This window comes from Cupressus sempervirens, chromosome 3, assembly GCF_028749045.1.
Source record: "Cupressus sempervirens isolate cs-2001-9-10 chromosome 3, ASM2874904v1, whole genome shotgun sequence".
NCBI classification, from domain to species: domain Eukaryota; kingdom Viridiplantae; phylum Streptophyta; class Pinopsida; order Cupressales; family Cupressaceae; genus Cupressus; species Cupressus sempervirens.
In genome coordinates this window covers 416,645,577-416,913,701 of record NC_143120.1, presented here as the reverse complement: position 1 = coordinate 416,913,701, position 268,125 = coordinate 416,645,577, and the positions used below count along the sequence as shown (strand labels likewise).

General features: G+C 35.9%; 3 protein-coding genes and 1 pseudogene across 4 annotated transcripts; 2 read left to right on the top strand and 2 right to left on the bottom strand.

Annotated features, from left to right (window-relative positions):
• Positions 1-24,577: 24,577 nt before the first annotated feature.
• LOC149566791 (DUF21 domain-containing protein At1g55930, chloroplastic-like) lies at positions 24,578-234,563 on the bottom strand (annotated as a pseudogene). Its single transcript, XR_016362297.1, has 15 exons — positions 233,706-234,563; positions 211,891-211,988; positions 211,699-211,792; positions 147,426-147,503; positions 147,119-147,222; positions 146,369-146,450; positions 116,352-116,491; positions 116,166-116,244; positions 115,836-115,899; positions 115,433-115,524; positions 114,162-114,215; positions 63,029-63,145; positions 41,651-41,836; positions 25,178-26,137; positions 24,578-24,988 (listed from the first exon to the last, which is right to left on the bottom strand). The product of XR_016362297.1 is annotated as a DUF21 domain-containing protein At1g55930, chloroplastic-like (transcript).
• Positions 54,236-62,988, top strand: LOC149566794 (uncharacterized). The gene is made up of 7 exons (XM_089823376.1): positions 54,236-54,349; positions 56,202-56,499; positions 56,656-57,053; positions 57,151-57,374; positions 57,485-57,672; positions 57,768-58,095; positions 62,985-62,988. Exons 1-7 carry the CDS (start codon positions 54,236-54,238, stop codon positions 62,986-62,988), a joined length of 1,554 nt encoding a protein of 517 aa, XP_089679502.1.
• On the top strand, positions 66,804-67,349 carry LOC149566793 (uncharacterized). The gene is made up of 2 exons (XM_089823375.1): positions 66,804-67,128; positions 67,246-67,349. The coding sequence occupies exons 1-2, from the start codon at positions 66,804-66,806 to the stop codon at positions 67,347-67,349; spliced, it is 429 nt and encodes a 142-aa protein (XP_089679501.1).
• LOC149566792 (uncharacterized) lies at positions 160,487-163,790 on the bottom strand. The gene is made up of 6 exons (XM_089820105.1): positions 162,950-163,790; positions 162,518-162,804; positions 161,978-162,375; positions 161,657-161,880; positions 161,359-161,546; positions 160,487-161,262 (listed from the first exon to the last, which is right to left on the bottom strand). The coding sequence occupies exons 1-6, from the start codon at positions 163,648-163,650 to the stop codon at positions 160,712-160,714; spliced, it is 2,349 nt and encodes a 782-aa protein (XP_089676231.1). The 5' UTR covers positions 163,651-163,790; the 3' UTR covers positions 160,487-160,711.
• Positions 234,564-268,125: the final 33,562 nt, after the last annotated feature.

Here is a 268,125-nt window from a genome sequence, read left to right as displayed (position 1 = left end):
ACTCAACCATTTTGGAGTCTTCGATCAGTATTATTTTAAGATGCTTTTTGGTTGCTTGTTAAGAACCAATGATTATTGTGATTATCAGGGATACCTTCAGTTGCTAATAGAGAACTGTTGTGGTCATGATTATCTATGATGCTTTTTAGTTGACTCATGGAGATTTGATGTTTATATTGTGGATTATCTTTTGGTATTTTGTGATTTATGATTCCATGAGCTTAGGGTAGGTTATCTACTTGTAGTGTTGGGAAGTGGCTTGCGATGGGGGTCGAGGCCCTAAGAGGCTGCTAGGGTAACTCATTGTAAGTTGTCTTAATAAGTGAAAACGTTCACACCTAATACTGACTTAATGAACCTAAAAAGATAATTGTTTTGTTCTCGCCCATGCCTCGAGTGCTAGTACAGACTAGGATGGGAGTAGAGAGAATGCTTGGTTGTGACCTTGCATTCCGTAGTATGCCTCCTCTGTATGAGACGATACTAGTGGCTGCATAGGGATCACTAAGGGGCCGAGGTCTATTGGGAGACTACTAGGGTAACTCTAGCATGATCTGTGCGATGACACTTTCTTGCTTGCATAGTAGGTTTCCTACATGTCTTTGTGTGCCTCTAGGATTAGATGTTGGTTTGTGATTGGTACCTTTGAGTTAGTATACTTTTAGGATTCCTAGACTTAGAGAGTATTTATGCTATGTGATATTGATAACCTATTTGGGACTTAAGACTATCTCCTTAGCATGGTGGGAGTGGACCATTTAGGTTCCACACGGTCAGGTGGTAGTGCTTTTCCACTCTTATCATTTGGGATCCATTTGAGGCACCGTGGCTGATGTATTCCTTGTTGGCATTTATCTTCATTCTGTTCATGGATTATGGTGGTGGATATGTATCCTTACATTGATGATTTGCGTATGTTAGATGATGTTATCTTATGCTTTATTTTGCATGTTAGATTACTTTCTACATATGATGTAGTATGTTTTTAGGAGTTACATTCCTATTTGATAATACCGATGATCTCTTCGATGATTTGGAATGTTATGCACAGAGGGATGGATAGATCCCACGATGGTCTAATGATGCTATTTATGGTTGGGAGGAACCGTGCACTTAGTTAATTATGATTGTTGACTTATGGTTATGTCTTATGATGATGTATCATGTATGATTTGTGGTTTTATTTATGTTATTGCATCATGGATTAGAGTTAGTACAATGATGTACTTTATTTACACACATGTATATTCTTTTAGCTTTTCATACCCTATGGCATGTATAGTGGATGATTGAGCAATCAAAAATGTAATTTAAGAACATTGGACTTTTCATTATTATTTCATGTGGATGTAGTATTAGATGGATTCATTAACAGATAGTTTAGATGTGATTCAACTTTAAGGGATCCTTAAGAATGTAACCTGTTATGTGGGTATGATTATGTTTACTTTCACTTGAATTGTTGCTATTGCTTCCGTTATCATGTGTATGATGTAGTTGGTTTAACTTACATGATTTTAAAAAAAAAATGTTGCCAAACTTAGTGAAACTTTAGGTTAATTCTTTGGATCCGTTGGCGGGGCATTACACATATGTTTGTGTCTATGTATGTATATATATATATATATATATATATATATATATATAGAGAGAGAGAGAGAGAGAGAGATCTTGTGGATTGTGAAGATCAATAGAGATCTAGGATTTCATTGGTGTGCCCTTGTGATCTCTATATATGTATGTATATACATACTCACACACACATATATGTGTTCATGTATGTATATATACATATACATTAAGATAAGCTTCTCTATATATATACATACATACATACATACATAGACAGCCACACATATGTGTATATACATAAAGAGAAGATTCTCTAATCACCTATCGGGCGAGATATAAAGAGATACATATTTAGAAGGAATTTTTTTTTTGTTTTACATAGGTGCCTCTTATCCCCTTGAAGAAAATCATAGAGCAAGGGTATATAGATTACAAGGGCATGAAACAACAACAAAATCACAAAGCAAGGGCACACAGATCACAAGGGCATGACAATGAAATGCAGAGATCACAAGGGCAAGATAATGAAATGCATCATTCATAAGGGCATGACAATGAAATCCTAGATCTCCACTTATCTCCACTAAGGGCACAAAAATGAAATGCAGAGATCATAAGGGCACGACAATGGAATGCAATGATCACAAGGGCATGAAAATGAAATCTCCACCAACATTCAAAGCTAAGAACTCTCTACCAACGTTCAGAGCTCTCCACCCTTATTTATAGCTCTCCACCCTCTTTCGCCCATAGCTCTCCACAATCAAAAAAAATGGGGAATGATTTATGTCATGTTTTTATTTATTTATTTATTTATCTAAAGTCAACTTCACATTGTGTTGTAACTCTTACATAAGTGTTTGATCCTTGATAGCTTTCATTTCAACATTTTAGCATTTGAGTTTTCAAGTTTCATCTTCATTATATGTTTGGTTTATCAATGATTTCCTCTAGTTTGATTACAATGCATCTCAACTAGTTGCTCTAATGATGTATTCACTCATCTATCTCTAGATTATGCAAGCACTTGTTGTTTTATAGAATCTAGATAGATATTGAGAGTTCCAAATCCATAAACTTGAAGACCATCATGTGTGCATCCCACTTTAGGGAAAAAATATGTGTATATTTCAATCACATCCTTCCAACTCAACTGAGATGCACCCATGTAATTATTTAGGCAAATTCCAATACACAGGGAAGTTGAGGCTCTTTTTTGAGCATATGCCACTACTGCTTGTTATTGCTGAAGTGCCTCAAATTGGTGCTTCTCTGTAACCCTAAGATAGCTTAGACTCTCTCTAGCCCCAGGTTGTTCCACAATCATACCCTCTACAACTTGATTTATCATTTCAAGGGCTACATTTAGCTGACTTCTTATCCTCTCATTAGCAAGAAGCTTGGGGTGAAAGAGTCATTTCCACCCTAAAAACCACTTTGTTACTTCATTAAAATCAGGACTTAAACAAAGCCAATGATAGAAAACCTACTGCCACTTTGGAAAAAATGTTGCCTCCAACATTGGAGGAACATATGATAAATGGGAATAGCCAATGCTTGAGCCATAACCCAATTAAGTTGGTCTAGTTGTTGATTAGCTAGGTTGATTAAAAATTCCTATAGAATTATCATCAGATTAGGTACAATAAAATGAACAATCAATTGTTCCTAGCTAGAAGGATGAAATACAAATTTCCAAGGTGATAAAATGCATTACTTGTATGCCAGACATAAAGCACATTCCCCACTTTATAACGAATGGTTGGATATAAAGGCTCCATACGTTGGCCCAATGATGAAAGCCAAGGATGTAACCATGCATGTCTTAGCAAAGTCTCCTTACAAGGATTCCAAGTATCTACTACTACAATTAATTTGGGCATCACTATATGATCCAAAATGTTATGAAGTATTGGAGCCAGTAGTAACTTCTCCCATGTCTCTAGAAAATGTAGCATAGGTTTAGGGTCCCTTGGCTCCCAGGAATTTTTAGCATAGGTTCATGGTAGTAACTCCTTACCCTCAACTCTTCATTGAAGTTATTCTCACTGCCACAATGACATTACCTTGAATGCAAAGGATGTTGAAGTGGTTCCCAACCTTGAAACACTCTTATAAGCAATGACAAAGAAAATGCAAATGCAATACATATATTACTATTATTTATGTATATGTATGTGTGTATGTGTAATGCCCCGCTCGAGAACCCAAAAGAAATAAACCTAATATGTTACAAAGTTTACTGAACTATTTTTTTTTTCTAAAATTTATACAACACAAAAATAAAAATGCAGAAACAATATACACAAACACAATAGTTACACATATAATTATAATATAGATTTCATTCCTCAAGGATTCCTTCACATTGAGTCAAGTTTTATTAATTGTTTAAGTATTAAGTACAATGTCCAAATCATAAAAACATAACATCTTAATCTCATAAGAAAATGCATGAATACAAATGATATAATGAAATACATCTAATGAATACCATCCGCTGCACATGTCACAAGGTATGCAAGAATAGATACAATTACATCATAATACAAGATACATGATATCACACATACATCAACTGGATACAAGTCTTTGAGATAAGAATAAGAATGATAAAGGTACAACTACATCATCAAACTTCCAACATCTGTAGATTTGAGGGGGACCCAAATGGTAAGAAGTCACTACCTCTCGACCATGTGGTTACCTAGTCACGCTTCCACTCCCACAATGTAGGGAAGATAATGAACGGTCCACATATGGAAAATCAAACCATAAAACATTCCTAGGCAAGGAATCCTAATAGCCAAATCTACCTCAAGAGTAACACAAACTACTCAAGAAGAAAAGATAACCAAAGATGAAAGAACACTCATCCAAAACCAACACCACATACCAAGTCAACATACATATACCAAGTATATATCGAGTACCAAAATCATGAGATAAACTCTACAAAAGATATCCACTTCAAGTCAAAAGACACAAGTCAAAAGTATGACCAACGTGAATCACTAGTCACCATTAATGAAAGTAAAATAAATCCAATCACCATAAATAAAAGTAAACACCAACAATAAGTACATCCAACAATAACCGCACCACTAGAGGCAAATACAAAAAAAAAAAAACTATGAAGGAGACTCAGGCTATATACTATGGAGTGTCATCATATAAGCCAAATCTAAGGTTATCCTAGCAGTCTCTTAGGATCTTGACCCCTTAATGACTCTATGCGGAACCAAAACACCCTCTTGTGAAGATGGGGAGACTAGTCATACCTCTCAAGGTATCATTTCATTCTCATCCTTAGTTTATACAAGCATGGATGAGGAAATATCTCTAACTTATCTTTTTAATTTATCTCAAGGCATAATGAAGGAAAGTATTTTAATTTCTATGTTATCACTTGTTACACAACTTACAATGAGTTACTCTGGCAGCCACTTTGGGCCCTAATCCCCATTGTAAGGCACTCCCATAGACATGCACCTAGACTACCTTCCCAAAACTCACAAACCACAATTATGTCCCATACCACAAAAGTAATACTAATCGAATTTGATTCCTTAACAGTCAAGCCAAACATAACATTGGTTCTCAAAAACCCAAGTCATTGTATATACTCACCAAATAAAAATCTCATAAATACATGCCTCAATTTTGAATCATAAAGTACATCCTGACATCTAGTCAAATAAACATCATAAAATAAATCTTAAAAGACATGCCTCTAGTGCACATCCTAGTTTGGCCAGCTAAATAGTTCACATAAAATTCATCACAAAATAAAACATCCCATTAAAATTTCCAAAACCCATTACAATTTTTTTTTCACAAAACTTCAAATAAACACACATCAAATAATACAAGGTTCCATCGAATGATTTGGATTAGATTATTTTCAGAAGTTTTGTTTGATACATAAAGTTTATAAAAGTGTAGATAAATTTAGTATGTTAATTATCTAATAAATTTAGAATAAATTATTATATTTTAAATCAATAATATTTAACAAAAAAGATAAAACATTTTCAAAGTTCATAACATCGAGTTTTTATGCATTCTCTATGTAATTCAATTAGTAATTTAAATGTTATAATCTCATATGCAACGATACAAATTTGTAACCTTTATTGATGGAAGATAATTTAATTTCACACATTTTTTATTATTACCAGTCTTTAAAAAAGTTCATTTGAATGGTGTAAAATAGAATCCTCCTAGCAACACTATTCATATTTAAAGGCTACTAGTTTAGAAGAAAGAGCATAACTTTTGTTTGAACTGTTGAATCTTCACGAAAATTTAAAAAAATATTCATAATAGACTTATTTACAATCACAAAGAAGATATTTTCATAGCTGTATATTTTATAAAATTTATAAGTGATTGTTCATATGTCTCTAATTGAAAAATCAAGCTCAAATAGGCTTAGTTTTAGCATGACAATCAATATTTGACAATGTCCGTACAAAAAAATCATATATGATTTTTATATATGTTAAATAAAATCCAAATGGGTGTCTAAAAGTATCTTTACATTTTTGACAAAATTTATTAAATAAAAGTTATAGCTTAATTACACATTTCAAACACTCAAACTGACACACAAGTAACTACAAACAAATTTATTCATAATCGGAAAAACACAGAAAAGACAATCTTTCCAACAAAAATTGAAAAGAGATTTTAAAACCCCTACCTTCAAACACCAAGTTAATTTGTTAAGTAGAAGAAGAAAATCCAATTGTAGACTTTACTCCCAAGCTTTGAAAAAATCTTTTACTTCAAAATCTAAATGCATAACCTGTAGCTTGTTTTCTAAAATCTCTGTTCTAAATTATCTAATTGTTCTCCAAAAAATCTTCCTTCTTAAAATGATTAGAATGACCTCTTAAAAGCAAAAATAAATAAAAAAAGCTAATAAAACTAAAGTTTCTAAAATGAGTAAACCTACAAAAGAAGGTAACTTAACTAAAAAAAATATAGTTTTTTCTTTATTTTCTTATATTTTAAAAATAAATAAAATCACTTTTATTTATTTTTTAAGAAAAGAAATACATAATTTCTACTTTTTTTTCTTTTCTTTGATTTTAATATTAAATAAATAAATATTCTCTATTTATTTACTTTCTTTTCACAAAATAGATTTATCTTTTTATAATAAAATAAATATATATCATTTCTTTTAAATTAAATACCTTATTTCTCACTCAAAAAATGTATTTTGATTTTATTAATTAATGTGCAATTAAATTGCATATAATTAATTTAATCATTAATAATAATTAAAGCCCACTAATTATGTGCAACTCTAATGTTTTTATCATTGATTAAATATTCATGATAAATCAATATTTAGTCATTAATATTTTAATTTATCATTTTTCCAACTTTTACATTTAAACTTTTTAAATCAAGTCTTTAAAAAAAAGAAGAAGAATATTTAATTAATTTAATTTCTCTATTAATTAAATATCATGATATTATAATTCTTCCTTTTATTTAAATAATATTTAATAATTTTAATATTATGTGATTGATCTAAATATCACAATTAAACCTTTTACCAAATAAATAACATAGTCAAATCCACATAAGCAAAACCATTCAAAACCCAAACTCAAACAACACACACAAAGACAAACTTGTGGGTTTAAAAGGGGGTAGAGAGTCAATTACGACTCCTCCTTGTAGGACAAGTATTTAGGCTATGGCTAGGATTGGACTTGATATTGTTATCTTCCCATTCTTACCATTGAGTTATTGCAATAATGCATGCTCATCCTAGCAATTCAAAGAAGTCGATGTTCGATACTTGCAATCTGTATAGAAGACGAGCATGTACATATGCATATATATAACTAATCTAGATAGGCAATGGTAGGGAGTGGTACATCGTGTAGATCCCGACTAGTAAGTGACTATGACTCCCTCCCTTAACCACATCATACATATTAAATAGAAAAGTAAAATAGACATGCACACCATACACATGCAAGTATGGGGTAAACACCATAATGAATCATGAGTCAACTTATCATATGCTTAGATATAATAATGCATTACTATGGATGTAAAACAATCATCATTAAAGATATATCATGACATCGTTATGAAAGAAATCATATTTATTAACTAAGAAGCATTAAAGCAACATTAACATGTAAGTAATCATAATCATTATACAACATGTTAAATATAATCAACTATGTAATCATAAATGATATTTTCAAGTAATGAAATAACATCATACCATATATTTTTGAAACTAACACATGTATGAAATAGGCCTAAAAGAGTTCAACATATATAATATAAAGCAAACTACGAGTGGGCATTACAGTATGTATGTATATACATATATATACATATGTATATGCATATATATGTGTGTGCACCTATATATATATATATATATATATATATATATATATATATATATATATATATATATATATATATATATATATATATATATATATATATATATATATATATATATATATATATATATATATATATATATATATATATATATATATATATGTATGTATGTATGTATGTATATATGTATATATATAAATATATATACATACACACACACACACAGAGTGAGATCTTGGCAACTGCATACATATTCCATAATCCAAATAATAAAATAATAAGAGTTACTCAACTCGTGCTAAGTGACTTACCTCGAGATCTTGCACAAAAATAATGCAAACTAGGAAAAATGGGCAGAGTTCGTAAGAAATTTTATAAAAATTTATCATAGCGGGAACAATTAGATGTTCCCAATTAGCAGGATCAAATACAGTTTTTTCAAGGTGATAAAATTGCATATGCAAATGTATGTATGTATATATGTGTGTGTGTGTATATGTATGTATGTAAATATTTATGTTTATATGTATGTATCTACATACACACACACACACATATATGTTATATGTGTATGTATACATACACACATGTGTGTGTGTTTATGTATGTATATATACAGAGAGATCTTGTGGATTGTCGAGATCTGTGGAGATCTAGGATTTTGTTGTCATGTCCTTGTAATCATTGCATTTTGTTGTCATGCCCTTGTGATCTTTGCATCTCGTTGTTGTGCCCTTGTGATCTTTGTATATGTATGTATGTATGTATGTATATACATATATACATATATATACATACATACACATATATGTGTGTGTCTATGTATGTATGTATGTATATAAATAGAGAGATCTTGGCACAACAGAAAAATAATAAAACTCACTCAACATGTAGCACGACCACAGATGCGATGGCAATGCCTACTGGCAAGTAGATTTCTCTTTTTCTCTCTCATTTTTCATGTGCTTATTTCACTTAAACTATTATTCTTAGGGGGCATTTTGTAATATTGGATTCATTCTATGTAGGATGTGATGAGGACATTCCTGGATGTACATGTGTTAGATGTACATGAACCACTAAAGACTTGTGATGAATTGCTCATGAGAAATGAAGATGGACTTTTCTTGAGAGTAGTAGGAGGCGATGAGGACATTCTAGGTACTTTAAAGATTGACCCTTGTTAACGAGAAATCTAGATGTTAGCGGGTGGGGGGGGCGGGGGTGGGCAAATGAACTTCCACCTTCACATGGTTGGGCTTGATTAGTAGAGAATATTAAATTATACTCGAAACCAAGTGAAACTCAACATTAATCTATGATTGCATGACAACTAATTGTGTGAATCTATTGGTTTCAGGCAATGTAGAAGGACATTAGAGTATAATATGCAATCTTAATTCATATGCATATGACATCAGGTGGAGCTGAAAAAACCCAACATGTTTGTATTTTTGTTAGAGGTTTTCATAGACGTATTAAATATATGTAAACATGGTGGGTTTTTTCAGCTCCCCTTATTGTCCATGCATATAGAATGCAGTTGCATGTGCATTCTCAATTTAGAGTGGCATTCACAAGTTTATCAAATCAATGGTATGATGTTAACAAGGAATTTATTAATGGAATAAATAAATTTTATTAAAGAATGAATATATTTTAGATGTTAATAGGGAATTTAGATGTTTAGGTGGGGGGGGTGTGGGGCTAAATGAGCTTCCACCTTCACGTGGTTGGTCCTGATTAGTAAAGAATATTAAACTATTCTTGAAACCAAGTGAAGCTCAACATTAACCTATGATTGCATGACAACTAACTATGTGAATCTATTGTTATTCCTCGAAATTGTATTGCTTTCTGAATTATCAAAGTAAACATAAGAAATATTTTAGATCTCATTATAACTAGAGAAGTTGGGTGCCCTATCCATGATTATTAAAGCCATAAAAAGAAGGCATTAACTTCACCAGTTAAGGAGGAATATCTCGAGACCAAAGGTAGAACCATGCCATGACTAATAAATCCATACAAGAAGGAACTGACTTCACCTTGATAAACTGCTTTGTAGACCAAAGGCAGTATGACTGATGTCCATTTGCAATGTCCCTCCCCATGTTCCTCAAGTGATCATGCATTCTTATTCGACTATCTTCATCCTCCTTAACAAGACATCTGTTGAAAAGAGTTCCCCAACCACGTGTTCCATAAAACTCAGCGTCCCATGTTGCAATGATCACACTTCTTTCTCCAATGAAGAAACATGTTGCATCCAAGAAAATGTCCTTCTCTTTCTTCCTTAGAGCATCATACTAACTTTGAGCCTCGTTGTGATGTCCTCATGGGGAATCTAAGAATACTTATTCAATGTTTTCCACCAATTTTTTTTTAATAATTCAGCAAGCCATCGCAATTGCGACAACCTATTTTGACGGATAGCCATCGCTCCCACAACATCGTTGTCGCATACTCGTCGCTCTTCTGACAACTTACTCCAAAAGATAGTTATCAATCCTACAACACAACTATCGCAATTGGGACGATAGACTGAAAGCTTAAGTTGTCGTATTTCTGACAGTCTACTGTCGCAATTGTGATGGCATGAAGATGGACCCTTTCCCTTGTCATCTTCCAAGTTATGATAGATTTTTCCATCACAATTACAATGGATGCCCTTGTTGTCACAATTTGTGATAGCAAAAGTTTGGCACTTGTCCAACGGGAGCCAATTCGCGTAATATCGCTTGGGTGATAGGTGGCTGTCTCAATTGTAATGGTTTGTTGTCAAAATTGGAGTCCAAATGTAGTAGTGATAATTTGTTGCTATAATGTGTCATCCTCTATGGTTATTGATAATGGAGGATAATTCAAGAATAAGGATTTGAAACAAATGAATAAGAAATTCAAGATCAAACAACATTGGTCATCTATCTATTGTCCTCAAGGGAATGGACAACTTGAAGTATCAAATAAGACTATTCTAAAGATCTTGCACAACATAGTTAATAAGTCTGGTAAAGATTGACATCTTTAGATCAATCATGCTCTATGGGCTTATAAAACAAGCATTCACACACCAACGAGAGATAATCCTTTCGCCCTCGTATATGGGGCTAAAGTTGTCTTACCTATTGAGTTAGAAATACCTTCACTTAGAGTCTCCCTAAGAGGGCTTGTAACATATGAGGATTATAGAATATCACACATCTAAGAACTCGAACTACTGGTTGAATGCATATAAACAAGCCACGTTTGATCACATGAAATTATATCAAAAAAGAATGTCACAAAGTTACAACAAGAAAGTACATCACGAAGCTTTTGAAGCTGGTGATCTAATTTTGAGAAAGAATACTAAAAATCAACAAAATCATGTACATAAAGGAAAGTTTGAACCTAATTGGTCAGGTCCTTATATCATCACAGATGCTTTGGATTTTGTGCTTATCAACTCTCTACACCATGGGGAGAATAGCTTCTTAAGCTTATCAACATTCTCCACCTGAGGAAGTTCTATGCTTGACATTCTCTATATTTAGAATTCCTGTACATAGCACATATGATCCTAAAAAATCATAAAATGTCTTAGAAAAATGATCATCTTAGTGAAAACCTAGCAAATAGGTGCTTTGATGCAACTCTTAAAAAATCACAAAAATAAAAAATCCAAAAAAAACCTCTCAAGTGGTTAAAGCCTGGATATAGGCGCCACTTGTGACCTTCACACTTTCATCTATTAGCTTGTGGCTTTAGCCATGAACTAGTTGTCCTTCACCATGAACTTTTCTACTTAGTCTGGAACTCGACTCCATCTAAGTCTTTTTAAGGGGCAATTTATGCATCGCTTTGACAAATTGATGTTTCTCGACACCACCCTAACCTTTGTTTCTCAACACTACCCCCGACATCGAGTGTTTCTCAACACTACCTTGGACATCGAGTGTTTCTCAAATTTTTTCCAATAACTTATCTTGAACCAACATTTTGGTAGTAGTCTAGGTTGTGACATATCTCACTTGTAGACATAAGTCTTAGAAACATTGACATCATGCTTAAACTTAAATGAATGAGCTATACTTAATGATATTTTCTTTGTATGTTGTCTATTATTTATGATTTTCTCTAGTGTTCCCTTCTTAGTTTCTCTAAGGTGTCACTTGATTAGAGGATTGGGGACATGGGGCATATTTTCTTGTCTTTTATTAGTGGGTGTGTTTTTGATGATCCTATGTGCTTGATGCATCAAGTGTCTATGATAAGTGCCTCCATCATGATTGGAACACCACATATACCTTGACCTGATTCATTTGGACACCTAGGTGAGGAAGAATTACATCCTTGACCATTACATCATGTTTGTTCCTATAATACCATGCATCTGGTAATCTTGACACTTATGCCTCAATGCTAGCGTAATCTTTCCACATTAACTAGAAACTTAACCTAATTCATCTTGATGTTCATGTCTCTAATGCATACATTGGTTTCCCACATTCATTCTGATATATATTATATTCATATCTTCATAGTTGTGCTTGTACTGGTGATGATTGTATGATCTTGTCATGTCCCTTAATAAGGCTCGATGATGACTCTTTCACTTTTGCACTTGCATTTTCATTCTAGGGTTGCATCTTAGTTTTGCATATTCTCATCGAGTGAGAAAATATACTTCATCATTATCAAACACATCTAGTCATCATATCTTTTGTAGTCAACTATGCTCGATCATCTTTTCACCATTTTGTCTTCTCTTCATTGTTTCTCTATCACCCTTCAATCTTTCATCTTCTCATTATTTTCTGCTATCTTGTCATCGAAAGGGTTAATCTTATCATTATATCTAATCTTTGTTGAAATGTTAAGTTTTCAATTAAACATGAACTCCATATCAAATATAAGAGTACTATATCAACTATGATAGATAAGAAAGAAACTATTTGATCAACATCACATGGGCATGCAAGTAAAGTACTAAAAGTAAAGCACATCCACAACATGAGTAACAACATAAGAAAAGGAGACAAGTACACAATGAAATATCATTGAATTCAATATCTCATATACATCTATCATGGAAAGTAGTACAAGTACAATGAGATTCAAAAAATGGATATTTCAAAATCTCCTAAGTACAAACTACATCAAGAACTCATGACTAACTCCTTCCCTCTTGAATAGGAGAACGTGGAGAAGCTTGTGTCCTCTTGGGATGATGTACTGCTCCCTCTAACATTCTCTCCCAACGAAAGGAGTCTAGCACACGTCTATCTACTAACAACACTAATAATATAGGCACAATAGTGATAAGCTTCCTAAGCTCCATTCCTCTCAACATCCTCCTCGCTTTGTCTTGCTCCTACATCAGAGTGAGATCTCTCCCTCTCGCCTCCTCTTGTGCATCATGTAGCTCTTGATCTCTCACCGCTATGGTAATTTGTGCCTATAGAAACTCTTCCTGTAATGATCTGATCTTATCTCAGAGTTGTGTCATCATCCCATCATCAATTAGTTGCTTTGGCACTCTTTGTTTTGTCTCCTAGTGTTGCTACTATTCTCTCTCCACACAACATATGGTCAGGTGTAGTCCCTCTAATTCATCCTCCTCCATAGTTACAACCATTCCCACAACTCCAAGTGATCCAACCTCACCCCTTTGTCTAACCTAAGGACCCGAGCAACCACTAGAAGGAGCACTGCTCCTTGACTTACCACTATTGTCACTCCCTCTCCCTCCTCCTTGCCTGTCATCACCTCCATCTCCTCCATCATCTTCATCACCCACATCCTTCGATCGAGGGGCCCGCTCTATAGGATCTATGAACCTAGTGAGAGGATGCTCTTTTACCCATCCTCTAGACTCTAGATTCATCCATGCATCCCCGACCTAGGGTAGAAGATCCCATGCAATACCTCACAGCTCCTAAGACTCTTGGATACACAACTCATAACTCAGCATTGGCCCCCAACCTAGGGCTTCATCTACAAGATATCATGTGTAATCAATCACCTCCATGTTGAACATCTTCTATCATCCAAATTGCATACACACTCAACTGATTACATACTGCTCTACCAATCCTAAGCACCTCTACGATAGTGGCCTACTATAGAACAAATAAGAGAGCTTGTCTCAAGCTCCATCCCATTACTCATACTGGAGATAGTGCCTCCAAATCACTAGCACTATTAAAATGTCATCTAGTCATCATCGCGAGTAAGGGGTCTTTCCCATCTAGGCTTAATGGATATACCTTGTGTATCTGTAAATGTAGGGTTGTCCCCTCTGCCTAGGACTCATTGGAGGATAGGTCAGAGAGATGTGCTATCACACCCATACTTGAGCAATCAACACCCTGACAAACTGACTCTTCCCCTCTCTATAAACAACATAATGAAGCTCTCCATACATATCACACAATATGTTGGGATCCTATGCCATATGTTGAGGCTAAGATAACAGACCCATCACTAATCTACCCTAGTCGCATTAAAAGCCACATTGACTCCTCTTTACACCCAATACATGACCAATCAACAAACAAAGTATACAAATCATTGGATAGTAATCTCCATATGTTGTCAGCATATGCTCCCTAAGAATGTGCTGATCCAATATCTCATCATCAAAGACCTGATGTATAGAAACTATACCCTCTCCTAGAGTCTGACTGAAGTATGCCTACAAAAAAGTAATCACTCCATATCAATACCAATCGATAAAAGTATCATGAGCAAAGTATAGAAATTCACTAATCAATAAACATTTATTGTCTCTCCTTAACAAGGTACTCAAAGGATGTAATTTACATCTTCTAATGTAATAGTGACCTCCCTAGTAGGCAAATGGAAGGTATTATGCTCTAAGTGGAATCACTCTGCAACAACTATCAAGATTCTGTGTTTTTCTTGAATATAGGGAAAATGCAACAATGAACTAAGTCCTAGAGCATAAAAATGGCCGATCCCTCATTATCAAGATGTCTTACCAATCAAAGGCTTATCGAGTAAGGAAATCTAATATGGAGATCTAGAAGCTTCATCTCCATGAAACACAAGAAAGAAACCTATCATAATGCATTAGTCATATATCAAAATGCATCTATGTACATCAATCAACAACTCAAAACAACTAAAATGTCAAATTGGTTAGTCACAAAAGCAGTTACGTACTCAATAAACACTGGGTGATGAAAGGATATTGAACAACAATCATATGACATTTCTCCTTAAGTCATATGATATAACATGTCCTTGTGATAGCTCACATGAGGTCGTACAATAGTTGGGTGCATGTTAGGTGACATTATGGAAATAGACCATACAATAAACTACAAGCAAGCGATATATCATACAATGAAACTTGGATGCATGCAATAAACCTGACCATTGTATGATGAAATGACTTTCTAGCCCTAAAAATTTGAAAAAATATCAAACAAAAGTGAAATTTGGATTGGCTTTCAATTAGTTGTTGGTGCACAATAGTTCTAGGGCTTCTTATGCCTCCTGTTGTGCTCGAAATTATGACCTCGCACTGGAACTTGTATCTTTTCTCTCGAGGGCTCCACGCTCACAAAATGACAAATGGGCAAATGATTTGAAATGACCCTTTTGGACTCCTTATATATTTTGACCTAATTTTTTGACTGTCAAAGATTTCTACAAAAATTGTACCATAACTTTATTTCGGCGTCTTGGATTCCTTTTTGGGTTCAAAATCAAAATCAAAATTTATCTTCTTTGTTGAAATCACAATTTAAATTATTTTCTCTTCATCACAGTCGACTACTCTTCTGAGGCTTATCTATTTATCTCTTGAGGTAAAATCTTTTAGATTTCTAAATCATCACTTGCTTTAACCTAATTCTAATGCTATACATTTTTGGTTAAATTTTTTCATACTGGGGCACATTCAGATTTCTCGATGATCAAACTCAATTCTTTTCTTTCAAAATCAATCACTCGTCATCTTGAACCTTTTTATTTTGATTTGATCAAATCTATCTCGTTTCTGCAACTCCTCTACATCATTTCGATTTTGATCTCAAGGGGTAGGAATAATCTATCACTAAGCTTCCAAAGCTACAAATTGACTATGCTATCATCACTAAGGACATCTTAGCTTCATCATTTCACATAAAGTTGAGATTTCTTGATTTCTACACGAGTGATTACATCACATCACATCACATCAAATCACTTAGGGTAGGTGCTTAATCTGATCTTGGACATATCAATACTTATTGCATCATATAAGTTCTGATATAGTCTTATAAACCTCAGTTTCATCGCTTCACATCAATCTATGCATTGGAACATTTTCTACCTTGCTAATGCCATTCAATCAAGTTTGGAGTTAGAAATCTCAGTGCACTTCATTCGATCAGGTTCAATATCAGATCTCTTATGAGTTGCTTGACATTATCATTATTTGACTCATTGTGCTCGCTCACACACTGACTTAAAGAGGGGAAAATTTAATCACTAGTTTTGGTCTAGTAAACTATAAGCCCACTTTCCAAGTATTCAAATCTAAATGCTAGACCACATTATGCTTCAAATCAATTTTGCACAATTTATCAATGTAAAATCTTTGATCAAATCATCATTCAATCATTCATTCGATTTTATCCCATGATCTGCCACCTCATCCTAAGTTTTATTTAATTGAAATAACATGTCCTCTTTTGATTAAATAATAAAAGACACCTTTATCCTATGTACACATAAAAATATATTTTCTAAATTAAAATAAACAAAAGGAAAGAAATTGTCTACAACTTAAAAGAGTAATTCCTAATGAGTTGGAATCTTTTGACTTTTCAAGAAAGCTTTTGCCTCTTGATCTCCATTGCTCATTGTTTTGCCTCTTGATCATAGCCACACCTTTTGCCTCTTAAAGCCATGAACACATGGATCATCTAAGATTTAACCTCCACCACTAATCATGCTTTTGCCTCTTAATCTTGGTCATCCACTCACTTCCAAATTTCATTAAAAGGAGGTTCTCTCCTCACTCCATTCATCTCTAGAGTTCACGCTATTGTATGTTGTCACTTTGATTCTTGATTTCTTGCACACTTGCATCCTTGCACTCTCATTTAGCGTAGTATTTCCTTTTATTGCAACTAGATTAGCTCATCTAGCTTAACTAGGATGGAGTAATATTTCATCTTGTTAGATCAGCTTTACATTCTTGATCTTGCATATCATTCTAGATTAATTTTGCATTGTTTTATCTCATTTAGATTACTTTGCATTTACATTTTATCTTGAGGATCTTAAATACTTGCATCAATATTGCTTGGTATCTTTGAATCTTTCATTCTATAGTGCAACTTGTAAGGGTCACAACTATTGGGTTCATTTAAGAGCCACCATCTTTAGCTAATTGGTCTCTTGCATGTCATCTATTGAGAAGCTATCCATCTTCTAAGACTCCTATTTCATGGGATGTCTTGGAAATAAGGGTTTATAGGAGTGATCAAATTTTCAACAAACACCCCTCCCTTAAGGATCACATCATCCTCGATGTCCGGTGTCTGCACCTTGCTCATCTCTGTCAACCCTTGAAATAGTCAGGTGGGGGATGGTTGGTTGGTCTAATTAGGAAAGAAACACGATAGAGGTGTGCTAGAAATAATATACAAGGACCCCCTACTATTTATAAGGAAGGAAGATTCATCACTTTATAGAATGTAGTGTTGGTTGTAGCTCTCTAACATCACCAATCCATGCCTAATTTGGGGGAGGGGGTTGGTTGCTCTAATTAGGAAAGAAACACGATAAAGGTTTGCTAGAAATAATATAGAAGGGGGACCCTACTATTTATAAGGCATGAAGATGCATCACTTTATAGAATGCAGTCCTGGCTACAACCCTCTAACATCATCAATCCATGTCGTATATACCTCTCTCATTTGGGGTGGATTGTTGTGCCTCCCTTGGTTTGTGGGGGTGGGCACCACTCCCACTATGCATGTAAAGATGTTGGTTGGGTATTCCCACAACTAGCCCCATTTTTTATAGGCAAGAACGATTATGCACAATTCTCCTGATCCCTAACATGTTCATTTGATGCCCCCCTCAAATTCATCATGGGAAAATCTAGTGGCGCATGACCTAATGTGTTTTTCTGTAGAATTTTCTCCCTTACCCTCCTTTCTTCTAGGGAGTTTTGGATCATCGAATTTTAATGGTTATCAATGATGACTCCACCTACTATTTAAAGGGAAATCATTTTTATAAGTACCAAGGGGGAACTATAGTGCAACTATAGATTCTCCCCGAGCTATGTATCTCATTGAATTGACTCAAGAAGGGTATAGTCATGCACGGGTAATAGAAGGTATGGCCTTAGGATTCTAGGTAGGTGGTCGACAAACCACATCAGTGCTTGCAAGGTTCAACACATGAAATTTTCAAGTCTTCCTAGGTTATCCTATCCAATTATAATTGGTTTAGTAGGTTCTCCCTTAAAGACTCTACTTAGTAGGTGCTCCCTTAGTAGTATATAGGCAACACCTGAGACAAAAACAATAGAATCCACTTTAATATGTCACATCAACAACTTCATTAGCAATGACTTCATCGAAATCAACTACTACTAGACCACCTAGTGTTCAAAACTATGGGTATGGATCCTCAATGTTGGTTGGTATAGTATAGCTTGCATTGGCAAGAATCTTGTTTCATTTTTTGCGAGACTCATTGCTTTGTGGGGTAGGGGGGGTTCCAAATTCTGGTAGCTGGTATAGATCCACTAGTCCTGCTCCTACCACCTTTAGTCCCAATTCTTAGCTTAGGGATTTGCTACCTTGTACTGGGACTACTAAGCAATCATTGAACCAACTCTCGCAAGTCCTGTCATTCCCCATGAACACTTAATAACATCAGTTCATTTGAGACGTTCATTTTTTCAACCATGCACCTCACCTTCATTCTATTTAGAAGAGGCTTAACCTTACCTTCATTCCAATCAAATGAGGCTTAACCTTATCTTCATTCCATTTTGACGAGTCCCTACTATCTATAGGCCTCACCTTTATTCCATTCAGATGAGGTTGAACCTCATCTTCATTTCATTCCTACAATTCTATAGGGGATGCGTTAACCTACCCATAGAATTTAGGGCACAAGGGAGAGTTATAGTTGGCATCGACTTACTAGAGTAACAATAAAATAGTTCTCCCTACTATTCTAATCCCATAGAATTGTAGGGGCCCTATTGGACGCCCATAAGCTAGAATAAGCCCTTTAGTGGGTGGGAAACTACCCTACTATTATAAAAGAGCCAACCCTACACACACGTGCGCGCGCGCTAGAATAAGTAGTGAATAAGGATCCTTTGCTTATGCTATTGGATATATTAGGCAACACCTTAATAAACGATGTCAAGATACCAAGTCTTCACCATCTATATACTGCTAAAATCTAGATGCATTTATATTGTTGTTGGATATGCTACTAGACCTATTTGATAAGATGGATAAATTGCTACATCTCGATCATGATCACGAGAATATGGACATGGATCAAGAAAGTCTAGTTCTATTGGGTCATAAACTAATATGACTGGATATGTATCACAAACTGGAACTGACCTACTTATGCTCATGCCTGTGTCGTTGGGTATCAATATCGATATCAAAGGGATGTTTGCCTAAAAAATAAGAATGTGCAAAAACTTTGAAACTGCTACATCTAGTGACATGGTTTATATCAGAAAAAGTTACATACACATGGTTTCAACTTTCCCTCATGCTACCTTGGAACCAAAATTTGTGTTAGCATGTGCCATGAATTTTGATTATGTTTCTAGAACAATCATAGTTGGAGATGGGAACACTATCACAAGTCTTGATCTTGAAACTATAGACAAGATTTTAGAGTTTCACCTATTATTGTTGTAATGCACATCTAAATGGAGAAAGAATTGTAGAGATGAAATGATGATAGAGCTGCACCCAATATGTCAATATCATTGGTTGATCAATAAGAGGCCTAATCTCTCAAGGTGGCCAAAAGCAGTTACTCACTTAGAGTTCAAAGAAGAGATAAATGATCTCATTACCTTGTTCAAGAAGATTGCAGGACTTAGGTAATCCAAAACCTTTGAGCCTTGGATGTACAAGTACATCTCCATGATTATCAAGTTTTAGAAGAGGACGATAATTTGGGGAGAGATGATTATGGAAATCTTTTGTATGCAATTAGCTCAAGTTTCCCTCACTTGTACATTCTATATGAACTCATACTTGGTATATATTGTTCTTGCCCTTGGATAATTTTTTGGCCTCAATCAAGGGAGATAGGTCACTTGTGTCTTGATGGGAATATTATGATAATTTACCTCTAAGATCCAACCAAGTGCATTAAAGGAGAGTACAAGATGCGTTCTTTGGGCATTATATGTGCATGTTTGATAATGAGCTCCCTAATAAGCATGTTTTAGATGATTTAATAAGGTGAATGAGTATGGTTGTCTTTTCCTACCCCAACTTCACATACTTGAGAGTTGGATATTTCCAAGGTGAACCATATACCTTGCAAGGATATCCTATCAACAAAATCATACTAATGGAGTTGGCAATGCAACTTACAGCAATGTAAGCATAATAGTCTACACTACATAGGCTAGGAGTGGGGATTTTGTTTACAAGATCCACTCAAGATTGGTGGGTACTCCTTGTACACAATTCTGAAGGCAAATTACATGGAGCCTAAGCTTTGAAAGGATCACTCTGAAGAAGTTCATGGCAAGAAGTCACTTTGATTGAAGGGGCTTGAAAGAAGAGATAGGGAGACAATTTGTACATGTGCATTACCTCAAGGACCTCTAGATTGATTTGTGCATGGAGGTGGATATTCAAAAGTTGGACTACTATAGGTTAACCGTCAAGGAGATAATTGGCTTCAACCTTGCACAAATCCCTAACAAGATTGAGGATGGTGCATATTTTCTTGAGCTAGATTATGTGAAGCATCATGGAGAGCTTACCTATCTCGTCATCTTTATGGTCATTGAAGAAAGCATGTCCACCTAGGATAGATTTTAGTTTATTCTCGTAAATGCAAATATTTGGTTCAAAAGGAGAGGTTTCAAAAGTGTTAAAATCAAACCAAGTAAAGGATTTGATCCTACATGACCAATTGAATTGCAGTCTGAGATCATAGGCAAGGGAAAAGATGGTACTACATCTTAAGCTCCAACCCCATCAATTCAATAACTCACCATTAAAGGGGGCGAGACTATGAACAAGGTTTTTGAAATCAAGGTTACAAAGCTTGGGAGGATTCACATTCAGTCTAACAATGATGAGATGCATGAGGAGACTGTTCTTGAGGAACCTATTCTTGAGGTCATTGATTGCATAGATATACCAGCCATGACGACACTCTCAGATTCAATGTCGGTGTCAAATGAGTCTTGACTCTCCACTAGATAAAGACATGGATTATTTCTCAAGTATGGTGCATGTCTCTCTAGTGACCCTTGTTGAGATTACACTTGTTCTGCCTGTATCCTCTTCTACTCCTATATTTACATAGAAGGACCAATAAAGATGTGAACTCTTTCTCCATGGTGCATGTTCTTGCAAAAAACCCTATTGAGATTACACCTATTCTTCTTATACCCTAATATGTTCTTGGTTTTACATCAAAGGACAAATATGGTGGTTTTGAGAATGTGTTTGACACATTCTACTTTCTTCTCCATGTTTATTCTACCCTTGACATTGTTGGATACTACTATTTCTCATTTTGAGTAATTCATGGCTAAAGTTGTATACAACAACGTGACACTACTAGCAATTCAAACAAAGACTCCTATTGCAACTTCGGTTGCACGTACATAGATAGAGATAGTTACTACATTAGCACTTGGTTCATCTACTTTCTCCTAACCCCCATGGTTAAGCTTATAACACTAAAAAAGAAGAAGGAATATATTCCACCTCAAGACTTTGATTTCAAACAAATCAATAGACCTGAGGTCTCGAAGAACAAAAAGGCAAAGCCAATATGCAAGGTTGTGGTTGATGACAATAAGGTCGAAATGCTGAGGTAGTTGAGCCTCTAGTTGATAAACTCATTAAGCATATGCAATTCATTGACTACAAGCTCACCAAGGTTGAGCTTTGTTAGAGAACATGGTTAGGTTGTCAACAAGATGTGCAATATGCATTCATCTTGTTCATGTAAGGAAATGACAGGGTGTGGGTGAAGAAAAACAAGTAGAAAGAAGAAAATGTACATTTTCTTGAGACCATTGAGAAGATGAACAACTCTTCTTAGAGAATTGATCTTATTTCTACATCTTTTCCTAAGCACACCAAGGGGATGAATCAAAATACCAATGCCAATGATGATTGGTGTATCTACATAGAATCATAAGGTGTGCAAGTAATTCAGAGTGCTTACTAGGTGTTGAAGCATGAAAGGGAGATGATAGCTAAATTGAATGAGCTCTTTGCATCATTCAACCGAAAAACTTAGTATTCTTAATGAGGATCTAGGTGTTTAGAAGAGCATGATAGAAGTTGATCTAGATATTCTATGCGAGTGTGGAGTCATCTCTTTTTCGAAAAATGCGTTATGACTATTTTCATTCAATATTCAACAGGGAACATGTTATGCAGGGGCTAGTGGTGAAAATCAAGGCAACGATGGATCACTGTAATGATAAGAAGGTCGACTGATGTATCCATTCCTACCGCTCGGGTTGCCTCCCTTTGCTCCTATGATCAATAGACAAATTTGCCTGGTCAGTGCTCAAACTTGGGTGTGCCCCCCTTCCTTTCAGAGCCAAGATTCAATAACGATGAAGACTGTTCTACAACAAGACGGTTAAGATAGAAAGATCACATGATCAAGGAGCACTTTCAAGAACTGACATGTAAGGTAATTGCCAAAAAGGTGACCTGATCAAAGAGGAAGATATTTTGACAAAGTTCATAGAAGTTCTTCATCTACAACTTGAGGTAGATAATTTTGATTTTAGCATGATTGATAAGTTGACAAGCTATAAAACTTCATTGAGTTATCTACAAAGAAAATTGACAAAATATAACAAGTTTATCTCCAAAGGTGCGAGCATAGTTTAAAAAAAGATTGTCATTGCACAACATACAAGTAAATCAGATCCAACAGTTGTACGGGAGTCTTTGCAAAATTTCAAGAATTTCATTGACACTCTTTCAAAACATTTCTCAAGTATCTTGGGCACTCTTTTCTCATGCTTTTATAAGATACATGTAGTTATATTGATAAATTGAATGTAGAGGATGAACACTTTGTAAATACAAGAAATCATGTACCTATGTCATCACTTCATGCAATTAAGTTGCAAGTGCTCTATGTCTTGCAACATTGAATAAGTCAAAGTTAGTTTGTTATTGAATAAGTCAAGGTGGTTGAGGGTTTTCCTCTTTTCTCTCTAACCTTTTCTCCCCTATTTCAATCTGAAGGAGAGAGCCCATTGTAAATATCATCTTTTAGTTTGGAATCGAAAAAACTATGCTAGAATCTCGCATCTTGATATTTTTGTGTTTTGTGGCATATTTGTTGAATTGAATAGAAAAAACAGGAGTTCTCAGACTTTATGTTGTGGATCTTGGAGTTAATTAGTGTATTCTTATGTTGCATTGATTGATCTTTCTTTATTTCAATTTATAGTTCTCGTGTAAATCATTTGAGCTTTCAATTTAGTTTCTCAAAGACTTTGAGCTTCAAGTATTTTTGTTGCTATAGTTAAATAGTGGTTGCAAATTACTAAGAGCTAAAGACTTTGTGCTTAGTTTGAAGTATTTTATTAAAAAGCTTAAAGATAGCAAGAGACTTTGTGCCTTGCTAATTAATCTAGTTGAATCATAAATTCAAACTAATTGCAAAAGACTTTGGGCTCATAGTGTTATTTCAATAAAATATTATAGTTAACTATTGTCTAGGGGTTGTTCTTATGTCAATCATCAAGCCACCTTTGTAAAGCTAGAAGTTTAATTGTTTGTGAATCATTCTTGAATAACGGGAATTGATTGAAAGCATCACCCATTTCTGTAATTTCAGTTAAGATCCCATTGAAGCCAATTATGGTAAGAAGGGAGCCCCCAACCCTATCATTGAGATGAGAGAAATCGTACATGTTACCTAAAATCATAGTTTTGTAAGTTGCAGTGTTTGTGACTTATAAAACTTTTAGCCAACTGTATCAATGAAATAATAAGCTCACTATATGAATGGCAAGTAATATATTGCAATTTACATATCTTTAAATGGAAGGCTCTTAGCCTTGTAAGAGTTATAAAATTCATACCTATTGAAAAGCATAAAATTCAGAGCAACACTCTTGTAATCTTGTTGACCTTTTTGTGTGATGTATTTGCTTTTGATCATGGCATTCTTGTAACATCACTCTGTACCTTCATTTTTAATTTAAGTAAATTTCTATTTTTCAAAGAATAGAACTTTGGGCAGAACATCGAAATATATTGCAGGCTATCTGGTACCGAGAGTTTAATTGAAAAAAGAGGTTATGGAGCTAAAAATTAAAAATAATAATACAGTTTAAAAATTAAACGGTTGTCAAAATTGAAAAAGGTAGGAGCTTCAGAAGTAATAAACAAAGAGCTATCTTAATAAAAGATGATAAATTCCAAAAGAACACCAATGTTACAAATAGTACACTACTATCATTGTCAAAGGATACATGAAAATGTAGCAATCACTGACTGCTACTAAGAATTATAATTTCCATGTATAGGAATCGGAAACAGTTTGTCTTCTGAATCACTACATCTGTGCATTTCCATCATATGATGGTCTTAAAATGAACATTCTATGGCTGAAAGCTCTTCTCATGAGCATAATACGTTGTTTTCCAATCTTTGTGCTGGGCAACCAAGGAAATACCTTTCATCATCAGGTCTCCCTTCCCTTATATTGTCATTTGAACATGGGAAGCAGCCCAATTTACTACAAGACCACAGCCCGATTAACATGCCTATTTCTGTTATTGGTTCATAATCTGCAAAAACATTGAAGATAGTTTTGTTAAAGATTCCAAATGGAAAATGCCAATGACAACAAAAAAAAGCAAATATTACATGCATTTTTCTAAGCTTTAATGTTTATTCACAAAAAATCTTATAATAAATTTTTTAAAAATGAAGTAGACAAGAATGTCTAAAACCTGGAAATGTGGAAGAAGTCATACCATAATTTCCTAATTGTTTGATGGTATTCCATTTTAATTTTTTTTTTTTTAAAAGAGGGTAAATGCTTTGACCCATAGCCAAAAACCGGCGAGGCCACAAATGGGGTACCTCATCCCCAACGGGAATTGAACCTTGATAGAAAGAACAATTACACAACTTAACCATCACAATGTACCACTGTTGGCAATGGTACTCCATCATAAGCTGGAATATACTTTGAAGAATATTGCAGCAGATAACTTCCAAGAATATTACACTCATGAGACAGTTCATTTCTAACTCTACCAAAGGTAGATTACATTTTGGCATTTTGATTTCACAACACATCATATCTTGTTGCTCAATGAACCGAAGCATTAAGATCATAACTGGATTATCATCTTGGGCTCTGAATAACAAAGATCATAGTTTGAGATTTGATATGGCATTTTGATCAATTGGTCTCATGTCTCCAGTCTACGATATGCTCGCTCTCTAAATCAACAAAATCTTCTAGGAATTGCTTTCTTCTTTTTCTTTTCTCTCTCCCCTTTATTTTCATCCGTCTTCCAGTTTTCACTTGAGGTTCTTCTCGAGAGGGCATCAACATCATCTACCATATGCATATCAATATCTTCAACTGCGCTGACATTGTCAGGATCAGGAGATGTAGCACTCAACTCAGAAACATCCACTATCTGTGGTTTGCTTTGATCATCAATATCAACATTTTCATAATTGACCTGGTGATTTGGAGATCCTGCTTGCGCACGGTCAGCAATTTCCATGTTCTTAGGAATAATTGGAGCAAGATTTGCATCAAGGGATGTTTCCTGATTTGATTGCACTTCATCATCATCTAACTCACATGCACCTTCCCACCTTTGATTGTCATCTTGAGAATCAACTTGATTAATCTTGTCATCTTTGAACTCTTCAAAACGAACTGTGCCAACCTTTCTAGCATTCCCTGACAAGATCTGCATTCAAAGAAAAATGCATCAATAGATGAAAAGAAAAAATGAAAAAATCTAAGAATAGACATGACATGGTATTCTCATGTAAACAACAATGCCTTTGACATCAAAAGCTTCAATGGAGAGAAGAAAACAATGCACTCTATAGTCAATAAAAATATGCAACAGATATCACATGCCAGCTTTTGACCTGCAAGAATTAATGAATCTGAAAATTATTGCTGAGGCAATCTATTTTTATGTATGTGCATGTAGGTGGTTTCAACCACTGTTCAAATTGCCCACACTTAATCAATATTGAATCCTGCATTACAAACAACAGAAAATACTAAATATTTGAATGAGCTACACCAGCTAGATCAAAGAGCATATTTGATAGTTCTACCATAACTGGTGAATCCATTTACATATTACAACCACAAACAGGTCAAAGTCAAGTTTATACATTTTATTAATTATTAAAATACTCAGGTATGCAAATGGAATGAGAATTAAATAGCACAGCAGAGAGCAACAATCCAGCTCTAATGGTTGCAAGACTTTTAATATAATATAGTCTAAAGACTGTCATGGCAGGAATAGTTTTATATGTAGGTACAGCAAGAGAAGCAATATCTGCAAAAAAAATTTCACAATTATACCAATTAATTGCGAATCCTGAAGCCAGCTAATATTTTCCCTGAAAAACTCCAGATACATGAAAAAATTGTTGACCCAATTTTCAGTAACTTTTTCCATTAAACCTTAGTTACCCAGTTCTCCCCCCAGCCCTTCGAACTAGGCGAATTTCGAACTGGTCCTTGGTTCTGGTCCCGGTTCTCTTTTGGGTTCCACTTGGGTTCGAACCAAGGCAAGCTGGTTCCTCTAGGCCGAACCTAGGTTGAACCAGGGCAGTCCCAGGCGGACCAAGCGTGAACCAGGTACAATTCCACTGAGATGCATTCTATAATTTTGTGCAGAAGGTGATTATTACAGAATTTGAATAAAGATCTTCAAGATTACAAAACGAAATTTTCTTAAGTTCTAGATATTTATTACATCAAATTAAACTAACACTCAATATATCTTCCAGTAAATTTTTTATATCCAATTGCTGATAATGACCCCTGTCCGATTAATTGGAAGCTTTGTATCGTGATAAGTGATATTTTAAACATTAAACAACATCTTCAATTGGTGAAGGGAGTTGCAAGCTACTTATATAACATTTTTCAAGTAGGATGATAATTACAAACTAACAAGCTCTTTGTACAATGAAAAAGTAATAATGACTCAACAAGTTAGAAATCAGAAAGTCATTAGTGCAACAGATCCCATTGACATTGGCACTATTTGTGAATCAACTAATGCCTTTGATGATGAGAAGAGGATGAAGATTTAGATAATCCATTAGATGATTAAAACTTAGTATGAAGTTCTAATTGTTGAAAGTCAAAACAATTATACTTCGACTCGATATTATTTTAAATATTTCAGTGTCGATAATAGATATGATGTTATAATTACAAACTTAGTGTTTTTGTTGTTTGTATGATACTATGTGGCATTCTTCTTGGCTGCATATATACATACATAATGTTTTTACATGTTTTTGTACTAATGGACCCAAACGAACCCAAACCGCATTTCAAAATTGTCGTTCCAACGAATCGGTTCTTCGAGCCCAAACTTGAAATGGTAACTTAGATTAAAAGCACACTTAAATCATGTTAGAGTACCTAAAATGGCAAAAAAAAGTGAAAAAATGCTGCAAAAACCTGTGAAACCCTAAACAAACTCACAAAATTGCCAAACCATTTAAAATAGGGTTTGATTCCAGGACATAATAAAAGTGCAGAATTGGCATGGAAATAATTTGTTATTTTGCACCTTAGATTTCTTTTTGACAACTGGAAAAGCCTAAACGAAGGAGCGGGAGAAGCAATGGCAGTCATCAACCGAATTTGAAAGGACCTAAATCATCCTAAATTGCAGGGGCCATGTAAGATAGTGTTGCAGCAGTTGATGAAGCTACCTTAAATCGTGGCTTCAATATAAACCAAGCTCTCTGCACACCCCACCCCATAGCTTGTGATGCAAACAAGTATATAATTAATACTATACAATATACACTAATTTATAAATATAGCTATTATGCACTATTAGAGATGGCACTTTGACGAGTACGTAGCAAAGCTCTATAGTTTATATTTATAATTGTTATTATAAAGCAATTTCAAAATTTATATTATTATTGACTATTAATACATATTAATAGATACAAAAAGTTACAAAAAATGTAAAATTTATAATGTATAAGTTTAGTTTTTTACTTATAACTAATATATTCAATTTTGAAAGCGCGCGCACGCGTGCGTTTATAGATAGGTGTCCACCTAAAATAGTAGTTGCAAGCTAGGTATTGCCTGAACCATTGGGTTGCTAATAGTTTACTTCAGCTAAACAAATGTCTTTTGTTGAAGTCTACCCCAAATAAAGCCTAAAAGGACATACCAATTGTCATTATGGAATATAAAGCATTGCAATTGTAGAATATGAATTAATAAGCTTTCTCAAATATTGAACTACCCCTACAAAACTCCTTGCCTCAATCACAATGAAAGAAGTCATGGATCACTTCAGAGGACTCCCACTTCTAATAAATTCCTAACATTAGCTATTTAGTGGTCTGATAAATTTTGATCTCATTTACTTCATAGACTGGCTTACTTGGCAAGTCCCTTGCCTATGACTAAGGTTTCAGGGCTACATCATCACACTATGATGCCACATCACCATGTTTTTTGCCAAGGAGTCCAAAACAACTCCCCCAAAATGAAAGAAGTGAGACCAATGGTTGTGCAAAAGAGAGACCCATACTTGTGCAGCTGATGTGGCATCACATGATTGGTTTCTTTTTGGAATAAGAGATACATTTCATTCAATTATGGGTGGTTATCATCAGCAATAACAACTTTGAAGTCGCGACTATTTGTACAATGTTGTCAAAAATATTGGACATTAAATCAACAAGTATGGGTATTTAATCAGCAACTGCTATCACAGTCATTGGAACGTGCTTAGGTATCGGGTCGTCTCCCCTTGTATATTAAAAATCATCAAGATCACTATTGTTTTAATTGTGGTATAATTTTTTTTTATTTTAGAAATTATAATTTAAATTCGAGTTATTTAATGATAAATACATTATATTAAATATTTAGTATTTATAATATTTAATTTAAATATTTTTTAATATATCTTATATTTTCTAATTTTCTAATTTATATAAGGTGAAGTTAATTTCAATTTATTTTTCCAAATTTTCTCCATGTTGGATTTCATTTGAATTTTGTTGCTGAACTTGAACCCAAATTAAACCTTCTGACATAAATTATATTATTGTTTGATAGAATAATAATTATATGAAATTGCAGAAAATTGCAGAAAACTCTCTAGAAAATCGTGAAGAGAACCTCTGCAGAAAATTGTAGGTAAACCCTAATAAATTGTGTGATTTAGCTTAAACATCCCAACCAAAATCAGAGAAAACAGGTCAAAATTGACAATCAACAAAATTACTAGGAAAAAATGCAATTTTTATTGGGTGAAATCAGAATTTCCACCAATTCATTTTTTTGCCTTTTTTTCCTCAATTTATGTTTCTATGGCTTAAGGCATATGTTCCCATGCAGCTGCTTAGCTTATTTTAGCTAGAAATGACTACTCAACTTTTTTAAGAGATATTTGTGGAGCTGGTGGACCCATGTGTTGATGTTTGGTAGCTTTAGTAAACTTGAGAGATTAATTAATAATAATAATGAATAGACATGTCCCATGAAGGTACATGTCTCCTCTTGGTTTATTCCTCATACAAATACAAAGAGATTGCTGCCATTTGAAACACACCAATACATTGGGCACTGCTATTACATTTGTAGTGATCTCGGAAAATTAACACGGTACCAAAGTAGGTTCCTCACCAACCTGTGAAATTTCATGAATCAAAATTGAGAAATTTCTCAACTCTATGTTGGAATTTATCTTCATATGGAACAAGAGAAAGAGGTCGGGTGGATAAAATGTCGAAGGTTATCACATGCGTGGATGAAGGAAGGTCAAATCCCACTAGAAGTAAACAAAAAAAAGGAAGGTCGGTTCCTTCATTATGCCTTTTTCATGGAGAATTATTTACTTCGTGTGCCATATCTTCAATACTGACAATATCACCAACTTAGATGCCACATGGATTTGAAGGAACCACAGTTCATTGTTGCCTAGGAAGTTTGAATAGATCGACAGGATGATGTATTCCATGGCATTTGATTAACATAGTAAAAGTTAATTGGACATTTGACTACAACACTTAGGATCGCCTAGTAATATATTGAAACTACCCAAGACGAGTTCATGACCTGGGGTCTCGACTTACGCAATGTTAAGTATTAAGTGAAACTAGCTTTTGTGTGCGAGGGCCAAATACTAGAAAATATTGGTTCACACCTTATCTTGCTGAATAAGTGGAAGTGACATTAATTGACTTAAAGTTGGGGGACTCGAGTGGTCATCCTGGAGAAGAAAGACCAAAGCGGGTTAGCAATCTTTGCAGGTGAATGACACAACAAAAGTGTGCATGAAAGACAAACGTAATCCATAAGGATCGCTTAGCTATATGAACACACTAAGAGGTCTTATTGAAATTGGACAAATTCCTAAAACAAACCTTATGATATGGGTTTCATGGCATCATGCAATTGGCAACTGGAGAAATCATCTGAAAATTAACAGGTTTGTGAGAAGTAATTATACACAAATGAAGAAATTTTGTGTTGGGAGTAGCAGTAATCACAGACACTGGATATGTCATCTACAGAATATACAAATCTCTTTCAGTTGCCAGAAAAAGATACAAATTGGTTCATTTTATGACATCTAGGTGATGATTGCAGAAGTTGCCTATTCCTCTGTAGGAACCCTTAGGATGGTATTTGAAGATCTTAAGACATTTTTTTCACAATTGGACGTAAGATAGAATTCCCAACTGCTAAAGATTGCTCGAAGTTTTAAATTCATGCTAGCTCTCTTGATGTATGCATCTATAATTAAATTGCAATACGAAATGCTGGCTGAATTCTAAACGATTGTTTTCATTTTCCCAATAGAGGATGCAACCCAAGACATCCTGTAATGTCCCCTTTTTAGCATTCATAGCATGATGTTTTCGTTAGCCTATTTCCCCATGGTCCCGTAGGCTAACCAGGACATTAAAAGGGCTTAGAGGCCATTTGGCCTAGATAGTTTCAGTTGCAGGTCTTTCTGAGGGGTTTTGAGACAACTTTGGGCATACTTACTATTTTTAGTAAGTCATCTTGGACATGGTCAGACATCCAATGGCAATGGTATGTCGATGGTAATTGTTTAAAATCGACAAAACTTGTTTATCATTGATAAGATTTGTTATGCATTGATAAAGCTATTTTATAAAGTTAAATTTAAATATTTAACTTTATTAATGCATAAGACTATAGTTTGTGGGAAATATTTAAATTAAACGAGTCCCTTTTATTTTATAACACATTGGAGACATAAGTTACATAAAGGGAGTTATGTTTTATCCCACATTGAAAAAATGAAGGATGGAGCTCTTGTGAGAACACTATAAAAGAAATGGAAGAGCTTCTTTTAAGTATGCTTGGAAATATCAAAGAAATTGGATAATATTCTGGAGATTATATCTCAATAGTTTGAAGGATGAAATCCCTTCAAGCTGGAAATCTTGATGCCATTGAAAGATATGGTCTTGAGATTCAACATGGTAACGGCAAGTTCCTGTCGCGCGGTACTATAGTAGCGAGTTACTGTAACAGTTGGAATTACTGTAGCAGCGAGTTACTGTAGCAGCCCGAATCATTGTGGCGCAGTACTGTAGCAGCGAGTTATTGTAGCAGCAAGTTATTGTTGCAATCCGGATCATTGTAGCTACAAGTTATTGCAGCAATTTCAGAACTATTAACATTGCTATAACCGCAATGGGTATGGATCATCATTGAACTTTATAGTTGATATAATGCGTTGAGTTTAATGAGAAGATATGATTGTTATGGTAGTTTCCTGATAATCTGAAATAAGAAATAAATGAATGGGCATTGTTATTAGTTGCATATGGTTCTATGTTGCCTCTTATTTGCATCTCATATGAAACACAAACAATCTTGAGAAACCATTGATCAACATTAAGCTGAAAACTATAAGAAATTTAGTTGCAAGACAATTGTTTGACAAAATTACAAGAAGAAATAGGCATAAAATAACAAAACAAGGCAGGTTGTTACAGTGGTATCAGAGCTTGTTTATCTTGCCATCCTAGTGGGTACAAACACAATGAACAAGTGGTGACATGACAGATTGGAGTGTTCAACCTTTAACTCATCACTATAATTTAAGAAGAACTAGGGCTCGTCTAAACATAGGACAAGAAGAACAGGGAAATCTAGAGGATCATATTGATACAGGTGAATAGGTTATTGGCAATATGGGAGACAGGAATGCTCGAGATCCTGGAGAGGAAAGATTCTTACAGTTATTAGAGACCTTGGCACAGGGACAGCGATTAGCAGAACAGAGGGCACAAGAACAAAATCAAAGAATGGAGCTTATGATGCAGATGATGGCTCGTCAAATGGGGTTGAATGCTAACATGGGTGGAGGAAATAATCAGAATGGTAATAATCAAAATGGTAACAATTAGAATGGGAATAATCAGGATGAGACACATAATGGAAGTGAACAAGTTGGGAACAATTTCGGTCATGCACCCCAGCAAGCTAGGACAATGAGTTCAAGGCCCATGATTCCCACATTTCCTCCTAGAGCCCCAGAGCAGCCCGTACCAGAGCCCCAGATCACTGATATACAGGCCCAGTTGAGGAGAGATTGGGAAGCCGAAGGTCCAAATTTTATTGCTGCAATTACCTTTAGGGAGTAGATGGATGTGCGGATGAAACATATGCCACGTGGACATGACAGGAACCAGAGCTATGAGCTACAAAAGAAAGTAGGGAAACTTCAGTTACCATATTATGATGGTTTGGGGAAGTCTATAGCAAGAGCTTGGGTTCAAAAGCTTGACACATACTTTCAATTGAACCCTATGCCTGAGAAAGAAGCTATTAAGTATGCAGCAATTCATCTGGATGGATTAGCACACGAGTGCTGGCATCTTGGTATGGTCACTATGGGTCATGCACACATTACTTCATATGTGGAGTTTACAGAGAGATTGATTGAACGTTTTGATAGGAAGGATCCGGAACTCCATTTCAAGGAGTTAGCTCAGCTTAAATAGTGGGGATCATTGGAAACATATATTTCAGAGTTTCAGAAACTTGCAGTGTTAGTAACAGATGTATCTGAATGGAAGATACTGGCTCTATTTATGGATGGGTTAGATGATCCGTTGAGAGGGTGGATTGAAGCTCTCAACCCTCCCACTTTGCAAGAAACCATTAAGAAAGCTCGTGACATGGATTCCTCTTCAGCTTCTAAAAATAAATTCCAGGCAAAAAATTTCCCTTCGAGGAAAGATAAGGACAGTAAACCTTTTCATAGAGAGGCTCAGCCACCTAAGGAGGAAAGTAAGAGGTTGGACAATGAGACACTTAATGATCTTAGGAAGAAGAAGCTTTGTTTTCATTGCAAGGAGCCTTGGGATTTGTCACATAAGTGTCCATTGAAAGCAAAAGCTAAGCAGATGGAGTACTTTTCAGCCGAAGAGTCAGTGGGTGAACATTCAGAGCAGTCATCAGAATCAGATGGAGATGATAATTCTTCACATGAGGAAGCAGGTAGTGATAGCAAGATAGCTCAGTTGTCCAGTATACAGGAGGCCGTCACTTTTAGAGTTAGGGGAACTTTGGATGGACAAAGATTTGTGGCACTCATTGATACAAGGGCAACACATAACTTCATTGATGAGAAGTTTGTGTCACGCAGAGGGCTACATACAGAAGAGCATAAGGGATTTAAGGTGATGGTTGCCGATGGCTTCAAAATCGAGTGTACCAAGAAAATCTCCAACTTGCAGCTTCGTTTGGGAGATTATGACACGGTGGGAGATTTCTTTGTTGTCAACATTGGTGATCAGGATATGGTGCTTGGGATGAACTGGATGAAATCTCTGGAAGAGTTTACATTTAACTTCCAAAAAATGGAAATGAGGTTTGAGGCAAATGGTAAGAAGATAGTGCTTAGAGGTTTGTCAGATGGGAGACTTCGAGTGGTGTCACTCAAGCGGATGCAGAGTTTCTTCAGACACGACCAGGTGCAGTGGACAACAGAGTCCAGAGTAATGCCTAAGGTGACAGAGCAGCATAAACAGGAGTATCCACCTGATGTACAAAAAATAATAACCAAACATACTAAGGTGTTTGGTGAGATACCTACAGGGAGACCCCCGAATAGGGGAATCGAGCATGTTATTGAGTTAGAGGAAGGGGCTAAGCCAGTCATCATCACACCCTACCGCCATCCAAAAAGATATAAGGATGAAATAGAAAAGGTAATCAAGAAGTTGATTGACATGGGGCACATGCGGCCAAGCAAGAGTCCCTTCACTTCTTCAGTAGTATTGGTGAAGAAGAAGGATGGTACAATGAAGATGTGCATTGATTATAGGGAGCTAAACAAGAAGACAATCAAGAACCGATACCCTATTCCGCGCATTGATGAGCTTATTGATGAATTGCACGGTGCATGCTACTTCTATAAGATTGATTTGAGATCTGGCTACCACCAAATACAAGTTAGAGAGGTGGATGTGGAGAAGACAGCTTTTAGATGCCACTACGGACATTTTGAGTTCTTAGTCATGCCCTTTGGGTTGACTAATGCCCCCGCCACTTTCCAGTCCTGTATGAATAGAGTATTCAGAGATCAATTGAGGAAGTTTGTGTTGATTTTTTTTTATGATATACTGATATACCGCCGTACTTGGGAGGAACATTTGAAGCATATTGATGCAGTGCTTATCATTCTAGAGAGGGAGTCATTATATGCCAAGATGAGTAAATGCAAGTTTGGGATGACAGAGTTGCTCTATCTAGGGCATATTATTAGTGCAGGAAGTGTTCGGGTTGACCCAGACAAGATAAGGGCCATTCTGGATTGGCCACCGTCGAGGAACACTACACAACTGAAGGGATTTCTTGGGCTTTGCGAGTTCTACTGCAGATTTGTGAAGGGATTTTCACAGATAGCAGCACCACTTATAGATTTGACACGTGGTCAGAGAGGGCTCAGGATTGTTTTGACAGGTTCAAGGAGCCATTGAGCACATGTCCTGTTTTAGCCATTTCAGATTTCACCAGGCCTTTTGAGCTGCACTGTGATGCCTTGGGAGAGGGCGTAGGAGTTGTCCTCATGCAGGACAAACATCCCATCGCATATGAAAGCAGGAAATTACGAGGTGTTGAGAGAACTTACAGCATCTATGACAAAGAAATGTTAGCAATCATGCACGCGCTAGCTAAGGCAATACTTAGTAGGGAGCCGATTCACAGTAAAAACAGATCATAACAGCTTGAAACATTTCCTTGGACAGAAAGATCTTAATGACAGGCAACAAAAATGGGTAAGTTACAGGCTTATGATTTTGACGTAGTCTATGTCAAAGGGAAGAAAAATATTGTCGCAGATGCTTTATCCAGAAGGCCTCATTTGCTTGCTGTTGGGATAATCATGGATGATTGGAGAGAGTTGATCTTGGCGGAGTATGCCAAGGATAGTTGGGCATCTAGTGTTATTGAAGGAACTATTCAGGATAGTCGATACATTGTTGTAAATGATTTGATCATTTACAAGGGAAGGATTTATTTGGTACCTAGGTTTGCCATGAAGCAAAAGATCTTGAGAGCATTTCATGATTCACCATTAGCAGAACATCCAGGATTTTTTAAGACATATCGGCAGGTGAGAGAGCACTTCACTTGGAAGGGGCTTAAGTCAGAAGTGCTACAGTTCGTTAGGGAGTACCTAGTGTGTCAGCAGAACAAACAAGAACATTCCTTTCTAGGCGGTTTACTACAGCCCCTACCTATACCAGAGAAGAAGTGGGATAGCATTTCCATGGATTTTATCACAGGCCTTCCAAAGACACAGGGTCGAGATTGTATTTTTGTTGTGGTAGACAGATTGACGAAATTTGCACATTTCTTTGCGATTTCGTTCACATTCAGCAGTACAGACAGCAGAGCTATTCTTTCGAGAGGTATTTAGATTACATGAGATGCCACAGAGCATAGTCAGCGACAGGGATAGTAGGTTTATGAGCCACTTTTGGCAGGAGTTGTTCAGGTTGTGTGGAACAGAGCTAACTCCGAGTACTAGTTACCACCCCCAAACTGATGGGCATACAGAGATAGTGAATAAATGGGTTGAGGGGTACCTTCGAAACTACATTGCAGGAGAGCAAAAGGCTTGGGTGAAGTGGCTACATCTAGGGGAGTACTGCTATAATACCTCTTTCCATATGTCTATTCAAATGTCCCCTTTCATGGCACTGTACAGGTATGATGCTCCTAATTTTTTGGATTTGTTATGTGGGGACAGTAGGGTGCCTAAGGCCAAGGATATTTTGCAGGAGTGTCAGGACATTATGCGATCCTTAAAGAAAAATTTGCAAAAGGCACAAAATCAGCAGAAGCAATATGCTGATCAGCACAGGGTTGAGAGGTCTTTCGAGGTAGGAGACATGGTGTACCTCATGTTACAGCCGTATAGACAGTCCTCTCTCAAGAACAGTGGAGCAGAGAAATTGAAACCACGCTACTATGGACCATTCAAAGTAATCAGGAGAGTGGGCGAAGTGGCTTACGAGTTGGAGTTGCCTACAAACAGTAAAGTGCATAATGTGTTCCATGTGTCACGCCTTAAGAAGGCATTGGGCCACAATGTGGTGCCTTCAGTAGTATTGCCACCTCTTGATGATGAGGGAAAGCTTATCTTGGTTCCCGAGGCTATACTTGACTCAAAGGAGAGGGTGGTTCGCAAGCGGATCATCAAGGAGTACTTGGTCAAGTGGAGGAATCTACCAATGGAGGATGCTACTTGGGAAAATGAGCAGATATTATAGCATCCAGAGTTGAAATTGCTTGAGGACAAACAATTTTGGGAAGGGCGGACTGTAATGTCCCCTTTTTAGCATTCATAGTTGTCGTTAGACTATTTCCCCACGGTCCCGTAGGCTAACCAGGACATTAAAGGGGCTTAGAGGCCATTTGGCCTAGATAGTTTCAGTTGCAGGTCCTTCTGAGGGGTTTTGAGACAACTTTGGGTATACTTACTATTTATAGTAAGTCATCTTGGACATGGTCAGACATCCAGTGGCAATGGTATGTCGATAGTAATTGTTTAAAATCGACAAGAAGACTTGTTTATCATTGATAAGATTTGTTATGCATTGATAAAGCTATTTTATAAAGTTAAATTTAAATATTTAACTTTATTAATGCATAAGACTATAGTTTGTGGGAAATATTTAAATTAAACGAGTCTCTTTTATTTTATAACACATTGGAGACATAAGTTACATAAAGGGAGTTATGTTTTATCCCACATTGAGAAAATGAAGGATGAAGCTCTTGTGAGAACACTATAAAAGAAATGGAAGAGCTTTTTTTAAGTATGCTTGGAAATATCAAAGAAATTGGGTAATATTCTGGAGATTATATCTCAATAGTTTGAAGGACGAAATCCCTTCAAGCTGGAAATCTTGACGCCATTGAAAGATATGGTCTTGAGATTCAACATGGTAATGGCAAGTTCCTGTCGTGCGGTACTGTAGCAGTCGGAATCACTGTAGCAGTGAGTTACTATAGCAATCGAAATCACTGTAGCAGCAAGTTACTGTAGCAGTCGGAATCATTGTAGCAGCGAGTTACTGTAGCAGCTCGAATCACTGTAGCAGCTGAATCACTGTAGCAAGGAGTTACTGTAGTAGCCAATTACTGTCGCAGTCCGGATCACTATAGCTGCAAGTTACTGTAGCAATTTCAGAACTATTAACACTACTATAACCGCAATGGGTATGGACCATCATTGAACTTTATAGTTGATATAATGCGTTGAGTTTAATGAGACTATATGATTGTTATGGTAGTTTCCTGATAACCTGAAATAAGAAATAAATGAATGAGCATTGTTATTAGTTGCATATGGTTCTATGTTGCCTCCTATTTGCATCTCATATGAAACACAAACAATCTTGAGAAACCATTAATCAACATCAAGCTGAAAACTATAAGAAATTTAGTTGCAAGACAATTGTTTGACAAAATTACAGGAAGAAATAGACATTAAAATAACAGAACAAGGCAAGTTGTTACACATCCCGCCCAATATATTATAGATCATGTTGATGATAATGCATGAACCCAATTCATATATTTTCCACGAGCTAGTAAAATAAGCCATCCGAGGCTCATAACTCATTGGGCATTGGACCCGTCCAGGCATGAATTAAAGTTATTCATGAATATGCGTACTTTTTGCAAAACTATAGTGAAGGGGAGTAAGAGATGCACTTATAAAATAGAAACAGAGTTGGAAACAAATATATTTTTTGGCTAGAGTATAGTTCACACGTATATTATATTTGTGCGGCATAGTGAGAAGGTTAGAAGTTGTTGGGTTTATCGGCAAAAGAATAATAATTGACGAAAAATTATTGGTTGAGGCAATCAATCATCCACAACTTGAGATAGTTGATGGGGAGTACCAAAGCATAGAAAATATATTAGCATACAAATAAGTTTGTGAAGACAACAAGATCTAAGTGAAGCATTAATTAGTAAAACAATATATAATTGCGTCACCGATATTATTGCATATTTTATTATATAGTTATCAGATGCCAAGGTGAGTAGTGTGATGGGAGAAGGGAAGACAAAATATAAGACCACCGATGCATTACCTTTAATGAGAAATGTGGCTAAGTGCAAATTTCCAATGGATAGTGAATTAGAAGTGGGTCTGCGGAATTATCTACGGAGCACGGTCAAATTGTGAAGTAAGGAAGCATGTGGTCAGTAAAGACATTGGAGTCCCATCTGAACATAGCAATCATACAAATAGAAGGGTGAGCCATTGAATTGACAAATATGAAGACATTGATTAATATAACATAGAGATCAACAACTAGGTGCCATTGGGCCCCATGCACCCAGTAGGGCATATCAAGGGTGAGCACCTATGATATGTTGTGTCACCAAAATGAGTAGCATGTACAAATGCTACCCATACAAGAGGGACCCACTAACCAAATAAAAAGAGGTAACTTAGTGTTATTAGTTTTATTTTATTATTACTATATATATGGTAAATTAATATAAGAAAATAATCAATGTGATTATATATATAAATAACAACTAGAATAAAATTAATTCATCATGAATTAAGTATAAAATCAAATTTCTAGTTTTTATTATAATATTAGTATTATTATTGAGAATAATTATTACAGGTGATTTTTATTACTATAAGAGCTATTTTCTTTGACCTTTTCCTCTAAGAATGTTCTTGTAGGAAAATAAGGATTGACATCAGATTCAGAGGGAGTAACACTTCTTCAAAGATAAAGAAGCTCAGAAGATTTTGTTGAGAAGTTTGATGGATATGTTTTAGTCGATCTTTGAAGATCTTGATCATATCAGAATCGTAGGGGGTTTTGACTTTATGCAAACTTTTGGTATCATGCGTGTGATTGCATGGTTTAATGGGCATACCCCTTGTGTACATCATGAGAAAGTGACGACTCCCAAATGATCATCATTTGTATTTGTAGAAGTGATTGAAAGGTGATGATCTTACAATAACTTAAATTTTCTATTATGATAGATATCTTATGATGTCTATGCAGAGCATGATAGATTATACTTTGACTAGTGGATGTTTATATGGTACATATTATGAGAATGTGTGTACACATACCTTATAAACATTTTTGAGTACGTGGTGAATGTAATGCAAATTGATGTTCTGGAAGGCCATTACACAGAGTACTTGGTGAATATCTCGCATCTCAACATTCTAGAAGGCCATTACTAAAAGAATATTTGGTGAATATCATGTGTCGATATTCAAGGAGACCAATACTCATAATATCAGATGTGATATCAAAACTTCTTGGGTACTTGGTGAATATCGAATGTTGATATTTTGGGAAACCAATACTCATGATATCACATGTGATATCAAAACTTTTTGAGTACTTGGTGGATATTGAATGTCGATATTCTAGAAGACCAATACTCATGATATCAAAATGAAGGATGTCTTCTGATCAAAGATACCCTTAAACTTGCTAACTTGATATTGCTTTGAGGTAATACATGTGCTTATCCTCCCTAGCTAAGGGGCAGTATTGATGTTTGGTAGCTTTAATAGGATAAACTTGCGAGATTAATTAATATTGATAATGATTCATACACACACACACACACACACACATAATATTATAATTAAGATAATCATTATATTAATTATATTAATGAATAGACATGTCCCATGAAGGGACATGCCTCCTCTTGGTTTATTCCTCATACAAATACAAAGAGATTGATGCCATTTGAAAAACATATACCAATATATCAGGTAGTGTTATTACATTTGCTGCAATCACAGAAAATTAACACCATGAATATTTACATTTCGACTTTATTTTTAGTAGACATCTTAAAATTTGTATTAGTAATATTAATAATAATTTACACACTTAAAGCTTGAGAAAATATAGAAACAAAATATCAAAATAAGAGGGAAAATATTTGTGGAGCCATGTGGTATTTTTGGCAATATGCAGTTACTGCTTATTCCTAACCCCCCTTTTTTCCACAGCTTATTTTCAAACCCTAAATAGTAGTTGTTCCACATAAACAGTAAAAAATTCTACTTCTAACCTTTAATCAAAATTTTAAATTTGCTTGAGAACACTCCTACTTAAATTTAAGCACTTAAGCAGCCACATGGGAACATGGGCTCAAAAAGATTCTAAAAGAATTTTACTTTTAGTAAACAATCCAGATATCTGTTTCTAGAGCATATAATTTTTGTAGCAGCTGAAAATGAAATTCATGCAAAAGCACATAATTTCTGCCTACAAGCTAGCTTAACTCTTATATGTCATATATATCTAAAAACCTGTCTAAGAAAAAGAAAACCTCCAGTTTATATTTCTGAATTTGTTCCACATAAACAGTAAACAATTCTACTTTTATCCTTTAATCAAAATTTTAAATTTGCTTGGGAACACTCCTACTTAAATTTGAGCACTTAAGTATCCACATGGGAACATGGGCTCAAAAAGATTCTAAAAGAATTTTAGTTTTAGTAAACAATCCAGATGTCTGTTTCTAGAGCATATAGTTTTTGTAGCAGCTGAAAATGAAATTCATGCAAAAGCACATAATTTCTCAAATTGCCTACAAGCTAGCTTAACTCTTATATGTCATATATGTCTAAAAACCTTTCTAAGAAAAAACAAACCTCCAGTTTATATTTCTGAATTTTCTCTTGTTGGTCTTCATGATGATGCACTCCATTCTCTGCCAAATCATCACTTTCTTCAAGATTGTCTTTTTCAAGAACTATATCAATACTCTGTCCTGTGCGTGGAATATATCCAAAAGAACTACAAACAAAACCAGATACTGTTTCATATTGATATGGACCCTGCAAAACAAACACACACCAATGGACAGCATTTAGCTTATAGTAAATGCAAAAACCTTGAACCTATGTTAAACATGAACAGGGTTATCAGAATGTTAAAGGTAAGCACAATTAAAAGGAAGGAGAGGCTTTCTATGGAGGAGACAGTGGACACAAGTAATAGCATCCTAGTGGATCTCATTCTGGAAACACGGGAAAGTTTGAAATCAGCAGTTGGATTGTTCAAATGAGTTTCTTATATGTAATATTTTCATTCTCATGGGCATATCAAAAGCATCATGCATGATCATTAGCGTGAGTACAATTTTGTTCATATTTGATAGCCTAATAACTGCATATTAATGTCATGTAGATTTGTGTGTAACATAATGATGTAGTATCGTGAATCATCTCTTCTAGTAGTTGATCCAGAGCATCACCTAAGTGGATAAACCCAAGGCTAATACATCAAACAAAGGTTCAAGTGCACCCCGTCAAAGATGAACAAGGAGATTGATTGAGATTTGGGAGTTGTTGTGTAACATACTGTTTTTCCTAAACAAGTTTTAATCTTGAATCAATTGATTTCCTAATTCATATCACATGACATTGATTTCCATTAACTGTTTATAACTGAAATAAAACTCTATTCAATATATTCAGCTGAAAGTAAGTAACTGATATTCTTGAAATGAAATATCTAATTACAAATTGAGATAATTGCGAACATTTAATTTCTTCTAGTTAAGTAACAGCTATTTGTAAAGTAATTGACTTTCATCTTGAAATGAAACAACTAAACATTCGGAGGGTTAAAGAACATACAGTATAATTTGAGAAACTTCTTTCACTTGTTGTCCAAGCCCCGACATTGGTGAGAGGAGAAGCATTGACATAGGCTTAACATCCCAACCACGGACCATTACTTATCCCCACTTATTCTAATTTAATAGAACGGCCCCCCTACCTCATGATCAGGCTTGGCATGTTCATAAGTCCAGCCATCAGAGTATTCAGGTGGGTTGAAGCCCCAACAGTTATTCACCAAAATAACTGAAGCGTCTGGACAATCAACAAAGATCACTTGTTCGGCAAATCTGCCTAATTCCACCCTGGCCAAGGATTTTAAACTGTGGGTCAACAAACCCGATCTCCACCACTCGGCTTGACAACATCTTACATATGTGGAACATGCATGAGCTATAGTAATGTTTTATATATTATTTTTATGAATACTGATGTCAACCTCATTTTGCAGGTTTTCTACACCTCCTCACCTTATTCAGGCCTCCAAGCCGGTGATTCCCAGGTGTTATCATACTATAATTGTATCAGAACATTTCACCTTCTTCACCATATTCTGGCATCATTGCCTGGTGAATTCATTAGTATTCTGATTTTGAGATATTTTATTCATCTTTATGAGATATGAATGGATGTATATGTTTGATTGACTAGTTGGCAGGATTTTCATTATATAAGCACAATACAATGTATGAATATCTATTTCTACTATCACCCTTTTGCATTCGAATGGAATTATAAGATATCATGACATGAATTTGATATCATAATCTCCCTTACTATTGTTACTACCATATGGAAAGAAAAAACATAGAATCCGGTAGAAACTTAGAGCATTCAAATATACTTGGTTTGCTGTGCATTGAACTGGCAATAAAAGAAAATAAATAAGATGTGACAGGGCCTTACGTGACTCCTCTAAATGATTCGGAAGACCTGCACTTGAATAAATCCTTGGTTTTTGAACTGTGACCCGCAGTAATTATGTTAAGGAAGTTCGGCAAATATGAATTCAATCTTTGAGCTCTGTTACTTTTGTTACCGACGGTAATGGATTTGAAAGACTGAAGGAAAAAGATCCAATACGTGATATGATTATGGGAGTCTAATAAATAATAAAGAGCCCGACTCTATGGCTTCCATCCGTTACAAGAAACCTTTCGTAACCATTCAAATCGATTTCAAAAAGAGAAAAGAAAAGAGGAGGAAAGAAAATGGGAAGTTTAAAGGTTATTATTATCTTATTATTATTATATTTTCTCATCTATGCTTAGGTGTACGTAATGATAGAGTGGCATCATTGGATTATTGTTTATAATGTAATGGTGTCGTCTTATTATTATTTACATATGATCATATTTAAAAAAGTAAAATAATAATTAAATAATATTAATATTTGATAATTCTTTAAAGGTAATAATTTATGTTTATTTTACATTATTTATTATATTGTTCTACTTTATAGCTCATGCGTTCGACTTTGTAATACATTGCCATGTCCTAGTAACCTTGCCAAGGTAGTTTTAGGTCAAACTTGTTGATTCTGATGATTGAACTACTCGACCATCCCCTTCCGATGACCTCGTTTAGCAATGCTTCTCCTCTTTCTTCAGCCTTCTACTTGTAATCATTCAAAACAACATTCTCGCCAAGACATCAATTCAAGATTTATAAATTGCTAATTCAAAATCATCAAGTGACCGTTAGGGATTTTATCAATGTCAAAATAACTAACTCTACATGCTCATCATTATATGCAACGACTATAATTCACTCACTTTCATATGATAAATAAATTGATACAACAGCTATAATTAACCAACTCAATTTCACATGATATGAAGAAATAAGCAACGGCTATAATTAACTAACTCAATTTCACATGATATTGTTTCGTTAAATCAATGGCTATGTTCAACTTAAAATTTAGGGCAAAATTTTGGGATGTAACATACCCACCCCCTTAGATTTTTCATCGTCCTCGATGAAAATAATAACAAATTGTACTTAATCAGTTAAAATAAAAGAAATAAAGTATTTGGTTTTCAACTTCAGAGAAAAGGTAGGGATATCTTTGAGAAATATCATGATAATCTTCCCAGGTGGCATTATCTTTCGTATACTGGTCCCACTGGACCTTGCACTGTGTTATTTCTCGATTTCATAAGCATAGCTTACGTACCTCGAGTATTCTGAGCGGTTTTACCTCTACCACTCCTGGCTCTTGCACCTGTAGTAATTTCCAATCAATCATATGGTCATGGTGACTAATATACCTTTTTAAGGTAAGACACATGGAAGACGTCATGCATCTTGGCAAGGGATGGTGGTAAAGCAATCCTGTAAGCTACTAGGTAAACAACCTCCAAAACTTCAAAGGTTCCTACATATCTTGGAGCTAACTTAGCATTCTTGCCAAACTTGAAAGTACTTTTCTGAGGTTTAACCCTTAGTAACACCTTGTCCCCTACTGAGAATTCTTTGGGCGTTCTTTTAGCATCAGCATAACTCTTTTGTCTATTGTTCGCTTCCTTTAATATCTCATGAATCTAAAGTACATGTTCTTCCATTTCCTGAAGCATTTTAGGCCTGACAATGACCCTATCTTCAAATCGATTCTAACTTACTAGAATTCTGCACTTATGACCATAGAAAGCCTCAAAAGGGGCCATTTTAATTGAAGATTGATATGAGTTATTATGTGCAAATTCAACCAGAGGTAAGTATGTTTCCCATTGATACTGTCGATCCATACAATATACTCTTAGGAGATCCTTTAATACTTGATTTACTCGTTTGGTTTGACCATCTGTCTCAGGATGATAGGCTAAACTAATATTCAATTTGGTGCCCAAAGCTGAAAATAATGTTTGCCAAAATCTGGAAGTTATCCTAGCATCCCTATCTGAAATTATCTTCTCTGGAATCCCGTGTAACCTAAAAATTTCTTTTATGAACTTATGAGCAATTTCAGATGCTCCATCAAATAAATTTCCTCGTATGAAATGAGCAACCTTAGTCAATCTATCAACCACGACCAAGATAGTGTTGTGCCCATTCCGAGTCATAGGTAGCCCTTGTACAAAATCCATGGATATTACCCGCCACTTCCACTCAGGTACCTCATTTGGATTCAACAAACCTACTGGGTACCGATGTTCTGCCTTCACTCTTTGACATTCTAAACAACCTACCACAAATCGATTATTTCCCTTTTCATTCCCTTCCAGAAATATAAATGTTTTATATTGGATAACATTTTCGTTACTCTTGGATTTCATGAGTATGGAGCTGAGTGATATTCACCTAAAATCAATCTTTGGAGTTCAGGGTTATTAGGTACATAGATTCTGTGGCAATATCTTAACAATCCATCTTCTTCTATGTTAAACTTTGAATACTTGGGATCCTACGGATCTCTAATAAGTGTCATGCTGATTTCTGTATAAAACTCATCATGTTCCAAATGTTGTAAAATTTGGTCTCTCAATCTGAAATTTACCATAGTCATTGCCGAGATGTGTCTTCTCCGGCTTAGGGCATCAGCCACCTTGTTTTCCTTTCCTTTAATGTAGCTTATGTTGAACTCATAATTTGCTAAAAATTCCAACCATCTCCTTTGTCTAGCATTAATATTCTGTTGGGTGCAAATATATTTTAAAGTTTGATGATCGGATCTAAGCTCAAAAAGTTTTCCAATTAAATAATGTCTCCACATTTACAAAGCATATACTATTGCTGCTAATTCAAGATCATGGGGTGCATAATTTTGTTTGTAATTTTTCAGTTTCCTAGACTCATAAGCAATGACTTGTTCTTCCTACATTAATACACCCCCTAAACCTTCACCTGATGCATCAATGATAACTACAAACGGTTTCTGTGGATCGGGTACCTTCAAAACAGGTGCAATAGTCATTTTTTCTTTCAGAAACTCGAAATTTGATTGACACTTTTCCGTCCAAACAAATTTCTTCCCCTTCCTCTGGAGTGAAGTAATTGGATAGGCTATCCTCGAAAAATTTCTGACAAATTTTCTGTCGACTCCAGTTAATCCCATGAAACTCCTGACTTCAAATACGTTTCTAGGTATGGGCCACTCTTTAATTGCTTTAATCTTAGATGGATCTACTGCTATACCCTGTGCTGAAATAATATGCCCTAGATACTAAATTTCATTCTGGTAAAAAGTACACTTAGATAATTTCCCATATAACTTGTGTTCCCTTAGTCTTTGTAGAACTATCTCTAAGTGCCTCTGATGTTCTTCATTTTTGGAGTATATTAAGATGTCATCTATAAAGACAAATACAAACTTATCCAGACAATCCTGAAATATATTGTTCATTAAATTCATGAAAGCTGCTGGGGCATTAGTTAATCTGAATGGCAACACGATAAACTCATAATGTCCATATCTAGTTCTAAAGGCAGTTTTATGTATATCTTCATCTTTAATTCGCAATTGATGGTATCTTGACCTTAAATCAATTTTTGAAAATACAGTCACCCCCTTCATTTGGTCAAAAAGATTGTCTATCTTTGGCAATGGTTACCGATTTTTGATGGTGACTTTATTAAGCATCCTGTAATCTATACATAGTCTCATGGTTCCATCCTTCTTTCTTACAAATAACACTGGGGTTCCCCATGGTGAGACACTTGGTCGAATCATCTTCTTATCCAACATATCCTGTAGTTGAATCTGTAATTCCATTAACTCTGTGGTGGTCATTCTATATGGGGCCTCGGATATGGGTTCCGCTCCCGGTATCAAGTCTATGGTAAAATCAAATGCCTGAGAAGGGGGTAATCTAGGAAGTTCCTCAGGAAACACATCTTGAGAATTCTTCAAATAGGGATATTTTTCTTCGAAGGATTCTTTTAATTTTTGCCTGATTTCTCCATCTTAATAAATGTAGTCATCCCCATATGTGGTTATTTTAGGCTCTCTTGTATCTTCAATCTTAACTGCGAAAATTTCACAGCCTCTTCTCCCATATCTCTTAAGTTGCATTGCAGAAATCTATTTTGGTTTGATTTCATATTTGATCCCTGAAATACTTGTTGGTCTGCCTTGATCGTCCACACAATTTACAGTTTTGGCAAGACAAACTATCTTAGCCTTATGTTCACTAAGCCAATTAATTTCAATGATAATGTCATTTGACCCTACCGGAGCTACATATAAGTTCAATTCTGTAGAGAAATTCGAAAAATCAACCTGAGCTTCAAGCAAACATTGCTCTACCTTGGCCCTTCACTGGTTTGCATACTCGACCATCCATGGTTTTGCCATTAAACCAGATCTTTTCGGGAATCTACTTAACAATCTAGGTGAAATAAAACATTCAGTTGCTCTAGTATCAATTAATATCGACATAGGGTTTCTGTAGATCTTACCCGGAGTTTCAATGGGGCCTATCTACTGCTCTACTTGCCTGTTATCCAAGGCTGCATGAATCCTTTGCTGAAAGACTTGTTGCTGCTGTGGCAAAGGTTGATGCTGTGTCTGGCTGAATTTAGAGCACTGCTTTTTATAATGATTTCCTCCGCAAATAAAACATCCTCCCGGTGGTCCTTTCTTCTCATTATTTCTATCATTTTTGTTCACATAAAAATTACCTTTGATATCTCTTGTTCCACCACTTTTATTTTCAAGTTTGTTATTCTTATAATCCTTAAATTGTTTTTTCGGTGGTCCAAAATCAGCGCCTCCTAAATTCCAGGTAGTCTTTCTTTTGTTATCTTGGATAGAGTCATCCTTTCTAATCTTATGCTCTTGTTGGACAGCCTATTCTAAAGCCTCTTCCATGGTCTGAGGTGCAAGAACATCAACAACTCCTATCCTATTATTTAGTCCCATGATAAACTTTCTCACCTTCAGATTGGTGTCTTGCTGATAAGGTGGTACGTATTTAAGCAACCGAGTAAACTTCTCCCAACACTTATGCACTGACAAATCTCCTTATTTTAAGTTCTGGAAATTCCAGAGTTTTTGATCATAAAAGGTCTGAGGCAACCATCGTTTCCGAAATATGCCCACGAATTTCTTCCAAGTGATATCAGTAGTTCTAATGTTTTGCTCAACTTTAGTGTTTCCCCACCAAGTTGTAGCTTCTCCGATGAAATGATATATATCCCATACTTCCTTTGAGGTCTCAAAGAAGTTTCTAATCTCAAAATATTGCTCCATTTCAGTCAACCATGCTTCTGCTTCTTCTCCGGACTCAGAAGCGAATAACTTAGGTGGTTTTATTTTATTTATGTCTGCTGATAAATCAGCCACTATTTCTTTCTTTTTTTGCCTTTCTGATCGTTTGGGAGAGGGGGTTTCTTTACGTTCAGAGACTTCTGTCTCTGCTCTAAAAGTGGGTGTGGTTTGCACTTCTTCAAGGTTTTGCCCCATCTAGGCTGCCATTTCACTCATTCTCCTTTCCATGGTTTCTAGTTTTAATTGCGTTTCTTGCAAAATTTGGAGTAACAGTTTGTTCGAGGATTGAGGGTTCTCGCGTACTATATCTTGGTTTTCTGCATTTCCGTTGTTATTCATTTTTATGTTTCAAGTTTCTCACCTGTTAATTTACAATTGTGTTATTTTGCGAAAAGAAGAATTTTACAAGCGAAAAAGGTATTACAGCATATAATTTCAAATAACTCAACTAAGCAATCTTATTTACATAATTTTAGTTTCATTGCTCAACTAAGCAATCCTTTTTACAAAATTTTCATTTTCATTGCTCAACTAAGCAATCTTATTTACAAAATTTTCCTCTATTGAGGAAGTCTACATTCACACAACATTTTTATTCCAGCTTTGCAGATTACATTCTGGTTCAGATTGGTACATGTCTCGTACCATCCAAGACCTATGAAAATGGAAAGGGGGCTGCTCTGCTGAGCATTCCAATTATGTATCAATTTGTTTCTATATACCACCTTCTTGGCAAGAGTCCATCTCACTCTTTCCTTCATCCGCTGAATTGCCCGGTTTAGGGTTTCATTATCTCGAGGTTCAGAACAACAAGAGTAGTCATACTTAGTCATGTTTCTAATAAGATAGGGCAAGATTGGATGTCGAGTTTTCTTGCGGGGTGTTTTACGTACTAACATCCTGTAATCATTTCAAATCTCTATTAAGTTTTTAAGAAGGTGATGTGCCCTAGGTTCAGTGTCGAACACAACGCTCTGATACCATATGTAACATACTGTTTTTCCTAAACAAGTTTTAATCTTGAATCAATTGATTTCCTAATTCATATCACATGACATTGATTTCCATTAACTATTTATAACTAAAATAAAACTCTATTCAATATATTCAGCTGAAAGTAAGTAACTGATATTCTTGAAATGAAATATCTAATTACAAATTAAGATAATTGCGAACATTTAAGTTCTTCTAGTTAAGTAACAGCTATTTGTAAAGTAATTGACTTTCATCTTGAAATGAAACAACTTAACATTCGGAGGGTTAAACTCTTAAAGAACATATAGTATAACTTGAGAAACTTCTTTCACTTGTTGTCCAAGCCCTGGCATGGGTGAGAGGAGAAGAATTGACATAGGCTTAACATCCCAACCGCGGACCATTACTTCTCCCCACTTATTCTAATTTAATAGAACGGCCCCCACTACCTCGAGATTGGGCTTGGGATGTTCATAAGTCTAGCCATCACAGTATTCAGGTGGGTTGAATTCTCAACAATTATTCGCCAAAATAACTTAAGTGTCTGGACAATCAACAAAGATCACTTGTTCGGCAAATCTGCCTAATTCCACCTTGGCCAAGGATTTCAAAAATGTGGGTTGACAAACCCGATCTCCACCACTCGACAACATCTTACATAAGTTGAACATGCATGAGCTATAGTAATGTTTTATATATTATTTTTATGAATACTGATGTCAACCTCATTTTGCAGGTTCTCTACACCTCCTCACCTTAATCAAGCCTCCAAGCTGATGATTCCCATGTGTTATCATACTATAATTGTATTAGAACATTTCACCTTCTTCACCATATTCTGACATCATCGCCTGATGAATTCATTGGTGTTCTAATTTTGAGATATTCTATTCACCTTTATGAGATATCAATGAAAGTATATGTTTGATTGACTACTCGGCAAGATTTTCATTATATGAGCAGAATACAATGTATGTACATCTATTTCTACTATCACCCTTTTGCATTCGAATGGAATTGTAAGATATCATGACATGAATTCGGTATCACAATCTCCCTTACTACTGTTACTACCATATGGAAAGAAAAAACACAAAATCCGGCGAAAACTTAGAGCATTCAAATATACTTGGTTTGTTGTGCATTGAATTGGAAATAAAAGAAAATAAATAAGATATGACAGGGCCTTACATGACTCCTCTAAATGATTCCGAAGACTTGCACTTGAATAAATCCTTGGTTTCTAAACTGTGACCCGCGGTAATTATGTTAAGGAAGTTTGGCAAATATGAATTCAATCTCTAAGCTCTGTTACTTTGGTTACCAACGGTAATGGATTTGAAAGACTGAAGGAGAAAGATCCAATACGTGATATGACTATGAGAGTCTAATAAATAATAAAGAGCCCGACTCTATGGCTTCCATCCGTTACAAGAAGCCTTTCATAGCCATTCAAATCGATTTTAAAAAGAGAAAAGAAAAGAGGAGGAAAGAAAATGGGAAGTTTAAAGGTTATTATTATTATATTTTCTCATCTATGCTTATGTGTATGTAATCATAGGGTAGCATCATTGGATTATTATTTATAATGTAATGGTGTCGTCTTATTATTATTTACATATGATCATATTTGAGGAAGTAAAATAATAATTAAATAATATTAATATTTGATAATTCTTTAAAGGTAATAATTTATGTTTATTTTACATTATTTATTATAAAGTTCTACTTAATAGCTCATGTGATTCCACTTTATAATATGTCGCCATGTCCTAGTAACCTTGCCAAGGTAGTTTTAGGTCAAACTTGTCGATTCTAATGACTGAACTACTCGACCATCCCCTTCTGATGACCTCGTTTAGCAATGCTTCTCCTCTCTCTTCAGCCGCCTTCTTGTAATCATTCAAAACAACATTCTTGCCAAGACATCAATTCAATATTTATAAATTGCTAATTCAAAATCATCGAGTGACCGTTAGGGATTTCATCAATGTCAGAATAACTAACTCTACATGCTCATCATATATATGCAACGGCTATAATTAACAAACTCACTTTCATATGATAAATAAATCGATACAACGGCTATAATTAACTAACTCAATTTCACATGATATTGTTTCGTTAAATCAACGAATATGTTCAACTTAAAATTTAGGGATGTAACACACCCAGCCCCTTAGATTTTTCATCGTCCTCAATGAAAATAATATCAAATTGTACTTGATTAGTTAAAATAAAACAAATAAAGTATTTAGTTTTCAACTTTAGAGAAAAGGTAGGGATATCTTTGAAAAATATCATGATAATCTTCCCAAGCGGCATTATCTTCCATATAATGGTCCCACTGGACCTTGCACTGTGTTACTTCTCGATTTCGTAAGCGTAGCTTACATACCTCGAGTATTCTGAACAGTTTTACCTCTACCACTCCTGGCTCTCGCACCTGCAGTAATTTCCAAACAATCATATGCTCATAGTGACTAATATAATTTTTAAGGTAAGACACATGGAAGACGTCATGCATCCTGGCAAGCGTTGGTGGTAAAGCAATCCTGTAAGCTACTGGGTTAACAACCTCCAAAACTTCAAACGGTCCTACATATCTTGGAGCTAACTTAGCATTCTTGCCAAACTTGATAGTACTTTTTTGAAATTTAACCCTTAGTAACACCTTCTCCACTATCGAGAATTCTCTGGGTGTTCTTTTAGCATCAGCATAACTCTTTTGTCTGTCGTTTGCTTCCTTTAATCTCTGACGAATCTGAAGTACCTGTTCTTCCATTTCTTGAAGCATTTCAGGCCCGATAATGACCTTATCTTCCAATCGATTCCAACTTATTGGAGTTCTACACTTACAACCATACAAAGCCTCAAAAGGAGCCATTTTAATTGAAGACTGATAAGAGTTATTATATGCAAATTCAACCAGAGGTAATCCCTATCTGAAATAATCTTCTCTGGAATCTAGTGTAACCTAAAAAATTCTTTTATGAACTTATGAGCAATTTCAGGTGCTCCATCAGATAAATTTCCTGGTATGAAATGAGCAACCTTAGTCAATCTATCAACCAAAACCAAGATAGTGTTCTGCCCATTCCGACTCATAGGTAGCCCTTGTACAAAATCCATGGATATTACTTGCCACTTCCACTCAGGTACCTCATTTGGATGCAACAAATCTGTTGGGTACCAATGTTTTGCCTTCACTCTCTAACATTCTAAACAACCTACTACAAACTCGATTATTTCCCTTTTCATTCCCTTCCGTAAATATAAAGGTTTTATGTCAAATAACATTTTCGTTACTCCTGGATGTCCTGAGTATGGAGCTGAGTGATATTCACCTAAAATCAATCTTCGGAGTTCAGAGTTATTAGGTACATAGATTCTGTGGTGATATCTTAACAATCCATCAACTTCTAGGTTAAACTTTGAATACTTGGGATCCTGTGGATCTGTAATAAGAGTCATGCTGATTTTTGTATAAAACTCACATGTTCCAAATGTTGTAAAATTTGGTCTCTCAATCTGAAATTTACCATTGTCATTGCCGAGATGTGTCTTCTCCAGCATATGCCCTAGATGCCTTAAGCCAGAATGACTATGGTAAATTTCAGATTGAGAGACCAAATTTTACAACATTTGGAACATGATGAGTTTTATATAGAAATCAGCATGACACTTATTAGAGATCCGCAGGATCCCAAGTATTCAAAGTTTAACATAAAAGAAGATGAATTGTTAAGATATCACCACAGAATCTATGTACCTAATAACCCTGAACTCCGAAGATTGATTTTAGGTGAATATCACTCAGGACATCCAGGAGTAATGAAAATGTTATCCGATATAAAACTTTTATATTTCTGGAAGGGAATGAAAAGGGAAATAATCGATTTGTAGCAGGTTGTTTAGAATGTTAGAGAGTGAAGGTAGATCATCGGTACCCAGTAGGTTTGTTGCATCCAAATGAGGTACCTGAGTGGAAGTGGCAAGTAATATCCATGGATTTTGTACAAGGGCTACCTATGACTCAGAATTGACACAACACTATCTTGGTCATGGTTGATAGATTGACTAAGGTTGCTCATTTCATACCAAGAAATTTATCTGATGGAGCATCTGAAATTGCTCATAAGTTCATAAAATAAATTTTTAGATTACACGAGATTCCAGAGAAGATTATTTCAGATAGGGATGCTAGGATAACTTCCAGATTCTGGCAAACATTATTTTCAGCTTTCGGCACCAAAATTAATATTAGTTCAGCCTATCATCCTGAGACAAATCATCAAATCGAACGAGTAAATCAAGTATTAGTGGATCTCCTAAGAGTATATTGTATGGATCGACAGTATCGATGGTAAACATACTTACCTCTGATTGAATTTGCATATAATAACTCTTATCAATCTTCAATTAAAATGGCTCCTTTTGAAGTTTTGTATGGTCGTAAGTGCAGAACTCCAGTAAGTTGGAATCGATTGAAAGACAACGTCATTCTCCGGCTTGAAATGCTTCAGGAAATGGAAGAACAGGTACTTTAGATTTGTTAGAGATGAAAGGAAGCGAACAACAGACAGAAGAGTTATGCTGATGCTAAAAGAACACCCAGAGAATTCTCAGTAGGGGACAAGGTGTTACTAAGGGTTAAACCTCAGAAAAGTACTATCAAGTTTGGCAAGAATGCTAAGTTAGCTCCAAGATATGTAGGACCCTTTGAATTTTTCGAGGTTGTTGACCCAATAGCTTACAGGATTGCTTTACCACCAACCCTTGCTAGGATGCATGACGTCTTCCATGTGTCTTACCTTAAAAGTATACTAGCCACCATGAGTATATGATTGATTGGGAATTACTACAAGTGCGAGAGGCAGGAGTGGTAGAGGTAAAACCATAGATGGAAAACTCGCCGAGTACTCGGCGAGTTTCAAACACTCGCCGAGTTTTTCAGCTCGGCGAGTTTTTGGCCACTTAACTCGCCAAATCAAAAACTCGGCTGGAAGGTATTTACTCACCGATTAATCGCCGATTACTCGGCTAAAACTCGGCAAGTTTTAACTAAAAACTCGCGATTTCTTGGCCCGTAGACTGTGACGGCTAAAAAGGGCACAAAGTTATTTTTTTGCTCATTGTTTGTTGTATTTGCATTGTCTAGAGCCTTGAGGCATGGAAAGAAGAAGGTTTGGAGCCATTCTTAGCTGATTGCAAGTGATTCAAGACGGATTTGAGTGGATTTTAGAGGATTCTAACCAGTTTTCGAAGACAAATTTCTTTCCAGGTATGTTCATTTTATCATAGTTTGAAATTTTTTTATAGTTTTATAACAAATGTTCTTTTGTTTTTGTTGTTGTTTGTAAATGATTTCAAATCATTTCAAATCATTTTAAGTTTAACTCTATGTTTGAACTTTGAATCATTTGAAACCCTAGCTTCTAAGTTTTTACTTTGTTTATTCATTTTTCTATAAATTTATGTGTAGGGCAGCGGTCAAGCATTAAAAAAATGACAAACCCGCAAGAAGAGTGGCCACAAACACCATGCCCATTTGGATATATAGGCACTCGGCCTAAAAATGCAAGAGATAAGGCATGGCGGTATGCCTATGAAGCTCCAAATCCAAATGATATTGGGAAGGTGATATGCATTCCCTGTGAGAGAATTATTTCTGGAGGCATAAACCGCCTCAAATACCACCTTGCAGGCATAAAGAAACATGACTCAAATCCTTGTCTCAAAGTAACTGATGAAGAAAAAAGATTCATCCATGCCCTACTTGCAGCTGCTGAAGAGAAAAAATTGAATAGGGAGAGGGCAAAATTAGCTATGAGGGCAGCCATAGCTGAATCAGAAGGAGCTCCTTTTGATATGCAAGAGGAAGAAGAAGCACTTGAGAACATACCAGGATCTCTTCGTGGCCCACGGATCCGCAAACAAAATTTCTCATTTACCGGTTCCACTTCTTCTACATCTCCTACTTCTTCATCATCACCATCCGGATCCCCATCAGGGATAGGTGGTTATTTTGTGCCTAGGAACACACCTGGAGCACAGCCATCATTAGAGGGCACTGCATGGTTTAAGGAGGTGCATGAGCAAACTGATATTGCAGCAGCTGATTTTTGGTTTTTCAACAATATCTCAATGAATGCCGCTGATAGTCCCTATTGGGTCAATATGGTGAATGCAATGACAATATCAGGCAAAGGGTAGAAGCCGCCTAATCGCAAGGATATGAGTGGAAGGTTAGTATTTTACTATTTAATAATTGTAAATAATTGTGATTCACTTTAGTTCATTGTTATATTTTAAATCTTAATTGTTATAACTTATTTCCTAATTTTTTACTAACACTTACACTTTATTTAATATACACCTAAATTTTGTAAGTTGCTTGACAAAGCGGTTGGTAGGGCAACATTGTTGATAGAAGACCAAAAGAAAGAGTGGAAGAAGTATGGCTGCACCATTTTATCTGATGGGTGGACAGATGGAAGAAGTAGAACCATTATTAACTTCTTGATTGCTTGCAAAGATGATGTGGTGTTTTGGAAATCTGTCGATGCCTCCAACAAAGTGAAAAATGCAGCCACATTGGCTTTAATGTTGGAGAATGTTGTCATGGAGGTGGGAATAGAGAATGTGGTGCAAATAATCACAGATAATGCAGCAGCATATGTGGCAGCAGGTAGATTTGATTTTTTATATTTGAATCAATATGAATTATGAATGTAATGCTATGGAATCTGGATAATGGTATTATTCAATTTAAATTTGATGTAATTTGTAAATACTAAATATGGAAAGTTTGTTATTGATTATTGATTTTTTGCTAATCTTTTAGGTAGAATCCTCCAAGAGAGGCATCCCACACTTTTTTGGTCACCTTGTGCAGCACACGTCCTTGACCTTCTTTTGGAGGACATAGGAAAACTTGATTGGGTGAGTCCAATTGTGGAAGATGCTAGGCGAGTCACGAAATATATCTATAATCACCCATGGGTTCTCAGTTTGATGAGAAAAGCCACTAAAGGCAAAGATTTGATGAGACCTGCTATGACAAGGTTTGCAACGGTCTTCTTGACGTTGCAAAGTATTCTTGACCACATATTGGCTTTGAAGCAAATGTTTGTGTGTGCTGATTGGGTTGCTTCACCTTACGCAAAGAAGCCCGAAGGAGAGGCTGTGGCACGAATAGTGTTTGATGATAGCTTTTTTGCAAAGGCTAAGGAGATTGTGGAGGTAACTTCATTATGTTTTTAGTGTATTCAAGTTTCATTATCAATTCATAACTTACTATGTTATTAACTAATTTGTATTTTTCAAATTTCAAATGCAGATGTCTCTGCCCCTGGTTCTAGTCTTGCGCACATGTGATGGGCAGCAATCCCCAATGGGAGGTCTTTATGAGGCCATGGATAGGGCGAAAGAGGCTGTTAGAAGTTACTATCACGGGGATAGTCTCAAATTTGACCCCATTTGGGAAATAATTGATAGGAGGTGGAACAATATGCTCCACCAACCTATTCATGCAGCAGGCTACTTCCTCAATCCCAAATTCAGGTACTATGATAATTGATTGTCCTTGAAGTTGGGATTTTAATAAGTCTTTATTTTACTTTACTTTTTAAGGTTGTGTAGTAAGATTTGATATCATTTTCTATTTGTTTTAGGGCTGATGATTCCTACTCAGATCCTAATGGAGAGGTCATGGAAGGTCTCTCTAAATGCATTGAGAGAATGATATCAAGTGAAGAGGAGAGAGACCTTATTGTGACCGAACAACAAATCTATGTGGAATCAAGGGGTCCTTTGTTCTCTTCTATGCTAGCAAAGAGAGCAAGATCTACTCAAGCACCAGGTAAAGCGTCAAACTTTAAAATTTTTGCTAATTGATAAGTTGTGCTTCTGATTTTTTTTTTATTGCTTTATAACTTTTTTAATTTTGTTTTGCAGATGCTTGGTGGGCAAGCTGGGGTGGCAATACCCCCAATTTAAGGAAATTTGCTCTCAGAGTCCTATCCCAACCTTGTAGCTCATCCCATTGTGAGCGCAATTGGAGCTTATTTGAGTCCATCCATACAAAGAACAGAAACAGATTGACTCAAAAACGGCTTAATGACCTTGTTTATGTGCACTATAATCTTAAGTTGCGCATAAAAAAGGCACAGCTCTTAGAACTACCTGGTCCGCTTGATCTAGATGAGATAGATCCTTATTCTGATTGGATAGCACAGGAGCCAAGTCCATTGTTTACACCAAATGAGATCGCTGATTTGGAGAGGCAAGCCATGGAGGGGGAGGCTAACGCTGATTTTCAGTTCACTATGGATGACATTGAGGATGAGGACGAGGATGATGATGATTCAGGCGAGGATCAGGCATTACCATTAGGAGGAGATGCATCCTCTTCTAGGACGCCGAGCCAGTCAGTAGGGACGTCGAGCGAGGGGGCACAGTCACAGAGTTCACAGTCACGCAGCTCACGCCCTATCCCAGTGCGGGGCACTTCTTCTAGGACTAGACCCCCTCGCTTTCCTGCTAGTGCAAGTGGAAAGAGGAAGATGTGATTGACATTGTCAAATTGTATTGATGTATTTACACTTTTAGTATTTACTTCTAGTTTGACAGATTGAAACTATTTAGTAATTTACTATTTTGCTTCCTACCATGAGCATTCTGCATGAGAATGCAATTTTGTACGCATTATACATTTATATATATCTAAACTTTCTTTCTTTCTTTTGTATTGTCTTTAATTAACTTATTAGATGCATCTTCTCATTAAATTTTGCAAAATAAATGTATTTTTAATTAAATTTCAGCGGTTTTTTAGGTTCCCGAGTTTTTCCCGAGTTTTTTTTTTAAATCGCCGAGTTTTTCCCGATTAAACTTTTGGGGGGCTTGGCGAGTTTTCCAACTATGGGTAAAACCACTCAGAATACTCGAGGTACATAAGCTACGCTTACAAAATCAAGAAGTAACACAGTGCAAGGTCCAGTGGGACCAGTATACGGATAACAATGCCACCTGGGAAGATTAACATGATATTTTTCAATGATATCCCTACCTTTTCTCTGAAGTTGAAAACAGAATACTTTATTTCTTTTATTTTAACTGATTAAGTACAATTTGTTATTATTTTCATCAAGGATGATGAAAAATCTAAGGGGGTGGGTATGTTACATCCCAAAAATTTTCCCTAAATTTTAAGTTTAACATAGTCGTTGATTTAACGAAACAATATCATGTGAAATTGAGTTAGTTAATTATAGTCATCATTTATTTCTCCATATCATGTGAAATTGAGTTAGTTAATTATAGTCGTTGTATCGATTTATTTATCATATGAAAGTGAGTTAGTTAATTATAGTCGTTGCATAAATATGATGAGCATGTAGAATTAGTTATTTTGACATTGATGAAATCCCTAATGGTCACTTGATGATTTTGAATTAGCAATTTATAAATCTTGAATTGATGTCTTGGTGAGAATGTTATTTTGAATGATTACAGGAAGAAGACTGAAGAGAGAGGAGAAGCATTGCTAAACGGGGTCATCGAAAGGGGATGGTCGAGTAATTCAATCATCAGAATCAACAACTTTGACCTAAAACTACCTTGGCAAGGTTACTAGGACATGGCAACGTATTACAAAGTGGAACCGCATGAGTTATAAATAATGTAAAATAAACATAAATTTTTACCTTTAAAGAATTATCAAATATTAATATTATTTAATTATTATTTTACTTTCTCAAATATGATCATATGTAAATAATAATAAGACAACGCCATTACATTATAAATAATTATCCAATGATGCCACCCTATCATTATGTACACATAAGCATAGATAAGAAAATATAATAATAATAAAATAATTATAACCTTTAAACTTCCCATTTTCTTTCCTCCTCTTTTCTTTTCTCTTTTTAAAATCGATTTGAATGGTTACAAAAGGTTTCTTGTAACAGATGGAAGCCATATAGTCGGGCTCTTTATTATTTATTAGACTCCCATAGTCGTATCACGTATTGGATCTTTTTCCTTCAGTCTTTCAAATACATTACCGCCAGTAACCAAAGTAACAAAGCTCAGAGATTGAATTCATATTTGTTGAACTTCCTTAACATAATTACCGCAGGTCACAGTTCAAAAACCAACGATTTATTCAAGTGCAGGTCTTCCAAATCATCTAGAGGAGTCACATAAGGCCCTGTCACATCTTATTTATTTTCTTTTATTGCTAGTCCAATGCACAACAAACCAAGTATATTAGAATGCTCTAAGTTTCTACCGGATTCTATGTTTTTTCTTTCCATATGGTAGTACTAGTAGTAAGGGAGATTGTGATACCGAATTCATGTCATGATATCTTATAATTCCATTCTAATGCAAAAGGGTGATAGTAGAAATAGATATACATACATTGTATTCTGCTCATATAATGAAAATCTTGCCAAGTAGTCAGTCAAACATATACTTCCATTCATATCTCATAAAGGTGAATAGAATATCTCAAAATCAGAACACCAATGAATTCACTAGGTGATGATGCCAGAATATGGTGAAGAAGGTGAAATGTTCTGATACAATTATAGTATGATAACACCGGGGAATCACTAGCTTGGAGGCCTGAATAAGGTGAGGAGGTCTAGAGAACCTGCAAAACGAGGATGACATCAGTATTCATAAAAATAATATATAAAACATTAATATAGCTCATGCATGTTCCACTTGTGTAAGATGTTGTCAAGCCGAGTGGTGGAAATCAGGTTTGTCGACCCACATTTTGAAATCCTTGGCTAGGGTGGAATTAGGTAGAATTGCCGAACAAGTGATCTTTGTTGATTGTCCAAACGCTTTAGTTATTTTGGCAAATAACTGTTGGGATTTCAACCCACCTGAATACTCTGATGGCTGGACTTATGAACATTCCAAGCCCGATCCCGAGGTAGGGGGGCCGTTATATTAAATTAGAATAAGTGGGGATAAGTAATAGTCCGCGGTTGGGAGGTTAAGCCTATGTCAATGCTTCTCCTCTCACCAATGACATAGCTTGGACAACAAGTGAAAGAAGTTTCTCAAATTATACCGTATGTTCTTTAACCCTCCGAATGTTTAGTTGTTTCATTTCAAGATGAAAGTCAATTACTTTACAAATAGTTGTTACTTAACTAGAAGAAGTTAAATGTTCGCAATTATCTCAATTTGTAATTAGATATTTCATTTCAAGAATATCAGTTACTTATTTTCAGCTGAATATATTGAATAGAGTTTTGTTTCAGTTATAAACAGTTAATGGAAATCAATGTCACGTGATATGAATTAGGAAATCAATTGATTCAAGATTAAAAGTTGTTTAGGAAAAACAGTATGTTACATGTTGACACGCTGGAATAATTAGAAAATAGTAAGAATAAGAATATGAAGAAGGCAAAGATATTACCAAAGATGGCGGATTCAACCACATGCAGGTCAAGGAAATGAGAGTAAAATCAGGTGAGTCGATGAAAAATAATTTAGTGGTGTTGAATGTTAGTGAGTTGTTTCTATTCCTGATGTGCATTCAAAAGAAAACTCCAATAGAAGGGATTCTTGTATAAGGACACAATCAAAATACTCAGAAATAAGTCATTCGCAAAGTTCTTTAAAACCAGTACTGAAAACATGAGTCAGAAATCAGATTGAGTTGAATAAAGGTTTCCCGTTGTAAGCATACAGTAACAGAAGAATGGAAACAAAACAAGAAGTTGAAAACAAAGCTACAAAACAAGAAAGTTTGTTGGTAAAATGAATGATGTTATATATATATAAAACACTTTTTTCCAGAAAGCTTCCTCTATGATCTTCTTAGCAGCAAATGGAATCTTGCACATGTTGGAGTAGAACTCCAACCACTTTGGAACTTTCACTTATCAACCTTTAATTCTATTTGTGTGACATCAAGCAAGAATCAATGATTTCTATGTTTCGCATTCACAATGATGTAAAACTAGTTTGTTTTGGTATTGAAAATATCTTACAAATGACTTTTACGGTTAGTGTATCATTTCAGTCCATCTCAGTTGAACCCCAATTTTTTTTTTTAAATTAAAAACATGTCAAAAACTCGAAGGTTCTTTGTTGGTTCAACCAGATCCTCTCGAGTTCATTTTGTGTTTGCCTGAGTCTGTTTGGGATGGATTCACTGTCCGCTGAGCAGATCCTATGCATTTTCCCTCAAAACTGCACCTGCCCTCAATTTGGATACAAATCAGAACCATATTTGGCATGTAAACTGCGCAAACTTGCAAAATTGGTCTAAAGTTTTGGGGATTTAATTCTGCTTCAATCTTGTAACAAGTTAAAAATACGCGACCAACCGAAACAAATCTGATCACAATTCAAAAGTTGAATTGAAATCCTATATCGAAGTTCAAGGGCAATAGTTTAGCTCTAGTACAACTTAAGTACCTAGTAAGTGCACACAAAAAGATATGTGCATTGTAGAATTGACATATTTATATACAAAATAGATCACTAGATTGATGAAAAGGAGTTGCGCATGATTCCTTATATATATTATATGCAAATATAGGTGTAAGTGATAACTTGTGACATATGAAATCAGGAGCCATCTCTGCAAATAGTGATGGTTGACAAGTCCCAACAATTGATTTAGTATAGAAAACAGCATGTGCTTAAGAAATTCCATAAGGAAACTTCATCTGACAGCTATTCTAAACATACATACAATTTTCTTTGTTAATTCAAAATTGCAAAACAAATTCCTCTTTGATGGAAGAAATAAATATCAAGTACACAAGAAACATATTAAAAAAACAGCTAACCTTGTTTGCAAAATGACAAAATCGCACCACAAAAACAACCAATCAACCTTCAAAGATATAACAATCAACCTTAGAGGGATGGATCCATTTTTTAGAAAATTGGGCATAGGATGAAAATAAAGATTGTGTTTTTTATGACATGAATCTCAAGCAAAGAACAGTTTCCGCCCAATGAAAAAGTAATGAATATCGACATCAGGGATAAAACATGGATAAGGATGTCTTTCTTATCTTGCCCTTGTCCTTTTTTCTTTACCATGTTTATCTTTGATTTTTCTCTTAGAGTATAATTCCCTATACAGGATTATTGCATTGATTTTGCACTGTGCATTCATAGATAATTTTTAATAGGGGAAAAACTAATTCGGAAAAACAACAAACCTCAGCTACTTTCACCCCCAGCACCTCTTCAAGGTCCTTAATAGATGCATTTGCATTGACATCATAGACACCATCAGCTTGTTGCACTATATAATCATTTTTATTTTCAATTTCTTCCTGCATTGACAACAAAAATATTGCATTATTCCTTTTGGTGAACATGAGCTCCTCTAAATTTTGGTTTCTATGTTGCTATAGGTTAGTAAGATATAATATCATCCATAATGTTCTAAGAAATTGAATAGATACAATGAAAAATTATGCAAGTAAAAGATAAAATACTACTGATCAACCCGTAAGCATATGACCTCTTAAGAGTTAAGATGATGGAAAACATTAAATCTAAACATCTTATGCATATCATGTTTGATACAGCAGAAAGATGGCACCTTGAGGAGGGCAATCTTTCACATCTGATGCTTCACCTGACTTCATATTCATATTTAAAATGTAATAAAAATACAATACTGTAAATCGTAACAAAGACTGGGAAACTCATGTTGCAATGAATTAGTTTAAACCAAAGTAACAAGAATTGGAATCGGCAAGGCCGAATCAAATCACGTATTGGCCACAAATCGGCAAATTTTAAAAAACTCTTGAAATTTAGAGATTTTAACAATTTAAAACTTATTTCGTGCACCCGTTATTGAATATAACTTAAACACACTATAAGATCATCAAAAAGAAGCTAACATACATAAATATTGAACATAAATGATAAATCCATCACATACGTAACTATGTTACACGTAAAATGTAAACTGTAGTTGAAGTAAATAGAAATCATAGGATCATAATGAGTCAGATCATAGAATGTATGTAAGATAAAGATCCATGAAACGTATATCTATCGATATTTGTAAACAAAATGAAAAAACAAATTAAACTTTGACTTGACTTTTTGCTTGCCCACACGGCCAATTTTTCGCGATTCACAAACGTGATTTTGGTGATTTTTTGCATGAATCGCATGAATTGGTGATTTATGTGGTGAAATCATTGATCTAGTTCACCGGTTCAAAAAAAAATTGGGAACCATGAATCAATTACCAAACCGGCGATTCAAGTGATTTCATGGCGATTCTCATTACTATGGTTTAAACCAAGGTAATGTGACTCGCGGTGAGTCATGCGAGTCAGCGAGCCGCGCTGACCTTGCCGAGTCACAATGACTCGTGACCCGCGAGCGGAGAGTCACGAGGAGTGACTCGTGTGACTCGCGAGTCACCGAGTGACTTGCGTGACCTGGCCCATCTTGACCCAACCGCGACAGGCTCTAAATCCGGCTATTAAAATATAAATTTTTACAAGTTTTTTTAATGTTTTTTCTTTACATTTCTCACTCATATAACCCTAAAAGGGCTCCCATAACAGTCTATAGTGAAAAGAAGAAAGAGAGAGGTAGAAGAGAAATAGAGTTTTCTTGTTTTGCAACCAGCTGAAAGGAGGAGGAGAAAAGCTTGCATTTGTGACATTGTAGCTTGCATTTAGATCATCAAGGAGTTTATAGGAGCTCTTCTCAACACTTCCCAAAGCATTTGAAAGAGGTAAGACTTGATTGTTTAGATTTTGATGATTTTTTTGTCTAAGCTTATGGGTTTTTTTATAACTTTAGATCTTTATAAAATGCAATGCTGAAATGGTAATATTTGGTCTAAAATGTCTTATTGCAGCAACCTTTACATTTTTCCTTAATTAAGTCATAATGGCTTCTGGAGGTAAAAAACCCAAGCTCTCTAAAGGCAACAAAAAAGATGAGTGTTGGAAGTTCACCATAGAATTTCCGGGTAGAAAGAGAACTCAAACAAAATGCCTATAAACCATTAATAGTGGAGGGATAAATAGATTAAAATACCATATTGCTGGCTTACGTGGTCATGATATTGAGCCTTGTGAAGCTGCAACTGTTGAGGCTCAACGTTTTTGTTATGTAGCCTTGGAAAAATATGAACAAAAATAATTAAAAAGAAAACAATTAGAAGAGTTAGCTCAGATTGGTTCTAGTTCCCTTCCATGCTCATCTGCAAATGTTTCTGAGTTAGTAGGCTGTGTTGGAGAAAGTTCTTCCTGTCCCCCCTATCGTCCTAGTGCTTCTATTGCTCGTGCTTCTTCTACATCTATTCCTTGCACTTCTAGTGATGCTACTGCTGCTGCCCCTTCTAGTAGTGCTGGCTTTACCTTTCGTGCTAGAGTCAGAAAATCTAGTAAGTTGGACAACTTTTTTGTGCCGCGTACCACTCTTGGTGCACAACCCTCACTTGAGAGCATGGGCTAGAATAGGGAGATACATGAAGTTGGAGTAAGAGCAATTTGCAAGTTTTGGTTTTTTTGCGACATTCCATTTATAGCAGCCAAGTACTTCAAGTTTTCAACTTCATTTATATTTGATTGTTTTACGTTTTAAGTTTTAAAATTTATATTCAATTTTATACTTTTAACTTGATGTTGAAAATTTGAAATATGCTAATTAAAATGTTTTTATAAATGTAATAGGACTCCTTATTGGCAAGGGATGATTGATGCAGTTTCCATCTGTGGTGCGGGGTTCAAAGCCCCCACTGAAGATGAGTTGAGTGGCGCCCTCTTGCTAGATATGGTTGAAGAGATGAAACTTGAGTTGGAGGACCACAAAAAGATTTGGAGCCAAAAGGGGTGTACCATCATGACAGATGGATGGACAGATAGGAGGTCCAAAACCCTCCTAAATTTTCTTGTTTCTAGCGGAGGTAATTCATCATGCTCTACTTCTTGAAGTTTAAAATTTAATGTATACTATTATTGAATAACGAAAATTTTGTTTTATTGAGTATTGATTCTTGAATGATAATTATTTTGTTTAATTTTCACTTTCAGGATCCACCATGTTTTTGAGGTCCATAGATCCTTCCTCATGTGTGAAAAATGCAAAATTCTTATGTCAGACAATTGAGGAGGTCATAAGGGAGGTGGGGGAAGACAATGTTGTCCAAGTGGTGACAGATAATGCAGCTAATTATGTTGCTGCAGTAAAATTTTAACTTCTAACTTTCTAAGTTCTACTTCTAAAAAATTTGTTTTAGTTTTTCATTAAATTTTGAAAATTAAAAGTTTTTTAATACATCAAAAAATTTCATTGTTTACTAACTAATTTAAAATTGCTGGAGGAAAACTATTGATGGAGAGACACCCAAAAATCTTTTGGACTCCATGTGCGGCCCATTGCATCGACCTCATGTTAGAGGATATTGGCAAGCTTGTATGGGTGAAATCATGTGTTACCAAGGCCAAAAATCTTTGTAAATTCATCTATAATCATGCCTTGGTCCTCAGCACTATGAGGAAATACACGAAGGGAAAGGAATTGGCTCGTCCTGGTATCACAAGATTTGCCTCTAACTTTATCACACTAAAATCCTTGTTGAGTTCAAGGTTAGAGTTGAGGTGCATGTTTGTTGGTCCAGAATGGAGTTCCTCCTCCTTTGCCAACAGCCCTGCAAGGATAGATGCAACAAAATGCATTTATGATGATGATGATTTTTGGGAGCCATGTTCGAAGATTGTGGAGGTAATTTAAAATTGAAATTTTAAATTTTAAAAGCTTAAGTCTTAAAATTTTATAAATTAATTTGTCTCATACATATTTTTGTTTTATTTTCATTGTGCAACTTTGCAAAGTTTCATCATTCACTAAATTTTTTTTTGTTTAATTGTTTTGTAGATCACCGAGACCCTTGGAGCCCTCCTACGAGTTGCTGATGGCGAGAAGCCCTCTATGGGCTACATTTATGAGGGCATGGATAGGGTCAAGGAGACTATTAAGGCCAAATATATAGGAGTTGAGGAAAACTATGGCCCTATTCGGGACATAATTAATAGGAGATGGAAAAATCAGCTTCATAAGCCCATCCACGCAGCAGCCTATTACCTCAATCCGGCATACCGTTTCCGTGATGATTTCAAGGCAGATGAGGAGGTTCTTAGTGGCCTATACACAGTGATATCGAAGATGTCCCCTAATCCCACAGATATATTGCTTGAGATGGATGCCTATAATAATGCATCAGGGCCCATTTTTTCAAGTCAAATTTGCAAAGAAGGTCGTACAAAATTGCAGCCAGGTAAAGATTGCAGCTTAAGCCTTATACAATCTAGTTTCTAAATTTCTAGCTTTAAACTTAAATTCAAATTTTGAAATAAGACTAATATTTTTTTGTTTTCCTTTTTTCAAAATTTAGATAGATGGTGGCAAATGTTTGGGCCTTCAACCAAAAACCTTCAGCAAATCGCCATCTGCATTTTGAGCCAGCCAAGTAGCGCTTCTGAATGTGAGCGCAACTAGAGCATGTTCGAGCACATCCACTCGAAGAGGCGTAACAGGTTGTCTGTGCAAAAAATGAATAGTCTAGTCTTTGTGCACTGCAACTTGCACATTAGGATTAGGGAGATTTTGGATAGTGACACCTCTCCGATTACTCTAAAGGAGGTTGATCCAGAGTTTGATTGGATCACTGAGGCTATTGATCCTGTCTTTGATGATGAGGACCTACAGTGGCTTGACTAGGCAGATAGAGAGGATCAGGCTGAGGCTGTGGCTATGGTAGCAAAGGACTAGAGAGCTCCAGTTGTTCCTAGTGGCACCTCATAGACATTGGCAGAGCAAGAGGCAGAGAGTACAGTTGATCCTAGAGGCACCTCACAGGCTGATGCTATGGCTACTGAGACATCCAGGACCTACCTTAGATGCCTTACTAAGAGGCATTTTATAGATTATACTGAGCCTGAGGTTGATGCTGAGGTTGGGGATAAGGATGAGGATGATGATGAGGACTCCGACTAGGAGCCATAGCTGTAGACTTCTAGTCTTGTTTTAACTTTTTGTTTAACAGTTTAACTTAATATATGATCAGCATTTGGAACATTTGAATTTGATGATGACTATTGAATCTTGATGTGTTGGATTTCATAATGCATAAATGATAATACATATACATTTTGATGGTTTGCATGGATTTATCTTAGTTTGACTTTAATTACTAGTAATATAGTATTTACTTTTAGCAATTTACCTTTGTAAGTTTGTAGTATTGTACTTATGTAATCGATGTTTGACTTTTAACTTTAAGTATGTGCATTATGGTCAAATTATCTTCTATTTAATGATGTTATTGTGTCTTTATGCTTTATTCAATAATGGGTGCATGGAATGTTCTTTAAATCCTAAAAAATCTCAAAATTTCGAAGTTTTTTCACTTTGCTGAGTCACCGCCAAGTCATCGCCAAGCCGGGTCATGAGTCAGAGCCGGGTCACGAGTCAAGTTACCCTTGCCGAGTCCGAGCCGAGTCGGAGTCTCGTTATATTGGTTTAAACTAAATCAAACATGGCATATTGCAATAATGCCTAGAAATACATATAAAAAAATTGACCCCTTTAAGACATTCAAAAATTAGTGCAATGAATAGAGTTAAGTCCAGCACTTTACTACACATCAAAGACCAAGTACCCTCGTTTAATTTTAAAACAAAAGACATGATATGAGACAGAATAGAGCACATTTATTCAATTGAACCATGCAATAAAGTGAAGACATTCTATAACACTCTTCACATGTACACTACATTCCACTTAATTATCTTATTTGCATTTTTCAAGTATATTTAGGTCTAATTATTGTAGTTCAATCAATACGAAAATAATGATATTTTGAGCCTCAATGTCAAATAGACTCACCTTCTCAATGTAGTGTTTAAACCGTATTGCAAAATAATCCTGAGATACCTACTTCAATATTCAAGAATGTATACAACGATAACTCCCCACTAGGGTTGGCCCACTTAGTGTATAAGTGGATAGTCCAAAACTGAGTCCATACAGGCCACTTAGTGTCTACCTGCTGCTTTATAACTCCTCCACAAATTTGGTGTAGCTTAGTGCCTACCTGCTGCTTTACAACTCCTCCACAAATTTGGTGTAGTTGGTTAATCACTTAATTCTTGGGGCTGTTGTGCCCATATTAACTGAGATAGAATTTAAGCTATAGTGCCACATTATCCTTCACCTAGTTTAATATTCAAGTTTGCATATTACTAAAGATGGTGATTAAACTTCACACTGTATTTGCTAAATAAACTTGAGATATGTATTTTCATATTAACTGAGATAGAATTTAAGCTATAGTGCCACATTATCCTTCACCTAGTTTAATATTCAAGTTTGCATATTACTAAAGATGGTGATTAAACTTCACACTGTATTTGCTAAATAAACTTGAGATATGTATTTTCATATTCAGCTTTGTGTATAACTCCTCAATAAAAATCTAGTTAGTGTATAAATGAATATTCAACAATGTTAAGGCCATACTGGCTAATTGGTCTTATGTGTGTGTGTAATTTATGTGCTCCTTTATTACTAATAAGGTACTTGGTTATTGTATCAGTGGATATTCCAAGATGTTGAACCCATATTGACAACTTAGTGATTTTCATAGAAAGCTATTAAAACATGCATGTACTGTTCAGCCATGCATAGTAAGGAAATTATCACATCAGTTGCATCATCTTAAAATGTATGTGAGTGCTACCTAGAATTCCTGACCCTGAGAGATTTATTATGGTATATAACTTCCTGCCATCAGAGTAACTATTTGCTCCCAATGACCAAAGGTCAAAGTATGACAAGGTTAGACACTCACTCCAGTTCCAAGATCAATTCATTGAATTTTTATTAGCTGGGAAGCAAAACAGAGAAGAGGTCCTTAGATAAAGGAAAGGTAAAAACCACAATAAGTGAACACGATGTAGCAAGAGTATGAAAGTCATGGCAAGGCATTCAAATGCATGTAAAAGAGCTCGAACATCATTATCATTTCCCATTATCTAGCCAATGAGTTTTGTTGCACCATTAGCTCGTTTTGCCTTGGCCCCATGGGCGAACCAAGTTCTCTATATGATCAAAGAAGTTTTTGGCCTAGACAATTTCGATTGTGGGCTGATCAGGGTTGTTTCAGTGGGCTTTCCAGACACTATTTTAGTAAGTTGGCAGGCTCAGCATTCTTGGCATTATAGGGTTGGACTAGAAGCCTCTTGTTGAGACCTTTCTAGCGGGCTATCACACATGCATATCCAAGTCCATCTGATTAGAGATTTTAATGCCTAAAGACTTAACTGATTTATTATACAGTGACTTTATAACTTAAGTTCATGTTGTTAATGTCACTTTATTATCTATGGGCACTTTATTTCCTCAAGTGGGGGAAAAAGTATTTGTTTAAAAAAGGAAATAAAGAAACAAAGAGAGCAATGCCAAGAGTCCCTTGTCTGTTCTTAAAAGAGAAGGAGCTCATTTCCAGCATACATAGTTTTGTGATTTGGATTTCATCCTCTCTTGGAGAGTTATTTTTTAAAGCTTTCAGTAGGTGAGGGGACAGAAATCCTCAAGCTTGGGCAGTACACAAAAACCCATTGTCGGTCAGAGACATTGCGCAAGTGTTTCACATTCTATTCTAGGTTCATCTTTTCTGTTATCCGGTTTTGTTGTAGTTACTATATTTATTATTGGATTTCTTGATCATTTTGTTGAAGAACTTCAATGAAACATTAGGTTTGAAAATGTACTTCTGTTGGAGATTTATTGCATAAAATTTTTGAGGTTTCCTATATTTGGCTATTTGTTGGCAAAATCTGAATAATCATTGCATGAATATATTTGTTTAAAATTTTTGAGATTTGTTTAAGGACTTTGGGGCAAATGTCCGGTTAAGGATATTATAGTGGTATCAGAGCATTGAACCTGCCATCCTATTGGGTATAGTCAGAGGCTTCATTAGAGATGGAAGTAATAAGTATTTGCTGGTCTAAATTTTTTATCAAAGTCAGTGCAAACAAGAAAATATTTTGACCCAAAGTATCTTAAGCGTCAAACAAATTTCTTCTATTCTCAATTAATTTTAGCAAATCTTGACAAACTAGGCAAGAAATATCATTTTTTTTGAGAGCCATTATCTTGGAGAAATATTATTTTCCATAAAACACTAGACAGAGAAATAGAGATCTGGCTCAAACTTCAAGTGGAAGCCTGTGAGAGTGCGTGGATGTTTATTTTAATTTGTTAATTCTTGAAGTGTCGTTTCATTGCCACTCAAAGATTGAGATGACCCTAGCTATTAAAGTCACTAAAGAACCAATGCTTAAGCTGTGACAGTGCGTTAAACACTTTTTCTGAAACTAAACTATAAAGATAATGTTCTATAAATTTGCCAAACTAAAAGAAATGTTTCAGTCATTTCACTGAATGTGCTGGTAATAGTGGTTGCAATGATAATTCCGATCAATATTTGCTAACTCGAAAACTAATCTTACATCATTTATAACAATACGAAAATATTGCATGAATGCACTAGTTTCCAAATAATGGAAACGATGTCAAAAAAAAAACCTGAAATTCCTTACTCTTAAGGGTTTCGTCTGATTGTAATGCCGCTGATGAATGCGATTCTGTTCTTCACAATCTGGAGGTTCCTACTACGTGGGTCTTAAGAACGTTGTCTGTCCGCCGTATTGCAATAAGAGCCCACGAGTCGGAGTTGACCAAACCACCCGCTACGATTTATCTATGATATAACCTTCTTATCGAGCGCCCAGGAAACGATATTGTTACTGCTGTCGAAATTGAACCTTGACAATGCAGACGAATTTATCAATATTGGATGCGGGTATCTGAACTATGAATATGCAGTGTGCCGCCTGAGTGAAAAAAAACCCTGTCTGGAAGCGCTTGAGGTTAATGGGTTTCACCCGCTATCTGCCTTTAGTTATCTGCTGAAGAATTGTTCCAGACTGAGTCGAGAATGGGGTGCCGAAATAGTTGCCAGCTCATTCAAGTAAATCACTCGATCATGAGTAGCAGACCATCCCAAACCAGATCCGAATTTCGCTAATTCTTTAATAATTCGGTGGTTGGTAATTAACTCGTCAAAAATGCAAGAGTTCCCAATTTGGCCTTAGGCCACAGATTTCCGCCCTGATGAGATGACTGTAATGCCACCTCCCGTTTTGCAATAATTTGGGTGATATCTCACACCCTCAAAATTGCTTATCAATGGGAGTTTTCGTTCCCAAAGATAAATTGAGAATTTGCAGACCAAATGACTACAAATTGCTCCAACTGAAGAAGAAGTAGAATCCACAGAACCGCTTGTGCAAATGGGTGCCTCTTGTCCTCTATTTATTCACTTTTTTTGAGAAGTCGCTAGAAGCTTCCAGAACAACTTATTATAATAACTTATTATAATGTATTTTATTATTAATTAACTTTATAAAATTAAATAAATAACTTTATAAAGTTAAAGTACAATCTCAATTCGACATTAAGACAAGTAGGCCCCACTTACTGGATAATAACTTTCTGAGAGCAAGAATGTAATCATCTGTCAACAGAATGACTCTCTCTTCCAAAATTATTTGCCTACGAGAGTCAATGATAGGCAAATCCCTAGTAGATGTTATGTCGCTAGAAAGGGGACATGACAGTCCGCCCTTCCTAAAATTGCTTGTCCTCAAGCAATCTTAAAGCTGGATCCTGCAAAATTGTTTCATTTTCCCAAGTGGCATCTTCAACTGGTAGATCTTTCCATTTAACCAAATATTCTCTGATTATCCTTCTGCGGAGCTATTTTTCCCTACTTTCCAAAATGAATTCCGGCACTACGATCAATTTCCCTTCATCATCCAAAGGAGGTAATACTGTAGAAGGTACCACATTCTGTCCCAGCGCCTTTTTGAGGCGCGACACATGGAACACATTATACACTTTGCTATCTGCTGGAAGCTCAAGCTCATAAGCCAATTCCCCTATTCGTCTGGTGATTCTGAAAGGTCCATAATATCTAGGCTTGAGCTTTTCTGACCCACTTCTTTTAAGAGTAGATTGCCGAAAGGGCTGAAGCATGAGGTAAACCATGTCACCAACCTCAAATCTTCTCTCAGTTCTCTTCTGATCTGCATATTGCTTATATTGATTCTGTGCCCGAGAGATATTATCTCGAAGAGTGCTAATAATGTCTTTACTTTCTTGAATCAAATCCTCGGCACGTGGAACCCGGACATCCCCCATCAGCAAGTCAATAAAGCTCGGTGCATCATACCCATATAATGCTCGGAAAGGTGTCATCTGAATGGACATGTGAAAAGTGGTATTGTAACAATATTCAGACAAATAAATCCATCTTACCCATGCCTTCTGCTGATCAGCCACGTAATTCCTCAAGTAGCCTTCCACCCACTTGTTTACTATCTTCGTCTGTCCATCAGTCTGCGGGTGATAACTAGTACTGGGTGTGAGCTCAGTGCCACATAATCGAAACACCTCCTTCCAGAAATGACTCAAGAATCTGCTATCCCTGTCACTGACAATACTACGGGGTATCCCATGTAACCTGAGAACCTCTCTGAAGAATACCTCAGCTACCTGTACTGCTATATAAGTCGTGGTGATGGGAAAGAAGTGAGCATATTTCGTTAGTCTATCCACCACCACATAAATGCAATCGCGTCCCTGAGCCTTGGGCAACCCTGTAATGAAATCCATGGATATGCATTCCCACTTTTGTCTAGGGATGGGAAGTGGCTGTAGGAGTCCTGCTGGGAAGGTGTGCTCCTGTTTATTCTGTTGACAAACAGGACACTCACGAACATACTGCAATACATCCTTCTTGAGTCCTTTCCATGTAAACCGTTCTCGCACCTGTCTATATGTTTTAAAGTACCCGGGATGACCAGCTATGGGTGAATCATGAAGAGTCCGCATAATAGACCGTTTCACCTTCGATCCTGGGACTAAAAAGATCCTGCTCTTGTAAATGATCAAGTCATCCGCAAGTGAATACCTGGTATCACAATTGTTCCATCAACTATCCTAGATGCCCAAGAGTCTCTAGCATACTCTGCAACAATCAAATGCTTCCAATCCTCAGAGATCTCAATCATCGCACTAAGATGCGGCCTGCATGACAAGGCGTCTGCTACCACATTCTGAGTGCCCTTAACATATGATATATCAAAGTCGTATGCCTGTAGCTTACTTACCCATTTCTGTTGTCTATCATTGAGATCTCTCTGCCCAAGGAAATGTCTCAAACTGTTGTGGTCAGTTTTTATACAAAACTTATCTCCTACTAAATACTACCTGAACTTAGCTAATGCATGCATGATAGCTAACATCTCCTTGTCGTAAATGCTGAATGATCTCTTTGGCCCACGGAGTTTCCTACTCTCATATGCAATAGGGTGTTTGTCCTGCATCAAAACAGCCCCAATACCATCTCCTGAGGCATCACACTGAAGTTCAAATGGCTTCGAGAAATCGGCAATGCTAGTACCGGGCATGAAGTCATGATTTCCTTAAATCTGTCAAAACAAGCCTGTGCCTTTCCTGTCCAAACAAAAGCTCCCTTTTTGAGCAAATCTGTCATAGGGGCCGCATGTCGCGAATATCCGCAAACAAATCTGCGGTAGAAGCCACATAAACCAAGGAATCCTCTCAGCTGAGTCAGGTTCTCAGGAATTGGCCATTCCACAATAGCACGAATCTTATCAGGATCCATCCGTACTCCTTCTCTGCTGATAATATGACCTAAGTATAATAACTCGGTCATACCCAAATCACATTTGGACTCTTTGGCATACAAAGACTCTACCTGCAAGGTCTTCAATACTGTCTCTAAATGCTCCATATGCTCACGCCATGTCCCACTATATACCAAGATATCATCAAAGAAAACCAACACAAATTTCCTCAGCTGATGATGGAACACCTTATTCATGGTGGACTGGAAAGTAGCTGGTGCATTGGTCAACCCGAATGGCATCACTACAAACTCAAAGTGTCCACAATGACATCTGAAGGCAGTCTTCTCTATGTCCTGTTCTCTGACTCTAATCTGGTGGTAACCGGATCTCAGATCTATCTTACTAAAGTAGCATGCCCCATGTAGTTCATCTATCAACTCATCAATTCGTGGAATAGGATATCTATTCTTAATGGTCTTCTTATTCAGCATTTTGTAATCAATGCACATCCAAAGAGAACCATCTTTCTTTTTTACCAAAACTACTGAAGAAGCAAAAGGAGACTTACTAGGTCTAATGTGTCCCATTGCGAGAAGCTCCTTGATGATTTTTTCTATTTCATCCTTGAGCCTCTTTGGATGCCTATATGGAGTGATCATAACTGGTTTAGCCCCCTCTTCTAATTCGATGATGTGCTCAATCCCTCTATCAGGTGGTGTACCAAGGGGAATATCGCTGAATACCTTACTATACTTTCCCCTCAATATCTGGATGTCTGGATGATATTTTGTCTTTTGTTGTTCCTCCTTTGTAGGCATGAGAGTACACATGGCTGCCCATTCAATATCGTTATGCCTCACCAATCTTTCCAATCTTCTGAGAGAAATAGTTCGGATATCACTATTCCTGATAGCTCTCAACACATGCTGATTCCCATTTACCTCAAACTTGATCTCCATGTCCTTGAGACGGAAAGTGACTTCGCCCAATGAACGTAACCATGCCATACCCAAAACGATATCCAAGTCGCCCATATTGACCACATGGTAATCTGCTTTAAACTCATAATTATTCAGACGTAAAGGCATGTCTCTGACCATTCTATTGCACTTAAGAGTGTATCCATCGGCAACCTGTACTCAGAGACCCTCAAACTCCTCTGTCTTGATTCCACGGCGCTCAACCAGTCGTGCATCAATGAAGTTGTGTGTAGCACCTGTATCAACCAATGTGATCACCTTCTGTCCTGCTAGAACACCACGTAACCTAAAAGATCCCTCCTGCTGAATACTAGACAAATGCCCCTGCTGTAAATGTAACTCAATTTCTTCCTTTTGTTCTGAATTTCCTGTTTCTCCTTCAGGTTCTGAACTACTGTGATCATCCTCATTTGCCGTACTGTCAAAATTCGATCCTTCGTAATATGCCCACATAATTCTATTGGCCTTCCCCTTAGGTCTTAAAGGACAATCATGGTCCTTGTCATATGGGCCTTTGCAATAAAAGCATAGTTTCTTCCTACGCAAGTCGTTTAATGCTTATGCATCTAGGGGTGTAGTAGATTTTCCTTTGGTTTCAATACTCTTCCCTTTATTTTTATCAAACTTCTTATTGTCTCTGAAAGAAGTAGCACTCTTGGAAGTGGACCTACTAGAAGGTGTTGTTAACTCCATACTCTGTGCTTTCCTCATGGCCTCCTGAAGTGTTGGTGGATCAAATGCCTTAATCCACCCCTTAAGGGGTTCGGACAATCCTTCTGTGAATAAGATAACCAACCGTCTCTCAGACACATCCTGTACCATAACTGACAACCTCTGAAATTCACTAATATAAACTTACAAATTGCCTGACTGTCCTAACTGAGCGAGGTCGCGAAAATAAATTTCCGGATCCTTTTTATCAAAACGTTCAACCAATCTATCCACAAAGTCCTGGTAAGATGTCACCTGGTTGTGCTGCAACGTAACCATCCCGTGTGACCACCAATCATGAGTTGCTCCCTCCAAATGCAAGGTGGCATATCTGATGGCATCTATCTCTGACATAGGCCTCAATGCCAGGAATGTGTCCAACTTATGAAACCAAGCCTGTGCTGTTATCTGACCACTACCATCGAAAGATGGTAAAGTGAGTTTGCTAACAGTTCGCTGCAACTCACTATCATGACCTCCTCTAGACCTCCTATTCTGACGGTTGCTCCTCATGTGCTCTCTCCTTTGGTTCAGATAGCGATCAAAGTTCAATAGTTCACGCACATGTGGGGGTAATGCTTGCCATTCAGCAGTAGCAGCTCTGAGATCATCCTAAAAATCATCCGGTAAATCGTCTTCTCCTATCTCCTGAGCCTCTTCCCTTAGAAAAGAAGGACGAGTAGGCCTATTTGCTGTCCATGATCTGCGCCTAGGAGCACCCTGTGAGCCTACCACACTTCTGTTATCATGATCAGGTGTACCTCTACCTTGTTCCTGAAACCTGGGCTAAACAACTCTCTCCATTATGGTAGTCAAAGCTTGTAGTGACTGAGCTATTTCTTGCTGTCCGGTAGTCATGATTCTGTAAAACTCTTTGGTTTCATCGTCATCAACTCTGGGAAATCTAGATGGACTTTGTGACTGTCTTTCTCCCATATCACTGCCCTTAAGTATTGTTCTCCTGCGAATATAATATCTGGAATATGGTTGCATAAAAATGTTCTACCCAACAGGATGGCAGGAATACTGCTCTGATACCACTGAGATGACCCTAGCTATTAAAGTCACTAAAGAACCAATGCTTAAGCTATGACAGTGCGTTAAACACTTTGGCCAAAAATGCAAGAGTTCCCAATTTGGCATTAGGCCGCAGATTTTCGCCCTGATGAGATGACTGTAATGCCACCTCCCGTTTTGCAATAATTCGGGTGATATCTCACACCTTCAAAATTGCTTATCAATGGGAGTTTTCGTTCCAAAAGATAAATTGAGAATTTGCAAACCAAATGACTACAAATTGCTCCAACTGAAGAAGTAGAATCCACAAAACCGCTTGTGCAAATGGGTGCCTCTTGTCCTCTATTTATTCACTTTTTTTGAGAAGTCGCTGGAAGCTTCCAGAACAACTTATTATAATAACTTATTATAATGTATTTTATTATTAATTAACTTATAAAATTAAATAAATAACTTTATAAAGTTAAAGTACAATCTCAATTCGACTATTAAGACAAGTAGGCCCCACTTACTGGATAATAACTTTCTGAGAGCAAGAATGTAATCATCTGTCAACAGAATGACTCTCTCTTCCAAAATTATTTGCCTACGAGAGTCAATGATAGGCAAATCCCTGGTAGAAGTTATGTCGCTAGAAAGGGGACATGACAAAGATGAACTGAAGTTCGGCTTTAGTGTTATCGTGTAATGTCCCTCCAAGAGAACTTTCCCTTTGAAATTCATAAAGGAAAAATTAATATTTCAATATTAATTATTTTATATTTATTTCAATTTATTGAGCTAATATATAATAATTGAACCAAATCGGTTGATAGCTTACGAGAATCAACACCTGATTTCCATTGGGTAAATAGAGGAGGCAAATGCTTTTTGAGGGAGAAGAAAATGGTGTGAATATTCAAAATTGAATTGAGGTTGAAGGTCTTATTCTCCTTTCGTCAATATTTTATTGGCCTACTGGAGTCGAAAGTAGTAATGGCAAATCTATATACATTCATTGGTGATGCTTGAGAAGGAGATTGGAATTGAATAACCACCGTCAGGGGAAGAAACCCAATAATTACCATTTTAATATGTTGCGGACATGGTAAAAAGAGGCTGGAGTATATTGTAGTCGGACAGGTATCGTTTGAACCAGAGTAACGAGAATCGCGCTGAAATCGCGTGAATCACCGATTCAGCGATCAGATTCATGCACCCCGATTTTTTTGGAGTCGGAAATCGTGATCGGCGATTTCATCGGGTGAATCGCCTGAATCGCATGTATCGGCGATTCACTCAAAAAATCGCCTGAATCGCCATTAGAAATCGCCAAAAATCGGCTGGTAACAGCATGCATGTTTAGTTGGAAATAATAAAAAAATCACTTATGTTTTTTGCTTTCTTTTTTACCTTTCCTCTTTGTTATAACCCTAAAGGGCCTTCTAATTGTTAAGCATGACTAGAAGAGAGGAGAAGAGAAAAGAAGAACCATAGGTTATAAAAAAAAAAAGACGACAAATAAAAAATGTTTAGAATGCATAACGGATGATGCCCAAGGGAAGGGAAAGACATAATCAGGTAGTAAAACATCAGCGGTTCCCAGAAAGAGTGTGGGATCAGAAGAAAATCACAAAAACACTGTGTTCCATATAGTTTTGTGTGGGTTTCAGAGTGCAAATTTGGTTTTGGCGACGGGGGCGCTGCCCCTCGACCCTGCCCTGTATCGCGACAGGGAGCGCGCCCGGGGCGCTGCCCCTCGACCCCGCTGGGGGCGTTGCCCCCTAGACCCCCAGTCGTTGCGGTTATCAGTCGTGGGAAGTCTCACCAATTGATGAGACCTGAAGCTATTGCAGGCATGGAGTGTCTGTGGTGGAGAGAACAATAGAGCAAGCCTTTCGAGAGGGGTGATATGCTTTGAAGCACTTGGAGTAGGTGTTGGATGTGAAGCTATCTTATAAAAACTCTTTACCCCATGTGGTAAACACAAACTTCCATGTTTATATATGTTAAGTTTCAACTTCTATTTGATGATGTTATAGTGTGTTTAAGTTATATTCAATAAAGGGTGCATGAAATAAGTCTTAAATTGTTAAAATCTCTACATTTAAAGGGTTTTTTCAAATTTGCCGATTCATCGCCGATTCACCGGCGATTCACCCCCGATTCACGATTCGATTCGGCCATGCCGATTCCGATACGATTCCGATTCTCGTTACTTTGGTTTGAACAAGTACCACCGTGATGACCATCTGGAACATGTTGCTCAAGCAGAACGTCTGAAGTCAATCCAAGGTTGTAATGTAACCGTGAACAGGGAAAGTATATCTTTAAGGAAAAGCACGGGGTTGAGAATCAGAAGTGTTAGTGACTAAACTAACATGGTAACCACAGAAGCCAAGGGAATCAAGAACCATTGAAGACAAGGCGCTAGGCATAGGTTCCAATGTCACAAAATACATCTGGTTGCCGATACTCTCAAGTCAATTCCTACCACGTTTACAAGTGCATGTCCATTTATGTATTTATCTGGAAATGTTATTCATAACTACAGTATCCAATAAACTCATGTTCCATTTCTGTGTAATTGTTAAATAACTGACTGATCATTGGTTGAGAGGATTAAAGGGTTAATAAGAAACAAGTTTTATAAACTGAGAATTGACTGTAATAATTCAGGACAGAGACAGTAGTATACATTGATCTGTATAATTCTGGCACTTTCATTTATTGTCCAAATTTTACTCTGCAAGAAATAACAATAGGAACAGATTGGAATACAGAGTTGCATAAATACTTGAGTAACTACGGTGAAAAATCTTAAGATTAGTAATCTGGAACTTTACATATCAAGCCTTGTCGCATGTGGAAATACTGAGGAAATACTGGTGTTAATTCACAAGCCTTGGTGAATACTTAATATCTATTGCACTAAGATTACCGTATGGGGTTTTCATACTTTTGCCACTTAGTTTGGTATTTATATTTCAAACTATAGTGGACACTAAAGTGTCCAACGTGTCTAATGATTGGAAATAAATCTTTGCCAGTAACCAATCAAATGTTTCAGATTATATTTGCTCTGCCAAAATCTATTGGAGGACTTTTCAAATTGTTATTAAATAATCAGCGGTAATACTATGACTCAATAAACTATAATTTTTGGTGCTCAAAATGAATATTGGTTGTTTTTAATCCTTTGGTTGGAGAATTTCTCTTAGATTGGTTTAATATTTCGCTAATGTTCTTCAGCGGGAAGGAGTAAGTTCGGAGAGAATATGAGATATAGAGGCGTTTATTTTTAGGATATAACAGGCTGCAAAACATAATTTTTTACAAACAGTATTATATTCCTTTGCCTTGCCGCTATTGTTGTCGACAATTGAAGTCTTGCCATTTCTGAAAACTTTAATAGCTCTGTGCATAGGGGTGTAGACTGAGAACATGCCGTATTAAGTTGCTGGGAGTCATGGTTCTCTGTGTAGAATACGGGCTCAACATTGTAGCAACATCAACTGTTGTAAATTTTTCAAAAGGAACTCTTTGCTGGTGGACATGTATTTCAACTGTGTTCTTGAACAGCTTAGTACAGTTATTTCCTATTGATGATTTCATTATGATACAAGAAGTTTGTATGGTAGTAGCATAGTAGCACTATTGTCAGAAAAGAAAAATTCCTTGGTATGAATCCTACGACAAACCAGAGAACTGCAGCATAAATTTGGCTATTCATTAACTTTATGTATCAGAACCTCACAGGGACTACAGTGGTGGTTGTATTAAGTTGAACAGATTTACCAGATATCATATTTTGCTGGAAACTTCTTCTGTGGTTACTGTATTTGAGGAAAGGACCCTTCTCGGTGGTTATCGCCCTTGGTTAGAAACTCATTCCTATCTATTTGATATTGGTGTGGTCACTTAGCTTGTGAATATTTAAGGCATCATAGTTCTGAGACGAATATGAGTTTTGATATGCATCAGTTATAGACCCCCATTCAGACCAGTGACTTCTGATATTTCATGATTGCATGGACGGGCAGAGATAGCACATAAAGTATCTGCAGACACTCCTGGAATTGAAGCTAGCACCTCTCTAGGATTGATTGTTGAAAATCACAGAGTTGTTATATTGGTGAACACACATGGTAGCTGTCCCATTGTTCTGGTCAAGTTTTGCTTCTGGCTGGCTGAAAGTTAGTTGGCTACAGTTTAAGGGCATGACATTATAGTTGTAATTTACACTCCCAAAACCTGCAATTTAACTTACAGAGGCACACAAACAGTTATCATAAGGATGTTAGACTCACCATCAGTTTGGCATAGACTCTCAGGGTGTGGCTGGGGTGAAGCATCTTGGACAAAGAGAGAACAAATAGGAGTAGCTCTCTACTGTCCGATCTATTATGAGATTCCAGGGAGGCTCCATTGCCTGTTCAGAGAATGCAAATCCCTGTCCTCCTTCAGGTATGATGATCAGTGATGCCTTGCACTCTCTGTCTCCAGGAGGCCTTTTGTCTTCAGGATCTCTCTCCGAGAATTTTCTCCCTCTAGATCTGCATCCCCTCATCAGCCTATCACTTCTTCATTCCGGTTGCCTCTCCTAGAGGAACCAAGCAGTCTGGGAGCCCGTCCACTGCTACTCACATCAGATTGATGAGACCACACAGAGATCACACACACATGCGCCATCAGCAACAGCAACCCTCCTCTCTCTGGCAACAAGACCAGACTTCTCGGCACTTGGATAAATATCCTTCGGTCTCGAGCTACTTTCTGACGACTACATGCCACTCATTTTGCAGTTTTGGAGTCTCTCTTGTATAGGGTTGTTTCTCTTTATTTTCTTTTTGGTCTGTTGGTTTCCTTGTTTCCGGACACAGTTTGGTTGTCCTGCTGCCTTCTGGTCTCTGTTTGTAGTTTCAGTCCCTTAGGGCCTTTTGTGGTCTCTTGTTGGACATTAATATCTTAGCTTCTTTTATCTACAGTTGCATCAATTCAGAGTGGCATTGCTTGGGATAACAGTTTTCACTTTTGGAAAGACCGTCAGAAAACTAGCCCATAGGAAAGGAATACAGCAGAATATTTGTGCTAAATTCGAGCAAGGAGATTCTCCTATAGCAGGTTGTGAGTCACATAGCTTATTTTTGACATTACTGTATCATCTTTGAGCACTGTCATGGAAAAAATGCCTACTTTAAGAAAGGTTGCGCAGGATCTTAATCAAACTCAACAAACAGCTCCGAATTTGCAGCAGGATAAAAGAGGACAAATCCTTTGTTTCTATAAGGAATACAATATTCTCCCTACATCAGTTAAGAAAGATCTACCTTTTATTGATTACTTGGATTGGCATCCAAAGTTGTACTTTAAGAATAATGTGGTAAAGAATGAATACCACGAGATAGCTCATGAACTCTTGGCACAAGGAGCTCGCAAAGAGTTGTACGAGGAGTTTTCAGCAGTCAAAAGTCAGCCTACAGACGGACCAAATGTCAAACAAGGTATGAATAGCAATGGAGGGAAATGCACTATACAAGTTACAGGTGGTCAGGAAAAAGAACAACCAATTACCAGTGATTCAGAGTCTTCACATAATCAAAGGAATGATGTTAATAATGGCACAGGTCTATTGATAGGTAGTATGGAGGTAGAGGTCTTGTGGAACTGCCTACAATAGTGCTCTTGATGGGCATATTGATAGTGTGTTGGAGGAGATTGTCCAATCAGCTAAGGATGATGACTCCACATCTTTTGTGAGTGCTGATGCTTATTTTGATCTGGACCTAATGGTATCTACTTATGGTATGGGTTCATCTTGTGATGGATTTTATTTTGAAAGTAGTGTTGTCCCCCTTTCCATTGCACAGTTGGACATGGAAAAGAACACTCATGGCATTGATAGGTGTGATGACATGTATTCTCTTACCCCAAATGCAGTTGATTGCTCTCATACACCCACTAGTTCATATCTGTTGGGAAATCAGCTGAAGGTAACTAAAGATAAAATTATTGCATCTTTATCACACTTTGATGAAATATATGAGACGTTTGAAAAACACCTTTGGAAGGGACAAACGGAATGGGAACAAAGGGGATTCAAAGAGGAATTTTCACACCCATTAATAATCCAGGAAAGGCTAAAAACTATGAAATCAGATTATCTATACCTTCTTTCACATCATGACCATCTCTTTGACCCTTCATAGATTTACTCAAAAGCACTAAGGAAGAAGGAAGAAGAAGTAGATGCATGACGTATGAGCTCATGAATGCCAAGGACACCCTAGAGACTACTCTAGTGACATTTCATGAAGCAAAAAATCAGACTGCTGAGTTAAATCAGAAATTAGATTTGGCACACTCTAATCCAGCCAACTGTCATATATGACCATTGAGGAGGTTGTTAATAATGATAGTGCGAAGGCTGATCAGGCTGAGCATGATTCATCCAATTCTAGTGGGCAGATTGTACTTTATGATGAGTCATTGACTGAGGTTGAGGCTATGCATTGTGACCATACAGTGGGGAATGCCCATCACTTTTCATTTGATCCACACCTTGAGGATTTCATGAGAAGCTGGTGTAGATTGGCTTAGAGTTGGTATCATCCATTGTGGGATGAAGGTCTGCCTTCTCCAGAAGATGGGATTAAAGGTTGAGAGTATCTGAATCAGGTGACTATGGGAGATCATTTACAGGGGCACCAGTTAGTTTTCCATTATAGCGATATATATCCGAGAGGGTTGGATACTTCTATATCACAAAGATCTCATGCAGATATAGAGTGATTATGGTGTCAGTCGCCACCAACAAGGTTACTTGCAGAGTCAACACATCCATAGGGGTCTTGCAAAGGTTGGATGTAGTTATGAGATTGCAGATTCCTTCAGTGCTTTGTATCTCCTTAAGTCTGATGGATGTGATAGCAATTTGTTTTGAGACACGAGTATTGAAAGAGTTAGAAGTATAGCTTGGGTAGGTTCCAATGATGGGCTTCACCACTTCTTGCATTGTGACGAGGCCAGATTTGAGCAACAAAAGTCCATTGATCACATTGGGCCTAATTTGACTTTTATGGATTCATCGTGTGTGTAAGATTTGGATAGTGGGTATGGCATATATACTTGCATTGTAGATGGAGGCATGATAGGTTTGCTTTCTAAGTTTCTCTCTACTAAGATGTTCACTATTGTGACACGTACTATTAGATCACCCCACCATTTCCACCATGGTGGCCTGGTGATTGTGTTAGGTAGGAACTATCATCTCCATTAGCACAAGTTTTATAGGAGCTAGACTATGATATTAAGGACATGACACAGGTTTACACTTGGGATCCAAGTGGAGCATGCACTTGGGATCCAAGTGGAGCATGCACATGGATGGTTATGGATCAAGGATTTGGGAGGAGTGATTTGTCACATTCCACTCTTGATGAAGATTGGTACATTATCAAGCTCCCTCCACCTCGTGATATTAGAGGTGTGTGTAGTTATAGTTGGAGCGAGGTACTTAGTTGGGTAGCGAGCATTTCCTTTTATGATAGAAATGCATGGCAAGTTGTCTTGGTTGAATATACACATGAGATGTTTTGGATGTTGGATATCCAGTTGGTTAGTGCTTGGGTTCATTTTGAGTTGTCTTACGACTTTGGGGTTAAAGATGTTTACACTAGTGTTGTGCAGCGGTTCTACAGAGTATTAACTTTGAGGTAGATATGAGATCCACGCATTTGGTTCCAGCTTATAGATGCAAATTGCTTGGGGTCAAGTAATCTTTGGGAATGGAGGATTGTCATGTGCCTTTTTCTAGCCAGTGAGTTTTGTTGCGCCATTAGCTTGTTTTGCCTTGGCCCCATGGGCAAACCAAGTTTTCTATACGATCACAGTAGTTTTTGGCCTAGGCGATTTTAGTTGCGGGCTAATCGGGGTTGTTTTAGTAGGGTTTCCAAACACTTACTATTTTTAGCAAGTCATTAGGCTCATCGTTTAGAGTTGGACTAGGACCATCTTGTTGAGATCTTCAACAAGCTATCACACATGCATATCCGAGTCCATCTAATTAGAGATTTTAATACCTAAAGATTTAACTGATTTATTATAAAGTGACTTTATAACTTAAGTCCATATTGTTAATGTCATTTTATTATCTATGGGCCCTTTATTTCCTTAAGTGAGGGAAAAAGTATTATTTTAAAAAGGGAATAAAGAAACAGAAGGGGGAATATAAGAGTCGCATGTTTGTTCTTAAAAGGGAAGGAGTTCAATTCTAGCATACTTGGTTTCGTGACTTGGATTTCACTTTCTTTCTTGGAGAGTTATTTTTAAAAGCTTCAACTTTCAGCAGGTGAGAGGATGGAAACCCTCAAACTTGGGTAGTGGACAGAAACCCATTGTCAGTCGGAGACATTGCACAGGTGTTTCACATTGTATTCCAAGTTTATCTATCTGTTATCAAATCTTGTTGTAGTTACTGAATTTATGATTGGATTTCTTGATCATTTTGTTGAAGAATTTCAATGAAATATTATTTTTGAAAATGTACTGCTGGAGATTTATTACAATAATATTTTGAGATTACTTTTATCAGGATAATTGTTGGCAATTTTTATGGTGAAATCTAAAAAATCATTGCATGAATATATTTCTTTAAAATTTCTGAGATTTGTTTAAGGGTTTCAGGGAAAATATCTAGTTAGAGATATTACAATCATATGAATATGTAGAAACACTTAACGAAACTGATACAAAACAAGAACATAGATGTATGCCTCAATTGAAATGTTAATTGAAGGATTCGGCTGATTCCAATGTTTTATTGATTCTAATCTTCCTACTAGGAGGGAATATAAGGTATGTAAATTGCAAAGGATCAGAAAGTCAGATTAGCAAAATAAGCTCCTCCAAGGAATGCTTTTTACTTGAAGGTTTGATAGAATTGTTTATAATATTATATTTTGTGTTCAGCTTGTGGCATGTACAAGGATGTACTTACAATAAGAAGATAAAGATCTTAGATCCAAGTGTTGAGTACTATCAACTCTTTTAAGACACTGCTTATTTCATTGATTTCTCACTTTTCATTGTGCATTTAATTAAAGAATGCAATAAAAGGAATCGGACATCTAGGAAGGAAAATCCAGTACATAGGATAAAGAGGTAGTCTGAATAAGGAAGTGATTGATAATTTGATTAAGGAGGAGGTTCAATTGTTTGTGAGGACAAGAAGGCAATCCAAATGAGGTGATTCCATTGCGCATGGAACAACAAAAATATAGTAATGACAGGTTAAATATTCTCTGGATCACCATCACTTAACCAATCCAAACTCGTTGGGAACACTTACTACGTAACCTTGCCAGTTTTTAGCACTATTCAGCCATTTGGCCAATTAAGTCTGAAAACCAACTCATTCCAGACATTTACTCCTTGAAATGGTATGGAATATCCCCATTCCAATTAATTCATGCTTATGTTCTTCAGGCCTGTTCCTACTTTTGGTGGGCTAAGCCTGATAGAATCAACCTCATAGATCTCAAATATTCTAAGTATGGAGAGTTCAATGTTTGAAAAGTGTGCGCAAGTTGTCGGACTTTCAAAGTTTACCCCTTGTTGGTTAACAGATTTGTCCTCAATGTAAATTATATGTAATTGACTCTATTGCCCCCTTCTACTAGGATCAAACTGAAACCAACAGTTGGGTGAACTACTCACAGTTAACCCTCGGAATTAAGGTATGACTCCCTATAAGGTCTTCAATGAATTTAAAGAACAGAAAACAAATTTATGACAACACTTTTTACCAGAAATAGTAAAGCCTACAATATTCAAAGCACAGAGACTTTGTTCTACTTTCAATTGCATAAATTAACATAAACTCATACACCAATGTAGTTCATCCACACAGAGAATTGGATCATTGAAGAAGTAAATGTCACAAAGAATCATTCACCAAATTCCAAACACACAGATTAGAAACTGCATTCATCATCTATTTTATTCACAGATAAAAAATCTTCCTTTCAGTCCACATATGCTGGCAAAAAATGAAAAATTATCTGAGTTAATCAAATTTTCGGGTCTTTCAAATGTCTTAATAAAACATATTTATAGCCCATAGAGCTAATTGTCTTTAAAACATAGAAAATTTACTCCACCAGGTTGTGATACCCCCATCTGTAGTAAGATTCTTATTATTAATTGATAATAAATAAAAGTATATTAATTAAATATATTGATCAATGGCTTCCAGTGCACAGTTTGAGCGAATGCTTTTTTTCTTGTGGGAGGTCAGGGAGTGAATGTCTGCTGATTTTTGGGGTGTGATTGCTCCTGCCCCCTCTGGCCAGGTGCGTTGTGCCTTAATGTAGTGGATGTTCTTGATTTGGAGGTCCAGAAGTTAGAGCAGCGAGCTGTCATCGCCAGCATCGCTCTAGGGTAGATATTCATTCATGGGTCTTTCATCATTGGGATTCCAGGCTTCTAGGGATTCGTTTTCTGCCCAAACATATTTTGTCATCATCTTTGACTCAGGTAAAGAGGGACAATGTTCTTCTGCAGCATTGGCTTTTTGGCCTATGAATGTTTTGATGCTGAATTCTTATGATTGGAAGAAGCCATAGGTAAATGCCTTTACAGTTTCTCCTATCAGTTCAATTTCATATGATGAAATGTCTGGACCCTCTAAGGAGATTGTGAACTTATCTTCAGCATATTCAATCATCTTGCACCAATCAAGTAAAGTTTGTATTAGCTTGGGACTTTACCATTGCAGGATCTTTTCGCATGGTATATCTTGGCTTGATCCTTTTGCTATCTTGTCTGTATTTTTTGGCACTAACATCTCTTGGAGCTATTGTGCTTGGGTGTTGTTGTTCTTGTTGTGGCAGGTGGAGCAATTCAGCTAGTTTCTCTGCATAATTGCCATTCTCTCAGTCTCTCCTACTATGAAGAATGGCAACTCTTCCTCTCTCCTTTGTAATTGCTCAAGAATGTAATCATGTTCTAAAATCTTGTAATAGGGGGTATGCCCCCTAATCTTTTCTGTAAATGAGGGAATGCCCTCTTCTAAGTACTATTTGGGGCTCTTGTACGCACACAGGACTTTGGTCCCAGGCTACACTGGGGGCTTTCATTGTAATATTTAAGTATTCCTTCCAACTTGTCTTCATAAAGACAAAAAATATTTATTTCATTAATTATTTTATCTATGGACTTATGTAAAATAATTAATTAAATAAGAAGCTAATAATCCTTGTTTATTTTAATCGGGCGAGAAGTTCCTACGGGAGTTAGGAAATTATCAGGAATTCCACCCGTCTCCTGCGATTTAAATAAGGTTGTGGAATTTAAAGAGAGTCACGGTGAAAACAAATCATATTGTCTCTGAGACATACTCTCACATCCTTACACCGTTTTGTTGGTCTACTGGGTTATACAAACATCATTCTTATCCTTTCACTAACATATTGTTGGCCTATTGGATTCATGGCAATCACAGTTCTACTCAAGTTGATGGAGGTTTAATAAGCAGTTTATTCAGGGAGAATTAGATGGACTTACAACTCCGCCCGAGAAGAATATATGGGTGAAAACATCCAGTTGTATTACTTACGGAATTGAATCCGTCATGACAGGAGTTATTTGTCAAAGTGTGGCAACGCAGTGGAAGTATTGATCCAAGGGCCAGTATGTATTGAAGAGTGCACCAGTTGTAAAGACAAACAATGATTGGAATTGGTATTCTACCGTCAAAAACAAGTTGATGGAGCATGGCAAGTAGCAGGAGAAAGACTGGAAGTAGTTGTTCGTGGTAGTTTCATATTGATGGTAAAGACAAACATCCAAATAAGGAGTCTAGTTAGCAACTGATCACTAATGCAACGTCACAGGTACAAAATCATAATATTACTCTGAATTTATTTGTAAAAGAGTAATATCCCAGTATCCTGTCTATGAATTGCTGATGCATATTTTTCAATAAATAATTTCCAGTATTATATACAATTCAAATTGTATTTAACAAGGATGCTGCACTGGTAAATGAATTCAATTTTCAGAATCTATTCAGAGTTTATATTCAGAACTTATCAGTATGTTTGAAACAACTTCCGGAAACTGACCCTTAGAATTACATATAGAAGTTTGGGATTTCACAGTGGTATCAAAGCTTTCCGTCCTGCCAACCTGTGGGTACAAACACACATATGCCAAAAGGAAATTATAAGTTCTGAAATACTAGAGACAGACAAACAGATCGGTAGAATCGTCTAATTCCTCTATACAAGTTGACATTGAAGACAGTCACATTGAGTCAGACAAGGAAATAATATTTGAAAACAATATGGAAGACACAGATGACACTAGGGATCTCATAACTGCATTACTTAGAAGCCAACAATAGATGCAAAATAATGTAAACCGTATGGCAAATTTGATGGCCCAATTCATGAACAATAATAGGAATCAGAAACAGAGTAATGTAAGGGAAATAGGTGAACAGGAGAACCAATCAATAAATGGACAACCCGAAAGTTCAACTTTAGCAAGACCATTCATGCAAACCTTCACTCCTAGAAATCCACTGCCTGAAAGAAAACCTGCCATTAGGGAACTCCAAAAAGACATATATCAGGATTGGATACAAGCAGGTGATGAATTCAAAGCATCAATGACTTTTAGAGAATATTTGGATGTCAGAATGAAACATAAAAATAAGGGGCAAAGGAGGTATAATAATGAATTACAAAGAAAGATTGGTGAAATGTCCATCCCTTATTTTGATGGGTTAGGTAAAACCACTGCTAGAGCATGCGTACAAAAACTTGACACGTACTTACAATAAAACCCAATGATGGAGGATGAACCCATCAAATATGCAGCATTACATTTGGAGGGAATTGCCCATGAATGGTGGCATCATGGACAACTTACCTTGGGTCATAATCAGATTAACACTTATGCCGTTTTCACAGAAAGCCTTATTGACAAGTTTGATTCTAAGGATCCTGAACTCCATCTCAAAGATTTGACTTTGCTTAGACAAACAAGTACAATGGAACCATATATTTCTGAATTTGTAAAATTAGCTGAATAAGTAATAGAAATCACCGAGAGGCTGAAAACAGTAATATTTATAAATGGATTATCTAATACTATCAAAGGGTCGGTTATGTCCTTAAATCCTCCTCCTTTGCAGATGGCCATAAAAAGGGCTAGAGAACTAGAACCCCCTTATAAAGGAAAGATATTTAACAAAGGGCTACTTTCTAAGCCACTAGGTCACATATGTTTGGGAAAAGGGAAAATTCACTACACTGAAGTAGTATCAAATAGTGAAGATGAGGAAAACAAAGATCCAAATCAGGAACAAGATCCTAAAACTATAGGACAAGTTCAGGAAGATCCACCAAGAAAGGGTGAAATAGCAACAATAATAGGGACTCCGCATTTTAATATTTTCAGAGTAAGAGTGGTTTTGCAAAGGGCAACAAGTCATTGTTATGATAGATAGTGGCGCTACAGATAATTTCATTCATACTGCTCTTGTCAAAAAGCGTGGCTTACATACTATGAAACATGAAGGTTTTGGTGTCCGAGTAGCAAGTGGTACTACTTTAACAAGCATGCATAAGGTTCTTCAATTAAGTATTACTCTTGGTAATTATACAGTAACAAATGATTTTTATGTGGTTGATTTGGCTAACTCTAATGTTATGTTGGGCATTCAATGGTTGATAACCTTGGACAAGTATTCATAGACATTCAAACGTTTGGAATTTTCCTTCAAAATTAATGGGAAACAGGTAATCCTCAGAGGAATCTCAAATGGAGGTCTATTTGCTAACATAATGGAATCCATTTTCCATCATGGTGATGTAGCTTGATCAGCACAATGCCTCATCTCTACTAAGGTGACAGGTTTTGAGTTCAAACATTATCAAGATGATTTATTGCAGATTTTAGATTCACATAGTTTGATTTTCAGTGATATATCTCCAAGAGTTCCTCCAGATAGAGGGTTTGAACATACTATTGAGATGTAAGCAAGGGCAAAGCCCATTATTACTACTCTCTATAGAGATCCTAAGGCATTCAAAGATGAAATAGAGAAGGCCATTAAGGAGCTACTAGATATGAGACATATTAGGCCCAATTCAAGTCCATTTGCTTCTTCGGTAGTGCTGGTCAAAAAGAAAGGTGGGACACTTCGCATGTCTATAGATTACTGTGCTCTCAATAAAAAGAGCACAAAAAACAGGTATTTGATTCCCCACATTGATGAGCTGTTAGATGAATTACATGGTGTTGTATATTTTTCTAAGATAGATCCGGATATCATCAGATAAAATTACGGGAGCAGGATATTCATAAAACTGCTTTCCGTGGCCATTATGGTCATTATGAATTTTTAGTCATGTCATTTGGACTAACAAATGCTCCAACAACATTTCAGTCTTGTATGAATTATATTTTTAACAAATAGCTGAGAAAGTTTTTGTTAGTTTTCTTTGATGATATACTAATTTATAGCAAGACTTGGGAGGAACATTTGTGTCATATTGATGAGATTTTGGGTATAATGGAGTCATAATCCCTTTTTGCAAAAGCATCAAAATGTGAATTTAGTATGACAGAAATTTTATATTTGGGTCACATGATCAGTGTCGAAGGTGTGTAGGTTCATCAGGAGAAGATTAGAGCCATTTTGGATTGGCCACCTCCACGGAATCTTTCGAATCTAAGGGGTTTCTTTGGTCTATGCAGTTACTACAAGACATTCGTTAAGGGATTTTCACAGCTTGGATCACCATAGGCAGATCTTACCAAAAAAGGGACATTCATATGGACTGCAAAAGCACAATAGGTATTTGACAAACTCAAGAAGGTAATGAGTTCTTGCACTCCCTAATTTCAATCAGCCTTTTGTATTTGAATGTGATGCTTTAGGTGAAGGAATAGAAGCAATTTTAATGCAGAATAAGCATACTATAGCTTATGAAAGCATAAAACTCAACAGTGTTGAACGATAGTATTCAATATATGATAAGGAAATGTTGGCGATTATGCATGCATTGGCTAAATTTCGAAAATATTTGGTGGCAGATTTGTAGTTAGAATTGATCATAATAGTTCGAAATATTTCTTGTGCTAGAAATATTTGAATGGTAAGCAACAAAAGTGGATCAGTAAAATCCAAGCTTATGATTTTGAAATTCAATATGTTAAAAGTAAGAAGAACATGGTTGCTACTGCGTTATCTAGAAAACCTGAAATAAAAGCTATTTCGGGAGTGATGGCTGATTGGAAATCTTTGCTATCAATAGAATATTCTAAAAATACATTTGCATGTGACATTTTGGTTGGGAATATTCAAGATGAAAGATGTAATATCCCTTCAAAATTATCCCTATGAGAAATATAGTAAAGAAATAAAGTAAACATATATTAATTAATCTATATTAGTCCAGATATTTCTTAAACTAATATAAAATTATTAATAATTAAAATTGTTAATTATTGTAAAAACGAGGTTTTGTTAAAAAGAGGTTCCCAATTTCAGTTGCACACGAGAATGAGCTGCGCCTTTAAATAATCATCAACTTTGTTGAATGGAGGCATCGAAGTTTGGTTGGAAGATCAATTGAAGATTGCAAGAAAAGCAATAAGAATAGTTTCTTTCATTAGAATCATTTTGACCTAGTGGAAGAAATAAATAATTGCAATTGACAAGTTCATCGAAGGAGAAGACCAAGGCTTGATAGAGAATCATTGGAAGGTTTAGGACAACCATCGAAATGAGATAATTAGTATTTCTAATAAAAGATGAAAGATGTAATATCCCTTCAAAATTATCCCTATGAGAAATACAGTAAAGAAATAAAGTAAACATATATTAATTAATCTATATTAGTCTAGATATTTCTTAAACTAATATAAAATTATTAATAATTAAAATTGTTAATTATTGTAAAAACAAGGTTTTGTTAAAAAGAGGTTCCCAATTTCAGTTGCACACGGGAATGAGTTGCGCCTTTAAATAATCATCAATTTTGTTGAATGGAGGCATCGAAGTTTGGTTGGAAGATCAATTGAAGATTGCAAGAAAAGCAATAAGAATAATTCCTTTCATTAGAATCATTCTAACCTAGTGGAAGAAATAAATAATTGCAATTGAGAAGTTCATCAAAGGAGAAGACCAAGGCTTGATAGAGAATCATTGGAAGGTTTAGGACAACCATCGAAATGAGGTAATTAGTATTTTTGATAAAGATTATATGTATTGTCAACGTACAAAAATTGTGCCCCTCTATATAATTCACACAGGAGATTCACTATTTGAACCGACAACCATCGTGATGAAGCACAAACCATTGTCTACTTCTATCAAGTGCCATTCCTTTACCCATAGCAGCAGAAGTTCTGTTTGATGACGTGCCAATAGAAAGCATCAATGGTTAGGAACAGTCACGCCTTTATCTCCAACAGCGATTGTTTTCAACAGTGTAAGGAGGAGTCGGGATTAGAAGAGGACGGTAGTTTGAGTGTGGACAGCAATTGGTGGTTGTGTCTGATACGAATACTCAGGAATCTTCAACAGGAAGGCCAAAGTGAGATGTGCCAAATTCAGGAATTTCCATGTGCATAAATATTTATATAATATAGGTTGTAACAAATTGTTGATAAGATTTATATTGCCAAATATAAATCAGCTTATATTATATTCGGGTGTCTGTTAAATTCTTGAAAATCAATGAAGATATTCAATTTAACACTTTTAATATTTGATTAGATGTTTTACAAACTTCCCTTATAATATTCCCATCCAAGAACAAGTTGGAACTTTACAATGGTATCAGAGCTTTCAATCCTGCCAGACTGTGGGTACAAACACACATATGCCAAAAGGCAATTACAATTTTTGTAATACCAAAGTTAGACAAAATAGATTGTTAGAATCATCTAGTTCATCTATACAAGTTGACATTGAGGACAATCATTTTGAGTCAGAGGAGGAAATAATTTTTGAAAACAATATGGGAGACGCAAATGACACTAGGGACCTAATAACTGCATAACTTAGGAGCCAACGAGATATCCAAAATAATGTAAACCGCATGGCAAATTTGATGGCACAATTCATGAACAATAATAGAAATTAGACTCAAAATAATGTAAGGGAAATAGGTGAACAAGAAAACCAATCAATTAATGGACAACCTAAAAGTTCAACTACAGCAAGACCCTTCATGCCAACCTCCACTCCTAGAAATCCACAACCTAAAAGAGAACCTATCATTAGGGAACTCCAGGAAGATGTATATCAGGATTGGATACAAGCAAGTGATGAATTTAGAGCGTCAATGACTTTTAGAGAATATTTGGATGTCAGGATGAAATATAAGAATAAGGGGTAAAGGGGATATAATAATGAATTACAAAGGAAGATTGGTAAAATGTCCATTCCATATTTTGATGGGTCAAGCAAAACCACTGCTAAAGCTTGGGTACAAAAACTTGACACATACCTACAATTAAATCCAATGATGGGAGGATGAAGCCATCAAATATGCAGCCTTACATTTGAAGGGAATTGCCCATGAATGGTGGCATCATGGACAGCTTACATTGGGTCATAATCAGATTAACACTTATGATATTTTCACAGAAAGGCTTACTAACAGGTTTGATTCTAAGGATCCTAAACTCCATCTCAAAGATTTGACTCTACTTAGACAAATAGGTACGATGGAACAATATATTTCTGAATTTGAAAAACTAGCGCTATTAGTAACAAAAATCACTGAGAGGCAGAAAACAGTGATATTTATAGATAGATTATCTGATACTATCAACGGGTGGGTTAAGTCCTTAAATCCTCCTTCCTTGGAGTTAGCCATAAATAGGGCTAGAGTAAAGATATTTAACAAAGGACTACCCTCTAATCGGATTTTGATTAAAAAACCTTTTCCAAACAACACACCACCTAGAAACAAATTAGAAAAGGAAGAACGTGATGAACTCAGAAGGAAAAAATTGTGTTTCAATTGTAAAAAATTATGGGCACCAGGTCATAAATGTTTGGGAAAAGGAAAAATTCACTACATTGAAGCAGTATCAAATGGTGAAGATGAGGAAAACATAGATCCAAATCAGAAACAAGATCCTCAAACTATAGGACAGACTCAAGAAGATCCACCAGGGAAGGGTGAAATAGTAACAATGACAAGAACTCCGCATTTTAATATATTCAAAGTAAGAGGAGTTTTACAGGGGCAACAAGTCATTGTTATAATAGATAGTGGTGCTACACATAATTTCATTGATACTACTCTTGTTAGAAAAACGTGGTTTACGCACAATGAAACATGAAGGATTTGGTGTCAAAGTAGCAGGTGGTACAACTTTAGTATGCACACATAAGGTTCCTCAATTAAGTATTACTCTTGGTAATTATAGAGTTACAAATGATTTTTATGTTGTTGATTTGGCTAACTCTAATGTTATGTTGGGCATTCAATGATTGATAACTATGGATAAATAGTCACAAAATTTCAAAAGATTGGAATTTCCTTTTAAAATTAATGGGAAAAAAGTGATTCTCAGAGGAATGTCAAATGGAGGTCCCCAAGTTGTATCTGCTAGCAAAATGGAGGCTATCTTCTACCATAGTGATGTAGCTTGGTCAACACAATGCCTTATCTCCACTAAGGTAAAAGGTTTTGAATCTAAACATTATCAAGATGATTTGTTGGAGATTCTAGATTCATATAGTGTGATTTATAGTGACATAACTCCAGGAGTACCTCCAAATAGAGGGTTTGAACATACTATTGAGTTGGAAGAAGGGGCTAAACCAATTATTATTACTTCGTACAAACATCTTGAGGCTTTCCGAGATGAAATAGAAAAGGCCATTAAGGAGTTGTTGGATATAGGACATATGAGGCCCAGTTCAAGTCCATTTGCTTCTTTTGTAGTGTTGGTCAAAGAGAAAGATGGGACACTCCGCATGTGTATAGATTGCCTTGCTCTCAATAAAAAGACTATAAAAACCAAGTATCTAATTCCCCGCATTGATGAACAATTAGATGAATTACATGGTGTTGTATATTTTTCTAAAATTGATGTAAGATCCGAATACCATCAGATAAAATTACGGGAGCGAGGTATTCATAAAAATGCTTTCCATTGCCATTACGGTCATTATGATTTTTTAGTCATGTCATTTGGACTAACAAATGCTCTAGCAACATTTCAATCTTATATGAATCATATTTTTAACAAACATCTGAGAAAGTTTTTGTTAGTTTTCTTTGATGATATACTAATTTGTAACAAGACTAAGGAGAAACATTTGCATCATATTGATGAGACTCTGGGTATAATGGAGTCACAATCCCTTTTTGCAAAAGCATCAAAATGTGAATGTTGTATGATAGAAATTTTATATTTGGGTCACATGATCAGTGTATGACAGAAATTTTATACTTGGGTCACATGATCAGTGCCCAAGGTGTGCAGGTTCATCAGGAAAAGATTAGAGCCATTTTGGATTGGCCACCTCCACGGAATCTTTTACATCTATGGGGTTTCTTTAGTATATGCAGTTACTACAAGAGATTTGTTAAGGGATTTTCACAACTTGGATCACCATTGACAGATCTTACCAAAAAGGGGGCATTCAGGTGGATAGAAGAAGCACAACATGTATTTGACAAACTCAAGAAGCTAATGAGTTCTTGCCTAGTTCTAATGTGAATAAACACCTTGCAGCTTATGAAAGCAAGAAACTCACTAGTGCTGAAAGATTGTATTCAATATATGATAAGGAAATGTTGGCAATTATGCATGCATTGGCTAAATTTCAGCAATATTTAGTTGGAGGCAGATTTGTAGTTAGAACTGATCATAACAATTTTATTGAGTCAAAAAGATTTGAATGACAAGCAACAGAAGTAGATCAATAAAATTCAAGCTTATGATTTTGAAATTGAATATGTTAAAGGTAAGAACAATGTGGTTGCTAATGCATTATCCAGAAAACTGGAAATAAATGCTATTTCGGGAGTAACAGCTGATTGTTAATCTTTGTTAACAATAGACTATTCTCAAAATACATTTGCATGCAACATTTTGGATGGGAATATTCAGGATGAAAGATACAAGGTTATAAATGAGATCATTTATTATAAAGATTGAATTTTCCTAGTTCCAAGATCCAAATTGAAATTGAAGATTATGTTGGTACTTGATGATTTACCTTTAGCTGGACATCCTGATTATTTCAAGACTTATAGGTGAATCTATGATCAGTTCACACGGAAAGGGCTAAAAAATGATGTTTTACAATACGTGAAGGAATGTATCACATGTCAGCAAAATTAGGTCGAGCATTCCTATTCAGCCAAACTACTTCAACCTTTAGCCATTCCAGCACAGAAATGGGAAAGTATTTCTATGGATTTCATTACCCGTTTGCCCCAAGTACAAGGTAAGGACTATATTTTTGTTGTGGTGGATAGATTGACGAAATTTGTCCACTTCTTTGCTATCACTACAGACTTCTCCACGGTTCAAGTCGCTGAATTATTTTTCAAGGAAGTGTTCCGTTTACATGGCTTACCAAAGAACATCTTCCATAATAGAGATAGCAGATTTCTGAGCAATTTCTGGGAAGAATTGTTCAAATTAATAGGTAGAGATTTGAACCGTAGCACGAATTACCATCCCTTAACAGATGGGCAAATAGAAATTGTGAACAAATGGGTTGAGGGATATCTTCGCAATTATGTGGTTGGGCATCAAAAAGCTTGGATTTGATGGTTGTACTTACGAGAATATTGTTACAACGCGATTTATCATATGTCTAATGGTATGACTCCATTCAGGGCTTTGTATGGGTATGATGTCCTATCTTTCGTTCATCTTGCTTTTGACAACATTTATGTACCCAAACCTCAAAACTGGCTTCAGAAGAGTCAAGATATTCTAAAGCACTGAAGGATAACTTGCAATTTGCTCAAAATCAACAAAAGATTTATACAGATAGGAAATGCATAGAGCATAGTTTTGAAGAAGGTGAGTTGGTGTATCTCCAGCTACAGCCCTATCGGCAGTCTTCTCTCAAACGCAGTGGTGCTGAGAAGTTGAAACCTCGCTTCAACAAACCCTATCAAATTGTCAAAAAAATTGATACTATCGCTTATGAACTAAATCTTCCAAAGGATAGCCGCATACACAATGTCTTTCATGTTTCCTTCCCTAAGAAGGCATTGGGCAAATAGGTGACACCTTCAGAAGAATTACCACCCTTGGATTTAGAAGGAAAATTGGAAATTGTTCCCCACAAAATTCTATAGGTGCGTGAAAGGCGCTTACGAAATCACTGCATCAAGGAATATTTAATACAATGGAAGAATTTGCCACTTGATGATGCTACATGAGAGAATGAACAGGTACTACAACATCCTAATTTCTAGTTGCTTGTGGGCAAGCAACGTGGGGAAGGGGAGATTTGCAATATCCCTTTAAAATTATCCTTATGAAAAATAAAGTAAACAAAGATTAATTAATCTATGTTAGTCCTAATATTTCATAAACTAATATAAAATAATTAATAATTAAAATTGTTAATTATTGTTAAAAAGAGGTTCCCAATTTCAGTTGCACGTGGGAACGAGTTGTGCCTTTAAATAATCATCAATTTTATTGAATGGAGGCATCGAAGTTTGGTTGGAAGATAAATTGAAGATTGCAAGAAAAGCAATAAGAATAGTTCCTTTCGTTTGAATCATTTTGACCTAGTGGAAGAAGAAGTAAATAATTGTAATTGAGAAGTTTATCGAAGGAGAAGACCAAGGGTTGATAGAGCATTGTTGGAAGGTTCAGGACAACCATCGAAAGGAGATAATTAGTATTTCTGATCAAGATTAATATATTGTCAACATACAGGAATCGTGGCCCTCCATATAATTCACACAGGAGATACACTATCTGAACCGGCAGCCATAGTAATGAAGCATAAACCACCGTCTACTTCTATTAGGTGTCATTCCTTTACCCATAGCGATAGTAGAAGTTCTATCTGATGACGTGCCAATAGAAAGAGTTAGTAGTCAGGAACGGTCAAGCCTTTATCTCTAGTAGCGATTGTTTTCAACGGTGAAAGAAGCAGTCAAGATTAGAAGAGGACAAAGTCTCAGTGTGGACAGCGGTTGGTGGTCTGTGTGTGATACGAATACTCAGGAATCTTCAGCAGGAAGGCCAAAGTGAGACGTGCCAGATTCAGGAATATCCAGGTTCATAAGTATTTATATAGTACAGGCTGTAACAAATTGTTGATAAGATTTATATTGCCAAACAAAAATCATCTTATATTATTTTCAAGTGTCTGTATTAACTTCTTGAAAATCAATTAAGATATTCAATTCAACACTTTTAATATTTGATTAGATGCTTTACAAACTTCCCTTATAATATTCCCAAACAAGAATAAGTTGGAACTTTACAAAAGATACAAGGTTATAAATGAGATTATTTATTATAAAGATAGAATTTTCCTTGTACCAGGATCTAAATTGAAATTGAAGATTATGCAAGCACTTCATGATTTACCTTTGGTAGGACATCCAAGTTATTTTAAAACTTATAGGCAAATGCGTGAACGGTTCACATGGAAAGGGCTAAAAAATGATGTATTATGCTATGTGAAGGAATGTATCACATGCCAGCAAAATAAAACCGAGTATTCCTATCCAGCAAGATTATTTCAGCCTTTACCCATTCCCGAACAAAAATGGGAAAGTATTTCTATGTATTTCATTACTGGCTTGCCCCGAGTATGAGGTAAAGATTATATTTCGTTGTAGTTGATCACTTGACGAAATTTGCACATTTCTTTGCTATCACCACAAAGTTCACTGCGGTTCAAGTTGCTGAATTATTTTTCAAGGAGGTATTCCGTTTACATGGTTTGCCAAAAAATATTATCATTCACAGAGATAGTAGATTTCTAAGCATCTTCTAGGAAGAATTATTCAAACTAATAGGTACAAAATTGAATCACAGCACCAGCTATCATCCGCAAATAGATAGGCAAACATAGATTGTGAACAAATGGGTTGAAGGTTACCTTCACAACTATGTAGTTGGGCATCAAAAAGCATGGATCAAGTGGTTGTATTTAGGAGAATATTGTTACAACCCGACATTACATATGTTTATTGATATCACTGCATTCAAGGCTCTGTATGAATATGACCTGTCTCTTTTGTTGATCTTTCTTTTGACAACAATAAGGTACCTAAAGTTCAGAACTGGCTTCAGGAAAGTTAAGATATTTTGAAAGCACTCAAGGAAAACCTACAATCGGCTCAGAATCAACAAAAACTTTATGCATATAGGAAACATATGGAGTGCAGTTTTGATGAAGGAGAGTTAGTGTATCTCAGGTTATAGCCCTACCAACAATCCTCACTCAAAAGAAGTGGCGCTGAAAAATTGAAGCCTCATTTCTATGAGCCTTATCAGATTGTTTAGAAAATTGGTGCAGTTGCTTATGAATTGGATTTACCAGTAGTTAGTTGTATGTATAATGTTTTTCATGTCTCTTGCCTTAAGAAGGCATTGGGTAAAAACGTAGCAGTATCAATTGAATTATGACCTTTGGATTTAGAGGGAAAATTGAAAAACCTTACTTGAGAAAGTTATGGATGTTCACGAAAGGCATTTGCGTAATCAATCCATCACAAAATATTTGTTACATGGAAGAATTTGCCAATTCATGATGCTACATGGGAAAATGAACAAGTACTACAACACCAAAATTTACAGTTGCTTGTGGGCAAGCAACATGGGGAAGGGGAGATGTGTAATATTCCTTCCAATTTGTCTTTATAAAGACAAATAATATTTATTCAATTAATTATTTTATCTATGGACTTACGTAAAATAATTAATTAAATAAGAAGTTAATACTCCTTGTTTATTTTAATCAGGAGAATAGTTCCTACGAGAGTTAGGAAGTTATCAGGAATTCCATCTGTCTCTTGCGATTTAAATAAGGTTGTTGAATTCAAAGAGGGACATCTCTAAGACATACTCTCACATCCTTCTACACATCCTTTCACCAACGTTTTGTTGGTCTACTGGGTTATACAGACATCATTCTCATCCTTTCGCTAATGTTTTATTGGCCTATTAGATTCATGGCAATCATAGTTCTAGTCAAGTTGATGGAGGTTTAATAAACATTTTATTTAGGGAGAATCATCAGGACTTACAACTCCACCTGAGAAGAATATATGGGTGAAAATGTCCAATTTTATTACCTACGAAATTGAATCCATCATAACCGGAGTTATTTGTCAAAGTGTGGCAACACAACGGAAGTATTAATCCAATGGCCGATATGTATCGAAGAGTGCACCAGTCGTGAAAACAAACAATGACTGGAATCAGTATTCTCCCATCAAAAACAAGTTGATGGAGCACGACAAGTGGCAGGAGAAATACTAGAAGTAATTGTTCGGGATAGTTTCATATCAATGGTAAAGACAAACATCCAAATAAGGAGTCTAGTTAGCAACTGATCACTAATGCAATGTCACAGGTACACAATCATAATATTACTCTAAATTAATTTTTGAAAGAGTAATATCCTGGTATCTTGTCTATGAATTACATATAAAAGTTTGTGATTTCACATTCTTAACCCCGTTCTTTTTCCCCTGGTGCCTGCACTTGAACAGGGTTTTTTGTAAATATTTTTGAAATTAATAAAATGGGCATTTGACTCTTATTTATCAAAAAAAAAATATCATGTGCAAATATTATTTCAAAAAGCAATATTTAACTTAGATGTTGTAAATAAAAACATAAAGTAACTCAAATAAATCGAACTATATAGTTAATAAAGTCACTTAAGTGAAAATTTTAAAAAGCAACTCAACATGAAAATATAACATAAAGTGCTCTATAGTCACTTAAATATAACATAAAGTGAATTTATGTTATATTTTTCAAAAAGTGAATGTCAACATTAAAATATAACATGATATTTTAAATTACGCAATTGCATCTAAAAAGTCCACCTTTTGGGCACTCAAATGGTCATATTTTTTACTACCAAGTCTGATCAACCCCTAAGATATACCGAATTGAAAGAAAAACTAAAAGCAAGGGATTGAACAAAACCAAAAGACCAAAGGCAAACAAACACACTCAAAAACACGAAAAAAGATGTTGAAGGCTTCAAAAATCAAGCATAGGCTTATTAAAATGAAGAATGAAAAGGACTTGACAAAAGCCTTCAATAAAAGGATTCATTATACCAATTAGGGTTGATTGATTGATCAATGTTAGCCAACTAAATAATGAACTAATCTCAGAGAAATGTGAAACTAAGTTGAAAAAATTACGTACTCTTACTTGCATTTTGCAGTGACAAAATGCAGGACAACAATTGACTCTGTCTAGGGAATGTTACTCATTTGTTCTTGGAAACAAAGAGTAACACAAAATCCAGTTCTCTAAGTGCCTTCATCCATTCCATTGGGTTATAGAGTTAGGCGACCAAAAACAAAAACTAATCTAACGTGACTAAAGCAAAGAAAATCTAGTTAAAACAAAATTTGCAAGCGCACTTATTAAAAGCAAAGAAAAACCTATCTAATTAAAACTAGCTGATAATGCAAATTTAGATTAAACCATTTACTAGCTCAACAAAATAGCTACCTTTTTTCAGTAGCTTGCGATACCTTGCATGTTGACAGGTAGCTTCATATTGATGGAACACGAAAAACCAGAGCAATGATGTTAATGCCTGATGTAACACCTCTTGGAAGAGATGGAAACATTCATCTTTTTGAGATGAATCATGTGCATTGCGGCCCCAAGATAAGTCAATGAATTGATAGTGCTCCTCCAAAACTGAACACATTTCTTTTGCTTCTTCAATAGAATTTTCAAGTTCAGGTACATGTGGACTATTTAGCTTTCCGTTGGCCTCCAACCAACCAAGATGTCGAATTGGGCATCCCCTTGATTGAACAAATTCTGGACTCTTCTGGCTACCTGCAACTTGCTTGACTGGTTCATCAATTCACCTCAGGATGATTGAGATGATCCTACTCATGTTTTCAGTAATGACATGCCTGCACTGCATAGATCAACATACTGCTCACAAACTTTTGACTTGGAAAAGTCTTTACTTTTTATGACAAGTTCTTTCTCAAGCTTCAAGGCAAAACATTCATGCAAAGTGTTCCCAAGTTCATGACCTTGAGACACAAATACATCATTTTCAGCTTGATTAGAACTTACTTGCATGTCCCCTTTCATGACATGATTATTTGAACATTGGAAGAAAAAATTTCATTCCTCATCTTTTCATCACTGTCCTTCTAAGACTGCGCACACCAGATGTGAGAGTCGCCAGCTATGTCGTCTTCCTTTTCCTAAAAGAGAATAGCAAGATCACAGCATCGGATGCAAGATGCTTCACTGTTGTCTTCTCTAATGATTCCTCAATTGCAAGCTTCTTTGATGGTGAAAGTTACTTTTGTTGATTCCTAACAATAGAACTGTGAGTAATAGTTGGAAAAGGCCTCCTTTGTACATCTTAATGAGAAATGAAGAACATTCCTTCAACTATTTGCTCTTTGAGGGCCAAGTAATTCATTTGCTAACCTTTGCACTGCAGGATTCGTCCTTGTGTTGGAAGACAATGAATTAGAAGAATAATAACTTTCTTCAAATCCACTTGCTTCAATTCTTATCTTTCCAGCAAGAATAAGATCATCTTCGATGTCAATTGCCAATGTTTGTACAGCTGCAAGAGTAGTTGGTGCTTCTCTCCTTAATAGAAAACTGACTCCAGGAATTTGAGCACTTACAAAGAAACACTTCAAATTTGCAATTGTAGATTGAGCAGCAACTAGAATTCTTCATGTCAATTTGTTGAAATGAGCAACATAATTCATGCATAGGCACGTGAGATGACTTCTTCAACTGACAAAGTTGGACCAACAATGTATGGGCATCTTCAGGAGCCTTGAACCTTTCCTCAAACTTGGCTACGAGAGTAGCCCAGTTTGTGATAGTACATAGTGGTAAATGGTAGAACCAATCAACAGGCACACCTTGGAGAGTTTCCACGAATAATCTTATGGACACATCCTCAAATTCAATAGCATGAACACCACATGCAATGTAGAAAGTGGCAATGTGCTCATCAGGATGTTGTTGTTCATCACCAAAAAACTTGGGAAAGCTCTTTCACGAGCCATCAAGAAGATCATGTAGAGGCAGAACTAGATTCAACAGTCCAAAAACATTTTCCCAAGGACCTTGGGCCATTTACATGTCCTTGATTAATGCTTCAAACAACTTCAAGAAATAAGATTACAATGAATATTTACAGTCAAAAAGGACACGAGAATGCTTCAAATGAAAGCATGAGGCTCTCAAACGTGTGACATGTCCCCAATCAAGTTGCCAAAAATTGTTGGGTGGATATTTTGCAATCGATAGTTTTTTAAAATCCAGTTGCAAAATAGGTAAACCGCCCACAGCGTATGAGACAAAGTCTCTCCTACCTTAAAGGGAAGGCCCCCCCTTCTCACCATTCCTTAGATCAACTCAAGGTAAGCAAAAAGTTGAGAGATTCATAAGGGGTGTTACCAATTTTTTTCCTCCTAACTTTCAGGAAAGAATCCACTTACCCGTGGTGTGAGTAATGGGCAAGATGAAATTTCTAACTACACTTCTATCTAGTAGCTAGAAATGGTGATACTGATAAACCAATACCAACTTAAAGGTTGATATCAATACGATTACTTCCAAAAGTAGATGATCTCTATTCTATAACTTATTTTTAGTTTTAATCTATTCTATAAGAAAAACCTCTACCATTGGGGCACCAAAACTTCCAAAAGTACGGAAATTCTAACTATTTTTTGTGAATTTGAGATGGCAACACAAGCTACAGTCAAAGCTTCTAGTCTATGTATTACTGCAACCACTCTAGTCAAAGTTTTTGCTTCTTTTGCTTCTTAACTCACTATGCTCTATTATTGAACACACAATAATAACATGAATCAAAGACAATAGGCACAAATTACAGTCAACACTTTTAATTTTCTCTATCACAATTGCTTCCAGTCAAAGCTTCGAATCCAATTGTTTCTTTTATTCACTTTTCTGCCAAACTGGTACTACACAATCAAAGTTATGCTTGCACAAGTTTGGTAGAGCTTTCTTGCATACAACAAAAGATGATTTTTACAACAACAGGGCACTCTGTTATGTAGGCATGGGAGTTGAGAAAAAAATGGAGGAAAAAGTGGGAGCAACTCAACCAACTTTGACCAAGTCAAACTAGGTGAGAGAAATTATTGGATTACGTCATAAGGATATGCAATTGAATTGCATGTAATTACATGATTTCATGCAATTCATTCTCTCCTGCTATAAACATAGAAACACTTGAAGAAAAAGTTGACGTTGATTTTGAATGAATCAATCCTGTAGATTGTCGACAAAGGCCTTGTACTTGATGATGCAATCTTGGATGATCACGAGATCAGGAGTTCCTGTATACTGCACCATTGCATTCTCTTTGATGAGTTTCTAGTTGTCATTTGAAAACTTGATGTGATCAAGCTTTTTCTCGTTCAAGTTATGAATTCTCCTTTGTAGACTGCCACATTCTAGAAGCTCTGACACTTTGTAAACCTTCTCGATGGTGTCCGAATGTAAACTGGGAACAACTTTCTATCAGCACCTTTAACTTTCTTTTTTTGAGTAAAGTGCTTGGCGCATTCCCACACGAACTTAGGTTCTCAAGTAACCATTAGGAATATGGAGACCAGACGAATTACTGCTACTTGAGGATCAAAGCATATCTTCTCGACAGGATGTCTTTGTTCTTTGAAGAAGTTGACATATCTTGAAGAGTGCACTGCAACATGAAGATGAAAACATCTTCCAATGAGATTGGATCCATGAAAATTTTGGGATTTGAGTTACAATGATGAATCCATGAGGGATGAGTGTTCAAACTATGGGTTAGATACTTATGAAGCACATATGATGGCTGGAAATGAACCGGAAAGCATATGGATTGGGCAAAAAGGGCCAAAATCAGACTCTCAAGGGTGAATTGCATGTGAACAGAGGATGGCCTTTTGTGGGTATCACCAAGAATGCAAGTTGGGATGCAAATGGATGTGCAAATGGCGACATTAGTGTTTAAAAGTGTGACCTTTTACCAATATCGAATTTTTTAGATGTAATTATATGTAAAGTGATTTACATGTAATTAGGTTCGAAGGATGTAATTACATGTAATTGTGTTTGAAGGATGGAAGTATATGCAAATGCGGATGGAGGATGGATTTACATATAATTGCTCTTGGAATTTAATTGCATATATTGGGAAATGGACGCAATATGCTTTGACATGTGTTAATGAAAAATGGAAAGATGTGATGCATTTGCATTGAAAGGTGAAAAGTGAAAAGGTGTTTTTTGCTCTTGCATTCTTGGGAAAGAATCCTCAACTTTCTTCCAAAGAAGCAAGCAAACAAGAAGCAAAACTACGCACAAAACAAAAACATACCTTTGGTTTTTGACTTGGACATGGCAAATACCAAGACACTCTTATGCAAATTCAAAATTGGAATTTGGGGAAACTCCAAGCACTTGAAAATGAAAGTTATATATATATATATATATATATATTCATCTTATTTAAAGAAGATTTGCAAAATACATGGCATATCTTTGGACAAATGTAGAAGGATGGACCAAAATATGCAATGAAATAGCAAAAGATTGAAAACTTCAACTCACTTGATGATCAAAGAGCCAAATGTGGAAGATTAATAGGTTTGAATGATTGACTTTCCTCCAAATTCAAATCTATAAACAACTCTGAAGACCTTTTCAATGGTTGCAAATGATGGCTTTGTATATGCAAATGCTCAAAAACATGATCTCAAAACTCCAATGTGCAAAACGTTTTTAACAAATACCTTGTTTTCTGGATTTTTTAAGCAAAAACGTGGTCTCTAGAGGCAATAACATGAAACATTATTTTGCAACGGAATGCAAAAACGTGATTTCCAACAGTGATAGCATGGATCACAACTCCAAAACGCCTCCTATTGAACCAAAAACATGAGCTGGAAATGCCAAAATCTAGGCGTTTTTTATAAAAATGTGCCCTAAAAATGCATGTATATTGGTTGCTTTTGACTTCTTAATGCAAAAATGTCTTCCCTAAATGCTAAAACATGGATCCAAATGCAAAACCGTGGCTCCAAAATGCAAAACTATGGATGAAAAACCCAAATTTCTAGGTGTTTTTAGCAAAAACGTGACCTAAAAATGCATGTATCTAAGCAATTTTTGGCTTGCAAATGCAAAATCGTGGCCTCCAATAGCATATACATGTGTTGAAATGCCAAATCACACTCTCTTGGAGCCTTTACATGTTTAAAATCAATGCATTTGTGGAGTTGGAAGACAAATCGCATTCTTGGAGGCCAAACGCATGAACTCATTTGCATGTAAATGGAAAGAGGTGCAAATCGCACTCTTTGAGGCCTTTTGCATATTTAAAAAGCATGTATTTTGGTTATCTAATGCAAATCGCACTCTCCAAGCTTCATCACATATTTTAAAACTTGTAATATGGACAAACAATGCAAATCGCACTCTCCATCCTCCATTACATATTTTAAAAACATGCAATATGTAATATGCATTTGGCAATTTTGGCCATAGAAGACAAAATCATGGACTCTAAATGCATTTCAATGTGACACTTTACATGTAAAATACCATTTTCATACAAACCACATTCTTGGAGGTCTATTACATGTTTTTAGAAAAGTGTCTTTCTAGTGCAAATCGCACTCTTACATGTAAATGGGTTGAAAGTTGCAATTGCACAACTTAAGTGATTAATTAAACATGTGTTCAATTGATTTTTGAGGAAATATCACTTAATTGAGTCAAAATTTTACACTATATAATTAATATATCATATGCAAATATTATTTCAAAAAGCAATATTTAACTTAGATGTTTTAAATAAAACATAAAGTAACTAAAAAATAAATCAAACTATATAGTTAATAAAGTCACTTAAGTGAAAAATTTAAAAAGCAACTCAACATGAAAATATAACATAAAGTGAATTTATGTTATATTTTTCAAAAAGTGAACGTCAACATTAAAATATAACATGATATTTTAAATTACACACTCAAAAACACAAAAAATGAGATTGAAGGCTTCAAAAATCAAGCATAGGTTTATTAAAATGAAAAACAAAAAGGACTTGATGAAAGCCTTTCGTAAAAAGATTTATTACAAATTGGGATAGATTGATTAGTCAATGTTAGCCAATTAAATAATGAGCTAATCTTAGAGAAATGTGAAACTAAGTTGAGAAACTTTCATACCGTTACCTACATTTTGTGGTGACAAAATGCAGGACAACGACCCTAGAAAATTAATTTCAACATATAGAATAGAATAGAATAGAATTTAATAATCAATCAAATAAATAAAATGATAAATGAATAGATAATAATAGATTTTAATATAAGTAAGAAAAAATATATAATAAAATATGACACAACAATGTATAATAATATAATAATATTATAATACATTTTGATTTTATTAAAATACTATAAACAAAATATTATTATCTTAATATAGATAACAATGATTCAAAATTTATTTAATTTTTTTTTTCGGTGAAACTTGTATTTATATTAATAGAACTGGTTCAAAGAGCTCTCGGAGAAAAGACCCAGTAAAGAAAATCTCCAGTCATCGCAAAATACAAAATGGGTGCAAAAACATCCAAAGATGTTTAACATGTTTCATCTTATCCGGGATATCCCCAAAACTAAAATCCCCTATAATATCCTTTACGTGTATTCTCATACAAAAGGAAACACTTTAATAAGCATCCCAACAAGATTTCTCCTAAAATCTCTACTGCCCAATTCAAAGGTTGACGATTACATTTTAATTACAATATATATATAATCTGACCCAAGAATTTTCCTCAAAATCATGTAACTCCTTTTTGTTGCCAATGCTCAATACTGATAGAAGATCGATGATCAAATGTAACAGGTGCCAATAACCAGCTCCAACGTTATGCACAGAGGAAATAAATGAATAGATCATCCAAAAATTGCATAATGGCCATTAATCTGTAACTGAAGAAAACTCAACAGACAGGTGAGATCAAAACAAAACTATAAACATACCATCAATCACTAACTGTGGGACAGGCAGTGACTTGTAAATTTTAAAACAAACTTTTTCGAATAGTTAAGAATTATAATAGGCAGTAAAACCAAATAAGGGCGGGCATAAATCTTATTGAATATTTTAGAAACTTTCTAAAGAGATGATATCCAAAAGTTTAGAGTGTGAGTGAGGTAAAAAAAGGTGATACTAAGGGATCAATAATAATATCATCAGCACCCAAATTTGCCAGCCCATCAGCAAGCAAATTTCCTTCCCTATATGTATGTGATATGTAACATTCAGGAATGCTATCAAGAATAGACCAAACTTTCTGAAGCACATAATGGATTGACCTATTGAATATACGACGGTTAATACAAGCATTAATGATAATTGCAGAGTCACCTTTGACATGTAAAGATGCAATTTTTAATGACTTTGCCATGATTAAACCATTAAGAAGAGCTAACGCTTCCACCATGTTATTGGTACTCGGTTGAATCGGAGAAGCCTTCGCTGCAAAAATGTTACCTTTATAGTCCCTGATGACCATGCCTATTCCAGCTTTACCCGGATTACCACAGGATGCACCATCAAAGTTTAACTTAAACTGGCCTAATCCATTTGATTTGTGCTCTAATTGTGGCAGTTTTTGAGGGAACACAATTTATCTATTAATGATATGTTATAAGATAATTATATATTATAATGCATAATAAACATTATTAAAACAATAATAAAAAATAATTAATATCAAAGGGCCTATATCATTGTCGTGACCCTCTAAAGGGATATAGTCAGCCACTTATATAAGGGGTTGCACAACAGCGATAAAAAGCAGAAGTGGACGGTCAGATACAAGGAGATACTACAGAATCACATTAGCACATACTTACATATATTGTCACGATATATTTCAGATTGATACTAGATGCCGTATTCATACGCAGTCATCATTTGCTGGGAACAATTAATATATGCCACAATAACATAGAGATTTATATATGCCAAGCAATTGTTATATAGATTTATATATTCACTCAAGGAGGAAAATAAACAAAATAGATTATTCCTTTCATTACTTTGATCAACAGAAAGGACAACCCATCTCCTACCAATACTGACTCAGACACCTAATGATGAAACAATATAAGAATATTTCTACAATCACATATCTAAAATAATTGTTTGAATGTGTAGATTAGTAAATCAGTCCCATTCCAAAATCATTCACCAATATTACAGATCCTAATGATACCTGTTGGTCCAGCAATAGTATGTTGCAATGAATAAATATATCAACTATATAATATCCTCTGGAATATAGAATAAGGATTGTCTGCAAGTTTAGAGGTCATCTGAAGGATGATTGAAGACCATACACCACCTGTTGACAAAAGGAAAGTGTTCTCACTGACTATTACTCTATTAAGAAGCGGAGCATACATATATAGATCATAGGATATATCTTTTATTTCTATCGCATATCCTCTGTAGACTAACTCAAGCCAGGAAACAACATATTGGGTTTGGATGCTTCATGGAAAATGATAAAAATTAGAGCAATACAAGCCATACTTCCCTATACATAGCTCTATATTAGACACAGAAGACAATAGATCAGTCAACTAGTATTATATTGTCATCTCACAAGAAGAATGTAAGATAAACTATCAAATTGACCAAAAGGATCATTAATATAATATAACATCATTCTGCCCACATCACATGAGATTATATCTGAAAAGCAGAACGTGGTCACAAGCATAATTCATGTAGTTATATGTGAAGACTGGAATGGCAAATAAAAAGACCTGGCATCACACCTGAACTTATTCTTCATATCATGCAAACAAAAGAATAATAACATATGAAGTGTGATTTGGATTGACATTGGAAAGTTCATGTTGTGTCTGCACGAAATACATGGAATTCCCTGCAAAAGTCATATATAGATTCAACAAATTCTTTGAAGCTGAAATATATCTTGACACAATCTAAAATTGTCAACAGATGGGTAAAGAAGAGATATTCATCAGGTATTGGACAGTGATCAGACTAGTGAAGAAAAGACTTACATCATCCAAGTTAGAAAGAGATTAGATTTAAGGAAAGTATAAATAAGAAGATACTTATACAAGAAAGCATATAACCCCTTTCTTGATTGGACCTTCTCAAATGAGTAAGTGCCTAAGCGGTAGTATTTAGATGCAAGCACATCAATTTAAATCAGAGATGACACCATTGAATGCATGCGAGGAAAGTATGTATCAGTCACATCATCAACACTGTTGTTGCAATAAGAATATCACTGTCCCTATTTCCTGGTATAGCCAACAAGGGGACACCACAATGGCATCGGTTTGAGGAATTTCTTAGTTGGACGAACATTTCTTGGTCAGAGTTAGGTTGATTAATGAAATTTCAAGCTTGGAGGAAGGAATATTCATATAATATATTACACTTACAAATTTTCCTTTCTTAGCTTTATTAATATATATAATGTCAGGATGTTTGAGGGTAGTTTCAGATCTCTAGGAGTTATGATGGACATTCTAGATTTTGGAAGATCCTAAAAAATTTCAGACTTGGTCAAATCTCCGTCATCAACACGCCTCCATCAATGCTCTTTTTGATAGTTTTCCATACATGTTTCAAGATAAATTTGGTATTGGAACAAGAATTTTCAAAAACTATTCACAATTTTGAATGCAATTCCTTGTTTTCAAATCTAGACTTTTTGCCACTTTTCATGCTTTTTCATGCAATACCTAGATGAACTTGAAGTTGAAAACAAAATTTTTACAATTGGGCACAACTTTGACCTTTCTAAAATAGAAATTTCAAAAAAAATAACACAACATTCTAAACTTATGTTTTTTTAAGTAAACAAAAAAGCTGGGGCTTTGAAATGCCAAAAATGAAACTTTCGAAAAATGTAAGAAAGCAAAAAATGCAACATTGCCTTGAAAGTAGGAGCTGTCAGAATTGACCTTAAGCAATGTCAATCTTCATCCCTTGGCCCATTCAAAAACCCATAGTAACGAGACTTGCCTGACTGGTCTGGCTGACTCGGCTGACTCGGCTGATTTTCAATTTTAGTTTTTAAAATTTTCTTAACACATCAAAAATTTACCTTTGTACTTAAGTAATCAATGTATGTAATCAAATTACCTTCTATTTCATGATGTTATTGTCTTTAAGCTTTATTCAATAATGGGTGCATGAAATGTTCTTTGAATACTCAAAAATCTCTAAATTTCAAGGGTTTTGTCACTTTGTTGAGTCACTGGCGAGTCCGAGCCGAGTCACGAGTCAAGTTACCCTTGCCAAGTCAGGGCCGGGTCCGGTCCGAGTCTTGCTACTTTGCAAAAACCTCTGACACTAGAATACTCATTTAATCATGTTTTCTTCCTTTTATTTTCTAATGTCACTCCAAAACTAGGAATAAGCTCCTAAACTTCACAATAACAAGAGGACAGAGACTAAAACAAAAAAACTTAAATAAAACCATAAAAACTGTTAAAAAGCAAAAATATTGGGGGTCACCATTTTCAATGGAGCAATGTGTGATTACATCACTACAGGTCCCTTCCACAAGGGTCAAGTGGCATAGGTAGCCAACTATTTGGTTATACCCCTTGTCTTTAAAACAACATTTTTTACCTTAGAATTAGAATTCTAATTGGGTACATGGGTACGACACATGCGACAAATTGGTGGTTAGGTATGTTTAGAACTTTAGATACACGTAGAAAAATATATATAAAATCACACACACATACATATAATTAAATACTAAAACTTAAATATATAGGTTGCAGATATATTTAACAATGTTGTGTAAGTAAAAAAGTTTTCATTTATAGTTGTAATTTCTAACTTTTATATTTTATTTAATATATAATTTTATTGTATATTTTTTACAAACAATATACTAATATAGTATATAATAACTTAATTTTTAAAACTGTTCCATAGTATTGATCATTAAACTATTTCAAATATATTAAATCTATAATAAATATAAATTCAAATATGTGTGGGAAATTAAGACTCTGGCCAACTAAATAGGAATAGATGTCTGTCTCACTGGCTCATCTATCATATGGAAGGCTATAGATGCTTTTTCTGATAGATGTGAGGGATGCACACCTCAATGGATTTTGTGAGCATACCTCCCGAATCGCTCATGAACCTATGGTCCTACCAATGGCTTTCCTAGACTTACCGAACACAAATGAAGAATTTTATAGAGTCACTTATTGTGCTTCCTGTCTAGTTTTCAATTAATATAAAATAATACAAACAAAAATGTCATGAAATGATTAAAATATTGTATTTCATTAATGTTAAATGCTCATACAAATCCTTCAGCAACTTATTAAACAATACTAACTGACACTTAGTGAAGAACTTGTAAACCTTCAATACACCAGACAGAGCATTTATGACTCTGGATGATACATCTGTCTATCAAAATATAATCTACCAGTGAAAACAAGGTGCCTAGATGTTTAAAATTACATGTCTCAGTGGGGAAAAACTAAACAAATCCAGCTTTCTATCAAACAATATCATTATGGGATAATAAAAAATAACTGAGCACGAACCTTTGAATCGCTTTCTTCAAAGATTTCTTCAACAACGTCCTCCAATGTTACTATCTGCAAAAATTGATACATTAGCACAAAGTTTAAATCTATATTTTACATGATCATTTTAAGAATAATATTCTATGGGCCGACGACTGGAACTATCATAGAATACAAATAGTATTCAAGATTTATCCAGAATATGAAATACATAAATTGCAAAGGATATGACAGCATCTATTAGTGCATTCAAGTGAACAATAAAACATTCACCACCTTGAGAAGATGAGATTCATTGACAAGCATTTCAGACCCAAGAAAATGGTCTAGTTTGATGTTTATAAACAAAAATAATCTCCATGTGTGAAAAAATCACTCTTAAACCAGATTACAGAGAGCCAGATAATAACACCCTACCAGTGAATTGCACAGAGCCAGCAAGCACAGTTGGATTCAACTTTAAAATATTATCAAAAGGATACGCATCCCCTAACCAAGATCAGAAAAGATTTATTTATTTGGATTTCACTCAACTAAATATTTACAAACATCTACAGGAGTGCTTAGTAGATGTTAACAGACATCACTTCAAATTTAGCACTCTTTCCATTATGCATTAATTGAAATTTTAAATATTTCAAGAGTTCAAGATATCAAACCAGTCTATAATACTTTAGAAAAGCAATGAATCATATAATACTTAAAATAATCAAATGTCATAAGAATAAATGAGTAAATTTTCATATAATAGCTTTGTTCCTCACAGTCAGATTTCTATCCTGCATTGTTTGGCTAGAGTTCAGATTTTGTTAATATTCTTATACCAATGGGCCATATTTCTGTTTCGACACAACATGAAACTCTAAACACAGGTAGACTAATTTTTAAATTTTATCTACTAATGGAAACCAAATTTACACTTGAATTGAACTACATAGACGCTTTTTAAAGTTTAAATCATATAATGTTGAAAATAAGTGAAAATAAATTCGGCACAGCCACATCCCATTTATGCCTAATTAAAATATCGCCATGCACAGAAATACATAAATGTATCCCTAACTCATATAAATTCTCAGATAGCTCTTCATATTGCACCAATCTAAGTACTTACTACTAAGAGGAAATTGATGGGACAGTACCTAGAATTTTCTGTTAAGTACAGCCAAGTTGATAACAGAGTTAGTAATGACCTTTTAAGAGTCGCACTTTTCTATGCCTGATAACTGACTACAAAATGCACTTGTATAAAAGCTATTCATGAAAAAAAAAATTTGTTAGCATCTTACTCCTATTGTTCCACCATATTCATTGAGAACAACTGCCATGTGAACCTTCCTTATCCTGAACTCCCTCAGTAATCTCCAAATTGACATGGAATCTGAAAAGAAAATACATTAATCTTGTCAAAACTCAGAAGCCATATGCAACCTTGCAATACACCATATAGACAGCCCTCAGTGTTCTGTCCTGAAAGCAGTATGGATATGAAACCAAAATTTACAAGAATTTTGGTTGTTATAGCTCATCATTTTGATACTGGCCACTCTAATACATTAATAAAAAAAATTAAATTTACAATTTAAGGTGCATTACAAATTCAGATCTCATTGCTTTCTCTAGAGTCTATACACCTCTAATGAACAGGAAATCCAATACACAACTTGATAATCCATAACCAAGGGCATATACCAGGAACAAAATAAGCAGGCTTGTGAGCAAGGTGACCAACTGTTAACCTCTCCAACAGCTCTGTCTACACACAAGATAAGGCATTTGCAGAATGTCATCACTAGAGGTCACTCAGTGTATAAGCATACACAATTTGCAGCAAATAAACACTACTTGGCATTTTAAACCAAATTTCAAAAGCCTCTCCAAGAACCATATCAAAATAGAAACCCCCAAAACCATCTTGTAAAACTTTGCAGGATTGCTAAAGACTAACTTTACCACAGAAGTTATTTTGCACCAATATGTCCCCCAGTCATCGGATACTGTGTACTGGTAAGTGTTACATACCTGTTCAACATAATCCAGCAAGTCCATTGCATATGCAATCCCAACAATGTTATCAATACGGAGTTCAAAAACAGGCACCCTAGAGATTAAGAGTGAGCAGCACACTGGTGTGAGTGCATTTCTCATAACAGAAAAGAAGCATTGAGAGTATAGATTGCATCCAGATTACAAAGTAAAGACCAGAACCTGGAATATTGGTATTTTAACCAAAGGTCACGAAAATCCATCAGTGTAGCTCCAGCATCAATAGCAACTACATCTATTAAAGGAGTCATTACCTTTCTTACATCAGTTCCCTTGAAATCTAAAACATTCTCAATCATATCCTGTAAAAATAAAAAGAATATTATCAGTATACTCTTTAACACTATATTTATTCGAACATGCAGCTATAAGCATACTTTGCCAATGCCCATTACCAATCTTGTTATACATAAATTCAGTCTAAACAATGCCTTGGGCACATCTCATAACAATTTTAAGCCTACATGGTCACTACCCCCTGGTGCATTTCCTGATGCATATGTTCTTAGAGTTTGACATATCTTGACAATTCTTTCCGTCTCATGCATTTGCAGCTTGCAGTCAGAATCAAGGCCATTTTCACCAAGGTTGCATGGACATATATATGTGTACTGATATGGCTATTTTTCAACCCCATTAATATGGATATGGCTGGACACAACAATTACACACACACACACACGATTCTCAACGAGTTATATTTATTGCTTTAATTTGAAAAACAAATAGTTAATTACTTTCACATTTAAGGATGAATTAATATTAACTCAATATAATTGGAAAAAAATTTGAGAATTAAATATTAATAGAAATAGTAATTACAGCCAAAGGTGTAGCAGGGTCTCAAAATGTTAGCGAGGAAGATCCAAAAGAAAATGAATATAACTTAGATACCCAACCAGATGAAGACACAAACAAAATTCCATTGGAGTTATAACTTAGAAGCCATATATAATACGATGGATATAAACAATCCAACCATCGATGGCACTCAAACTGGAATAGAAATAGTAGAAGATTACTCAAACCAAGAAAAACAATTGCGAATAGCATAAAATAACCTCTCAGGAGAAGTGGAAAATATGAACGAAACAAAAGCTACAGAGGATATTGGAACTTCAGATACCTTAGGAATTGCAAAGATTTATGAAGAAAGCTCCTAACTATGGTAAATCTTCGAGAAGGAGAGGTAGAAAATCATTGGTGGTATTAAGATTAAAAGATGGGATGGCTGAAAACCAGAAGAAACTAGCTTTTGTTAACAATGGGAAGGGGAAGTGCCTTCCCTCTGCATCAAGAAGGTAACATCATGGAATGTTAGGGGCTTAAATGCCCCTAAAAATCAGTGCTTACTAAAGCGCTATTTAAAACTTATGGAATCAGACTAATCTTAATTCAGGAATCAAAACTATCAACAGAAGAATCAGATAAACTTTATAAAAAAATTGGTTTGTGGCAATGTGAGGTCATTCAAGCAAGAGAAGCACTGGGAGGACTATTAGCTCTACGGGATCCTAGGACAGTCAGCTTTGAAATCCACATCTAAAACAACAAATGGATGGGTGGATCCATTAAAAGCACAAATAATAATCTTAAATTCTTTCTTATCAACATCTATGCTCCAATTCAGAACAGTGGAAAGAAAACAGTACGGGAAGAAATAGAGACTCTTTTCAATCAGCTAGGAAATAGCTATTATTATTGGGGGAGATTTTAATGCTCCTATAAGCAGAGACGAAAAAAAAGGTTGAGTATTGTACGAACCCCAATCTCTACTTGATTTTAGGCACTGGGTGTTCTCTAACAACATGTTTGATATACATTTTCAGAATAGTATTTTTACATGGAGCAATAAGAGGGACGGTGCAAATTTCACAGTGGAAAAACTAGATAGATTTCTTTATAGAGGTGACATGGGTGAGTTTAACTTCATGCTCAAGGCTTCAATTCTAAACTTAAGGGGAACAGATCACCTACCGATAAGATTGGAAATAGTAGAAGAAAACAAACCTTTAAAATGTCTATTCATATTCGAAAAAATGTGGTTTCTAGACAACAAACTACCATCATAGTTGGAAGAATGGTGGAAGGAAATAAGTCTTGAAGGATCAAAATTGTATCGCTTTGTGTCAGAGATTAAGCAATCAAGGAAAAATAGTTGGAATGGAACACAACCACTTTGAAAAACATATTTGAGAAAAAAGGTAAAAAGGAATTAGAGGAACTAGAAGAAAAAAATATGAAGGGAGGGATGAAGTTCGAAAGTTACTCTAAAGAAAAACAGTTGATACACAGACCTGAAGACCTATTATCAAAAGAAGAGGTGTACTTGAGGCAAAACTTTTGAGAACTATGACTGACAGAAGGAAATAGGAACTCTAAATTCTTCCATAACAGCACTAGAGTAAGAAGAGGGATTAACTGAATAACTCAGATTAAAAATGATAAAGACTAAATTAAGGATGATCCTAAGGAAGTGAGAAGAATCATAGGAGAATTTTTCATATCTGCATATAACCAATCAGACAGTCCGGACTTGTTAGCGCAAAATAGAATGCTCAGAAACATCCCCAAAATTACAAATGAAGTGGACAAGAAATTTCTCAATTAAGGGTTTACATCAGAAGAAATCAAGAATGCTCTTTTCAACCTCCACCAAGATAAAGCTTCAGGATTGGATGGCTTCCAAGCAATTTTTTTTCAAAAGTGCGAGACCTTTCTTGGTTTTGAACTTTGGGAAGCTATTGACAACACAAGAAAATCAGATCATATTCTAACAGAAATTAATAACACATATTTGGCTTTAATCCAAAAAAAGAATAAGGTTGAAGAACCAGGTGAGTTCTGATCAATAGCTTTATGCAATACAGTTTATAAAGTATTATCTAAGGCCCTTGCCAATGGATTTAAAACTCTACTAGGCAAAATAATTTTGGAAAAGCAACTGGCTTTGTTTGGGGTGGATCTATCTTTGATGGGATTATCATAATTCAGGAACTAGTTCATTCTGTGCAATAAGTGAAGGAACCTTGCATGATTATCAAACTTGATATTTTAAAGCATATGATAGGGTAGACTGGAGATTTTTATGCAAATGTTTGGAAACATTTGGCTTTTCCAAGAGATGGATTAATCTAATTTACAAATGTTTATCAACACCAAAAATTTCAGTACTCATAAATGGAACACCAGAAGGATACTTTGAGATATCCCGCGGGTTGAGACAAGGAGACTCTCTCTCCTTTCCTATTTGTGATTATGGCAGAAGCCTTTGGAAGGAGTATTACTTCAGCATGTAGGGAAGGAGTGATTTTCAGGTATAAAGATAACTTAAGGAGTGGAAAATATAACCCATCAGCAATTTGCTGATTAAATTATTCTACCTAGCAAGAGCAGTATTTTTGTTTTTGATCAATAAGAGGCATGTGCCCATTTTTATTAATTCAGAAATATTTAGAATGTACCTAGCAAGAGCAGTATTAGCGAAGCTATAAGTTTTAATGAAATTTTAATGGAATACCAAAGAGCCTCAGGCCAAAAGGTAAATGCAAATAAATCAAAAATATTCTTCCTTAATATCAAAGAACAAACAGTGATGAAGATTAGCAAATTTCTAGGATTCAGGATTGGAAACTTTTCATGCTGTTATTTAGGCATTCCTATATAAAAAGGTATAAAAGTGTCTTAAGTCTTGGAATCATATTTTAGATGAAATAGATCAAAAAATGGACAGCTGGAAAGGTAAGTGGCTCACAAAGGCAGGTAGAGCAACGAGTTCTATCTGCTCTCCCCTCTTACCAAATGTCTTGCCTTCCATTATCCAGCAAGACCAAACACTTGATAGAAAAGAAATTCAAAGATTTCTTCTGGCAAGGAGCAGACGATAAAAGGAAATTAGCTCTCACCAAATGGAAGAATATTTGCCAAGCTAGGAAACATGGAGGATTAGGCATCAAAAATATGCAAAATCAGAACTCAGCACTAGGGACAAAAATAGTCTATAAATTGCATAAGGATAGCAAAAGTAAATGGACCAGAATCCTCTTCAATAAGTATCTAGAACCAGAGGTTGATATTAGTATCTTTGAAACTAGAAACCCTTCGAAGGGATCCAGGGTTTGGAACTTCATCTTGAGATGCAGAGACTTTATTTCAGAGCATCTCACATGGGATATAGGCATAGGAGACTCTGCGCTTTTCTGAGAAGACTCTTGGAGTGGACATTCCAGTATTGATATAACCTTTACCAATAAAAGAAGAATTGAAATTCTGAAATAACTTTGGGGCTCAAAGGTCTGTGATTATATAATGGAAAAATTTAGATAATGCCCCTCTATTGGAGGTGGTAAAATAAGAATTGTTAGATATATTTTAAACTAGAATTATAAACTCAAAAGACAAACAAGATAAACTAATTTGGAGTAAATCAAAAAACGGAGAATACATGGTTAAAGAAGGATATAGGTGGATTGACAAAGATAGGGTAGTTCAAAACAAAGATCTCCCTTTTCACCTGTGTTGGAATAAGAAATGCCTGCCGAAGGCAGGCATGTTCCTTTGGGCAGCCTTGCAGGAAAGGATTCTTACAGCATGTTGGTTTCAAAAATTAAGATTTGAAGGACCATCAAGGTATCCACTCTATGAGCGCAATGAAGAAAGTATTAATCATTTACTTTGGGAATGCAATTATGCACAAAAATGTTGGCAATGGCTAAATGAAAATTTAGGATGGCAATCAGCCTCTGCGGAAATTTTGATCAATGACCTAAAGTATTGGCCTAATCATAAACATAATGACACCTATGGACTACTATGGGACATATCCCCGTCCATTGTAGCTTGCGAAGTTTGGAAAGAAAGAAACAAGAGAATCTTCCAAGAGAAAAGGAGAAATGTGGGAAGTATAATTTCAAAAATTTAAGGAAGCATAACTGAAGTACCTAACAATAGAGTTAGGAACATAAATCATTTTGAAGGTTCTTTCAGTATTTGGGATGACAAAATTCGGAAAAAAGATATCCAAGCTGATAGTCCCAAGTTGCTATTGTAAAGGAGGAGATACTAGCAAAGAGGCTAGAAAAGTCTGCAAATGGCTACCCCCTGAAATAGATTGGTTTAAACTAAATTTCAATGAAGCCTCAAGAGGCAACTCAGGAGTTGCATAAAAAGGTGGTATAATCCACGATCACAATGGTAAAGGCATCCTTAGATATGCAAAGCCAATACGAATCTCATCAAATAATGCAGCTATAGTAGAAGCTACCTTAGAAGGAATCAAAAAATGTCTGGAATTAAATATCCAAAATTTAGCAATAGAAGGAAGTTCACAAGTAATCATCAATGCTATTAGAAAAGGTTAAACTTCTAACTAGATCCTCAACTTTATAATTATTCAAATTTGTGAATTAATTAAACTTTTCAACATTTTAGCATTTCCCATCGAGAAGGTAATAGATTAGCCGACTCATTAGCTAATAGCGGTGCTAATGGGGAGTCAATTTCAAAATACCCATCAAGAAGTATAAATTTTATAGGAGTATCAAGCTATCCAAAGTATATTGGAAGCATTTAAAGTTAGCTTTACAATCTTGCTTTTTTGTCTTCTTGGTTTAAAGTAATAATATTTTGTCTCGTATTTTCTATGTATCTTGAGGCAATCCAATTGTATTCATGTAAATGTCAAATAAGTTGTAACAACATATTGATTTCTCTATGATAATATGAGATCATATAAGCTAAATGGGGTGAGTTTTTGTACTAAACAAGGCATAAGTTAGGTATCATCTAAAGTGGGGGATTAGTGTAAGCCATCAAAATAGGTAAATCTTTTTTAGAGTTATATTAGTTTTATTGACTATCATATGTATATACTATAAACTAACAATGGATCTTAGCCAAGACTATGCGCAGGATAATAAAACTCTCGGATATAGATCGAGTATCAATCATCTTTAAGCAGAAGGAGCTTGTCCTAGGATTAAGCTATATTTGGTTTTGGGTATTCTCTAGTGTTGTAAGGAAGGGTATGCCCTCCTAAGACCTCCAAATAGTGGGGCAGTTGTACATATTTGGAGAAACACTTATCAAAATTGTAAATATAGGACTACCTGCCTCGAAAATCTCATGTTATGAGGCCAATGTACCTTCTTAGTGTAAAAGACGAGATTGTCCCAAGCTAAACCAGGGGTTTTCTTCCCCGTCCTTTTTCCCCCAGTGCTTGGACTTTGCACAAGGACAAAAATAATGTAAATTTTGAAATTATTAATAATAGGCTTATGTCGTTTATTGATCAACAAAACAAAGGTGTAGCAAAAGCTATGGCCAGGAAGTTGTGCCAAAGACTCTTTAAGCACAAGTTTCTAGGTGAAAATAACGCAGTCTTAGACAATGCAGGTGGACAAAACATGATTCCAATGCCCCAATTATAGTATCTTGGGCCAGTATGGTGTTTCAAGGGTGTGGTTAAGAGGTTCCCCCTCATTATTACTGTAGAGTTGGAGGAGTTGAAGAATAGGTTGGACCACATTGATAGGAATCTGGAATTCCAGCAAAAGGTAGCAACCATTATCCCACCTCCAACAAAAGAAGGCAAATTGTGTACAAGCAGTGAGAAGGATACTGGGTGCTGGATGAGCATAATTTGCAAATGGCTGACCCGGTCGTTCCTTCTTTGCTAGATTCTAGTGAAGATTAGTGGGAAGAACATAAGAGTGATGCAAAGGAAATTGCCAATGGATCAAAACATAGGAGGTGTAAGAGGGATTTCCCTGTCAAAGCGAGACCTACCCATGCTAAAAAGTTGAAGACAGAGGCGGAGGATGCAATATCCCCTCTCCAAAAGAAGAATTGATAATAATATTAAATAACAATAAATTAATAACTATAAATTTATCATATTATTAATATAATAAAAGATAATTAAATGATACAAGATATATTTTAATATAATACGTCAAAAATATTTAAATAAAATTAATATATCAAATAATTATATATCTCAAGATACATATCAAAATATATAACTAAACTAATTTATATATAATTGATATACAAACTCTTAATAAAATTGTTATCTTACCAATATGTATTTATAGTTCTATTGTTAATCAAAACGTTATTAATAAGACTGATCACTAACAAGGGGCGCATGCGCCCAAGTTCCTGCCTTCATGTTTTTATGGTTGATTGAAGTAGTATTGCATGAAGGGGAAATTAAATTAGTTACAATTTTTAGCAAAAACTTGTTGACGATAAACTTTTTCAGCTACTTAAATCAAAAAAATTAAATTGTTGATTACTTAAATCAAAGTACCAAAATTTGTAGTAAGTTTGAGGGGTAGTATTAATGGTATAAAAAAAAATTGGCAAAAATTGTAAAATAGTAGCTAGTAAAACATAGTGTAAACTTTTTTTTTTTAAATATTTTACAATTGTCAAAAATAAACATCAATGTAAAAATAATAAGAAATATATATAAAATAAGAAATAAAAAACATTTAACTCTATATTTGAACTTGGTAAGATAGCTAGTAAAATATAGTGTAAACTTTAAAAAATAACATTTTACAAATTACAAAAATAAACATCAATATAAAACTAATAATAAATATATTAAAAATAAGAAATATAAAACATTTAACTCTATAAATTCATATGACTTCTTCTTCATAAACTATCTTAAATAATTAATGTATTTAAAATAAGAAATATAAAATATTTAACTCTATATTTGATTAAAATATCTATATTTGAACTTGGTAAGAAAAATAGATAGGGATAATTAATATTGATTAGACATTGTTTGTGAGGTGGAAGATAAAAATGATTGTTTTTAAAAAAAAGTTAATCCGCTTGTCACAGATGTGGAAAAGATAAAGTTGTAATTAATGCATTCATTAATAGAGTTTTTAGAAAATATTTGTATTCTTGTTGGAGAAAATTGAATTTTTTCATTGCCTTTTTTATCATGGGCCAATACAATTTTCAAAAAATTGTATTTTTCAATTTCAATAAAACATTCAAATTAATATAGCTTTTGCAAACATTAGTATATCTTCAAATTTTTAGATATATGTAACTAATATGGAATCTAATGATTCCATTAGTTTCCTGCCAAAGGCAGGAACTAATAATCAATTAAATAATCAAACAATTATAACAAAGAGTTATTAATAAGAATGATCATTATCATTAAATAATAATTAATTAGACAATTACAAATCAAACCATAAAATTGATAATTAAAATAATTATCAACTGGAGTAAACATTAATCAAATAATAAATTGGGGATATCGAATGCAAAAATAAAAACTTGGCAATATGGTTGAAAGTGGTGACTCATCTATTGATCTCGACCTTCAAACCATGTCGACACCTATATATTGACACTAACCATCAACAAGAGGGCAGGAGTTATACACATCAGAAAAGTGACATTATAGAGACAACAAAAAATCACACAAGAACAAGAGATCATTGTCGCACTCTTAGGTCGCAGAATGGAATACCCAATACATTATGTAGCAACAAACAATGCAAGGATCAACAACCCAAGTTATTTAGGAATGTCTTGCTATCCCGAACAGAAATAGCAGCAAACACAACATTGGAAGATCGGTATATCTATTGCCCGAAACAGAATAAGCAGTACCTCTATTAATAACATACAATATGTTTCTACTTTATTATTTGATTTTTCCTGTTCGTATGATACTTCTAGTTAATGTTATAGCTTCGGTCAGATTGAATTCATCAAAGAAAACAAATGGTTGTATCAATATATAGAAATCAGTAAGTGTTTATATAACCCTTGATTAATAATTATTAAATATAATAATATATATATATAGTACATAATATATAATTGAACTCCAATATTTAATAATTATTAACCAAGGGAAATATATTGATTATTAAATTGATTAATTCATTACTTTATTCTGATTTATAATGCTCAGTAGTTATATTCTTATTATACCAAATGGTGATCATCAAATGCAATTCATATTGTGTCGATATTAATCATCATTCTTATTATGTAGTTGACGATCTGTGAGCTTCATACTTCTGAAAACTCCAAATATCATGGCCCGATAATGGTTCTATTATTATTGTTTATGCAAGACAATTAATGTATTAATGAGAATAGATGATTATCGGCTGTTATGAAACAGCGCCATCTTTGGTGTGTAGATTTTGAGCCATGGAAAGGCATGCCCCTTGTGGAATATATAAATAGTCTAATCAGGCTACTCTTGGAAAACATGACAATATACAACAATGCCATTACAAGTAGCAAGCTCTCTAAAATATTTGCATACTATTCATACTTACAGGTTGAGAGCCCAGCACAAAGACAACATGGAGACACATATCAATCACCATATCAAAGAGCATTTGTATATCAATTTAAAAGAATTAAGGTATTACATCTGATCTATGATCTATAACGTGGTATCAGAGGCAGAATAAGAGAACGATCAGATTTATACAGAGAGATACCTCTGCTGTGATGGTAGGTTTCGTGCTCTTTAAGTTTGAAATAATGTCTTAGTGTTTCGCAAGACAAGCTTGGCTATCTCAATAAATTTCTGCTCTTGCTTCAAACAATGACTACGCCGCAAAATTGTGATGCAACTAGCTACCGTTGTATAATCTTTGGCATCAATAAATACACTATAGTTGTGCAGGGTTTTATCCATTGAGTTGGGGAGTTATTCTATCATAGCAATCGTATCTTGGGTTTGAACTTGGCTAATTGTTGCCTGGCAGCAGTAGGCAAGATCTTAGAGTAACCTAGCCATAGGACAGATAAACATGAGGCTGGAGAAATATCTGGTATTATTGATGACGCCTCAATTTTGTTCACGGTTCATGGCTCCAATGGTCAATAGAAAGTCAAAATAGAGATGTCGGGGAAATAGATCTTTGAACCTTGTCCAAATTTCATTGGATTTCAGAGCCAACTGGAGCTTGATGGCAAAATAGGAATCAAGTCATGCTTTTGGTCAAAAGGATAATCCAAAAGATATTGTCAACTTCCTATCTTTGTCGAAAGTTCTTCCCAGCCGTCTCATTTTTTTTCCTTTAAAGATTTGTGAAATGTTCATGTGGCACAATTTTTTTGAATAGAGTGTGAATGATATTTTCTTTGTCTCTTGGTTGTTCGACTGGTCATCGTTTTATGGAAAGCGGAGTAGATGAACTCTCACTTTACAAGGGACAACAATTATGGGAGTCGAAGAGGCTTTTTTAGCTTTGAATCGAGGAAAGAATCTTTCCATGGAGTATGATGATGGTGATTTTACTAGCAGAGAAGATGAATCTAAATCAAAAGCGATGTCAGGATAGAAACAACTTCATAATGTGCGATGCCATTAATCGTGAGGAGGCATGAGTGAAAGAACAACATAGAGGCAAAATGAATGAAACGATATGTCCATTATAAGGATCGTTGGCAATAGAAAGTGAACCAATGTTTTTTTAGAATAAAAAATGAGATCTGTAAAATATTAAATACCAACATAATCTGCCAGCATGATCAAAGGCAAATACAAAGGCCCATCATCAAGTACTTCCACAATTTGATATAAGTGAACATGTAGTCACACAAGCCCTTGACTGTGTGTGTGAAGGGAGGTTGAATGTGAGAAGCTACGTGGCTGATTCTACTCTTTCTATTCACTGGTAATGATCAAGGAGAGGAATGTTTGGGTTATTCACTAATGTATATCTGTGAGCAGCTTCCCAGCATCTGCACTTTTTTTTATCATGTTGGCCCCACCTCCATGCCCACAACCAATGAGGTCCTATCTACAAAATGTGATCTCACCACTACTCTTCTTTGCACCTGCAAAAATTCTTAGTCCCTAACTTGTAGCAGCAAGAATGATGAAGACATCTTTGATCACCAACAGAAGTTTGTTTCAAATGTCATAGTGATTCCACTTACGAGTATTGGATATCATTGTATCAATGGTCATATTTTTTTGTTGTGGCCTTGTATTTTTCTGATTATACATAGTGGTGTGGTGGTATAGTCATATCTACAACATCATTAGCAAATTACATTCCTCTGCAGCCAATATTTTTTCATTCACTAGCATTTCTTGATTATTGATTCACCTTTTGGACAATATTTTTTTTAAGTTTCTGCAAAATTCTGATATGAATCAAACTTAGTTTATACCTTCTTTATGCTTGTTGTAGATAATCTTCAATGTTCAGTCTTGAATGAAATGAAAGATATAATTCTGAAAATGTTTTTCACTTCTGCAAGTCGTCTTAGGGCAGTATTGATTAAAGAGTAGACTTATTGTTTCTTGTGTGTCCTTAAACTTCAACCATACCCTTATTAAATATAGATATCAAGGGGCATGTCCTTACAAAGGACATGTCCCTTCCAAAGTCTACTTTGACTCATCCCTTAAAGTCGGTGACTTTCCATGCACTAATAAGTTTAGTCCTAAACTAACAAAGTTGATTAGTTAGACCTAAACTAGTACTCCAAGATAGGTGTCGATATCCTTAAGAGGATAAGACAATGACTTCAGATCAGAATGATCTGTTATTAAATCAGCATGATTGAAAGTTACGAAATTAACACTTACTCTTAACTTGATAATCCTACTGAGAGATATCATATCTAGCAACATCAATGAAGATGAACAAGCAAGGATTGATACTCTATATCTATCTGAATCTTCTTAGCATGAGGTATCATTGAACACATGATACAATGTCATATTACTGAACCTGTGATATGAGATATCACTAATACTAGTGATAACAGTATTGCAAAGAATACAATTTACAGGATAAATCTGGAGGATAATTAAATTCTTCATTTATCCAAGTTGTGACTCATAGGTATTGTTCTTCCTATATCACAACATGATCTTGAGTTAAGATCTACCAGAACGCAGGATAAACTCCGGAGAATAATAAAATTCTTCCTTTATCCAAATTGTGACTCATAGACATAGCAATGTCTACATCACAATGTGATCTTGAACTCATCTAGATCTTACAATAGACCTCTACTATTTAGCACATTATCTAAGAGATAGTCATCTCTCATAATGTCGTTCATACAAGTGTTCATTATCTCAGAGATCGTCACCTCTAAAATAATGAATACAAATGGTGGAGCCCATAATAGTCAATAGCCTGACAATAAAATTATTTTATTAATAATTTAAAGAATACAAATGAATTACAATTCAACCATACCAAGTCTTTTCCTGAAGTGATTTATCTTCACTCGAGAGAAAGGTTTGGTGAGAATATTTGTTGTCTGATCTGCAGTGCAAATGTATTCTAATTTTACAGTATTCCTGTCTATCATATCTCTTACATAATGGTAAGGAATTTCAATATGCTTGGACCTGTCATGGAAAACTGGATTCACCAAAAGCTCGATGGAACTCTGATTATCAGAATGAATAATTGTAGAATTCATAGCTTGACCAAATAATCCCACAAGTAACTTTCTATGCCAAACTGCTTCCCGAGAGACCATCGTTGCTGCAATATATTCAGCTTCTGTAGATCTTTGTGCTACTAAAGACTATTTTTTGCATATCCAAGATATCATTACTGATCGTAAACTGAAACAACATCCTGAAGTACTTTTTCTATCCTTAACACTTCCACCCCAATATGAGTTTGTGAATCCATGTAAATCCAAACAAACTTTCTCATATTTGAGCCCAAGGTTTAGTGTGCCTTGTAAATATCTCATAATGTGTTTGACTGCAACTAGGTGAATCTCCTTTGGTTCACACATAAAATGACTTAAGGCATTAACAGCATAGCAAATTTCAGGTCTTATATTTACCAAGTACATAAAGGACCCAATCATCTGTCTGTAGAGAATAGAATCTGTGGAAGGTGATTATGCTACTGCTTCATTAAGTTTATGTAGATTAGTCTCCATTGGAGAAGACATAAACTTGCAATTCCACATTCCAAATCTCTTCAAGGTATCTAATGTATAATTCCCTTGATTAAATATAATGCTGTCAAAATTCTGCCGTACTTCTCGTCCTAGGAAGTAATGAAGGAATCCCAAATATTTCATCTCAAATTCTCTAATTAGATCTTTCTTGCATTGATCTATGAGATGATCATCGCCTATTATTAGTAAATCATCAACATACACTATCAAAATTACCATAACTTCTTTATCCCTTTTATAATATAGATTTCGATCAGCTTCATTTTTGGAGAATCCTAAGCCGGCGAGATACTTATCAATTCTTTCATACCAAGCCCTTGGAGCCTGTTGAAGCCTATAAAGAGCTTTCTTGAGCCTGCAAACAAAAACTTTAGGTTCATGTGTTTCAAATCCATCAAGTTGCTCCAAATATACCTCTTTTGGATTTCTTCATAATCAATCCCTTCTTTCTAAGAGAATCCCCTGGCTACAAATCTAACTTTATATTTTTCAATGCTACCGTTAGCAGCATGCTTTATTTTAAATATCCACTTGGAAGAGAACATATTTTCCTTCAGAACAACTTCCCAAGCATCATTCTTCATAATGGATTGGTATTCTTTCGTCATAACACCCTTCCAAGCTATGTGTTTAATAGCATCTGAAACATCGGTTGGTTCTAATTTAGACAAATCATTTATGTTTGTTGTATAACTAGAAAATCTTTTGGGTCTTTTGTTTTCTCTGATTGTTCTGGATGGTGTAGTCAAATATTGGGCTTCCTCTACTGTCTAAATGGCCCAAAGTGGTCTTTTCTTAGAATTTTGAGTTTCTTCAATATTAAGATTTTGAATTTCATCTTCAATTTCTTCAATGTTCTCCCTTTGAGACTCAGATTCAGTATTCCTTTCAGAACTAGGTAATCGAGAGGGTTCTTCAAAACTTAGGGCTCTTTTGAATGGTAAATCTTCTTCAAAAATTACATCCTTACTAAATTCAATATTTTTCTAACCAGGTATGAAAATCCTATATGCTTTAGATGTTTCACTATACCCTACAAAAATACCTTTCCTCTCAGAGGTTCCTAACTTAGTTCTCTTTTCCTTTGGAACATGTATATATACTGGGCACCTAAAAATCCTAAGATGACTTATATTGGGTTTAACCTTAGTAAAGACTTCTTCAGGAGTTTTATCTCTAAGGTAGGAGTGAGGACTTCTGTTTTGAATATAGACATCAATACAAGAGGCTTCTTCCCAAAGATAATATTGTAGATTTTGATCAAATATCATAGCTCTTGCAGCTTCTATAATTGTTCTATTCTTCCTTTTTGCTACCCCGTTTTGTTGCGAGTTATAAGGAACAGTATGCTCCCTCTTAATTCCATTTTCTTTACAAAACCTTTTAAAGAAATCTGAGGTGTATTCCCCTGCATTATGAGTCGTAAGAGTTTTAATTTTATGTCCTGATAAGTTTTCAATTAAAGTTTTAAATTCTTTAAATCTCTTCAAAATTTCTTCTGATTCTTTGCATTTTAAGAAGTAAATCCAAGTTTTCCTAGAGAAGTAATCTGTAAAAAGTATATAGTACCAGAATCCTCCAAGAGAAGGAACAAACATGGGTCCACATAAATTTGAGTGGATTAATTCCAAAACATTGTTCGTTTTTCTAGTGCTATCATGAAATGGACTTTTGGTGTTCTTAACCAGAGCGCATCCTTTGCATATGCTTGAGTGATCTTTATTTGGTTTAGGTAAACTAGTAACCATCTTCTCCATAGTCGATAAGGTTTTGAAATTTAGATGTCCTAACCTTTTGTGCCATATTTCGTTTATATCAGCAGCTTCATGAATTAAGGCTTGAATAGGTCGACCAAGTTCTGAATTTAATTCATACAAATACCCTTTTCTTTGACCAATCAATTTTGCTTTCTTAAAAGAGGAGTTCTTAGCCCAAGTTATGACTTTACCGTCCATGAATGCAACATTTTGTCCATCATCTTCAAGTGTTGTGACCAAGATTAGAGTCCTTTTTATTCCTGGTACATAGAGTACTCCTTTGAGAAGAAGAGAACTACCCGACTTTAGTTTCAAAGTGCAATTTCCAATTCGATGGTGACTTCGCCATTAATCTTTTGTGGTATGGAGTCTAGTGCTTATTTGTATCTTGTAATATGTCAAGATGATCCACTATCAATCACCCATGCTTTACTTGAGACTTCATTTGATAGTGCCGAATACAATACACGATTCTCAGGATCATAGTTATCTTCTTCCCTAGTAATGTTTGTACTATTCACTTGCTATTTAGAATTCTCAAGGCAATCAAATCTGTAATGTCCAAACTTTTTGCAATTTGAAGCAGTTTCTCTTGGATAGATCTTTCTTAGGTTTGTCATTCTTTTGATTACCCATTTTCTTCTCGAAGTGCTTCTTCTTGCCTTTATAGGAATGTGTATAAGAACATGAAGTTCTTCATCTTTCGTTTTCAATTTTCCTCTTTTCTTAAGTTTTTTGGATTCTTCCTGAACACAATCTCCCATAAGTCTATTAAAGTCAAGAAGATTATCTCTGGCACTTACTCCTTTAGCGAATGTTTCCCATGAATCTGGTAATCTATCTATAGCCATCAGTGTTAGTTCCGTGTCATTAATGATGGTTCGTATACTTGCAAGTTCATCTCTTAGGCTAGCAACCCTTAGGAAGTAAGAATTCATCGATTCTCCCTTCTTTATTTGTATGTGATTTAGTTGCCTTTTTAGTGCGAGAACTCTAGTTGCATTGTTGATCTCATATGCATTTAGTAATGCATTCATCATATCAAATGTTGTTTGATGTTTTGTTAGCATGGGTACTATATCATTTTTCACTCCATCTAATATGATCTGAATGGCTTTCCTATTTCTTTTACTCCAAATAGTTTTATGAGGTTCAACAATAAGTTGTCTAGATGCTGAATCAACAAATTGTTTTACATCATTTTCTTCAAGAATCATCATGATTCTGAATTTCCAAGCATCAAAGTGTTCTTTACCATCAAACCTGTCATTGGGTCTACTTGTGTATGTCATTGAAGATAGGAGAACAATGCTAGATATATATCAAGTTTGACTATTTAATTTCTGCAAAGCCTAGGTTCGACTAGTAGAGCTCTGATACCATGTAAAGTTTCTGCAAAATTCTGATATGAATCAAACTTAGTTTATACCTTCTTTATGCTTGTTGTAGATAATCTTCAATGTTCAGTCTTGAATGAAATGAGAAATATAATTCTGAAAATGTTTTTCACTTCTGCAAGTCGTCTTAGGGCAGTATTGATTAAGGAGCAGACTTATTGTTTCTTGTGTGTCCTTAAACTTCAATCATACCCTTATTAAATATAGAGATCAAGGGGCATGTCCTTACAAAGGACATGTCCCTTCCAAAGTCTACTTTGACTCATCCCTTAAAGTCGGCAACTTTCCATGCACTAATATGTTTAGTCCTAAACTAACAAAGGTGATTAGTTAGACCTAAACTAGTACTCCAAGATAGGCGCCGATATCCTTAAGAGGATAAGATAATGACTTCAGATCAATATATATTTGCAAGATCAGATCAGAACAATCTGTTATCAGATCAGCATGATTGAAAGTTACGGAATTAACAATTTTGGTATGATTGTTGAATAGAATATGGTATTTCCACTATGTGATCAAGATAAATGGATGTGTATCAGACTGTATGGTGGGTCAAATTCCCTTATTTGGTGTTGTCTGAGGATATGTTCCAATGGTGATCAAATCTGAATGATTTGTTTGCTCTTGAAACTGTGTGGATCTAAAATCGAAAACTCCAAGTCACCACTGCACTTGTCAGATTGCTTCTAAGCCATTTTTGTAGTAGGCAAATAAAATCATTATAACTGCTTTGGAAATCACATTGAAAAGGAGCTCTGTTATGAAAAGGACTACTCAGAGTTGAGGTGACAAGTACACAAATTCTATATGTGTGATGTGCTGGTCAGGGGAAATGATTGTTCAGATTATAGCGGTTGTCAGAGGGTCTTAACAATGAACAATAAGAAAAGGGATGTCAATTTACAGTCAATGCAAAACCAATTTCTTACAAGCGGGAACTAAAGAAGCTACTTATGTAGAAGTATCCACTTGTAGACTTAGCAATAATATGCATCAAAGGTTTGGAGAATGTGACCTTGACTAAACAAAGCTTCTTCTATAAAAGGATGTTAGTCTCGTGCAAAGTTGCACATATTTTTAAAAAACTGCAATCAAGAAAAGAACAGTGACCTTCCATGATAAAGTGTAATGTGGAATAATGCATTAGAAGATATGTTTGATTGATAAAGATTACAATTTACGTGGAAACAACAAATCATAGAGTCATAAAATGAAAAGGTTTGGAAGGTTTGCAGATTGATCTCAAGTTGCCATGAGAAGGAACCCAAGGACCCTTATTGGAGCAGCCTGCATCAGGAAGTAGGATGTTGTTGAACATTTGCTCCTGAATAATTAGATAAGTATTTTCATTGTCTTTTGAGAACTATTTTTTATTTTCTTGTTGCACTCAATCTATTATTGATAGTCCTATTTGTACTATAAGAGGCTATTTGTCGTATTCTTTTCTTGGTCCATAAGGATGATCTAGCAGGAAGATGCATTAGAAATGCTGCTGAGGCATTTGTGCAGGTGACAGCATCTGAGATTATTTGTGTCCTTCTATAATATGAGGGAACCTGGCATTTCATTAGAAGAAACCTTGGACGAAGAGGTTAGGAGGTTGAAGCATGTACTTAAAGCATCAGAAGGGAACCACATTATCTTGAATGTCTTGTGTTGGCAAGCCTGAGGATAAATCCACAGTTTACTACATTCACTCATGTTACTACGGAATCAGGGTATGCTTCCGGTGACAGAGGGAGCAGATAGAGGATATGTTTCAATTGATTTGTGAGGCTCTTGGTCATGTTGATTCAGAGGGACTAGACGTCGAGATGATGTTTCTAGTGATCAAGAAAATGTAGCAATCAAGAGGACTATGATTCATGAGATGAAGTTCCATGTGTGTAGGTTGAAAGGCCTTGTGAATGCCTAAGTTGTAGATGGATACATGGAATAATATTCATTTAGAGTACATTACAACTGAAGAATTGACAACTGATGTTTATTTTCAAGCCTTCTACCAAAGTAAAGTTTGTGCATTTTTAAGACAAGCTTGGAAATTAAAATGTGAAAAAATAAATAGTGGAGGCATATCTCATTTGAAATACAAAGCATGATACGAGACTTTGTGACAACACCACGGAAGAAATAAAAAGAAAGATGAATGCCTTGCTTTCTGCCCAAGAAGAGAAAAAAATGCAAAAGGAAAGGGCAAACTTAGCCAAGAAGGAAAGCATTTCAGAATCCCAAGGTATCCCACTGTCTCCTTTTTAAGAATCATTTATTATTTTCTCATCACCATTATTGGTTTGGACTTCTCTAAAACAATTACCATAATGAAATAATGTGGTTGTGACCAAGTATCCCAATCAACCTTGAAGAAGAAGAAGCACTTGAGGGCATAGTGGGCTATCTTCGTGGCCCATGTGTCTGCAAATCCATTAACCCCTCGGCCACTGCTCCTACTGCAACATGTGAACCACCACAATCTATATATAGATAATTTTTTTGTGCACAAAAACTCACTTGGAACACAACCATCACTGGAGGGTATTGGGTGGAACAGTGATGTGCATTGGCAAGTTGACATTCAATGTGTCAATTTCTTGAATTTCAACAACATTCCCTTCAATTTTGCAGCAAGTCCCTATTGGTTGAAATTTGTGACTAAATTGTTGTGGCGAGAAAGGGCTACAAGGCACATTCTCCTACAAACTTGAGTGGTAGGTTAGTTATTTTTTTAATCAAAATTATGTACTTGGCATTAATTTTACTTTAAGCTTGAAGGTTGCTCAAAGATGCAATTTCTAGGGCCCAAAATGTGGTAGAAGAGCAAAAATTACAATGGCAACAATTTGGCAACACTCTTTCAGATAAATAGGTGGATGGAAAAAACTGTACCATTATCCATATTTTTGTTTCTTGCAAGGATCAAGCGGCCTTTTTAAAATTCTTGGATGCCTCTAACAAGGTAAAGATAGCTGAAACTTTGGTTCTAATATTAGAGCAAGTTGTGATGGATGTGGGGATTGATAATATGGTGTAAATCACAACACAATGCAGCGGCAAATGTGTCAATGTGTAGGACCCTCCAAGAGAAATATAGTACACGTTTTTGGTCTCCTTATGTGGCATATGTCCTTCGTTGTAGTGCCTCTCGTATTTGCAGTCTGTACCTTATTCATTTTGTTTCGAGAGATACTTGATACTCTTATTACATGTACTTTGAGATGACCTAAGGATCGAATGTTATACTTTGATTTAGTATCATAGATGCTACACTGCTATGCTGTTCAGTTTATCATATTGCATGTTGATGCCATTTTGAAATGACAGTAGATCTATGATGATATCTGATTATTTGGTGTTTGAACATATCTCCGATTCTATCATGTGATGGATTTTATGATGGTTATTTACTTCATTCTTGTCTCTTTATGCTTTATGCGAACGTGAGTGATGTAAATGGATTATTTAGGTATAATTGATTAAATGGTTAAATTAGTTATTTAATGCATTTATTGCTTTCGCTATGTTATTATATGCAATTGCACTTGATCGTGTGTTTTAATGTGCAGGAAGTACATCCCTAGCAGTACCACATGGAGTTAGTGATTCAGCTATTCATATTTTACCAATGTCGTCCCCACATAGTCGACGTATCCTTATTTAATTGTTTAAATTAAAACTTTCAGCGATTATTAAATCCGAACTCATCTGCATTATGAGATTAGACCAGTGAGTGTGTTTGTGCATTTATAGGTTTGCATTGTTGCAAAAGTGTTAAGGGTTTTTCTGTGATTTTGGGTTTTTGGGCTTTAAATCTTATTCAATTTAATTTTTGGCAGCTTTGCCTTAGGTGAATTCCCGTTGCGAGGAATAACCTATTTTCGTTTGGGTCGATTCGGAGTCTAGCTAGTCTAACTAGCTATTTTCCCTAATCGACTATTCACTCAAAAAGTGAATAAGTATTGAAAAAGGGATTTGTTTTCTCACTTTTCAATTTTACAATTCAAAAATTGGAGAGCTTTTATGAAATCCTCTTCCTGAAGGATTGGTTTCCTGCTCGTTCTGAGAGCTGTGAACATGGGATTTTCGTGAGATCAATCTCATTGGATCCGGCTCGAATAGACCTTGCTTTGCCATGATTTTCAACAGATTCAACGGGTGATTTATTTTATTGAGCTGATTTCGGTTTCTACCCCTTTTGCTGTCAGGTAGGGCTTTCCAATTTTCTTGTTTCTGCTTCGTTTCAGCTTCAGATTCGGGTAGCAGTTTGTTAGGAGGTTGAAAAGTAGTGTTCCCCTCCGTTTCTATTTGTTGGTTCTGCCCGATTGGTTGGGTATGAACTTTTTCCCTGTTTTTGGGATGGGCGATTGGGGTTCACACCGTTATACTGTCCGTTTTTGCATACGATGTCCGAACCCAAATATTATTGGATTTTCGGAGTTTTTGTAGCCAAAGGCCAAATGGGTTTTAATTTTGAAGTTTTCCAATTTTGGGGGTTTTTACCTCATTTTGCATGCCGCCCTATTTTCTAGGGTTTTCTTGGCATGAGTTTGGTTGTGAACTTGGATTATCCATCGGATGTTAGTCAAACCTTTATTGCACTTTCATGTTGCATTGGGATGTGTGTCGCATCTGTCCTCCCGAGTTTGTTTTCGGTTGAGTGATTTTTTGCATTGTGTCCTCATCCAATCCTTGTGTTATGACCTTCGTGATGGTGGTGCACCACACACGAATACATGGGCGTACATTTGTTGGGTAACTTGTGATGCCCGATCTTCTATGGTACTTTCGGAAGTTATGATCATTGGGGTTGGGTTGGGAATTTGCATGCCTATGGGCACTCATCGTTGGATGAGCATGGGTAGGGTAGGGTAGCATATGGAGGGGGCTTCTATCTCCACAACCCGATGTCTATTTCCTGAGCGTTGGCGTGCAGAAGCTTTGTAAACAAGTGATAACTAAATAAAACATTGGGTGGTAATAAAACTTGAAGATAATAACAAAAAAGGATTCAGGATGTGCACCTTCCATTTGGAAGTGGAAAGCCGCCAATACTAGCTTGGGCTTGTCAATGCCAAGTGACTCTCCATGATGTCAGCCCCTACTTAGTAACCCATTGAATGTCTGATCAGGACCTATAGTTTATGCATTGTCTATGTTCTTGGTGCAGTCATCATACTATCTAGCGTGAGTGTTAGCCATGGACGTTGTGCTTTATGTGTGTTTGTGGTTGGTTCATTATCTCCATCAGCACGACAGGAGTGGGCCTACGAGTTCTACGTGGTTGGGAGGTGTAGCTACCTATACCACTGTTGGGGACTGATGTACAAAGACGGTATTTTGTCTTAGTGCGACCATGGCTGGAAGTTTTCACTTGGTACTTCGGGTTCCAGAGTATGCTTTCTTGTGACTTACGCTTTCATTGGAATGCTTGTAGATCATGTTTAGATGATGTTAGTTATTGACACATTTCCTTATTATGATAATTAGCATATGATAGATGATGTTATCTGGTTTTTTAGGATTATCTTATGCTTTACTTTTAGCATGTTAGACTTCCTTATGCTTATATTGTAACACGTTTTATAGTGACGTCTTCATTTGACAGCACCGACAATCTAGTTGGTAGTTTGGGATGTTACGCGCAGGGGATGGCTAGGGCCTACAGATGGTCTTATGATGCTATTATGGTTGGGAGGAACCGCGTACTTAATTTGGTTGTTCTGTACATTGCGATGTTGTTTCTGTTAATTGTGATGTTACTTCAATTTATTGCGATGATGTTTTAGTACACTGCGATGTTTCCTTCTGTACTTTCCCTTCACTAATTGTTAGATGGTTAAATGCAGTTTCCATCCTTTGGTGTTGTGTTCGAGTGTTTACGCCTCGAACTGTGGATCCAGTACTCCCTGGTGTGGAGGAACTTTATTCCTTAGCTTTTTACCTTCTTGTTTTCTGGTTTGTTGTCTTGGATTCTCGCGCAAAATTGCACTTCCTCGCACGAGAATGCAAGATCTCGCATGGTGTGTTGGGTTTCCTCGCATGGCCTTTGGCACTTTATCGCGCAAAACCCAACACCAGTTTTGGGTGTCCTGGCTATTTGGCCAAGCACTTTCTCATGTCGTTTGGTGCACATCCTCGCGTGGAAGGTACTTCCTCGCATGGCATGCTACACATCCTCGTGCAAAAATTTGTCAATCTGTTGTCCTCGCATGAAAAACAAGGGGCATCTCCGCTGGTTTTCAGGGACTGATTTTTGGTGATTCTAGTACCCTTTGGGTTTACTTAATTTTCCATGCCTTGACAGATCTTAGATTCTTTGAGTTTTCATTTTGGGTTTCCATTTTCAGTTGCGTGTGTCAGTTCAGGTAGTGGCATTTGGAGATTCATTGGTTGTCGGGATGGTGGTTAAGACTTCTGTTGCGATCTTTGTGATCCGTGTATGATGTTGTCATGTGCACTCATACTTGTAAAAAACTGATCTCGGCTTGTATTTCATCCTTGTTCCAAGGATCTTCGGGCAGGACATTACATTCACCTTCTTTTGGAGGACAAAGAAAAATTGGACTGGGTGAGACCAGTTATAAGGGATGCAAGAAAGATAACAAAATACATCTACAGCCACGCATGGGTTCTCTGCTTGATGAGAGAACACACCCAAGGGAAGGAGTTTGTTAGAGCGGGACTCACAAGGTTTGCTACAATTTTCTTAACATTGCAAAGTATTATTACTTCTTTGACTACTTTGAAGCAAATGTTTGTGAGTCAAGCATAGCTAGATTCAAGCTATTTAAAGAAACTTGATGGAGAAAGTGTCATATACATTGTACGCCACAACCAATTGACACTAAGTTTTACAAAAATTGTAAGAGTAACTTGGAAACTTCAAAAGTTAAATATTTAATTTTGTTGTATTCAGGAGTCCCTGCTTGGTAGATGGGGAACAAACCCTAATTGGGTATCTTTATGAGGTCATGGATAGGGCCAAAAAGGCTATCAAAAATTACAGCGGGAGTGATGGTGCTCTAATTTTGCAAAGGATTAGATTCTCCATTTGAGAAATAATGTTGGAATCAAAGGCTTAAACCAATATTTTGGCATTAGAAGTGGTGTATTTCTGGAAGCATACACATGAATAAGAAGAGTGATAAGTATAATGGTCTAATGTGTAGATTTATTCTGATGGAAGACAAGAATAGAACATCAATACAAAGAAAGTCAACAAGAAGTTAGACTATAATGGTAGCAGAAGTATCACAGAACTAGCAATAAAGAAATTGCTTCATATGTGAGCAGTGGGTATGATGGCAACCAGGATATCATGAACAAACCATGGATAGCAGGGATAGATGTTTTACTATTGCATTAGCTTCAATTTTCTAACCTGAATGCAGCTAGAAGTTCACTTGGTAAAGCTCCTTCTATGATTCCTATTCTAGAGACATATCACACTAAAAATTATGTCCCTACTCTCTTAGATTCATTGGGTATGGTGTGGCTCAAATGACTTACCTCAACATGTGAGTGCACTGTAATAGAGATGAAGGTTGATAGAGAATCAGTCTGATTGAAAGAAGTGATCAGAAGAGTCTTTTCGACATGAACTAGAGATTGTGCCTCTCATTCATCTTTCATATTCCACCTATAATGCAATACACTAAATAGTAGAGGATATGAGAACCTACAGCACCTAACTAACAAGCCAATTCTCAAGAACATTACTTGTTTGTTGCCAGTCATCCAATCTTCAATATAGTAATAGGAATTGATCTATATGGAAGCTATAAAAAGCACAAGCATAGTGGAAAGTAAAAGGGGAAGTCAAAGTTAGATAAGTTGAATCCAATATTGAATATGGTGTCACGAATCTCCATGATATCATGCTAATCTATTGTGCCAGCCCTAGACATGTTCCCAAACATCAAGAATAGGCTCTTTCAAGAACCATGGTCTTGCAGCAAACAGACTCGCAAATGTTCAAAGGCCACAAAGGAAGTAATAACAATAGTGAATACCACATATTGAGGGCTTGACAGGAGCATGTAAGGATGGTATTGGTTTTGAAGACAAGCAATCTACCTAAGACGCACAACTCAGTGAACATGAAGACAAAACTTCTGACGTCAAAGAAAAGGACAGTGCTAGAGTATGAATGACAACGGAGAATCAGGTCCACACAAACAATTATGTGCGAAAATGAGTTCCGGAGCCTTATTAAAAATAAAAGGAATTCCTGTGCCTGCGTGTAGTAAAAAGGAATACAGGCATGCTATGTTTCCATATTCTATACACGACTTCTGTTGGTTAAGAAGATGATACTGGTGATGGATGTGAGGTGATGTCATTTCCAGGCAATCTTTGACAAGAAAATACATACATCTGTGCAATTCTGGAAACCTTTCTCTTCAACATTCATATCATTTGGAAATACAATGTGCCCACATTTTAGCGATATAATATTCTTGCAAAAGGTCCGCTTCAAGGGGAAAATGTTTTAATTTACTATCCCAGATAATAATCAAGTAAAATAAAAATAACAATAGAGGAATGTGATTAATTAAAAGAAAAGCAACATGGCTTTTCATTTTGAAGTCACAATTTCAAACTTAAAAGATATATATAGGAGTTGTAGAATATGAGATAAGACATATTCGATATTCGAATAACATGTTCTCAAGGAGGAGTATTTTATATCTACTTGTATGAAGGAATAAGGACTATAATATGACTTTGTTATATAAATTCAATTCTTTTATTTTTATAATAAAATAATGTCTTTTGTTTATTTTTAAATGGAATGGAGATTTAAACTGCAAATGAATCGTCCTTTGTTATATAAGGACTATAATATGACTTTGTTATATAAATTCAATTCTTTTATTTTTATAATAAAATAATGTCTTTTGTTTATTTTTAAATGGAATGGAGATTTAAACTGCAAATGAATCGTCCTTTGCAATTATTTTTTGGAATTTTGTATACAATTTAAATGTCGGATAAGTGACATGGTCATTTAGCATTTTAAATTCAATCATCACAAATATTGTGAAATAACAAATTGTTTTTGTACTTGTGTCTAGTTTGTCTCCCTACCAGAGGAGTTAAAATTCAGTCCAGACTAATTTAAGATTGCATAATATTTGGTCTGTTGCATCTTGATTATTAAATTGTTGAGAGTTCAAGTGTATAAGAACTTTATAAAGTTGTACGTGATAATTCATTGAAGTTAACTCTATTGCCCGGATGAGCAGAGGCACTGGTCCTTTTATTATTGAGTCAGAAAATCTATAACTTCCTTCCTACAAGCATCAAATCCATTATTTACAAATATTTTACAATTCATACAATTCAAACACTCAACATCCAGTTTCATTTTAATCGAGTTCAAGGACCTTGCCAGTCAAAGAACTCCAAAGCTTAAATTCACTTTAGAAAAGCTCTCAACCAAGTGATCAAGTTCGAGGAGAAGGTCTACCCGCCTAGGTGTAGCGGAGCCTGAAGTGTAGAGATCCTATCGAAGAAGTGGCAAGCTCTTGGTTGGATTTCCAATCTGCAGTTTTGGGAACCAATAGGGAGCAACCTTAAATTTGACCCCATATGGGAAATTATTGATAGGATGTGTAAAATCCGCTCCCCCAACCCATTCATGTGGCAGGGTACTTCCTTAACCTTTCCTTTTGCTTCTTTGCATCCTACTCGGATTCCAATGGGGAGATCGTGGAGGGCCTCGTTGAATGCATGCAGAGGATGGTACCTAAGGTTGAGATGAAAAACTTCATTGTGGCCGAGATGGAAGTGTACTAGAATGCAATGGGCAAGCTATTCACTTCTAACTTGGCAAAGAGAGGAAGAACCACTCAAACCCTAGCTACAATATTTGTATTTTTTGAGTCTTCCACATGCATGATAAGTAGAGAAAAACTAAATTAAATATGTTTTCCCCTTACTTTATAACTCTTTAATATTTTATTTTACAAATGCTTGGTGGCGAAATTGGGGTGGAAATGTCGCAAATCTGCAAAGACTTTCCCTCTTAATCTTATTTCAGCCTTGTAGTTCATCCAGTTGTGAGTGCAATTGGAGCTTGTTTGAGGCCACTCATGCAAAGAAGTGGAAAAAGTTAACACACAAGCGCCTCAATAACCTTGTCCTTATGCAATATAACCTTTGATTGTGCGTAAGAAAGGCGGAGGGAACATCAGCTAGTCCACTTGATTTGGATGAGATAGATCTTTGTTGTGATTGGAAATCACAGGAGCAACCTCCACTGTTCCTAGAGGATGACATCTACAATTTGGAGAGGTAAGCTATGGAGGGGGTTGATTCACAATGGGATTGGATGACATTCAAGAGGATGAGGATAATGAGGAGGATTTAGTTGATGAGTCATTACCAGTATCAACACCATCTACATCTAGGATGGAGGTCAAGACACAACTAGTTGTGCAATGGGAGGAGGTACAACCATAGCGGACTTCTAGGACTAGACCCCCTACCACCAGAGTAGTTTTTACTAGAGCTACTAGGAAGGGGATTAGGAAGATGTAGACTATTTTAATATTGCGCTTGTATTTGCTTATAATTTTACAAAGACAATTTTCTATTTTAAGTTTCCTTCAAAGTCAAACTATTAGACAATGGCGACCAGCCATTAGCATTCAATATGAGGATGTGATTTTGTACCCTATTTGCATATATATATATATATAGACTCATCTTGTTTGTTTGTTTTACTCATTTACTAACTCATTAGATGCATCTCCTCATTGAGTTTTGCAAAAATAATGAATTTCTAAATTATCTTTAAGCAATCTTTTAAGTTCCCAATATTTTCTCAATAAGTTGTTGATTTATCTCTAATATTTTCCCAATATTGTTTTTGCCCTTGGTGATAAGTTTCCGATAACGATAGTTTGAACTATACTCACAAGTTCTTGACATGTCATCACTACTCAAATTCCCTAAAGTAAACTCACTCAACATCATGACATGGCTCATTCCTATTGGCATGCCTCATCCCCATTCCAGCAACATGTACCTACTATTTACCAGCCACCCCAAAAACATAGAAGCAAATTCCATTAGAAGTTTTTTTTCTACTATGGGAGCTATAACAATCTTGGATGTTACAAAAGTCTCTAAACAAAGTGCTTTGATTCCTTCTAAGATATCCTAGAACCCTTTTCAACCTTGGTTATTTCTCATTGAACATTATTAAATCTCTCTAGTTACAATGATGGCTTATATGACTCCTGCATTTCAAATGCAAACAAAGATATTTGATAAGATTTCATTTTTAGTCTTCACTAGCACATGTTTTCAGGGCTCTTATTAGCTCTTCATTACTATTTTTCAGTAGCACGAAGGTTTATTTTGTCTTACATGCTTTAGTTTTATTTTGTTCTATTTTTTAAGCTCCAAGGTTTCCTTTTCTAGAATTTTCTATTCTAAATTTCTATAAAATCTTACCTGGGTTTGGTCATTTGTATACATTAATATGAATTCATTGTTTCCTTCAAAGACTAGGTCAATACATCTATTTTTCTTTTCTTTTGAATTTGGAAACTGTTTAGAGAAATTTCAAGGTGTTCTGAGAAAGAGTGACCATTGACTTGATTAGTTGCTCCTAAATTGTATAGAACATAAAGAGATTTTTTGCCAAGAGGTATTCTAAGAACATATATTCATAGTTTTAATTTGAATCAACTCTAACCAGACCCAAATCCAAGTGGTTTTAGTATTTACTACTTACTATTTTAGTTGGACTTCTCTTTATTCCATTCTAATTTCATGCATAACACTTGAAGCCTTTAGGCATTTTGATTTTTGCTATATATATATATATATGTGATATTGTTATAATGGAAGTACTTAGTATTTGTCATTTAATAATTTTCCATGTATTGATCTTCTAAAATGTCTATGGTGAATGGTTTATCAATGTTATGATATGCATACTTGAATTCTGTCTCTCTATATCAAAAAATCTCCAATGTTTTTCATCGCCATCCCCTAAGGTCCCGTCCCCTAAATTCTGGCTTTGACCTGTCCCCGTACCGGAAACACATCCCCGACCCCTAAAATGTCCCCATCTTGGAAACTCTGTGGAGCATAACTTATAAGCACACAAACGTCATGAATTACCTGGAATTCTAGGTGTTTCCTATATTAACATGAAAAAGATACTGCAGGCTATGAAAATGGATACGAAGAATCGCAACAGGGAACACCGATCCTGAGTTGACAAATTATAGTTGAATGGTTCCATTTCACTCTCCTAACAAAGAAAATCAAAATAATTGTAGACATCAATGTTCAAAGTATCAATTGTCGTCTAGAGCCAAGAAGAGTAAGAAAAATAACAGAAACAATATTTTTGACTTTGTCTTAAATACATTCTGTTGAGCAGGTAGGTCTGGCAATACCATAGCCATATTGTCTCCAGAACCTGCCAAACAAATAAGTTTCAATGCTCCAGCCTAAAGGTAAGCTAGATGGGAATATGTGCGACAATAACAACTACAGAAGGAATACAAAGTGGAATCTTCTCTACCAAAGGTTTCTTCCTCAAACTGAGAAATAAGTGTGGGATTCATCTAACTGTTAACAACATCTGAGCCTTGGCATGGCCACTCCAGAGCCTTTCACTTGTGTTACATGAGAATATTCATGAGAGAGGTTTCCTGTAAAAGGGATTTAAATGTTACCATGGAGACAACCAAGTGTGATTCTTTGGTCATGTCAAAATGCATAGTCCAATATCCAGCAACAAACTGGCTTTGTATGAAAACAGGATTTAGTTAAGAAAGTATATCTCATTGTCACTCATATTTAGAGCCAATTCAAACCCTGTAAAGCCCACATGCCTCAAAACTTAATTTCAGTGGCTCTAGTAGTAGCCCAATTGAAGTGCACCCCTTCATAATCACGATCATATATAATTTTATAAAGCTTCAGCAGTGAGAGTAGTCTCAGCAACAGTTCAATATTTCTTATCATAACCACTATTTCGTTTAGCAGGCAAAGGATCTCGTGCAAACTACAAGACAAACAAATCTAATCAATTCATGGCATATCTCATACCTCAATTTGGCTGCAATACCATTTTAAAAAGATGAGGATCAGGTCTTCCTTTTCTCCTGCCACTACATGGGGACTGAGAATTCACATCTACAATAGGAAACCTTAACTTGCTATCTCAAAAGTTCTGCAATAAAATCTGGAGTCGCATAAGCCTTATTATTTCTCTTTGATGCCAAAAGCATGCAAAAGGCAAGCCCAGTGAAGAGAGCTCCTTTGCAGGCATGGAAAATTACTACTTCACACTGTTTACTTTGTAGGGAGTATTAATTCTCCTCCAATAAAATTTATAATATGATTGGTTCCTCAGCCTTTCCATGAGGAATGATGAGTTCACACTTGAAACAGTAAGTCTAACTTGCTATCTTGCAAGTTCTCTAGCAAAATTGAAGCAGCATAGCCCTTCATCACAATTAGTTTCATCTCCAATGCTTTATTTCACTGTTTTCTTGTTTTTCTTTTCTTGTAATTAGTTTGCTTTTGGTCTAAGTCCATTTTTGCCCAAGAACTTCATTGTTGTAAGAGTTGTGTGTTCCACTCCCATTGATGACCTATTCTTGGCCATTTGCGAGTATTAACATATTTGCTTTCTCTCTTTCTTTAGTTCTGTAAAATTATATGAGCAATATTCTTTGCGAATTTCCCTTCTACAATCTCAAGATTCCATCCCTGCAAATATAAGGCATGATAAAAAGACCAAAATTTTAAATAAGAAATTATAGTAACAAACCTCTTCCGTGCAAACTAATGATAAATAGCATAGAAATATTCAGCCAATTATATGAAATAAGAACATGAAAAGAAATCAATCTCCGGAAAAATAATTTGAAAATATATATCTGCCTAGGCCCTAAAATGAAGATCAAGCAGATGGCTTTACATTGACCTAAAGTGAACATAAAGCAGACAACACATAATATTACTATTTTTATTTTGGAAGCACTTTTCCCCTAATTATAAAAAGTAAAAGAAATTAGGAAAAAGCACACACTTGTTCTTCTTCTTCTATTGCCCCACTTAGTTCTGCACCTCTCAACATTAGCTTGAGCTCTTCTTCAGTGACAAGAGGTTCACTGTGAAGAATATATCAGTACAGCCAATCATAAGCAATCAAAAATATCAAGCACAAATGTTTTAAAACTTATCAATATTGCAACATTATGCATTTCTTCTTAATCCCATATCCTTGTATGGAAAGCAATGCCAATCGTCAATAGCAGAATAGGTAACTAAAACATGAATAATTGAGAAGCTTTTGGAGAAATTATGGATTTCATGCCTTCTAGTATAGGCAAATAGCTAAGAAACATGGAGATAGCTATGAAAGGGTTTCTGAATGGGATAAATCCAGGATATGTGCTAAATAGATTATTTTCTTAGTATAAGGCGAGTGTAATATCTGTGGAGCATCAAACCCATAAATCTAACTAAAACAAATCAATATGGATAGAATTCCCAAATAGGAAGTGCAAAATTCAAGAAATATGATATTACATCGAGAACATTTTGCCAATTTACAAGAAGAAAAAGAAATATTAATTCATTCTACCAGTTTTGTGGTAACATAGAAAAATTCCCAGTGCTTCAAGAAAATCATTTTAAATAGAATCATTTCAGTTGTACCTTAGCATTTGTATATCAATATCAAAGTAATAAGTAATCTGAAAAATAGAGAAATTTGAAGGAAGTAAATATGAACTATTATAGAAGACCTTTACCCATGGTAATCAAGACTTAGTACCTTCTGCTTTTGAGCCCCAAGATTTTTAGCATGCCCATAGACAATGCTGTGAAAACCCTACCTACTGGATATAGCACTAAGGATATCCAAGCCACTGGCCTCACCTACAACAAATTTTCAATAATGTCTTATGAGAGCTATCATAGAATCAGTCCTTTCCAAATCTGTGCAATTATTAGCAGAGAGTTCTACTCTATTCATAAGTAGCTGCAGGTACTAGGAACACAAATAAGGTAACATGTTTACTGCAAATAGTCCCTGTTTTTATACTATAGCGTATATAATTTTACAAAGAGCCCAGTCTTACCACAAAGCGTGCCACTTCTGTTGCATTATGTACAGCTAAGCTCTTTGGGGTAATTTCAGTTAGCAGCAAAATAACAACCTGCCAAATGTTTTCATTCAGAATACTCAGAAATGATAATAAAGCTATTGGTCATAATCAATCTCGTGCAACATAAAACTCACAGCATAGCCCCAAAACAAGAAGACTGAAAGGACTGGCTTGTTTCATTATTTAAATGTAGATTTGTAAACATGTAACTTACATCATTTCATATTTAAAAATTGCATGATAATATAATTCTTTTAGCAGTTCTCTCCCAGAAAACACAAGGAAACATAGCAGATCTTGTTTTGTTTCTTTTCTGTCACTGTTTAGTGATCCTGCTGTTGCCGGCTCTTCTATTTGTATGCTCAGTCCCATAAACCTTTGTGGTTTTTTGTTAAACATTAATATTATTATCTTGTCTTGTCTTGTCTTGTCTTGTACATGCCTATTAAATGTTTATATCTTTTCTAAAATTATCTATTCTAAACATGGAATATTCAACAATTACTATCTTCATAGAATTTTGCTATCCTAGTTAAGGTCGGAAGATCTCTCCCTAAAAGTTTACATCTCCCTTTCCAAACAATAAGAGAGATGATTTATAACCACCTACAAGACTCAACGCTTTTGTGTAAATTTCTGGTGATACCTGATCGTCAACTGTTGATTGGGACAAAGAGTTTCCAAATTAAAGTGACCACAAAAGCCATGCCATAAACTATCCACATTTAATTGCAAGTTCTTTTAGGAATTCTCTTGAAAGAGAATTCTACAACCATCTTCATTAACATGAATACTTCAAAAATAACAAGGCTCACAATTTGACAGATAAGAGACATTGTATTTCCACGGTCCATAATAGTTGATTAAGAATGCTTTGGATTGTGACTTAGCTTTTTGCATACTGTTTTAGATCACACTCCATGATCCGTCATAGCAATAAAGTTAATGTCCAGATTATGAAAAAGGGAAAGATAACGTATGTTAATGTCCATATCTGTATCAGAATTCAAACATTTTAGCCCAGCCCACACAAGATTGGAAATGAAAACCTAGTAGACTCACAGGTAAATTATTAAAGTGACCAAGATCAAATTTGCCAATGGTAAAAAGAAGATATGACAAAGGAACTAAACGTTTATTCAATAAATGCTACAAAATGATTGATGTTTCTTTCAACCAATTACAAGGAAGAGTTGAGGATTAAATCTCCCTCTCACAAAGATACAGTATCTGCCAATTCTAAAATTCAGCTCGTCCAGATATTCTCCCTTTGCACATATTCACATGCAACAATCCTAGCATGAATTAGATACAGTTTGAATGAAGCAGCTTGACATTCAAAGCATTATATATCCCTAACAAGGTTTACAGTTCCTTCAAGGTTCACCTGTTCGAGGGGTAGGTGGAAAATATCCAAGCCTAATAATTAATGGAAAGAAATGGTATGCTCTCAGGAAAGATTACTGGTGCTCTCCCATGGATGGATACTATGAACTGAATTTTGATGGGACTGCAGGTGAGCATCCAAAAATGGTAGAGGAAGGTATTTCTATTAGAACCTCACAAAGTGATCTATTCTATATAGGCTATCTCTTCCCAGGCTTTCCTTTGAATTATGAAATGGAATGAGAATCATTAATTGCATGTTTAGGTGCAGTGGTTTCTCATAACATTAGAAAATTGAAAGACAAAGGTGACCCCCTTCATGTTATCAATGTGATAATCAAAGAAAATAGTCCAGGCTGGAAATTGGAACTTTAAGCAGAGGAAGCTAGAAATTTAAAGAAATTCTTGCTTCTGTCAGTTTTGGACATTGCAGAGGGCATTTAAACTCTATTGCAGGTCATCTGACCAATGAAGTTGTAAATCAAAATCCTCTTACAGCCACATGTAACAATTGAGCTAGCGCTTGACAAGGTTTAGAGTTAGAATGAATGTTAAAGCCCCCTCAGCTTATATTTTTTAAAGGTGATCTTAAGCCATGGTGACACATTTAAACTGCCTATAGGCATGTTGGCGGACAGTTCAACATGTACCAATCATTACATTGTAAGGTGGTGCTCAGATTTGATAGAATGTAGATTGGAGTATGGTACTGTTATTTATTTCATGGTAGGTAGATGAGTATGGTACTGTTATTTATTTCATGGTAGGTAGATGAGCGTAGCTAAAGGTAAGCATGCTGTGTAAATTCTGCATGGTGTGCATTAGTAAGACAAAGGCAAGTTTTATTCTCTGCATTGGCTTCTGTTAACAGTTTTGTAGGGAAAGATGGCACGGATGGAGAAACAACAACTTCTAATTCATGACAGTGGTCAAATATTGCAAGAAAGAACCTTTAACACACACTTGTAACATATATTTCATGCCAAAACCTGGGGTGCAAGGTTTCATTTTAGATATTTCTGGGAGAATGCACTTTAGCTATAGAACAATACTCAACAGCTGCAATTGATGGGTACTTCATTTCGAATCTCAACTTCTTCTTACCGTATGATATTGTGCACCTCTAGCTTCTTTAATTGTTCTTTCAAGATCAGTTTATAGATATGCATATCTCGATATAATGTTTGAGGAGCACAAAGAAGCTAAGACTATTACGCAAGTAATTGGTAAAATAATGAATCAATTGAATGAATGATCAAACAATCATTTATAGGAGTACAAGAGTAGATGTTTCCATAATGAAACAATCGTAACATAGAAAGTATCTATTATGAATACTAAGTTATAATATTGACCATTAAATAAGAAATAATAAAGATATTATTCAGATACCCTCCCTCAATGGTTACTCTATAAATTACAACAAGTTGCCCCCATTAATTTTGCAAACTTGTCCGTCCTCAGAGACTTGGTGAGAATATATGTTGTCTGATCCACAGTCTGAACATACCACAACCGAACTGATCTATCTTCAACCAGCAGCCAAATGAAATGACAATAAAGGTCAAACATGTCCAGTTCTCTCGTGGAGGACTGGATTGTTAGCTAGTTTGAGCACCCCTTGATTGTCACAAAAAGATAGAGTGGGATCTCCTTGAGAAGTATGCATATGAAAGCATCCTCCGAAGCCAAACTACCTTACAAGCTGCCTTACTTGTTCCTCAATGCTCAGCTTTTGTCAAGGAATTAGCCACCACGTGCTGCTTCTTGCTAGTTGTAAGGACCCAACCTGTCCTCGGAAATGAATAACAGATTTACCAAAAGAAGATCTTAACAAATCAACAAAAAAGACACAATATTAATTTTTTTCGTTTTTTTTTTTACTTATTGGATGCTCAGTAGGCAAGTTCATGCAAGACATAATTTTATTTAGCCATCCAGGCTCTTCTATCTAGGGCAACAATTTGGTCATCTAGTTGATTTCTCAATATATATGGAATGTATGGAATGTAAATAGCTAAGTGTTTTGAATGGCCTTTTTCCGTCCATCCAGGATGGTTTTTGTATGGACAAGAATATTAATGTACTCTGATCGAAGGCTTTTCACCCTTCAGGACCATCTGGGTCCAAGGTTGCTTGCCAAAATTTCACAGCCAGCCCACGGGTGTGCCAAGGTTAACACAAGTCAGCACCCTTCCTTGGGTCTTGGGCATATAGCTAGGCGCTAGACTATCGAGAGATTTCTAAGTCCTATACCCTCTCTCGGTTTTCAGGCAATCGGCGAATTATAGGTACCTTCCTAAGAATATTTAGTTTTGTTGAGTTAATTTAAAATATGCTAAAATGATTAAGTACTACCTAACTATGTCCAAGGCATTTGCACACTAGAGGCATCTCTTTGCCTACCAAGCTGCCTACATACCCTTATCCACGGGATCAAGATCCTTGAACTACTCACTTTCGATATGTACTTCTTGTTTATAATTGTTTGATGCAGGGTAATGTGACTCACGGCGAGTCACGCGAGTCAGCGAGCCGCGCTGACCTCGCCGAGTCACAATGACTCGTGACCCGCGAGCGGAGAGTCACGAGGAGTGACTCGCGTGACTCACGTGACTTGCCCGGCCCATCTTGACTCGGTCGCGACAGGCTCTAAATCCGGCTATTAAAATATAAATTTTTACAAGTTTTTTTAATGTTTTTTTTTACATTTCTCACTCATATAACCCTAAGAGGGCTCCCATAACAGTCTATAGTGAAAAGAATAAAGAGAGAGAGAGGTAGAAGAGAAATAGAGTTTTCTTGTTTTGCAACCAGCTGAAAGGAGGAGGAGAAAAGCTTGCATTTGTGACATTGGAGCTTGCATTTAGATCATCAAGGAGTTTATACGAGCTCTTCTCAACACTTCCCAAAGCATTTGAAAGAGGTAAGACTTGATTGTTTAGATTTTGATGATTTTTTTGTCTATGCTTATGGGTTTTTTGCATGAATTTTTTTTGTTTGTTTATGAGCTTTTTTATAACTTTAGATCTTCATAAAATGCAATGCTGAAATGGTAATATTTGGTCTAAAATGTCTTATTGCAGAAACCTTTACATTTTTCCTTAATTAAGTCATAATGGCTTCTGGAGGTAAAAAACCCAAGCTCTCTAAAGGCAACAAAAAAGATGAGTGTTGGAAGTTCACCATAGAATTTCCAAGTAAAAAGAGAACTCAAACAAAATGCCTATTTTGCAAAACCATTAATAGTGGGGGGATAAATAGATTAAAATACCATATTGTTGGCTTACGTGGTCATGATATTGAGCCTTGTGGAGCTGCAACTGTTGAGGCTCAACGTTTTTGTTATGTAGCCTTGGAAAAATATGAACAACAAAAAGAATTAAAAAGAAAACAATCAGAAGAGTTAGCTCAAATTGGTTCTAGTTCCCTTCCACGCTCATCTGCAAATGTTTCTGAGTCAGTAGGCTGTGTTGGAGAAGGTTCTTCCCGTCCCCCCTATCGTCCTAGTGCTTTTGTTGCTCGTGCTTCTTCTACATCTATTCCTTGCACTTCTAGTGATGCTACTGCTGCTGCCCCTTCTAGTAGTGTTGGCTTTACCTTTCGTCCTAGAGTCAAAAAATCTAGTAAGTTGGACAACTTTTTTGTACTGCGTACCACTCCTAGTGCACAACCCTCGCTTGAGAGCATGGGCTGGAATAGGGAGATACATGGCTGGAGTAAGAGCAATTTGCAAGTTTCGATTTTTCTGCGACATTCCATTTATAGCAGCCAGGTACTTCAAGTTTTTTACTTCATTTATATTTGATTGTTTTACGTTTTAAGTTTTAAAATTTATATTCAATTTTATACTTTTAACTTGATGTTGAAAATTTGAAATATGCTAATTAAAATGTTTTTATAAATGTAATAGGACTCCTTATTGGCAGGGGATGATTGATGCAGTTTCCATCTGTGGTGCGGGGTTCAAAGCCCCCACTGAAGATGAGTTGAGTGGCCCCCTCTTGCTAGATATGGTTGAAGAGATGAAACTTGAGTTGGAGGACCACAAAAAGATTTGGAGCCAAAAGGGGTGTACCATCATGACAGATGGATGGACAGATAGGAGGTCCAAAACCTTCCTAAATTTTCTTGTTTCTAGCGGAGGTAATTCATCATGCTCTACTTCTTGAAGTCTAAAATTTAATGTATACTATTATTGAATAACGAAAATTTTGTTTTATTGAGTATTGATTCTTGAATGATAATTATTTTGTTTAATTTTCACTTTCAGGATCCACCATGTTTTTGAGGTCCATAGATGCTTCCTCATGTGTGAAAAATGCAAAATTCTTATGTGAGACAATTGAGGAGGTCATAAGGGAGGTGGGGGAAGACAATGTTGTCCAAGTAGTGACAGATAATGCAGCTAATTATGTTGCTGCAGGTAAAATTTTAACTTCTAACTTTCTAAGTTCTACTTTTAAAAAATTTGTTTTAGTTTTTCATTAAATTTTGAAAATTAAAAATTTTGAAATACATCAAAAAATTTCATTGTTTACTAACTAATTTAAAATTGTTGTAGGAAAACTATTGATGGAGAGACACCCAAAAATCTTTTGGACTCCATGTGCGGCCCATTGCATCAACCTCATGTTAGAGGATATTGGCAAGCTTGTATGGGTGAAATCATGTGTTACCAAGGCCAAAAATCTTTGTAAGTTCATCTATAATCATGCCTTGGTCCTCATCACTATGAGGAAATACATGAAGGGAAAGGAGTTGGCTCGTCCTGGTATCACAAGATTTGCCTCTAATTTTATCACACTAAAACCCTTGTTGAGTTCAAGGTTAGAGTTGAGGTGCATGTTTGTTGCTCCAAAATGGAGTTCCTCCTCCTTTGTCAGCAACCCTGCAGGGATAGATGCAACAAAATGCATTTATGATGATAATGATTTTTGGGAGCCATGTTCGAAGATTGTGTATTAAAATAATAGATAAGACGTCTATTATTAGTTAATGGTTATCTTGTAAATATCTTTAGCTTTAGTTTGCTTTCTCTGGAATAGAATGTTTCTATTCTTTACGATCGTTTCCTAAGGAAACATCGTCTCTTCCTTTTGTATAAATTGACCTTTCGGTCTCTGTTATTGATAAGCAAGTATTTACCAATTACCTCGTAATATTGTGGAGGTAATTTAAATTTAAATTTTAAATTTTAAAAGCTTAAGTCTTAAAATTTTATAAATTAATTTGTCTCATACATTTTTTTTTTTTATTTTCATTGTGCAACTTTGCAAAGTTTCAGCATTCACTAAATTGTTTTTTTTTGTTTAATTCTTTTGTAGATCACCGAGCCCCTTGTAGCCCTCCTACGAGTTGTTGATGGCGAGAAGCCCTATATGGGAGATACATTTATGAGGGCATGGATAGGGTCAAGGAGACTACTAAGGCCAAATATGTAGGAGTTGAGGAAAACTATGGCCCTATTCGGGACATAATTGATAGGAGATGGCAAAATCAGCTTCATAAGCCCATCCACGCAGCAGCCTATTACCTCAATTCGGCATACCGTTTCCGTGATGATTTCAAGGCAGATGAGGAGGTTCTTAGTGGCCTATACACAGTGATATCGAAGATGTCCCCTAATCCCACAGATATATTGCTTGAGATGGATGCCTATAATAATGCATCAGGGCCCATTTTTTCAAGTCAAATTTGCAAAGAAGGTCGTACAAAATTGCAGCGAGGTAAAGATTGCAGCTTAAGCCTTATACAATCTAGTTTCTAAATTTCTAGCTTTAAACTTAAAGTTCAAATTTTGAAATGAGACTAATATATTTTTGTTTTCCTTTTTTCAAAATTCAGATAGATGGTGGCAAATGTTTGGGCCTTCAACCAAAAACCTTCAGCAAATCGCCATCCACATTTTGAGCCAGCCAAGTAGCGCTTCTAGATGTGAGCGCAACTGGAGCATGTTCGAGCACATCCACTCGAAGAGGCGTAACAGGTTGTCTGTACAGAAAATGAATAGTCTAGTCTTTGTGCACTACAACCTGCGCATTAGGATCAGGGAGATTTTGGATAGTGACAACTCTCCGATTACTCTAAAGGAGGTTGATCCAAAGTCTGATTGGATCATTGAGGCTACTGATCCTGTCTTTGATGATGAGGACCTACAATGGCTTGACCAGGCAAATAGAGAGGACTAGGCTGAGGCTGTGGCTATGGCAGCAGAGGACCAGAGAGCTCCAGTTGTTCCTAGTGGCACCTCACATACATTGGCAGAGCCAGAGGTAGAGAGTACAATTGATCCTAGAGGCACTTCACAGGCTGATGCTATGGCTACTGAGCCATCCAGAACCTACCTTAGACACCTTACTAAGAGGCATTTTATAGACTATACTGAGCCTGAAGTTGAGGCTGAGGTTGGGGATGAGGATGAGGATGATGATGACGATGATGATGATGATGAGGATGAGCCTGAGGATGTGGATGATGATGACTCCGACTAGGAGCCATAGCTATAGACTTATAGTCTTGTTTTAACTTTTTGTTTAACAGTTTAATTTAATATATGATCAGCATTTGGACCATTTGAATTTGATGATGACTATTGAATCTTGATGTGTTGGATTTCATAATGCATAAATGATAATATATATACATTTTGATGGTTTGCATGGATTTATCTTAGTTTGACTTTAATTACTAGTAATATAGTATTTACTTTTAGCAATTTACCTTTGTAAGTTTGTAGTATTGTACTTATGTAATCGATGTTTGACTTTTAAGTTTTAACTTTAAGTATGTTTATTATGATCAAATTATCTTCTATTTAATGATGTTATTGTGTCTTTACGCTTTATTCAATAATAGGTGCATGGAATGTTCTTTAAATCCTAAAAAATCTCAAAATTTCAAGGTTTTTTCACTTTGCCGAGTCACCGCAGAGCCGGGTCACGAGTCAAGTTACCCTTGCCGAGTCCAAGTCTTGCTACATTAGTTTGATGTAACTGGTGTAGTAACGGAATACTTTTAGGATTCTATCCACCCGTAACAATTCTTCACCGTCATACAGTCACTCGAGCGAATTAGGCAACATTCCTAAAAATCTACTATGAACATCACCAGTGCTTATTTTCATGTTGTTAAAATATGTGCAAAGTTTACCTATGCGCATACATCCTATTTTCCCTCACCTTGACATTTACAATAGTCATTTTCTCTTAGGCTGTTAAGAATTTCCTAATAATGCTCATTCCCTTTTTATGGGTTCAACTGCCCTTGACAAGAGTTAGTTTAATGGAGAACTTCCTTTTTTTCTTTAGGAACTATAAGTTCAAAATGTACAACTAGCTTCTAATCAAATTGGTTCTATTATTAGGGATGCTTAGTTGTTTACTGGAATATACAACAGTGTATTCACCAAATTTAAAGTTGTAGAAAACTAATATGAGAAGGAACCATTAATGTCTTTCTATCTATGTCAACCTTTGGACTACCAGTAACAATGTCATGGTACTCTTGTAAACTTAACTAAATCGAGCAGCACCTTTGCTATGTGGTGATAAGGCTAGTCTGCGGCATGTTTAATATTGTCAACTATTGAATCAACCTAGAAGAGATCCCAAAGAGAAGGGGATCCTTTGTCAGTGACTAGCAATGGTCGCTCTATGTGAGGATGATTGCCAACATTCACTCGTTTACAAATAAAATTATTATTGCAATCGTTTAGCACAAACTAGATACCCACAACAGTTGAATACACCTTGTGAAAGGTGGATGGACAAAACAAACTAAAATGGAAAAATAATGTGTTGGGGTACTAATATATTTCATTAACCATTTTGTCCATATCAATAACATTACAAGATGCCTCTATTTATAGAGGTCTGTGATTGTTTCTGAAAACATCTAAATTAGCCAACCTAAGACCAAATAGACTTTTCTAGAAATATCTAAACACAAATGACTTCTAGAATTTTAGAAACCTAATTATTAATTTGACCTAACCTTATTCGGTAATCCAAGAATTTCTAGAATGCTCTATTATGCTTTTACATTTCATTTGAGGAGGAAATTACACATTCCAACACTCTCCCCTAATTTCAACATCAAATGTTGTTGCATACAAATCTAAATCCTTTCTTTGGCCTGATGCCAAAATGCCATTTTTCAATAATCTTCATTCTGTTAATGCCTTTGTGAATACATGACTGCGGTTTGCCTCATCTACCAAGATGTGTGACTGCTTTTGTCTTCCAAGGTTGCTGCCTTTAATTTCTACAAACATTTTGTCAGTAATTGGCTGAATCTTTTATCAACGATTTCCTCTTTTCATAGGATCCATTGATAATCTTGCCTCATCTGTCACAAATGCCTGTGAAAGGATTCAATAATAACCTTGATCAAATTCATGTCTTCTTTCAGCTACCCCTTGATAGCTTCATCTGTCACAAATGGGGACAGGGTTCTCCAAATAACCTTGCTCTGCAAAATAAAAAAATCTATTTGCTGTCACAAATGGTGACAAACAAATTCCTTCCTTCTTCAGCTATCCCTTGATTGGCTGCTTCTGTCAAAAAGGTTGGCAGGATTCTCCCAATTAACTTGACTCTAATTCATCTGTCACAAATGGTGACAAGATTTTCTTAACCTGGCTCTAATACAAATTGTAGATACCCACAACAATTGTAATACACCTTGTGAAAGGTGGATGGACAAATAAACTAAAATGGAAAAATACTCAATGTGTTGGGGCACTAATATATTTCATTAACCATTTTGTCCATATCAATTACATTTTGTTCATATCAATAACATTACAAGATGTCTCTATTTATAGAGGTCTTTGATTGTTTCCGGAAACATCTAAATTAGCTGACATAATACCAAATAGACTTTTCTAGAAATATCTAAACATAAATGACTTCTAGAATTTTACAAACCTAAATATTAATTTGACCTAAACCTATTCAGTAATCCAGGACATAATTTTATTGAGCCATCCGGAGTCTTCTATCTAGGGAAACAATTTGGTCATTCAATTGACTTCTCAATATATATGGAATGTAAATAGCTAAGTGTTTTAAATGGTCTTTTTCCATCCATCTTGGATAGTTTTTGTATGGACAAAAGTATTAATGTGCTCTGATCAAAGTTTTTTCACCCTTTGGGACCATCCAAGTCCAAGGTTGCTTGCCAGAATTCCACAGCCAGCCCCGGGTGTGCCAAGGTTCTTAGCAAGGTTAATACAAGTCAACACCCTTCCTTGGGTTTCGAGCATAAAGCTAGGTGCTAGACTACCAAGAGATTTCTAAGTCCTATACCCTCTCTCAGTTTTCAAGCAATCAGCCAAGTATAGGTACCTTCCTGAGAATATTTAGTTTTGTTGAGTTAATTTAAAATGTGTTAAAATGGTTAAGTACTACCTAACTATGTCCAAGGCATTTGCACACTGGAGGCATCTCTTCGCCTACCAGGCTGCCTACATACTCGTATCCACGGGATCAAGACCCTTGAACTACTCACTTTTGATATGTAGTTTTGGTTTATAATTGTTTGATGTAACTGATGTGGGAACAGAATCTTTCCAGGATTCTATCCATCCGTAATAGTTCTTCGCCGTCGTACACCCACTCGAGCGAACCAGGCTACATTCCTAAATATCTACTATGAACATCACTAGTGCTTATTTTCATGTTGTTGTTAAAATATGTGCAAGGTTTACCTATGCACATACATCCTATTTTCCCTCACCTTGACTTTTACAATACTCATTTTCTCTTATGCTGTTAAGAATTTCTTAATAATGCCCATTCCCTTTTTATGGGTTCAACTGCCCTTGACAAGAGTTAGTTTAATGGAGAACTTCCTTATTTTATTTAAGACTATAAGTTTAAAATGTACAACTAGCTTCTAATCAAATTGGTTCTATTATTAGGCATGCTTAGTTGTTTACTGGAATATACAACAGTATATTCACCAACTTTAAAGGTGTAGAATACTAATAAGAGTAGGAGCCATTAATGTCTTTCTATCTATGTCAACCTTTGGACTACCAGTAACAATGTCATGGTACTCTTGTAGATTTAACTAAATCAAGCAGCGCCTTTGCTATGTAGTGAGCTTGTCATAATTGAGGCTACTCTGCAGCATGTTTAATATTGTCAACTATTGAATCAACCTAGAAGAGATCCCAAAGAGCAGGGGATCCTTAATCAGCTACTAGCGACGGTTGCTCTATGTGAGGATGATTGCCAACATTCACTCGTTCAGGGTATAATTATTATTGCAATCGTTTAGCACAGACTGTATATGGAACAGTATGTTATTGTGGGTAAAACTTCCTCCCATAATTCTATACATTGAGGTATATTTTAATGAAGTTTCATGTTCCTCTTAGACAATATCTAGATTTGGTTTTTCTATAGCAACAAAATCCAATCAACATACACTATACATAGAACAATGAACATTTATAATCTGTAATACATATATAAGCTGTGAGTAAACACATATTTTGAACAACAAAATTGATAAGTTGTAACTAAACAAATACTATAAATATAAGTTCCCACATGTGATATGTGGCAGGTCTCCCATTTGTATGTTTTCCCTTGGGCATCTCTAAATTATTGCACAGCTGGATGAAATTTATCAATTGCCTAATATATTCATTTTGATATATGTCATCGTTCAGACATAGCATTTGAATCATATAGCCCAATCAAAAGAAAATTCCTATGACTAATTATGTTGTATATAGGTGGTGAGGAAACGGCATACAATAAGGCCAAAACTGCAAAAGATTAGATGTATACCTTATAGGCTTATACAGCCTGCTGGGTCTGCCTATTAACATATAGCAATATCCAAACAGTTGATTCAGAGCATAAAAGAAAAACATCATTTAAACTTAACCGTTATTGACAGATATATCACTAATAAGCTAAAATATGATAAAAGAGTTCAAGAAGACCAGACAGACAGTTTGTATTTTGCATATGAAACCAGAAGCTGTGACTAGCTACTAGTTATTGAATCCAGTTTTCTGCTAAACAAAAATGGCCAGAATAGTTATATACTTGGAAATCTAAAGTATTCCAATTAGCATGTTGAACAATTAGTTTCCAATGTAATCCCTTCGTGGATTCTTTTCCATTAGACAAAGAGTTGTGTTGTGAGGTTTTCACTCCATTGCCCCAAAAATTTTGGGGACCTCCTTTTTCGGGCAAGCCTTGGCAATTTTTGCGGATTTTCGGAATTTTTTCGATTACCTTAGCAAGTTTTTTGGAGCTGTCCAAAAGTTTTCGATTTGAAAATTTTACACTTTGGACGCCTTCAAGCCAAGAGGGATGTGGTTGGATTTATTTTTTTACCCAGTCTTAAATTTGATTTTCCGGAACATATAATGTTATCCTTAGGCCAAACAAACTTCAAAGACAACATTTTCGATGGTTAGAACCATAGTTGGAAAACTCGCCAAAAGCAAAAACTCGCCAAGCCCCCCAAAAGTTTAATCGGGAAAAACTCGGCGATTTAAAAAAAAAACTCGGGAAAAACTCGAGAACCTAAAAAACTGCTGAAATTTAATTAAAAATACATTTATTTTGCAAAATTTAATGAGAAGATGCATCTAATAAGTTAATTAAAGACAATACAAAAGAAAGAAACAAAGTTTAGATATATATAAATGCATAATGCGTACAAAATTGCATTCTCATGCAGAATGCTCATGGTAGGAAGCAAAATAGTAAATTACTAAATAGTTTCAATCTGTCAAACTAGAAGTAAATACTAAAAGTCTAAATACATCAATACAATGTGACAATGCCAATCACATCTTCCTCTTTCCACTTGCACTAGCAGGAAAGCGAGGGGGTCTAGTCCTAGAAGAAGTGCCGTGGGCATGAGCTGCGTGACTGTGAACTCTGTGGCTGTGCCCCCTCGCTCGACGTCCCTACTAACTGGCTCGGCGTCCTAGAAGAGGATGCATCTCCACCTAATGGTAATGTCTGATCCTCGCCTGAATCATCATCATCCTCGTCCTCATCCTCAATGTCATCCATAGTGAACTGAAAATCAGTGTCAACCTCCCCCTCCATGGCCTGCCTCTCCAAATCAGCGATCTCATCTAGTGTAAAAAATGGACTTGGCTCCTGTGCTGTCCAATCAGAATAAGGATCTATCTCATCTAGATCAAGCGGACCAGGTAGTTCTAAGAGTTGTGACTTTTTTATGCGCAACTTAAGATTATAGTGCACATAAACAAGGTCATTAAGCCATTTTTGAGTCATTCTGTTTCTTTTCTTTGTATGGATGGACTCAAATAAGCTCCAATTGCGCTCACAATGGGATGAGCTACAAGGTTGGGATAGGACTCTGAGAGCAAATTTCCTTAAATTGGGGGTATTGCCACCCCAACTTGCCCACCAAGCATCTGCAAAACAAAATTTAAAAAGTTATAAAGCAATAAAAAACAAAATCAGAAGCACAACTTATCAATTAGCAAAAGTTTTAAAGTTTGACGCTTTACCTGGTGCTTGAGTAGATCTTGCTCTCTTTGCTAGCATAGAAGAGAACAAAGGACCCCTTGATTCCACATAGATTTGTTGTTCGGTCACAATAAGGTCTCTCTCCTCTTCACTTGATATCATTCTCTCAATGCATTTAGAGAGACCTTCCATGACCTCTCCATTAGGATCTGAGTAGGAATCATCAGCCCTAAAACAAATAGAAAATGATATCAAGTCTTACTACACAACCTTAAAAAGTAAAGTAAAATAAAGACTTATTAAAATCCCAACTTCAAGGACAATCAGTTATCATAGTACCTGAATTTGGGATTGAGGAAGTAGCCTGCTGCATGAATAGGTTGGTGGAGCATATTGTTCCACCTCCTATCAATTATTTCCCAAATGGGGTCAAATCTGAGACTGTCCCCGTGATAGTAACTTCTAACAGCCTCTTTCGCCCTATCCATAGCCTCATAAAGACCTCCCATTGGGGATTGTTGCCCATCACATGTGCGCAAGACTAGAACCAGGGGTAGAGACATCTACATTTGAAATTTGAAAAATACAAATTAGTTAATAACATAGTAAGTTATGAATTGAAAATGAAACTTGAATAAACTAAAAATATAATGAAGTTACCTCCACAATCTCCTTAGCCTTTGCAAAAAAGCTATCATCAAAGACTATTCGTGCCACAGCTTCTCCTTCGGGCTTCTTTGAGTAAGGTGAAGCAACCCAATCAGCACACACAAACATTTGCTTCAAAGCCAATATGTGGTCAAGAATACTTTGCAACGTCAAGAAGACCGTTGCAAACCTTGTCATAGCAGGTCTCATCAAATCTTTGCCTTTAGTGGCTTTTCTCATCAAACTGAGAACCCATGGGTGATTATAGATATATTTCGTGACTCGCCTAGCATCTTCCACAACTGGATTCACCCAATCAAGTTTTCCTATGTCCTCCAAAAGAAGGTCAAGGACATGTGCTGCACAAGGTGACCAAAAAAGTGTGGGATGCCTCTCTTGGAGGATTCTACCTAAAAAATTAGCAAAAAATCAATAATCAGTAACAAACTTTCCATATTTAGTATTTACAAATTACATCAAATCTAAATTGAATAATACCATAGCATTACATTCATGATTCATATTGATTCAAATATAAAAAATTAAATCTACCTGCTGCTGCATTATCTGTGATTATTTGCACCACATTCTCTATTCCCACCTCCATGACAACATTCTCCAACATTAAAGCCAATGTGGCTGCATTTTTCACTTTGTTGGAGGCATCGACAGATTTCCAAAACACCACATCATCTTTGCAAGCAATCAAGAAGTTAATAATGGTTCTACTTCTTCCATCTGTCCACCCATCAGATAAAATGGTGCAGCCATACTTCTTCCACTCTTTCTTTTGGTCTTCTATCAACAATCTTGCCCTACCAACCGCTTTGTCAAGCAACCTACAAAATTTAAGTGTAATATTAAATAAAGTGTAAGTGTTAGTAAAAAATTAGGAAATAATTTATAACAATTAAGATTTAAAATATAACAATGAACTAAAGTGAATCTCAATTATTTACAATTACTAAATAGTAAAATACTAACCTTCCACTCATATCCTTGCGATTAGGCGGCTTGTACCCTTTGCCTGATATTGTCATTGCATTCACCATATTGACCCAATAGGGACTATCAGCGGCATTCATTGAGATATTGTTGAAAAACCAAAAATCAGCTGCTGCAATATCAGTTTGCTCATGCACCTCCGTAAACCATGCAGTGCCCTCTAATGATGGTTGTGCTTCAAGTGTGTTCCTGGGCACAAAATAACCACCTATCCCTGATGGGGATCCGGATGGTGATGATGAAGAAGTAGGAGATGTAGAAGAAGTGGAACCGGTAAAAGAGAAATTTTGTTTGCGGATCCGTGGGCCACGAAGAGATCCTAGTATGTTCTCAAGTGCTTCTTCTTCCTCTTGCATATCAAAAGGAGCTCCTTCAGATTCAGCTATGGCTGCCCTCATAGATAATTTTGCCCTCTCCCTATTCAATTTTTTCTCTTCAGCAGCTGCAAGTAGGGCATGGATGAATCTTTTTTCTTCATCAATTACCTTGAGACAAGGATTTGAGTCATGTTTCTTTATGCTTGCAAGGTGGCATTTGAGGCGGTTTATGCCTCCAGAAATAATTCTCTCACAGGGAATGCATATCACCTTCCCAATATCATTTGGACTTGGAGCTTCATAGGCATACCGCCATGCCTTATCTCTTGCATTTTTAGGCCGAGTGCCTATCCAGATGGGCATGGTGTTTGTGGCCACTCTTCTTGCGGGTTTGTCATGTTTTTTTAATGCTTGTCCGCTGCCCTACACATAAATAATTAAATTTATAGAAAAACGAATAAACAAAGTTAGAACTTAGAGTTAGAACTTAGAAGCTAGAAGTTTAGAACAACTAGCCACTAGGGTTTCAACTTTCAAATGATTTGAAATCATTTACAAACAACAACAAAAACAATAAAAGCTTTGCTTAAAACTATAAAAAGTTTTCAAACAATGATAAGACGAACATACCTGGAAAGAAATTTCTCTTCTAAATTCGGTTAGAATCCTCCAAAATCCACTCCAATCTGCCTTTAATCACTTGCAATCAGCTAAAACCTTCTTTGCTCCACACAAATGAAAGAAACAATGCAAAAAATAATGCATTTTGACCTATTTAGGCGTCTGGTCGCGGGTTCCCTGAACCGCGAGTTTTTTTACATAACTCGCCGAGTTTTTGGACTCACGCCGAGTTTTTTGGCAGGCGAGTTTTTGGGCGATTTACTCGCCATCCCAAAACCGGCGAGTCTTCCATCTATGGTTAGAACAATACTGGGCAGAATAAATTTACAAATTTTTTGGACTTTGACGTATTTTGAAAATTGGATATAATTGTATAATCTTGAGCATTTTCAAAATGAAATTTTTTTTAGATTTAATTGTTTTGGAAAATCTTGAATTTTTTGGTGAAAAGAAAAAATTTTGTGATAGTGAAATTAAATTGGAAAATCGATTTTGGATGCTAGAGAAAATGATTTATTTTGGAAAAAATTAAAAATTGCATTCAAAATGGAAAGTGGGCTTAATTGCAAAATTTTGCATTAAATTGGTTAAAATTGCCTTGAAGATTTTAAAAATATTAAAAGAGATTGGTAAATTAAAAAATTGAAAATCGATTTTAGCTTGCTAAATCCGATTTTAATGATATTTTAACTACCAAAATGTTATTAAATGAAAATTTTAACATCTCCAAGGCCTTCCTAATTTTATTTTGCAATTTTTGGTCACAACCGGCAATTAAATGAACAAATTTCACTATGAGTAAAATTAATTTCACGAATGACCCTGCCTTGATCACTCACAGGTTTGGTGTTGATGCTATTGGGATGGTCCACCACCAACTTTGACCTCTTAGGGCCGTGGAGAATTTGCAGGTTCCATTTGAATTTAAGCCATGCCAGGTTGTTTCTTTCCCTAGCTCTTAATGTTAAAAGTTGTAAAAGTTGTTATTTTGATTATGGAAATTTTGGAAAGAAGACTTGTTTGTGGTTGGATCATGGTCCTAATGAATTTCCTCAATTGTTGATCTTGAATGATAATTTTCTTGCGGTTGAGTTTGAGGTGACCAAATTATTTTCAGAGTATAAGGATGAGTTTGCGAGATTGAGAACTATCACCCAGACCTTGTTACTTTTGAACATCCTAAGAAACCATGTTAGATCCAGTGTATATATTAGATTAGTTAGTGTTGTACCTTTAGGGTCTTGTACATAGTTAGGATAGGTTTGTCTTGGACCATTTGGTTTAGGAGAGTAGTTTAGTTTGCTTTTGTGTGTGGGTTAGATTAAGTTTCCTTCTAGTTGGGTAGATTAGGTTTCCTTTTAATTGGGTGGATTAAAGTTTCCCTTTCAGTTGGTTAGAATAGATTTCTTTTAGTTTAGGTGTTGTGAGGGAGCTCGATTTGATTTGCATCAAATCATTTGACTTAAGATCATTTAGCTTCCCTAGTTGAAGAGCACTTTTGGTTTTGGCCTTTGCAAGTGCAAAGGGGGGTCCATGTTATCACTCATGGGCGAAGTGTGTAGATTTTACATTTTTGGTGACAAAACGGAGTTTGTCTTGTTCATTTCTCAAATGCGTGTGACAAGGTTCAGAGATTAAAGGATGTGCTTAGTCATTAGTATATGATAGGACTTGTACTAAATTTGGGTCAAACTCGATAGAGGTTCTTAAGTTACCTTTGACATGGTTACAACATTCTACTCACACTTAATTGCTCTGAGTTCTTGATGTCTTGAAGTGAAGTTGGACTTAGTAAAAATCATACCCCTGCTTCAGCGCTACTATAGTCTTCCAAACCCTCCGCAGGCTTCATTGCCCGCAAGCCAAACAAAAGATTGGGAAAAAGAGAAATATCATGAGAAAAGAAAAAATGAGAATTTATGCAAAAAGGAAAGGCAAAATCAAAGTGAAAATAAAGATAAAATTTGGTTAAAGGGTGTGCAATCATCTCTACCAGTGCTATAAAAATAATCACTAAAGGTAGAATCGTGATTGTGGTGCCACAGCGATAACTCCGTCGAGGCTATAGACGCTTGATTGGCAACGAAGCTCTATCCAAGTTGCTTTTGAAGTAAAGATATTATAATAGCTAAGTTTAATGGATTTGAGAAATTATCAAGTTCTTGTCGAGCGAGGAATAAATCATTTGCACACACGTAACTCATGGTCAGGGTGCTTAGGATCAACTTGAGAGCTCTTTCCCTTGTTGAGTGCTTGTCCGTAAGTAGATTTTCGGATAGGTCATCCTAAGATTCTTTGTTCTAAGTTACTTATTTCTTGAAATGTTCAGGAACATTTCTTTGGGTTGATGCTAAATGTTGTGAGGTTTTCACACCATCGCCCCAAAAAATTTGGGGACCCCCTTTTTTGGGCAAGCCTTGGCAATTTTTACGGATTTTCAAAAAAAAATTGATTACCTTAGCAAGTTTTTTGGAGTTGTCCAAAAGTTTTCGATTTGAAAATTTTACACTTTGGACGCCTTCGAGCCAGGAGGGATGAGGTTGGATTTATTTTTCACCCGATCTTAACTTTATTTTCCAGAACATATAGTTTTATCCTTAGGCCAAACAAATTTCAAAGACAACATTTTTGATGGTTAGAACAATACTCGGTAGAATAAATTTACAAAGTTTTTGAACTTATACAGATTTTGAAAATTGGATGTAATTGTATAATCTTGAGCATTTTCAAAATGAAATTTTTTTTAGATTTAATTGTTTTGGAAAATCTTGAATTTTTTGGTGAAAAGAAAAAATTTTGTGATAGTGAAATTAAATTGGAAAATCAATTTTGGATGCTAGAGAGAATGATTTATTTTGGAAAAAAATTAAAATTGCATTGCAAAATGGTAAGTGGGCTTAATTGCAAAATTTTGCATTAAATTGGTTAAAATTGCCTTGAAGATTTTTAAAATATTAAAAGAGATTGGTAAATTAAAAAATTGAAAATTGATTTTAGCTTGCTAAATCCGATTTTAATGATATTTTAACTACCAATATGCTATTAAATGAAAATTTTAACATCTCCAAGGCTTTCCTAATTTTATTTTGCAAGTTTTGGTCACAACCGGCAATTAAATGAGCAAATTTCACTATGGGCAAAATTAATTTTAGCATTGCATTTAAAGTTGGGCCATTAATAAAACACTAATTTGATTTTCCTCTCCTATAGGGCTAGTCAGCGAGCTTGAGGGAGCAAGGGGATTTTGGTATAAGAGGGCTCCCCCTCTCACATTTCCTCATTCCATCTCAGCTTTCTTCTCTTGTTTGGCGATTTTTGGAGGAGTAACTTTCTTCTATGCTTGGCGATTTTTCTCTTAGAGGGGCAGCTTGCAATCTTGGGTGATTTTCTTTGGCAGTTTTCTCCTTCCTTGGTAGATGATTTTCTTCTTGGAGGCAGATTTGAAACTTCTTCTTGTTTTGCGATTTTTCAAAGACTGATTTTTTTTGCAAAGGGTTGCGAATTTTTGCACCAGATCTAGGCAATTTTACTTGGAGGAAATACATGATCAAAAGTCTGATTTTTGGCAAAAATATGGGCAATTTCAATGAGATCAAAATTTTTATTTTTCGCAAGGAGGCTTGATTTCCTAAGGTCTGATCCAAATTCAAAAAAGAACCCGGCTATTGGTAAAGACAAAATTAAAGTAAATTCATTTTAGAGGTGAAGATTGGTCTAAAAGCGGATTTTATTCCTTGTTCTTGCTTGGTTTCGTTTCCCTTTATTCTTCTTGCATTAATCATCCACCACTTCATCATCCCATTGATAGGCTGAAGTTTGGAGAGATAACTGTAGATTTCATGATAGGACACTTGGCGAGGCAGAAATAAGCTAGACCACCCTAGGTTGAAGTCGGGAGATATAAGTATAGTCCATCCTAAGATAACGAAGAGGCAGAAATAAGTGGTAATCTCATCCCTAGGTTGAAGGTTGGAGATTGATAAGTGTAGAGATAGGACTTGGCGAGGCAAAAATAAACTAGATTCCATCAATAGAAAGAAGGTTGGAGATCGATAAGGGTAGTCCACATCACTTAGAACGAAAGGGCAAAACTAAGTGTCTAGGATGATAGCTGTTAGTGCAAGCAAGAACCCAAAGGGAACGAACACCAAAAAAGACAAGGAAGACATGATGCCTAAGACCACCTTCTTCTCGAAAGTGAGGCAAATAAGTGATACCAATATCGGCACAATAAACATGATACAGTTGAAAGACAGATTGAAGGAAGGACAATCCCCCGTGGCAAAGAAAATCTACAAAAGTAGAATTGTACACGCAGTAGCCTTCCCTCCTACCTTGCCTTGTCCAGAATTGTGCATCTCGAATTGATTTGGTTAGTAAGTCCATCATTTTTGATGAAAGGAAGAAAGTGTTGGCCAACATCAGTGGACAAGTGGTCGAAGAAACATTTAATATCCCCCAGTACAAAGGCATGACAATAGTAATGATGGATCAGGCAGCCAAGTTATTCCAGGGTAACCAAGAGGCTTATTTCGTTCATCTAAAGCAAGATTGGCTACACGAACGCAAGAAGGGAGTTACCAGATCATTAAGGCTCACCGTGTCAAACTTCAAATTAGAGTACGACGATCTCATTGTACTTCCTAGCTGGATCATGGCCTTAGCTCAAGGCATGCAATTCGAGAATTGGATGTATTATTTTACTGATGAAATTGAAAATGGAAAAAGAAGGTTTGATTGGGCTAGGATTATAAGCGAGAATTTAGTGTTGCAACTTAGGACCATGCAAAATCAAAAGCAATTCTATATGGGGTCCTACCTCTTTTATTTGATTTAGAGGCGGTGAATATTGAAAAGTGAATCTCAAGGGACACTGAATTTCAAGGAAGAGCAAATTTGGAGAAAGTTAATTGAAAATATTTAAGGCTAGAGACCAAAGGGATAATTCAAGTGGACAAGAGGAGAACGTCAATGAGACAGAATTTGGATCAAGATTGGATGAGTTGGAGAAGGTTGCCATCAAGAAGAAACATTTGGGCACCCCTGCCTCCCTCAATGCCTTTATCGGATATACGAAAGAATATGAGAAGGATCATGAGAAAACACTGCAAGCAGCAAGCAACATGATGAATTCAGCTGAGCTCAAGATAACACATACACCTTGCCCTCCCATGAAGGAAGTCAACGACAAGCTAGCCAAGTTCATCACTTTGGCTAAAAAGATGAAAGAGAAGGGTAGAACTATATTAGAAGATCATTTGATGTAAGCCCAAGTGGTAAATTCTCCTTCTTCTTGGGTAGGATAGGATTCTGATTGGCTACGATTTTGGTGCCTTCTCATTGGTTGCCACTTTCCTCTTTTTTCATTGGTCCATTGATGAGGTGGTGTCTTCTCATTGGCCGATGGGGTGGCAACCCTAATTAAGGTTTCTTAGATCCAATCTGGATAGTTGATTTTGCCTCTTTATCTCTACCATCGGTTGTAAATTTTGACCTCTATATAAGGCCATTTGCTCTCATTTGTAAAGGGTCGGAGAAAATTGTTCCTAAGATAATACCAAAATCGCTTCTCTTTATCATTGTTGTGACTTGCATGGTGATTAAGAACATTTAGTGTTATTGCATGATTTCTACTTCCAATAGTTAGAATTAGATTTCCTTTGAAGTTATTAAAGTAGATTTCATTTTGAGAAGGTTGTTAAGTAAGAGTAGATGGATAGTTGCATGGTGATATTAGTGGATGTTTGATAGGGATCTATAACTAGGCCTCTAGCATCCTAGCGACTTGTTGGGAAGCCTTGCGTGGTAAACTAGTCTTTTTCCTTTGAATCATTGCATCTATGGAAGTAGATCCGCTACTTAGCCTTCATCAGATTCGATCCCCGTCCATTTGCTAATCTTTCCATTCATAGGAGTAGGAGTAGAATAGCAAGTAGTTGAGCAGTCAGATTTCATTCTAAGAAAGTTAGGAAGGTAAAACTCATTAGAGCATTATTGCCCCATCGTCGCAACCCTCAACATTCTCTAGCACTAGACCCTCTATCACCGCCACCATCAACATCATCTAGCACTCATACAAAACCATCATCATCACTATCACACCAAAAGTCCAAGTTACCCTTAAATGAACAACGTAAGGCCGCCTACGTGATTACTAGCAAATCACATCGATACCTGAGTTAGTATCCACAGGTGTAAGGAACATTGGAGTTATTCTAATGTCTTCGTCAATATTAACTTTTCAAGAGAGGAATTGAGTGTTTGATATCCCATATCAAGTGTTCAATTGCTATATGTTATGTAGTGGTGCAAAATTGACATCAACAAGTTGTCGTAATGACAGCCCTATGTGATAATATAAAGTTTCTATATACAAATTTACAAAATTGGACGAAAAGGCTATGGTTTCCTCAACATAACATCATGCTTTAACAAAACTACTTTCTAGAATTTATAAAAGGAAATTTTCGACATGAAGAATGTTGCTAAAAAAAATGAATCAAACATCTATTTTAAACAGCTAGGTTTATAAGCTGTGTACCTGGCTCTTAATACAAAAGAAGTTTTCATTGTAAGAAATGTATCTAAATACCCTAGGTTGTTTAGAGATTTTTCCAAACCTCAACCCTTTAAAAAATCTGTTCCTCTCAAATTCCTAATTCCCTTGATATTAACAGGGCCAGAACAAAGGGCTATTTCCTTTGAGCCAATCTCTCCCCCATCTTTCCTCTTTTGAACTCCTTCACACTTGCTGCTTGACATGGAAAACTAATGGTGGTGCTTCTGGAGGTTTTCAACTTAATATAAATCTGATTCTTCTTGCATCTTACCTTCCTACGTTGGCTGTGAATGTCAGTGTTCTTCTCTTCTGTTGCCATGTCCATCACTGACGTTTCTCTACCTTCCATATGCGGATGCATTCCCTCACAACTCTATTGTTTAATATAAAAAATATTTCTAATTTCTTTTGGAATATTTTGTATCTATTTGTGTTTGGGAGGCATACACAACTTTAGAAGATCTATTTTATTATTTATTTTTGTTTAGAAGAGAACATTATAAATATCATGGATTATAACATATCTTCTCTACCCACCACCGGCCACCAAGTTTAGCCATGCTTTTAATAATTTGATAACTCAATATTTGTGTCAGGTTTCTTTTACTTATAATGCTACTATTTACTTTATTAAGGATTTTATTAATTTACTTATTAATATTTATTTTTTAAATCACTTATATTACAATTCTTTTTTTTTATTAGACAAACTATTTCAAACCTTAGCTTAATATCATAATTATCTATTTATAAAATCGTTTGATGAATACTAAGAAGTTGTTTTTTTAAATAACATTGGAAGTCTAAAATTATTTTTATCTCAATATTTTTTTTAAAGTAATTATCATCTAAGGAGATGGACAATTTGGTGAGCACATAAAAACCATTAAAATGCAATATTGTAAGATATATATTTAAAAATGAACTTTAATTGAAAATCTGGATAACAATAGAGGACATTATAATTTGTCATGGAATAAGCAAAATACATTAATCTCGGAATAATTAAATATCGTCAAAAAATAAAATAAGTGAGATATAATAGTAAAACACTGCACATTTCTTTTCACTTATCAAATAGCTGTAAAGATTAGCGCCCAAACGGTCGTGACACTAGTCCATGTGACTGCAGTAGATCCCAAGCTGAAAACATAAACAAATGGTGATTGTCACCAATGGAAACTCCCCAATCTGGGTTTGTAAAACCATTATGTCTAGGACCATGACTTCATTTGTACAAAAGACCAAAATCAGCTTGGAATAAGGACAATAGAGGACATTATAATTTGTCATGGAATAAGCAAAATACATTAATCTCGGAATAATTAAATATCGTCAAAAAATAAAACAAGTGACATATAATAGTAAAACACTGCAAATTTCTTTTCACTTATCAAATAGCTGTAAAGATTAGCGCCCAAACGGTCATGACACTAGTCCATGTGACTGCAATAGATCCCAAGCTGAAAACATAACCAAATGGTGATTGTCACCAATGGAAACTCCCCAATCTGGGTTTGTAAAACCATTATGTCTAGGACCATGACTTCGTTTGTACAAAAGACCAAAATCAGAAATGCCCTTCACATAACGCAGCACACGCTTCGTTGCTACCCAATGATCAGCCTTGGGGACTGTCATGTAATATGAAATATAGCTCAGTGCAAAATTGAGATCAGGCCTAGTATCAGTAAGGTAGATGAGACTACCCACCAATTGCTTGAATGTTGATCCATTCACCACAGGTGAAACTGATTTGGCTGTCAACTTTGGCCCTTTCTCCATAGATGTGGACGCAGGTTAGAAGTCTTGCATCCGAAACTTGTCTAGAAGACTCCAACCATATACATAGATTTGGATAAGAAGATGCTAACCTTAGTTTGCCAAACTTCAACACCTAAACAGTAGTGTAAAAGTCTCAAGTCTGTCATGTCAAGGGATTTGATACAAACTGTGTTTGATCTGATTGATCAAAAGTGTGTTTGTAATCTGCAAACTCAATGAGTTCAGTTCCTCTTCAGTCACTACCTCCACTTTAGTCTCTCCCTCGAGCACTGGTTCAATACTTGCTTCACAATCACCTGCTTCAATAACATTGTCATGAGGCTTTTCTTCATCTTGTTTGAATTTTTGTTCATCTGGGGGCTGAATAGTGACCACTGAAAACTCAGAAATTTCTGCACTTTCCTTGTGCAAGTAGTAGATCATGATCTGACTTATGATATTCTTTGTTTGCCAAAACAGTCTTGTGATGTAGCCTAGGATGAAAGTCCATGAAATCAATAAAGGGTAGATCTTTCTTAACACATATAGGGAGAACATCATATTCCTTAAACAAGCTAAGAATTTCTCCCCTTTTATCTTGCTGCAAATTCTGAGCTAACTGTTGTTGTGCTTGAGTAGGATCCTTCGTGACCTTTTTCAAACTAGGAATTTTACCCATAATTGACTAATGCGCTGACTGTACCAAACAGGATGGCAAGTTCAATGCTTTGCTACCACTGTAATATTCGCTTTAGGAATCTTGTCCAATTTACACACTTACTCTTGCAATTACGTCAAACAGTTTGCTTGAAATGTTTCAGATTGCAAGAAAATAATTTTGATGCTCATAAATAAAGAGCTTTGATTGATAGAAATTATCATTTGAACAGAACTGAAATAAATATTGCTTCTTCTGATTGAGCATTAACATAAGAAAGATGTTGAAGAAAGTTACAAATATAATTTCCTTTGAATCGGTGCATTAGAAAAATCAGAACACTCTTACCAGACTTATATCAATCAAAAATAGGGACAACAGCAATAAAATCTTTGTCTTCTTTCTTCAATTAAATTATTCCTTAACACCCTGGAAGGTTGCAATAATTTTGATTGTTCATGCTGTCATATCAAATACAAAACTGCCTTCCCTTACTAGGACACATCACAGTCATCTTAAACACCTGAATTTACTTGTCCCGCATCTGAAACCTTATGCACTGCAGAATTCTCTATGATCAGGATAAACCCAACATCAGAGGTATTAGCTAAAGCACAACTGGAGGAGGTTCTGCTACATGGAGAAGAGGAGGTACCAATGTGTATTAAGCAATAAGATTGCTCAGGCCTCAATATTATGTATGGCATCAATGACTAAAGTAGTGCCAATAAACCCACGCACTGGTTATGATTATATTCTTCAATGCCTATTAGAGAGTAGATATTCAGCGTTTTCTTTCAGCTTCTCTTGTGTCTGCAAAGTGCAAAGCAAATACTTCTTGGCCATGGAAGCCTCTTCTGTTGAAAAAATGCCATGACTCTTCAGAAACCTTTCGCAACAATATATGAGCCCCTCCTGGAAGATGAAGAGTTACAAGTTGCAGATAATACAAATAGGTATCGCACACTGTTCCACGGAAATATTTAGCGCTAAATATTAGATTCTCCAAAAGTAGTATTGATGGCAAATGTTCAAAGCAATAGATGAACACTCAGGTCCAAAGCCTTTAGCTATAATAATAATATAATCACCTCCTTGATTATTTCTCACAATATCGAACTCGGGATTAATGTATTCAGCCCTCACACAAATAGAGCGGCCTCACACCAATTATTTCATTTATCTTCAGACTTCACTATTTGTCATCAAATGCTTTAAGAGAATGCAGCATCAATATTATATTTGTTAAAGATGATTAAATTTATTTCAGATTAGAACTATGAATCTCTTTTCAATTTTCAAAATATGATTATTGATAAGTGGGAGATAATTTCCACAGCAAGTCAAATTGTGATATTGCTATCAGGATTTAACTGTGTGATTTTGAGTCAAACTCATTGACCCATGTTTCATGAGTAGTGATTCAACATGAATCCATCTCTCATGAGAATAAATGGAACACTTAGAACTCATTGGATCTAGGTGATGCTCACAGGGGTGAAGCACCGGGACTTCCTGGGAGGTCACCCATCCCAGTACTACTCCAGCCTCAACGCGCTTAACTATAGAGTTTCCTCCATGGTTAAACCCAAAGCTTGCAACCCCATTTGCAAAATCTTCACCAAGTGTTGTGCCTTATGAACTATTCATTAGAAAGCCCCTTAAGCTCATCAATTGATAAGTAGGAGATAATTTCCACAGCAAGTCAAATTGTGATATTGCTATCAGGATTTAACTATGTGATTTTGAGTCAAACTCACTGACTCATGTTTCATGAGTAGTGATTCAACATGAATCCATCTCTCATGAGAATAAATGGAACACTTAGAACTCATTGGATCTAGGTGATGCTCACAAGGGTGAAGCACCGGGACTTCCCGGGAGGTCACCCATCCTAGTACTACTCCAGCCTCAGCGCGCTTAACTACAAAGTTTCCTCCATGGTTAAACCCAAAGCTTGCAACCCCATTTGCAAAACCTTCAACAAGTGTTGTGCCTTATGAACCATTAATTAGAAAGCCCCTTAAGCTCATCAATTGATAAGTAGGAGATAATTTCCACAACAAGTCAAATTGTGATATTGCTATCCAGATTTAACTGTGTGATTTTGAGTCAAATTCATTGACCCATGTTTAATGAGTAGTGATTCAACATGAATCCATCTCTCATGAGAATAAATGGAACACTTAGCACTCATTGGATCTAGGTGATGCTCACAGGGGTGAAGCACCGGGAGGTCACCCATCCCAGTACTACTCCAGCCTGAGCGTGCTTAACTACAGAGTTTCCTCCATGGTTAAACCCAAAGCTTGCAACCCCCTTTGCAAAACCTTCACCGAGTGTTGTGCCTTATGAACCATTCATTAGAAAGCCCTAGGATGAATGAGTAGTGCTGGGATGGGTGACCTCCCGAGAAGTCCCAGTGCTTCACCCCTATGAGCATCACCTAGATCCAATGAGTGCTAAGTGTTCCATTTATTATCCTGAGCGTGCTTAACTATAGAGTTTCCTCCATGGTTAAACCCAAAGCTTGCAACCCCCTTTGCAAAACCTTCACCGAGTGTTGTGCCTTATGAACCATTCATTAGAAAGCCCTAGGATGAATGAGTAGTGCTGGGATGGGTGACCTCCCGGGAAGTCCCAGTGCTTCACCCCTGTGAGCATCACCTAGATCCAATGAGTGCTAAGTGTTCCATTTATTATCATGAGAGATGGATTCATCTTGAATCACTACTCATGAAACATGGGTCAATGAGTTTGACTCAAAATCACACAGTTAAATCCTGATAGCAATATCACAATATGATTATTACTAATCTCTGTACTTTCTTTGCAGGTCGTAATCAGAATATTGATAATCTTGATCTGTGTTTGTGATGCCAAATCAATATTAAAAAATACTGAATTTAATTTTGCATGTTTGAATCTGATATTGGTGATACCCAATCTCCAAGAGGCAGAGCATGAATTGATTTCAATGTCTCCTTTTCTGGATCAGATCTGCATTAAGTATACATGGAAGAGACACATTCCATCAGCAGACATGTCTGTTCATGGGATGCCTCCTGAATGTGCCCTTTCATGTCAATTAAACACCCGATCTGTAATCGGGATTTATTACTTAACAAACACAAATGTTTATCAAATTTGATCTGAATTGATCTTGCACAAATAAATAAATATCCAATCTTAAAGTGATCACTGATAATAATGCTCGATCGGGATCATACATGGAACATGAAATGCTAATAAGCTGCAAGTAATAATTTCTGAATGCAGATCAATAATATACTTGGAACACAGTAGGTTTCAATCAGTTATATGAGTGATCATTGATTTCCAGAACTTATGTCAAATAATGATATGAATATATGTGCAATTAAATATCTACATGTATATACATATATCAGTATATACTGACATATATATATATATATATACAGACACACATAAATATTATCAAATCGATAATCATTCCTACATCTGACAGAAGCTACCATTTGTTCAACAATATTAATTGCTCTTTCCACCACCATTTTACCTCCTGTCAAAACATTTATACAATCTTTTAATTATTTATTCAACCATTGAAGCATCCATAAATATGAGAACTTCAAGCTTAGCATTTACCTCAGAAGTTGGGCCGTGAATCACACTAATAATATCTTCCTGCAAAATATTCATTTATTTTGTTTCTGAATCAAACATGGTTATGCAAATTTTCTCTACAGTGACCACTGTATTGCGATCATTCCATGAAGAAAAACTAGGGTTTTGTCCAGCTCTACTAATCGGTTAAGGTTTTTTGTCTCCACCAATTCTCCAATGCAAAGCACCCAACAATTCTTACAAGGCACGGGAGAAATTCATAAAATCCAATAAAACATTTGAACATAGCTAAATGAATTCGCAAACCCTCTTTTATAAAAAATCTTGTGAACCTTGCACAACTTTCCACATGAGTCACTTTTGCAATAAGTTGGAGGACTTTACTAAAGTGACCTTAAAAAATGTTTTATTATTTTATTTTAATTCATCTATCTTGGTTACAATGCAATTTCTGCCAGTCTGGAGGTGGATGTGGAGGTGGGCAAAGCCGGATGCCCTATGGATGCCTCTCAAAAGTGCATATGGGGCACCCGGATGCACTAGATCCCCTGGGTCCCTAAATGTGTTGAGCATCTAGTGCATTTGGGCGCCCAGGATGCACTTCTAAGATGCATCCACAAGGAACTTGGGCGCCTCCATGAGCATCTGCAGGCCCAACCTCAACAAAACATTTTTTTGCCCTAAATTGACTTTTAGCCCATATAAACATGTGCAAAATAACATACTTTAATCTTTTTTTGCTCCTAAACCCTAAAACGGCTTTAAAGAGGCGATTCAATCAGTTTTCATCTCATCTTGTTTGCAGCTAGGCTCTCTTCTCATTTGGTCTCCATTTTGGCATTTTTAAGGCAAGGTGATTATTTGCAAAGAGCATAATTCGTAGAGTGAGGGATAGCTTCCACAAAGGAGTTTTAAGCATCTAAGATAAGTATTTGATCCCACTCTTGAGTTCTTTAATGATTTTTTTAGAGATTTTGATGAAATTTTCCATTTTTTAAAGAAATAAAGAAACGAGTTTAGCTATCTATTTTGGTATTTTGTATCATTTTTTTGCACTTGTATGCTTAATTTTCATAGTTTTTTTTTTTAATTTATTTAATTTCTTATTTAGCAAGAAATTGGATTGTCTTGTGCAAGAATGGCTGCCACCAATAGTCAAAGTTTTGTGGGAGAGCAAGGAGTCAATAGATTCAAAATTGATAAAGGATCTCCTTTATGGAGTCATACCACAGGATTAACACAAGTTTCAGGAGGTGGGCCATATCTTTGAAAGTGTAATGTATATCAAAGTAAAAAAGGCAAACCATTCAATAGCTCATATTCTTAGGTCAAGCTTCATTTTATGGGCCTTGCGGGCCAAGGAATGGGAATGTGCAACGGCAAACATGGGAAGCGGATGTCTAATGCACAAATAGAAGGATATATAAAAGAACAAGAAGCTGCTCATAAAATGGTTAAAAGATCCCAAAAAAAGTTCAACCTCCATCCAAAAAGGAAAAATGCAACTACCCAATGAACCAATTCTATCCTCCAAACATACATTCTTACAAGTATCTGTACTGGGAGAGGAAGAGGAAGAAATAGATGTTAAGATTATAGCTTTAGTCGAATTGAAGCATTTGGTAAATTAGATCAATATCAATATATATATATACACACACACACATATTGATGATTATATATATATACACATATTGATGATTTATTTACCATAAATTATATACGTGCAATATAAAACATATATTGAAGATTTACTTACCACAAACTAAATTTATATTTCTGTCCATGTATTTTCTTACAAAATTATCAAAGCACATTAACGTTGGTCTATGAATTAAATCACCGTTGAACTATTCTAATGGGCAGGCATAGCGAATAGACATTGACTGTTCACGTGGGGACATGACCCTACGTGGTACTTGTACCACGCAGAGTCATGTCCCTCCATGGACATGACTCTCAAACTCAATACTTATACCCATGTGTAGTTCGTTGTTGATAACCATCATCAATACACAATAATGACTTGTATCTTCAACATCTAAGCACTATCGAATCTATAGTCAGGTTAAGGTTTACACACTGCAATATATATTCCAATCTTCTTTAAAAATCAACATGTAACTTCAGATATTTATTTGATTGGTTGAGCAGGCATGCTGTATAGCAGAAACTCAATTCAAGAAACATTACATTTCCTCTACTATTACTCTATCAAAGATCCTATTTCTGTAAAAATTACCACCCGCAAAAGAGGTCCATTGGACAAGGTATTTAAAATGGAGGTAGGAGAGCTTATCATTTAAGACATTGCACGTTGCCTCTATGCCAATGGTCTTCCTTTCAACTTGGTAAGATCACCATATTGGAAGGATATGGTCGCTGACATCAATAAAGCACCGGTTGATTACATAGGTCCTGGGTATGAAAAGGTGTGTACCACCCTATTACAAAAAGAGAAGACTTCTCTAGAGAGATTTCTTCAACCAATTAGAAATTCTTAGAAAACTTTGGGTGTTCCTATTGTTTCTAATGAATAAAAGGATCCAAGAAATTGACCCTTGATTAATGTGATTGCAATGTCCCCCAAAGGCATAATGTTTTTGAAGGCAGTTGATTCTGAAGGAGAGTTTGAAAGATTCAAAGTCCATTTCTAGAATTCTCATTGAGGCCATACAAATGGAGGGTAGTGAGAATGTGGTCCAAGTGATGACAAACCATGCAAAAAATTGTAGGAGTGTGGGTGCTTTGATTGAGGGCCAATATGACCATTTTTTTGGACACCATGTACTATACACTCCCTCAACTTGGTCATGCACAAACTGGCACTCAAATTGATTGGGTGAAGCAAATATACCAAAAGGGGGAAGAGATATAGATGTTTGTGACAAACCATCAAGTGTCACAATCGATATTCAAATCATTCTCCAAATTGGAGTTGTTGAAGGTACACTGTAATTACTATATTTAATTTATTTATTTAATTTTAATAAATCCCATGTCATGTTCAATTATCAAATTGTATATAACTTTGCTTACTATTTATTGACATGTTATTAGTATCTTGCCAAGGTCGTTCAAACCTAATTTGCATCTGATATCATTGTTATGAGACGACTTGTGAAGGTGCAAAGGGCATTGAGCCAAATGGTTACTTCTTGTAAAGTTTCTTACCAGATTTCATTAAGAGGCTAACTAATTCACAACTTCGATTGCAGGTTTAAACACTGATGTCAATGAATTCGATTTGCTCTAAAAATCTGTATATGTTAGTACGGAAATAACAGAGATAACAAAGATGTTCTTGAACTTGAGATGCTCATGATCCTTTTATGTGCTTGCATTAATTGATTTCGATGCCTTGTTATGTTGAGCAGATCAAGTATACATATCACATGGAGGGGTGTGAGGGTGAATGGGCATGTCTCCAAATGGAGACATGAACATTCACCATCATACCGGTTCGGTGTTAGTTTATCATACCCGATTTGATTAGACTTAACACAAGTCTTAACCATGTATAACCGATCATTATGAGCTCAATTCATATACAACCCAATATAATATAGATCGATAATGATCTTTAAATCAAAGGAATCAGAATAAGTTTCGATCATGACTGAGATGTAACCTCAGATAATATATATATGTTCATCGGTTGAACTGTATCGATCAAATGTAGAATTTCACATACTTCCAATATATGTATATGTATGTATATATAACAATACGTGCATCATATATATATATATATATATATATATATATAAAATCTAGATTACAATTATTGTCAGACCGAAGCTACATGCTTTAACATTCCCTCTTGGCTAGGGAAGACAAAGTGCATATATATACGTTCTCCTTATTTGAAAAGTGATATCACCTAGATAATGATATACTTGAAAAAATCAAGTCTCATGATATTCTTTCCAGTTATGGTGTGTACACAGATATCAAGTCTCATGATATCTACCATAAGAGATCATGGTATATACGTAGATATTATGTCACATAATATCCACCATGATAAAAAAGAACATACTAATCTTCTACAAATATCACGTCACATGATATCTATCAATATGTTCTTTTAACTATCATGACTTGTCCATGAATATCAAGTCACATGATATTCATTCCAGTTATGGTATGTACATAGGTATCAAGTCTCATAATATCTACCATAAGAGATCATGGTATATCCATTGATATTATGTCACATAATATCCACCGTGATAAAAATGAACATGCTGATCTTCTACAAATATCACGTCACATAATATCTATCAACATGTTCTTTTAACTATCATGACTTGTCCATGAATATCAATTCACATGGTATTCATCGTGATAGTAATCTACTAATTATAAAGTCGTCACCTTCTAATATTAGAGTCAACATTTCATTATAAAAGTTTGTCACCTTTTAATAATGTACATAGGGTAGGCCCATAAGTCATAGAGTCACACATATGACAAAAGAGTTTACACTTTAAACATCTTTATTAAAAATAATACAAATTTACAAAGTTGAGACTCAATCTCATAAACTAACATTTCAACCATACCAAGTTTCTTTCTGAAATGATCAACCTTCACTTCAAGAAGATCCTTGGTGAGAATGTCAACTGTTTGATCACCTGTATTGATATATCCCAACTGGATAGCTCATCTTTCCACCATGTCTCTTACGTAGTGGTAAGGAATTTCTATATGCTTGGATCTATCATGAAATACTAGATTCACGAATAACTTGATACAGCTTTGGTTATCATAGTGAATAGTGGTAGGTTTCAGAGGTTCACAAAATAATCTAAGCAATTTTCGAAGCCACACTGCTTTCTCTTGCTCCCATTACTGCTGCAATATACTCTGCCTCAATAGAACTCTGAGCAACTAAAGCTTGCTTCCTGTAGATCCATGAGATCATAGCTGATCCTAAGCTAAAACAACATCCCGATGTGCTCTTCTGGTCTTTTACACTTCCGGCCCAATCAAAATCAGAATATCCATGTAACTCCAAGCTGGTATTCTCATATTTAAGTTCATACCCAATAGTGCCTTTAAGGTACCTTAATATATGCTTCAAGGCAACAAGATGAATTTCACGAGGTTCACACATGAACTGACTTAATGCATTCACAGCATAGCAAATATCAGGTTGATTATTCACAAGATACATCAGAGACGCAATTATCTGTCTGTATAAAGTGGGATCAACTAGTCTAGATTTAGCACTTGCTTCCTTTAACTTGTGTAAGTTGATTTCCATAGGTGTTGACATAGGTCGACAGTTCCACATTCCAAATCTTTTCAAAATATCGACAATGTACTTCTTCTGATATAGTAAGATATTCCCAGAGTTCTAAAGAACTTCCAATCCAAGGAAGTAATGAAGAATCCCTAAGCCCTTCATGTCAAATTTAGAAGTTAATTCTTTCTTACATTGATTAATGAGATGATCTTCTCTTGTAATCAAAAGGTCATCAACATAAAGAATTAGAATCAACATATCTATTACATCCCAAAATTTTGACCTAATTTTAAACTTGTTTATAACTGTTGGATTTAACGAATTATCCTTTCATGATCATGTGAAATAATGTTAGTGAACAGATTGTCCTTCAAGAAAATGTGTGCAACTATAACTCTGAGTGCCCGAGTGAGAGGACTAATCGACACCAACAGTTGGACAGGTTATCATTGGATTGATAACCTTTATCTAAATTTTATCGGGTACAGCTCCCCATGTAAGATATACAACGAATTAATTGTGGATGCTTTTAACCAGAAAGCACAAAAGGATTTCAAGCACCTATCTATAAACACAGAGTAGACGCAGAAAGCTAAATGACTACAAGAAAATAAGTAACAAATGACACAAAGTCCATTTGCATGCAGTGTTACAAAGAGAATAAAGCCTGAGAAAGCAAAGAATCAGAGCTTTAAAGACACTTTGGAATCAAATATATTCAGGAAGCCATGACACAAATGCATTTAGAGAAAACTGAAAGTCATACAAAGATAATGATCAGTGGAAAGAAAATTGCCTAGACTCAAAGTTCTAATACGCAACTATCTTTTGAGTCTCCCTCCTCTAAAAATGTAGAAACAACAAAGTTTTCATTACATTATGCATCTAAATCACTAACTGAAAAGGAAACCTGAATTCCCTCCCCCTGCATACATCCAAAATCAAAATATCCCCTGTTTTCCAACTCAATTTGGAAAATTAAACAAAACTCTGCTCTCTTTCCCAGTAAATACAAGCAAAACTTTCGATCCAACTCCTCTATTCTACAGCCCAAAGTCTACAGCCCAGCCAGAAAGTGGAACCCTTAGCTATTTGATGTTCTGATAATAAATAGGCACCAGTAGACGGTATTCAGTTCTTGTAACTGAATCTTGAAATCACATCCCTCCTTTCTTTCTAGTCTTCGTGATTCTTTTTTTTTTTAATTTCAAATCAACTCCCACTTTCAATCCCATGTCCTTTCAATTTCCTCTTTTTTTATAGTTACAAGAGTAATCTTACAATATGAGGAAGAAAAGCAACGATAACTTGACACGTGGCTTATAAGGAAATAAACAGTTTACCAAGCACATATATGTCTTGACATTGATTCAAATAACTATTTATCTTTCACGTTTTGATTTTCTATTATATAAACCATTATTGCATCTTATCTCTCACCAGCGGGATGAATTCAAGAAAAATAATAATTACAGGGGTCATCATATCTTTTTTTTTTTTTTTAAGCATGACGCCACTTGTTTTCGCTCTCCTACCTCTTTGCCTCGTTGATCAAGTGCCTCAAGTTTGTCATTACCATCCTTCAGCATGAACAATTAAAATAATGAGGCCACGGGCATTCTGTATGTGCATTGTCTTGTATGAGAGTATTAATAAGCTTAACACCAAGTTATCCTTCAAAACCCGATCACGAGGCTTCAAATAATTAGCAATGGGGAGATATCTACCATGGGAAGCCCGTGATATGTCCCATAATCAGCTGCTACTGAATCCTGTCTTTCTGGCAACGAAAATGTAGTTGATTGCTGGTGCACAGAAGATCGTGGAGGTGCAGGAACAGTATTTGGAGGGAAGAAAAGCAAAGATGCATTTTTATAATGCCAACATGAATTCGAGTATCTCCCTATGTGCATACATGAAGCTGTAGACAGATCTGCAGATTCCAAACTTCTCCATGTGACTAATTGCTTCATATATGGGAAGTTTTATGTGATGGTTGTTGCTGACGTCGACCTTCGAACAAAACACGTGGACTTCCATGTGCCTATCACACTGATTCGATGCAATTCTTAGACCATACTTGAGAAAACCCATCCCATGTATATAATCTGTGAAAGCATATCTTCAACTAGTCATCCAACCACTTTATTTTCTCTGTTTTCTTTTTATATTTTTTGTGTAATGGAGGATGAGGCTCGGGTGTTCTGGAGAATATTATGATTCATATTCGCACAAATATACTGATGCCTTCGAGCTTGGTTTCTTTTATGGGTGTTCACAGCAAGCTCGCTTTTTGTTTGGATGCCTCCACATTCATAATGAAACTTAGTCTTCGTATCTGCACATATAATCTAGTACCGCGGCTTTTCACATAAGTTTATATTCTGGAATGATTTATTATCACTCACAGTATCTTCCTATATCAAGGAACATATATTAGAGAGGAATGCATGGGTTAGGCATGGATGGAGTCACACTCCTCAGGAGAAATCCAGGCTGTGATTTTCCCTACTGCCCCATAGCTTGGCACAGGACCTCCATGGACCAATTGCGCAAATTGTATCTTCATCAATGTCTCTTGGGCCACGACTTCTAGCTGCAATTATTATTCACAGTCGGGCCTCTCTTTATGTGTTGGTTCTTGATTCTCACAGATAGACATCTGCATGGGCCGAGAATACTCGATGTGTTCTTTTATACTTACACAAAGAGCACATCTACTAGTGCAGAATGTTGACTTTATTAACGACCCACGAGCTGTGAATCTTTCATTCTTATTGGTTCCTTGATACCTCACGGGTTTGTAAGATGAGAGGATAATGGGAATCATACATTGGGTTCAGAAAGTCTAGTGCCTTTTCCCGAAAGAAACATAGGCCTTCTTGAAACATAGTACATGAGCTCGAAACCCTCGGCAATCATCCCTTTAAGATTTTTCTCCTCTTCCAGTCAATGTTACTAAGCCATGAGAACTTCATCTTTGTGGGTGTCGCGTGCTTGTCGATAGCAAACATGCATCTTTCCTTTGGGAAAACATATTCTCGCTTCAACATATTCAATGTCTTCTATTGAGAGGCAAACATAAATGTCACTTTCAACCTCCAATATATATTAATCACCAATTGGATTTAAGATTTCGTTCCAACAATGATAGGAGGAAAAGCACTTTTTATTGCACACACAATCACAGTGCTCTATTCAGCACGTACCATCCAACTTTGAGAATTTATCATAAAGGCACTACTTGAACTTCAAGCTTTCTATCCTGAATTTGAAGTGTTTGAAGCTGCATACTAAAACCTTGAACTTGAAAACTGGACATCGGTGGGCACTTTGAACATATGAGCTTTGAGGCCTTGATTAATGATAAAGTCAATATAAACTTGAGTACTTGAAGCATTGGACTGTGTTTCAAACTCGGCAATGTGAGCCTCTGAATCTGCTTATGTGAACCTGTAAATGTTGGGTCTTCAAACATCAAAATTGAACTCATATTGGAAACTAGAATCTGCACTTCAACTTTCGACAACCAATGAGCTTGCAAGATGAACCTTTCTAAACCACTGAATTGATCTCCATCTTGACCTGAACTTTTGCACTTTCTTGAAACTGTTGAACTGACAGAATCTAAGCCTAAATGACGAGATTTTGAATTTGTTGAACTAAACCTACAACAATGAACAATTTGAACTATCAAACCACTTTGAACCAAGCTCGAAGTTGTTCAAAGAGGTTCAAAACCTGAAACCGAAAGGTTCAAGTCTTGAAGTCGAAAGTTTAAAATCTAGGTCTATATGTGTACTAACAAATAGGTAGTGATTTATATACATTGTATTAACTGTTGATGAAGATGGTCGTTAACCATTAACTGTTAGTGGATGATTAGCAGTTGCTTGATTTAAAATAACAATTATTATGTTTATATGAATTATTGTTTTAGCAGAAGTGTTTTCATGGGTGATTGCAGGAGAAGATGAAAAGGGAGGAAGCAATGCTAAACAGGATCAATGGAATGGGATGTTCACTTCGTTCAGTCATCAGGATCAGCAGGTATGACCTTAAACTTCTTTAGAAAGGACGCAATGACTTGATTACAGGATACATTTATGGGATCCACATGAGCTATTAAAAAAATAATCTAAGACAACATAAAATAATTTAAATTAAAAATATAGAACATATCTCAAGGGATTTTTAATTAAGCTTTCATCATATTATTATAATAAATATTTATATACGTACATATAAATATAAAAATGAAATGGCACCAATAAATTATAATAGCGTAATTTAATGATGTCACCCCATTGATATACTTACATGAACATATATAAGTATATTAAAATAACAATTGAAATTATAATCTTTCCAACTCTTCCTTCCAACCTTTTATTTTATTTTTCCTTCCCTCTCTTTTCTTAATCTATTTAATACTTGAAAATTCGAATGGCTTATAATCTTTTGAAAATGGAGGGAACCAAGAAGTCACAGCTCATTCCTTTATAGGGAAGCTGAGAGAGGAGTCAAACACATCACCATCCCTTATGCTCTCCACATTTCTGATCTCTTAAACTTAATGAGGTCTCTCCTTAACAAGGCTCTAATACCATGTAAAGTTTCTTACCAGATTTCATTAAGAGGCTGACCGATTCACAACTTTGATTGCAGGTTTGAACACCGATGGCAATGAATTTGATTTGCTCCAAAATTTGTATACGTTAGTACAGAAATAACGGAGATAACAAAGATGTTCTTGAACTTGAGATGCTCACGATCCTTTGATGTGCTTGCATTAATTGATTTCAATGCCTTGTTATGTCGAGTAGATCAAGTATAGATATCACACAGAGGGGTGCGAGGGTGAATGATCGCCGAATGGAGACATGATCATTCACCATCATACCGATTCGGTGTTAGTTTATCATACCCGATTTAATTAGACTTTACACAAGTCTTAACCATGTATAACCGATCATTATGAACTCAATTCATATGCAAGCCGATATAATATAGATCGATAATGATCTCTAAATCAAAGGAATCCGAATAAGTTCCGGTCATGACTGAGATGTAATCTTAGATAATATATATGTTCATCGGTTCAACTGTATCAATCAAAAGCAGAATTTCACATACGGCCAATATACATATATATATCGATCAAAAGCAAAATATATATATATATATATATAGATCTAAATTACAGTTATTGTCAGACCAAAGCTACATGCTTTCCAATGTGGTATATGGAAGGATTCTTATTCAGAGACGGCCCAAAGCATCAAGGCATTGGTCATGGATGATGGTGAGCGTGTGCAATTTGTATTGGGTTCCACTGAACCTATCATGGCTATGCTTCAATTTGCTGAAACAGATCAACCTTGTTTAGGGAGATGTCCCTGATGGCATAGACACAATGGTAGAGAAGGTAAAACTTTCCATGCAAAAACATGAGAATGACCCCACGGAATGTGAAGCCTTATGCAATAAATTGGAAACAATCATTTATCATCCTTGGGAAAAGATGACTACCCCATCACACCTCCTTGCATATGGCCTACCTACAAGGTAATATAGCGAGGAAATGCTTGCTATGCCAAATAGAGTAGCACCGTATGCGGATGAAGAAGTTGCTAATGGGTGTGCTATAAAGCTTTTGCAAGACTCTTCCAAGATGAAGAAATGCACAAAAAAGTTAGGCTAGAATTTGGTTTATTTGACTCGAGAGCAAAACTTAGTCCAATTGCAATAATGGACCAAAACGACATGGGAGCTATTACATTGTGGTACCTCTTTGGTCAAACATTTAAGTATCTAAAACCTCTTGCAATTAAGATCCTCTCACAAGCTTGCTTTTTGTTTTGTTTACCACTTGTATTCTACAATTTAGTACTTAACATTCTTTAATTTGCTTTTCATTTGCATGTTTAATTTTGTGAACACTGCCCAAGAGGCAAGTTCTTTTGCTGCTGAACGGAAATTGAGTAGATACTCCTTTATCCACTCAATGAAGTGTAACCAGTTGGGCTCAAAAAAAGCTGAGCACTTGATTTATCTTCTCTTGTCACCTACAGCAATTAAGGACAATTGTTGTTTCTGATCATGACTTGGAAAATCTGCAATGTATGTGGTGTTATTTCTATTTTATCCTTCAATCTGCAACATGTTTAGTTACAATGGCCAAAGGCTTGAACGAGTAGACTCAAATATGGATACAAATAATAAACAAAGACAATATTCCTTATGATGTGATGGAAAATAGAGAAATTTATTTTTTCTACCATTTAGGTATCAAATAAAATTCTATATCTACACTAATGTGTTAACTGCATATGTTGACTGACAAATGATCTGCAAATTACTCAGATGATCACAATTGTAATCTCTTTTCTTCCAATATGTTGGCTTCTGGAACTACGGATTTCCACATAAGTTATACAATAACTGTCTAGTATTGTTAGATTCACTCTTTATAATATAATGAAGCTGAAAGTCTCCCACTGATGATAGAATTCTCAATCCACTTTAAATAAGCCTGGAATAGGTGTCGATCAAGAGGTCGCACCTCAAAGTCAACTCATTTCCTAATTAGTACTTAGTTGATTATTTCCTAATTAAAATATCGTTTATTAGTGAAACCATAACCTAATACTAACTCCAAGGTTTCCTTTGTGCTTGCTTATATTGCTTATAATCTCTCTATATATCATCCTATTAATGGATAGTAAACTTATTTGTCAATGTCAAACATTCATCGACAAATACCATATATCCGCAATTACCTTCATATTAATTAAAAAACATCACTATCGAGTCATATAACATGGTCTTATCATGGGTCTCCATTAATGAGGATCAATACATGATGTTTTGGATTATCGTGTTGTCAACAATGTGGAGCCATCTGCATTATTATTTCCAGTCACATTAGATAAGATAATATATTTATTGATACAAATAATATATATTCATTAGTGAGCATTAGGAAGACAATGGTATTGTTTTAATTCTATGCTCTCCTATTCCTAAGTCAATGCTTCTCATTTTCTATGTTTATTTTGATGCATAGTTAGGCTCTAATTTATAACATTTTATAATTACTATAATTTGTTTCTTAATATTATTATTTTGTTTATTTTATTGCATATTAATTATTGTTATTTTTATATTGCAATTATAATATATTGTAAATTTTTGTATTGCAATTATAATATATTGTAAGTTAATTTAATATTTATTCTTGTAAGTATAAGTATGTATACAATTACAATATAATTAAAAATTATATTATAACATATTATTATTTATCATTTAATTGATTACATTATTTTATATTTATTATTCATTTAATCAACATTTTATCATTTAGTTTTGTTTATTATTAAATTATATTTTCAAGGATGAGACATTACATTCCGCCCTTCCAAAAATTGTTTATCCTCAGGCAATGCAACTTTTCGGAAATCAAACTTGAATCTAGATATCTTGAAATGACAATTCCAACTTTAGGTTAGAACAGCAATATATTTAAAAATATAAAAAGATAATACTATTCAATTTAGAATACTAAAATGCCTCAAAGATAGAACTTATCTTGATTCATTGTAGGACTTGTGATCTCCTCTGAAACTTGGCTCCTCAGTGAGTAAGCCTTCAGAGATGTAGAATTTTCGTCTTAATTCCTTTCTAGGAATTACAACATTCACAAAGAAAGTCATTGTCTCTTGGCACTCACTAAGAATGTCCTAGATCTTGGCACTCACTAAGAATACCTTGATCTGATTTGAAACTCACTAAGAATGTTCTTGGCACTCGCTAAGAACACCTTGACGCTCACTAAGAATGTCCTCAGTATTGGCACTCACTAAGAATGCCTTGATCTAGTTTTGACACTCACTAAGAATGTCCTTGATTCCTAGCACTCACTAAGAACGTGCTGAATCTCTAGTGATCTATTTTGACACTCACTAAGAGTGTCCTGAAACTTGGCACTCACTAAGAACGCCTTGATCTGATTGACACTCACTAAGAATGTCTTGGATCGTAGCACTCACTAAGAATACCTTGATCTCTTGTTGGGTGTTCCAATATCATCCACTTCTTTTATTTTATTTACTTGTCCCCTTTTGCACTGTGGTTCTTTACATTTGAAACATAAACTTTTCTTCATTAATTCATCTCTTGCTTGGCATTGATGTTTTGTACTCCAATTTTATTGCATATATAACATTTTTTACCTCTATTGTCCTTCTTTGAATCTTCATGCCTATGTTTTGTCTTGGTTGAGAAATTCTTAGATCTTTCTTTTTAAGGATTTGATTCAACCTTCCTTTCTTTTTTATGGCTTCCTTCAAGTTTTGGGATTCAAATGGCTTTACAAAGTTTTTGGTGGACTCTTTAAGTCCTATAATCATACAAGTGAACCTCTTTTGGGAAAGATAGGGGAGCATCAGAGACAGCCCTTGGAATTTGCGAGCAAACCATACTAGTTTGTTTGAGGTGGATTAGTTCTTGAAAATACCATTCAGAATCTGTTTCGTCAAATCTACTAATAAGCTTTTGGGAAAACTCCCCATAAGAGTCCATATTTTGGTGGCCTAAGGAAATAAGCCCATGATGCCACAATTCATGTGTTGTGCCCTCCAAATGAAGAATTGCAAACTGAAGTGCATCTTCTTCTATCATATGGCTTAAGGTGAAGAAGGTATTTAATTTCTACAGCCATGTGTAAGCTGTGATTTTTCCTGATCCATCAAAATGTGGGAGTGTTACTTTGCTCACTTTTTATTTGAGTTCTTTGTTTTTGTGCCTCTGAGGTGCCTCTAGTCATGTGTCTTCACAAAACTCTCTAAATGATACAACCTCTCTAATGTGGGGCTCGAGATCCGTAGAAGCTCTTGCAATTTCTTTGGTGCTATTCATTGGTTGATCTATTCTATCCTCCTCCCTCGATATTTCTTCCCTGGGTAGGAAGGGGGGTATGGGGACTCTAGATGAGGATAACTCGATATTTTCTAAATGTTGCGAGTTTATATCTTCCCATTGGAAGAATGGTTTTTTAGGTTGTTAATTGATTTTCTCATATTCTGTAAGGCTTGTACAAGAGCCTAATTAGGCTTTTCTTAATCTGACTCATAATAGTCTGCTCTGTTTACTCCATAAAAGACCTTAACTCATTGACCATTCCGTTCATGGTTGTCTTATTTTCTTTCCTTTGATAAGGTTGCATAGATCGTTATTCATAGGATGACAGGTTTATGCTTAGATACCACTATAATGTCCCCTTGTATTTATACTTAGGAATAAGCTTGAAAAATCAATTGTAAGATATTGCTTACAAAACTTGAAATTTGTTTGTAATACTGAAAGTGCTAATAGAAAACAATAAATTGAGTTATAATTTATCAATTATGAAGAATATGCATAATATGTACATAATATGCAGATTGGTAGGTCACTTATCTATCATATACGAGTTGAGGAATTGTTCCAATTTTAGATGTTTCAATCTACAGGAGTATACAGAGATTTCTACTTTTCCAAATATATCAATGTGAGGTATACACTATGAGCCTTTGCGATGATAACAATAATATTGTAAAGGGTTGTGTCTGATATGGTGATAAAAATATGTTGATAATCTTCTCTTGTCACGTACAAGGATGAAGGATAATTGTTGTTTCTGATCATGACTTGGAAAATCTGCAATGTATGTGCTCAAAATTCTATTTTATCCTTCAATCCAAGTAAATTTTTTAGTGACAACAGCCAAAGGCTTTAATAAGTAGACCCAAATATGGATATAGTTAATAAACAATGACAACATTTCCTATGATGCAATGCATAGTAGTGAAATTTGTTTTTTAATTTGTCTTTCATTAAGTATCAAATAAAATTCTATATCTCCACTAATGTGTTAACCGCATGTGTTGACTGACAAATAATCTGCAAATTACTCAAATGATCGCTAATGTAATTTCTTTTCTTCCAATGTTTTGGCTTCCGGAACTACGGGCTTCCACATAAATTATATGATAACCGTCTAGTATAGTCAAATTTGTTCCTTGTAATATAACAAAACTGAATGTCTCTCCTTGATGATAGAATTCTCATTGCACTTTAAATAAGTCTGGAATTGGTGGCGATCAAGACGTCGTACCTCAACGTCAATTGATTTCCTAATTAGTACTCAGTCAATTATTTCCTAATTAAAATCTAGTTTGTTAGTGTTAATCATAACCTAATAGTAACTCGGAGCTGTAGTATTCTTGCTCTTGATTTGACAAGGAAATTAGAATTTGACTAGTGACATTTTAACGAACAGTTTGTGTGCAGCCCTGTATGAAGGCTCTGATACTACTGAAATGTCCTTTGTACAACTATTATCAAAATATTATTTATGATGTTACTGCTCAAGTAAACTGGCTTACTACCTCCAAAGAAGTTTGTGCTAATGGTGATCCGAGAACATTATTTGACAGGAGCAATATGTATATATATATAACCAACAGTCGATAGACAATGCTAATTGAGAACTGAAAATGAAATCAATTGAAGGTACCCCTAACTCAATTAGGAAAGTTGCCTAATGCACAACATAACAAGATATAAGAAATCTGAGGATTTCTACAGACCTGATTTATGGCTGGGAGTGTGCCGCGGTTAGGGAGCAGTCCAGGTTAGTCACTATCTAGTCACATCCACTGTCCATGCCATTCTCAGAATATCTCCCAATTGTTTCAGAATATTGCCCACTATATCCTACTGAGCTCACAACCTGTATACGTACTGTCCCACGCTCCTGCAGATGCCCCATGTGCTGGGAGAACATGGAGTTCTTGACCGCTGGGAATAAGCCACAGGATTTGTCCACCATGCCACGTGAATGTCCGTCGTTCAGCCAATGCCTAGCAAGAATGCGGCTACTCTGCAATAACCAGTTGATACAATGCTTAGGTGACATGGGAGTTACCTCTGCCTTATGGGCCTGTGTCGACTATCCACCAAGTTGTTGTCTCAAACTACTGTCCAGTCAGCTGATACCCAAGCTTCACACATGCGACTTACTTCCTAATTAAACTCTAGTTTGTTAGTGTTAATCATAACCTAATAGTGACTCGGAGCTGTAGTATTCTTGCTCTTGATTTGGCAAGGAAATTAGAATTTGACTAGTAACATTTTAACAAACAGTTTGTGTGCAGCCCTGTATGAAGGCTCTGATCCTACTGGAATGTCCTTTGTACAACTATTATCAAAATATTATTTATGATGTTGCTGCTCAAGTAAACTGGCTTACTACCTCCAAAGAAGTTTGTGCTAATGGTGATCCGAGAACATTATTTGACAGGAGCAATATGTATATATATATAACCAACAGTCGATAGACAATGCTAATTGAGAACTGAAAATGAAATCAATTGAAGGTACCCCTAACTCAATTAGGAAAGTTGCCTAATGCACAACATAACAAGATATAAGAAATCTGAGGATTTCTACAGACCTGATTTATGGCTGGGAGTGTGCCGCGGTTAGGGAGCAGTCCAGGTTAGTCACTATCTAGTCACGTCCACTGTCCATGCCATTCTCAGAATATCTCCCAATTGTTTCAGAATATTGCCCACTATATCCTACTGAGCTCACAACCTGTATACGTACTGTCCCACGCTCCTGCAGATGCCCCATGTGCTGGGAGAACATGGAGTTCTTGACCGCTGGGAATAAGCCACAGGATTTGTCCACCATGCCACGTGAATGTCCATCGTTCAGCCAATGCCTAGCAAGAATGCGGCTACTCTGCAATAACCAGTTGATACAATGCTTAGGTGACATGGGAGTTACCTCTGCCTTATGGGCCTGTGTCGACTATCCACCATGTTGTTGTCTCAAACTACTGTCCAGTCAGCTGATACCCAAGCTTCACACATGCGACTTACTTCCTAATTAAACTCTAGTTTGTTAGTGTTAATCATAACCTAATAGTGACTCGGAGCTGTAGTATTCTTGCTCTTGATTTGGCAAGGAAATTAGAATTTGACTAGTAACATTTTAACGAACAGTTTGTGTGCAGCCCTGTATGAAGGCTCTGATCCTACTGGAATGTCCTTTGTACAACTATTATCAAAATATTATTTATGATGTTGCTGCTCAAGTAAACTGGCTTACTACCTCCAAAGAAGTTTGTGCTAATGGTGATCCGAGAACATTATTTGACAGGAGCAATATGTATATATATATAACCAACAGTCGATAGACAATGCTAATTGAGAACTGAAAATGAAATCAATTGAAGGTACCCCTAACTCAATTAGGAAAGTTGCCTAATGCACAACATAACAAGATATAAGAAATCTGAGGATTTCTACAGACCTGATTTATGGCTGGGAATGTGCCGCGGTTAGGGAGCAGTCCAGGTTAGTCACTATCTAGTCACGTCCACTGTCCATGCCATTCTCAGAATATCTCCCAATTGTTTCAGAATATTGCCCACTATATCCTACTGAGCTCACAACCTGTATACGTACTGTCCCACTCTCCTGCAGATGCCCCATGTGCTGGGAGAACATGGAGTTCTTGACCGCTGGGAATAAGCCACAGGATTTGTCCACCATGCCACGTGAATGTCCGTCGTTCAGCCAATGCCTAGCAAGAATGCGGCTACTCTGCAATAACCAGTTGATACAATGCTTAGGTGACATGGGAGTTACCTCTGCCTTATGGGCCTATGTCGACTATCCACCAAGTTGTTGTCTCAAACTACTGTCCAGTCAGCTGATACCCAAGCTTCACACCTGCGACTTACTTCCAAGGATTTCCCTTCTGGCTGACTGCGGCTATGGCCAGACTCACTTTTCTTCTCAAGGGGTTTCGTCCTTGAGAAAAAACCAGTCACATTTAAGCAGCCTTTTGTATTTTGAACAATATCATATCTCATGGTGCAAATCCCTATGTAGATACTTGTTTTTATAACTTCAATGTGAGGAAAGATGCAACCAACTAGGCAATGTGGGGTAAAAGGCCTATTTTGTCTTTTAGTCACTTAAGCCATTTTTTTCATAAAGTGACTTTAAATGATAAAGTATTTTATAAATCAACTTTATAAAATAAAGTGACTTAACTATAGAAAGTTCTCACTTAAATATCTCCTTGTTGAAACCAAAGACTCATGTGACTAGCTGGCATCCTCAAAATAAGTGTCATTAGCCTATCCGAATAGAAAGATAGACCAACAAGGCACCATAAGGTCTAACGCGGAGAAGGGAACATTACAGTCCTCCCTTCCCAAGATTGCTTGCCCTCAAACAATCTCAGTGTCTGATACTGCAGGATTGATTCGCCTTTCCAAGTGGCATCTTCATATGGCAAACCCTTCCGGCGAATTAGAGACTGCCTGATGGACCTGTTATGCAACTTCCTTTCTTTGACCTCAATCACCTCTATTGGGACCAATACTAGCTTCCCTTCCACATCAAGTGGGGGCAATCCAATAAAGGGCACTACATGCTGACCAATAGCCTTCTTGAGGCACGAAACATGGAATACACTATTAATTTTGTTGTCATTGAACAAGTCCAGCTCATAAGTAACCTCTCCAATCCTTCGAGTAATGTGATAGGGACCATAGAATCTAGGCCGAAGTTTTTTTGACCCACTCTTCTTCAAGGAGCTCTGCCTGTAAGGTTGGAGACGAAGGTAAACTATATTACCCAACTCAAAACTCCACTCTGCCCTATGGCAATCAGCATACATCTTTTGTTGATTCTGAGCCTGTAGAATGTTCTCCCAAAGGGATCTGAGAATGTCCTGCTGATCCTATATCCAATCCCCAACTCGTGGTGCCTTGTTGTCCTGCAAAGCCAAATCTATGAACGACAGAGGCTCGTTGTTGTAGAGAGCTCGAAATGGAGTCATCCGGATGGACATGTGGTAGGATTTGTAGCAATACTCCCCTAGATATAACCATTTAACCCAAGCTCTATGCTATCCTATTACATAATTCCACAGATAACCTTCCACCCATTTGTTTACTATCTCAATTTGCCCGTCCATCTATGGAAGGTAACTCAAGCTAGGTGTCAACTCCACACCTGCCAATCTGAATAGTTCCTACCAAAAGGTGCTAAGAAACTTGCTATTCCTGTCGCTCACAATGGTTCAAGGAAGACCATGTAAATTAAAAACCTCTCGAAAAAGTAACTAAGCTACTTGAGAGGCTGACCAATCTGCCGTTATAGCAAAAAAGTGAGCAAACTTAGTCAATCTATCCACAACCACAAAAATGCAATCTCTACCCTGCACCCTCGGCAACCCTGTAATGAAGTCCATGGAGATACTCTCCCATTTCCACTCTGGAATAGGAAGAGGCTATAATAATCTGGCTGGATACTCATGCTTTGACTTGTTCTACTGACAAGTCCGGCATTCTCTGATATGCTGGAGGGCATCGTCCTTGAGGCCCTTCCATGAAAGCCTTTCCCTAACCTGTCTATAGGTTTTGAAGAAATCTGGGTGTCTGGCTAATGGTGCATCATGAAGAGTCTCCATAATCTTTCCTTTGAGTTTAGATTTTGGTACAAGTTAGATCCTATCCTTATATAAAAATCACATCATTGATTACCTTGTACCTACTGTCCTGAAGCTGTCCATCCATAATTTGATACGCTTGAGTATTTTTAGAATACTCAACTAGCAACCGGGACTTCCAATCTGCTGATATCTCGAAAATGGCACAACATTCTACTACTGAAGATCTCCTGGAAAGCGCATCAGCAACTACATTCTTACCCTTGACATACTCGATGTCAAAATCATATTCCTGAATCTTAATGACCCACTTTTGTTGTCTTTCATTTAGATCCTTCTGTTCTAAAAAGTAGTGCAAACTGTTGTGGTCTGTCTTAACTATGAATCTGCCACCCACCAAGTACTGTCTAACTTGGCTAGAGCATGCATAATGGCTAACATTTCCTTGTCATAGGTGGAGTATAGTCTCTCACCGTCCTTGAGCTTCCTGCTCTCATAAGCTATCAGATGCCTATCCTGCATCATAACTGTGCCAAATCCGCTCCCTAAAGCATCACACTCTAGTACAAAAGGGCGAGAGAAATCGGGCATGTGCTCATCACCTTCTTGAGCTTATCAAAGGTCACCTCTGCATCATTTGTCCACGTGAATGCCCCCTTCCATGTGAGATCAGTGAGGGGAGCTGCTACCTGCGAAAAGCCTCTAGCGAACCTCCTATAATAAGAGCAAAGATCAAGGAAGCCCCTCAAATCTGATACATTCCTCGGTGGTGACCAATCTAGGATTGCCTGAATCTTTTCTTGGTGTACCTTTAACCCATCTTCACCAATCACGTGACCAAGATAAAGAATCTCGATCAATCCAAACTCACACTTTGACTCCTTCACAAAAAATGAGTGCTCCTCCATAATGCTAAGTACCACATCTAGGTGCCGCAAATGCTCCTCCCAAGTTCTGCTAAAAACTAGGATATCATCAAAAAGACCAACACGCTCTTACGCAGTTGTTTTCTAAAAATATGATTCATACATGACTGAAATGTGGCCAGAGCATTGTTGAGTCCAGATGGCATAAACAAGAATTCATAGTGTCCATAGTGACATCAAAAAGTTGTTTTATGCGCATCCTCCTCGCGAACCCATATCTAATGGTACCCAGATCTAGGATCTATCTTTGAGAAATAAATTGCCCCATGTAGTTCATCTAGTAACTCATCAATGCGAGGGATAGGGTACCTGTTCTTAATGGTCCTCTTGTTGAGAGTACAGTAATCAATACACATGAGAAGAGTGCCATCCTTCTTCACCAAAATGACTGAAGAAGCGAAGGGACTAGAGCTAAGTCTAATGTGTCCCATGTCCAAGAGTTCCTTAATCGTCTTTTCTATTTCCTCTTTATAGTGCCTAGGATGACAATAAGGTGTGGTGATGATGGGTTTGGCACCCTCCTCTAACTCAATGATATGCCCAAACCCTCTATCTGGGGGAATGCCCAAGGGTATGTCCTCCAAAACCCTCTTGCTGAATGTCAAGATGAATCTGTTGTCCTGAGTCTAGAGTAGCCTTAGAAGAAATGAAACAATGGGTTGCCAACTCCATGTCATCATGCCTCATAATAGCCTCCATCCTGTGAGCTGAAATCAACTTGGGTTCACTCTCTGTCATGGCCTTGAGAATCACCAATCAGTCATCCTGTTAGAACTTGAGATGCATCTTATCATGATCAACTGTGTACCTACCGATAGTCTGCAACCACTGTCTACCCGACATGGCATCTAATCCATCCAAATTGACAACATAAAAATATGCCTCTACGAAAAGTCATCAAAATGAATCGATGGCCCTAGTACTTTCCATGTGCACTTCAATCTATTGCCTCCTACTCTAACCTCGAACTCAAGTATATCATCAACCTATAACTTCCTCTTTAAAACCCAACGTGTACTTCGAAGTTATATGATGCACTTGTATCTAAAACACACACAATACGTTGTCCTCTAACTACACCCTTCAAATGAAAGGGGTGACCCATGGGATCGCTACAAAGGGAAGCTATGATAGGAGACTGTTCCGGAGTGGATTTCTTCTTCCTCTCTTTAGGAGGTTGCTCCTCATTCTCTTCCTCATTGCTGCCATCAACCTCGCTGCCCTCTTGTTGCTCATCCTCCTCTTCCGACATAACCTCGACATAATGTATTTTACCTTTGCCAAGGCATATGTGATCCGGTGTCCAAGGCTCCCTACACGTGAAGCATAGCTTCTTCCTCCTGAGTTCATTCTTAGTCTCAAAGTCCAATCTAGGTGGGGTAGTCTTATGCTGGTTCTTGTTCTTCTAAAACGAAGTAGACCCTTATAAGGTTTCTTAGGAGGTTGTAGTATCAAAGAAGGTGAGTCTAGATCATGTGCGATCTTAATGGCATCATCCAGAGTGTTTTCTTTAAGGACCTTGACCAAACCTCTAAATCTGTCCTGAAAGCTCTCAGTGAACAGTATTACCTTCCGTTGTTTTGTCATATCTAGAACCATCACTGAAATTCACTAAAACTCATCAATGAAGTCATGTAGAGATCCACCCTGTTACAACTATGTCAAATCCCTGTAGTAGACCTCAATGTCCTTCTTGTCAAAATGGGTGATCAGCTTAGAGCTAAAAATTTCATAAGAAATAATGAGACCGTGATCCTAGGTGACCAACCCATGATGCCACCAATCATATGTTGCTCCCTCTAGATACATTGTGGCGAATCTAATGGCTTTTGTCTCTAACATGGGCTTAAGTGTTAGGTAGGTGTCTAGCTTGTGAATCCAAGCACTAGTGGATGTCTTACTACTGCCATCAAAGGTGGGAAGAGATAACTTGTTCATGGCGTGTTTCAAATCCCTATTATGTGCCCAAGGCCTCCTATCTGTTGTGGTTTTTTTGTCTCCCTTTTTGGATTCATGTATTGAACAAAGGACAAGTACTATTTAACCTGATTAGGGAACAGATCCCATTCATCATACATAGCCATAACATTATGTGGAAGTAAGCCTGGTGCAGCAGGTTGGGCTACTTCTTCCTCGGCATTATTTTCAACAAAAAATGGGCATCAAAGGCCTGTCAGTATTCCATGTAGAGGCCCTAGTAGCTCAGGGTGTTCCTACTACACTACCACCTCCACTATGATGACTCAAGGCTCTCCTATGAGTTGGAGCTAGCTGCAGCATAGCACCTCTAAGTTGCTGAAGTGCAGTAATGATAGTGACCTATCCATCTCTAATAGCTTGCAAGGTTTCCCTCACTTCCCGTTCTTGTTCATTCTCATTATGAGCCATTTGAATGTGTTGTGCCTATGCAACCTGTTCACCCTGTTCAACCTGTATGTTTGTCCCAAAGGTTAATTCCTCGTCAACTGAGTAACCGTCCTCAATATCAATCTGATCTGAAGGTCCTGCCTCTTCTGGACAAATGTGACTAACCTGTATGGTTTCATATTCATGCATGTCTGACATTATCCTGTTAAATCCAACCTGCAAAAAATATTTTTTCCCACAAGATGGCAAGTCTTGTGGCTCTGATACCACTGTAATATTCCTGCTTTTGATTTGACAAGGAAATTAGAATTTGACTAGTGACATTTTGACGAACAGTTTGTGTGCAGCCCTGTATGAAGGCTCTAATACTACTGAAATGTCCTTTGTATGACTATTATCAAAAATATTATTTATGATGTTGCTATTCAAATAAAATTGGCTTACTGCCTCCAAACGAGTTTGTGCTAATGGTGATCCGAGAACATTATTTGACAGGAGCAATATATATATATATATATATATATATAACCAACAGTCGATAGACAATGCTAATTGAGAACTGAAAACGAAATCAATTGAAGGTACCCCTAACTCAATTAGGAAAGCTGCTTAATGCAGAACATAACAAGATATAAGAAATCTATGGATTTGTATAGACTCAATTTATGGCTGGGAGTGTGTCGCGGTTAGGGAGCAGTCCAGGTTAGTCACTATCTAGTCACATCCACTGTCCATGCCCTTCTCAAAATAACTCCCAATTGTTTCAAAATATAGCCCACTATATCCTACTGAGCTCACAAATCGTATACGTACTGTCCCACTCTCCTACAGATGCCCCCGTGCTAGGAGAGCATGGAGTTCTTGATCACTGGGAATAAGCCACGGGATTTGTCCACCATGCCACATGAATGTCCGTCATTCAGCCGATACCTAGCAAGAATGCGGCTACTCTGCAATAACCAGCTGATACAATGCTTAGAATGACGTGGGAGTTACCTCTACCTTATGGGCCTATGTCAACTATCCACCAAGTTGTCGTCTTGAACTACTATCCAGTCAACTAATACCCGAGCTTCACACATGTGACTTACTTCCAAGGATTTCCCTTTTGGCTGACTATCGTACTCTCAAGAAAACTTCATATTAATTTCCAATGTGCTGCCTCTGATTCCAACTTGATTAATTAAGGTGAGATATCGGGGCTATGTCTTGTCTCTCTTTTCTTCTCAAGGGGTTTTGTCCTTAAGAAAAAACCAATCACATTTAAACAAGCTTATGTATTTTGAACAATATCATATCTCATCGTGCAAATCCCAATGTAGATACTTGCTTTTATAACCTCGATGTGAAGGAAGATGCAAACAACTAGGCAATGTGGGATAAAATGTCTATTTTGTCTTTTAGTCACTTAAGTCATTTTTGTCATAAAGTGACTTTAAATGATAAAGTACTTTATAAATCAAATTTATAAAATAAAGTGACTTAACTATAGAAAGTTCCCACTTAGATATCTCCCTGTCGAAACCAAAGACTCCTATGACTGGCTAGCATCCTCAAAATAAGTGTCATTAGCCTATTCGGATGGAAAGATAGACCAACAAGGCGCCATAAGGTCTAGCGCAAAGAAGGGGACATTACAGGAGATTACCTTCGTGCTTGCTTATATTGCTTATAATCTCTTTGTATATCCTCCTATTAGAGGATATTAAACTTATTTGTCAATCTCAAACATTCATCGACAAATACTCTCTGGCCACAATTACCTTCATACTAATTAAAAACATTTCTATCAAGTTGATAACATGGTGTTATCGCAGCTCTCCATTAATTGAGGTCAATACATGATGTTTTGGAATTATCATGTCGTCAACGATGTGAAGTCATCTACATTATTATTTCACTGTTTTGAATAGAACAATAACCTTAACCATTATCAAAGCTTCTAGTTGTAATGTGGATCACCGACAATGCTATAACAATATCATATGCTTTTGGTGATGTGTTCATATCAGGCGGCTATATTGTTCCAGTCACATTAGATAAGATAATATATTTATTGATGCAAATAATATATATTTATTAGTGAGCATTAGGAAGATATAGTACTGATTAATTCTATGCTCTCCTATTCCTGAGTGATGCTTCTCATTGATTATGTTTATTTCGATGCTTAATTAGGCTCTAGTATATAACATTATATAATTTCTATAATTTGTTTCTTAATATTATTATTTTATTTATTTAATTAAATTTTAATTATTGTTATTTTTATGTTGTAATGATACTATATTGTTAGTTATTTTTAATATTTATTCTTGTATCAAGAATGTATAATAGTATAATATAATTAAAAAATTAAAATTATATTATTATTAATCATTAATTTGTTTAATTACCTTATATTTGTTATTCATTTAATCACATTTTATCATTTAATTATTACTTATTATTAAATTATATTTTTGAGGATGGGACATTAAATAATCCAAGCAAGAATTCCAAAATGATGAAAATTATGAAGGATTACTATAAAGATAAAGAAGAAAATTCATAAGATGAAGCAATTCAGGAATAAGAACCATCACATTCAAATAAAAGGCTTACAGATGTAGAGAATCAAGAAATATTGATAGAGATGAAAAGACTTACTTATGACGATGAAAAGGTGGCAATGAAGCAAAGATGAAGAAAAACTAACACTTCAAGATAAGCACGTTGAAGTTGTGCCCACTCATCTTTGATCAATCAAAGGAATCCAACTTGGCATATCCAAGTCCATCCAACTTAACTCATTCGCAAGTGGACATTTGGAAGACATTTAATGTAATAATACAATGAATTTTTTTCTCACTATTTCATCCTCAAATGAGTATGTACTTCAAAGCAGTGTAATCAGCTCATTGGATGGCACTGAATGTTTGTAGCCAATGGTTATAACTAGCTCTAATTAGGGTTTTCTTCAAATTATCTTGGTTGTTGATTTCAAATCAATCTAGGCCCTTCATTATAATTGGAAGGTCTATAAAAGGCTAAGCCTTTTCATTTGTAAGGAAAGAGATAGGGGAATTAGAAGAGTAGATGGTAGAATATAAGTAGCAGTAGAAGGAGATCATAAATTGTTGCCAAGACTATGTTGACGTTAATATACAAATTTTCATTTAAGATATGGTAGCTCTATATATGAGTTCTCAATTTTGCATGGTTTCTACTTCTCAAAATTCAGTTAAAATTAGTGTTACACGGGGACTCGCACCCCCTCCCAAACCTCGGAGTACCCATCCCCAAGACGTCCCTACACCGGGTACTTGCATACCCAAGTACCCCTACCTCCACCATTCCGCAACCATGCTACCGCTAGTATGGGCACTTGGATTTCTATTTGACTTTTGATTTTTGAATGTTAGTATTGGGTATGTAATATGTTACTATGTTGAATGTTGAATGGCTCTAGTTCATGTTGCAATTTTTCCAAGTTCGAGTGTTTTAATTTGGTATGTTCTACTGAAACATCATTTCATAACAAGCATTTCAAGTTCTATATGTATACTATACAACACTCCCCTGCCTTGCCGTCATCCCCCCATCGTCCCGAAAATGAGGCCCATTTTCACTCCATCGAAGAAACTCGTCCCAATGTACCCCAATACTAGTGTTACATTGGTTAAAGTTCATTGATTTTAACAGAGATATGTGAAGATATTTAATGAATTCCTTGATTCATACCATTTGTTGTTTGTCTATTGTGAATTGCAGTGTGAATTAGTCTAGACTTTGAACTCCACTTAAGCATAGTTTGATTGTGGATGTTCATTTAGATTATGCCATGATTGGGCATTTAGATGAATGTTTGCAGTATAAAAATCATTTATTACCTTTAAGGATTGCATCATGTTTTGTATAGTTCTTTCCCTATGGAAAAGCAAGGCTTGGTTTAAGGAATACTAATATACAAACATCCATTGTCATAATTGTCCTTTAGAAGTAGCCTAGACTCTTTCAAACCTTACTTTTTGACTTTATTTGAAGTTCAAGCCTTTGTGCAACATCATCCATGCTTTGAAGGATAACAATTTAATAAATCTAGCAATGAGAGTGTAAGTCCCTTTTTGTGTTACCAGCAATATCACATCAAATTCAACTGAGTCATATCCAACACGAAGTCACTACTTTACAATGTAAACTTTGGGGTTGCCTTATTTGATCACACATAGTCACAATGTTTAGCATCTAAGATTTCCTTGTTCAAGAGAAATAAAATACTTGGTATTTTGTTTTGTATCGGTGAGTATCATAACAAACCCATCAAGACCTACAAACTTTATAAAAAATATAAAGGTTATAATTCACACAATAATTAAATTCGTCTACCATATATTTAAAATTAAAAAATAAAGTAATATTGGAAGAAAGAAATAATTATGAAAATCAATCAGACTAAGTGGAGGCAAAGAAAAATATCTTCTTTTCCAACAACATTAAAACACCTACTTTATAGAAAGCTAGAAATTCCAAGCATAGCTAGCAACCCAATCATAAGCAAAGGCTATTTGAAGATTTCAATGAAAATCTCAGCATCTTTAGTGTAAGATGCAATCCCAATGGAACACTAGAAATCAACACCAGTTCAAATGAAGCATTATAGACCCTCGTCACCTCCATCAAGGAGTTGATTAGCTTTGCACTCAGAAAAACAGTATCTTGTGTTGTGTTTCTTAATAGATTGGAATCTGGATGATTTAACAATGGATTTTTCCAAGTTAACTCGCAACTATGAATTAAATTAACAAATAAATCTAATAAAAATGACATCATAATGCACACGAGGCGTAATTACTAATTATACATTAATATAATTTGAGTAGCTATCTATAATGGCACGAGTTCAATGAACCCACACATAAGCAATTAGAGCGATTAATAACAATAAAATTTGAATAAAGTTTAGGTTTCAATTAAAGATATCTCTCAGCGTTGTGTGTGTGTGTGTGCATGTGCGTGTCTATAGATAGATGTTCTAGTAAATAAATGCAATTTTGTCACTCCATGTTCACTTGACCTTGTTGGTAGCTCAGAAAGGAAAGTTAGAAGTAGAGTTCAAGTTGGACTCTACTTTATCCACCAAACTAATTAAAGTAGTCACCTAAGAAGAAGACTTCAAGTAACACTGTACTTTATGGAAGTAGACTACAAGTATGACTCTACTTTTCCCAACTGGTGTTAGAAAAGTAAGCTAAGAGTTAAAGAAGGAATTCAATTATCCCTCTCAAGGACATTGAGAGAGAGAGAGAGAGAGAATCAGAGAAGAAATTAGAGATTTTCAACAGGGCAGAAAGGATAAAGTTTACATCTGTTAACAGCAAAGTGGAAGGTAGCAATTCCAAGTATATTCCAGGTTCAACGTTTTGCTTGTAACTTGTTTTAGCGCCATCTTTCCACATACATGGAGCTCTTCTAAGTTCTCAAGTTATTGTGAATGATGAACTGATTGAAGAGCATATAAATTGTGTATGATTGTGTTTTCCTTTTCTAGTTTTCCGCTGCTTTATTTTGTTAAATAAATCTAGTAGTGTAAATCTAGATCTGATCTATTTACCTAGATATTGGATTTAAGAAGTTAACATGGCATTAGGGCTTTAAGCTCTAAAAGAAAAGCACAAGACAGATATGACAGCCAACAGTCTCAGGTTTGAGGACAAGCTAGATGAGGTTTCAAACTTCTTGCCATGGAAGGCAAAAGTCACACTGCTTCTAAAAGGTAAAGACTTGTGGGAGAGTGTACAAAAGGTTCTTCCAATACAAACAAATCTTGCACTTCAGGTAGTACAGGACAATGAAGACACTAAAAGAGAAAGGGTGATTCTAAATGTTGTAAAGGATCACTTGATTCTGCATATAGCAGAAAAGACGAAAGCCAAGGAAATGTTTGATGTCTAAGTCTCTTTCAGAGTGACAATATGAACCAGAAGATGGTTCTAAAGAACAAGCTTCAAGAGTGTCAGATGACCAAATCTAATAATCTTACCAGTTTCCTTGTGAGAATCATGGATCCATGATCAGCTTGCAGCAGTTCGAGAAAAGATCTTGGATGCAGGGCCAACGAATGTAGCTCTAAATGGTTTCGCCAAACCATGGGAACCATTTGTGAAGGGAATTTGTGCTCAAGAAAACATAGCAGACTGGCAGAGGCTATGGGATGATTGTATTCAAGAGGAGACTCACGAGGAGTTCAAATCCAACAAGCAAGGAGGTGGTGAAGAAAACATGGCCCTCGTCACCAAGACTAAGAAAAGCAAAAAGAAAGCTTTCATCAAGAAAGGTAACAATTATGGAAAAGGACATCAGCTTGAAAAGAAGAAAGACTTAAGCAAGATCAAGTGCTTTGTTTTCCATGATCAAGGTCACTATGCTTCTCAGTGTCCAATGAAGAAAGACACGAGGAAGACACAACAAGTAGCAACAGCAGCAGCAGAGATTCAGTTGAGTGAATTTGCAACAAAGTTTGAGAATGATTTTCCCCTTGTAGCTTGCCTTTCAACCAGCACTATAGTTAGAAGTGCTTGGTACCTAGACAGTGGTGCCTCTCGTCACATGATTGAAGCACGAGAGTTGTTCAGTCAGCTTTCTAAGTATGACTCAAGGATCACTGTGGAGCTTGACAATGATGCCTTATATGCAGTTAAAGGACAGAGAATCGTGCAGTTCCAACTTGAGTCAAGAGGATCAATTGATGCTAAAGAATTTATATGTACCTGGTCTGAAGAAGAAGCAGTTGTTCGTCTCAATTATGGAAAAATAAAGGCTACACAGTTACCTTTTAGACAGGGCAAGTGTTTATACGCCCTGAGGGAACCAGTACCAACACAGTTGTGAGAATTGGAGTCAGGGAAGGCAACTTAGATCGGCTACAGGGTAACTCCATTCAGGCACTGTTACATAAGAGTAATAGCTTGTGTGAGTTGTGGCACAAGAGGATGGGGCACTTGCATCACAAAGTATTATCTATATTGATAGAGATGGTCACCAGACTTCCAGAGTTTAGTCTAGAGGAGCAAGAGGTATGTAGAGGTTGTGCTCTTCGCAAAAATGTCAAAGATTCATTTACCAACAACGAGACTCGATCCAAAGAGATTTTGGATCTAATACATTTTGATGTTTGTGGGCCTATGTCAATGGCATCGATGAATGATGTATACTCTTATATCACCTTCATTGATGATTTCTCCAGGAAGACCTGGATCTACTTCATGAAGACCTGGATCTACTTCATGAAGACCAAAGATGAGGCCTTCAGTCTATTCAAGGAGTTCAAAACTCAAGTGGAGAATTTGGTAGGGAAGAAGATCAAGGTGTTGAGATCAGACAATGGGGTGAGTATATATCAAATCAATTTAGAGATTTCTACAAGGATGTAAGAATCAAGAGGGAAAAAACAGATGCTTATAATCCACAACAAAATGGGTTGCAGTGAGGAAGAATAGATATGTCATCAATTCTGTGAAGGCCATGATCATTGATCAAAGTTTTCCGTTGATTCTATGGGCGGAAGCATGCAACACAGTCATATATTTATAGAGCATGAGTCCTCACAAGGTTTTACAGTACAAGACCCCAGAGGAGGCATTTGCAGGGATTAAACCTGAGATAAGACATCTTAGGATTTTTGATTGTCCAATCTATACTCGTGTGCCTATGGAGAAGAGGGCAAAGTTGGATCCCTCATGTGAGAGGAGTATTCTTGTGGGGTACAATGAAGCATGTGAGAAGAGCATTCTTGTGGCATATAGTGAAGCATCAAAAGCCTTAAGGATCTTTATACCAACCCAACAGAAGACAAATGTGAGCATGAATGTCAAGTTTGAAGAAAACATGGCCTCCAAGAAACATGATCCACCCACAGTTACAAAGGATATTTTGCAAGAACATTCAAAAGGTGAGAAGAGTTCACAAACTTCTAGTACAAAAGGCCAAACTTCAAGAGAGGGACAATTAGCTCCTTCTAAATTAGTTAGGAGGCCCAGATGGTTTGAGCAGACCTTGAGAGATGCTTGGGAAAATGTTGAGGCTCCCAAAACCACATTTTGGAAGCATGAGCCTCTACAGAAGTGTCTGACATATATGGCCTTGATGACAAGCATCATAAACTCAAAGCTGGACGCCAATAGGTGTGGAGAGATGTCATGGTGAAAAAACATAACAACAACGTAAAGAATGATGTTTGGGAATGTGTGAAAAGACTAGTGGGGAAGTCACTAGCAACTTCTAGATGGTTGTTCAAAATCAAACATGCAGCAGATGGCAGTGTGGAGAAGTATAAAGCAAGATTTGTTGCCAGAGGATTCTCTCAAAAAGAGGGAGTAGACAATGAGAAGACATTTTCTCTTGTTGCTAGATATTCTTCAATTCGAGTTGTGATATCCATTGCTTCAGAATTATGGTTAAGGATTCAGCAGATGGACACGATGACAACATTCCTCAATGGAATCATTGAATAAGTATATATAGAGCAGCCACAGAGGTTCGAGGTACATTACAGAGAGTCACATGTATGCAGACTTAAGAAAGCCTTGTATGGACTAGAACAAGCTCTAAGGGCATGGTACTTCAGATCAAGAGTTATTTATAGAGCATGGGCTTCACCAAGAGTGAGGCAAATTCTAACCTATTCTTCATATTAGTTGGATTTGATATCCTCATCTTGGTGCTTTATGTGGATGACTTAATTCTTATAGGGGCAAAAAAGTTAATTGTTGAGTGCAAGTCATATTTGGTTGCAAAATTTGAGATGAAGGACATAGGGTCAATGCATTATTTTCTAGGACTTGAGGTTTGGCAGAGATCGAGAGAGATATTTCTTGGACAAGGGAAGTATACACTACAAATCCTTAAGAGATTCAAAATGGAAAATAGTAGAACAATGGCTACTCCAATGGTAACCAACTTGAAGAAGGTTGATTCTTCAAAGTTAGTATTGACAGATTCTAGACAATACAGGCAATCAATAGGTTCATTGATGTATGTCGTTAGCACTTGACCATACATTTGTTTTGTTGTAAGCACCTTGAGTCAATATATGGTAGAGCCAAGGCAAGTTCATTGGATTGCAACAAAGCACGCACTTAGATATTTGTAGGGTACAGTGGAGTACGGTTTGTAATAACTTCGTGGAGATGGGGTGAAGTTGCAAGGTTATTCTGCTTCAAATTAGGTAGGGGGTGATACTCAAAAGAGTACTTCAGGGTGTTGTTTCAATTTAGGGTCAGCCATGATTTCTTGGTTTAGTGGGAAGAAAACCCCAATAGCACTTAGTCCTGCTGAAGTTGAGTACTTGGCAGCCAATTTGGCAAGTTGTGAAGCAATTTGGTTTCATGAGCTTCGTACAAGTTTATTTGATCAGGAGTTGGAGCCTACTGCGATCAATTGTAACAATCAGAGTTGCATAAAACTCGAGAATCTAGTGCTTCATGATAGTTCAAAACACTTTGAGATTAGATATCATTTCATTAGAGACAAGGTCTTGAAGTGAGCAATTAAGCTTCAATATATTTCTATGGATGAACAAGTTGTAGACATACTCACCAAGCCCTTCGTAAATGGGAAGTTTGTTTTCTTTCAAGACAAGCTTGGAGTGGTGGTGAATACGTTCCTTGATAAGAGGGAGCATTGATAATTGTAGCTCAGATTGGTAAGTTAGAAGCAGGGTTCAAGTTGGACTCTACTTGGAGGAAGTAGAGTTCATGTAGGACTCACTTTGAAAAAGTAGAGTTAAAGTAGGAGACTAATTCATCCACCTAAATAATTAAAGTAGTCACCTAAGAAGAAGAGTTCAAGTAGGACTCTACTTTACCCAACTGTTGTTATAGCTAAAGGTTAAAATATAATTCAATTATCTTTCTCAAGAAGGACATTGAGAGAGAGAGATTTCTGATTTTCAGCAGGGCAGAAAGGAGAAAGTTTACATCTGTTAACAGCAAAAGAGAAGGTAGCAATACCAAGTATATTCCAGGTCTGCTGTTTTGTTTGTAACTTGTTCTAGAGTCATTTCCCCATGTACAGGGAGCTCTTGTAAGTTCTGAAGTTTTTCTGAATGATGAACTGATTGAAGAGCATATGAACTATGTATAATTATGTTTTGCTTTTGTAGTTTTCCGCTGTTTTATTTCGTTAAATAAATCTAGTAGTATAAATCTTAATCTTATCTATATTGGATTTAAGAAATTGAAAGACCTAAGAGATGGAATGTTGCCACTTTTATCTAAAATGGTAAGCATTGAAGCTGCTGAAAGAATATCTGACGTACATCTAGGAGCAGTCAAAATCCAGGCACAAAATAAGGCTACTGTGATTTAAAGAAATGGCAGGTTCATCATGGCAGCAAGAAAAGACATGGAATATCGTCAAAAATTCTATTTGGCAGCATGTTCACTCAAGATGATCCAACTTCCTTTTTTCTGCACCAAGTCCATACCCACAAATGAATCGAACTGGGATCCAAACCAGGTTCAACCTGAACCTAGATCTGGCAAGCCAGGGGGTGCACCCTGCAACATAGGTTCAAAAAAGCAACGAATACTGGCCGTATGCCAACTATGATAAAAGTAGAAAAAAGACAAACAATTACTTCTTAAAACAGATAAAAAAATTAATTACAAAATGAAAGAATCATTAACCTCCTACTTTTTTAGTGATCTCACTACTAACTAGTCACAATGCGGCCATGTTTTAATTTCTCAAGCTGCATCTTCAAAACATACACAAATGAATTTTTTCCCTCCAACTTTCCTACAATTATTTTTGGTGGATAAAAACTAAATTAAATAAATGAGGAACATTTTTTTGCTCATTAAATATTTAGTGTGGTGTGGAAGCCCACCAGAAGAAACAATAATTTTTCTTTTATTGATTTTGAGCTTTTTTATTTTATTTATTTTTATTAAAAACAAATTAGTGGAAAACTGCAAATTTTCTAAAACTTCTAACATACAGATTGTTCTACCTATACAGTTCTACACATTCCCATGCTAAATCTATCCTTTAGGACCATTTCAGCAGTACAACACTCAGAATATCAGAATGTTGCCTCAAATGAATGTGAAAAAGCCTACAAATTTGTGTTGCTGCCTTCCTTATCAAAATTGTAGGCTTTGGGTATTAGTTGCAGATCTGTTCCTTGAGAAGGTGAACACAGAAAATCCTCTCCTATGCCTCTCCTTATCAGCTTTGGACCCTTACAAACTAACCCCTCTGATTAAATGAGAAAAAAGAAATAAAACATGTTAGACACTCAAAAATGGAGAAAAAAGCTTGCTGAAGTATCGGAAGATAAAATGGGTGAGCACAGAGCGCAAAAGATGACCCAAAGAAAGATGGAGCTTGTGACTTCCTTCTGCTTTGCATTGCCACAGTAGTTCCAACATAAGGAATGTCAATTGGATATTGACGAAAGACAATCTAAAGATGAGGACAATTCAGCTTTTCATCTCAACTCCAATGCCTGCTTTTCACATTTAAATTTTTACCATCTTTCCTCATAGACATTTAGTCCATTTGCATGCATTGAATTGGACAACATACTGCAGTAAACAATTTTTCATTTAATGATGCATTTGTATCTGTGTTTGTGCCCATATCATTGTGACAGATTAAGTTCACGTCTTATTTTCACAATTATAAATACCTTTTTAATCTGCCAAATCCCTGGATCTTGTATTTTGAAAACATTTCACCCCCAGTGTCTTCACCATCATCGGAAATCCCAATTCTAGTGACTTACATTTTATGAGGCTGGAATGCCCGTCAGTATTAGAGTCATATTTAGACATTTGTGATAATCAACTCCTCTCCACATACATTTAAGAAAGAGAAAATTGATGGAAGAGAGGATATAGACATGACAAAGTATGAACGGAGAGAAAAACTAATGTATAAAAGATCTTACATGCAAAACTCTAATCGTATCTTTTATCATTCCAAACATAACTTGTCAACCAAAGAGAATATCTAACTATGTCCACTTAAATTGAAACTATGAGAGTATTTACCTCTAGCTAAGTTCACATGGTATAAAATTAAAAGATAAAACCTTCAACAATTCAATTTCCTAGAAACAGTGCACTCTTTAAGAATATACACCTACTGTCATGACTCCTGTTGCTGCACTGATTCCAGCTTCCCCAAAGAGTGCTGTTGCTGCCTCAGTCGCCAGTGCAGTTGCCCCAATGTTTGCAACACTGAAGAGATAGGATTAATAAGATCTTAATGATCAAACTCAAATCTAACAATAGAAAAATGAAAATAAAAAGCAATGAGTAACTAGACGACAATGTACGTTGTGCCAATGAGGATAGTTGTAAGAAATCGAGTAACATCTTGACGAAGCAATCGAAAAACACCATCTTCAGGTTCTTTCTCAGCTAGCTCCTGAACCTGAGAGTGAAAATAGTCAAGAATGGATATTCTTTACAAAGAATGTAGTACCATAATCACTGTAGTTAGTGTAACCATGCAACTAGAAGATAGAAACTAACATTTCATTCTTCTCATATCTTCTATCTTCACGTCTACTAGTTGTAGACCATGACATTATAATGCTTCCAAATGTAATTGACATGTAAAGTCTAGAACTATAATTCAATTTCTAAAGGGAAAGTAGTACATAAACTGCCAGAAAGATTCATTTTGTGAAACTAAAAAGATGAACCACATGTGACTGCATACATATGAGTAGGAGTGACTAAGATATCAAGCTCATGGATGTTCAGACTAAAATATCAATCTCGTGGATGTTTGGGGAATAACTAGAAATTCAGAGCTCAGGACGAGTGTAAGAGTGCATGAATACCAAATTCAATAACAAGGTATTCTATATCTTTTTCAGTAACTCATTATTCTTCATAGCATCTCTTTCAATGGGTCTCACCACTTAACTACAACCAGAATGCTAGAACCTGAGTTACATTATTCAAGCTTATGTTAGATGTCAACAAAAGTTTTGAGTAAAATTAGCATTGTTTTTAATGATAATTCCTATATTTTAAAAAAAAAATCAATGGTGTAGTGATATTTGCGTGTGTTATTATTGCAAAGTCCCAAATTCAATTCCCACCCATGATAAGGTAGACCATTTGCTCAATGGACTACCTATCAATGAGGCACCATAATAATGTGGTTAAATTTATTAGCCTGCTTAACATACTTAAATTCCCATCCTTAGTATGGTGCCGCATTTGGGTTGAGGCCCAATGATATCCCCTAGTAAACTTTGAAAAACAATTCAAATAAAAAAGAAAATTTCTATTGGGTAACTAGGAACATTCCATAATGCTAACAGATCCTGGGAAGAACAGGCCCCAAATTTGGACACGTTATTACACAGTACACACACAAATGTCCTCCATCCTACAGGTCACCTTATTACAATGTGTTAATTTAACTTGGATCACTCTTTTTATAAATGCACCATTTTTTAAATTAGAACATGCCACTGGAGTAATATATATACATTTTAGAATCTACTATCATAAACTGTATGCAAATTATATAACCATGTATTATTTTAAATATATATATTTAAAATACTGTAAATCTTACCATGCTCTATTCATTCTTAATAATTAAAAACAATAAGATGTGAAAGTTGAATTCATTCTTAATAATTTTCTAAAATGAAATTTCAAGTATACTAGATATAAATTAACAATTTATATCTAGTTTTTAATTTCATGATTGTATACTTAGATTGGTAAATATATAAAGCAAATTTTAAAAGTTAAAAGATAAGAAGTATGGTTAGTTGGCAAGGGTGGCATGTTCTATACCAGCTAAAAGTAATAAACGCCCATTGAACAAATGGAAACTGAAAGTATCTTTTTGAAAGGCTTGTTAGGGCTGCTTTGGGACCCCAATGCTTGTTAATGGAGGAAAGAAGAACCATTTCTATTGAAGGCCAGTTTATGTGAAAGAAAATGGGCAGGCAAGAAACATTTCAAATCGTCGTTGAGATGATAGAGATTGGCTGCAGGCTGCTTGTTTTCATCGGTATGCAAGGTGTTGGAAGGCTTGTCCTTCCTGTTCAAAGGCCATTCAAGCCTTTTTGATAGACCCTTTGCCGAAAATGCACCAAATCCCAGATTTTTGGTTCAATATGGATAATATAAATTTTGAATCTATGGCAGAAACTGGAAAGGTGAAGGAGCATTGCATCCCTAAGTAAACCTGTAAACACAAATAGAATCTAACTAGAGGAAGTTCAAGGCTAAGGATATAATGCTTCCTTCCAAAGGAATTTTTCACAATATCTCTCACACTTTGAGAAGATCTGCAATGAAGCTGTCAGCATACTTGTTTTTGGGTGAAGTTCCAAAGCAAAAAACTTTTCAGGCGTTTGCATTCTTTGTGTGTTTTTAGATGGACAGGCCTAAACCTCTGCTTTGAAATTGAACCAGGAAAAGGAGATCTCAGTTGCTGCACAAAAAGATCTTAGTCATTGCACAAGGTCTTATTTGTTGCACTTTGATATCTTTGCTGCGTAAAATGTTCTTTTGACCATGGAAGCAGTCTTTTCTGCCACAAAAAATACATAGCAGGTATATGTGTGGTGAAAAGTTTATGTAGGCATCATGGCAGTGCTCTAAAACATCATTATGATATTTGTGGAAACGAAGAACCATTTCATCACTTGTTGCATGCTTGTTTTGGTTATTGAAGGCCAGCAAGTTGAGATGAGAGAAATTCGTGTCAATCTTATGGGTATACATCACTTGGTTTTCTATATTGGCAGCCATAAAAGATGAAATGCAGATAAATTAGGTTTCTTCTGAGAATGTTCGGAAAGTTGAATAATTATACAAGACTGATCATTCCCATTTTAGGGCAATCAATCCATCTCCCATCGTTGCAAGGCCAGAGAGGAATGACAGGCAATCGAAGACTCAGTGTGTGATTGGGTTGGCACAGAAATCATTCTCATTGTGCGGAGGAAGATAATTTTTAAGGGTTCTTCTGCAGAGCAGAAACAGAGAAGTGATACAGAGCCATATTATTGTTGTGCAAACTCAAAAGACCATTTTAATGCCAGACTTTTCTCCATGCAATAACTAGATACTAAATAGTGAATAATATGCTACAATTATATGCTTTCTAGAGATTTTCTACCCGTCTGGATTTTCTCCAGATGAACTATTGTGTTTTTAGACTGTGCTTTTAAGCTATTTTGCTAATTGCTATACCTATTAAGTTGAAGCTAGAAGATTCCCACAATCCATGAAATGTGGTGTTATGTTTCTTGGCAAGATTGTGTGCAATTTTTTATCATCAACATTTCAGATCATACTCCATGATTCATCATCAAGATGAGAGACTGCACTAATACAAAATAGAATAGCTTGCAGACCAGAAAACTAAAAAAAGAAGAGAGAAGGTAGGTAAAAAGGAGGGACATGCAGACCGAGAGGAACTCAAAAGAAAAGAGGAAAACCAAGCACAAGAATAAATAAAAGAATAGAAGAAACAATCTAAAAAGGAAAGGAGAAAAAAGAAATTGAAATAAAAGTAGGAAGGATCGTTAAACAAATTAAATGACCAAGGAAAGAAAGAAATAAAAACAATGAAATAAGCCCATTAGCACAAGTTTCTTCTTCTCCTGCAAGGTAATGGAACTTGTGCTAGGTGACATTTTAGTCTGCACTGGAGCCTTTTGCTCCTCAATTTTCTTTTGATGCTCATCACCTTAAGGTTTATCTTCTTTCCTTTCACTCTCCTTTTGTTGTACAGGGACCTTGGTGCCTGCATCTTGTGCAATGTTTGCTTCTTGCTTTTAAGGATGTTCCTTGGTGTGTTGTGCCAGAATCTCTTTCTCTTTATTCTTTTCCTTCTCTTTTCCTTCCTCTTTACTTTTCTTGTGGTCCTGGGTGGCTGAGCTGGTGCCTTTAGTAGATGTGCCTGTTGTATTGTCAGTAGTGTCATCTTTACTCGGCTTGGTGACAACATTCTCATTATTTGTTTGCTTGGTTGCCCTAAACTCTTCATCCTTATTTGTGTCTTTTAGTTGATTGGTGGTCTTATTAGTATCATCTGCATCCATAGGAACATTTGTGGCAAAAGAATCAAAAGAATTATTTACATTATCATTAGTAGTTGTTGGGGCTGAATATGCATGTACTTGTTGTAAAATGGGTGCTTCCATCATCAATTGTGCAGTGGCTGACTCGGTAACAGGTGTTTCCTCAAGTGATTGTCCAGCACTGTCCATAACATCCTGATCCTTAATTACACTTTCATCTGGATCATTCTCCGTGATATCTACAATTTCTATTCTTTCTTCTGTACCCTTTACCATCTAAGGTATGTTGTCAATTACTTCATTCACCGTGTCCGCAATGTCCTCACTATCCAGTTGAATATGTTCTTGTTGTTGTTGCTCGGTGTCATCTTTTCGTTGTCCTCCATCCAAATGATAAATCATTTTCCACAGTTTCCCACTCTCTTTCCTCAATTTCCGGAGTCCTTCCCTTCATGATTCTCAATGATCAAGTTTTAGTCATGAATCTCTTCTTATGCTTTTCCGTGACTTCATTAATTTTGGGTGCTGTTAGGTTTGGCATAGTCAAAACTAGTGATCTTTCCCTTAATTGTCTCTCAGTGTCAAGTGCATATCTCCATCTACTAGCAAGTTTGTTGTAGAGCTCATCAGGAATCATATTTGCTCTCAATGCGTCCATACCTATTTGAATCCATTAAGTCACTTACAGCTTCTTTGATCTTTATTTCTTCTTCATCATTTAACTTGTGAAATTTTATAGTATGCATTGACCCAAATCCTCCTGATCTTCTTATTGCTTCAGCATGTCCATCAATGGTTTTTGGTATTAAGTTCTTTACAACTCTAAATTGATCTTCATCGAATTCAGTCTTCTCACTATCATCATTTTTCACTGACTTTTGCTTCTTCGGTGGCTTAGTCACTAACTATTGAACATTCTTCCTCTTTTGGTATGTTTGAGTTTGCTTTTGCTCAATTTGTGTGTCCTTTGCTTTTCCTCTCTTGGCAGGGGGTGTTGATGTTGTGGCAGCTCTAATCCTAGCAATGGGTAACCTTAGGACTGAGGTTTTACAATTTGTGCTCTTTTACCCTTCTTTGCTTTTGGTTCTTCTAGCTCCGTGTTACTCCTAAATGCATTAAGTGTTGCCATTAGTGCAAAAATATATTGAAGAGTAAGGTTGCTGAAAAAAGGAAGATAGGTCGGTGAACCTCATCACCAAACACGATACAGTTACCGAACAGAGAAAGACACTGAACAGTGTATGATTACCAAGCACAGGAATAACCGAGCATATCATTTACTGAGAGAATTATGGTACCAAGCAAGTCTATTACCCGAGGACAGCATGTTTAACCGAGGAGATTAGCAAGCATTACCGAGTGACACTGGATGATCATGAAAGGTTAAATTCTATGTAGTTGAATCCTACCAAGCAAGGAAATGGTTTACCAAGATCAAGGAGATGATTTGGTAAGATGTATTGGGATTGATGCATGATTTCATGAATCCCTAGACAAAGTGTAAGCCAATGAAAATAATGTATTGATTATTGGTAAAAGAGAATGAATGACGATTGTTGATCTATCTTTCGAGCATTCCAGAAGGATCAAAAACCTTAATTAGGTCACGTATTGAGGAAGCTACATGAAGTCTATAAAAGATGGATCAAGAAAAGATTTGAAGCTGTTGAGAGGATAATAGCTTTAAGATATAGCTAAGCTATAGCAGAGCAGCACTACCTAGCAGAGACTCAGGACGAATTGGGTGAAATCAATCACAAGAAGGTGATGGATCAGTAGATAGCATAATGGAACTAAACATGCATAAAGGTAGATGCATTATTCCAAGTCATTGTTAGAAGAATTGGGTGAAATCAATCACAAGAAGGTGATGGATCAGTACATAGCATAATGGAACTAAACATGCATAAAGGTAGATGCGCTATTCCAAGTCATTGTTAGAAGGAATACACTTTAGTTTTTGTATTCATAAATCCCAATTAGTAGGTAGGCCTTGGAAAGCCTTTTTACTGTAAAATCTCCTAACAGAGTTCACACTTAATGAGTGTTGCAAAATCCTTTGACAAGGTGGAATTTAACGAGTGTTAATGTATTACTCCTAACAAGGTAAATCACCAAAAGTGATACTTTTGTGAGCTCTAACCAAACACCCTTTATGCTGCAATAGTGAAGTATTTGTGGGTACCATCCCCACCACAATTTTTTCCTCTAACCAAGGGTTTCTGTATGACCAAATCATTGTGTCAAATGTGTTGATGGATGTGTGTTATGTGTTTACTATTATAGCTACATACTATGTTTATTATTATTCAACAAATGTTGTTATGATTATGCATGTAAACCAAGATCGGTAATCAAGAGGGTAAAAGGTTATTAAGGGTTACAAGTTTCAAAAGGTACTAATCACCCCCCGTCCCCACACACACACACATTACCTTTCCAACAATTAGTGTCACAGCTAGACCTCTTGTTAAGAAGTTTAACCACCTAAGAGGAAAGGTGCGAAGAGATCAAAGTTTACAGATTTGAAAAGGTGATTGAGAATCAGCGACTTGAGTTAAAGATTGCAATAGGTTAGATCAGTGAAATGAGAGAGAAAATGAGAGAGAAGTTGAAGCAGTCACTAAATAAAAGAAAGGAATTAGCACATCATCTGAATGACACTCAATATCAAGAAGAAGAATTTGAAGAACTATCAGAGGGTAGTATGTCTGATGAATCTGAAGTTGCTATATCAGATTTGATGGAAAAGAACAAAACCCTAGTCAAGCAGGTAAAAGCAATGAAGACATAACAAGAAGCTCAATCTGTGAGAATGTGTGAAGTCCTTGAACAAAAGAGGCAAGCTGAGGATGACAAGAGAATGGTAGAAGAAGATAAATGGCAAATGACTACAAGATTTGATGAGAATGGTGTTGAAATACAGAGGTTGCCAAAACCACTATGATATGGTAAATTAGCTACTCGGTGTTAATCATGAGATTGGTAGAAAGATGGCAGAGATACTGGATTGAGATCAGAAAATGAACAACAAAAGAATGAGTTGAAGACTGAGAAAGAAACCAATGAAAGGCTGAAGAGATCTGAGGGGAGTGTAAGAAAATTGGATGAACAGCTAAGTAGTCAGAGAAGACTGAGAAACACCAGTGGACTAGGCTATACCGAGCACTCTACAACTAGGCAAGGGAGTCATAAATGCAAGTAGAACAAAGAAATGTGTACACCACTCCAAAACCTAAGAAGCCAACATGTTATCATTGTGGAAAACTGGGTCACACAACCAATGTATGCAGGAGCAAGGTCGGTAAGACTACTGTTGCTCCTAAATTTGAAGGATATTGTTATAACTGCACAAGTATGGACATCCAGCATTTGAGTGCAGATCCAAATTCACTAGTATTCTAAAGCAGCAGAAGTTTGAAGGTTACTGCTACACATGCAATAAGCAATAGCACCAGTAACAAGATTGTAGATTACAGAAGAAGCAAAATTGGATACCAAGCAGACAAGGTGACATTATCAATTGCGATTACAACACAAGGAGTACATGTACAGCATGTGGAAGATATGGTCACATTGCAACAAATTGCATAAGGATGCGCATGAGAAGAAGATTTGGTACTTAGAAGAATTCTGGCATGACATGCTTTCATTGTCATCAGGTCAGTCACTTAAGCAAGAAGTGTAGGCACCGAGCATCAACACCTAATGATGAAGACACCAAAGGAAAGGGCAGGAATGATGTTGATGACATTCGGAATCAAATGGGCAAGACATTCGGAATCAAGAGAGAAGATAGTGAAATTGCAACTCAATCAGTCGGTGACACCTCATCCTTAGGATTGGATGACTTCACTAACAAAAACTAAGCCATATAGGTGTGTATGGGAACTGCATTTTAATTGTTAGATCACTTATCAGTTCCCTAGAATCATGGAATGATATCCAAATTAGCACATGTAAGATGCAATGGAATAACTCACTTGTCATTAAAAGTTGGTATGGTTGGTAAGCTCAACAAGTAAGTTAGTCAGTCGGTGGTAATGCATTGTGAACTGAGCAAGAGTTTAATGGTCGGTAAGGAAGTTGGTTGGTATGTAACCGAGTTCATAAATAAAGCATTTACTGTGCCCTACCTAACCCCTACAAGCACCTAACTTTCCAACAATTCTTGCCAATTTTCATGACCATTGGTGGATTTTGATCTACGATAGAAATCGGCAGTCATAGATCTTCGATGTTCTTGGATCATGTGAAGACCTAAATCCAAGACCACAAGCCTTCAAATGTGCTATGTCATTTGTTCCTTATGATTTGGGGTCGGACCTATTTTGTTGTAATATGTTTCCTATTTTGGGGGAATGTTTTGGATCTTGAGGCCGACCTGCATGTCGCGATTCCCATATATTGTAATGTTATGTATCTCTTGAGGCAGCAGTTTGATAGTAGAAAATAATCATAGATTTGAATATCAATGTAATTGGATCTAAGGTCTCTAATTGAAGATTGTAAGCAGGCATGTATGAGCCCGGCATGTAAGAAGGCCATTTGTCGAACCTATGTATATTTGTTTATTTGTTAATGAGTGTTGATCTTGCTTGGTTCTCTATAAATTCTTGTTGTTTCTGTTGTATTTACTCTTGTTGGACAATTGGATTGATCTCCTTGAGGTCTCTCTGATCGGGGACTACATCATAATATTGCAAGTATTTCACAAGGACTCAAACTTTCCATTATCAACCCTTTTCTTAGCAATTCTTGCACTTGTCTATTCAATTCTTCATTCTTTGTTGGTGTCATTCGATCAAGTGCTTTGTTAGGTAAACTTGCTTAGGGAATTAGGTTCGTGCAATGACTAATACTCCTACTAGGTCATCATCCATCAGGGACATTTTTTGAAATGATGTCTTCATACTCTGTCAACAATTATTTAATCTCCTCAAGTTGTCTTTCAATTGTTCCCAATTCAAGTTTCTAAGGAATCAAAGCATGACACATGCTTTCCTTCAAATCATCCAAGAATTTTCTACCCGCAACCAAGCAAACTCTTACAGTAGTATAGTTCTCATTCTTAGGGTTCTCTACTAAAGATAACAACACTTGTCTCCTCCCATTAGCCATTATGGTACACCTATTTCTTCTACCATCATGCAATGCTTGTCTATCATACTGCCATGGTCTACCCAACAAGATATGACAAACATCCATTGGAAAAATATCACAAAAAACATTATTATAAGATCTAATCTTTAATTTCACAAGACACTATTCACTTGCCAAAACCTTATCGTCATCCTTGATCCACACAATCTGATAGTGTTTTAGATGCTTTACCCTTGGCAACTACAACTTGGAAACTAACTCCTATAATACTAGATTGTCTGAACTTCCATTGTCAACGATGATCATGCAATATTTGCCTTTAACTTTGCATCTTGTCTTGAACAAACTCTTCCTCATCATTGGTTCTTGGTCTAGTTCCTCATGACATAAGGCTCTTCTGATCATAAGGACTTCTCCATCCTCAAGTTGATTCATACATTTGGTTGGTTCTTCTTCCACAAATAGATTCCTGCTACTTTTACTAGTCCTCTTTCCTTAGGTGCGTTCAAAAGGTCAATATCCTTTCCCACATTTGAAACAAATTTCTTTAAACAATCTTTTGTCCTCTCTTCCATAGCTACTAGATCCATTACCTCTAGGGTAACCTCTTCCACCTCCTCTAAATGAACATTCTTCTTTCCATTCTAAGTTGCCTTTGTTTAGATATGAATAAGATCTACCTCCTCCCGCAAATGAGATCTACCTCTTTGGAATCTTCCAACTCTTTCTCTTTGACTCTACTCATGTCTCTTATTCACGTTCTCTTTGCCTTTAGGGAAAATTTATAAGCTTCCTCAATTGTTTGTATTTTGACCAAACTAATCTCATCCTGAATTGACATCCTTAAACCATTCAAATGCCTTGCAATTGTTTCAACCTCATCATTTGTACAACCAGATTTGGTATCCAACTTGTGGAACTCCCCACCTCACTAGAATCTTTTTCCCTTAGGTTCTACAATTTCCTCATCAAATTAATTTGGTAGTCTCCTCTTAAGAACTTGGTTTTCAATGTATTCACCATCGTATCCCATCACTTGATGTTCTCCTTTCCTTTCTTTTATCTATCCAATTACAAGTGCTCTCACCATAAAGATGCATCTCCTTTTAACTTAATAATGGCATACTTCACCTTCTTGTTTGCATTAGTGCTTTCATATTTGGAATAGTTCTCCATCTCGATGATCGAATCAAGCAATTCATCTAAATCTAACTTTCCATCATAATCATGAGAGCTGAAATGAGGTTTGGCATTCACTTATTAGGGCTCTAAGAAATATTTCACCTCCCTCTAGTACAGGTTCTTCATCCTCAATTGGAGCTTCTTCAACTTCATCTTCACTCATGTCTTCAATATGTCTACCTCTTTTTTGGGCAATTTTAACAGCTTCAAGTCTAGTTGCAATTTGTCCTAACATGTTCATCACACCTAGATCTGCTTCTCTCCTTCCACAAACAATGTTTGCAAGTTGTCTGCAATTGTGGATCGTATCACAACTCTGCTACCTACAACAAATCAAGTAAGGCTTCAAAAATCAATGATTCAACCTCCTCAAGGAACAAAATCTTCGCTCTGATACCAATTGGTGCAGTCAAGGATGGAGGGACCTCAAAGAGATATGTCAAAGCGTGCAACAAAAGTAAACACAATGGAAACAACAAAGAAGATGCGAAAACAAATTCATATCAGTCTTTATTCAATTGGAAAATTCAAGTACATCAAGTTGGCAACATGACTTCATACATGCTAAGCAAAATAGGCCTAATTACTTAGGAAACCTTTGGTCAAAGACCTTGAATCCTTTAACTATCTTCTAATCATCCATTAACTGCCTTAAGAGATCTATTACAATTCATTATGTAGGCCACACCACACACAGGTCAGCCAAGAAATGGATTAGATTCCCCAAAAACATGAAACATATTACCACATATAGGGCAGGTCCAAAATCATATAGAACTTGTTACAGAAATCATGTAAGAGCTGGCGATCTGAGATTCAGGTCCACACACGAGCCATGAACATACAAAAATGTGCCACCAACCATCGTATAGTAGGATTTTTCATCACGAGATCTGATTTCATGAAAAGGTCGAGAAACTAGTTGGAACAAATAACCCAATAAGAATTCAGTGTGGCTCAAGAAATAATCAACCGAATGAGCTGCAATCCTCAGAAACAATCCACAACTAAGTCCTAAATAAGTCCCTTGTAGCACAAGATGTAACTCAAAAAACTGATGGGTCATCTAATTGATCACTGAGACTAAAACTAGCAAACTAAGAACAAATTGTAACAAAAATGTTTTTGGTTGATGCAAGATTGCTAAGAACCCAAGATGCTCCTGCATCATATAGCTATATGAAATTCTTAGCAAAAGGAGAGAGATTTTAGGGGTTTTCCTCAACTCCTTAAAAGAGGAATGCAGAAAGAGACCCATTCTGATCATCACTTATAATTTTGCATGATAAAGAGGTACTACCTCACCTTGTCTAATACAAGAGCATATCTCCAATTACTTTGTTAATGTTTTTCTAGCTTGGTTCGTAACTTTTTCTCCCTATAAATCTTTGTAAGGTAGTTATGACAATAGGGTAAACATTATTGAAAGTGAGATAAAAAGTTGGCTATATTGAGAAGCTTCAGGCAGTCAATCAAAGAGACAACTATGCAACCACAGTAGGATTTGTTGGGTGGATATTTTACAACCGAGAGTTTTGGGTAAAATCCAATCGCAAAATAGGATGATCAGCCACAGTGTGAGACAGAGTCTCTCCTACCTCAAAGGGAAGGCCCCCACTTCTCATCGTTCATTGAATCAACTCAAGGTATGCAAGAAGTTGAGAGCTTTTGTAAAAAAGTTTTTCTAATATTCTTTCCTCTTAACTTTCAGGAAAGAATCCACTTACTCATGGAGCGAGTAATGGGCTAAGTGAAATCTCTAACTAAACTTCTATCTAAAGCTGAAAATGGTGATATCGATAAACCAACACTAACTCAAAGGCTAACTGAAAGTGTACCGATTTGGCTCTAAGTTCGGTCGTAATTCTATATGAATAAACTTTACTAATAGGGCACAAAGACTTCCAAAAGTAAAGATATCTTAACTATTTTGTGAATCAAGAAAGAGGTATAAGCTACAGACAAAGCTTCTAACTATATATCTCCACAATTGCTCCTAGTCAAAACTTCGGCTCCAATTGCTTCTTATCTCTTTTTATACTCAATTATCAAGAACACAAGATCACATAAACCAAAGATAACATATGCAAATCATAGACAATGCTTCAAATTCGCACAGGTAACAATCTCACTCAATCAAAGTTAAGTCTCAATTGCTCCTTTGTATTCACTTTTTCTATCACAATAGTGCTACACAAACAAAATGTTGCTTGCACAATTTGTCCAGAGCTCTCTTGCATATAATAGAAGATGATTTTACAATGAGGGGGGACTCCTTTATATAGGCACTTGAGAAAAAGATGGAAGAAAAAGTGGGAGCAACTCAACCAACTTTGACCAAGTCTAACTAGAAGAGAAATTATTAGGGTACATGCAACTCGCATTACATGTAATTACATCTTTTTATGCAATGCATCCTCTTTAATCTACAAACAAAAATTAAAACAAAATAACAATCTTAAAGTTTGTTCTTTAGTGCCTTGAACTTGATGATAACATCACGCACTATAGGAAGATCAAAAATCTCCATTGTCTTCAATATTGCGTCTATCCTTACTGCATCTGCATATGATGATTGCACTACCTTAGAATTTGCCATCAGAGAATCTAGCAAGTGTTTTATCAAAGATTTATAAACTTGTTCATCGTGTGAGAACCAAAATTACCATGTTCATCAAGAATTTGACATCCCATTTGCTCTTAATCACATGTAATTCTTGTTTCTATCATCTGACAATCTCCAAGAGCTGTTTGCAACTTTGTAACCAGTTTTCTCAATGTTTCTTCTTTATAACCCATAAGCCCTTGATTCCTGAAGAACATTTCACAGGATGGAAGAATGTCACATGAAATCATGGCATCTAAATCAAATTTAGCAATCTCATCCTAGTCATTGAGAATCTCCTTCAAATCATCCACTTCTTGAATCAAGGAAGAAATCAAGCCCTGCTCCATTTCATTCATATCTTTGACACGCTTAAGAACTGTAAATGTTTTTATAATAGCTCAAACTCCTTCAGAAATAACTTCTCCTATCCAAGACTTAGCGACTTCAATCAATTTTCTTTCCTTGGATGTCTGAGACACAAAGATTGTTGTTGAATGACTTCATTGAAGCGAGTAACCTCTTGTCTAAGCTAATTCTTCTTTTCCCATAATTCACGATTGCTTTTTTGACACATTAGCTAATGCATCTTGAGCATCTTGCAAGCAACTCGAACATGACTACTTCCCGATTTCTACCTTAGTGAACTTGTAATCAAAATGAGTAAGTTCTTCAACAGGTTTGTCCACTAGTGGCTCAGCAACTTCTACAAACTTGGTTTTCTCCAAATCAACTAAGATCCTTGAAACAATCTTATCTTTCAAAGATTTGGACTTTACAGAAAGGTTATCCGGAGGTATAACCACTTTCCTTCTCTTCATTGTGATCCTGTTCAACTATGCAGGCAAGTTGAAATTTTCATCTACAGAAACAGGTACAGTGGAGACCATTGGCATTGATCCTGATTGTATCTCTGTTGTGACTGAGCAAGATTCAATCTGCACAGCTGAATTCATAGGTGCATGATGAGAGGACTATGTCATGAACAGCACAAAACTTGTCAGAGATGCATCAAGTTGAGAAACTTGACCCTTTATAAGAGTTGGAAAATCTTCGAACACGCTTCCCAAATGTTCATATTGTTCATTTGCTAAAATGAGAGGAGCGGCTAAAGAAATAGGAAGAGCCAACGTGTTGACTTCTAAAACTGGAATTGAAGGTGTAAAAACAATGGAAAATGAATCCACGTCATCATCTATCTCATCCAAAAAAGGTGTTTCATGCATGGATGGTGCATGAGTCTATGCAGGACTTGGAGGAGATATGATCATAACTTCCCCTTCTTCCTCATCTTCTTCATCTGATTTTGTCTCTAATTCCTCCTTTGATTCATGAACTAGTTCAGAGATCTGTGATGATTTAGATCCCTTTTCACCCTTCAACTTGAATTTAAGAGACTTCTTTGCATCAGAAGAAGAAGCTCCATCTTTACTTGTTATTTTCAGCTGTGACTTCCTTCCAAGAGGACCAAAACTTCCACAATCCAAACCCAATTTCGGATTAACCATTTTTAGGCCTTTAATTTTCAGCCACTTGTTGGTGTTTGCTAAAATAGATTGAAATCATTCTAGATAGGATGTACCTTCCTTCTACTGCCATTGAATGGGAAAAGGGCATCTTTTATCAAAACTTGCCTGATGATATTCGGGATCAAGAACATTGTCATCATCTTCAATTTGGAAATCCAAGGGGATCTCAAGCATGTTACGATCAATGATTTGTTGCAAAGTTAATCTGCAATAATCTATCTTCATTATATCCAGTTTTGTTCGCATGTTAATACAAAGTTCAAACATCCTCAATGCGATGAACATGTGTGAAAGCCCTCTTGATTTGAAAATTTATCTCTCTATAATCAAAGTCAAATCTAGCTCTGAATTTCTTCAAAGTGGTCAGCTACAATTCTGCTTCCATATTTTTTGCTTTATGTACAAAATTGATCAAATAATTACCAATTACCAAGGGTTTAGCAGAAGAAATACCAAAACCAAGCCTGTGCAAAGCATGATGATCAGACTAAACTTCCATGAGTTGTCTAGCTAATTCCATCAGAAGGATTTTATCAGCAGCATACCTAGATAAGGTATACGGCTCACCTTTAAAATATCGAACCCTTAAGTAAGTAAAAGTTGGAAACTAGATAAAGATACAACCATATTGATTTACCTTTTCCCAAGCTTCATCAGATACCCTTTTGATGGATAACTGTCTATCAAACAAACACCGGAAATGCCCAAAGAAAGCATCCTAAACTCTTCTGAAATGAAACTTACTATTAGCCAGAGTGATCTAATGATAGTAATCCCAAACTGGAATCTGTAGACGATCTCCTTTGGTTGAGAGTCCAGAGAAAGATCCCATGGCAGCAGCAATATAAACAAGGTAGGAATTCATGTTGAAAGGCACTAAAGTCCCTACATTGAGCAATTGTTGACAAAGTGTAGTGCTAATTAGTTCTCCCCAAAAGATGTGTTCTTTATTCTCCATGATCTCGAAAATGAATTTGTACATCCATGGTTCAAAATCGGTGGAATCTTTAAGACCACAAACCCTACTGAGAAGAATGATAAGATCTTTATACTCCTGCTTGAAATTAGAACTGTGAATTGTCTTTCGCCATCTCGAGAAGTAGTTCCTCTTGGTATCCAACCAGTATTGATTTACATACTTTTGATAATCTCCCTTCTTCTCATTCCATAGTTCCAAAGATGATTCTTTGGTCAGATCTACGCATTTTGCATTATATGACACTTCGAAAATTTGCTCGATAACTTCTAGATCAAGACTAAAAACAACTCTACCATCAGCATCCTTGATCGTCTTTGACTTTGGACTGAAACGCTTTGCGCATCTGAGAACAAACTCAGGTTCCATAGCAGCCATGGGATATGTAGATGCCAAGTGAATATGACTTCTCTTGATACATTTCATCTCATGACCAACAGGAGTTTCTATTATTCATAAAAAATCAGTCATGTCCATGTGTCTGATTTTTGTATCTAACACGTTATCAAGAATGGATGTGACTTGAGATGGAGTTGCATGAGCCAACTCTTTATCAAACTGGTAATTCATTTTGCCCTTAGATTTAGATGGTGAGGGCATCTCTTGCGCTTGCACTACAACACAAAAATCCCAAAACATAAATACAACATCAGTGGAAATTGTCATAAAGGTTGATTCTTGATCAGCAACAAAGATTCGAGTATGGATTAGATACTTTGTAGACCCAATGAGATGATCTCAAAAAGAGACATCAAACATATGTAGTGGATGAAATTGGAAGATGGAATGAAATATTATGAAACTAAAAATGGAAGTAAATGGATGTGTGAAGGTGGGACACATGGGAATCTGCACGAATGGAGATTGCTGATTTCCGAAAAGTGACTTAGGTTTTCAAGATGTTATTGCATGGAAAACGGATTACATGTAATGAGGAATGGAAAGTGAGATGATATGCAGATGTGGACAGAGAATGAGCTTACATGTAAGTGTGGGCAACGGATGAGATGCGAAGTGTGTAATGAAACAGAAAATGGAAAAACATGCATTTGCTCATGAAGTCGTAAGTGCATATGGAAAGATGGAAATGGAATGAAACTAGAGGTGAAATGAACTTTATAGTTGTCTTTGTGGAAAGGTTAAGTGAAAGTACATGGGAAAACATGCACATGACATTTTTGACCTTTTAAAAAGTGTCTTTAAGTCAAAAACAGGTTTTGGAGATGCAATTACACAAAAGACTTTTCATGTAATCATGTCGTGTAAGTGGATGCGGAAAGTGAGATGAGTGGAAATGGAAAATGAAATTACATGTATGTGCAGATGATGAATGAGATGAAATACATGTAACCGCATTTGATGAATGAGATGCAAAGTGTTGTGAAATAGAAAGATGGAAATGGATGAAATGATGCTCTTGCATGAAATTGAAAGTGGAGTGAGGTAAAACATGACCAAGTTCTTGGGAAAGAACTTGCAACTTCTCCAAAATGGAGAAAAACCGAAAGCAAACACATAAAACACAAAAACAAAACCTCAAAAGAATGTACCTTTGGCAAAAGACTCAAACATGTCAACAAGCAAAGCACTTCAATATGCAATTTTGATTTTGGAGTTTGGGAAAAAAACCAAAAACATGAAAATGAAACAATTCATCATTTTTTAAGGAAAAATACACTTTCCATGGCAATAAAATCAACAAGTATAAATCATCAAGCTAAAATGTGCATAAAAACAACAAGATAAGAGCAAATCAATTGGTGAGAAGGAAAATGTCCACTTACATGATGATTATATGCCAAAAATGAAGGAGGAAAACGTTCCAATATTGAAAAATTCTCCAACAATGTTAGACCTTATCAAACTTTGCAAGAGAAATCCATAAGGGGCAGCAAATGAGGCGTTTTTGATGCACAATGCCAATAATGTGCCCTAGAATCTCTCAAACTTTCAACGTTTTTGCTAAAGGCATGTTCATGAAACGTTTTATCAAAAACGTGGGTCAATAAGAGCATGAAAAATGACATTTCCCACAAGAAGATTCAACGTTTTTACCATGGAAACACTTGGATTTACAAAAATGACCATAAAGGAGAAGATTTGAAGAAATTTCATGGAAGAAATCATGCAAAATCATCAAAAACGTGTTCTTGGAGGTCAAATGCATGAAGTTTTGTCTTCAAACTCCAAAAACGGGCTTTGGAAGGGCAAACACATGTGATTCAATGCAAAACGCACTTTTTAGAGGTGATAGCATGTTTAAAAAATGCAGTATGAAGCAAAACACAACTTTTGGAGACCATTACATGTTTTTAAAACATGTGATGGGCTCTCCCACGGCAAAAACGCACCTTTTAGGTGCATACGCATGTTTTAAAAACATGTTTTTTGCCGAAAAACGGGTTTGGGAAGTGCAATCATGTCTTTGGTGCAAAAACTCACTTTTTTGGTGTAAAGACATGTTTAAGTTACATGCTTATGCAACTCAAGGCAAAAGCTCGCCTTTTTGGTGCAGGTTTTAAGATAATATCTTTAATATCTTTATTAAGATATTATCTCCTTAGTTAAATACTTTCTATAATGGTCAACTACTTGTTTGTAGGTTGTCTTTCAGTCTAGATAGGAATGTTTCCTATCCTGTCTCTTTTGTCTTCAATCCAGATAGGAATGTTTCCTATCCTGTCTTCAGTTTTGTTTCTAATTTCGTCTTCAATCTACGTCCTTGTAATTCTTTATAAGAAACACATTTGTTCCTCTATTAATCAATCAATCATCCGGAAATCCATTAATCTGCCAATTCTTGAATCTTGTAACATGGTATCAGAGCCAATACTCCAAATTTTTTTGAAAAATCTATATTTTCTTTCGAAATTATTTGCTCAAATTTTTCAACTTTATTTCTGAGCTTTTCTCTATAACCCGTCTAGGGTTTCCATTTTTGTGAGAAATTCATCGCTAATCGCACTGCAAGCCGTTTTTCTCTATAACCATTCTAGGGTTTTCCGATGAGAATGTCTACACTGCAAATCGCGACTTCTAAAATCGCACCAGTTATTGTTCGTGTTTTCTGCTGGTATGGGGGCTCGGTTTAAGCTACACATTGCGAGTCTTTGGTGATCACGACTCCTCTGTTCATGACCAAACATCAACAAAAATCACGAGTGTGTTTTAGTGACTTTTTTGCTGAACCGAGCGTCGTTTTTTGCAGACATTTTTCTCCAAACGCTTGCCTATTACACCATTCTTTGGTGTCAATTCTGCCCTCTTCAGCAACGTCTGTCCATGTACATCTATTCTTGAAGAAAGCCCGATATTTATTTACCAGAAAACGACTTTTTCCCCTACAACTTTGACCTCCATGGCCGCCAACTGGATTTTTTGCTCGAAACCCTAATTTTTGGGGTCAGAAATTTTTTTGATTACAAATTCTTTGTCGGTTTTTCGAGAGCTCAACTGGGTTGTCGTTCGTTTTTCTGGGTGCCTCATTTTTCATGCCTCGATTTTCGAGCTAACGGATCCAAAAATCAACAACAAATTCCTTCTGGGTTTTTCGAGCTCTTTTTTGGGTCACTCTCTAATTCTTCTAGGTCTTATGGAGTTTGCCTTGAAATTTTGTGCCTGTTGAAATTCAGTCTTGAAGTTTGTACCTAAATTCTTCGAAATGGCATCTTTGACTAATCTGATGTTGGAGGGCAGTCTACGATTCAATGGCCGCAATTATAACCACTGGAAGCCGCGCATGTTAACCATCTTCGAGTATCGTCATTTGGATGAGCTTGTTCGAGGCACAAAGACTTGTCTGATCTTCGACCAAGGAAAATGGTACAAGTTGTTGAGCTTCTTGATCAAGGCGAAGCTGCATTTTTCGCTTTCTGAATCTGTTTCTGTTTTTTTGGGTTTGTTGATTTTCTCCTTAAAAATCATTTCATGTTGTTTGTAATACGCAAGGTTGCGTGAGATTCTGGGTTTTACCATTTTTTCCACAAAAACGAAGTTTTGTAATTGCAATTTGTTTTGAGTCATAGCACTCTTCTGGCAAAGCTTCTTGGTTTCAGCATTCTGTCAATCCAGGGAGGGTCTCAGTTATCCTAGAATGTTCTGACATTCGTACGTTGACCATTAAGGGAGGGTATTAAGATAATATCTTTAATATCTTTATTAAGATATTATCTCCTTAGTTAAATACTTTCTATAATGGTCAACTACTTATCTGTAATTCGTCTTTCAGTCTAGATAGGAATGTTTCCTATCCTGTCTCTTTTGTTTTTAGTCCAAATAGGAATGTTTTCCATCCTGTCTTCAGTTTTGTTTCTAATTTCGTCTTCAGTCTACATTGTTTTTTTTAAAAACAACGTTCTTGTAATTCTTTATAAGGAACACATTTGTTCCTCTGTTAATCAATCAATCATCCGAAAATCCGTTAATCTGCCAATTCTTGAATCTTGTAATAGCAGGTGCATATGCATATGACACATGTAGCTCATCTTTTTGATGGCATTGCACATTTTAAGTGAGTTTGCATGCAATGGCATCAAAAAGGTCGACTTCTAAGTGTTTTTACACCTTAAGTTGAGTTTTACATGCAATGGCATCAAAAAGGTACACTTTTAAGTGATTTTTACACATTTAAGTGATTTTAATAAGCACATGTCAATTTAATTTTGATAAAATATTACTTAAGTGGGGCATAGATTATATTTACATTATCATATTAACGATATAAAGTGTAAATATAATTTAATAAGTAATATTTACTAGAGCATTTGATTAACTCAACTTAAAAATATAACAGGTTAGTGCACTATAGTTACTTTAAGTGATAATTTAATTGATTAACTTAAAAACATAACATAAAGTATATTTTTCAAAAAGTGAATGTCAAATTATAAATATAACATAATATTTTTAATTCATGCAGTTGAAAAGGGTCCACTTTTTGGGCACTAAAATGACCAAGCTTTTGACTGACAACTCCGATTAAGCCCCAAGTTAGATCAAATCGAAGGGAAAACCGAAAGCAACAACTTGAGCAAAACCAAAGGACTAAAAGCAAGAAGCACACACTAAAAAACGAAAGAAAGGATGATGAAGGCGTCAAAAATCAAGCATAGACTCAACTAATCAAAAAAATGAAAAAGACTTGACGAAAGCCTTCAATAAACGAATTTGCTACATGAATTGGAGTTGATTGATTGATCAACATTAAGCAATCAAATAACAAATTCAACTTAGAGAAATGCGAAACTAGTTTGAAAAAGTTTCGTACTATTACCTACATTTTGTGGTGACAAAATGCAGAACAACGGGATTCTTCATACTAATCCGTCATGGATTTCATTCAACATCCAAACGAGAGTAAGTGAGGTGTACCTCAGATTGTATATTTATCTAGACATAATGAAGGCTGCATGACCAGCATGCCTTCTGAGTATTTTGAGGAAGGCAACTGGCCATACGGAATGGGAAACAGTTAAAAATATCCTAAAATGTAGTAGATTTAAACAGAATGGTAAGTTTACCTATGTCTGGAGAAAGAACAATAAGGAATCCCACCAACAAGGCTTGGAATTAATATTTTTATTGAGGGATTCTCCAACAAGGAAGATTTGAGCAGACTGTTACACTGTTACAGCATAGAAAAGTATCTTAATACAAGAAACTTTAGGCATCGAGAACAGAGTAGTGTGACCAAGATATGCCTAGAGGTTTGACTATTAGTTAGATTACTAGGAAACATGTAAAGAGGTTGCTAGAATTTGAAAGAAACCGTATTGGTTCATCTTCCCTTGTGAAGCAACAAACCTGAGAAGCTAGCATTCAAAACCATCTAATTTTTACGGATGCTACTTGGTATTCCAGGCTGAGTAGGCACAAAGAGAAGCATTAAGAAATCAATATTGAACTATCTTTCTCCTATTTGTATGTGGATCCTACTGCTGTAAAGAGTGTGTAAATCAACGCAGCAGAGGTAATTCAACCACCGCAATCTGAAGAACGAAGAGGTCACCATTTTAAATGGAAACAGGAGAAGAAGAAAAGATGAAATCAACAAGAACACCAGAATCCGAATTAAAAAATGTGCCGGTGGTTCTGAAGAAGAAGAGACATCAGTAGGGACCAAACAAAGTCGATCTGCTTCCAGGTACCTGCCTCAGTTCTCCCTCGTTATATTGTTCACTAGGATCATTCTTCGATTGCGTCTGAGATTCTAAGCTAAGGGGATCGCAGACAGGGCTTGCCAGGGTGACCAGTTCATACCAGTTGTCGTGGTTGGCCTATCAATTTGGCACATAATGCCGAAGAGGATGTCTAATGACCAACTCACACCATAGAGTTCCCCTCAAACTCTCAATTAGATTTTTGGTTTGCAGTAAACTGCTTCAAATTTAAGGACGCTCACCTGTTTCAACGATTATCTTCAACACCGTCACAGTGACAGATAGAGATCGCATTACACGCTTAAATCAGGCCTACAGGGTTTCTCTAAATATACCATTCTTTTAAAAAACACGGCTTATATAATTCTGAGAACGGTCCGCAACTATTGAAATGAAAAAGGTCGAGCCGCATATGGTGACAATAAAACTTAAACCCAGCTTTTCATTATACTATTTTTTATTTTTATTTTTTTTTAAATCAAAGACAGCAACATTAATGTGGAGAACGAGCAGCATCCGTTCATATTTACCTTCCAGGGCCATAGTGTCATTATAGATGTCTCGGCCATTGAGAAAAATGCCGACAAGCCCAGAAGTGCAGAAATGATCAATCCATGATCCCTAAAAACAGTGACAATCTGCAAAAGCTTAGGCCAAATAAGCTTCCACATGGCTTTCATGTTGGCTGATAGCTGCTGATAAGAAGGTGATGGTAAATTGTCAACTGCATATGCTGCTCTGCATCTGCACAAGAATGCGGCAGCACATGAGAGTGTCATGAATACTGCAAGTGCCCGCATCGATAGTTTGACGGCCCTACAAACTGTATCAGAACCTGAAAGTAATTCAGCAGTTTTTTCTTGTTCTGTGCTAAATCTGGAAAACCCCGCAAGAGGCAAGGCATTGTGTCGCATTTTGGGGCTAACCCAACACATTTTGGGAATGGCCCAATAGGTTTCGTTAACATTTATGGACAGAATCGTATGACTTATTCGAGTCCCATGAAATGAATGTGAGCAATTGAATGAGAACTTCCTGGTTTGATCAATAGCTGAGCGTACGGATGGAAATGGGTGGAAAAAGCACTGGCACAAGCTCCCAGCCATTATTATGCTTTCAGCAATCTAACAAGAGGTCCCCTTGCTTGTACATTTGATTTCTCTGCAGTTTTAGAAAAACACAACATGGGCTTCTATCCGCGGTAAAGGAAGTAGATTGATTTGGAATGTAACATATAAAATAGCTGTTACACAAACCAGCAGAACAATTTTCGAGGTCGGTGAAAAGTCGCATCTAATTCTCCAAATCAAATTATTTATTTAGTTATTGTTGATAGTAGTCTGTATCATCAGGCTAAATGTAACAAATATTCTTGGACGAACCTCCACAAAGCAACAAGCGAAAACATTGGAAAATGATTTAAAGGATATGATATGATATGATAGATTTTAATGACGTCCACGAGACTAAAGTAGTCTATGGGACCCATGCAATTGCCCTCCCGAGTCAGGAGCCAAACTAGTCAGTTGCAAAGTTTTGGTTAACTTGTCTCTTCTTCTCTGAATTTTGATAATCAACTCCGCTGTTCTCTTCACTTGATCTTCCTCAAATAAATAGTTGAAGTCCTTGTTCTGCAGAATTTTTGTATAATCAGATCTGATGTCGTTGTAAGCCAAGCATTCCATGACAAAGTGTTGCTCTGTCTCCACTGTTCCCATATTGCAAATGGAACGCTCGGGATTCGACGTATACTTTTAATCGTATTAGGAGAGGGATTTACCTTAGTAGTGTCAGTTTTCACCTGAGTTAATATATTTTAATTTGTGATTATACAAATTAAAGTAGTTGTCTTAAGTTTTAAAGAGATTGCTTTTAGGTGATGGTTGCTAATCTATGTAGAAAGAGCCTAATAGTGTGTTATAACTATTTAGAAAAACTATAATGAAATGATTATAGAATTTTATTTATATTTTAGGTTATTTAAATATTAAATTATAAGTTTTATTTGTTAAGATTTAATTAATTAAAAATGTGATAATTAATATTGTAAAATATTTTTAATTATTAAATAATTGGCAAGCAAGAGACTACAACACAATGGTAAATTATGAGCCTCTCATGTGGGAGGTCTTGGGTTTCAATTTGCTTGAGCTTAAAACATACTAATAATTGTTATCACAAGTTCATGGATTTGATTGTGTGTTTTATATCTATCAAAAAAAATCAAACAATTGTCTAATTATAATTAAATAAGGCTCTTTTATTCCACAATTAATTCATAAACCTAATCATTAATCTCACTCCTTCCTACCTCATTCAAGCAATTTGTCATCTTTTGTTAGTTGTAATAGGGTGGTCTCATGCTATTGTTTTTTTATTAAGCTTACCAACATAATGAGGATGTCGACCCTTAAACAACTACAGTTATAGACATTAAGAGATTAGATTAACAACACAATAAAAAAAGGTGTTGATTGTTATAAGTTAATGTCATTAATGACACACAAATAGCAAGTTGGTAGACCTCTTCAAAGCAATTGATTAGGGAACAAGAGGCCAAAACTAGCCACTTACAACACATGGGCCAAAAAAAGGCCAATACTAATAACCCACCAAGTAGGGAAGACTTTCAAGGGGATTTTGAAAGGCTCCCTACACCTTCACATTGGGCAACAGAGTGGTTTTCAAAGCCATCTAGTAGAAGAAAAAAATGGCATTGCCACAAAAAACTCCACAATCATCTACAAAACTCCTTTCCACTTAAATAGAAAAGGATCCCACCTCTATAGGAGCATTAAATAAAGAGATTGACATATTAGAAAGCATATCGCAACCCATGTCTAAGCAACCACATAAAAGAAAAGGACCACATAAAGTTACAAAAATGGCATTGCCACAAAAAACTCCATTGTCATTTGCAAAACTCCTTTCAACATCAATAGAAAAGAATCCCACCTCTATAAGAACGTAAAATAAAGAGAATGGCATATTAGAAAGCATATTGCAACCCATGTCTAAGTAGCCACATAAAAGAAAAGGACCACATAAAGTTGCAAACATCCCTTTCTTAGAGCAAGTCCCACCTCTATGGGAGATGCTTCCACCTCTATAGGAAATGCTTCCATCTACATAGGAATCACAAATGAGGAAGAATCAAACAAAATGTGTCAAGCCCTCACCATGTCCATTTGAGCACACTCCAACTTTGCAAGGATGAGCACAACCCCAAAACATGCATCAATCATCAACCAAAAATAATCATAGACTAGGGTGTGCCCTTGAAAAATAGCATATGTCTAGCCACTAGAAAAAATAAGGTCATTACCTTTTCCAGATAAAATGGAGAATCCAAATAAAAAGACAAAAAGTAACTTGGGGACCAAAAACTTAGAACCAAAAACAAAAAAAGATGTCACCTTTAAACTCTAAAAAAATGGAATGCTATTTATAAAGCCTCGTAGATGTCATGGCTTATCCACAAATTAAAAATGTTGAAAACCACCATAGCTCCAACAAATTGAGGGTCATGTGCACAATTATCTTATAGGCTTCCATTATTGAGGGTCAATACTATCATGCCCTTAGGCAAGGAAGGAATAAGAGAACATTTCAAGTAAAGGGAAAAAAGAATCCTTTCAACTAGAAAGGCTTTGACTACCATAATTGCATAAGATCCTTCCACCAAACTCAAAAGACCAATCAAAACCTTAACTAGAGAGAATCAAGAAAACACCTATTCCAACCAAACCACACATTAGTAAAGTGCCCCTCAAAGACCTGGAGCATCATGGTTCGAACAATGATAAGAAATTTGAGAGAAGCCTTCACAAGCCCTAGTGGTCACCATGAAGGGGTAGGGGCATAAAACTTTTCACAAACATCATTCCCCAACTATTATAACCACACTAACACTTTCTACAATAGTTGAAACACCACAACTACTCCAATAGTAGGAGTAGGTTATATTCAACCCACTAAAACCCTAATCCAAAATGGTATAAATCTCTTTTTCCATAGTGCTTATTGTCACTGTGCTCCATCTTGTAGGAGGGATAGATATAATATTTTTTGTATTAGGAATAGTCATTGACATGGACTTAGTGACCTATGTAGGATATGAATGCAATAGAGCAACCCAAACCATGTGACCAAAAACATTGTTGTAGCTCACACCAATCGAAATGTCCTCCTTAACAAGGTAGCCAATTATTTCAAGCCAAGATAGAAGCTAGTCAACAATAAGATATATATAGGCATATAACATCATCTAGGTTATGGATTCCCTCATTCATAAAGATGCATGGTAGTAGTGACACAGTTGCCATTACAAAATCTCTATACAAGTGATCTACAGAGAGATGCATCACAAGTGCAGGGGTTTCCAAGTCCCAAACACATCATATTGTAAAATATTCTACAAAGGAGGAACCTCTCATCAAAATAGAAAAGATCTTCTAAAACAAAATGTCACACACAAACCCTGTAGTAACCAAGTGACAACAAAAATAGAGCCACTAGGGCAGTAGATAACACATATATGTTCAACACAAGGATGTTAGTTGTAATGCCCCACCCAAGAATCATTGGAAACAAGGTTTCAATCATTGAGTAATATTTGTTTTGCTAAAAGAGTGTATTATCCAACATATGAACATAATTCAAGTGGAAAACTAACACACTAACAAATATTTCCAAGCCCTCAAACTATGATTAACATACAAGGTACATGTTGACATAAAAGTTTTCACCCTTACTTGAGGTATGACCCTCAAGCAACCTTGTGTAACATGGAAACAACCTCCAAGTGTGGTACTTGCGCTCTGAGGTTGAATCTCCGAAGAAGGTTGGCTTCCTTATAATCATGATGCATCTAAACTAAGCTTGTGAGGAAAAGGGAGAGAGATGGCATAAAATTAAATTGTTAAAATGAAAGGGGGTGATGTGATAGATTGAAACTTGGTTATTAACTCTACCTACAAATGTACCACACATAAATGAAACACTCAAATACACTAATCTTAACTCTATTCTATTTCTCAAGGAACCACGTGCAGGTTTGGAACTGATTGAAGTGTTGAGAGGAAAAGGAATTTCACTATGTAGCAATTGCTAATAGAGTTAACACAATATATGAATCAAGAAACATTCACTACAAGTCAAATACATGCACTAGACAATGTAATGTCAAGAAAAGGTAAGAAATAATAAATTTCATTAATGGAAGGCAAAGGAATCTAGTTACATAGCATATTGTTGCTACAAAAATGCAAACAAAGAAGAACCCAAAAAATATTTACAACTTTTCTTTTTAAATATTTCAAGCATAACTCAGATGTTTACATGAAGTTCAAACTCTAACAAGGTTGGAGTTAAATTATAGAGGAGCATAAAATGAAAATTAGAAAGAGATCTAATCATGAAGTGCAACTTGGCCATAGAAGTGACAAGAAAGAACCCAAATGAATGCACCTAGCCTCAAGAGATATCTAATCCAAAATATTTGATCATTACAAGAAATAAAGAGGCATGGAGATACATTGACATCATAAAACAAGGCCTAAGAAGTCAATCATCACTAAAGAACTGGCCTTGAAGACATGTGTTGGACATAAGAGATCAAATCGCACCACTGTTAAAAAATGCGAGAAGGGATAATTTGTAATATTAACCCACCTGCATCTACCTATAGAGTTGTCTCGTGTGGAAAAGATATGATCTACCTTAAAAGTGGTGGACCATTGATGTAGACATTTCCATTTAAAATAGATGACCGATATGCTGCAAAAATCCCCCAATGAATGATTAAAACACAATCGTTGATGAAGAAACCTTTTAATTTGACAGCCAACACATTTTCCAATGCACAATGGAAAAAACAACATACACTTTTGCTATTTTACAGGCCAACCAAAATGATCTTTTGTGAAATAACACAATAGGATAACATGAAACTCAAAAAAAGAACAAACAAAGTCACTCAACCCAAGAACAAACCAAGCTAATAACTGAGCCACTTAGTAACAGAAAAGATAGAGCCACTTGGCCAAAGAATACTATAGAAAACATGAAAATTTAACCGCCAACTGACGTGTTAACCCACCAAAGAATCCAACCCATTGAAGATTTCTCAAATTAGTTATCAGTGATGGGTTGAATGGGGGTAAAAAATACCCAACATTCTTGGAAACTCAGAAGGGATGCTTGCCTGCTAAGCATAGATTAGTGGACTTAAGCAATCCATTGGGCATAAAGTCACTAGAAAAGAATGACATGTTAGCCCACCTATAACTTCACAAAAATCTACAACCAGCAAAAATGCAAAAAATGTTCCAAGGAGCTCTAAACAACTCTAGACAACTATGCACACACACTTCTTGGAAAGTTAAAAACACCTACTCTACTATATACAAGTATTTACAAACAAAATAAATCAAACAAAGTCATTGACTAGTTTGTTGAAATAGCTTCCCTTTTTCTTTATCTTGGAATCCCTGACATGTTCAAGCATCATCCTCCCACCATTACCCAAATGGTTGCAATACAATATTCCACATGAATCTCATATAAAAATGACCCTTCAATTTGATCATACTACTCATTTTGATGAATAAATGCATCTTCCATGTCCTTAAAGAACAAAATATTCTCATCAACCTCTTGAGAGAACTACATTCCTTCTAGCTAGTCCATTTGTTCTTATTGCTCAAAAACCTTAACGAATGTTGGCTTAGGTAGATCCTCTTCATTATCAGCAGTAAAGGTAGGGAGGTCATTACAAAGATTAGTTGTCATCTCATCCTCTTTATGCACCAACAATTTTTTTTTCCCTACTTCTCTTTCACACCTTGGATCAAATTTAGAATGACAACATCTTGCTCATGGATAACATATATTATTGGCTCAGCCTCATCCATATGCCTGAATGGATCCAAGTAGTCTTCCTCCTAATCAAAGAGAGTACAATTCATATTTTAAGGACTAATCATGTAAGGCTTTATATGATTAGTGTAAAATGACTCTGTTATAATTGAGGTCTTTGTGCCATGTCCAGTTCTAAAAGACATGCAAGACCAATCAACAACAATATACCCACCACTTATTTTAGTAGTGAAATCTATGGATGAGCAAATGGAAAAGTGTGTAGGGAGGTCTATAATAGATATATCTTGGTAAAATAGTGTAGCTAGGACATACATGTAGGGTTACTTTTAAATCTTTGAATACGCCTATTGTCCTACAAGAAGAGCCATCTAATTGGGTAACTCCTCTATTCATAGGCTCATACATTATAACTAGTTGATCAGGAATCCTTTTAGGCGTGACCAAGTTACTGGCACAAGTGTCTATCATGCAATTATGAACTATTTTATCTCCTATGATTAAAGAGATATAAAATGGAGGCGGCTTTATTTTCTTACTTTGATTTTCCTCCTTGTAAGGTGGTGTAGGGATGGTTGAATTTGATTATCCACCATTCATTGACATAGGAGAATCCTTAAACTCCTTTAGCTTCTTGCAACTCTGGTCCTTATTCTAACTTTTAACTGGGGTAGTTGACTTGTTTAATGTCCTTGGTTCATGGCATGTACAGCCACAACACTATTGCTCTCTTAGTTTCTACCACCAAAATCATCGTTACCAAAAATAACATAAGAAGTCCCTCTATACACCTGAGTTTGATATCCAACATTGGGTTGATTTGTATTATATTGTTGTCCTGAAGTTCTTGATTCCTCCTGCACGATCAAATTTTGAAAAAAAAATGGACCCTGATCCTTAGATTGATAACCAAGCATGTATCCTCCTTGCTCTTGAGTAAGATTATTTTGGTGAATAGGTGCCCAGGTCTGATTTGAATCTACATGGGGCACATTGTTGAAAGATTTATTTTTGATCCATGGAGCATGTCTTTGATGTGCTAGCTCATTTGATAATAGTTTTTTATTATAAGGTTAAGAGGGCCCAATAATTTGAGATTGTTGTCCTTTTAGTGTTGTCACTTCATTTTGAAGAGCTTGCATTAACAAACTTTGTTGACGAATATTTTGCTTAATACTTTGCATCTCCAAGATTTGATCTTGAAACCTACTATCTAAGTTAGAATTTTGATCCTGGAGCTTCTTATCTAATTTGGAGCTATGATCATGAATTTTTTTATCTATATTTTGTAGCAAATCTTGACCTGAACTCTATACATCCTATTAGAAGATGTAGAAGTTGAAGGAGTGGTAGCAAGAGGCTGGCTCATAGTTATAATAGGAATATGAGACACCATAGGTTGATGTGTAGGCATATTTGGAAATAGACTCATTAAGGGCCTTGGAGCTAATTTCCCACTTTGAATCAAAATATTTTCTGCTCTTATAGCAAAGTCATATACAAGTGGTAGAATATGTCCTCCCATTGTCTGTAATGTAGATGCAATTTTACTATCAAAAGCTTTGAGATAATGCAAGAACACATTACTAGGAAGATGCCTTACTATAGCAAGAATTCTATCCCGTATTTTCTAAAATTAATAGTTAAAATTAGTCATGTATTCATGGGGTGATCTTTTAACTGTAGCAAGATTCTCTAAAAGTGAGAAGTTGTCACTTTTGTCTTCAAAATGTTTGCATAGTCTTTCACCTAACTCATCCCAGTTATGGATGGAGTTGTGTAGTAATCCTCTATACCACTATAAAGTATTTCCTTTCAATGATGAACCTAAAAGTTTAATAGCAACACCATCATCTGTGATACCATGTATATTATAAACATATGAATTTTATTGAATATGCTATATGGGAGAATTATAGGTTTCACCAGTGAAGTCTGATATACTTTTAAGTACAACTATTGGTATATCATGTCTTTGAGCCAATACGAGAGGGTTGCCACCATTAAATGTGGCAAAAACTTGATTCCTAGGGAGAGCCATATGAAATAATGGTCTATTCAATTGAATTGATGGAATCCTAGGCTATGATCTATCAACTGGAGGAGTAGAAAAGGATCTAGAAGGTTTATGTGTTACTTTTGAACACCTAACTGGTGATAAAGAGAGTTTATTTCTTTTTCTTCTAGGATTTCAAAGAGAGAATTGAGTAAAGTGAAAATTACATCTAGAAGATGCCTTTTTTTGAACTCTAGGCATGAATTACAACAAAACTGATCTGAAAACCAAAATGTGGAGATGGAGTCGCCAAGTTCTTGAATGTGAGCCTCTTTAAGGCTAAAATGTTAAGAGCAACATTAGCCTCTTAGCATCGAAGTTGAAGTCCTTTGTAGTGCCTCTCCCATTTGACTTTTGTAAGTCATCCTGATGGATGCACCCTTGCTGATCTTTTGTTGTGATGGATCATGATTGTGACCCTGAGTGGTCTACACCGTTGAGGTGTTTGGATTTATGTTTCTTTATCAGTTGCATTGATTATTCTTTTGTCTGATCTTTGAGATTATGATGTGATTTTTGGTTCACTGAGGTTTGTGCCAGTGGTTACCAGGATCGATGTGGTATCATGACGTTGTTCCGTGATTACCCTGAGATGTGTGCAGAGATTGCACTATGTTCTTTTACCATGCTACACTGGACTGGGTTCCTGTAGCAGTGGTTAGTCATGTTTATGACTGTGTTTGCTTATGTGTTTTAAATGCCTTTTTAATGTAGAGTAATCAATCATTATTAAATGCATACGTAATTAAATGGATTGTTCATGTGGGATTAATTGGTTATGTGTTGCGGGCATTTACCTTGTTATATTTCTGATTAGAGAGATATTTGTTACTCATGTTATGTTTACATTTGAGATGACCTGAGGGTCAAATGTTACTCTTTGATTCCAGTATCATAGATATTAGACTACTATGTTGTTTAGTTAATCATATTGCATGATGATGCCATTTTGAGATGACAGTGTGTTTTATGATGATATCTGGTTATCTAGTATTTGGACATACCTCTTATTATGTTATGTGATGGATTTAATGCTATGGTTATTTACTTCATTCCTGCATTGTTATGCTTTATGTGAACGTGAGTGATGTAAATAGATTATTTTAATATAATTAAATAAATGGTTAAATTAGGTGATTTAATGCATTTATTGCTTCGGCTATGTTATTATATGCAATTGCACTTGATCCTATTGTTTAGTGTGCAAAATTTATATCCCTAGCAGTGGCACATGGAGTTATTGATTCAACCATTCATATTTTACCAATGTCGTCCTTATATGGCCGATGTATCCTTTATTAAATGTTTAATTTAAACCTTTCGGTGATTATTAAATTCGAACTCATTTGCATTATGTGATTAGACCAGTAAGCATGTCTATGCATTTAGAGTTTCGCTTTGTCGCGAAAGTTATTTAGGAGATTTATGTGTTTTTGGGTTTTCGGGCTTTTTAATTGTTTTATTTTAATTTCTGGCAGCTTTTCCATAGATGAATTTCTATTTATAGGAATAGCCTATTTTCGTTTGGGTCGATTCGGGGTTCAACTAGATTGGCTGGTTAAATGCCCTAATTGATTATTCACCCGAAAAGTGAATAAGTATCCAAAAAGGAATTTAATTCCTCACTTCTCACTTTCAAATTGGAAAGTTGGAGAGTAAAACCCAAAATCCTCTTCATGAGGATTTACTATTTTGTTCGTTGTGGGAGCTACGAGCGTGAGATCGTCGCGAGGTTGGGCTCGTTGGATCCAGCTCGGGGAAACCTTGGATTGCCGCGATTTTCAGCTACTTCTGCAGGATATTTATTTTATAGTTCAGATTCCTATTTTGCCCTTTTGGCTGTGAGGTAGGGCTTTCCCATTTTATTGTTTCTGCTTCTATTTTGGGTAGTCGTTTGTTTGGAGGCTGAGAACTAGTGTTCCCCTCCATTTCTGTATGTTAGTTCTACCCGGTTTGGCGAGTATGAACATTTCCTTGTTTTTTGGGATGAGGGTTTGGAGTTTTGCACCGTTATGCTGGTTGTTTTTGCATACGGTGTCCGATTTCATTTATTTTTGGATTTTTGGGGTTTTTGAACCCAAAGGCCAAATGGGTTTTAATTTTGAAGTTTTTCCAAAATTTGGGATTTTTACCTTGTTTTGTGTGCCACCCTGTTTTTTCGAGTTTTCTTGGCACAATGTGGGTTGTGGACTTGGATGATCCGTTTGGATATCAGTCAGACCACTTTTGCACTTTTATGTTGCATTGAGATGTGTGTTGCATTCGTACTCCCGACGTTGTGTTCGGTTGAGTGATTTTATACTCGTTATGATTTTCTTTTGGACCTTTGCCTTGTTTCATGGACATTGGGATTCGTGTAGAATCCATACTCTCAGATTGAGGTCGGTTGAGTAAGTTCATGTCTTTTGGTCTTGTTCATCATTGGGATTCGTGTAGAATCCATATTCTTGGATTGAGGCCGGTTGAGTGATTTCATGATGTATGATTTTATTGGCTTTGGGATTCCTGTAGAATCCGTCCTTCCCGTGTTGCTTTCAGTTGGGTGTTTTCTTTGCATTGTGTTCTCATTCCTGTCCTTGTGTTATGATCTTCGTGATGGTGGTGTGCCACACACGCGTACGTACGCGTACATTTGTTGGGTGACTTGCGAGGTCGGTTCTTCTATGGATTTGTCGGAAGTTATGATCATTGGGGTTGGGATGGGAGTATGCATGCCCACGGGCACTTGTCGTAGGATGAGCATGGGTAGGGTAGGGTAGCATATGGAGGGGGCTTCTATCCTGTAACCTGGTGACTACTTCCAGGTTGGCAAAGGAAGTTTTATATAAGTGATAATTAAATTAAAACTTTGGGTGGTAATAAATACAAGATAATTAAAATGTGTGGGTTGTGCGCCTTCTGTCGTGAAGAGTAGCTGCCCTAGGTTGTGCGCCTTCTATTGAGAAGAGTAGCTGCCTATACTAGCTTGGGCTTGTCGATGCCAAGTGACTCTCCATGATGTCAGCCCCTACTTAGCATCCTTTTGAGTGTCTGACCAGGACTTGTACTCCTTGCATTGTCTTAGGTTCTTGGTTGCAACCATCATACTGTCTGGTGTGAGTGTTAGCCTTGGATGTTGTGCTTTATGTGTGTTTGTGGTTGGATCATTATCTCCATCAGCACGACGGGTGTGGACCTACAGGTGCCATGTGGTTGGGAGGCGTAGCTACCTTCACCACTGTTAGGGATTGGTGTATAAAGATGATCTTTTGTCCTAGTGCGATCATTGCTGGATGTCTTCACTTGGTACTTCGGGTTCCGGAGTATGCTTCCTTGTGATTTATGCTTTCATTGGGATGCTTATATATCATGTTTAGATGATGTTAGTTTATTTGATGCATTCCCTTACCATGATGGTTAGCATATGATTAGATGATGTTATTTGCTTTAGTAGTATATTTGTTGCTTACTGTTGTTTAGCATGTGATAGGTGATGTTATCTACTGTAGGATTATCTTATGCTTTTCTACTAGCATGTTAGATTTCCTTATGCTTATATTGTGCATGTTTTTAGTAGTGACATCCCTATTACGACAGTACTAACGATCTGGTCGGTGGCTTGGGATGTTACGCGCGGGGGATGGCTAGGACCCACGATGGTCTTATGATGCTATTGATGGTTGGGAGGAACCGCGTACTTAGTTTTGTTGTTTTTTTCCTGAGATGTATTTCTGTACATTGCAATGTTGCTTTTGTTCTCTGCAATGTTTATTTCAGTGTGTTCTTTGCTGCTGTACTTTAGATGGATGGATGTTCTCCTTTTTGTGTTGTTCTTGCACTCGAGTGTTCATTCCTCGAGCCTTTGTGGATTCGGTACTCCCTGGTGTGGAGGTTCTTTGCTCTAATTTTGGTCCTTTTTGCTTCTGGGAGTGTTTTTGTGTTTCTATGGGCGACATTTGTTCAGCATGGTGCGACACTTTAAAAAGTATCGCACGCCCATGCAAACTATGTCGTACGACACTGTAAAGTATCGCGCACCTTCTTGAGAAATGTCGTACGATACTGGAAGAGTGTCGCATGCCTTCTTGAGAAATGTTGTACGATGCTGAAAAGTGTCGCGCACCTTCTTGAGAAATGTTGTACGACACTGGAAGAGTGTCGCACGCCTTAAGGAGAAGTATCACCCTCCCTTAGTAAAAAGTGTCGCACGATTTTTGTGAAAAACCTGCGCGTGCCAATAGCGGGCACTTTTTGTATTGTTCTAATCTTTTTGAGAGTTGATCTAGATACCCTTTTCGGCGTTCTTCAAGCCTATGTTGTTGCATTTTGAATTCTGTCAGTTTCTCTTGAAATCGAGTTTTCGCGTTTCTGTTTTTGTCTCTTGGGGTTTAAAATATATCATTTAAGTATAAGTTGCTTATACTTAAGATATATTTTAATATATGCGACAAATCGTTTGAGATAGGTTTCAGACCTCTCGGAGATAAGTTATGGATTCTAGGAATTTTCAAGGCTTCAGGATTTCAGGCTTAGCAAAATTTCAGGATTCTGCATTTTACCCCAGCTTGGTGTTTTGTTGGCGAGTGGTCACTTCTTGTGTCCTCATCTTCTTGTGGTGGTTGTTGGCTTTTGTTTGGGTGTGTCAGTTGGGTAGTGGCGTTCGAAGATTCGTTGGTTTCTGGGATTGTGTTGAAGTCTTCCGTTGTGATCTTTGTGATCCCTGTATGATGTTGTCTTGTGCATTCATACTTGCAAAAAAAATAAAAAATCTTGGCTTGATTTGAATCCTTGTTTCCAAGGATCTCCGGGTGGGGCATTACATCTGGTATCAGAGCCCATGTTCAAACATTGGGATCTTTGTGTTATGTTGCCCTTGTAGTTGTTGTTGCATTGGTTGAGTACGAGTGTCTTGGTGAGAACTCGTGATTTTGTTGCTTTGGTATCTACTCATGATGGACTTGCTTGTCCAGTAGATGCAACTAGAGCAGTGTGTGGAGAGGGAAGTGAGTCTTCCTGGTTTTTTTAGCGGTATCGATGTGCCTTGGTTGGTTGGTTGCTTGTGTGACCCTTTTTGGATGGAACCACTGATTGGTGTCCATGTGTTGGCTTTGAGTGCCTCTTTTTGTTCTCCTTGTGGAGTAGGTGCATTGTTTCCCTGTTTTCTCCTATTGTTAGTAAACGAACGAATCTTATTGTGATTCTTTATTTTGTTGTTATAATGATGAAATGGTTCCTTTCATTGTAAATGAGTGTTTATTGTGAATCATTGCAAAGTTGTAGTTTTGCATTATATATTTGGGTTAATGACTTAAGTCCCCAATCTGATTGTTTCTTAAGCTTATGTAAAACTGTATTAATTTGATGGATATCTAAATGTTGCATTGCATGGAAATTATTGTTGTCTGCATATGCATGATATTACTGATGGTATACTATTTGATGTGTGTGAGTGTGTTCTCTAACATTGCTAGGATGATGTATTCCTTAGCATTGTGTGGTGATTTATCCCTCTTGTGTGACTGTACTCAGTCATCACTTGTAATGTGATTTGTTTGATGCCTTATTTTATTTGGCTGGAGGTGCTTTCCTCATGTTGTTGGGCAAGCATTGGTTTTCAGTATTTTTTTTCCCTCTCTTGGAGTAGTCATCAAATTTTATCTATCGCTCTCTTTGTGACAGTTGTCACATTTGACTTATTGTTGAAGTGAGCTCTTTTTAGTACTTACTGTTGGAATTGTCAATTCGCCCATTTGGGCTTTTGATTGTGTTTCTTGATGACTATTCTAGATGTGTTTTACTGCTGCCCAATTGTGTGTTGTGACTCTATCATGTTCATCTTGAACCTCTGGTAGTACATTCAAGGGATAATCTCATGGAGGACATGCTAGTGTGTCTTTGATAGATTTAAAGTTGTTAATGTAATTGAACGGTTTTAAAGATGAGTAAACGTAGTGTATTCTTGAAAGAAATTGAAAGGTATGTACTTGTTCTATAGTGGCTCTTGGACCCTTGCTTGAAAATCTTTCAGTTCATTATGCATTAGTACTTATGTTATGCTTAATTAATGAATTTATGAAAGAAAAGTAATGATGGTTTCAATGTGTGATTTACCTTTCTTTCCATGCCTTATGTTGTTTTGGGCATGTGTGCTCTTGTGTGGATTTGGACATTTCATTTGTTGCTTGTCTTGGTGACCAAGGCTATTGGTTTTGTCTTTGTTGTTTTGATTTGAGTGGTGGCTCAGATCGTAGGTCTTGGTCTCTCTTAGCTTCTTCTTGTTGTAGTCCATGTCGATATCTTTTCGACGCTTTTCAAAAGGATTCAATTCGAGTCTGGCTGTGAGGCTATGGCTTTTGGAGTTGTTGATCGATGTTCCAAGTATCTTTTTGAGTAGAGGCCAATTCAATCATGACATATCGTATTTGTGGTCATTGGAGAAGTTTAACTCCTTATGTTATTCATAATGGAAGAGTTATCTTGTCTTCATAATCTACTAGGTACTTGTTGGAGTTCATGCTTGGGTTTTTGTGTTCCCTATTGCACTGAACCACCCTTGTGAGGTGTAGTGTGGTTTGTGAGCGTTCCTTGTTGTGGATGATGTTGCCTTATCGTTTGGGAGTGACTCAGTTCTTTGATGAGTCTACATTCTCCTTTCTAGATGTTGACCTTGGCACATCTCTGTATTCTTTCTCTCTTGTGAGAGTAGGCTAGTGTGGTTATGTCACTAGCTTAGTTAGTGTTTTTAGGTGAGTATATTGATGGTTGGTGAAATTGTGAGTTTCCTAACGCATCATGGAATGGTTAGTGTAGAGGTTGAGAGAGAGACTCCCTCTCAGTCCTAATACTCTATAGTATCCTTCTCCCTAAGCTTATATCTTCATGTGGATTGTCTTAGTCAAGTTTTCTCATTAACTGTTGACTTGAGGCTAGAGATTGAGTTTAGCGGTAGATTGGGTGTAGTTTTCCTAGCATGGTGTTGGAGGGACATGGTATCGTTGGACACATGTTACCATCTTGTGAGTTGGTATGCAGACATTTGATGATTGTGTCCACTGACTCAAATATTTACAACTTTTATTTTTAAAGAGTTCAAGCATAACTCAAATGTTTACATGAAGTTCAAACTTTGAGAAGAATAGAGTTAGATAATAGAGGAGCATAAAAAAAAGAAAAAAGAGATATGCTCATGAAGTACAACTTGCATGTAGAAGTGATAAGAAAGAACCCAAATGAATGCACCAAGCTGTAAGAGGGATCTAATAAAAAATAATTGATCATTACAAGCAACAAAGAGGCATGAAGATATATTGGTGTCATAAAACAAGGACCAAGAAGTCGCTTAGCATTAAAGGATTAGCCTTGAAGATGTGTGTTGAACATAAGAGATCAAATCGTGCCACTATCAAAAAATGTGGGAAGGGATAACTTGCAATATTAACCCACCTGCATATACATGTAGAGTTGAGCCATGTGAAAAAGATCAAATCTATCCCAAAAGTGGTGGACCACTAATGTAGATATTTCCATTTAAAATGGATGGCCTAGATGCTGCAAAAACCTCCCAATGAATGATTAAAACACAATTGTTGATGAAGAAACCTTTTAATTTGATGGTCGATGCATTTCCTGATGCACAGTGAAAGAAACAAAATATACTTTTTCTATTTTGCAGGCCAACCAAAATGACCTTTGCGAAATAGTGCAATGGGATAACACAAAACTCAGCAAAAGAAAAAACTAAGTCACTCAGCCAAAGACCAGACTGAGCTAGTAACCAAGTCACTCAGTAATAGAAAAGATCGAGCCACTCGGCCAAAGAACACTATGGAAAACACAAAAAATTAACTGCCAATTGACGTGTTAAACCACCAAAGGATCCAGCCCATTGAAGATCTCTCAGTTTGGTTATCAGTGATGTGTTGAATGGGCACAAAAATAGCCAATTCTCATACAAATCAATGTTCATTTTAAAATCCAAAGTACTATTCCTTCATAGTTAATCATGCAAGCTCATTTACCAACTTAATCATGGATACTAATCATGAGTTCACATTCACATTTGCTAACTTGAAGGTTTTTTTCATTTGTTGTGACTTGGAAGGATACATGTCCGAAAAGGGTACTCAAATATATGATGATCTAGTTTAATACACAAGTGGAAGTACTCATTGTCCCAAAAATGAATAACTAGAAGTGATTCAACCTCCCTCATATGACTCGATACCCAAAGCAACTCTCTAGATTTGACTAAAGATAGCCTAAAGGTGACTCAAGATCCTTGAGTCTCAAAATGTGACTTAGGAATTACAAGGAGCGATCCAAGATATTAAAAGTGACTCAAGATATCCCAGATGTGACTTTTTGATGTTTGGCCTAAGAATAAAAGATAAATAGGTCATAAAAGTAACTAAATCTATACTAGGGAGCACCAAAAATGTGTGAATCAAGGAGGTAGACACTCAAATTTATCAATACATAAAATACATTTGCAAAAGCATCTAGATCATCTATTATTTAAATTACATGTTCTAATTGTAGATGCTAAAAAATGGTTCATGTCTACTATTTCATCACTTTTTAATACTAACAGTCCCATTTTATCATTTCACTAATTTTGATCTTTTGGCCAACTTGATCATCATTTGAGCATATTTTGACATTGTGATGTGAATATCAGGATTTAACTGTGTGATTTTTGAGTCAAACTTGATGACCAATGTTTCATGAGTAGTGATTCAACATGAATCCATCTCTCATGAGAATAAATGGAACACTTAGCACTCATTGGATCTAGGTGATGCTCACAGGGGTGAAGCACCGGGACTTCCCAGGAGGTCACCTATCCCAGTAGTTAAGCGCGCTCAGGCTGGAGTAGTACTGGGATGGGTGACCTCCCGGGAAGTCCCGGTGCTTCACCCCTGTGAGCATCACCTAGATCTAATGAGTGCTAAGTGTTCCATTTATTCTCATGAGAGATGGATTCATGTTGAATCACTACTCATGAAACATGGGTCATCGAGTTTGACTCAAAAATCACACAGTTAAATCCTGATATTCACATCACAATTTGACTAGCTGTGGAAATCATCTCCTACTTATCAATATTTTGACACGTTCATCATTCTCACCCCCTTTTCAAATCAATTGGAGATCACTTCAGACTTGATTCCTATTTTATCTAAACTTTTCAAAATTGATTGTAAATCATTTCAACATCATCAGAATCTCATCTGATCAACTCTAAACCACTCCAATGTCATCAAAATCCCTTCTAACTAACCCTAAACCATTCCAGATCAACCTTGAACCATCTTGAATCACCCTTAAAATGTTCTAAGTCAACCCTAATTGATTTGAAACATGTTAAACATCCCTAATCAATCATCATTTATCTAGTCCTAGGCATTTTCATATCCCTCAATGCCTTTTCAATCTATCAAATCTATCAAATCTAACCTTAGCACCGACATGTCCCTCAATGCTAGGTTAACCTGTCATTTTTATCATCATTTTTGAGTCCCTCAGTGTTGGATCATGGTCTTATCCAATCAATTTAATAGCATTGACTATGTTTGTTGATGTTATTATAATTAATCTTATCAATCAACTTTAATCTCATGGCATTTATAATGTATATTAAATGTCACATGTCCTTAATCCATGTCATATGTCCTTGAAATGTCATCAATCGTAATCATCCAATCAATTTGATCATGGCTTTGATCTACCCACCATCATCCTAGTCAATCTTTATAATCAACACAATTCATCGAAAGGGTAATCCTGCATTTATCAAATTGGCTAATCATTTACTAATTCATCCTTTAGGATTAGATAACCCATAATCTATTCCTATGTCATTTCAATCATTTTGTTCATCCCACTTTACTAATTATTCTTATAGACCAATGTTATCAATTAATTAGTTGATCCATTTTGTGAATTATGAGAATTCTTAATTTCCTAATTCCTATTTTCCCATTTCTAATTTCTAATTTACTAATTTCCATTTGTGTGGAATTATGAATTTTTAATTTGAAATTCCACCAAGTCCTGACACATGGCCATAATGCATCATATATTCTCTTTCTATACGTGGTTAATATGTGTCATATTTGACATATATTCTTTCTTACACATGACTATAATAAAGCCACATTTGTCATAGATTCTTGTCTACACATGGCTATGAGGTGTCATAAGCTTATTATCGATTATCTTCTACTTTTTGTCATGTTGACTTATATGTGTCATAAAATCTTATATATGACATATTATGTCATATTTGTCATAGATATTCCAAGGAATATTGTGCCAAATTGCAAACTTGAAATGACAAATGTCCATCTCCTCATTCATGTCTAACTTCTTGCATTTTGGCTATGAATTTAACCATTTTTCACTCATTTGACTCTTCACCACACTTATAGTATTTTCCCCATCATTCATCACAATATTTTGTCATTTTATTTTTCCTTCAACTATAGGTATACTATAGGAAATTGAAGCTACATCAACATCAACAATGGAATGAAAGGAGAACATGGAAACTACATTTGAAATGGAGTTTTTGATTTTTTTAATCTCTTTGTTTTCAATGGTTCTCATGGTGGACTAGGATAGTTATCATATGTTATTTGAGTTTGTGGTTTGTCATAAGTATGTTATCCCACCTATTTTCTAGTCCTATAATTGGTGAACCCAACGTAAAACATGCTTACTAACTTGGGTTTTCTTTGTTTGTGCTTGTAGGTCATATATTGCATACATGCCCTTTAAGTCTACCATGTTTCAACCTATTTTACCAAGTTTCCACCTATTTTACCAAGTTGCACACCCTAGGTGTGCACTTAGTATTGTTTGTGTGCACTTCGTAACCACGGAGTCCATTTTAGGTTCTAAAGTCCCAAATTGCATTTACACAACTTGCATTGTATTGCTAAACCCTAAAACCCAAAAAAACACATTGTGCATACATACTTTTCATTTTTGTCACCTGAACACTTTATTTACTAACTACACCCTTTTGGGATCCAAGTTGCACACCCTAGGTGGGCACTTGGTGGTGTTTGGGCATAGTTGGTCTTGTAGGTGCATACTTGGTATACAAGAAGTCCATTTCATAGTCTAGAATCCCCCATTACATTTGCATACTTAGGTATCATGCCAGCTCTCACAAGGATACGGTCAACTAAAAGACTAGAAGACCTATATCAACCATCTTTTTTCTCAATAAAAAGCACAACCAACAACTCTTCCAAGACAAAAGAAAATCAAGAAACCTCAACAAACTTATAACACAAAGTGAACCGACTAAACATGTATCCTCCAAGAAGTGACCCTCAAGGCATAAGACAAAAAAAATCCTCAATGTCATATCCAACATGAAATTCCCTCTTAACACATCACCTACACATGGAATTGTTCAATGGAGTCCTGAATTTGAGCCTATATTCATAAATATACCACTTGGATGTGGAAGTGTACCTACAACACTCGAAGATGAACATACCCATTCATTTGAATCTAGCACAACTAACACAAGTACCTTTAATCCTTCAAACATGCAACAAGGTACCCTTCATTTAAAAGATAATTCTAACACATACTATGGTATTCTCGATGAATAAATGACTAAAGCATGTCAAGATAAAACCTTTCAAAAGAACTTCAAACTCTTGGTGGCCCAAGAAATCATAAAGTTTAACACCAACTTGGAGGGACCTAAGTCTAAGAGTCAATAAAACCCTACATTCAATAACATACAACTTATGATCACATAGACTTAGATAAGGGGAAGAAACCTTTGGAATTCTCAACTACAAAGGTAACACCTAAGGGATCTCACCAAGAGTCAACTATTGAGATTCTCCAAGGTACCTTTGAACATAACAACATCAACCCCCTATTTGATGAACCTCTGTCACTAATGGAAACGATACACTTTTAAAGTAATCTAAGAGGACATGAAGGAATGATCTTAACCAAATAATGTAACAACAAGAAATACGCAAGGGTACTTGCACCATAGGGATGAAAAATACCTCCTTTGGAAGAAAACCAACAAGGTGCCCCCTTCTTCCTAACATCAGATAACATGGGACCCCCTTATGAATGCATCATGTGAAACATCAACTATTGTTGTAAGTGCACCCATTGAACCATAAAGAAAGAGTCTCATTGACATCTCACTAATCCCAACAAGTAATGTGACCCATTTTCAAGTAAGCATGATGTCCCAAGATGAAGCATCAAACCCACAAACATATCAAGTCAAGGATCCCAAATCAATGCTCACATCTAAGGGACATAGTCAACATTCAAAGCAACAACAACAACATTAAGTGGTAAAAGGACCCAATGTTCCTAACACATAACATATTCAAAATCCACTTGATATACATATGATATATCAATAGTAATTCCAACAACAACAAGCAATCTTTGTGAAGCAATAAGAGAAATTAAGACAACAATTGGAATATCAACAACTATTGGAACAATATATTTCATACCAACAACAATTGTTACAACACCAACGTGTGCCACAACAAGCTCAACAAATACCTCTACAGCAGCAGTCTCAGTCATGACCATATGTTCAACAAATAGAGGTACCTCAACAAAAATCACAACCAATGGCACAAAAAGTACAACAAGGATCTTTCTATCCTCAAGGTGCCAACATACCTCCACCTCCTTGTGATACATCTCTAGATTCTTTAGATACATATACATATGAACTAAGTAGACATAGTTCTCACCATAGTAAAAGATCTACATGAAGACACACAAAAATTAAAGAAAGAACTAATGTTGAACAACATAATGATGATTTGATGCACTATTTCAGACAATTGGCTAAGTAATTTTAGGCATTAGGAGTCCAAAAGAAGAAAATTCTATACATGAAATGCAATTTATGTCCTAACCCCATTGGCAAGAGTCTATATATGCCTCCATTTCCAAGACATTACGGAGCACCAAGATTTGAGAAATATCAAGGAAAAGGTAACTCACTTGACCATATCAAAGAATTTTGTGCCTCTTATCCCAAGCTTAGTGATGAACCAACATATGTTATGAGATTATTCTCTTGTTCTCTTGGTGGACCAATAATTGAATGGTATTCTAAATTGCCTAGCAATATAAAACCCTGGTGTGAACTAGCAGACAACTTCATATCCCATTTTTCTTTTAACATAACAAATGAGTGACATCATCTGATTTGTGCTCAACAAAGAAAAAGCAAGGAGAACCATTTATGACAAAAAATTTTATGTTGGAGAAACCTTGTTATTCAATGCTCATTAGATATTCTAGAAGAACAACAACTCAACCTATGCATTGAGAACCTAGTCCGTGATCTAATATATGAACTTAAGATTAAGAGTCCTAGCATTATTGCCAAATTAATGATAAAGGGAGTCAACATTAAATATGCTCTCATTCATAAAGGCACTCTAAAGACAAACAAAGATAATACCAACATAGACTCATCTACTGAAAAGGTAGAGTTATCCAAAAATATGAATGTCACAAATGATGGTATTGTTGATGCATGAAAAATTAGCATGACACAACCTTAGATTACCCTTGAGGGTTGCAAACCTCTAACTAAGCACCACTTCAACACCAGACAATTGATACCTCAACACAAGAAAGACCTCAAAGACATCCCAGGAATAAAGACAAATAATTTACACCCTGGGGATACCACTTGAGACCACACTTCAACAGTTTCTCAAAAAACAACTTCTTATAGTTACCCCCAATTAAGGATGAAGCAATAAACAAAGCCCCTTGGTGGGATGAAGACAAGTTTTGTGACTACCATCATATAAAGGGACACAAGACCACTTCATGTTTCCATCTTAAATATGATATCCAAGATCTAATCGATGATGGAGTGGTAATCATAGACCCTTCATTATTGTCCTACAACTTTGATCATACCATTTTCAAGGATCCTTTGGGAAACCATGATAAAGGGAAAGCCTCCAACTCAAATTCAAACTCTCCAGCTAATGTCAATACACTCACACTAGATATGACTACACCATCAATTGCTTTAATGAGTCTGACTCATGCATGTTTACATTTACCTTAAAGAAAAAAGATCCTTGTTGTACTATTACCATGCATTATACCAAGATGACCTTACCTGGAACCCCTACTAGACCTATAGCTCCTAGTAGACCTATTGATCCAAAAAGACCTAACACTTATTCTGATTGCAACCTTGTTGACCAACTTGGCTAGACTCCCACACAAATATCCATCCTAGATTTTCTATGCTCATCTCCCCAACATCAAAAGATCCTTGACCAAGTCCTAAAAAATTTGGTAGTACCTAATAACATTGATGTTGCCCAATTCCAAGTCATGACTAGGAACTTGTCTGCATCACAATATATCACCTTTTCACCTCGAGACATCCCTAGAGATAGACCTAATCATAATGATCCTCTCCATCTCAAGGTCTTCATACATAAAGCTAAGGCCAGATGTTTCTTGGTAGATGGTGGAGTAGGACTAAACATTTGTACCATAAAACTTATCAAAGGCCTTGATTACTCTGAAGAGGATGTGGATCCTTCCTGTAGAATAACAATAAAAGCCTATGATGATGGTTAATGTTTCTCCAAGAGTGTCATCGTATTACCTAATAGACTTGGCCCTGCAATTAAGAACGCATTATTTTAAGTCATACACATTGAAATGAACTGCAATATGATATTGAGATGTCCTTAGATTCATTCCATGAAAGCGGTACCTTTTGCATATCACCAGTGTCACTAAAACTCCACCTATTCCTTGAACCCGTCTTGAATCTTGTCACAAAATACTGTGTGACCCAAGTCTTCTTGCTTTTGAATATGGAGCCCATGATCCATATGGCAGTGAAACCCACATCTTTACCTTTGGCCAAAGCTTATTTAAATCCGATGATGCCATTTCCCTATTCCACCCCAAACTCATTAATTAGGACCAATAATGACCACTGACTTTTAATTGATCCAAAAATGATGAAGTGATTGCAAAATTATTTGAACTCCATGAAGGAATACCATGAGGGGACAACAACTTAGACTTTTCCATTGACTTAAACATCGTGACATATTTTGAGGAGTCAACTCCATCTTTTAGTCATAAAATTGAAGACAAGGGAAAAAATGACAATAGTAGGTCTCTTGGTGAAAATTGAAAGGCACCGTTAGACTGTAAAAAAGTAAAATAAAGGACATATCAGAGGTTGAAAACCTCTTTGACGCATCCAAGCATGGAATATTGTACAAACCCTAACTCAGAGAAAAGTTAGCCTTGCTTATTGAAATGATAATTTTATTTTTTGGGAACATTTGACAATCCTAAGGTCATAGACTTTGCAGCCTCATTGTCAAAAGAAAAGAAGGATGAATTTGTCAAATTCTTTCTGGAGAGACATATTAAATTTTCCTAGTCTTATGCAGACATGCTAGGATTAGATCCTAAACTAGTTATTCATCATTTTCCATTAAACCTAGGAGCAAAACCAGTAAAGCAAAATTTGAGAAAAATGTATCACCAAGTAGCTCTCCTTGTGAATGCAAAATTGAAGAAACTATTGGATGTAGGCTTCATAAGACCCATTGACTATGTAGAGTGGATATCTAATCTAGTACCTATGAGAAAACACTCTGGGGGCATCTGATTATGTATATATTCATGTGATCTCAACAAAGCATATCCTAAAGATGACTTTCCATTGCCAAATATAGATATCATCATAGATATGACAGTTGGATATGGGATGCTATTATTGATGGATGGATTCTAAGGATATAATCAGGTCAAAATAGCTCTTGAAGATCAATATAAAATATTTTTCACATGTCCTTGGGGAATGCACTGTTAAAATGTCATACCTTTTGGCCTTAAAAATGTGGAGGCAACATACCAAAGAGCAATGAATACTATCTTCAATGATTACATGCACATCTTAATGTTAGGATCAACCATGGACATAAATAACAATTACATGCAAATATAACCAATATCATAAAATAATAAATCCCACAAAAGAGAACACAAGACACAAAGATTCAACATGGTTCACCCAATCCTTGGGCTATGCGCACCAATAATAAGTCCAATATTATTATTATCTAGTAATTACAATCTACAATCCCTTACAATTCAATACCATTATAAGAGGCTATAATCTCATCATACATTATGAAATCCCTAACCCTGAGCCATTTTATACAAGCTTTTGTCACTTACAAAATTAAGGCTAGAATAAATCATCCCATAGAAAAATAACAGTCAACACCTTTTACAATAGTAGAGTCATTTTTTTCTCGGGGGCGTTGTCCCCAAAATCCCCCACAAGGGTATTGGCCCTCAACCCCACCCTGTACTATGATAGCGAGCGCACTTGGGGTACTGCCCCTTGACCCTGTCTTGGGGGTGCTGCCCCCAAACTCCTATAGAAATAACGTTGGGGGAAATGATGTCGAGTAAAACTCTAAGTCTTATTAGGCTCCACATCACAATAATCTCCCACTTGGAGACTGATCAGATTCTACAACAATAACCTCCCACTTGGAGACTAATCATAGCGTTGCTTAATCTATAGCTTACATTGAAATATCAAACCACCCTAGACTATGTTGTTCATTTATTCTATTCAGTATAGAACCCCAACTGAAGTTGAAGAGGAGTTCATCCTCTCCCTTATGATTGCTTTTGTAAACATATTTGCTAGGTTATCATTTGTATGTATCTTCTCCATTTTTTACTATCCATCATCCAAAATTGATTGAATAAAATGGTACTACAACTATATGTGTTTCATCTTTGAAAGTAGAGCAAAAATCTTGGCAAGATGAATGACACTTTGGGTATCTATCAAAAAATAATTATCCCTCTATGGGTGTCCCAATTCTTCCATGAAGAACTGAATCCATATCATCTCCTTGGATGCCTTTGTAGAAACAACATACTCTACCTCTGTAGTAGATAAAGCATTAACCTTGTACAACTAAGAAATCCAACTCACTGTTATCCCACCAACAGTAAATACATAACCTATAGTACTCTGCCTGGCATCAATATCCCCTACCAAATCTGATCAATATAGCATTTTAAATCAGTAGTAGAGCCTTCAAAATGTAAACATTGATAGGATGTTCCTCTCAAATACTTAAGAATTCATTTAACTGCACTCCAATGCTTAGTTCTAGGATGACTCGTATACCTATTAACAACTCCCACTGCATGTGCAATATTTGGCCTAGTACATACCATGACATACATTAAGCTCCCTACAACTAAAGCATAAGGTACCTTGGATATCTTAGCTTCCTCTTCTGGTATCTTTGGACACATTTCCTTAGTCATTTTTAAATGACTAGGAAAAGATATGCTAACAACTTTAGCATTCTCCATAGATAAATGTTGCAACACCTTCTCAATATAATCAACTTGAGATAATATCATTTTTCTATTCTTTTTATCTCTGTAACTTTTCATACCAAAGATTTGTTTTGCTACCCAAAAATCCTTCATATAAAATGAATGCATGCTAAATGTTGGTTTAACCCCTTACTATGATCCATGTTAGACCCAACTACAAGCATATCATCAATATATAAATATAAAAGAATGTAGTTGTCATCATCCAACCTCTTAAAATAAACATAATGATCTAAATGACACCTACTATATCCACGCTCATTTAAAATCTCCAATTTCTCCTATCTTGCACATGTAACAGGATCACACATTGTGCACCATGATAACATGTAGAGGAATAGATGAAAACACACCACATGCATCTCCAGTCATCGCAATCTCAAGATAAGCCTTGAACTTAGGTGGGGGGTTATCCATCATTTCTCACTATTTGTGCATTACTATCCTTCAATGCCTCCTTTCCACTCACAGATGCAACATATGCTATTTTGAACTAGGCTTTTGAACTTTAGAAAAAAATACAAAGAAACCAAACTCGGTTTAAATATGCTTAGCAAACCTTACTTACTTCTTCCCACTATTTTCGATGACACACACAAGATCCTTTCAAACTTCTCACAGATTGCTTTGAATCACCTAGGAATCACTCTGCAAACTCAAAATCAATGGGTGAATAAAGAAATGAACATAAAATTCACTATATACCCTTAAATGATCAAGATACCTTTGCATTTATTATTTTGTACTCATGGTAGGTATACACATTGTGTATGATAATTGTCTTGACTTTCAAAGACAACTAAATTGTTAAGTACTAGAATTTGTACCCGATATTGAATTGAATGAGTTTAGTAATCCTAGTATAACATGGGAATCAATTCTACATGGGACATGCAATGAAGTGAGACCTCTGGTTTCTAGGCTGGTTCCTATCAAATGCTTCACTTAAAACTTGAAAACTTATGAGGGAAAGAGATAGAAAGCTACGAAAAAGAAAAATTAAACCTATGGTGATTGCACCTAAAGTTTGAAATGATGACATTCAGATAAACTCTAACACTTGAAACCCAAAAGATCAGTAATAGATTCGTACAACGTGCCTCTATGATGCATGCACATCAGTGTTTTGCAGAAAAGTATAAATGCATACTTGCCCAGTAAAGGAAAAGATAACTTTCACAATAATGAACTATGACATCCATGTAACATAATCTACAACTTGCACATTGCACTCTTTATAGAATAGGCATAACAGTGAGACAAAGCTGAAGGAAAAGAAGAATTTTACTTAACAGCTTGATCCAATCACATTAATACAGAACTCCATAACTAGCAAGAAGGTGATAAAACTCATAAAAAATGGTGTCCAAGGTGATCTCTGTATATATCATCAATTGAGTGACAAAAGAAATGTAAAAAAATGGCCAAAGGATAGAGAAAAATCACTAAGAGCCTACTTCTACATAACTAAGAACTACAAAGAATGAGTTGCAAAAACTCATTAAGTATAATGCTAATTCAACCAACTGGGTTGAATTCAAGGAAAAAGGCCCAAAAAAGCACCTAAAACACCTTCAAATGACATGTACTTGATTACAAGGTCAAGCCACCTCATACCTCACAATGAAAGCTCTTTTAACATCCCACTAAAAGCCTCCAAATTGAGTCAAAGCACTCCTAAATGAACTCAAGTATCTCCTAGATTCCCTCATTGAAACTCTTCCATCTTTAAAAGCATCCTCAAACTTGGCAATAATATCTTTGCTCAACTTCTATTTTTGCATTTTAATTTATTATTTAATTAATTAATTTATAATGACATCAATTAATAAATAATAATTACAATTTCTATGAAAATCCAAATATAAGAAATACTTAACAATATGATAATATCTTAATATATTTTAAAGTAACACATTATCATATTGCTTAGTATATAGTATATTAAATAAAATCTTTTATTACTATTAATATAATTACACACTAATTTCAATGTTTTAAATAATGTATAACTATAATAATAATAATAAGGAATATGACGAAAACATTCCTATATTCAATTAGACTTTTATAAGGTTGTGGATTCCAAATAAAAAGAAAAATAATTGAGAAAAACATAAAAGAGCTCTAAGAGCATCTTTCTTCCTCATTCGAAACATATGGACCTTTGAGGAAAATGTGGAGAGAGGGTTTCAAACATGCTGTTGATCTGCTATTATATGTAAATATGGAGCTTGCTTCTGAATTTTTCCACCATAAAAATCAATGCTTTTGTTACTGTTGTGACCAATGCTATCAACTTGGAGATGTTAAGCTAGAATTTTGGCATGAAATTGGGTCAACTTAGCCACGAATTTGGGCCCATTCACTACTCTATAGTTGCCTGTTGACTTGGTATTTGATGTTGTTGGAGTTTTCTGAAATTATTTCTCTTGTTCTTGGTAATTATTGTACCATAATTTTCCTCATTTCAAGGGCATGTTGCATGCTTCTCTACTATTTTTTGGCTTTAGACGACTATTAAGAGCATCAACCTTTTAAATCTGATCTTGTTGTGACTTATTCTAGAGTTTGTTGAGATTTTTATAGACCTTGGCAATGAAGTTTTACATGCTTCTAATTTAATGGCAATCTTATATGCCATACTGGAGTTACTTCGTTGCTTATTTGTAGCAATATTGATTACAAGTGTTCATGACTTGGTCTTTACAAATTTATTGGCTGTCAACTCCTAAGAAACATGGGTTTTCATCATTTAGCTGTAAGTTGTTTTAATGCACTTGGACTTCTATTTTCTTTGAAAAAGAAATCGTGCTTCTCTTGTTGTTTTACAATGAGAAAAAACTTGGCTTAGATATATATGTTTCCTTCATACTTTTAAATATATTTAGATTTGGCCTTGTTCATTGATTTCTGTATATGACCTTTCTTTCTCTATTGCCACCAATATTAATCCATCCATCTTCTTTGAAATGATGAATTTTCTCTTACCGGAGTCATTGCTCTAACACAACAATGTGAAGATCTTGTAGGGATTGCACTACTGTCCTCTTTGTGCACTTTTTTTATAACAACAAATTATTTCTTTGCACTTATCTCATTGTTGACAGATGTATTTTACTGATTTGCTTGAGGGTTTTTCAACTCTTTATTTTATTTTCCCTTGTTTTCATCTCTAGCACCATCATGGAGGTTTTTTGTCAAATTTTGATAGGGATTAAGGCTGAAATTTATTATGATTTAAGCCCTTTACTATTGTTCAAAATATATTAGATTGTGCTTCTAGAAGATGTTGGAAGGCTTGCAGCTATATACTATATTGTTGAGTTGGTAATCTTCAATATATGAGATTCTATTTGAAACATGGAATGAAATCTAGAACATTACATTTGTTTATAAGAACATAAGTTCTATCCCAGCACAATATCTTGTTGGAAATATTCAACACTATGCTAAGTTACTGAGAGGCGAGGGGTGAATTAGCAAATTCTAAAACTTATACCAATTAAATTCTTAATCCAATAAACCAATTAGCATTTAATTCATTACATCTAATCTAATTGCATGCATGAGAAACTAAAAACATGAAAGCATCCATAACACTTGAACACAAAGATTTTGGTGACCCATAAACCTTCCAAATAGAAAGTAAAATTGGGGTGGGGATGATACCCACAAACTTTAGTACTACAACATAAAGTTGTCTTGTTAAGGCTTACATTGATCACTTTTGTTGATTTGCCCTGTTAGGAGTAGTTAGGATTGCTAGGTCCACCTTGTGAGAGGATTTACAAACATACAATGAAGTATGCACTCGGTAAAGAGATTTAGAAAAGACTGTTAGGTCTACCTTGTTAGAGGATTTTGATTGGTTCACCTGTTAGGATGAAGCAGTAGATTACTGGTATGTAACTAAGTTTGCTGATAGAGATTCCTTAGTGTATTGATCACCTTCTATGATAGATTTTTCACTACTGCTCCTTGGACTGATATGGCCTTTACAATTCTTTATCTGTTGCATTCACAATACATATGCTTTCACATTCTCATTCTTGCACTTGCATTACATATATCTTCCATACCACATTGGATATGATGCAATACGTCACATATCTATCAATCCAATTTATAAAATTACAAAGTTGGCCATGACACAAGTTAACACAAAAATTACAAAGTCAACCCACATAAAGATACTCGAGTTCTGAAGACTGACTCAGTGAGGTTCTGATACTCGACATCTACTGTCAATGCTAGGCATTGTCATGCTCTTGGTAGATGTAGAAACTTGGTCCATACTGATCACTTTCAAGTAGTCTTAAACTCAATTTGCACTGGTGACTCGGTAGATATTGTGTAATTTGGAAAACACTAAATCACTTAGTTACCATGAAGTGACTCACTTAACACTGTCTTCACATTGTATGAACTGAGTACTCGATAGACACTGCAATGTTTGGTAACCACTAGCTTGGCATCAAATGAACTACGAACTTGATAACCATTGATCACTTGGTATACAATGAAATGCTCAGTTTGAACTGGTGAACTTCACACAAATTGAATCTGCTCAGTAACCACTAGAATTAGTCCAAAAGACTCGATAATAACTGTAGAAGCTTAGTGGCTACTGAATTACATGGCAAACACTGTAAATTGTTCAATGAGCTTGGTAGTTGTATAGAATTTGAACAAGTGCATGTCACTAATAACAAACTTGACTGATATGTCAACAATCTCCCTCTTTGGCATTAGCGACAAAAACACTTATTAGCCCAAAATTGAATACCTTGTATTCATCATCATGTGATACTAGCTTGGTCTATTTTTGAGATTTTTCAAAATTGATCTTTGTAAGATATATATACAGAGTATATCTATACCATAGCATATATCTCCCCCATACTATGTGATCTACTATGCACATGTACATTTTCTTTTATATACATATCTCTTCACTCATATCTCATCTCTCATATCTCATCTCCTATATCCCATCTCTCATATCTCATCCCCCCCTTTATTACAGTAACGATTTATTTGACTTATTTACATGGAGACACAAAAATGAGATAAGAATTCAGAGTGTACCTTAACGATGATTGCCAAGGTTTTATCCCAATTTTCTTGTTATACCTTGCATGTATGAATGACAATTTGCACTTAAGCTAATAGTTCTATCATGTGGTCAGCAATAGAGAATTTGTTATCTTGCATCAGGGTCTTTGAATAAACAATGTGTTTCTACATAGAATCCATGACAGGAAGGATCATATTTTGTATATCAACTAATGTGGTATGGATCCTTGCTTCTTCTCTTAGCAACTTTGCTTGTATGTTTGTCAAAAATTTGATTTTCTTAAAATGTCTAGAGCTTGAATTGGGGTCAAGTTGCAACTGCTAAGCACTTGCCTTAAGATCAGTATTAATTTTGGACAATTTGTCCTTAACTTCTTTGGTGTACTTGGTGACATCACATACCTTTGCAAAAAGTGATGACACATTGGAACATGACACCTCAAGATTGACCAAAATTTTTGAAAGCTCAACTTGGTGAATAGCTATTTGCTGAGCAATATGCTCCAACACTTTATTATTGATATTATTTTTTGCCTTTTCAACCAATTTCTCTTGTCCCTCCATGTCCTCTTTGAACTTTTGGACTACCTCTCCAAGCTAAAACTGTTATAATTATTTAGAATAACTAAGAGGAGGGGTGAATCAATTATCCAAGGTCCAATGATGTCTAATAAAACTTTTTCTACAAATCCTTAATGGTACATAACTAAAATTATCATGCATGCAATTAAACATTAAACAACCATGAAAAGTAAACATGCATCACACCATAACACTAAGGATTTGATAACCCAAAAACCCTCCAGGAATAAGAAGGTAAAACTGGAGTGGGGATGGTACCCACAAAATAACTGTGCAATTGCTTTCAACCACTTCTGATGGTCTGCCCTATTAAAGGCTACAACACATTGTTAAATGTGACCTTGTTAAAGGATTTAAGAACATTCAACTTGGAATGTCACCCTGTTAAAGGATTTACATAGAGTTGTTAGGCTCACCCAAGTCCATTGGATTTAGAGTCATCTACTCAAAAAAATCATTCATACCTCTCTAAGGATCTCCTATCCTCGTCCTAAGGATCTCTTTATCCTTCTCTTAAGGATCTCTTTATCCTTCTCCTGAGGATCTCTTTGTCCTTCTCCTGGGGATCTCTTTATCCTTTTCCTGAGGCTTATCCACCTAGCTGTTAAGCTAACCTAGCAATGTAGGGTTTCAATATCTAATACAATGGTAAGAAAGTATTAGAAGGGTTTTGACTTGATACAGATTGCAACCCTAACTGTGCAGATTTTAGATCACTTCTTCAATTCTCTTCTTTGCTTGGCTTTCCTCCTTTGTAGTGCAGGCAACTTGTTCACCTTTCAAGATCAGTATCCTTGAGTTCTTCCACTTGATATGCCAATGCAATCTCTGGTCACTTGATCAACTCAGAGTCTTGATGCTCTATTCTTACTCCTCTAGGCTTCTTCGCATGATTACACTTATGACCAACTCCCTCTCATGCATGTACACTTGATCTCTAACTTGTAACTCCTTATAAAGAAGTTTTGTTCTTCATTTCCTGCTCAAATCTTAATTTGCTCTTGAGAAAATGGTATTGTTTTTCCCTCCAAATTATTTCTTCTAGAAACTTCATGATAAATCCATTAGCATTTGCCTTGGATTGGTTTTCAAGGATTACATAGAATTCTGTGACATCTACTCATCATTCATAACTTCCAACTACTTCACAAAATTTGATGTAACAACCTTATCGTTGCTGATATAGCGAATCTTATCTTAACAAATAATGTAGCAACTCGACATCATTGGTTTACTAATGCTCGAAACCTTCTATGTTACTTGGCTTCTTAATGTTATTTACTGGTGCTCAACACCTGAAGCATTTTGGCTTTGCTCGGCACTTGATCTTCACTCGGCACCTAAAGGCTACTCAGCACCTAAAGATCACTCGGTACTTGAAGACTGCTCGACACCTGAAGATCACTCGACACTACCTAGAACTTAGTTAATCCTTACATATATGATATGTCTTAGTGTGTCCATTCTTATGTCTTAGAGTATGTCATCAATACACACTTTCATCAATGGCTTAGCTGATCCTTATACTTCATTACAACATCATAACTTCAACCTTTCTCTAGGTACTCTAGTTACATCTTATTGATTGCCACCTCCTTGTCAATCAACCAATTGATAGTATTTGGATCACTAAAGTAATTATCATTCTTGCAAGTAGCAAGTTTGACATCAATGACAAAACAATGATTGAAAACATTCTTTACCAGTTCCATTATCCTTCATTCATGATCTTTTCAATCATTTTCAACAAAAACAAAATAGGTTGAGAAGAATCAACCTCAATTCCAATAGCCTCGATCAAAATGTTCTTGGCATTATCTATGATTTTATATTCTCTATCCCTTTCCTCTCTCAATCTTTGTTGTTTGGCCTTTTGCTGAAGAAGTTCACCAAATGTGTTCATTTGATCTATAGAAAGATTATAGATATCCCATTTGGGAATTCTATTTCCTCATTTAAATTTGTATCTTCTTCTATCACCTTTCCTTTCAAAATTTTTGTACTCGGTTAAACCTTAGGCTCAACTATCCTTGCACTTATTGCCTTAGTACCCCAAATGGAAACAATTACCCATAATGGAAACAATAGTAGACATACTCGGGCTTGTTGTGAAAATTGATAATGCACTAATTGATGGAATACTAACAGAAATGCTTGAAGACTGCAAAATTGATGAAGTCAAAATTGTAGAATCCAAAACTAAAGTAGAGAAAATTGGAGAGCTTACCATGGATGAGCTCAAAATTGAAGAAGTCAAAATTGGAGAGGAGATGACTGAAGAACTTAACTGAATAGATGAAGAAGGAATTTGTAGCTCAGTCAATGAAGTGGAAGTCACTTCTGTCAATGATATGTTGAGCTGTGTTGGGGCAAAGAGTGATTGGACAATTGATGTATCTGTAGTAGTCACAACTAAACTTGCTGAAATTGTCTCCATACTTGATGTTGTCAAAAGTTTGCTGAGGGAGTGAGGAAGTGAGGCAATGACTATAGCTACTACCTTTACTAGGTTTGTCTCCTCATAATCTTGCTTTCCTTCCTCGGTAGCTTCTTCACCTTGATCTTCTTCATCTTCCTCATTATCAAAATGAGTTGCTTTTTCAACATTTTCCTCCTCATCTTTCTCCTAATCCTCTTCTTCATTAACATCCTTTACTTTAATTGGATATTCACTTGGTTTATGAAGATGATAAATGATTTTCCAAGTCTTAATTACATGCTCTATATCCTTAATCAAAATTAAGCAAGTATTAAATCTTAGAGTCATTTTCTCTTCATTTTCTTTAAAGATTCTTTTACCTCAACATCTCTTATGCTTGATAGTAACTACCTTAGGGTTTGTGCATATATGTCTTTTACTATTTGCATGGCAAAATTGCATCTTGGCTTTATTTTCTCTAGCAATTCATTAGAGA

Excerpts from the sequence above, each read along its gene's own strand:
- LOC149566794 (XM_089823376.1), top strand. The coding sequence starts at position 54,236 with ATGGCTCCTTTTGAAGTTTTGTATGGTCGTAAGTGCAGAACTCCAGTA. Across the intron at positions 54,350-56,201 it reads TTCAGGAAATGGAAGAACAG|TTGCTTGACAAAGCGGTTGG; the intron begins GTACTTTAGATT and ends AAATTTTGTAAG. Across the intron at positions 57,375-57,484 it reads TTCCTCAATCCCAAATTCAG|GGCTGATGATTCCTACTCAG; the intron begins GTACTATGATAA and ends TATTTGTTTTAG.
- LOC149566793 (XM_089823375.1), top strand. The coding sequence starts at position 66,804 with ATGGATAGGGTCAAGGAGACTATTAAGGCCAAATATATAGGAGTTGAG. Across the intron at positions 67,129-67,245 it reads TCGTACAAAATTGCAGCCAG|ATAGATGGTGGCAAATGTTT; the intron begins GTAAAGATTGCA and ends TTCAAAATTTAG.
- LOC149566792 (XM_089820105.1), bottom strand. The coding sequence starts at position 163,650 with ATGCCCATCTGGATAGGCACTCGGCCTAAAAATGCAAGAGATAAGGCA. Across the intron at positions 162,805-162,949 it reads CGCAAGGATATGAGTGGAAG|GTTGCTTGACAAAGCGGTTG; the intron begins GTTAGTATTTTA and ends TAAATTTTGTAG. Across the intron at positions 161,547-161,656 it reads TTCCTCAATCCCAAATTCAG|GGCTGATGATTCCTACTCAG; the intron begins GTACTATGATAA and ends TATTTGTTTTAG.